The 235,452-nt window shown below is 41.5% G+C and overlaps 1 protein-coding gene and 1 long non-coding RNA gene across 3 annotated transcripts; both read left to right on the top strand.

The window, feature by feature from the left end:
• Window positions 1-3,899: 3,899 nt before the first annotated feature.
• LOC126284261 (phospholipase DDHD1-like) lies at window positions 3,900-183,979 on the top strand. The gene is made up of 11 exons (XM_049983068.1): window positions 3,900-4,879; window positions 74,573-74,734; window positions 94,087-94,215; window positions 103,473-103,614; window positions 103,786-103,892; window positions 124,777-124,883; window positions 124,964-125,113; window positions 125,301-125,366; window positions 169,174-169,316; window positions 175,340-175,653; window positions 180,677-183,979. Exons 1-11 carry the CDS (start codon window positions 4,252-4,254, stop codon window positions 180,889-180,891), a joined length of 2,163 nt encoding a protein of 720 aa, XP_049839025.1. The 5' UTR covers window positions 3,900-4,251; the 3' UTR covers window positions 180,892-183,979.
• Window positions 183,980-187,354: 3,375 nt separating this feature from the next.
• LOC126284264 (uncharacterized) lies at window positions 187,355-219,645 on the top strand. 2 transcript variants are annotated; one of them, XR_007551460.1, is made up of 3 exons: window positions 187,355-187,455; window positions 195,516-195,672; window positions 219,332-219,645. It is a non-coding gene; the product is annotated as an uncharacterized LOC126284264 (long non-coding RNA). The 2 variants fall into 2 exon arrangements; XR_007551461.1 differs by lacking the exon at window positions 219,332-219,645 and adding an exon at window positions 209,514-209,609.
• The last annotated feature ends 15,807 nt before the right edge of the window (window positions 219,646-235,452 follow it).

The raw sequence follows: 235,452 nt of genomic DNA on the forward strand, positions 1-235,452 counted from the left end.
CTCCCCACCAACGACAAGGTCCATGGTTCGTGGGGGGGTACCACGTGCTATGTCAAGAATAATATAATGTATTTGAACAAAACAAGTTTATTATTATTATTATTTGTTTTCCATTTATCTTCATCAGATGACCTTCCAGCATGTTTTTGTTGTTGCCCCCATTGTTGATGCATAGCTTCTAACTTTACTTCACAGTTTCCCCTATTCCGCTGTCACAATTTGTGCTTGTTTCTCAATAACTTGACATTTGCCACACATCTAGTTTGGTACTTTGACACACAATTAGGTTATATACCAATAAAATGAAAGACTACTGGGATGAACTGGGTTGGGTTGTAAAAGAGGAATGGCTCAGCTCACTCTGTCTTCTCTCTACCTGCCTTGGTGTCACTGTCATCATGTTGCCCAAAACAAGTCATCTGTGGCATGGGAATGCTTTTAGTTGGGGATACTTGTGTAAACAAACTACCTTTACTGGGTAATTACTGAATTTCTCTTGCAGAAGTAATATTTTGCAAAGTTGATTTTATTTTTTCAGACTTTCCAACTTATCCTACTGAGCCCAAATTTCACACATCTCTGTTTTACATGGAATGGAACCAAACTGGAGGAAGACCAAAAAAAAATATTTCATTGCTGATATCCAATTCTGCTCTGTGCACTTTTGTGGGATTTTGGAACATGCTCCTTATCATCCATGTCATAGCTGTTACAAACATTCAACAAATTTGAATGATTTGTCATTGGTGATAAATAACATAAAACAAAGAACTTAATTGTAGCAGAGTTTCTCTGGTGTTCAGCAGATCTTTGCTTTGTGTAGATAGTAAGCCAAAACAAATACTATTTACCACATGCTACATGTAATGCCTGGTGTCACCAAAAAATGTTGGTACCTTACTTGAAACAAAAAAAAAATGTTTTTAAAATGAAATTATACTAGTGTAACATTCAGTATAACAGTATGCGCTCTAGCACTTATCATACTTATACACATTTGTTTGCCACATCTTCCTTGTTCGCCGCGTATCCTCTTGAGTGCAAACTTCTGCCACACTGTCTACCTTTCTGCTGTAATGGAACAGTGCTTCTGGGAACTGGCTAGTCTTAATGATTGTTTGGTTCTGTTAACATGGGTACATAGCGTTGGATGATGACTGCCAAGTAAGTCTTTGTTATCACTGAAGGAGGAGATGCATCAAAATTTCATATAAGAATGTACTTTTCAATATACAAAGACACCTAAATGTTCCTTTGCATATGAATATGGCTTCCTATTCTGATGACTGTATGGCTCTCCTTCTGTAAAAGATATGAATTTTTAATCTGATTTTTAATGAAATTGATATTTGCAGTATTGGTACAAGGAAAACCATTTTTATCAGTAGCTCAAAATGAAATACACATTGGTCAGACATCCATTAGATGTATGTAATGCATTTGAATCAATATATTCAGACTCTGATGTACTATTCCAGTATCACATAGTCACATGTAACTGTCAGAAGTTCTGTAATCTTCCTTAGATGTGATCATCTAAGTGTCAGATACCAGTCAAGCAGAGACCTACAGCCTTCCCACCTGTTTTTCAACTGGTCAAATGATGTTTCATGTAATGCCAGTAGAACTAGATGCATATGACATGGCCAACCTTTAGTAACACACAGTTGGACAATGGTTTTTGGGACATTGTATGGTTTGCAATGGAAACTTCAGCCCAGTTTCTGTCTTAGGGTTGATCACATACAAACTTAATATTTTGTCCTTCTATATGAAGTACTTAAAATTTGCAGAGGCTGAAATAAAAGTTCTTTGGTGCAAGTGATTTGCTGTAAATTACTTCATCAACAGAAGTTTATAAATTGTATTGTATTTAATCAGCTCCAAATAGCTTTCACTGCAGTTGCATGAATCAATATGCACTTAGAGCTATGAAAAGGCCTTAGTTGAAGATAAGTCTGCCTAATCTGTCATAGAGTGGCAGCAAGAGAAAACATATGTGACAGTTAAAGAAATGTGCAAGCTTTCGGAGGCAGTGGCTCCTTTTTCTGTCAGTTAGTTACATGTTCCATGGATCATTTTGCACAACAGACCATAAATATGTGGAATGAATTATTTTGCATTCACATCACAAATTAGTTTGTTCGTATGCTGAAAGTGAAGGGGAAGGAAGAGAGACGAAGGAAAATGGCTGGCGAGGCTTAGGAATTGGAGAGAGTTCAGAAAAGTCACCCAGAACCCTGAGTCATGGGAGGCTTAGCAGATGAAATGAGAAGGAAAGACAGACTGTTGGGGGACTGCACTGGATGAGATTTGAAAATCTGAGAGCTTAAGATGAGTAATAAGAAAGACAGAGATTACTGATGAAACATCATGCAAGACTTAATAAGAGCAGAAAGCTAAGTGCATAATGTGAGGTACAAATTTGGGGGGGGGGGGGGGGGGGTCAGGCAAAAATAGGTACATCAGTTAATAAAAGACATAGAAAACTAACAGGAAGTGAAGAAAAGAATAGTTACTGATATGCTGAGACCGAATAAATTATAGTAAATTGAGCCCTGGTGGGTTGTAATGCCAGTCCCCCACCTGTGGAGTTCTGAGAAATGGGTGTCTGGGGGGAAACAGACACCAAGGTTATGACTGTCATGTTGTAGAACATGCTGTGCAAAAGGATATTGTGTGTTGCCAGTACAGCCCCCCCCCCCCCCCCCTCCCTTATGTCCATTCATCCTAAATGCTAATTGATTACTTGATGGTAGTCATGTCAGTGTAAAAGGCAACAGTGTTTATATAACAGTTGGTACACAACATGTTTCACAGGAAGCTCTGCCTTGGTTAGTACATGTTTGGGCAGTTACAGGGCTGATACATGTATGATAGTAGCCATAGGGTGGGGAAATGGGTGCAGGAGCAATATACGGTCTTACCTGGATGCTGCACAAGTTGGGAGGGGAAGTGATGACTAGCTATTTATATGTGGGGGCATAATGTTGGACATAATGGATCTCATTTCAGGGCACGATTTTACAGAGTCTTAGGCTTGTTGAAGTAACTAATAGGTTTAATGTGGACAGAAGTGTGTAGCCGACCTTCAGTGAGGTACAGATCAACATCCAGGAGTGACATAGGATTTGTAACAGGACTATGTGATATTTAATTGGGAACATGCATTTAATGGTTACAAACATTTTAACAGGTCACCGTCACCATGAGTCCATATGACATCTAAACCAAACCAGGGGCTGAAGGCTCATAGATCCAAGAGAAGCCGCCTTCAACAGGTCCTTGAAAAGTTGGCGTAGGAAGGAGCCATCCTCATTCCAATGGCCACACTACTGACCTGTTTGTATGTCTGACATTCGCCTTACAGCTGCCTCTTAAAAAGCTCTAGCTTACACAGCCAAAGGTTTCTTAATTCCATGTTGTCCCGGATTTGTACCACGTAGATCTATTCTGATGTAGACTTCCCATCACAATTAATTAAACTACTTTCCTCTACGAAAGAATGCCAATACCATATTTACTACACAAGACATCTACAGTATCCTATGGTATTCCTTCATTATCAACGCGGTGGAGCGAAAAGAAACGATAACAATTAAATTCATTGTTGAAATGATATATATACATTTTTTTTGTAATTGCTAACATATCTAGTCACATGAATGTACAGTTACGCGGTCTAAAACAAGATTGTTTCGAAAGTAATCTCTGGCATAACTGACGCGTCTCAAGTAGCGTTTCAGCGATCTTCCGTAGAATGCAAGCATACAAAAAATGAGCTTTACCGATGTAATTTATATGTTTTGTGGATTTTCACGGTTACGGGCGTTTGCGTGTCACGTAATCGCAATCTAAGGATGCATGTCTGTGCGTTGCAGAACGACCAAGCTTACATTCAACGATTCGGTCCACTAGGAACTGTCACACATACCTCAGGCAACAGCTGATGCTTCAAAGATCTTACGCGAAGTTTGTCAGTACTTGGTAGTATTTTGCTTCTCGAAAGGTTCCTTTCTGAAGACTGTAGTAGTATTTTTTATGAAAATTGTCTTATTCTCGATTATTACGAAGTTGCTAGTGTTTATAGCTCAGAGTCACGAAATAATGCACTATTTCGTGAATCAGCTGTGGTTGTAGAAGTGTCATAACTTCATTCCAAACTGTATAGTAAATGTTGTTGGAAATGTTGATGTAGGTAGCGGGCCCTGGTGCGAAGAGTGAAATACACATGTTCTAAATAGTTTACCGATGGATTTTTCTGGTGATCCAACTGGCAGCGAAAATACTGCCTTTGAGATAGATGAACAGTTGCGCAAACTGACAGTTAATAGTGACAATAGTTTTACATTTACCGAAACTCAGACTCGCGAAGTGCTGCACGTAACACACAATGAAATCGTTTCAGAGTGCTTCAGTGATGCTCTTTCAGAACAGGCAGACACTGTTGACGGCGCCAATTTCAGTACATTGTCAACATGGGAATGCGTACCTCCTGAGTCGAAGAATCTGGACAGAGTTGTGGACGTCCTCTCGCCGGAAGAAGTTAGGTGGTTTTATAAAAGTGAAACTGAAAAGCGATGGCTAGAGTTTAGTGGATATGATTCTTTGCGAATAGAATATAAATATCAGGATGTGTTTCATAAGTGGCATAGTGCTCATTACCCAGAAGACAAGGAAAATGAGACAGAAGAGTCCAACGATACCGGTTGTGCCTTATTTTCAGAAAACGATAGCTTTAAACATGACGATTCAAGCAACAATTTCGGCAAAGCCGATTCAAGCTTTACAACAGACTCTGAGCATAAAATCGTCGTCCGTGGTGGATTATATGAAGTAGATCTCCATGCTTGGAAGTGCAATTCCATTTATTGGCCAGGTACATAATTTCTTATGTGAATACATATTGCTTGAAGGACTATGTTATTCATTAAAATGAAGTAGGAGAGATAATGTAATACCAATTTGATACACATTTTAGGCATATTTTCAAGTCTGTCTGATGTGACTGCAGAATGTATCACCTTTTATCTCTGCATTTATAATGTGCATGTAGTCACTATTGATTAAAATATTCATCTGCAGTGTGCTTATTCAAGTTTCTGGAAGCAAAAAATGGCCATTACTTAAAACACACAGCAATATGTAATCAATGGTATCCTGTGTGATTTTTGCATCACACCAAACAAAGTATATATCTGCATCTAAAAAAGTTCTCAGTTCCCCTTGCTTATCAGTAGTAGATTTTAATTAAAATCAAGAAGCTCTGAACAGTACGGAATTTGTTAAATTTGACGTGTTACAATGAATGAAATATTCTGTGTAACACTTAGCATGGGTGCAAATGATGCATTTAATAATTCAACAGCAGTGCTGTCGAGATTTTTAATTTAAAATATTTGTTCCAACTGTAGCTTACGTTAATCACATTTATATCACTTAAATGTTTTATGTTGCTTATAGTTGCATTTGTCATACAGTGATTAGCTGTGACAAGGCCTGTGTGTATAAAAAAAGGGGATTAGTTGTAGATGTATGTTTTGGTGTCTGTTTGGTATAGAAAACTGTCTTGGACAACTGTTATTGCGCTGTTCTGGTTTTGGCTTTTGCAGTGTAACACATAATTGCTGAGGCTCTCTCAAGTGAGACTGAGTGATGACTAATTCTGATACATTAAAATTGTTGGACTGAACATTTACTTATCATTCTGAAGCAATGTTGTTGATGTTGGTTTAAGCCACCATATTGACATTAATTGTAATGAAATAGTCCCTTCTGATTTTATTGTCTGTTGAAGGAAGCCACCAAATGAGACTTAATTTTATTATGATTATCAGTCCCTGTTGTTGCTTCCATCAGCAGTCACAATCATTTTCTGGAGACAGTGAACAGGTCCTCTGTTAAAAAATTGTAGAGCTTCGGTAACACACCTGACATATGAGCTCGGAATCCTCACAACAGTTATGGTGGCAAAGAATGCCTTATATGCTGCTTTAATTTTGTATAATTTAAATAGTGAATTTTAAGAGAGACCACTCACCAAAAAGCAGAAGTGCTGAGGCATTGATAGGGATGCACAAAAAAAGAAGGAACACACACACTCCCCTTCCTACTTACTTACTTACTTACTTACTTACTTACTTACTTACTTACTTACTTACTTACTTACTTACTTACTTACTTACTTACTTACTTACTTACTTACCTACCTACCTATCTATAGCTTCTGTAATAAATGTTGTCATGTTGCCCGCTACATAGTGTCTGACAGGGGTACTGGCAAGCAGTGTGCACTTAGAATCTTGAGAGTCCAATTGAGGAGCTACTTGATTGAGATGTAGTGGCTCCGATCGTGAAAACTGACAACAGCCGTGAGAGTAGTGTACTGGCCATAAGCCCCTCCATAGACACATCAACTGATGCCTATTGGTTGTGGATGACATGATCATCGGTTGGTACCATTGGTCTCTCCGAGGCCCGTACACACAGAGAAATGGGCTGTGGGCTTTGTAGGGTAAGCTGGATACAGGGAGAAGGATGAAAGAGGCAAGAAGATAGTTGGGCAAGGGTAGCTAATGGCTTTCAGGGAGGTAGCTGGTTTGTTGCCTAGGAATGTGGGAGGGCAGAAGGTAGGGGTATCAGGTGCTTGGGATAGACATGTGGGCACAGGTGTGAAAGCTGTCAGGGAGTGGCACACAATGAAGGTAATGTGGGGACATGAAATGGGAGGTGGTTATAGGACAGAGTAAGGGGAAACTTTGGGGTGTGGAGGATTTGGCGGCAGGAGGTTAATGAAGATCGAGGTCAGGAGCGTTGTGGGAGTGAAGGGTGTATTGCAAGAATAACTCATCTGCGTAGCTCAGAAAAGATGGTGACAGAGGGAATGATTTTTGTTTGGTGTACTCCTAATTTTTTTTTACTATTGGCTGAACCTGATAGTGTTACACAAGACAAAATTTCCATTCTCATGTGTTTCGTTTTACCCCCAGTTGATACTGTGGCAATTGAAATATTCTACTATGAATTTGGTATTTTGGTTTTGGCATCGAGAAAGTGAATTTTTCTCTTTGAGATTTGTGTATGGGTGTGACTGTGAAGTTTTCACTTTTGATTGTTGGTATTTCAATGTCATTATTTGTGATTTTACTTACAGAGGTCACAATGATGGATGGTCTAATGAATGTAGCACTTAATTTTTTTCATTATAATCGATATTTCAGAAAAGCCTGCAACTGTGACATTTACCATTTACAAAGACAAAAAATCCATTAGTTACTTATTAGCTAACTGACACAGATTTTCATTTTTTAAATGACAAATATGACACTGCCATGTTTGGAGTGTAATGCTCCACAGCTGATCCCATTCCTTGTATTTAATGTGTTGTTCCTTCTCTGGCTCTGTGAGTTTCTTGAGTGCATAATACATTCCATTTATGTGTTTGGCAGACTGTCAATAAGATATCATACTTGTTCCTTGTAATTCCCGTGATGTTTAGGCTTGCAGTCATCATATTCTGCTTTGAGAAGTGCCTGTTTTGATTATAATGGTGGTTGTGTGTTGTAGTGAGGGCGCACGACAGCCAGGTCCTTAGTGATCATACTAAAATTTAATGAGATGAGTGTGGATAAAGGTCACAAAATTATTAAAATGGGAACTGCAAGTAAAAACATAAAGGATGTCCTAAAAACATGAGTATGTGTGCATGGCCACACATTGTTCACTGTAATAAAAAGGATGAGCCAACTGCTATACAACACACTGAAATCTCCAGCCTAAAGTCTTTGGCCAGAGTCCAGACACATAACAAAATTTTAAAAGCTCAACCACACTTTTCTTGCCATCAGCTAAATAGAGGACAAATGTCCACCTAAATTTGCTTGTGCCCACTTATCATAAAATAATATGCACTCAGTTAAAATACGATGTATAGCAATTTGCACACCACTGGCGTCATAGACTGACTCTCTTCAGTGTAAAAAGCCATGCATTAGAGCACAGTGCCCAATTCGGAGGAAAGTCAGAGCCACCTCATCTTCCTGTAGTGACCGGCATCGGAAATGTCAAGGCCAGGTAATTTGCTTCACCAGCCACAGTTTATTGTCTGTTACTGCCAGCCACTCCTCCTTCCTATACCACCACCACCACCACCACCACCACCACCACCACCACCACCACCACTTCCTCCTCATTCTCATCCTCCCCCCCTCCCCCTTCCCCCCACTATTGATGGATCTGTGACTCACCAAAGAGATGACAATCTGCAGGGAAATGGCACATTGTCTTCCCTGCAGGCCTCCTTGGTGGCTTTGCGTACTTACTGATTTCCCCAAATTTCCTGGTGCCCTAATATGTAGTAAAATTACATTTCCTACCTCTGCTCTTGTATGACATCCGGTTGATCGTGTATGAACTGGACCATTTTCTCTGCTGGGTATGTGCACTGCAACAATTGTAGAGCACTAAGGGAAACGGAGCAGATGAGAAATAGTTTGCACTGAAGATGGCTCATCTGCTTAAGCGCCTTTAGGATTGCATGGAGCTCTGTAAAAAATAGAGTATAATGATGGGGAAGACAAATCCTGAAGAAGACACGATTGGGAAGGATGATTGAACACCCAAGGGAGGCCCCTTCTTGGATGTTGTCAGTGTACTCAACTTTCAAATCGTGATGCCTGTCTAAAGTAGTGTTGTTGTTTTTGTTGTGGTCTTCAGTCCAGAGACTGGTTTGATGCATCTCTCCATGCTTCTCTATCCTTCGCAAGCTTCATCATCTCCCAGTACCTACTGCAACCTACATCCTTCTGAATCTGTTTAGTGTATTCATCTCTTGGTCTCCCTCTACGATTTTTACCCTCCACACTGCCATCCAATACTAAATTGGTGATCCCTTGATGCCTAAGAATATGCCCTACCAACCTATCCCTTCTTCTAGTCAAGTTGTGCCACAAATTTCCTTTCTCCCCAATTCTATTCAATACCTGCTCATTAGTTATGTGACCTACCCATCTAATCTTCAGCATTCTTCTGTAGCACCACATTTCGAAAGCTTCTATTCTCTTCTTACCCAAACTATTTATCGTCCACGTTTCACTTTCATACATGGCTACACTCCATACAAATATTTTCAGAAATGGCTTCCTGACACTTAAATTTATACTCGATGATAATAAATTTCTCTTCTTCAGAGACGCTTTCCTTGCCATTGTCAGTCGACATTGTATATCCTCTCTACTTCGACCATCATCAGTTATTTTTCTCCCCAAATAGCAAAACCCATTTATTACTTTAAGCCTCTCATTTCCTAATCTAATTCCCACAGCATCACCTGATTTAATTCGACTACATTCCATTATCCTCGTTTTGCTTCTGTTGATGTTCGTCTTATATCCTCCTTTCAAGACACTATCCATTCCATTCAGCTGCTCTTCCAAGTCCTTTGCTGTCTCTGACAGAATTATAATGTCATTGGCGAACCAAAAAGTTTTTATTTCTTATCCATGGATTTTAATTCCTACTCCAAATTTTTCTTTTGTTTCCTTTACTGCTTGCTCAATATACAGATTGAATAACATCGAGGAGAGGCTACAGCCCTGTCTCACTCCCTTCCCAACCAGCCTTCCCTTTCATGCCCCTCGACTCTTATAAATGCCATCTGGTTTGTAAATAGCCTTTCGCTCCGTGTATTTTACCCCTTCCATGTTCAGAACTTGAAAGAGAGTATTCCAGTCAACATTGTCAAAAGCTTTCTCTAAGTATACAAATGCTAGAAACATAGGTTTGCCTTTCCTTAATCTATTTTGTAAGATAAGTCGTAAGGTCAGTATTGCCTCACGTGTTCCAACATTTCTACGGAATCCAAACTGATCTTCCCCGAGGTCGGCTTCTAGCAGTTTTTCCATTCGGCTGTAAAGAATTCGTGTTAGTATTTTGTGGCCGTGACTTATTAAAATGATAGTCCAGTAATTTTCACATCTGTTAACACCTGCTTTCTTTGGAATTTGAATTATTATATTCTTCTTGAAGTCTGAGGGCATTTCGCGCGTCTCATACATCTTGCTCACTAGACGGTAGAGTTTTGTTAGGCCTGACTATCCCAGGGCTGCCATTAGTTCTAATGGGATGTTGTCTACTCTTGGAGCCTTGTTTTGACTTAGGTCTGTCAGTACTCTGTCAGACTCTTCACACAGTATTGTATCTCCTATTTCATCTTCATCTACATTCTCTTCCATTTCTATAATATGGTCCTCAAGAACATCGCCCTTGTATAGACCCTCTATATACTCCTTTCACCTTTCTGCTTTCCCTTCTTTGCTTAGTACTGCATTTCCATCTGATCTCTTGATATTCATACAAGTCGTTCTCTTTTCTCCAAAGATCTCTTTAATTTTCCTTTCGTCAATTAAATTCAATATCTCTTCTGTTACCCAAGGACTTCTACTAGCCCCCATCTTTTTACCTACTTAATCTTCTGCTACCTTCACTATTTCGTCTCTCAAAGCTACCCATTCTTCTTCTACTGTATTTTTTCCCCCCATTCTTGACAATCGTTCCCTAAAGCTCTCTCTGAAACTCTTTACAACCTGTGGTTCTTTCAGTTTATCAGGGTCCCATCTCCTGTCTTACAATTTAAAACCTGGTTCCTAAATCTCTGTCTTACCATTATATAATTTATCTGATACCGTCCAGTATCTCCAGGCTTCTTCCGTGTGTACAACCTTCTTTCATGATACCTGAACCAAGTGTTAGCTATAATTAAGTTATGCTCTGTGCAAAATTCTACCATGTGGCTTCCTCTTTCATTCCTTACTCCCATTCCATATTCACCTACTATGTTTCCTTCTCTTCCTTTTCTCGAGTTCCAGTCACTCGTGACTATTAAATTTTCGTCTCCCTTCACTATCTGAATAATTTCTTTTATCTCATCATACATTTCATCAATCTCTTCGTCATCTGTGGAGCTAATTGGCATATAAACTTGTAGTACTGTGGTAGACGTGGGCTTCATATCTATCTTGGCCACAATAATGCGTTCACTATGCTATTTGTAGTAGCTTAGGTGCATTCCTATTTTTTTTTTTTTAATTCGTTATTAAACTTCCTCCTGCATTACCCCTATTTGATTTTGTATTTATAACCCTGTATTCACCTGACCAAAAGTCTTGTTCCTCCTGCCACCAAACTTCACTAATTCCCACTATATCTAACTTTAACCTGTACATTTCCCCTTTTTAAATTTTCTAACCTACCTGCCCGATTAAGGGATCTGACATTCCACGCTCCGATCTGTAGAACGCCAGTTTTCTTTCTCCTGATAACAACATCCTCCTGAGTAGTCCCTGCCTGGAGATCCGAGTGGGGGACTATTTTGCCTCCGGAAATTTTACCCAAGAGGAAGCCATCATCATTTGTCCATACAGTAAAGCTGCATGCCCTCGAGAAAAATTATGTCCGTAGTTTCCCCTTGTTTTCAGCCGTTTGCAGTACCAGCACAGCAAGGCCGTTTTGGTTAGTGTTACAAGGCCAGATCAGTCAATTATCCAGATTGTTGCCCCTGCAACTACTGAAAAGGCTGCTGCCCCTCTTCGGGGAACAACACGTTTGTCTGGCCTCTCAACAGATACACCTCCATTGTGGTTGCACATACAGTATGGCTATCTGTATTGCTGAGGCACGCAAGCCTCCCCACCGATGGTAAGGTCCTTGATTCATGTCTGTTAAAAACAGACATTTAAACATAATATCTGGAGTCCAATGTTTCTTAAAATTCATCAAGCGTAAAATAATTCTGGGTCCTGTAGGAGCCAAGTTGGTGACTATTCTCCAGCCTAAAGCTGTTGGCTCACAGACCGTGCATCCGAACGTTGAGTGTGCCGAGTTTCTGATGTCATTGCGTGGAATAACACGTTCGGGAGTCTTTCCGAATGTGCAGAGCAGTATCTGGCATGTCAGATATTCTGAGCGTGCATCTGAGCGTTGACCCATGAGATGGCACAACGCCACCTACGTCACACGCACGCTGTCTCCTTCAGTACAGAGTTATGAGGCGCCATATTGGCATTCATTTCAAGCCTATATGTACACTCCTGGAAATGCAAAAAGAACACATTGACACCGGTGTGTCAGACCCACCATACTTGCTCCGGACACTGCGAGAAGGCTGTACAAGCAATGATCACACGCACGGCTCGGCAGACACACCAGGAACCGCGGTGTTGGCCGTCGAATGGCGCTAGCTGCGCAACATTTGTGCACTGCCGCCGTCAGTGTCAGCCAGTTTGCCGTGGCATACGGAGCTCCATCACAGTCTTTAACACTGGTAGCATGCCGCGACAGCGTGGACGTGAACCGTATGTGCAGTTGACGGACTTTGAGCGAGGGCGTATAGTGGGCATGCGGGAGGCCGGGTGGACGTACCCCCGAATTGCTCAACACGTGGGGCATGAGGTCTCCACAGTACATCGATGTTGTCGCCAGTGGTCGGCGGAAGGTGCACGTGCCCGTCGACCTGGGACCGGACCGCAGCGATGCACGGATGCAAGCCAAGACCGTAAGATCCTACGCAGTGCCGTAGGGGACCGCACCGCCACTTCCCAGCAAATTAGGGACACTGTTATTCCTGGGGTATCAGCGAAGACCATTCGCAACCGTCTCCATGAAGCTGGGCTATGGTACCGCACACCGTTAGGCCGTCTTCCGCTCACGCCCCAAGATGGTGCAGCCCGCCTCCAGTGGTGTCGCGACAGGCGTGAATGGAGGGACGAATGGAGACGTGTCGTCTTCAGCGATGAGAGTCGCTTCTGCCTTGGTGCCAATGATGGTCGTATGCGTGTTTGGTGCCGTGCAGGTGAGCGCCACAATCAGGACTGCATACGACCGAGGCACACAGGGCCAACACCCGGCATCATGGTGTGGGGAGCGATCTCCTACACTGGCCGTACACCTCTGGTGATCGTCGAGGGGACACTGAATAGTGCACGGTACATCCAAACCGTCATCGAACCCATCGTTCTACCATTCCTAGACCGGCAAGGGAACTTGCTGTTCCAACAGGACAATGTACGTCCGCATGTATCCCGTGCCACCCAACGTGCTCTTGAAGGTGTAAGTCAACTACCCTGGCCAGCAAGATCTCCGGATCTGTCCCCCATTGAGCATGTTTGGGACTGGATGAAGCGTCGTCTCATGCGGTCTGCACGTCCAGCACGAACGCTGGTCCAACTGAGGCGCCAGGTGGAAATGGCATGGCAAGCCGTTCCACAGGACTACATCCAGCATCTCTACGATCGTCTCCATGGGAGAATAGCAGCCTGCATTGCTGCGAAAGGTGGATATACACTGTACTAGTGCCGACATTGTGCATGCTCTGTTGCCTGTGGTTCTGTCAGTGTGATCATGTGATGTATCTGAACCCAGGAATGTGTCAATAAAGTTTCCCCTTCGTGGGACAATGAATTCACGGTGTCCTTATTTCAATTTCCAGGAGTGTATATATGCCGTTTCTGAGCACCAGCAAACTGAGAATGACTGGGAAACCCGTTGTTAACTGTGATTCGTTGCAATAAAATAATGTGAAACATCATATTCGTGGCAAAAGAATTATTATAACTTGCGTATTATGAGAGTAGGCTATTTGAAGGCAGCGACACACTGAAGATCCACCCAAAACGCATTGTTCTTGGTACAATTTGTTATATTAAATTTCAATTAGTAAAATATGTATGATTAAGGTTTTCATTAGGGGGACATATTATGCCATAAAGGCTGTGTTGTTGGTGTAGAGTAATGAATAGTGTCACTGTCAGCTGTTGAGTAGTGTGCTGGGGCTGGGGCGGTGGTTCGCGTCTCGCCTTTTCCAATTTTTTTTCCTAACATTCGTGTTTTTATTTGGTTCTGATACTTTATTATTAGTTTAATATAAGTATATACTATATTATTTGATGTTATGTAAATATAAGTTCACCTTTTTTTTTTTTTTTTAGGGGTTACTTTGTTCGATTGGCTTAATCTACAGGACAGCTTGTGCTATATGTATGAAGATATTTTGCTCCTCTTTCTTTTATGCTTCGTAATTCACATGTTGCGAAGATTCTGTTACTGGGTAGGAACAGTGATCAAGTAAGACTGACCTTGGGGTTTTACTAAAATGTGGGAATGGTGAAATAATGTTTATCTTATGAGGAGAAGTATTCCAAATTTGTACCGCACTGTTTGTAATGGAACTTTTAATAAGTCTGTATCCTTATTGATTGGACATGGTACTTTCCTTTTCGTAGACGATGGAGGAAATGTGCGTTTTAATAGACCTAACGTGGGAATTTTATGTGCTCCCATTGAGTAAACAATTTGATTTATGAACTAGAAACATCCCTCAACTGCCACTGGAGTGCGTTGCGATCGTGTATACCACACTAGGGCCCATGTATCATATGCACAAGTCACTTCGTTCCTGAGCATTCAGCAGCACGTTGAACTTGGCATGCACAATGTTAACGTTCGACAGCACTGTCGCTGTGCCGACAGCTTTAGTGTAAATCCTTAAAAAACCACCACACTTATTTCCAAAAGGCAGTCCTTCACACAAAACCTACAGTGCTCAGTGACAAGTTTGGAAAAGCCTTCCCATTGATGGCTGAGCAGTGGTATGGTGTGTAGGTGTGTGTTGCGTGGAGAGTCTTTTAGAGACCTGGCGCACCATAAGTCGTCACCTGATGTGATGCGGCAGCTCATGAGCTCCAGCACAAAGGCTCGGTGTTTGGGCTTGGTTCGAAAGGCTACACTAACCTCCCGAATTCTTTCATGGTGAACCACATCCAACATGTTAAAAAGAGGGTCATGCAGACCCATATACTGTGTACCCGTAATCAAGATGAGATCACACAAAGGCCCTGTGAAACTGGAGTGGGAAAGTCTGGTTTGCCACACATGAATTGTGGCTAAGACATTTTAAAATAATGAGTGCTTTCAGGAACTGTCTTTTTAGGACCCAAAGGCATGGCAAGGATGAAAGTTTCAAGTCAACTGTGAGGCCCAGAAATTTCACTGTGTTTTTAAAATTAAGGACAGTGTCCTTCATACTGAACTCAGGAAAACTTAAAATTGAACATCTATGTTTAGAAAAACTCCGCGCGCGCACACGCACACACACACACACACACACACAGTTTTTTCAGTTGAGAATTTGTAAATCTTCTTCTCTGCCCACTTATCCAACTGTCAAAGAGTCATTTGTAACAGATGAGTTGTTCTTGTTGTGTGGCTCAAAGAGGAACAAAATACAGGGAAGACATCAATAAACAAAATACACTGGGCAGGAGGTGTAACAATGGACATAATACAGTTTATAGGTATGGCAAAGACTATCACACTTATAACACTACCTTGAGGGATACAATTCTCCTGCTCGAAGTGGTAAGAGAGGATGTCACCATCTCGATATGTAAAATAGTGGGGTGGGAGGAAGACCACATGAAGATGGGAAGACATCCTCAAAAACCCAATTCATGAAGCTGCCTTAAGATAATATACCTCTGGGTAGTGCCTTAGATCTACTCAGTTACAAAAAATATAGCGAGGGGGTGATCATGGTGCAGGAAAGCCTGTTGTATAGCCACTTCCAGGAGAGCCAAGTTATCAGAAGTAGAGTGATATCTCCAGAAGCCACACTTACAGCAACTAAGGAACTGCCTGGATTCTGATATCCAGACAAGATGAAAGCTGACCATCCACTAGTTAAGTTCTTTTTATTGCTGCTACTGAAGGCAACACTACTCAGGGATTATTCGTCCTTCACATTTTTTAAAAGTGGAATTAAAATGTCCTCTTTCAATGAGTCGGGAAAATGATCTGACACTGATATGCAAATAAATTTGAAGAAGGCAAAGAAATCCTCCACACACTTTTCACCTTGTCCTGCAAGGTGTCGTGACGTATTATAATGGATACTATTAAGACCAGATCATAAGCTGCAGATAATGCAAGATCCAGCTCCCACATGAAGAAAGTGAAGTTGTATTCTTCATTTGTGGTGACATTCAAGTATCAACTCTCCCTCTTAGTAGTCACTCTATACCACCTGAAAGCTGAATCCTGACTGGTAGTGGTGACAACGGTGCCAAAATAGGCTGCCAAAGTCTGGCCATTGTCTCGTGTGTTGGTCTGGAGTTTGCGATTCCACATTTGGTCTGGAGTTTGCAATTCCACATTACAACAGCCACGGAGCACCTCTCTCCTCTCTCAAAAGTGCTCCTGATGGACTTCACACAACTGTAACATTAGCGGAATACTTGGTGGCAATTAAGAACTGTTCCCCCGAAGTCTTCTAGCTCTCACTAATAATTTGTAGACCTTTTCTTAATGCTGATGGCAGAGCAGCATTTGTCATTTCACTAAAGCACAGGCTGCCACTTCAATTGGCCTGAAGACTGGGAAATGTATGCTTTGTGTAATATGATCAAACCATTCCTGGACACTGTTATGGTTGACAAACATGACAAATTGGTTGTAAAGCATCCAATCTGTCCTACTGAATGGAAGTCATGGTAGCTTTTAGGGTAGTGTGTGCAATGGCTTGAGAGGATACTGAGAGACTGATAGCACTGAATGACCCTTCCAGTGCTGAACTACGTGGAATTTAAAGTGTCTCTCTTGAGGACGGACACACACACATTGGTCTACCCTGAGCTAATAGATGTAGTTCCTCACTCAAGTTCCACTGTAGTATGGAAGCCATTTTAACTGTGTGGCTTTACTGTGTCTTTTGCCCTATCCTTCCTTTGCAGTGGGGAGACAGCACTGGAAAGGGGGAGGGGGGGCTGTTACTTGAGGGACTCTATGGTTCCTGCGGACAGACATTGACATCTGTTCCATCGATAATATGGTCATCATCTGATCCATCAGGCAGGACAATGGTTGCATGGTTTGATGGATTTGGACTGGATTGTTTTGGCCATTTGGTTTTCATCCACATCATGGCTTTTGGGGGACAGTGGTGATGGCCATTTTTACAGATATGTTTTTTGTTATCTTTCCCTGCCTTCTGTATTTGTTATCTGTGCTGATATGTGCTGCCATAACTATTTCAGATGTAGGAAAGTGTGGTTTCTTGACTTTCTATGCATATTTGCAGCTAAATTGACAACTGCAGGTAAATGTGCTCTCCTCAGCTGTCAGCATCTGGGTACCAACACTACTTTTCTGTACTGGCTGCTTCAATGTTGAGGCAAGTGTCTGCACAAAAGTTTGTGGCTGTGAGGCCTTAGATGTCTTCTTCACATCAGAGTATGAAATGCACTCTGTCACTTTGATCTCTTGGGTTTCTTCTTTCTCTGCAAAGACAGGACATTCTTAGCTACATTTGGCAGATGTGGCTTATCTGTACAAGGGCCAGGTACTCAGTGCACAGCTCTGCCTAAATGTGTCAATTGTTCTAACAGCCAGCCTGTGTGTAGCTAAGAATGTCCAGTATTAATTGATGAGAAGAAGATCCAGGAGATCAAAATCATGAAATATGTACCGTATTCTGAGGCAAAGAAAGCATTTCAGGGAAGACGGCACTCTACTTTCATAAAATAATTTGCTTCTGCAACAAAGCACCTCACTTCTAAAATTTATGTAGATACACAGACTATTAACAAATGCAGGAGGTACAGGCACCTGAGCTGCAACTTTATTTGTTACACTGCACCAATGCACAAACGTTCAGCAAAGAGGAATGCCAATGGCCAGAGAAGAGCAGATCTTGAAGATTACTGCTCATGTCCAATTGGAAGATAAAGGAAAGAAAACTGCTGTGGTTCAGTTTTATTTTGGGCCATCATCACCAAAAGACAGATTTGTACCATTATAACCAATGACCAAAACTTTTTTCTGGAGCATGACCTTCCATTCAGGCCCCTTCACATCCTTTCCTAAAGACATCCAAAAGATGATCATCCAATTGAATTATAGTAGATACACTCCTGGAAACTGAAATAAGAACACCGTGAATTCATTGTCCCAGGAAGGGGAAACTTTCTTGACACATTCCTGGGGTCAGATACATCACATGATCACACTGACAGAACCACAGGCACATAGACACAGGCAACAGAGCATGCACAATGTCGGCACTAGTACAGTGTATATCCACCTTTCGCATCAATGCAGGCTGCTATTCTCCCATGGAGACGATCGTAGAGATGCTGGATGTAGTCCTGTGGAACGGCTTGCCATGCCATTTCCACCTGGCACCTCAGTTGGACCAGCGTTCATGCTGGACGTGCAGACTGAGACGATGCTTCATCCAGTCCCAAACATGCTCAATGGGGGACAGATCCGGAGATCTTGCTGGCCAGGGTAGTTGACTTACACCTTCAAGAGCACGTTGGGTGGCACGGGATACATGCGGACGTGCATTGTCCTGTTGGAACAGCAAGTTCCCTTGCCGGTCTAGGAATGGTAGAACGATGGGTTAGATGACGGTTTGGATGTACCGTGCACTATTCAGTGTCCCCTCGACGATCACCAGAGGTGTACGGCCAGTGTAGGAGATCGCTCCCCACACCATGATGCCGGGTGTTGGCCCTGTGTGCCTCGGTCGTGTGCAGTCCTGATTGTGGCGCTCACCTGCACGGCACCAAACACGCATACGACCATCATTGGCACCAAGGCAGAAGCGACTCTCATTGCTGAAGATGACACATCTCCATTCGTCCCTCCATTCACGCCTGTCGCGACACCACTGGAGGCGGGCTGCACGATGTTGGGGCGTGAGCGGAAGACGGCCTAACGGTGTGCGGGACCGTAGCCCAGCTTCATGGAGACGGTTGCGAATGGTCCTCGCCGATACCCCAGGAGCAACAGTGTCCCTAATTTGCTGGGAAGTGGCGGTGCGGTCCCCTACGGCACTGCGTAGGATCCTACGGTCTTGGCGTGCATCCGTGCGTCGCTGCGGTCCGGTCCCAGGTCGACGGGCACGTGCACCTTCCGCCGACCACTGGCGACAACATCGATGTAGTGTGGAGACCTCACGCCCCACGTGTTGAGCAATTCGGGGGTATGTCCACCGGCCTCGTGCATGCCCACTATACGCCCTCGCTCAAAGTCCGTCAACTGCACATACGGTTCACGTCTACGCTGTCGCGGCATGCTACCAGTGTTAAAGACTGCGACGGAGCTCCGTATGCCATGGCAAACTGGCTGACACTGACGGCGGCGGTGCACAAATGTTGCGTAGCTAGCGCCATTTGACGGCCAACACCGCAGTTCCTGGTGTGTCCGCTGTGCCGTGCGTGTGATCATTGCTTGTACAGCCTTCTCGCAGTGTCCGGAGCAAGTATGGTGGGTCTGACACACTGGTGTCAATGTGTTCTTTTTTCCATTTTTCAGGAGTGTATTACTGCCATCTCTCAGGAATGTGATAATTATTGTTATCATCTTGTTTGACAGTCTGCATAGCTCAATAGGAAACATGATTTTCCAGCAATCGCTGTCCAACCTCAAATGTTACCAGGAAAAGTCTATATGTTGATTTATACTGATATTCATAATAGCCTGATATGATACATTGGATGCAGAAACTTCCCCCTTCCTTCTGCTCTGAACCCCCTCCCCCTCTGTGGTGTAGGGGTCTAGACTAGACCTGCAGCCCTTCCTTGCCTGGCATAAGAGGCAACTAATAGGAGTCTTCTTATTTGGTTACATTTTTACCTTAGTATTACTTCCCTGTGTCAGCCAAGGTGTTGGTGCCTATCAGCTTCGGTGTAACGTGACTCTGGGCAACGACTACTGTGCCAGGTGGCCTATCCCTCGGTGGGGTGATGCCCAAGGAGAGAGCCTCTGATCAAAGTGAGTGGCATCGAATCAGATGATTTGTAATGAAATACATCAAACTTAATGGTGGCCATGCCAACACGGCCGTCTTAACAATCAGGAACAGTGACTTTGATAAAGAGATTAACAATCCTGTGGCATTTCCACGTTTGACCGTGCGTCAAGATGAGAGCCAAGTATGGAGAAATGGAAGTGAACAGTTTGCCGAGTTCTTGGTTTGTTTCTGAACTGACAGCAGATCTTTCACTACAATGAAGCCACTGTTTTTCATTGAAAATATTGAGGATTGGTTTGGAGATGTAGCAGCAATAGAAAAGATGAGAAATGGATCTTTGCTGATCAAAAAATTGCACGCCAATCAATCATGGGCGCTTCAGGCCTGTCTAAAGATTGGAGATACACCAGTCACCATTTCTCCTCATAACAAGCTCAATAGAATCAAGGTGTAAGCTTCCACTGGGATCCAACACTACAAACTGATGAAGAGCTGGTACTAATCTGGTGGTGTGGAGTCCATCTTGTTCACCACATCCAGAAGGGGTCAGAAAATAATGGAGCAGACACTGGAGCTTTTATCCTGGCCTTTGATGGCAACATTTTGCCTGAGAGGTTTAAGCTCTTGGTTTATAGGTGTGACGTCAGGCCTTATTTTTCTCCTCTGATGAGTGTTTCAGGGGCCAGATGTTCAGAAACATGTCCTGCTGCAATCCCAATGAGGCTATCTGTCGGGCATGTGGATGGGCATCTCATTAGGGCAGCCCTTGTGACCAAGCCCCTCATTATGTCAACTGTCTGGAACCACACCCTCCTTGTTCATCACAATGCTCAGTGTTTAAAAGGGAGAAGAAAATTCAGGAACATAAAACACTTGACCACCTGTATTATCAAGAATCAGAGTTAAAATCTGAAAGACATCATCTGACTGCTATGGTTTCAAATTTTGCTACTATTATGTCAGTCCATACCTCACCTGACAACAAGTCCTGGTGATATTCTAGAGCCTGCTCCCCAGTTGGGGATGGGAATATCAACTCCCACGCTCCCTGCTCCTGTAGCATCGGTGGTTGCCGCACCAGTGGTGCAGCCAGAGGTGCCTAATCATCAGGAACAAGAACACCTGTTAAGGTGGCACCTCTCAAGGCAAGAACTAGCAGCCACAGGCTGTGGGCTGAAGAAAAGTGTGGTCCTCTTCGCTCTCAGATAATAAAATCAGCAAATCTTCACAGAGATTGAAGTCTCACAAGGATAAGCAAAAAGATAAACTACTTTCTGAGATTTCGGATGTTCCCCTCCCCACCCCTGCAAAGGTCAAGCCTATTCACCTTGACAATGTATCACACAATCAGGCAGACTGCGACCTGGTAGCCAAGTAATCACACCCATCTTTCCATTTGCCACTTTCTGAGACCTGACTCCAATGCTCCTTCAATGAAGTTGTAACAGCTACTATCGCCATCTGACTGAACTCCATCATTTACTGGCTACTCATTCTGTAATAGGCATAGCATCTCAGAAAACCTAGTTTACAGCAGCACATTTCTGTACTCTGAGAAACTACAAACTCTGATGCACCAATTGTGTTAATGCCAAGAGAGTGTCTGGTGGGGTTTCCACCCTCATACAGTCTGATATTTTTAGTGAGCAGGTAGCTCTTACCACTGAACTAGGGTCAAGGGCCGTCAGTGTTTACCTGTCAATTTGGGTGGGAACGACTACCTCCTTCTTTCCTCGTATTGGGGACTTGAATACCCATAATTCTCTGTGGGGCAGTGACTATGTCTCACAGAGGCCAGGTACTAGAACACCTCCTTTCAGAGTTGGATGTCTGCCTACTCAACACTGGAGCTGAAGCACACTGCTGTGAGGCCCACAGAACATACTCAACTATTGATCTCACAGTCTGCACCTCGAATATCTTACCCCTGATTCAGTGGCGCATCTGTGATGATCTTTTGTGGCAGCAACCATTTTCCTTTTGTTCTCTCCCACTCTATTTTCACAGACATCTGGTACATGCTCCAAGTTGGTTGCTTCAGAAATTAGACTGGCAGGCTTTCTCTTCTACAGCCACACTTGCAGCTAGTTATGCAACGGATATCAACAATGTGTTACAGGATACTATTGATACTATTATTCATGCTGCTGCAGCAAGGATACCCTACTAGTGAGGCTCATTCCAATGATGGATCTGAAGATATAGCTACAGCTATCAGGGAATTCCGCAAAGCAGTTCAACGGTACAAGCGCCATCCCTCTATAGTTAATTTAATAACATTCAAGAGATCCTAGACGAAAGCACAGTTGGTAACAAAACAAAGGAAACAGGCTGTTGGGAGCAATATGTATCATCTATGTGATTCCACATCCCATCGTCCCAAGTATGGACTAAATCCACTGCATCTGCAGTCATCCACCACAAATGGCAGTTACTGGCACCTTGTCAATGGTAACGTCTGCACTTATCCTGTGGTAATTGCTGAATGTTTTGTGGCACACTTTGCTGAAGTATCTGCTTGCATCCTTATTTCCATTGGGGTGGAGGAGCATTTCCCTCTCAATGATGGGAAGGTATTATTATTCCTGTTCTGAAACTGGGAAAGGACCCACATATTCTAACTAACTACTGGCCAATATCTCTGACAAATGGGCTGTGTAAGCTATTCAAATGTATGGTCAACTGCCATATTTGTTGGGCCTTGAAGCCGGAGATTATATATCAAGATTCCAATGTGGTTTTCAGGCTTTCCAGTTGACCACAGATCATGTGGAAACTGCAGTGTGCAATGCTTTCACAGATCTGATTGCTGTGTGCTTTGACCTACAAAAGGTATATATTACCACTTGGTGACATCACATACTATTTACTCTACAGGAGTTGCGTTTCTGGAGCAGTTACAAATTTTTGTCCAGAATTTCCAATCTCTCTGACTTTTTCGGGTCTTAATAGGATTGACTCTCAGCAACCAATGAATACAGTAAACTGAAGTCCCCCCAGGGATCCGTACTGAGTGTAATGCTCGCTGTATGTAGATGATCTGTACCTGTAATGTGCTTCCGCGTAACTGTGTGCCGCTGAGCACTAACTTTAGGGAGCTGTCTGTAGAGTACGTGACTGGGCCCTGGATTCCGACTATCAGAATCACGAGTTATGCATTTTTTCTGACTCAAGACTGTTCATCTGCACCCAAAAATTTATCTTGGTGACCAGTTACTTGAAGTTGTTGAAACTTTTCAATTTTTAGGTATTTTATTTGACAATCTAACTTGGCTGCCATATCTGTGCTGGCTTAAAGCAACGTGCATGAAGAAGATAAATGCTCTCCATTTTCTTAGTAACTTGTCATGGGGAGTGGACCGCATAGTTCGTGTTGAGATTTTACAAAGCGCGGATTTTATCCTGCGTAGACTATGGATGTGTTGCCTATGGGTCGGCAGCATTGTCTGTACTGAGCTTGCTGGACCCTGTTTACCATACTGGCATGCGGTTGGCAACAGGGGCCTTCTGTATGTGTTTAAAGGGACTAAACTACTGGGCGATCAATCCCTCCATTTCATGAGGAAAACATTTAAAAACACAGCAATCAATGTTTGTCATCCGCGAAAGCATTGCACACTGCTGTTTCCACATGATCTGTGGTCAACTGGAAAGCCTGAAAGCCACTTTGGAATCGTGATATATACTCTCCAGCTTCAAGACCCAACAAAGATGGCAGTTGACCATACATTTGAATAGCTTACACAGCCCATTTGTCAGAGATATTGGCCAGTAGTTAGTTAAAATATGTGGGTCCTTTCCCATTTTCAGAACAGGAATAATAATACCTTCCCATCATTGAGAGGGAAATGCTTCTACCCTCCAATGGAAATAAGGATGGTAACTACAGCAAGCAGATACTTTAGCAAAGTGTGCCACAAAACATTCAGCAATTACCACAGGATCAGTGCAGATGTTACCATTGTCAAGGATGCCAGGAACTGCCATTTGTGGTGGATGACCACAGATGCAGCAGATTTAGTCCATACTTGGGACGATGGGATGTGGGATCAAATAGATGATACATATTGCTCCCAACACCCCTGTTTCCTTTGTTTTGATACAAACTGCGCTTTTGTCCAGGTTAGACAACGGCAGCCTCCGGCTAATTACCCACTCACACTCTGTGCCAGATGCGTACTCGCCCATGTCACTCAACTCTGCTGCATAACCAAAAGTTGTCCTGTGATATGGATGGATCCGTTTTGTAGCCCCAAGGATGATGCTAATCCTACCTTTCTCTGACACCTGTTTCAGTCGATCCTCCATGCTTATTCTAGTTCAGCTTGCATCTACATGGATGGATCAAAAGTCCATGACATGTGTAGTAATGCTTTGCCACTTGCAAGAGGACATGGGAAGCACTCTCTGCTGAGGGCCTGCAGATTTGGTTGCCATATCCCAGGCTTTGGACTAGGTCAAATCTCTGGCTATGAAAAGCTTTCTGATTTGTAACGATTCCCTGATTTGCTTAAAAGACATATCCCTTTGTTATCCTAAAAATCTTTTGGTTGCCGACATCCAGGTCCTACTGGTCGATCTCTACAGCTCTGGAAAGTCAGTGACCTCAACTGGACACTGAGCCACATTGGCATTCCGGGAAATGAACTTGCCGACTGTCTAGCTGGAGACGCAACTACAGATCATCTTCACATCAAAATACCAGGCACAGACTTATGATTACAACTTTGATGTAATATTTTTAGGCTCTGGGAATTGGCATGGTCAGCTACTACGACCCCAAAAAAGTTAAGAGCAATTAAGTGACCCACTAAGATACGGCATACATTTTTCCAGGCCTCTTGGAAAGATGCCATTGTGTTGTGTTGATGGGGGGGATTTTACACTAAACTATAGTACTTCCCCACTTTCATTGTTGGGGGTCGTTGTGGGGAGGCAGCAAGGGGGCAAGCCTTCCCCTTGAGTGGGTACACCCCCCCCCCCCCCCCCCATGCGACTGCAGGTTACTTTCTTTTCTCCCACACCTTGTTGTTTCTTGAGACACTCCTGTGTACGATGCTGCCTGGGTTATCTCAATTTTCTTTTACCTATAGTCTTACAGCTACTGCCTTGCCCTTTCTTTGAGCTCTTTGACTCGCTTATGTTTTTGGAACAGCCAAGTCTCCACTTTTTACCTTTTCAAATGTTTCCCTCATGAAATGGAGGGACTAATGGCCCATTAGTTTAGTCCCTTTAACACATCATCATCATGCTTCTGCACTGGAAGTTCAATGAACATAATCTCCTTTGGGGAGTGTTGAGCTCTCTGGAAGGGATCTTCTCATATGTCTGCGTAATCTCAGTAATGGAACTTCTATCATTTTTAGAACAACCAATGGCTAATTCTTAGAAACCGAAGACACTAATTATTCCAGAATGAGATTTTCACTCTGCAGCGGAGTGTGCGCTGATATGAAACTTCCTAGCAGATTAAAACTGTGTGCCCGACCGAGACTTGAACTCGGGACCTTTGCCTTTCGCGGGCAAGTGCTCTACCATCTGAGCTACCGAAGCACGACTCACGCCCGGTACTCACAGCTTTACTTCTGTCAGTATCTCGTCTCCTACCTTGCAAACTTTACAGAAGCTCTCCTGCGAACCTTGCAGAACTAGCACTCCTGAAAGAAAGGATATTGCGGAGACATGGCTTGGCCAGAGCCTAGGAGATGTTTCTAGAATGAGATTTTCACTCTGCAGCGGAGTGTGCGCTGATATGAAATTGTAGGAGACGAGATACTGGCAGAAGTAAAGCTGTGAGTACAGGGCATGAGTTGTGCTTCGGTAGCTCAGATGGTAGAGCACTTGCCCGCGAAAGACAAAGGTCCCGAGTTCGAGTCTCGGTCGGGCACACAGTTTTAATCTGCCAGGAAGTTTCACTAATTATTCTTTTACTTTGTTTCCTCAATACAATGGTACGAGGCTTCTGTGTCACCATTCATCATACTGTCTATAATGATTGACAGACACCAGTCCCATGGACGCCTGAAGCAGTTACAGCAACAATGTGGCAACCTATGAGGTGTTCTTCAATGATATAACACCCCTCAGTGGCTAACCTGTCTTATTTAAGTGGATGCATGCTGGGGTTAATTTTCTAACAGCGCAAAGGAAGGAGCAATACTAGGCACTATGTCTTCTCTTTGAGAGGAACTTCAAGTTGTGGGCCAACCGAGTGGTCTACTAGACCACCAGTGGCCAATAACTTTTCCTGGTCTCTTACGTAATGGTAGTGTCTCTAAGAACCCACCTGTTGTCACTGAATGCTCTGTGGCCCACTTTGCAGTGGCATCAATGTTTATCTTCCCATCTTCCAAGCATGTAAATGGCTGGAGGAAAGAGTCCTGCCTACCTTTTACTCTTAAGTTCCTTGAGCCATATAACAAGCCTTTTAATGAATGAGAATTTGCTTAGACTCCGTGACTCATCTGGGACACAATCCCATGCTCAGACTCAATTCACTGTGAAATGATTTAGTGCCTGAAAATGGGTCATAAACACTATGTTTGCATTCCTGCCTGGCATAGTTATGGAATGGTTACATTATCACAGTCATCAAGCCAGGAAAAACCTAGCTATCCAAAATATCAGGTTCTGTTGCCCTCTGAGGAGAACCACTGCCCTTAAAATCAATCCAAGGTGGACTTCCAAATTGGAATGCATTTGAAAATTTGTCACAGAGATCACTGCCTCCTTCCTCTCAAAAATATGCATAGATCAAATAACAACTGTAATGCTACAGCGAGTCTGGGAAGAAATTGACTTCTGCCGGGAAGTGTGCAGGGTAACAATGGAAGCCACATGCAACATCTTTAGTTTAAGGTAAATAAAACTTGATATGTTTCCCTACAAAATAACACTAAACCCAGCTCTATATCTTCTTTCGATAAATTCATATGAATTTTTGAAGTTGTGAAGTCCTTTTTGAAACACCCTGTATAGTAACTAGGTCATGTATTTTTCTATTTGTCATACACATATATTTGAGCCATTATGTTATATCTTGTGTAACATTTTCCTTTTATGTTATTTCCAAAAACAATTTAAGACTGTAGGTAGATAATATGCGCTCTCAAATATCTGTTCAGCATGAGGAAGTCATGAAGGCTCCATCATGAGGTGTAAAGCATATTTAATATCTGGGAAATGTGTAAATTTAACCAATCTCCTCTCGAGGTACAAATTTAGTTGAAGATATTTAATGTACTTCTGTTAACCAGAGGTTTGTCACCTCCTTTGGCTTTATTCAATTTCTTATGTTGGTATGCTTTAGTGTTGTGCTGCATGGGACTGTTTTAAACCAGGATGGTCTGGTGTGTTGTAAAGATACATTTTATACAGTCTGTAATGTGTATTGTAGTGCCAAATATAATTTAATTGCAACATTACCATTTTGAGACATTCTTCATGTGTAATGGTGCTTAGTTTTGAGGATATAATTAGTGTAGACTGTGTTTAACAGGTTGACAAAGCTTGGGAAACAACATTAAGGGTCAAATGTGAACTGTAATCAGCAATGTGTGAAACAGGTAACAATCTCATGAAGGAAAGGGACTGCAGGCTGCAAAGCCAGCAGGTCTATCATATTTTATTCCTAAATAATTCCAAAAATAGCAGCATTAAAATATACCCACTGGTAGCTAATCTAATATTGGAGTGTGATAACAGTTTTATGCACCATGAAATTATTAACTTGAGAGTCACAAAAAAAGATGGACATTCATGAAATAGTTAAGTCGTAGAGGAACTGAAATATTGTTAGAGATATTGATAGAATGAGAATCACAGTAAAAAGCTACAGCGATGGTGGTGGTGACTGTGGTGGTGATGCGGGAGGGGTTTTGTTATTGTCAGTGGTGGTGGGTTTTTATAAAGAAAAGACTTCCTATTGTCAAAGACTAAATATTTAGAAACAGAACATTTGCTCCTTTTATCAGGGTTTAGACTGAAATCAGCCATCATGGTGTTTGCCTGGCATGGTTTTAGCAAACCAATAAACTGCCTGAATGCGAACTGAGGCCATCAAATAACGCAAATTCATCTTGATGCCAAATGAATGGAGAGTCAGAAGGTAAGACCCTGAAATGTAATCATGAATATTATAGATTTAAACAGAAATTTGTGCTGATTTTAAGATGGAGAAAATGAAATTTGCTTCTGTTAATTTTGAAAAGTTCAGCAAAAAGTGAGTAAATTCTTTGTGTGAAGTGGAAGCGTATTATTTAGCACTGTAGAAATATTGGACTCTGTTTCAAAAATGGGTTGCTGTTGTTATCAGCCAGCATGTGGGTCTAGCCAGAAAAAGTGTTCCTCGATTAGTAGTGTTGTCAAGGAATATCTACATTTACAACGAATCCCTATGTGTCATAGGAATTAAAATACATGTTACTGGAGATTAACTGTGCTGGTAGTATGACTTGATACAGAATGACATGCTTTATTTTCAAAGTACCCAATTGGTTGGGGGTTTTTAGATGTCAACAATCTGTATTTCAATAATGAATTAAAATCAGAACATACTGATAACTATTTCTCAGTTACAATAATTTATTCAATCCTCTTCTTTATAAAGCATATAAAATCTGTAATGCTAAGCATATTGATATAAATGTGGCATGGAAATTTCTGGCAGTATGTAAATAATTCAGAAGTAAAGATAAAAGCTCACTTGTCGGTATGTTGAGTCATTGATAGGCACATGAAGAGACTGAAAACTTCACTAACTTTCAGACGAATTCTTTTTAAGCTAGAGTTTGCGGCGCCCCCCCCCCTCCCCCACCAAACACACCTTTACAGCTACAGCATTCCTGCTGAACACGGAACGCTGTGATTACAGTTCTGCAGGTAGGCTTGGGTGGTATGTTGTGTCAGCTGTAGCTGGTAACGGGAGAAAGGAGGTGGGAAGCAGGAAGGACAGCATTATTGATTGGAAGTACATAGTTCCTGAAATTTACCAAAATTCCAAGACTATAGTAAAGATTCATGACTTTTTGATATTTGTAATGTGCTTTTAGCAGAAAGCTTGTCATTTGGTATCATTACTGATACTGTAAAATGTGGATTGTCATTGAAACCAGTGAGGAATGTGGAAACACCATGGTCCAAGACCAGAGCACCCAAAGTCAGCAAGTGTGGTACTGCTCTTATTGCAAGCTCAGTGCATTCCATTATGCAAAGTCAAGGAATGGTTATCTACTCTCACATACAATCCAAACAAAGTGCTATGTAGAAGTCTAGATCCAAGCCAGGTTGATACTGATAAGAGAACTTCAGAGTAAGACTACACAGATAGTCACAGTTTGACAGTCTGCAATTGTGCCACCACTTTTATTTGTTGTAGTGAACTAGCAGATTCATCCGTGATATGTGGTCACTATGACCAATTGTGACCACCACAGGTGGAACTAGGGAGAGTGCAAATGATATCTTTGTCATCAGAATCCAAGTGTGTCTCAGTATCGGGAGATGTCTGGGCTGTATTTATTCATATCATGTGTTAATCACTTGTTATGACTTACTGTGCAGGGATTTCTGTTTTGTGTTTACGAAGCAGTTTATCAGTGATTTGTGCCAGTCACTGTTTCTTCTTGTAAAAATGTTCTTCTGCAGGAGCTTGCAACATTTGATTGAAAACATATGCTACATTCTGTTGAAGAAATATAGTGTATTTAGTATTATGGTTTACAATTAATTCATTGATAATCAGTAACTATCACCACATCTTAAACTGTAAAATGCTGACTAACTTCGACTGTTGTACTGGATTTTGTCGTCCAGCATTTATGGATTCTTTCTGGTAGTTTTTTTCCTTCCACTTTTCCATAGTTTTTCATTTAAACCTACATATCTGTAGATGATTTACACTAAAATGTCCTAAAACTATAATATAGTTTTGTGTCCATATCCTTTCCATTCAACAAATTGTGTTCTGTTGCTGGAAATAAGTTGCTACTCTAGTTACTGAAGAAATGACTGTTAATTTATGTACAGCTCAAGGAGTGAATTAATCTCATTGTTACGGGCATTTCATACACAAAATCCAGCCCCACCAAAAAGTCTTATGACATCTTTGTTAACTTGATAAGATTTATAATTTTCATTATATTATGCAACAAATCACTTTTTCTGTAGAAAGAAACATCCCTCTTAATACTGTAAGTGTGTGCATCTTAATTTTGATAAAATTCTGAGTCTGTTATGTTCTAGGATAACTGTGTGTTTTAAGTACTTGGTCATATATAGTGAGGTGCTCTGGACCAGGTCTGGAGCAGCCATTAACATTAACAACAAATGTCCTATGATGGTTGTTTGACAGTTCTGGTAAATGTGGTCTACACCACTTTGTATTCATGGTATATTGTATTAAATTCTGGTTAAAGTACAAATGTTCTATGCATGGCATGGCTGAGACAGAATCATCTTTATCATGTTGGAAGCTCCCTTTGATGTTATTTCAGTGTTTCTGGAGAGAGAGAGAGAGAGAGAGAGAGAGAGAGAGAGAGAGAACTAAAAATGTTCTATGTGTGTAGCAAATATGTTCAGGAGTATGTGTTGACAGATTTGAAAACTAATTTTAAAAAAGGAATAAATTCCGTGCTGTTCTTTAACATTTATATTAAAAAGAGAACAAAAAACACAACTTTACAAATCGAAACCCAAATTAGATAAAGCACATTTGAATATTTTACTAGCATGAAAGAAGTGGGAGTATTTGTTGAAATTTATCATCAGTTTTCTGCTATGCCAGACACTACAGTGGATATACAAAGGTGGACCAGCGGGATTAGAAATAACAGCAAATGTAGCTTGCAAGTAGTCGATACATAATACACGAAAATTGGAAAATATAACAGACAGCTTTGGAAAGTTTAAGATGAAATAACCACAATATTATGAAAATGATAAATTGCTGCTCACCATATAGGGGAGACATTAAGTCATAGACAGACACAATGAAATGACTGTTATACATTTTAGGTCATGGCCAAAAGGCCTCTAGAAGCAGCAACAGTGGACAGAGACAGTGGTCAAGTGAGTGTGTGTACGTTGTGCTGTCTGCAGTTCAATGTCTCCTCTATATGGCGGGTAGCATAACTGTTATAACCTTTAATCACAATAATTGCATGGATATTCAACACTCTCTCTTAGAAACAATAGCTGATCACATGATTACAACTCAGTCTCTCGTATTCGACTGCCGTGCCGTGACATGCTAGGTGGCGCTCCCGCGCTCAGCCGATTTGCGGAGCGTGTCTATCGCCGTTTGCGCGTACTGTTGTGGCGGCACTGTTAAATGTCGTGGCACACTGTTAAATGTCGTGGCACTGTCACAACACTTTTCCCCCCTTGGGGAAAAAAAGAAACAACCCTCACTTCCTTGGAGACATGGACAGTGCGGAGAAATCCATGGCCTCTTGTGAGGCCCCGAGGAGATCGCGCGGAGAGACACGAGAGTATGGTCGAAAATGTCCAGGACGGAAGCTCGTGCATGGAACATGCCTCCTGGATGAGATGATGGGTGAAAACTCCGGAGCAGCATCCATAGATGTCATGGACCTGGGAGTGTTCTCTAGCGAGATGGGTGTTGGAGAAGGCGGCGTCGCGACTGGGGCCGGTTCCGGCATACTCAGAAGCGGTAGCGATGTCGGCAGCATCAACACGTACAGTAGATCGGCAGCAGCGACAGGACTGGCTTCTTGGGCTGGTGGAGGCGAAGGATGGGGCGGTGGCACCGGCGTGGCCTCCACTCGTGGGCGCATCTGGTCGTAATGGCGAACAACCGTGCCGTTGCCCGTACGTATTTCACCACCCCTGGAATCCATTTAGGGTGAGATCCATACCCTCATGCCCACACGTCGGGGCCCACCGAGTATTTTCCCGCACTAGGGGACACAGCACAAGGCCTGATAGGGTGAAGCAGGTGCAGTAGAGTGCGCAGTTGGCGGCCATGCAAGAGTTCAGCAGGGCTGCGGTCACCCAGATGCGTGAAGCGATAAGAACTCAGAAATTGCAGCATGAGCGTCATCTGTGGAAAAATCACTAAGGAATTTTTTCATCTGGCATTTGAAAGTGCGGACAAGGCGCTCGACCTCCCCATTCGATTGCGGATGGAAGGGAGGTGCTGTAACATGATGAATCCCTTGTCCAGTACAAAAATCACGGAACGCCTGCGAAGAGAACTGAGGGCCATTGTCCGTGACGATCGTGGACGGAAGACCTTCTAGCGCAAAGATTTTGGACAAAGCCAGCATCATCGCCGCAGTGGTGGGTGACGGACATCTAACAACAAACGGAAACTTCGAGAAGGCGTCAATCAAAAGTAGCCAATAAGTACCGAGGAAGAGGCCGGCAAAGTCGGCGTGCACCCGTTCCCACGGCTGAGCTGGATCAGGCCACGGAGAGGGCATTGTACGAGGTGCAGCCAGTTGTTGAGCACACTGGCCACACGCAGCAACCATATGGGCGATGTCAGAATCAATACCAGGCCAATAAACGTGCCTGCGGGCCAGGGACTTAGTCCGAGAAATACCCCAATGGCCTTCGTGCAACAGTTTGAGAACATCTTTGCGAAGAGAGGCTGTCACCACAACCCGTGGAGATGCGCCATCCGTGGCCAGAAGAAGAACATCATCACGAACAGACAGACGAAGGCGTAAGGCATGGTAGTTGCGAAGGGGATCTGATGCCCGGCCCTTGGTCCTGTCCGGCCAACCCCGTTGAACAAAACCCATCACCCGACGCAGGACCAGGTCCCGCGCAGTAGCCGACGCGACATGCGAACCTGTAAGTGGTAAACCTTCGACCGCACGACGTTCTTCCTCATCAGTGTGGAAGCAGAGGAGTTCATCACGATCGAAAACCGGGTCGGGGTCTATCAGCAATCGCAACAATGCGTCAGCGTTGGCGTGCTGGGCCGTGGGGCGATAGTGAATCTCATAATGAAAACGAGACAAGTATAAGACCCAACGTTGCAGGCGGTGAGCTGCCTTATCCGGAAGTGACGCCGATGGGCTGAACACGGAGACCAGCGGTTTGTGGTCGGTGATGAGGTGAAACTTAGAACCATACAAAAAAACGCTGAACTTTTTTAGAGCATAAATGATAGCGAGCGCCTCCTTTTTGATTTGGGAGTAACGCCGTTGCGCCTCATTGAGGGTCTTGGAAGCATAGGCGATGGGTCGTTCCGACCCATCCTCATACTGATGGGCGAGAACAGCCCCTAGGCCATACTGTGACGCGTCAGTCGTCAGAACCAAGTGCTGACCCGGACGGAATGTGGCAAGACAAGGCGCTGACTGCAAATGAGCCTTCAGGCGGACAAATGCCTGCTCACACCCGTCGGACCAACAGAAGGGGACGTTTTTGCGTAACAGCTGATGCAGAGGATAAGCTACCGCCGCTGCGGATGGAATGAATTTGTGATAATAAGCAATCTTGCCTAGAAATTCCTGAAGTTCTTTGACCGTAGACGGCCGGGGTAGAGCGTTAATGGCCACAACATGCTGACGTAGAGGACGTATACCCTCACGGGACAAGTGGAAACCAAGATACACAGTGCAGGGTTGGAAGAACTGTGACTTGTCCAGATTGCACCTCGACCCAGCCGAATGCAAAACCCGAAACAGTGAACGCAAATTACGAAGGTGCTCCTCAGTGGAGGCCCCCGTGACAACAATGTCATCCAGATAGTTTATGCAGCCGGGAACGGAAGCCGTGAGCTGTTCCAAAAACCGCTGAAAAATGAAAATGGCCGGTGCGCTAGCGACGCCAAATGGTAACCGCTGGTACTGATACAACCCACAAGGAGTGTTGATAACGAGAAATTCCTTGGAAGTAGCGTCCAACGGCAACTGATGGTACGCCTCCGATAAGTCAAGTTTGCAAAAGAATTGGCCCCCAGCGAGCCTGGTAAACAACTCGTCAGGACGGGGAAGAGGATAAGTGTCAATGAGGCTCTGAGCGTTGACAGTGGCTTTAAAGTCACCACACAATCGCAGACTCCCGTTTGGTTTAGAAACCACCACGATCGGCGATGCCCGTTCGCTGGAGGTAACCGGAAGGAGAATCCCTGAAGCTGTTAACCTGTCTATCTCAGCCTTGACAGGTGCACGCAATGCCACCGGAATAGGGCGTGCCTGGAAAAACTTAGGGCGAGCCGTAGGTTTAAGAGTAATGTGGGCTTCAAAATCCTTAGCACAACCCAGACCAGCAGAGAACACGGACGAACCTTGTAGAACTAGCATTCCTGAAAGAAAGGATACTGCGGAGACATGGCTTAGCCACAGCCTGGGAGATGTTTCTAGAATGAGATTTCCACTCTGCAGTGGAGTGTGTGCTGATATGAAACCGGCTGTGAGTCGTGCTTCTGTAGCTCAGATGTTAGAGCACTTGCCCGCAAAAGGCAAAGGTCCCCGGTTCGAGTCTCGGTCGGGCACACAGTTTTAATCTGCCAGGAAGTTTCAAATTATTGATAGTTTATCAGGCACGTCCTTTGCACCAACATTTTAGGTGGCCTATTGCTGTCATCGTAATTATTATGTATTCGTCATTCCATGTCAATTCAACACAGTAATGTAACATTTTCAACCTGACCATCTCAGATTTATTTCAAATTTGGTGCATTCAATGACCCAGATAAGAGATGGAAAAATACCAATTTGCAGGTGTGTATTACAACTGTGAAGAAAGTTATAGGTCTGTAAAGTTTGGAATTATTGCAAAATTTACATGTGTCTGTCACAATGTAAATGGCTGTAATTATGGTTCTAATTCACTTACAGCTACAAATAGACCTTTACATTGATATGCTACATGGCAAGTTCCTGAGGATTTTCATACTAAAGGTCATTGACCTTTACCTTTGTCCATGAATATCTCAAAAAACCCCATCTTCATGTTTTTGGGAAAAAGTATGTTTAATTGTTGCAGTATGTTAATATAAATATGGTATATATCAAGATAGCACACCAAAGGCATCATGCACAAAAAATTATTTTGTCAGCATCAATACACTACCAAAATGAAGCAGGCAACACATATATATGAAACACAAATTATGATAAAGTACAGTCCACAAGTAATCTTGTACAAAAATTTGGTTTACATTATTATAGCAGTATTATGAATTATTTACATTGCAGTTATAATGAAAAGGTAGTGAGAAGTTATTAGATCTCTCCTCACAATTTTTCAACTAAATTGTTAATGTTCACCAGATCTGGTGCAGGGAGATTGTTTGTCATTCCAGTTGGTGTCACTGGATCCACTGTTGTGATGATGTCACATTTTCTTATGTGTCTGGTTTGGCAGGAAACAAAATGATGGAGATGGTTCATGTGGATGCAAGAAGTTGACCTTTACTTCATCTGTTTCTTCACATGTTTGTAAGACATATGCGATCTACCAATAACCGTCATACATACAGGCAACAAAACCATGTATATTTATTAACAGCATTTCATTCACCATAGCAATCACTGACTCATTGGTTATTCGAAGCTAGAAATATTAAAGAAGTGGTCTGAATAAAAGTAACTGCTATGGGCTGGTGTTATAGAAAAAAAACTGGATACATAGCTGCTTACTGCATGTCGATGGTGTACTCAAGTTGACAAAATAATTTTTTGTGCATGATGCCTTTGGTGTGCCATCTTGATATTTAACATATTTATAGTATCATACTAGAGCAATTAAATATATATTTAAAAAAATTGAAGATGGTGTGTTTTGAGATATTCAAGGTCAAAGGTCAAGGTCAATGACCTTTAGTATGAAAATCCTCAGAAACCTGCTATGTGGCATATCAATGTAAAGGTCTATTCGTTAGCTTTCCAATGGTACCATTTTCATTGCTGTAACTGAATTAGAACCAGAATTACAGTCATTTATGTTGTAACAGACACATGCACATTTTGCACTAATTCCAAACTTTACAGACCTATAACTTTCTTCACAGTTGTAATACACACCTGCAAATTGGTATTTTTCCATCTCTTATGTGGGTCATTGAATGCACCAAATTTGAAAGAAATCTGAGAGGGTACTGCCATCCAGCAAATTTACAGTGATCTGGCATTTTGTCTCTGCGTGTCTTCTCTTCCCTTCAACATACCCTTCTAAGGCTGTCTTTATAATCCCCTCCTTCTTTCTTAATATATTTTAACGTATGTGTCAAAGCTGGCACAAGGGAAACACACCCAGGTAGAATCTGTTCAGAGTGGACTGACCTCCTAGGGCCCATGTGGTAGCCTAAGTACAGCCCTCAGCATCAAGATACAGTCAGTCTTGCTTCCTGTCACATGGTTGATGCAGGAAAGAGTTCCATGGGACCAGTGATCTCTGCTGGCAGTTCAGTTGTTGCCTGGTAGATGTGTGTACCGTGGCAGCCCTTAAGTGTCATCTGTGAGCAACCCGGTTGTCTATGTAACTTGGATGTAATGTGTGTTGCTGGCAGAGTAGGCATAAGCCACGATACATCATGTTTCTTATCCAGTTTCTTTTTATTTCATTAAGTAATTGTCTTTACTCTTCCACTCTTACCATATCTCCTCATTTTTCACCTTATCAATCCATTTTCTTCGTCCCCTGCCACATCCACATTTTAAAACTCTGTGACCTTGTTCTATCCATGTTCTTTGTTACTCACATTAAAACATCATGCAGCAGGGGCACTCAATATGAAGCACTTTTGGTAGTATTCTCTGCAAATCTTTGCCTACATTGTTTGCAGGAATCTTACAAAATGTCGTTTCACAACAGCTAACCTGGTTTCAGTTTAGGTTCTTCATTTCCAGTTGCTTTCTATTGTGCATCCAAGGTACTTGGAAATTTGCACATCTTCTAATGTTTCTCCACTGGGCATTACTTTTACCCTTTTATTTTCTCCTAGTGTCACTACTTTTGTTTTCTTAGCATTGATTTTCATACCCTAGCTCTTCTCTTTAGTTTCAGCAATCTCTACTATTTTCCACAACTTTTTTGTCTGTTGGCAAAAGGCCCTTGTTGTCCATCCTCAAACATTGTATTATTGTTCCTCCAGTTCTTACCCCCTTATCATTTTGTGGCCAGTACTCAGTCACATTTTCTGAGTAGAGATTGAAAAGGGGAGGAGACATGCAGCAGTCATATCTTACTCCTTATCCTAAGTCAGTCAGTTGATACTCTTGTTCCCCAATCCGTTTTGTGATTTAAATAAAATGAGTTGTGTTTCCTGATTTCTCTCTCTCTCTCTCTCTCTCTCTCTCCTTCCCCCCCCCCCCCCCCCCCCCCCATCGTAATTGCAAGTGTATCTGAAGCCACATCATCATATGCCTTTTCCAGGCCTTTGAGACTTCTCAGTAAACCTTGCTCCCAAAATTTGAAAGAGTTGTATTAAATCTCTTGTGCCTGTATGCCTGTTAAAACCCAACTGCTCCTCAGCCAAATACCTTTTCCAGTCTTATATTCGTGGCCCTGATATAACTTCACAGCATGTGGAATGAGGCTAATTGTTGGGATTATCATACCTAAATTACCTCATCTGAAATGTTTAAGACAAAATGAATGTATGACTGTGGAAGAATGTCAGATATTTACAAGGTGCTGGACAATGTAGGCATCTCATAAAAATGATTTCATAAAATCATGTAAAGTATAATACAAATGAAGATCCTTTGCTTGTAGTGGACTGATGGCTGGATGAATGAATGAATGAATGAAGAATGAATGAATGAATGAGTGGATAGTGGTGCTAGAATTGCTTGCCTTTGAGTAGAAGCTCATCATAAGAAATATGTGAAGCACAATGTATTCATCTGATTTCGCACAGTGCAATGGATATTTTTTTTCACCTGCTTATCACTGTAGAAGAAATGCAAGTCTGTTGTGTGTGTGTGTGTATGTGTGTGTGTGTGTGTGTGTGTGTGTGTGTGTGTGTGTGTGTGTGTGTGTACATCAATGGTTGGTTGTTCCCCAAATAGGCCACAAATACCATGGGTATTCAGTAAGTAATGTATAACTTTCTTTTCTCAGCCAATTTTGGTTGAAAAAATCCAGAATTTGTTGTGGGATATCATGGAATATTCCCACTTCAGCCCCTGTAGTTTCATTAAGTTGCAATAGGTGGTGGTGCTGTTCATAGCCTTCAAAATGGCATCTGTAATGGAGGTGCGTTCCAAGCAGAGAGCTGTCATTTCATTTGGCAGAAAACCAGAGCTTTACAGATATTCATAGCTGTTTGCAGAATGTCAGTAGAGACCAGACAGTGAACAAGAGCATAGTGAATCATTGGGTGAGGCATCTGTCATCATCACTATGTTGCGCAAATCTGTCTAGTCTTCTGTGTGCTGGCTGGCTTCACACAGCTGTGATTCCTACAGTACTGGAAGGTGCAGACACTGTCATTTGAGGTGATAGATGGATCACAATCAAAGCTGCCTCCTCCTCCATGACAGTGCAAGATCTCACACAAGTCTGCACACCTGAGAGGATCCCACAAAACTTCATTGAACTGTTCTTACTGATATGCCCTACAGCCTGGATCTTGCACCTTCCAACCTCCATTCTGTTTGGTCCAATGAAGGATGAACTCCACGGGAAGCAATATGTAGACAACGGGGAGGTTATTGATTGAGCGAGACATTGTATCTGACATCAGCCAGTACAATGGTACCGTGTGGACACACAAGCCCTCCCAGTAAGGTTACGTAATGTTGTCACATTGAATAGAGACTATATTGAGAAATAGGGTTTTGTAATCAAAAGAGTGGGGAACAATAGGGTGTATTGGAACCAACCCTGAATATAACACCCGACTTGTAGAAGAAAAATGTGCTACATTATTTATTTAGCACCCCTTGTACTTTGGTTCTTGGTGTAGTGTTGCCATAAAGTGAATCCTCAGCAAAGAAAAAATTTCCAGTTCAACCCGAATATCTGCTCTCACAAAAGAGACAGTAGGTTAGTAAGGAAACAAAATCTCATGGGAGTCATCATTAGTATGTATGTCTTTAAATGTTAAGAAATGTGTGAAGCACAATGTTTGCAGCAGATTGTTCATAATGCAATGAACACTCTCTCTCTCTCTCTCTCTCTCTCTCTCTCTCTCTCTCTCTCTCTCTCTCTCTCTCGCCCCCCCTCTCTCCGTCCCTCCCTCCCTCCCTCCCTCCCTCCATCCCTCCCTCCCTCCCCCTTCCCCCCTCCTCTCTCTCTCTCTCTCTCTCTCTCTCTCTCTCTCTCTCTCTCTCTCTCTCTCTCTCTGTGTGTGTGTGTGTGTGTGTGTGTGTGTGTGTGTGTGTGTGTGTTTTGCACCTGAGTAGATTGGGGATGCCTTTTGAGACACTGGTATTGCCAGAGCTATTTAAAGAGTATTTCATATTCTTGACTATCGTACTTCCTCCTGCTGGTCTGATTACGTTGCTTTTGTGTGTGTGTGTGTGTGTGTGTGTGTATGAGAGAGAGAGAGAGTGAGTTTAGTTCTGATAACATGAATAATGAAAAAAATACACGTATATGAATGCATGTATGTCACACATTCAGTGCACTACAGACCACATTTGCAGTTTTTCATCTCTGAGTTACAGAGTAAACTTCTGTTGGTAGATGACATTTTCAATAGTGTTTCCTTACATGCTGTACCCTCTTCAGAATCATTTGGTCATGTGGGAGGGGACATGACCAATAGATGTATTGGTGGAGAGTGGTACACAGTGAGGGTGAGGGCACATGAATTTGGGGAGGTGGTAGGACAGATGGGGTGGAAACTCTTGGGTGGAGGCCGTGTGGACAATAGGTTACCATAGGTAGAGGCTGGTATGATTTTGGGAGTAGGGATGCGCAGTTCAGAAAAGTTGGTGGTGGAAGGGAGGATCTAGATGGCCGGGAGTGTGAAGCAGCCATTGAAATGAACCACATCCAATCATCATGTGTGAAAATCGCCTTTTGGGCTCACCACTCTTTGGCAGGTTCATGCTTGGCTGTCATGGGGGCGCAGCCTTTACCGCATTTACCCTTCCATGCAGAATGTCTATCCTCCTGCTATTGCTTTTTCCCCCTCCCTTAGGGAACATGTCTGGGGTATTCTTAGGGATGTTCCGCATCTGTCGCTGACGTGCGAACAGTCTCACCTTTGTTTTTTGCTCCCTTTTCCTTGCTTTGTTTCCCTTCTCCTCTTGTTCCTCCGCTTCGGCATTTCAGGGTCCTCTTTTCTCTTCTTCCTCCCTGTGTGCTTCTGAAGGCCGGCCCATGTGTCTGATGTGTAATAGGTGACTGTGTAACACGTAATTCCCAGCCTGGGTTGACAGATAGGGTTTGCACATACCCCCTGGTACAGGCCAGGTCCGAAGGGGTGGGGTTACCTGAGCTGTAACCTTCCCGGATTACTGATTGGTCCCTCCATCAGGTGTTCGGGAGGTGTGACGTGATGTGTGAACAATCACCTAAGGCAGGTGCACCCTTTTGTGAAGGGAGCCCCCAGTTAGAAGGAGTATGCCATTGGAGTCACTGGCAATCATGGGGGATATCCTCACAATGAGTCGATCATCTTCGCACTCAACTTCTACAAAACGTAAATGCAACAAGGCTAATGATTCAAAGACCCTTCCTGCTGCACCATGGTTGCTCGTGGCCTCACGTACTGAAGATGTTCAGTCCTCCGCCACAGTAAATCCATTCATTATTCAGAAAGGTGTAGAAGCAGTTGCTGGCCCTGTGAAATCCTGCTGTCATTCATGGAATGGCACTTTGCTTTTAGAGACCATTTCTAATTCTTAAGCACGATGACTGCTTGCTGCCTCACATCTCCACGGTTACCTTGTTCGTGTCGAAGCCCACAGAACTTTGAATTCTTCCCGTGGTGAAATTTACACCAGGCTGCTCGGCAGTCTAACAGAGGCAGAAATACAATCTTACATCTCAGATGAGGGTGTCATTGCCATTCATCGTGTGATTGTAAAGGCAGATACCTCCTTAGTGGCCACCTGCATTCTCTTTCTTACCTTTGATAGAGTGGTGCTTCCGCCCAAGCTCAAAGCAGGCTATGAAATTATCACCGTCCGGCGATACATTCCGAACACAATGCGCTGCTACCAGTCTCATCGTTTTAACCACACTAGAATGTCTTGTCGACACCCAGCAAAATATGTCACCTTAGGTAGGGATGCGCATAGGGGCGATTGTCCCCCCTCCTCCCTGCTATATAAACTGCAATGGCGGCCGTGTTGCCTCCTCTCAGGAGTACCCAGTGTATCTTAATGAGTGAGCTGTTCAAGAGATCCAGGTAAAGAAAAAGGTGCCTTATCCAGTTACTCGCAAGTTACTGGCTAGTCACAAACCCTGTGTTCTCCCGTCTGGTACCTATAGTTCTGTTCTTGTTACCTCCTTGCTCCATGAAGGACATGGCCACGCAGACATGCAACCTCCAATTCAGCTCTGAGGTCATGAAATCGCCCAGTGTCAAGGCAACATCACCATCCAGCAGTGCAACAAGCCTTCAAACTCTCACCTCATTGGGCAAAACCACCAGCTACACAACCAGTAGGCCAGAAAGGACAGAAGGAGCACTCCCATGAAGACTTCCTCTGTCCTTCCAGCCAAACACCACCCGAGTCTTGATCTAACTGGAAAGGCTCGAAGAAGGCCTCCAAAGGCAAATGGTCTTCTCCTTCACCACCTCAAAGATCCTCTTCAATGGTGTCGGCACACGATACCTTAGCCTGACCTGCCTCCGTGTCACCAGTGCGCACCAACAACCATTTTTCGGCATTGGACTTCACAGACCGACTGCACAAGCTAGCTGATGCTTCTGTGGACCCCATGGAGCAGGATCCTCCTGCTTCTGCACCCTGTAGTAGTCCCCCTTCCCCAGCTGTCAGCAGCCACCAAGGTGACCCCCTATGTCTCCATCATTACTCTCCTCCAGTGGAATGTTCACAGCCTTCAATCCCACAAGGAGGATTTACGGCTGCTTTTAGCGTTGCAGCATCCCCTTGTACTCTGCCTTCAGGAAACAAAATTGCACCCTCACAAACGTTTTGAGTTTTCACATTTTGTACCGATTCGTTTTGACCTTCCCTCTGAGGTCGGCATTCCCTCTGATGGGGACGTGATGCTGCTCGTTCGGGATGACATTCATAGTCAACCTATCTCCCTGACCACCAATCTTCAAGCTGTGGCAGTTCACCTTTTCCTTCCCCACCTGACTTTTTCCCTCTGTACTATATATGTCCCTCCACCATTCCCCCGTTGTTGCTATTCGGTGACTTTGATGCATATCATCCTCTTTGGGGTTCTCCTAGTACCTGTCAGAGAGGTGCCCTCTTGGATGACCTTAACCTGCATTAACACTGGAGCACCCACTTTCCTTTCCGACTCCTCACATACCTGTTCCCATTTGGATCCATCCTTCTGCACTGCCCAGCTTGCCCATCGTCTTGAGTGGTCTGTTCTTTTTGACACCTACTCGAGCAACCATTTCCCGTGTGCTATCCATTTGCTCACCCCTACCCCATCTGCATGCACATCTAACTGGCAGCTTCGTAGGACTGACTGGCAGCTTTACTCCTGCCTCGTGACCTTCAAAGGGTGAGATTTCCCCAGTTGTGAAGACCAGGTAAAATATCCCACAAATGTTATCCTACTGCTGCAGAATATTCCAGCCCCCAAACTTCCTCTCTACCATGTCGTGTACGAGTCCCTTGGTGGACTGAGGCAAGCTGTGATGCAATTTGCAAACATAGACGTGCTCTCCGCATTTTTAACCACCACCCGGTGTTGGCAAACTGCATTCATTTTAAACAAATGTGTGCAAAGTGTCGTCACATTCTTTGGGATAGCAAAAGAGCTAGATGGATTTCATTCTCTAGTCCTTTTAGCAGATCCACACCTTCCTCTGTCGTGTAGGCCAACCTCCAATGGCTCTATGGAACAAAAATCCATTCCCCAAATTCTGGCCTGAAAGTAGCTGACGATTTCATCATGGACCCTATTGATAGCTCCAACTCTTTGGGCTGCCGTTTTGTGGAAGTTTCAAACTCTTCCCACTATCATCTATCATGCTGCCTTTCTCCATTGGATACAAGCGGTGGAGGCTTGGGTGAAACCTTTCTCATCTCCAAATCGTGAGTGCTACAATGACGCCTTTACTATGAGGGAGCTACATCAAGCTCTCAGTTCGTGCTGATCCTCCACCCAAGGGCCAGACACCATCTACGTTTAGACATTGCAACACCTTTCTCTTTTGGGCAAGCACTTTCTGCTTAACACATACAACTGCATCTGGGCAGATGGCATATTTCCTGGACGCTGGCATGAAACCACTGTCATACCCATACCTAAGCCTGGTAAGGACAAAAACCTTCCTTCTAGCTACTGCCCCATCTCTATTACCAGCTGCGTTTGCAAGGTGATGGAACACGTGTTATTTATGCCCGGCTGCTGTGGTGGCTCGAGTCTCAACATGTACTAACGAATGCACAGTGTGGATTTTGAGCACAGCATTCTGCAGTTGACCATCTTGTTACTTTGTCCACCCATGTCATGAATGGTTTTCTGCAGAAATCCCCGACTGTGGCCGTGTTTTTCGATTTGGAGAAGGTCTACGACACCTGCTGGAGAACTGGTATCCTTCGTACTCTTTACACATGGGGCTTACGTGTGCACCTGCCCTGTTTTCTTCGGCCATTTTTTATAAAACTGAGTTTTCAAGGTGCGTGTGGGTTCTGCCTTGTCGGACACCTTTATCCAGGAAATGGGGTGCCTCAGAGTTCTGTCCTGAGCATTGTCCTCTTTGCTATCGCCACTAACCCTATAATGGCCTGTGTCTCACCAGGAATCTCTGGTTCTCTTTTTGTACACAATTATGCCATGTATTGCAGTTCTTCTCGGACCTGTCTCACTGAGTGGCGTCATCAGCGCTGTCTAGATCATCTTTACTCCTGGAGCATTGACAATGGCTTTAGCTTTTCCCCTGGCAAAACTGTCTGTATGAATTTCTGGTGGCGAAAATGTTTTCTCCCACCATCTTTACATCTTGGGGCTGTTGCTCTTCCGTTCGTTGGAACTACAAAATTTCTGGGACTCGTGGTCAATGAGAAACTCTTTTGATCCTCCCATGTGTCTTAGCTGGCAGCCCGCTGTACGCGGTCCCTCAGTCTCCTATGTATCCTCAATTGTACTTCCTGGGGTTCCAATCAAACCACCCTCCTCCAATTGTACTGGTCCCTTGTCCATTCAAAACTCGACTATGGGTGTTTGTTTATGCGTCTGCATGCCTATCCCTCTTACATCGTGTCAACACTATCCACCATCATGCCATCCATTTGGCCACGGGCACCTTTTACACCAGCCCAGTTGAGAGTCTGTATGCCGAAGCTGCTGAACTACCACTGTCCTACCGCTATGACTTTCTCCTCAGCAGCTAAGCATGCTGTTTGTCTGCCTTGTGTGGCTACCCCTCGTGTGCTTCCTTTTTTGATGATTCCTTGGATCATCAGTATGGGGCTCATCCCTCTTCTCTCTTACCTCCAGGAGTCCGCTTTCGCCACTTGCTACAGCAGCTTAACTTCACACTACCTGCAACACTCCCAGTGGGTGTGTACCCTTCACCACCTTGGCTACGTGAAGCAGCCCATGTTAACCTTGGCTTTCAGTCACTTTCTAAGGACACTACATCAGCCTCAGTCTATCGCCTCCAGTTTCATGACCTGCGCATGGAACTTCACAATAGTACCTCTGTATACACTGATGGCTCTTTAACTGACCACGGGGTCAGCTGTGCCTTCATCATTGGAACTCGTGTCTTTTGATATCAGCTTCCGGCACACTCATCAGCATTTACAGCCAAGCTCTTCGCCTTGTATATGGCTATGGAGTACATCCGGGGACACAGCCTTTCCAATTGTGTCCTCTGCTCAGACTCACTCACTGCCCTCCAAAGTCTTTGTGCACTGTATGCTGCTCATCCCATAGTGCAGCAGGTCCAGCAAAACTGTCACTTGCTCTCTCTTCATGGAGCCAGTGTCATGTTTCTGTGGGTCCCTGGTCACATTGATGTGCCAGGAAACAAGGCTGCTGACGCTGCTGCCAAGGCTGCAGTCCTTGTACCTCAGCGAGCGAGTACCCGTATTCCCTCCGATGATCTCTGCATTGCTACCTGTCAGGAGATGGTGTCCCTTTGGCATTGCCAATGGTTCTCCCTTCATGGGAATAAGCTTCAGCTTATTAAGCCTCTCCCAGCATCTTGGACGACCTCCTCTCGGCCCTCCCACTGGGAGGAGATTATTTTAGCTGAGCTGTGTATTGGGCACTGCCTTTTTAGCCATCGTCATTTGCTAAGTGGCAATACCCCACCACTTTGTACACATTGCACCAAAATTGTAACTTTCCACTACTTCCTCTTGGATTGCCCCTTTTTTTAACAGTTGACATTCCCACTTGGGTTTGCCGTCTTGATTTATCAGCTGTTTTAGAGAATGATGCGCGGGCCGTCGACTTTTTATCTGCAATATAGCGAATGCCATTTAATTTTTAGTTTTGAACCTCCATTTCTGTATGGTGTTTTTCTTAGCCCTTTTTCCACATGTCTGTTTTTAGCTATCTCATATTCTGTCCATTGGGACTGATGTATAGTCTCTTAATTTCTCTCTGTGTTTGTATTCTATAGTTTTGACTTGGGCGCATATGACCCTAGTTGTTTTTTGTGCCATGAAATGCAAAAATAAATAAATAAGCATGCGAAATGAGGGACATCCTACCCAAGATCCTTCCCATTTCTCCTAAACTGATGGTCTGTATCCCACCCAACCTCCACAGTCTCCTATCCCATCCGTATACCACTCCCAATTCTAAACCCTTGCGATGTGGCTTGTGTTCCTGTGGGAGATCCAGGTGCAAGATCTGCCCAATGGACTCATCCAGAACTTTCAAATCCTGTTCTGTCACAGGCTTGTCTTATCCCCTCAGAGGCTGAGCCGTCTGTGCAAACAGCCCTGTCATATCCAGCTCTGCTGCAATTATTGCTCAGCTTTTTGTATTGGTATGACTACTAACAAGCTATCCACCAGGATGAATGGCCACCACCAAACTGTGGGCAAGAACAAAGGGGATCACCTTGTAGCACAACATGCAGCTGAACATAATACACTTGATTTCAATGGCTGATTCACAAGTCAGGCGATCTGGGTCGACCTATCTGCCGCCAGCTTTTGTGAACTATGCAGATGGTATTTATCCTCACAACACATTCTCCACTCCAGAAATCATCCCACCCTTAATACACAGTAACCTACTGCTGCTACACCCACCACCCAACTGTATCCGCTTCCTCTGTCATGTCATCTCTTCACAGTTCACATCCCCTCATTCTCATTGTGCCCTGCTCTCTGCCAGTGCACTCACTAATCTTTTCCCTTTCTGCACCTCCCCTTTTCCACTCCCTGTTCTCCCCCCCCCCCCTCCTCCTCCTAACCCCGCCCCCACCCTCCCTCTCCTGTGGCATCCTGACACTGCACCTGCCAACCTTGTCCTGCCACCATCTAGTCTGTGTCCTCTTTGCCAGGCAGCACTGACTTCTCTCTTTCCATTTGTACCCTTTTATGCCTCCCCCTTCATCTCCCAACACTGGATTGCTCCTCCTGTTCAATGCAACACAGTTGCATTTTGGCCAGAGTGACTAGAAATTGACGTCATATGTGTATAAGGTGTGCTTGCTTTTATGAATATGTGTGTTTTCCCTTTTGAAGAAGGCTTTGGTCGAAAGTGCAAATATGTGCTATTCTTTTTGTCATGCGTATCTGCATCTCAACCTGTCATCTTTACAGTGAGCAGCAATCTTTCCTTTTCATAATATTGTTGATATTCCAACTTGGACTTCCCATTGTTTGGTCTTAACTTGCGTATGTAATTGCCAATACCATCCAGTCTGACAAAAGCAGTATCAATCCTATCCCAGTGATTGCCAACATGATCCATAGGGCCTTTTTAATGGTCAGTTCACCCAAAATTCAGAGTTGTACAGTATATATAGTTACAGTTGAGACAGCTGCAAGCAAAACAAAATACTGCAGCTGGGACAAAGCCAAAGATATTGCAGAAAATATATTTAGTCTCTCTTTCAAAACATTGGAAGCATAAATAAATGTTTATGATTCTGTGATACTGTACTGTCTTTCTGTGATCTATTTGTAACAGATCAGTATACTTTGTTAAGTTTATTAAAATTTTTGCAGGAAAATGAAAGGGAAATTGGGACTTCAGCAGAATTGTGTGTATCAGAATATCATGTAGAAATCACTGAGAATGAGCAGATTCATCTGGATGGATCCAAGCTGCCTACGGGAGTATGCAGGGATCAGAGATGTAATGGAGACAGGATGGGGCTACTAGATACATTGTTGGGTGACTCTGCTGTGGCGGAGGGGGGGGGGGGGGGAGGAGTGATAGAAAGAGGGAAGAGAAGAGAACTAGAGAAGAGGAAAGAATTAGTAGGTGCATTGGTGGGATAGAAGGCGTGTGTAGTGCAGGAGTGAGAGCAGTTTTGGGGTGGAGAGGGGGGCAGGGATAGCCAGGTGGAGGACAGGGACTAGTGAAGTAAGGCCAAGGCAGTTGTGGGTATGAAGGATATGGTGCAAGGAGAGTGCCCAGCATCCAGTAGTCTTCAGTGTTTATTCAGCTGAAACTATCAGTTAGCACTCTTTGCACAATAGTACATCTTGTAGAACCCTTTCTTTTTTATCTTAGATTTCTTAAACTCGTTGGAAGAGATATTCCAGGTTTGGAGTTTTGTTTTACCTAGACATGTTTCAGCACTTTTTGTGCTATCTTCAGTGTATAACACTAGCATCGGTGCACATCACTCTTTCCTAATAACCTAACCTCAAGTCCTATCACGGGAAAAGCCACGTATAACACTAACCTGCCATGACACAAGCTAATGTTGCCCTCTTAGAGGATTTGAGAAATTTTGATCATGTGTTTGCATAATGAATGAAGGTATCTGACTGTAATTTTGAATATAGTGCAATTAATAGAAAAACTAAACAGGCTCTGAGCTTTGGGGTTTAATGGAGATAGTAAATTTCGTATACGAGTGAAAAAATGAAAGGTCACCAGCCCAATTAGACACATGAACCTGGAAATATATGTTTAAGAAAATTAAATATTAGTTATTGAAGTTACTTTCATTAATATTTCCATTCACCAATACTGCACGTACTAGGAATCATAGAAAGCAAAATTGTACCAACTCAGTATTGTTTCTTAGATCAGTACTGAAATGTTCCTGCAAGAGATGCAGAACTAAAATTGGCCAGGAGGGGCTTCTGGCTTAACTGACATATAAATACCACAACTAAAATAAATAATACCACAATCACACTGTTCATACTCCCATTTATAGAAATTTTATAGAAATATATCAGATTTCCTTAGCAGTAACAATAATCAATTTATCCTTCTAATATGAGAAGAATACGGTGGGGACCCGTAAACTTATGTTGTATCACTAGTCAAACTCTATGATTATTTCAGTAGCAAAATTCAATTCAGCTAAATTTAATTCTCAGCTTCACTTGTAATAGTTTATGTTTTTACTTTTCAAGACAAATTATACAACACAGAGCTCAATTAACTTAAAAAAATTTCATTATAGTAATCAAGGCTAAATTATATTTCAAAGAAGTTTAACTTATGTGCCTTTTTCATCACCTGTGAAGCAGGTATTTTAGACAGTACATTTACACAGTCTTGCAAAACAATACTTTGCAATAAACTGAGATCACTTTATCAACATTCTAACTTCAACTCTTGCTAATCCTTGCACATCTGACAAACAGAGATAAACAATGATAGTGCATTTGAAACAGGATACTCAGTTTTATCCTGCATAGGTTCATGATCAGGATAAAAGTTTTGTTTCTAAACACAGATTTATAGCACTTGGATTATTATTAAAATCACTCACACAAATTAACTGGTCCAATACATATCTGTATTCATGAAGTTGTTGGAGCAGTGGCGAAGTAGTGTTGGCAAGCGACGTGGCGGCTAACTGTACTCATGGCTCTTGGTGTTTGAATGTTCTATACAATTTCTTCTTGGCGGCAGATTTTTTATGTGTTTGAGCCATTCCTTGTTGCCGAGAGTACCATACAACAGCCAAATCCACATCCGAGGCAAAATTCCTAGCAAAGCAGCTTCCAATTGCCTCCCTTGGCACCGATGATGTGTACTGTGCAACGGCGAGCCACTGACTGCCTATTGTTTCCGCCAAGTAGCCGCCCAGCTCGACCACCCAAACCACCTTTTACATCTTGCCATCCCACTTCCGTTGCGGAGGGACTTCCCTACATCTTTTATATTTTACAGTACAAGTGCCCTAAGCATGAACCAGCTTCCGATATACAATGTTTTTCTTCTAAATATACACATATTATAAAATTTCATTACTTTAAACATCATTTAGCTTTTTCCATATATATATTACAATACTTTAATTTTCCTGTTACAAATCAATGGCCTTTATCAACAAAGTAGTTCACAGTTGAGATATGTATTACTGGGCTGATGCATTGTGTGTCGTTTATTACAATATGTCTGAAGTTCTGGTTTTATAGCTTATTTGGAAATTGGTCAATGTATGCATTAGTTTACATATCTTACATGAAGTTAACTGAATATTTATGTTGGTAGCTGTAAGTATGCTACACATTCTACAACTTGTCATCTGCAAACAGCAAAACGTAATTTTTATTTTTGTTTATTATGCATATCTGAACGAAAATGAGTATGTATTGTGTTACATTGTGTGTTTCTTACAGCTATGATGTGGCATTTGTCTCATTTGTTTGTGGCGTGGTGTCAAGCTGATTTCTCCCTCTTTTGTCATTTCACAGGCATTTTCTGCGATTTTTCAAACTTGCAGAGTGCTTTTTCCATCATTATGTGTTGTTGTGGCTGTGTGAATGTTGTGCAGTTTGGGAGAGAGGAAAATTCTGGGGGGCCAATCATGTGAAGTTTTGGTGTGCATCTTATTTGTATAGTTCTTCAGTTGTGGCAAAGAGGGTTTTATTGCACAGTGATGTGTGTTCATTTAGTACTGTCTTTCCATGGGCTTTTGATTTTTGGATGTGATACTTTTCGTATATTGTTAATTTTTGGTATAGGCTATTGTTAGTTTTAAATTGTTGATTCTGTATGCTATGTTGAGTCCTTGTTTCTTTAGTATATTGTGTAACTTTGTTGTTGCAAGTCATTATGTGCTGTTTCTTGCTGACTGCTGAATTGTTGTGTATGATGTGTTTGTTTGTGTGTGTGTTTCATAATTATGTCATCTGTTTTTGTATTTTGGGGTTTATTTTATATACTCTTTGTATCATACCCATTCTTCTATACAGTTTGCTTTATTCTATTTAGTTCTTGCGTGTAATCATATTTATTCATGGGTGGAATTCCTCACCCAATTTTCTTAGCAAGTGTGGAAATAATAACTGCTACACCACAAGAAGATTATTCTTACACTGACTCCCCAAAACAATAATTCATTGGACCTATTTATTTATTTATTTACAATGCAAAACACAAAAACAATTTTCATATAGACTTTCTCTCTTTGCCTAGAGTTCAGAATGGAATTATGTAATCTGGTGGGAAGGCATCCAGTAAGCTCCCATATAACAAGAAATTGGAAGTGCTGCTAATTTAAAAGGAAATTAAAAATTTACTTCTTTACCAGAGTATCTGAATATCTAGATTCGGTGATTGAAAATTTCTGTTACCCACATGGCAAGCATCAGTGTTCATTGTTAGGCTGTAAATAGGAATCATTGTTTATAGGTGTAGATATAGTTTATTTGAAAAGCACAGGTACACGAAAGTAAACATAAAGCTGTTAAAAGCAGATAATCAGCAGATACCTATTATAAATGAGGTGAAAGGACCTTCATTTCAGCTGTCTTTCTCATTTACTTAACTAAATTTAGCTGGCATAACAATGAAAAGAATTAAGTAGTACAGCGATTGTTGTTAATACAACATAAAAATAAAGTTTCTGTGATTTCCTTGTATTTTGTTCTGTTTACCTTCACACTCTATCTGTCCTTGAAAATTCTCTTGATTGATGGGATCCAAAGAACATGTTCTGTTCCAAGTAATGAGTATACGAACAATAGCATCACAGTACATTTACTCTCTCATGAAGTTTGTGGTGAAGAACTGGTCAAAATATAAAATAGTAGCATAATTTGAAAATATAATACACAGGAAAAAAATAGCCTACGCTATCCACTACTTGAAAAGAGCAAAATATTCAGCCATAAAAATATTTGATCATTACCTTTTGAATTACGGGAAGGGCTGGCAAAGAAAACAATTTTAAAAACATTTCTGTTGGACAGTTGCTACAAGGAAGAATCAAAAAGACTGCCCCTAATTTCTTTTTAGTGGAAATAAGTTACATACACATAATTGCAGCTGTTGTTGTTGTTGCGGTCTTCAGTCCTGAGACTGGTTTGATGCAGCTCTCCATGCTACTCTATCCTGTGCAAGCTTCTTCATCTCCCAGTACCTACTGCAACCTACATCCTTCTGAATCTTCTTAGTGTATTCATCTCTTGGTCTCTCTCTATGATTTTTACCCTCCACACTGCCCTCCAATACCAAATTGGTAATCCCTTGATGCCTCAGAACATGTCCCACCAACCGATCCCTTCTTCTGGTCAAGTTGTGCCACAAACTTCTCTTCTCCCCAATCCTATTCAATACTTCCTCATTAGTTATGTGATCTACCCATCTAATCTTCAGCATTCTTCTGTAGCACCACATTTCGAAAGGTTCTATTCTCATCTTGTCTAAACTATTTATTGTCCATGTTTCACTTCCATACATGGCTACACTCCATACAAATACTTTCAGAAATGACTTCCTGACACTTAAATCTATACTCGATGTTAACAAATTTCTCTTCTTCAGAAACGCTTTCCTTGCCATTGCCAGTCTACATTTTATATTCTCTCTAATTCAACCATCATCAGTTATTTTGCTCCCCAAATAGCAAAACTCCTTTACTACTTTAAGTGTCTCATTTCCTAATCTAATTCCCTCAGCGTCACCCGACTTAATTCGACTACATTCCATTATCCTCGTTTTGCTTCTGTTGATGTTCATCTTATATCCTCCTTTCAAGACACTGTCCATTCCATTCAACTGCTCTTCCAAGTCCTTTGCTGTCTCTGACAGAATTACAATGTCATCGGCGAACCTCAAAGTTTTTATTTCTTCTCCGTGGATTTTAATACCTACTCCGAATTTTTCTTTTGTTTCCTTTACTGCTTGCTCAATATACAGATTGAATAACATCGGGGAGAGGCTACAACCCTGTCTCACTCCCTTCCCAACCACTGCTTCCCTTTCATGTCCCTTGACTCTTACAACTGCCATCTGGTTTCTGTACAAATTGTAAATAGCCTTTCGCTCCCTGTATTTCACCCCCGCCACCTTCAGAATTTGAAAGAGAGTATTCCAGTTAACATTGTCAAAAGCTTTCTCTAAGTCTACAAGATAAGTCTTCTAACGTAAGTCGTAGCGTCAGAATTGCCTCACATGTTCCAACATTTCTACAGAATCCAAACGGATCTTCCACGAGGTCGGATTCAACCAGTTTTTCCATTCATCTGTAAAGAATTCGCGTTAGTACTTTGCAGCTGTGACTTATTAAACTGATAGTTCAGTAATTTTCACATCTGTCAACACCTGCTTTCTTTGGGATTAGAATTATTAAATTCTTCTTGAAGTCTGAGGGTATTTCGCCTGTCTCATACATCTTGCTCACCACATGGTAGAGTTTTGTCAGGACTGGGTCTCCCAAGACTGTCAGCCGTTCTAATGGAATGTTGTCTACTCCCGGGGCCTTTTTTCAACTTAGGTGTTTCAGTGCTCTGTCAAACTCTTCACACAGTATCATATCTCCCATTTCATCTTCATCTACATCCTCTTCCATTTCCGTAATATTGGCCTCAAGAACATTGCCCCTGGCTAGATCCTCTGTATACTCCTTCCACCTATCTGCTTTCCCTTCTTTGCTTAGAACTGGGTTTCCATCTGAACTCTTGATAATCATACAAGTGGCTCTCTTTTCTCCAAAGGTCTCTTTAATTTTCCTGTAGGCAGTATCTATCTTGCCCCTAGTGAGATAAGCCTCTACATCTTTACATTTGTCCTCTAGCCATCCCTGCTTAGCCATTTTGCACTTCCAGTCGATCTCATTTTTCAGGTGTTTGTATTCCTTTTTGCCTGCTTCATTTACTGCATTTTTATATTTTCTCCTTTCATCAATTAAATTGAATATCCCTTCTGTTACCCAAGGATTTCTACTAGCCCTCGTCTTTTTACCTAATTGATCCTCTTCTGCCTTCACTACTTCATCCCTCAAAGCTATCCATTCTTCATCTACTGTATTTCTTTCCCCCATTCCTGTCAATTGTTCCCTTATGCTCTCCCTGAAACTCTGTACAACCTCTGGTTCTTTCAGTTTATCCAGGTCCCATCTCCTTAATTTCCCACATTTTTGTAGTTTCTTCAGTTTTAATCTACAGGTCATAACCAATAGATTGTGGTCAGAGTCCACATCTGCCCCTGGAAATGTCTTACAACTTAAAACCTGGTTCCTAAATCTCTGTCTTGCCATTATACACTCCTGGAAATTGAAATAAGAACACCGTGAATTCATTGTCCCAGGAAGGGGAAACTTTATTGACACATTCCTGGGGTCAGATACATCACATGATCACACTGACAGAACCACAGGCACATAGACACAGGCAACAGAGCGTGCACAATGTCGACACTAGTACAGTGTATATCCACCTTTCGCAGCAATGCAGGCTGCTATTCTCCCATGGAGACGATTGTAGAGATGCTGGATGTAGTCCTGTGGAACGGCTTGCCATGCCATTTCCACCTGGCGCCTCAGTTGGACCAGCGTTCGTGCTGGACGTGCAGACCGCATAAGACGATGCTTCATCCAGTCCCAAACATGCTCAATGGGGGACAGATCCGGAGATCTTGCTGGCCAGGGTAGTTGACTTACACCTTCTAGAGCACGTTGGGTGGCACGGGATACATGCGGACGTGCATTGTCCTGTTGGAACAGCAAGTTCCCTTGCCGGTCTAGGGATGGTAGAACGATGGGTTAGATGACGGTTTGGATGTACCGTGCACTATTCAGTGTCCCCTCGACGATCACCAGAGGTGTACGGCCAGTGTAGGAGATCGCTCCCCACACCATGATGCCGGGTGTTGGCCCTGTGTGCCTCGGTCGTATGCAGTCCTGATTGTGGCGCTCACCTGCACGGCGCCAAACACACATACGACCATCATTGGCACCAAGGCAGAAGCGACTCTCATCGCTGAAGACGAGACGTCTCCATTCGTCCCTCCATTCACGCCTGTCGTGACACCACTGGAGGCGGGCTGCACGATGTTGGGGCGTGAGCGGAAGACGGCCTAACGGTGTGCGGGACCGTAGCCCAGCTTCATGGAGACAGTTGCGAATGGTCTTCGCCGATACCCCAGGAGCAACAGTGTCCCTAATTTGCTGGGAAGTGGCGGTGCAGTCCCCTACGGCACTGCATAGGATCCATTGGTCTTGGCGTGCATCCGTGCGTCGCTGCAGTCCGCTCCCAGGTCGACGGGCACGTGCACCTTCCGCCGACCACTGGCGACAACATCGATGTACTGTGGAGACCTCATGCCCCACGTGTTGAGCAATTCGGCGGTATGTCCACCCGGCCTCCTGCATGCCCACTATACGCCCTCACTCAAAGTCCGTCAACTGCACATACGGTTCACGTCCACGCTGTCGCGGCATGCTACCAGTGTTAAAGACTGTGATGGAGCTCCGTATGCCACGGCAAACTGGCTGACACTGACGGCGGCGGTGCACAAATGCTGCGCAGCTAGCGCCATTCGACGGCCAACACCTCGGTTCCTGGTGTGTCCGCTGTGCCGTGCGTGTGATCATTGCTTGTACAGCCCTCTTGCAGTGTCCGGAGCAAGTATGGTGGATCTGACACAACGGTGTCAATGTGTTCTTTTTTCCATTTCCAGGAGTGTATAATCTATCTGATACCGTTTAGTATCTCCAGGGTTCTTCCATGTATACAACCTTCTTTCATGATTCTTAAACCAAGTGTTAGCTATGATTAAGTTGTGTTCTGTGCAAAATTTTACCAGGTGGCTTCCTCTTTCATTTCTTAGCCCCAGTCCATATTCACCTACTACGTTTCCTTCTCTCCCTTTTCCTACTACTGAATTCCAGTTTCCCATGACTATTAAATTTTCGTCACCCTTCACTATCTGAATAATTTCTTTTATTTGATCATACATTTCTTCAATTTCTTCATCATCTGCAAACCTAGTTGTCATATAAACTTGTAGTACTGTAGTAGGTGTGGGCTTCGTATCTATCTTGGCCACAATAATGCGTTCACTATGCTGTTTGTAGTAGCTTACCCGCATTCCTATTTTCCTATTCATTATTAAACCGACTCCTGCATTACCCCTATTTGATTTTGTGTTTATAACCCTGTAGTCACCTGACCAGAAGTCTTGTTCCTCCTGCCACCGAACTTCACTAATTCCACTATATCTAACTTTAACCTATCCATTTCCCTTATTAAATTTTCTAACCTACCTGCCCGATTAAGGGATTTGACATTCCACGCTCTGATCCGTAGAACGCCAGTTTTCTTTCTCCTGATAACGACATCCTCTTGAGTAGTTCCCGCCCGGAGATCTGAATGGGGGACTATTTTACCTCCGGAATATTTTACCCAAGAGGATGCCATCATCATTTAATCATACAGTAAAGCTGCATGCCCTCGGGACAAATTATGGCCGTAGTTTGCCCTTGCTATCAGCCGTTTGCAGTACCAGCACAGCAAAGCCGTTTTGGTTATTGTTACAAGGCCAGATCAGTCAATCATCCAGACTGTTGCCCTTGCAACTACTGAAAAGGCTGCTGCCCCTCTTCAGGAACCACACGTTTGTCTGGCCTCTCAACAGATACCCCTCCGTTGTGGTTGCACCTACGGTACAGCTATCTGTATCGCTGAGGCACGCAAGTCTCCCCACCAACAGCAAGGTTCATGGGGGGGGGGAGAGGGAATTACAGCTATATGTACTATTCTGTACCCTACACTATTTTTCCATATAGTCTCCACACATGTTCAGACATTTGTCTCATTGCAGCACCAGATTTGAGATGTCTCTGTGGTAGAAGTCATCAGCCTAACTGTGGAACCTCTGTCACCTGCTCTGTTGGCTTCATTGCTGCATTTGAATCGCTGTACTGCTGGGAACTTCTTCAGTGGACCTAAAACACGGAAGCCACTAGACACATACAAATATAGATGATTCAGTGAAGCAATCATTCGCTTGTCTTTCATCATGTCATCAAACATGAAACCTTTCAGTAGCCTAAGAACCCATGAACAACATTGTAAACAATCACTCACGGGATGCCAAGCTGTTGCAAAATTTTCTTGAGGTACACACGACAATCCATTTTCAGCTTTGCATCCATGTGAGAAATGCTGTTATCAGTCGTCAACAAGCACGACCTTTTTAAACACTCATTGTCATGCAGGTCTTCAGTCCTTTGTTAACTCAATACCCCACCACTTCACACTTCTCAAAGAAAGACGCTTTTCCACATATGTGGGATGCATTTATCTGTGGATTTTGATGGGTCCCTTGCGCCATAGAAAATGAATCATAACTTGCTGCTCGCACACTGTGGATGTGTGAAGCACACTCGCCATATGTCAAAAATCCGCCTCAGTTGCGAAATGTTACTGGTCTTTACACAGGTTTCAGCTAGAGTAATCTAGCCTTCTTCAGAAGCGTAAAATAAGCTAATACATGTCAGAGTAAGGCACAGTCAAATATAAAGAGCTAAAGTACCGTGGTACCATGTCAAGCTACGTTACTTAGCTGAGGAAGAGCCCCGGTGGTCGGTCAGTCAAGTGGAACTGATAGTGTAAAAGAGGTTATAAGATAAACATAAGCAAAAATTAAACAAAGGTACTATAGTCAAAGTAAATTGGTCAATGAAGAGGGAATTATATCAGGAAATGAGACACTAAAAGTAATAGAAGAGTTTTGCAATTTGGGAAGCAGAATAACTCGCAATAGCAGAAGTAGATAGAATATAAAACACAGACCAGCAAAGGCATGGAATATTTGTCTGAGAACGAAAAATATGCTAATGTTATGTACAAATTTAAGTGTTAAGTGTTAGGAAATAGTTTCCTAAAGGAATTGCCTTGAGTGTACCTTATACATAGGTGAAAAGTGCATGACAGACAGCACACATAAGAAGAGAAGAGAAAATTTTGATATGTGGTGCTAGAGGAGAACATTGAAGGTTAGATGGGTAGGCTGGATAACTAATGAAGAAGTACTCAATCTAATTGCAAAAAGTTGTTTGTGGCACATCACTAAAAGAAGGAATTGGTTGATAGCATTCATCTTGGTACACGAAAGAGTAGGTGATTCAGTAAAGCAAGGAAGTACAGGTTGTGGATGGGGGAAGAGGAGGTAAAATTGTAAATAAAAATAAATAGTTACGCAAAGATGAAGAGACTTGTGCACAGAATAGACTAATGTTTAGAGCAGCATCGGTCTAGTCTTCAGACTAAAAACAGCAACAACAACAGATACAGTCATTTCCATACAGTGTAAGAATTTCCTACTGTCCACAACGACAAAATTTTCTCTTTGTAAGAAAGTCTGAGTCTCAGTAGAAATCCCTTGTACTTTGTGTGAAAACATGTAACCATGTGTCTCGCAATACATCACCAGCTGTGTCAATCTCCTTTATCAGTATCATAGTCATTTCCGTGTTGCATAGCAGCTGATTTCTAACTGTATTGTTGCTTAGTATTGAACAGGCCTGTTGACTGAGATGACGAATGCGTTCTAAGTTAAACCTGCTGTAGAGCCCTTTAATTATCCCATTTTTTATTCTGTGATATTTTCCTTAGCAACATTGCTGTAGTCATATTTTTTGTAGTTTTGGACACAATCATACAGCTCAGTTCAAGCTGATGAACATGTGATTCCCATGTTGCAGGACATTAATCTCTTGTGATAACATGAACTGTCTTTCAAAATCTCAACAGAGCCCATTCATCTTATTGTTGACCAAAGTTTTCTAGTAATAAAGCTTCTTTGGGTCCATTTTGTAATTACTACCATAATGTAACTTAGTCATTTCTGTGTCTTTCTTATTATATATCGTGATCTCACCAGTCAGACATCACATCTCTCTGTCTCATCCTACCAGTCATTAAATGCAATATCACGTCCAAAGTATAGAGTTTCTGTCATAATAATAGTACTCTGTTGCACTGATTAGGGCCGTAGTGTATCTTTGTGCACATCATGACTTTTTGTATAAAGCAGATACCTTTCATTGCCTTCAATGTGTGGGCTAGGAGTCAAGTATTTGTTTCTCATAGTGCAGCTACGAAGTGGAATGTGAGACATTATGTCGAGCTGATGTATTTATGTGAGTATTACACATAATACACAAGACAAAACTCTTCATATGTGTACAGATGTGGCAACACTGCTACATTTCACTGTAGGTGCGGATTCTTCATGGGTCAAGGGTGGCTCGATAATAACAGAGGAACAGAAGTCTGTGAGAGAAAGTGAAACAAGCCATGTGAGTCGATCTACAGGAAGCAGACAGTTCAAAACCACTTAGAAGAGAAGTGCATGGGAATAAACTCTGCATGTGGATGGCAAGGGCAGCTAACAACTGAGCACTTGGCAACAACACTCAGAACAACGTACAAGCCAAGGACTGCGATGGTTGATCTCTGAGTAAACACTGGCCTACTTGGCTTACTGCTGCTTATTGGTGAACACTGCTGTTAGTGGCTCCACCCATACTGTGCATCACATGCACCCTTCTCGGCAAGTTTCCACGCTATTCCACTGTGCTACCCACATCAGTTTATCTGCCTCCATTACGATGTCTGCCAACAGGGTTAATAAATCCCGCCACCCTGATAAGGCCACATGGTGCCAATAATGGCTAGGCAAGGGCCACCACCTCCAGCACATGACTGGAGAGGTTGCTGTAGAACATGGCGTTTGACCCACCATTGGAGAAGGCAATGTCAACACCCCTGGCTTTGCCATAAGGGTGGACAGACACAGAGGCCAATTCAGAGACATGTCCACCAGCAACAGTGGGATACTAGGCCATCTCCATTATTGGAGGGGGGAAAGGAGATAGAAAGAGAGGAGGGCGGGTCAAAATCCGTGGGCTCCAGAGTGGGAGGTAGGGTCTCTGACTGCAGGTGATGGGAGAACAGCAGAGGACATTGAGGGAATGTCAATGGGAAGGCATGCTGCCAAGTGGGAGCCTGATCCTGGAACAACATTGTCACATGCCCTGCCACTCACCAAACAAGAATACCATTGTGGTGATGCCCAAACAGTGTAAGGACACAACACTCATTTGCATAGTGGGTCAGCTGCTCCCTACTGACATCAACCACAAAAAAGTGCTGACTTTGTGGACCTCTACAGCACCCCACAGCCACCCCTACTGTCCAAAGGATTGGGCCCAAATGGCATCCTTGGAAACAAAACAGGGAGATCCACAGCATGCGACTCAGAGTGTAACAAACCCGGGAGACTTTGTGACTGGCAGCCACACAAACGTTCTGCCGGACTGCACCCATTAGCCAGCATTGCCCTGTGTGTAGGCAGAAAACTCGACTGTGCATTGTCATGGGTGGAGGCAGAATGTATGCATGAAGTGCTCCACCTCTGAGTTAGAAGTCGGGTGAAATGGGTTGGTAGTCAGATGCTGGATACCATTGCGAATGAAAAAGTCTTTAAACACACAATGCTAATAGCCTAGCATTATTGGACACGAGAGTCCTAGTGCATCCCTCAGTCACAAAACATCCAACAACATGTGAACAGTGGCCATTGATGGCATCGAGAACAGCTTTGCTACGTATAGGGACTTGAAGTGTACATCAACCATAAACAATTAAGTGCTGCCAAAAAGTGAACCAGGGTGCTCTAGGACTGGCCAAGGAAAGAACAGGGACGGCAATGCGGCCTGGTTCTGTGCACAGGCCCCAGAAGCTCACACCGGATGTTTAATGTCGCAATTATTCCATCGGCAGTAAATGTGACATTGCGCTTATTCTCTCTTCAGACATTATTTCCTGAATTAGTGCATTTTCAAATGTTAATGGACTTTTGGGTCACCTTTTATGTGTGATACCTATGGAACTCCCCGATCTTAAAAACTATGATCTTTTAATTCATCTCTTTCCATGTATGTTTCACTGTATAACCATGTTGGTTATCACTTGGTATGTATATATTTTCCATCATTCGTGTTTTCATATGGGTTTTAGATAGGACCTGTGATGAATTTGATGAATAAAGTCTTTTATTCAAATGGCAGACAACTTTAACACAACCATGACACCTTTTAATCAAAGGCTCATATTAAACAATAATTCTCATCTGTTAAAGCTGTATTCAAAACAATCAAGTACCCATGGAAATGATGATGTATTGACTTAGCAGAAGATAAAGTAGAATTTTAAATGCCACAATACAGCAGTTGCATTGAAAGCATACCAATATGTGTCTCAACTGCTCTAATCTTTTGGCTTCTCTCCAACTTTTTCATTTTATCAAATATCAAGACTTGACCAGAGAAATGAAATTGTTGAGGAATTAGTGTGCTATTATCTGACAGTGAGTACTTGTTGGCTTTCTGTACTTGTTACTTTTCTAAAAGGATCAAAAATCTGCAAAATAATGGGGGTAAGTCTCCGTAGTTGAAAAGAGAACTGTACCGGAAAGTAAAGCAGCTTTTTTTGAAAGCTTTTTCTCTGTTTCCGATATTTATCAAACAATCTGTAGACATCAGTAGTCTGGTCATGTGTTTCACTGTTTCCAAGCATGATCATCTCAGTTCCCCATTAAGAGGAAAGCAAAACACAATTTCAAGGCAAATATTACATGAGATAGGTAAAAATGGTATTTGTATCCTTATTATTTCTGTTTATGGAACATAAGCTATGACATAATTTAGAGGAAGTGAGCCACAACTAATATGACAAATTAACAAATCACAGAAATATCATAAAGTAGATCCAAGATAGAAGAGAATAAACAGAAATTCTGTCTGTCACAAATTTTATCTGAAATACATACAAGAATATTTTGCTTATGCTTGTGAGAGGATTTTTAGTTTGTATGTATTTGTCAATCAAATGTTATACTAATTTTCATGAACTGCATTGAAATTACATGTTTGGTTATCAATAGTACTAGACATAACAGAAGTGGAGTTCTTATAATGGTAGCGGACAGTTCTGATGTCTTTCCTTGATTACAACACATATCAGCTACACATCAAAAGTAAAGCTCATGACTGCCTGCTTTCTCAGTGACAAATTTCTTCTTTAAATGAACAAAATACAAACAAATAATCTCATCTGTGTGCATTGGTGTATGATGGTGTACGCTGAAAGGGCAATCTCTGAAACCCAAGCAATTATAAAGCAGAACCGCCTATGATTTAGTTAGTATCTGTTAGCAGACCAAATGTACACTCCTGGAAATGGAAAAAAGAACACATTGACACCGGTGTGTCAGACCCACCATACTTGCTCCGGACACTGCGAGAGGGCTGTACAAGCAATGATCACACGCACGGCACAGCGGACACACCAGGAACCGCGGTGTTGGCCGTCGAATGGCGTTAGCTGCGCAGCATTTGTGCACCGCCGCCGTCAGTGTCAGCCAGTTTGCCATGGCATACGGAGCTCCATCGCAGTCTTTAACACTGGTAGCATGCCGCGACAGCGTGGACGTGAACCGTATGTGCAGTTGACGGACTTTGAGCGAGGGCGTATAGTGGGCATGCGGGAGGCCGGGTGGACATACCGCCGAATTGCTCAACACGTGGAGCGTGAGGTCTCCACACTACATCGATGTTGTCGCCAGTGGTCGGCGGAAGGTGCACGTGCCCGTCGACCTGGGACCGGACCGCAGCGACGCACGGATGCACGCCAAGACCGTAGGATCCTACGCAGTGCCGTAGGGGACCGCACCGCCACTTCCCAGCAAATTAGGGACACTGTTGCTCCTGGGGTATCGGCGAGGACCATTCGCAACCGTCTCCATGAAGCTGGGCTACGGTCCCGCACACTGTTAGGCCGTCTTCCGCTCACGCCCCAACATCGTGCAGCCCGCCTCCAGTGGTGTCGCGACAGGCGTGAATGGAGGGACGAATGGAGACTTGTCGTCTTCAGCGATGAGAGTCGCTTCTGCCTTGGTGCCAATGATGGTCGTATGCGTGTTTGGCGCCGTGCAGGTGAGCGCCACAATCAGGACTGCATACGACCGAGGCACACAGGGCCAACACCCGGCATCATGGTGTGGGGAGCGATCTCCTACACTGGCCGTACACCTCTGGTGATCGTCGAGGGGACATTGAATAGTGCACGGTACATCCAAACCGTCATCGAACCCATCGTTCTACCATTCCTAGACCGGCAAGGGAACTTGCTGTTCCAACAGGACAATGCACGTCCGCATGTATCCCGTGCCACCCAACGTGCTCTAGAAGGTGTAAGTCAACTACCCTGGCCAGCAAGATCTCCGGATCTGTCCCCATTGAGCCTGTTTGGGACTGGATGAAGGGTCGTCTCACGCGGTCTGCACGTCCAGCACAAACGCTGGTCCAACTGAGGCGCCAGGTGGAAATGGCATGGCAAGCCGTTCCACAGGACTACATCCAGCATCTCTACGATCGTCTCCATGGGAGAATAGCAGCCTGCATTGCTGCGAAAGGTGGATATACACTGTACTAGTGTCGACATTGTGCACGCTCTGTTGCCTGTGTCTATGTGCCTGTGGTTCTGTCAGTGTGATCATGTGATGTATCTGACCCCAGGAATGTGTCAATAAAGTTTCCCCTTCCTGGGACAATGAATTCACGGTGTTCTTATTTCAATTTCCAGGAGTGTAGATGTGAGAGAGGTATAATGAGAATGTCTTGTCTGGCTTACTGAGCATCTTGATGCTGGCTCTACAGCTGCAGTATTGATTGTGAAATCATATTCCAAACAATGATAATTTATGCTTGCAAATGGGGAGAGGAGAAAACATGAATTGAGTGAGAGTTAAAATTTTACAAAATATAAATATTTATGAATGGGCCCAAGAAAGATAAAAAGAAGATAACGGAAGTTGCTGAAGTTCCTTTGAATTTAGGCATGGAGTGGAAACATGATCTCAATTGCAGTCATACAGAGAGAAAACATGTAATGCATTTTTGCTCCTTATGAGTGTCAGGAGAGTTTTCAATAGAGGTAAGTGGGTAAGTGTTAGATATCAAATCTGTATGTCCAAGGATCTGTCACACAGTTTGATCTTAGGATTTTTTTCTGCCATGGCTTCACTGGGGGGCAATGATTTGTTAATATAAAGGTTACCCAAATAACACCATGATTCTGATTCCACATTAACTGTAGATCCATCTACAACTTCTAGTTGAGTCATTTCAAAGTTTATGGGAAGGAAAGAGTATACCACTTACAGTAGGACTATTGCTAGTAAAGCAATGCAACATTCAGAACAATTTCTGGGTTGAAAACAGCCTTACTCTTTTTAGTAACCACCACAGTTTAGATTGAACTGCTATACTTAGTCAGATAATGCCTTAACCACTATATATAGACAGCAAATAACCAATGGAATTGAAGCAAGCAAATAACCAATGGAATTGAAGCATTCTTTTACTTCCCTAGATGAGCTGAACTGGAGCAAGGAGAAGCAACGGTTTGCTCGTATCATCTGAAAGAGAAACCAGTGCAGTATTACAGTGCAGAAAGTTGTTAATCTGCTACACTGTGCTCAGCTGACAGTTCTTGCAACAGAGTAAAAAAATAAAAAAAAATGAAAATCTTTCATTTCAGTTAAACAGTAGCCACATAATATACCCAAACAATATATTTAGCTTTTTGCCTATATGAGCTGTAAAAACTAGTTAACTCTTTCATAGTTGAGGAGTGGCATGGGGTGGGTGGAAATATTAATTTGGCTTGCACCAAGAATACCCATTAAAGTATTGGCCTTTGTGACTAATCGTTTACATATTTTGCTGTTCATGACCATTTGCATTTGTAATGCATTGAATACTGTGTGTAGTCATGCTGTGTGATGATTAAGTAGCTACTTGTTGCAGTTGCTCTCGTATGGTAGCATTGTATATGTCTGTATAAGCCCATTTACTAGCATGCTCTGTAACAAAGAAAATGAAAACCTTATGTGATTTCCTGCAACTTCTGCTGCATCACGCTGATTAATACCAGTTGACTGTACCTTTCTTCATTGAATAATACAGCACTTCAGTAAGATTATAAAATGTAGAACTGTGACAATTCTTTGTCAAAAACTCCTTATCTTTAATGATTTGTAATGTTTTTAGAACAACTTTTGCCCCAAAATTTTGACTTCCTTACTGAAATCCTCTCTTGGCTCGACATTGCTGTACACCAAAGGGCACTGTTTTATTCGAGAAAAGGAAATATTGTGTTCTTGGTTAAACTATCGCCATTTAATTGTAATGGGTGCTAACATAGTATTCATGTGGACTTCCATATTTGTGGATATAAGGGAATGAAACTTTTTATATATTTAGTCACAGTTGATTTGCTGCATTATCAAATACACATCTGATGGTCATGCTTCTTAATGTGTGATCTGGTATAACAACTTATCATACATATGCATTGTTGTGTTCATGCTTCATAGATACTAACAGCCAACAGCTGTATTTATAAGTTTCACAGATCTTAATAAGTCCTTCTCTTATGACGACTGGAAAAAAATATTAAAGCCTTGCTGTTGATGGCATTCTTTACAAATGATAGAAATTCTAACTTTTGTTGATATGTATCCCCATTTTTGCTTGTAACTTTTTATCAGTTTCGACCTCAATCCACAAACTATGTTGTCATAGGTATTAGCCACTAATGTTTATCACAATTGATTGATACCTTATATTGTTTTACCTTTGTCATTAAGTTAGAAAGATCCATCTGTCTCTTTTAGACTGCTGAAAGGGCCACTATGGATACAGCAAAATGTGATTAGAATTAAACGTAAAGCAAGAGGAAACACTGTTTGTTACTGAGTGAGAGTATGGGGTATGAAGCAAAGAATAGCTTGAGTGATAATTACTCTCTAGGACAACCTAACCATATTCATAACAGAGAATGAGAAATATTAGTGAGTAGATTGACTTTGACAATGGAAAGTTTTGTAAGAAGATACACAACTTGCTTCAGAAAAAAGTAAGATATCAAGAGGCATGCAAAGAACTTTAATTGTAATTCTGGCCATAGATTGCCAATTACAGAACTTTATGTCCTAAAATGTTGTGATGTTATAATGTTACAATGAACAAATGCTCTACAAATGCGTCTGGCTTTTTTGACTCCAGAATTTTAGCCAGAAACCACAGGAAACAGTTTCCTTAAACAAGCAGTACTCGAATACACAGCAATTAGCTACACTGTAAATTACAGTAGACAACATTAGTTCTATAGAAATTACATCTATTTTAAATGCAAGAGTATTAAATAACACCCTCAATGATTACAAATGCTTGGTTTCTTAATTCAATGTATTGTTAAAAATATCGAAAGGGAGTGTAGCTGCAGTTGCTTTGTTGGCAGTCCTCTCTGTGTTTTGTTTACCATAAGTCATACTGAGAAGCTCTCAGGGGCTCGGCATTCATTAGCTGGGTACTGTCTTGGCAACCCCGGTGTTCCTGAGCTGGGAACTGGTAAGTGCCCCCAATCACCAGTCACTGTAAGCTTTGAGCATGCTTCAGCAACCATTGTGCATTATGATGGTGGAATATTGTGTGTCTAACCAGATTGCGAGGAAGGCCCAAAAAAAAAAAAAAAAAAAAAAAAAGACCCCTCAATCTCAAGGTGTGCTGTGCATTAATGTGATGCATGGCTGTTGAGGTGGAACAGTTGCTAGCGGGCAACCTCTGGGGAACCTGCCTCTTGTATAAGGCTTACCTAGGCACGTGGGGCTCTGTCTAGATGCACTTCTACACTCCTGGAAATTGAAATAAGAACACCGTGAATTCATTGTCCCAGGAAGGGGAAACTTTCTTGACACATTCCTGGGGTCAGATACATCACATGATCACACTGACAGAACCACAGGCAACAGAGCATGCACAATGTCGGCACTAGTACAGTGTATATCCACCTTTCGCAGCAATGCAGGCTGCTATTCTCCCATGGAGACGATCGTAGAGATGCTGGATGTAGTCCTGTGGAACGGCTTGCCATGCCATTTCCACCTGGCGCCTCAGTTGGACCAGCGTTCGTGCTGGACGTGCAGACCACGTGAGACTACGCTTCATCCAGTCCCAAACATGCTCAATGGGGGACAGATCCGGAGATCTTGCTGGCCAGGGTAGTTGACTTACACCTTCTAGAGCACGTTGGGTGGCACGGGATACATGCGGACGTGCATTGTCCTGTTGGAACAGCAAGTTCCCTTGCCGGTCTAGGAATGGTAGAACGATGGGTTCCATGACGGTTTGGATGTACCGGGCACTATTCAGTGTCCCCTTGATGATCACCAGAGGTGTACGGCCAGTGTAGGAAATCGCTCCCCACACCATGATGCCGAGTGTTGGCCCTGTGTCCCTCGGTCGTATGCAGTCCTGATTGTGGCGCTCACCTGCACGGCGCCAAACATGCATGCGACCATCATTGGCACCAAGGCAGAAGCGACTCTCATCGCTGAAGACGACACGTCTCCATTCGTCCCTCCATTCACGCCTGTCGCGACACCACTGGAGGCGGGCTGCACGATGTTGGGGCGTGAGCGGAAGACGGCCTAACGGTGTGCGGGACCGTAGCCCAGCTTCATGGAGACGGTTGCGAATGGTCCTCGCCGATACCCCAGGAGCAACAGTGTCCCTAATTTGCTGGGAAGTGGCGGTGCGGTCCCCTACGGCACTGCGTAGGATCCTACGGTCTTGGCGTGCATCCGTGCGTCGCTGCGGTCCGGTCCCAGGTCGACTGGCACGTGCACCTTCCGCCGACCACTGGCGACAACATCGATGTAGTGTGGAGACCTCACGCTCCACGTGTTGAGCAATTCGGCGGTATGTCCACCCGGCCTCCCGCATGCCCACTATACGCCCTCGCTCAAAGTCCGTCAACTGCACATACGGTTCACGTCCACGCTGTCGCGGCATGCTACCAGTGTTAAAGACTGCGATGGAGCTCCGTATGCCATGGCAAACTGGCTGATACTGACGGCGGCGGTGCACAAATGCTGTGCAGCTAGCGCCATTCGACGGCCAACACCGCGGTTCCTGGTGTGTCCACTGTGCCGTGCGTGTGATCATTGCTTGTACAGCCCTCTCGCAGTGTCCGGAGCAAGTATGGTGGGTCTGACACACCAGTGTCAATGTGTTCTTTTTTCCATTTCCAGGAGTGTATTTCCCTAGCTGCTTGTGGGGCCGAGATGGATCCTTCCACCTCCAAATGGAATGGGTGGGTGGGCTGCTAGGTATTAACACACATTCAAATAAGAGGGCTCATGTAGCCAGTCCTCCAGACTCAGGGGTTACCCAGAATTTGTCCATGCATAGTAACAGAATGCATGCTGCAGTTAGAATGTGTTTTTAATTGTGAAGTGGAAAGAGAGCTATTTGGACAAAGTTTCACCTTTTTATGTTGGAAAAGGTGTGGAGGGGATTGCAAGTTCACTGAAATCCATCAAATGACTGTGTAATGGCATGATGTTGGTTGAAACTGCTAGTTTCCAAAAGGCAACAAGCCCTTGGAAAGCTAAATGCCTTGGGAATATGCTCACTCCCCGTCCTCACAGCTTTAGTTCTGCCAGTAACAGTTTGGAAGGTAGGAGATGAGGTACTGGCAGAACTAGAGATGTGAGGACGGGGCGTGAGTCTTGCTTGGGTAGAGTCTCGGTCCGGTACACAGTTTTAATGTGCCAGAAAGTTTCATATCAGCGCACACTCCACTGCAGAGTGAAAATCTCATTCTGTATAGAAAAGGTGTTGACCTGTCAAGATCTTGTTGACATTCCCAAGGAGGAATTAAGGATGAGAGGGCTCAGGAGGGGATCATTGACATGCAAAATATATTGAAAAGGGTGAATGGGGATCTGGTGAAATCTAACTCCTTCATCTCTACTTTCAATAGCACGGAACTCCGAGACAACATGTAGATGCGTTTTCTCCATCTCATCGTGTGGCCATATGAGCTGTTTCTAATGCTAGTGGTTTGGGCTCACAACATTAAGATGTAAGGGTGAAGCCACTATGGCAAATATGGCAAAGCCGTCCATGATGGCGTTGGCTGTTCCTCCCCTCCAAAGTGTGTAATCACCCTGTCTGGATTAGGGAGTGCAATAACTTCCCTGTAGAGTGGAAGATACAGAAGATTAAGATGCCAAAATGCATCCCATATGGAGAGGCCAAGAAGATCTATAAGGCCAGGCAGCGTCCCACATTTACTACCGATCTTACTTCTGCACTTAAAAAGCCTATTTCAACAGCCAGTGCTTTTACACAAATGGAGATTGCTATTATCAGCACTAGTAACTGTGTTTGTCAGTGTACTTGTCTAGCTGCAGTTGTTTATGAGCCCACAGCCCCTCCAGGAACATAAGAGAAAGTCACAGTTACCACCATTGCAGAGCTCACAGTCCCTCCAAAGGCAGAGTCTCATGAAAATCCAGCGCTGTGTCTGCTGCTGTTGCGCTAATTCCCGCAAAGCCCTCCCAAGCCAAGAAAGCAAATAGGAAACTTCCACCACAGGCAAAAACAGGCAGTAGACTGTCATACCATGTCGATGTCATTAAACTTGTTGGTTCTGCTGCTTCTGCTTCAGAGCCAATGGACTGCAAAGTCTGCTTGGGGGCAACCATCTTACCCCAAAGCTGAAACTCCAGCCATAGTGGTCTTCCCACCCCAGCAGAAAGACGGGGTAAAAGTTCAACCATGATGATAAATGGTGTCCATACTAAAATGAATGGGCTTAGGACTCATGTGGAGGAAGTGAAACTCCAGGCACAGGCCCAGTCTCTGTGCTTGTGTTTTGCTTTTGTTTACAGGAAACACATTTCAAAGCTACTGATGCCCCTGTGCTACGGGGCTGCACTCTCCACCATAAGGATGACCTGATTGGGGAACAAGCCAAGGGAGGTGTTGCTGTGTTTGTCAATAACACACACCACTCCTCTGCTCGATGGACAGAATAGTGCTGTTCAGCCATCTGGGCAAGGCGTGCAGCTCGTTGACTGTTTAAATGCTGCCTGGCAGTGGACAACCTCACAGCATTTCGAATCGCAAGAGCCAAGGATCAACATGTCATTGAGGAGAAAAAACGGTCATGGAAAGCGTTCTTGGACTCCGTTAACTGTTCTACAGAAGTATGGGAAGCCATCTGGAGGATTTCTGGTAAACACAATCGTTTACCGATAGCAGCAGTGCTGAAACGGGTGTCTGCGAACAACACCCAGAGACATCGCTCAGATGCTGGCTGAATCTTGCGAAAACTACAGCCAATGCAAGCCAGGCTCTGGCATTTAGTCACTACCATGCAACTGTAGAGAGGGGCAAGTTGGACTTCAGCTCTGACTCTTCTGAAGCCTGCAACTCTCCTTTCTCCAAGTGGGAGCTCAAATAATCACTGTCTTAGACTTGTGAGACTGCATCTGGTCACAACAAAATCCGGTACTGTATGCTTCGATACTTGCCAGTGGCATCAAAGGAAACCCTCCTCAAATGTTTTAATCTTATATGGCAGACAGTCAACTTCCCCAGCGTGTGTAGGGAAGCCTTTCTGATACCTCTCCTGAAACTGGGAAAGGACATTAGATCTCCCAGTAGTTACAGGAGTATCGCCTTAGCAAACTGTGTTGGAAAGACTCTGGATCAAATGGTTAACATTCGTCTGGTCTGGTTGTTAGAGACCAGACAACTCCTTGGCCACTCTCCGTGTGGATTCTGGAGATTTCGGTCCATCTCACCCCACTAGAGGCCTAGAGGCAGCTATTCAGCATTCTTTCCTATGCAGCATAGCTGCATTGGTACATTTTTCGATATCAGCAAGGCATACGATACTGCTTGGAGACACTGTATTCTTTCACAACTGCATCAGTGGGGTTTTCATGGCCACCCTCCCTTCTTCACGTGGTGTCTCCTGTCTCAACGGTGTTTTTGGACCCGAGTTGGTGGCTCACTGTCAGATCATTTGAGCTTGACAGTGTTTTAAGTGTTACCCTCTTCGCCATGGCCATAAACACTATCATGTCTACAGTAAGGAGTCCTGTACAGTGCTACTTATTTGTGGACAGTTTCGCTGGTTTCTGTTCCTCTACCAGTGCTGCAATGGCAAGCCGTCAGTTGCAACTTACAGTTCGTAGGAGATTAGAGGAGTGGGCTGCAAAGGCAGGTTTTCAGTTTTCTGCAGATAAGTGTGTGTGTGTGTGTGTGTGTGTGTGTGTGTGTGTGTTTGTTTGTTTTTATTTTAATCATTCTCATAGTATTTGTAATTTGCCTGCCTTGCATAAGGGGGACACGATCCTACATTTTAGAGATGCAGTGCTGTTTCTGGCCCTCACTTTTTACTCGAAATTGTTGTGGTTGACACACCTGAGAGACCTGAACCTCAGAACCCTGAAGGCACTAAATCTCTTAAAATGCCTTAGCCACAGGTATTGGGGAGCAAGCAGGATGTGTCTCCTTCAGTTTTATAGGGCTTTCACGCATTTGTGGCTGGATTATGGGTGCACAGTGTATGGATCAGTGAGGCCGCCTTATTTGCAGTCCACCAGGAGGGGATTCGACTGTCCAAGGGTGATTAGAGGACCAGTCCCATACCCAGCCTCTGTTCTGAGGCTGGAGAACTGCCATATACCATTCGGCAGCAGCTCCTCCTGGTGAATAAGGCATGTAAAGTCTCTGCAGATCTGACTTCACCCGCACGCTATAGCGTTGCTTCCGCCTCTGGACTTTCTTTCCTCCAGCCATCCATTGGCACAATGCCATTTGGGGTCTGCATGCAGCATGTACTGCAGTCATTCCGTGTGGAGCAAAGTACAATCCCAAATCCAGGGTTTTAACCATCTGCCACCCTGGTTGGCACAGAGACCAAGTGTAATTTTAGATTTAGTGCAGCACAGGAGAGATTACACTCCTGCTTCTGTTTTTACTTCAATATTTTCAGACATTTTATATGAGCACCACACCTATGCAGCTGTCTTTAAAATTGGGTCTAAGCAGGGGGACTGCGTTAGTTGCTCTGTCGTTTTCTATTATCCCGGATCATGTCCTCAAGGTCCGACTGCCTCAAGACTTTACTGTCTTTGATGCAGAATTAGTTAGTTACGTGTTCCATTCATGTCTCATGGTAACTGTTATGATGTGGAACATGTCAAGTGCATAAGAAATGCACACATGAATCAAAGTTCCCTTATTCTTTTGGTTAAAATTTTTATTAACTACCCAGTTCGCTTAAATGGCTCAAAATGTATATATTATACCTATAGATTCCTATTCAAAAATCCATATATAGTATAGAAGGAGTTGTCAATGAAGTATGATTTAAATTTATTTTTAAAACTATTACTGCTGTCTGTCTGACATTTTATTTCATCCGATAATTTATCAAAAAGTTTTACAGCAGCATATTTTACCCCTTTCTGTACCAAAGATACGTTAATTAGAGGATAGTGTAAGTTTGCCTTTCTTCTGGTATTGTAATCATGAATGTCACTGTTGTTTTTAAACTGGACCATGTTTTTGAGAACAAATTTCATTACTGAGTAAATATACTGTGGGGTGGTTGTAAGAATTCCTAACCTTTCAAACAGATCCCTACAAGATGTGCGACTATCAGCCCCACACATTATTCTAATCATCTTCATTTGAGCAGTGAATACTGTTCGCCTAAGTGTTGAGTTACCTCAAAATATTATTCGTTTGACATCAGAGAGCGAAGGTATGCAAAGTATGTTAGCTTACTAATTTCTACATCCTCAATATTGGCAATTATTCTGATTGCAAAAGTTGCTGAACCTAGTCGCTGTAGAAGATCCAAAATATGAATTTTCCAATTAAGATTCTCATCTATATGTACAACCAAATACTTAGTATGCTGTACCTGGCTACTGACTTCTGTTGATGTTGTGTTATATTTATTGAAGGAACTGTGCTCCTTACAGCAGAAAATTGGATGTACAGTGTTTTTTCAAAGTTCAGAGCAAGCCTATTCTCGGAAAACCAATTAATAACTTTTCCAAAGAAATTACTTGTATCATTTTCTTTTGGAGTTTCTTTTACTGGATTAGTAATGATGTTTGTAGCATCAGCAGACAGCATCACTTTAGCTTCTTGTTTCAGATAAGAAGTGATGTCATTTACATATGTCAAGAACAGAACGGGACCCATGATTGAACACTGTGGAACACCTAACGTAATTTCACCCCAGTTAGATGAAATGGCAAACTTCCTTAAATCACTTAACCCACATAAAGAAACTTTTTGTTTCCTGTTCTGTTGACATGACTTAACCACTCATACACTATCCCATTTACATCATAGAACTGTAATTTCTGTAACATAATTGCATGGTTCACACAATCAAATGCTTTGGATAAGTCACAGAAAATTCCCATTGTTACATTTTACTATTTAAAGACTTTATTATGTGGGCAGTGAAATTGTATAATGATGTCTCAGTGGCACATCATTTTTAAAATCCGCACTGTGATTTGCTAAGTATCCCATTACTGTTGAGCTGGCTAACCACTCTTCGAGTACATTACTTTCTTGACGATTTGTGAAAATGTTGTTATCAAGGACACTGGCTCGTAATTATTGACATCTATAGTGTCCCCTTTTTTGTAGAGAGGCTTCACAATGGTGTATTTTAACCTGTCTGGGAAAATACCTTGAGTTAGCGTTGCATTACATATGTGAGTCAGAACATCAGCTGTAGCTACTCCACATTGTTTTAATATCTTGTTAGAGTTGTCGTCTACTCCAACAGAACATTTATTTTTCAAAGATTTAATGATTTTTCCTTATTTCACAAGAGGTTGCTTGGTGAAAATTAAACTAACTAAAATTTCTCAAAACTATCTCTTCTGTGTACTGCTTGGCTTTTTCTTTTGAACTATTCTCACCATTTTTTTTACCTGCACTTCAGAAATGGTTGTTAAATACATCAGCTACTTGTGTACTGGTGGTTAAGATGGTCTCATTCTCCTTAATAGTAATACTACCTACCCCAATGGTTACTTTTCCTGTCTCCCTTCTAACAAAATTCCATTTTGATTTGATTTTAATGCCCAAGTTGCTAATTTCATCTCTAACATACATATTTCTTGATTTTCTGACAACTTGGTAGAATACGTGGTCTTGTGGGCACTGCAGCAGATGAGACATTCTTCCAGTGCTAAATTTCTTGTCTGTTCAGATTTTCTGAGTGCCCTTTACTCTCTCCAATGTTTGTACCCAGCAGATAAATTCATCCCCTATATCTAGGATGCCCTCCTCCAACTACAGTGACTGAGGAAGGAGGTGTCTTTTCACTAGGTACCTGGGCACATGAGAATTGCGGGGAGCGAAAGGTTAGATCGATTGCCAAGGAGACATGTTGTGATCCTCTTGTATTTCATGTGCTATCCCCCTGCATGCTATCACCTCACTATTGAGGTACAAAGTCGTGCATCAGTGGTAAGACAAATGGCTCAAAGTGACTGACAACAATCTCTGTGTTGTAAAGCCCACAGCTCGGCCACGGCGTACTTCTTTCCAGCCACGTCAACGGGCAAGGCCGTTTTTACTCGTCTTCACATAGGACCCTTGCTCCAGTGAAAGGACCATCCAACATGTGGTGCTTGCAGCGTGCAGATCACTGTGCACCACATTTTATTGGACTGCATTTTATTTGCCAACCAGCAGATGGTGACAGATTTGCCGAGGGATCTGCTCTCTATTTTAATCAGTGTTCAAACAAATGTGATTCAAGTTTTGTGAATTGTTCAACATTTTAACAAGATTTTAAGGAGATGTTTTTAATGTGTCAACAGGGTGACTGACTCAACCAAGTTTTTTGTAAGTGCTGAGCCATTTACATTTTCCTGTGCTTTCTTTTAGCTCCTCTGTGTTTTAATTTTATGTATAGCTACTTTCTGTCCTAATTGGTTTTAGTGCATATGAGATATTGACTGTGTGGTCATTTCGAGTGCATGAGTATACAACAATTTTAGTTTATATCCACATTCATTTGTTTTGATAAGTGTAAGGGCACTGATGAGCTCTCCATTGTGTGCTCATAAGATCAGCGCGCACCCCCCCCCCCCCCCCCCCCCCCCCCCCCCCCACACACACACACACACACACAGTGAAATTTTGTACATGTGAGTAGAATTATTAATTTCTTGTTTACCCACTTATGTTACACCGTAATTTTTCTGGGGGTGCCTGTTTGATTGGAGGGGGGGGGGGGGGATCATGTATGATTATAAGGATATAAAATAATTTGTTTCAGACAATAAAAGGTTTTAAATTTGCTATTCAAAAAAATAACTGTGAGATTTTGGTTGTTAAAAAATATTTTGCACAAGGTGAAGAATGTGCTATCACCCGTGGGACCTGGTTTTATGCAACATGGCAACCCTTGGAAGCTGACCACTGTGATCAACTAGAAGCTGTTCATTTAAGTCTTTTCATTGGGAAGAAGCTCCTCGACTTGCTGCCAGATCCTACTTGCAACACTGCTCGTCCTGGTAAGTCAGTCATAAATCAAAATGGCTTGCATTTTCTTTTTCCATTAGCAATATTAGCTTCTTTCTTGGATGTTGTAATTTGTCAGTGTCATCAGTTGTTTTCCATTGTTTCAATTCTGTACTGATCTATACACACTTCTTTTTCCCATTCTCTAGTCCTGATCAGTTTATTTTTCCTTCCACTGGCTTATCCTGTTTTCTGGTTCTTTCTCTTTCTCCTCATTCTCCTCATGGGGCTCACAACTCTTTTGTGATGACATACCTGGCGCCTGGTGAGCATGGGGCCCTGAGTCATTGTGGCAGTTCATCCCCCCCCCCCCCCCCCCCCCCCCAACTATCCTTCACGTCCGTATACCTTACCTCCTTTTCTGGCTAGTTAAATATTGTTCCTGGCAGTGGGTTTATGCCTCTACTTTTCAGAAATTTCCTCAGTAACACAAGCTATGCAGGGAATGTCACCCATCATAACACATGTCCCACCAAATGTACAATTCCACCTTATTCACTTGATGTGGATCGTGTATGCAAAGTGTGGAAAACACAACACTGTCACCAAGCCATTATAGGAGGTGGTTATCATATAACTGCACAGCTGTGGCCTCCTGATCATGAAGGAATTTAACTGTCAGTATCTGTGCTGTCAGCATGCTGCATATGCCAAGGAGTATGTGGTGTTGAAACTGGAACATGGAGGACTCTCTGCAATGGTTGCTGGTACCAGGCAGCTAGTGCTGTGATAGGGTGACGATTGTGAGAATAGTCTCCAACTGGAGTGCATAGTACAGTGGTGGACAGTTCACAATGAAGAGAACTAACTATTTTAAGTTAGTGATCGTAAGTCAGATAGTTACAATGTTCAGAGATACAACTTCATGACATTGCCTCTATTAGCTACAATAAGTGAGCAAAACCGATTGAAGGAGCAAAGAGATAAGTATGCTTCCCAGTCCTTGGTCTTTCCAGAAGAGACATGGAAATTTTCTTGAAAATAAAACCATTGTGCTTTGTAGAACAAATTGAAGATGAATACAGCAAAGTCACCTCCGTCAGTAAAATGAGAAACAAATAACTATTACACAATCCATCATCTCCCACACAGTCACAGGTCCTGCTCTGATGTAACAAGCTTGGGGATATCTCGGTTATAGTTACACCACATAAGAACCTCAGCATGTTGCAAGGTGTCCTTACACTACAAACAGAGGAAGATTAATGAGGAAACTTGGAAAGATGTTGAGTCTACTTTGTCCTTTGTGTCCAGGAAAAACACTGGAACTTTCATTCTGCCTTTTGATAATGACACACTTCAGAGAAAGTGAAGATATTAGTCTATTAGTGATATGTCAAACAATATACACCATCTCCTGTGCAGCATTTTAAATGAATATGTTGTAAACATGTTCCGTGGTGTTCAAATGACCCAATGTGTGGAGACTGTGCCCAACCATTACATGAGAACACTCTGTGTCTAAAACTTCTGATTTACATTAACTGTAGGGAAGAGCATTCTCCCTGCTCATCAGCTTGATGTATATTCAAAAAAGAATGCAAAATACAAAACCTTTGACTGAGTAATTTATTTTGAGATTGGGAAGAAATATGAACACTTACATACTGTACAAACAATGACAGATGTCACACAAATAATAAGCAAAGTACCGCCTACAGTAAAAAAGAATGCTCATTATCCTTCTACATCTACCTCAAGCACCTTGGCCTCCCTTTCCTGAGCAGTGCAGTATCTTTCTTGACAGGTATCTCTTGGATTGATGAGTACCTGTCCATACCCACAAACCATCACCACCACCACCCCCCTCCCCCTCCCCTTTCCAAACTGGTCATGGGAGGAGGAGGAGAAAATTAATGGTTTAATGTCCCATAAACAACAAAGTCATTAGAGATGAGCACAAGCTCTATTTAGGGAAGGATGGAGAAGGAAAGTTGCCATGCCTTTTGAGGAAATCATCCTGGCATTTGCCTTAAACGATTTAGGGAAATCATGGAAAACTTAATTTAAGATGGTTGGACATGGGTTCGAACCATCGTCCTCCCGAATGCAAGGCCAATGTGTTAATCACTGTACTGCCCCACTTGTCATTATAATTGAAAATGGGCTGTCGGACATCCTGCTTGTCTTCAGTTCGAAAAGCCTGTCTAGACATTTCCAAACTGAAACTAAATACCCAAAAGAAAAAGAAGACAACAAAGGAAAAGACAGAGCACAAATTGGTGATATTGGATTGTGACATAAGTTTTTACCACTTCCAGTCCTCTCTTTCCCTAACAGCAGCTAAGACTTATAGAGACTGTGAGACTGTGGGCCCTAAACTCTCACACCTTCCATGTATGTTAATAACATCTGGTCTGCATGTATTATACACTCTGTTATCAAAAGTATCTTGACAACCCCAAAAACATACATTTTTCATATTAGGTCCATTGTGCTGCCGCCTACTGCCAGGTACTCCACATCAGCAATCTCAGTAGACATTAGACATCATGAGAGAGCAGAATGGGATGCTCCGCGGAACTCAGACTTCGAACATGGTCAGATGATTGGTTGTCACTTGGGTCATACATGTACAAGCGAGATTTCCACACTCCTAAGCATCCCTAGGTCCACTGTTTCCGATGTGATAGTGGAGTGGAAACGTGAAGGGACACGTACAGCACAAAAGTGTACAGACTGACCTCGTCTGTTGACTGACCTCGTCTGTTGACTGACCTCGTCTGTTGACTGACCTCGTCTGTTGACTGACCTCGTCTGTTGACTGACCTCGTCTGTTGACTGACCTCGTCTGTTGACTGACCTCGTCTGTTGACTGACCTCGTCTGTTGACTGACCTCGTCTGTTGACTGACCTCGTCTGTTGACTGACAGAGTGTGCCAACAATTGAAGGGGGTCGTAATGTATAATAGACAGACATCGATCCAGACCATCACACAGGAATTCCAAACTGCATCAGGATCCACTGCAAACACTATGGCAGTTAGGCGGGAGGTGAGAAAACTTGGATTTCATGCTCGAGCAGCTGCACATAAGCCACACAAACGACACCTCACTTGGTGTAAGGAGCATAAACATTGGACTACTGAACAGTGGGAAAACATTGTGTGGAGTAACAATTCACAGTATACAAGGAGGCGATCTGATGGTGGGGTGTGGGTATGCCGAATGCCTGATGAACGTCATCTGCTAGCACATGTAGTGCCAACAGTAAAATTCGGAGGCAGTGGTGTTATAGTGTGGTCATGTTTTTCATGGAAGGAGCTTGCAACCCTTGTTGTTTTGTGTGGCACTATCACAGCATGGGCTTAATTGATGTTTTAAGCACCTTCTTGCTTCCCACTGTTGAAAAGCAATTCGGGAATGGCGATTGCATCTTTCAACACGATCGAGCATCTGTTCATTATGCATAGCCTGTGGCGGAGTGGTTACACGACAATAACATCCCTGTAATGGAGTGGTCTGCACAGATTCCTGACCTGAATCCTATAGGACACCTTCGGGATGTTTTGGAATGTCAACTTTGTGCCAGGCCTCACCAACAGACATGGATACCTCTTCTCAGTGCAGCACTCCATGAAGACTGGGCTGCCAGTCCCCAAGAGACCTTCCAGCACCTGATTGAACTTATGCTTGCGAGAGTGGAAGCTGTCATCAAGGCTAAGGGTGGGCCAACACCATACTGAATTCCAGCATTACCGATGGAGGATGCCACAGACTTGTAAGTCATTTTCAGCCAGGTGTCTGTATACCTTTTATTACATAGTCCAACTTATGGACAGAGGTAACTTTTGATGAAAAAAAATGATGTGTTACTGCCAATTAACATAACTCAATGAAACCTGGACCATACATAGAAAGTACTACTACAGTCAAACATAGAAAGTAACTGAAAGAAATACATAATGAAATGAACAGAAATGACATTTTCATTTAAAGACAATAATTACTCTGAAATCACTATGATTTATGATTGTACTTTGCAAAATACCACACAAGGTTCTTAATAGCATGTATGACCACCAACGATAGCAGTGCATGCACTGCAATATGCTACCATGCTGGCCACAAGGTTGGTAAGGAGCTGTGATAGAGCATTCCATTCCTCCACAGTGTGGTTTACAGCTGCCGGTTGGTTGTCGATATGTGTGTGTGTGTGTGTGTGTGTGTGTGTGTGTGTGTGTGTGTGCAGCCGTACTCCTTCCCAACTCTGGTGGGGAAGGGAAGAGTGTCAGAGCAACATTGACTGATGAATCTGCCATCTTCAAAGATTTGGGGGTCAGTACACTCATGCAGCTTCATGCCTCCATACCTCTCACCATATGAGGGTACTTAATGCAACTAGGAACAGTGTTGATCATCATCACTTTGGTGGTCCAGCTGTCATTGTGTGGAGCGACATGGTGTTGCATGGGTGTACTGACCTCCAAATCTTTGAACAGAGTGCACTCATTGGTCATCATTATTGTGACACTACTCCTTCCCCATATGCATCTTTTCTGGTGTGCTTTTGGCCCTGACTTCATTTTTATGTACGACAGCGCACAACTCCCCCCTTCGGGTCCGGGGGTTAGAATAGGTCCGAGGTATTCCTGCCTGTCGTAAGAGGGGACTAAAAGGAGTCTGACACATTTCGGCCTCCAAGTGATGGTCTCCTGTAGGGTTTGACCTCCACTTTTAAAAATTTTCCCGAGGATCAAGCCAATTGGGGAAGGGCACCTTATATGGTGCATCGTGTCCATCAAGCGCTGAGACCTATCATATCCTTCATTGACGTGGATCTGCACTTCTACTCATTGTCCAACTGTTGGGCTAGGTCACCCTCCTGAGTGTGTATTTTTCCATCAACTGTGCTGTATCATTTTCTACGCTGACAATGATAATGGACTTCTTTGCTTGGCTACATCTGATAGCCAGCACGGTAGCCAGTCTGTTGTGGTGGGGCTACCATGTACCCCATTGGTTGTAGCCCCCTGACCACACAGAGATCACTCTGCTGATGCCTGTGCTCTTAACTCCCCACATATGCCAAGGGGTAGATGTCTATCCCCCTGTGGCATTGGGACTTCTGGCAATGGCCATCCTGCTGGAGCTGGCTGGCGCCTGTGAGAAGGGCCCCTGGTCGAAGTGGGTGGCATCAAGGGTGGATGACATGTGATGAAGCATCATCTCTTGTTGATAGTGAAACACCAGCAGTGTCTAAGCATTCGGGGGCTCATTTCAATGCAGAGAAGGGTGACCCCAAATTGTTCCCCTCCGTGACCACTTCATGGGAGGAACATCAGGCTAAGGATGGCAGCGGCTCTTATTCGTCCCGGTACCTTGTATGTTCGAGAGCTGATGGGGGAAACTTTCCTGATGATGAAGCCTCAGTTTTTTGTTGAGCATTTAGAGGGCAAGTTTGGGGAGGTGGAGGGCTTGTCCAAAATGAGATTGGGTCATTCTTGATCAGACCTGCATCCTCTGCCCAGTCATGGGCATTACTCACTTGGGGGATGTTTCTGTAACCATCATGCCCCATAAGAGCTTAATGTGGTCCAGGGTATAAAATTTCACAGGGACCTTCTTTTGCAGTCCTACAATGAGCTCGCATCTATTTAGAACAGCAAGGTGTACATTTTGTACGGTATGTCCACCGTGGTCCGAGGGATAATCAGGTTGCCACCGGTGCCTTCATCTTGGCCTTTGAGGGTGATACATTACCCGAGACGGTGTCAAGGTGATGATGTAAAACCCTATATCCCTCCCACATTATGCTGCTTTAAATATTGGAAGTTCGGTCATGTGTCTTCCTGCTGTACTTCCAGCATCACATGTTGAGATTGCGGATGCCAAACACATTCTAATACTCCATGTGCCCCACCTCCCATCTGTGTCAACTGTGGAAAGCACCATCCGCCTTGCTCGCCAGACTGTAGAATTCTCCAGAAAGAAAGGAAAATCATGGAGCACAAGACCCTGGACGGACTGACATACACTGAGGCTAAGAGGAAATTTGAATGCCTACATCCTGTGTGCATGACATCATCTTACACTGCCGCTACAACAGTTCTAACCCCACCAGTTCCGCCAACCCCAGTCATCTCTCAGAGTCAGAAGAGTACACCTGCCCCTTGCTGGTGGTGGGGGGGGGGGCACTTCCCTCCCTGTTGCTCCTGCACCACCTGCTTCAGGAGCAACACCCCCCCCCCCCTCCCGCCCCTCAACCATTGGGAATGTCCATCCACACTTCTGATCTGGAGAAGCATACAACTTCTTCGGTTTAGGAAGGGGTCCCTTGGGTCACTCCCTGCCCAGGTTTCTGCTAATGGGATAGATGACACCTGCCATTGTCAAAAGAGCCCAAAAGCAGCTGGTTGCAGGGCTTCACGCTCATCCTCAGTCCCGCAGACTGATTCAGTGAAGTCCTCCCAGCCAGGGAAACCCACAGAACAACGAGATAAATCCAAAAAGAAAGTCCCCAGGACCAAACGAATTGTGATGGCACCCATACCTCTGCTACCTCCAAGCTCTGCATATGTGGATCAGGCGGAGATTCTGGTGTCTGCTGAGGACCTAGATCTTCCCGCACCCTCAGACAAAATGGATATATACTGCTCAGGCAAAATGTTGGTGGCAGCAGGTGACCCTGCGGCTTAAACTGCCTCATTGAATGTTCCATGGGTTTCCAGTCTCACAATGACATTGTCCTTCAGTGGAATTGCGGCAGTTATTTACACTGGCTGGCTGAGCTATGGCAGCTGTTAAGCTTTACACTTGCTTTCTGTGTTGCCCTCCAGGAATCCTGGTTCCCGGCAATGCGGACCCCTGCCCTCCGCAGTGATAAGGGATACTATAGGAAGCGCGGCGACTGTAAACGAGTGTTAGTTGGAGTTTGCATTTATGTCCTAAACTCAGTCTGTAGTGAAACTGTGCCCCTTCAAACCCCTCTAGAAGCTGTGACTGTCAGAATAAGGACGACACAGGAAACAACTGTCTGTAATGTATATCTTCCGCCAGGTGGTGTAGTATTTCTGACTGTATTAACTGCACTGATTGATCAACTCCGTAAACCTTTCCTACTGTAGAGGCATGTTGGACGTGGATGGAAACTGTCAGGATGCGCCACATTAAAACTCATCTGAGTTTCCCAAGTGATTTATTATTTCCAGCTACAGTGCCCCCATTCCTCTCAGTCACCGTCACCAGGTCCCGCAATGCTGAGGACACCACTTCTTTGTCTGCGAAATGGCTTGTTGCGGAATGGCTGCCTCAGCAACCTGCGCAATGCCCTGCTGTGTGTCAGCCATGTACAGCCGCGTAACTGTGATGACGTCAGGCTGTGCCGCCAGTCAACTCAGTGGTCTCGTCCCTGCTGCCTCAGTGCCACTCACAGGGACTGCAAGGCAGTCTGCATGTGCTTCCTCACCAGTGTGGCTAAGATCGCGGCGACAACAAGTGCCCGCGATCTGGCAGCCAAATCTGCAGCCCTCACCTTGAGAGCCAAAAAGACAGCCCGCAGTAGCGAGCCTTGGCGTGGCCCGCCGCTGGCTGGCTGCGGCCCTGCATTGGCCTCAAATGGTCGAACCAGCAACCTACCATGGACTGGAACGCTGGCATCCCATCAGCTGCTGCGTGTAACTGGTGGTGGGACACACCCCACTCTCCAGGAAAGCTTTCACACTTGAATGCCGTGGTAACGAGCCAGCGCCTATTTATACGCGGCTGTGTGCCACCGTTTTGATAACGCACTGTTCTGAGTCATATATTCATAACACCTGGGTTGGGCCAGTGGGCCCCTTCTGAGTGTAACTTGGGCCATGCACACCACTGCGTTTATTCTTTTCAGCGGGTCTACGGCCTGTGGCTGGTAGTGTAACTTACTGTCAACAGGCTCACACCTGGCTGTAACTTGTGCACTCTGAACTATTGCACCAAAGCTAACCTTTTCCCATTTTAGTTGGTGGTGCTGCTACACTACTTTTGGGAGATTTAAACGCACATAACCCCTTTTAGGATGTCGCCGTGCTTACTGGCTGAAGCAGAGGTGTCGAAACTGCACTGTCTCAGTTCGAACTCTGCTTTTAAATTCTGGAGCTGCCATACATTTCAGTGTGGCTCGAGGTAGTTACTCGGCCATTAATTTATCAATTTGCAGCCCGGGACTTCTCCCATCTATCCACTGAAGAGCACATGACGACCTGTGTGGTAGTGACCACTTCACCATCTTCCTGTCACTGCCCCGGCATCAAGCCCACAGACGCCTGCCCAGATGGGCTTTAAACAAGATGGACTGGGAAACTTTCACCTCTGCTGTCACTGTTGAATCTGCCCCACACAGGAACATCGATGTGATGGTTGAGCAGGTGACTGCAACAATCATTTCTGTGGCAGAAAGCATGATCCCTCACTCTTTAGGATGCCCCAGGCGAAAGACAGTACCTTGGTGCTCGCCAGAAGTCGTTGAAGCAATTACGGAGTGTTGGTGAGCTCTACAGCAGCATAAGCGGCACCCTTACCTGTAGCACCTCATAGCCTTTAAACGATTCCATGCTCGCATTCACCAACTTATCGAATGACGGAAGCAGGAGTGTTGGTAGAGATATGTTTCGACCATTGGGTGCCATACGTCACCTTCCCAAGTCTGGGCAAAAATCAAATGTGTTTTTAGGTACCATACCCCAACAGGCATTCCCGGTGTTAAAATAAATGGAGTGTTATCTACTGACGCAGACGTGATTGCCAAGCACTTTGTTGAGTGCTATGTTGGAGCCTCTGCGTCGGAGAATTACCCCTCAGCCTTTTGCGCTCTCAAACGGTGGCTGGAAGGGTAAGTCCCCTCGTTTACTACACGCCACAGTGAATCCTATAACGCTAATAATAGCTATCGGCCCATTAGCCTCACCAACGTTCTTTGTAAGCTGCTGGAACATATGGTGTATCCGCGGTTGGGTTGGGCCCTGGAGTCACGCGGCCTACTGGCATCATGTCAGGGCAGCGTCTGCCAGGGTTGCTCTACCACTGATAATTTTGTGTCCCTCGAGTCTGCCATCCGAACAACCTTTTCCAGAGGACAACACCTGGTTGCTGTCTTTTTTTATTTACGGAAAGTGTGTGACACGACCTAGCGTAACCATATCCTTGCCACATTATATGAGTGGGGTTTCCGAGGCCCTCTTCCGATTTTTATCCAGAATTTCCTGTTGCTTCGTACTTTCCATGTCCAAGTTGGTGTATCCCACTGTTCCCTTCATATCCAGGAGAAGGGGTCCTGCAGGGCTCTGTATTGAGTGGCTATTTTTAGTTGCCATTAATGGTCTAGCAGCAGCTGTAGGGCCGTCTGTTTCACCTTCTCTGTATGTGAATAACTTCTGCATTTCATACTGCTCCACGAGTACTGGAGTTACTGACAAGGGAACCTCCCAATCACACCCCCCTCAGAATTAGTTATAAGTTGGCACAGTGGATAGGCCTTGAAAAATTGAACACAGATCAATCGCAAAAACAGGAAGAAGTTGCGTGGATCTATGAAAAAATAAGCAAAATATACAAACTGAGTAGTCCGTGCCCAAGATAGGGAACATCAAGGATAATGTGAGCTCAGGACCGTCGTGGTCCCGTGGTTAGCATGAGCAGCTGCGGTCCTAGAGGCCCTAGGTTCAAGTCTTCCCTCTTGCTCCTTGTTTGAATATTGCTATTGTGTAGTACAGTTCTTTTTTCCGGTAAATTGAGGTATTTTATTGTCATTTAACATAATTTAAGAAAATTATTATTATTATTGTCATCATCCCTATATAAAGTGCATTATTTTCAAGTATACACTTCAAATGTATTATGGCTACTGTTTATAAGCAAAATGAGAGCTTGGCTTCTTGTATGTAAAGAACTATAATGTGTTGAAAAACATTATGCAGATTTATAATGCAGTTACAGGGAACTGCATAGAAATTCCAAACAATGAACAGTTTATTTGTACAGTGCACTGAGTAGCAAGACCATAATAGTTAGAAGTTAGTTTGAAGCTCGGAGAGAATGTCTTGAATGGGAAATATCAGTAGGTGTCAGAGGTCAATTGAACCAATTTAGAGGTAATAACTAAAAGTGACTTTTTGATAACTGCTGGTTCTTCTGTTCTGTAAATTTCAGCATTCTGCTCAGAAAGTTTCGAATCATTTCTTTCTGTTGCTGTGTTCATAGTCTCCATTCAGTGTTCCTGCCAAGTCACTTAACTGATTAAGGATGGTGTGAGCTTGTGGTACTTTTTCACTGATCAGTGAAGTTTATAAGCTCCATTGTCAAAGTCAAAGACTAATATGTGAGCCTAATATTTTCAAAACACTCCATTCGTATTACATGATTCCCCATCAAAACTGTAACTGTATATAATATATTTATATGTGCACTTAAACCCATTCTGGATTGACTGTCTTGAACAACCACTTATACAATACACATTATTGCTCTATCACATTGTTTTGGACATATGGCAGACAAATGCTTAACAACACACACCTATTTTGTATCTTAAACTAGTGCTGTACATCTAAAAAGTAGGTGACAAATCTTTGTTGGTGAGGTGTACTGTTGATGCAAGTGGCCAACCACACCAAACGTGCCTCTGTTTAACATTAAACATGCCCAAAGCTCTCTTGAAACTGGTATTGCAATAGAATGATACATTATGTTCATAATACTGTAGCTGTATGTAAATCCTGAAGTAATTTGATGAGGCACTAGGGAAAATTCCACAATACTCCTGGTCTCAATCTGTACTTCGTATCTGCACCTTCTTATTGCTTGCTGTTTCCCCCCTCATTGCCCCTTCCCCCATCGTTGCCGTTTCCCCCCTGTCATTGCCGTTTCCCCCCCGTCATTGCCGTTTCCCCCCCCCCGTCATTGCCGTTTCTCCCCCCCCGTCATTGCCGTTTCCCCCCCCCCCCCGTCATTGCCCCCCCCCCCGTCATTGCCGTTTCCCCCACCCGACATTACCGTTTCCCCCCCCAGTCATTGCCGTTTCCCCCCCGTCATTGCCGTTTCCCCCCCGTCATTGCCGTTTCCCCCCCCGTCATTGCCGTTTCCCCCCCGTCGTTGCCGTTTCCCCCCCGTCGTTGCCGTTTCCCCCCATCGTTGCCGTTTCCCCCCCGTCGTTGCCGTTTCCCCCCGTCGTTGCCGTTTCCCCCCGTCGTTGCCGTTTCCCCCCCGTCGTTGCCGTGTCGCCCCCCGTCGTTGCCGTGTCCCCCCCCCCCCCGTCGTTGCCGTGTCCCCCCCCCGTCGTTGCCGTGTCCCCCCCCGTCGTTGCCGTGTCCCCCCCCCGTCGTTGCCGTGTCCCCCCCCCCGTCGTTGCCGTGTCCCCCCCCCCGTCGTTGCCGTGTCCCCCCCCCCGTCGTTGCCGTGTCCCCCCCCCCGTCGTTGCCGTGTCCCCCCCCCGTCGTTGCCGTGTCCCCCCCCCGTCGTTGCCGTGTCCCCCCCCGTCGTTGCCGTGTCCCCCCCCTTTCGTTGACGTGTCCCCCCCGTCGTTGCCGTGTCCCCCCCCGTCGTTGCCGTGTCCCCCCCCGTCATTGCCGTGTCCCCCCCCCGTCATTGCCGTGTCCCCCCCGTCATTGCCGTGTCACCCCCGTCATTGCCGTGTCCCCCCCCCGTCATTGCCGTGCCCCCCCCCCCGTCATTGCCGTGCCCCCCCCGTCATTGCCGGGCCCCCCCCGTCATTGCCGTGCCCCCCCCGTCATTGCCGTGCCACCCCCCCCGTCATTGCCGTGTCCCCCCCCGTCATTGCCGTTTCCCCCCCCCCCGTCATTGCCGTTTCCCCCCCCCCGTCATTGCCGTTTCCCCCCCCCCCGTCATTGCCGTTTCCCCCCCCCCCGTCATTGCCGTTTCCCCCCCCCGTCATTGCCGTTCCCCCCCCCCCGTCATTGCCGTTTCCCCCCCGTCATTGCCGTTTCCCCCCCGTCATTGCCGTTTCCCCCCCGTCATTGCCGTTTCCCCCCCGTCATTGCCGTTTCCCCCCCCCCCCCCCGTCATTGCCGTTTCCCCCCCCCCCCCCGTCATTGCCGTTTCCCCCCCGTCACCGCCGTTTCCCCCCCCGTCATGACCGTTCCCCCCCCCCCCCTGTCATAGCCGCATCCATTTGCTGGGTACGACTTGGCGACCCCAGGGTTCCTGAGCTGGGGACTGGTAGGTGCCGCCAGTCCCCTGTCACCGTAAGCTCTGGGCATGCTTCAATGACCACCATGCAGCGTGGTGGTGGAATGTTGTGTGTCTCAATGCGCTGTTTTAAATGCCAGCGTTTTGGGCATATCACCTTAGGATGTAAAGGCGAAGCGACTTGTGGCAACTGTGGTAAGGCTGCTCATGAAGGAGTTGGTTGCTCGTCTCCGGCTAAATGTATTAATTGCTCTGGGAACCACCCTGTTTGAAGTAGGGACTGTCGAATATTTTTAGAGGAACACAAAGTCCAGGAAATCAAAACAACCAAGTGAATCCCCTATGGTGAGGCCAAGAAGATCTATAAGTCGATGCAACCTCCCACATTTGCTACATCTTTCGCATCCCTGGTTCAGAAGCCTACTCCAAAAGTCGATGCCTCAACGCAGACCGAGGTGGTGAGTGTTAGCACTAACACCTGCAGCTGTCAGTGCACTTGCAACACAGCCAGTGTTTCAGAGCCGGTAGCCCCTACTCGAACGGCAGACAAGGGTATGGTGGCGAACTTGGGCCAGCCCCTGTCGCCTCCAACAGCTGAGGCTGTTCCCAAGCCCAGTGCGTCAATTACCACTCCCACATCAGATCCCCCAAAGCCCACCAAACCACAGAGAGCGCCTGTACCACAGCAACACCGGGTCAAATCCCGTGGTAAACCGTCTGACCATGCGGCTGTTGTTTTACGCGAGGCTTCATCTGACTCTTCCCCAGAGTTGATGGAATACGACGTATGTGTGGGGCAATCCGCTCACCCCACACCTGCCCCTCCACCTGCTGCAGTCTCCCCGCCCCGTCAGAGAGACAGGATGAAGGTGCTACCCCCAACATAAATGGCTCTCATACTTCAGTGGAACTTGCAAGGGTTCAGGACACATTTAGAGGAACTTTGTCTACTCTCTCAGGGTAGACCACTGTGTCTCTGTCTCCAGGAGACTTATTTCCATTCCTCATACTCCCCTGAGCTGCAAGGCTATACACTCCACAAAAGGGACGACCTGTGTGGAGAGAGAGCTAGAGGAGGTGTAGGTATTTTCGTCAGGACGGACTACCACTCCTCGTCTCTCTTGCTTATGACGACCTTACAGGCTGTCGCTGTGTCTGTGCAAGTACGTCATCCATTGACTGGCTGTTCACTTTACTTGCCCCCACATGAGGCACTTGATGAAGTGGCCCTCACCAACCTTCTTACACAGCTCCCCCAACCATTCATTATTTGTGGTGATTTTAATGCCCACAATGTGCTTTGGGGCTGTGCAATTACCTGCCCCAGGGGTAGAGCAATTGAGAGGCTTCTCCTGTCATCCTGTGCCTACTTGCTCAATGGAGGACAGAGTACTCATTTCTGCACAGCGACTGGGTCGTTCTCTGCCATTGATCTCTCGCTTTGCTCTCCAGCTCTTGCCGCCAGTGCTCACTGGGAAGTGGTCGCTGACTTGCATGGCGGTGATCATTTCCCCATCTGGATTCACCTGCCAGATGGCGTGGGCCTCGAAAGGAGACCACCATGATGGGTGCTCAGTGGAGCTGACTGGACACTTTATAGCCATTGGCCCAATTCGAACACTGTGCGACTGTTGAGGTGTGGGTGGATCATATTACCGAAACGGTCCACAACGCCACTGCAGCATCCATTCCACAGTCCATGGGCCCCCGGAAGAGGCCCTGTGCCTTGGTGGAGTGCCGACTGCCGCTCTGCCATGAGGACCAGGCGCGCGGCTCTGTGTCGGTTCAAGTCTCGGCCGACTGCTGAGAATCTTGCAGTATTTCGGGTGGCGAGGGCAAGGTGTCGCCGCATTATTCGTGAGTGCAAGAAGAGGTCATGGCAACAGTTCCTGAACGCCATTAATCGTTCCACCAAAAGTTCCATTGTGTGGGAGACCATCAGGAGAATTTCTGGCAGAGGAGGGAGGTGTCCCATAGCTGCTATAATGAATAACGGCACTCTCCACACAGATCTACGAAACATTGCCCAGACTATGGCAGCGTATTTTGCCACAGTTACTGCAACAACCAGTCAGGATCCAGGTTTCCAGCGCCATACGACCGTTGCTGAGAGATGTAGTCTGAACTTCCAGTCCACATCTCATGAAGTGTACAACTGCCCATTTTTTATGTGGGAGCTGGATTCTGCATTGTCTGGAGCTCGTGACACCTCCCCTGGTCACGACAGGGTCCATTACAGTATGCTATGGACCTCACAATGCGCAACAAAGAAATCCTCCTCACACTTTTTAATGGAATTTGGGCGTCGGGTCACTTTCCTGACGCGTGGCGTGAGGCAGTTTTAATCCCTTTTTTAAAACCTGGGAAAGACCGCACGAGCCCGAGTAGCTACCGTAGTGTTGCCCTCACTAGTTGCATAGGGAAGACCTTGGAGCGGATGGTCAACTGCCGCTTTGTCTGGATGTTAGAATCCCGGCAACTCCTTAGTCGCTTTCAATGTGGGTTCAGGAGGTTTCGTTCCGTCTTCGATAACCTGGCCCTACTGGAGGCGGCTATACAACAAGCTTTCCTACACCGTCACCACCTTCTAGGTGTATTTTTTGACATTGAGATACCACTTGGAGACGTCTCATCCTGGAGCAACTTCACGAATGGGGTTTTCGGGGTTGTCTTCCTCTTTTTATTCAGTCTTTCCTCTCGCCATGATATTTTAGATACCGAATTGGTGACGTCCTGTCTGATCACTTTGAGCAGGAGAACGGTGTCCCTCAGGGTAGCGTTTTAAGTGTGACTCTCTTTGCCATCACTATTAATAGCATTACATCCATAGTGAAAAGTCCTGTCCAGTGTTCTTTGTTTGTGGATGATTTCTCTGTGTTTTGCTCTTCTTCAAGCCTTGCAACGACAACTCGTCAGTTGCAACTTACGATTAGACGTTTGGATGACTGGGCGCAGAAGAGTTGTTTTAAGTTTTCCACCGAGAAGTCTGTATGTGTTCTTTTTAACCATTCTCGTTCGATTTTAACCTTTCCTGAGTTGCGGATGAGGGACACTATTCTCACTTTTAAAGACACGGTGAGGTTTCTGGGGCTCATTTTTGACTCGAAGCTCACATGGTTACCTCATCTTAAAGACCTGAAACGGCGGTCGCTTAAGGCTTTAAGTATTTTAAAATGTCTTAGCTACAGTACATGGGGAGCTGACAGGACTTGTCTGCTCCAGTTTTACAGGGCGTTTGTGCAATCTCAGCTCGATTGTGGGTGCACGGTGTATGGGTCTGTGAGGCCTTCTTACTTGAAGATGTTGGACATTGTGCACCATGAAGGGCTTCGGTTGGCCACTGGGCCATTCTGAACTAGCCCCATACCAAGCCTCTGTGCAGAGGCTGGTGAACCGCCACTTCCTATGCGGCGACGGCTACTTACAGTGCGCCAGGCGTATAAAACTTTGTCCACACCATACACCCCTGCATACCCTGCCATTGCTCAGCCTCCTCTGGCACAGTTATTTCATAACCGGCAACATGCGACGCAGCCCTATGGGATTCGCGCACAGGATTGCCTCGCAGCTATGTCTATGGCTGGTCTTCGTGTTTTGCGTCGCGGTTGGAGCAGATCCCCACCTTGGCTCCTCCAGAGACCCAAACTTATTTTATATTTGACTAATTTTAAGAAAGATCGCACACCAGATTTTACCTTCCAATTTTTAGATGTGCATCACCGTTTCACTGCCGTGTACACTGAAGGCTCCAAACAGGAGAATTTCCTTGGCTGTTCTGTAGTGTTCCCTGATCGAGTTACTCGGATTTGCCTCCCTGCTGAATATACCGTTTTCGCAGCGGAGCTCCACGCGATCCTGAAAGCACTGGAGCAGATGAATCGTGTTCAGGGCGATTGATTTCTTCTCTGCTCCGATTCTCTTAGTGCCTTACAATCACTGCAGACCTGTATCCGACTGAGGCGATGGTCCAGCTAATACATGACCAACTGTACTTGCTCCAACGGTGGGGCCCAGAAGTATCCTTCTGCTGGGTGCCTGGTCATGGTGGCATCTGTGGCAATGAACAGGCCGATCGGGCTGCCAAGGAGGCCTGCAGAGAGCAGGATGTGGTCCAGTGTCCTATTCCCTTGCAGTCAGTCATCGCTGCACTCCACAGGAAGTGCATGGAGTTGTGGGAGGACGAATGGCTGGCGGTGACGGCCAATAAACTGCGGTTGATAAAGTCAACCACTCGGCCGTGGCGTTCCTCCTGCCGGTTGTTCAGGCGGGAGGAGGTGGCCCTCACACGTCTTCGGGTTGGGTACTGTCCTCTCACACATAGCTTTTTATTATGGTGGGAGGATCCACCGTTTTGTGATGCTTGTGGTGTGCACATCTCTGTCCGGCACATTTTAACAGACTGCGTTTTATACCGTGATGCACGGGCAGAAGCACAAGTTGCTGGGGATCTGCCTTCTGTTTTAGCTAATGATGAGACGTGTGTGTCTGGGGTTTTTAAGTTTTGTGATGTGTCTGGACTCTGGCCTAAAATTTAAGGCTGGAAGTTTTAGTGTATTGCAGAGTGGCTGACTCCTCTCCTTTTTTCCTTGCGGCCAGCAGCCACTTCCATCTGCTACATTGTTTTAGCTTCTTCTATCATTTTCTTCCTGTGTTGTCCATGTTTTACTGCTGACGCTCTGCTTCATCCCACGCTTTGGTGTGGGTGAGCACATGTTTTTCGACGACTATTACCCATGTTTTCTGTTCCGTTTTATATTCCTGTTCAGGGATTTTTCTTGACACCTGTCTCACTAAGCTACGGAACGGGCGCTGAAGACCTTGCTGTTGTGCGCCCAAAACCCCTACTACTACTACTACTACTATTTCCATTCCCCCCCCCCATTGCCGTTGCCCCCCCCCCCCATTGCCGTTGCCCCCCCCCATTGCCGTTGCCCCCCCCATTGCCGTTCCCCCCCCCCCATTGCCGTTCCCCCCCCCATTGCCGTTCCCCCCCCCATTGCCGTTCCCCCCCCATTGCCGTTCCCCAACCCCTCATTGCCGTTCCCCCCCTCATTGCCGTTCCCCCCCCTCATTGCCGTTCCCCCCCCTCATTGCCGTTCCCCCCCCTCATTGCCGTTCCCCCCCCTCATTGCCGTTCCCCCCCCTCATTGCCGTTCCCCCCCCCTCATTGCCGTTCCCCCCCCCCTCATTGCCGTTCCCCCCCCCCCTCATTGCCGTTCCCCCCCCCCCCTCATTGCCGTTCCCCCCCTCATTGCCGTTCCCCCCCCTCATTGCCGTTCCCCCCCCCCTCATTGCCGTTCCCCCCCCCCCCTCATTGCCGTCCGCCCCCTCATTGCCGTCCGCCCCCTCATTGCCGTCCGCCCCCTCATTGCCGTCCGCCCCCTCATTGCCGTCCGCCCCCTCATTGCCGTCCGCCCCCTCATTGCCGTCCGCCCCCTCATTGCCGTCCGCCCCCTCATTGCCGTCCCCCACCCCCCGCCCCTCGTTGCCGTCCGCCCACCCCCCGCCCCTCGTTGCCGTCCGCCCACCCCCCGCCCCTCGTTGCCGTCCGCCCACCCCCCGCCCCTCGTTGCCGCCCGCCCACCCCCCGCCCCTCGTTGCCGTCCGCCCGCCCACCCCCCGCCCCTCGTTGCCGTCCGCCCGCCCACCCCCCGCCCCTCGTTGCCGTCCGCCCGCCCACCCCCGCCCCTCGTTGCCGTCCGCCCGCCCACCCCCCGCCCCTCATTGCCGTCCGCCCGCCCACCCCCCGCCCCTCATTGCCGTCCGCCCGCCCACCCCCCGCCCCTCATTGCCGTCCGCCCGCCCACCCCCCGCCCCTCATTGCCGTCCGCCCGCCCACCCCCCGCCCCTCATTGCCGTCCGCCCGCCCACCCCCCGCCCCTCATTGCCGTCCGCCCGCCCGCCCACCCCCCGCCCCTCATTGCCGTCCGCCCGCCCGCCCACCCCCCGCCCCTCATTGCCGCCCGCCCGCCCACCCCCCGCCCCTCATTGCCGTCCGCCCGCCCACCCCCCGCCCCTCATTGCCGTTTGCCCCCTCATTGCCGTTTGCCCCCTCATTGCCGTTCCCCCCCCCCCTCTCATTGCCGTTCGCCCACCCCCCTCATTGCCGTTCGCCCACCCCCCTCATTGCCGTTCGCCCACCCCCCTTATTGCCGTTCGCCCACCCCCCTCATTGCCTTTTCCACCCCCCCCCCCTCTGTTCCGTCTCCCCTCCGCCCTGTTGCTGTCTCCCCTCCGCCCTTTGCCGTCTCCCCTCCCCCCTTTGCCGTCTCCCCTCCCCCCTTTGCCGTCTCCCCTCCCCCCTTTGCCGTCTGCCCTCCCCCCGTTGCCGTCTCCCCCATTGTCCTCCCCCTCACTGCCGTTTCTCCCCCCTCCCCCCATTGCCCTTCCCCCCTCCCCCCATTGCCCTTCCCCCTCCCCCTTTTGCCCTTCCCCCCATTGTCCTACCCCCCCTCCTCCCCATTGCCCTTCCCCCCTCCCCCCATTGTCCTACCCCTCTCCCCCCCATTGCCCTTTGCTCCTCATACTTCTCCCTACCTCCCCCCTCTCCACATTAATTAAGATTTATAGTACAGTCGATCATAGTTGTCACAGTTTTCTCTGCACTTCTCCTGAGCTGTTTCTCGTGCTTCCTCTGCTCTCAAATTGATTTTCAATCTGCAACATGATATGAAGCTAACCTCACCTGCCCTGGGACAAGTTTACTCTGGTTCGTTATTCTTGTCCTCTCAAGAATCTATCCATCACAATCTCTAGCCTTTGTTCCACGTCTTTCCTTTCCTTTTTGATGTTCACCTTGCCCCCTACATTCAAGGCAGTACTCATGCCAGTCAGATTGCTTACACCTCATCTGTATTATCATTGATTATAATTACTTATTCCATTATTTGTATTCCACCCATGATTTTTCCATTATCCTCTTAGTATCCCTTGTTAAGGAATTATAGTTAGTCAACCTTGTTGATAAACTTGTTACAATTACCACTGCCCATCTTCATTTTAGCAGTTGACAGACAGACAATCTTCTTTCATGAACAATTTTCGTATACATGTTTTACTTACATTTTGAATGATTTTGATATTGTACTCATTTCAGTCATGACTTATATACTGATGTGTATCTCCAGTTTCTTTTTTTTGTGTTAATATATAATTTCATTAGATGGTTTTAAAAATATAATGAAATTTAATTCATAACCACTTTTCTTTGTGTCCTCTTTTCCAGCTCTGCATACGGAGCCTTTTGCAGAATTTCAAGTGGACTGGTACTCACCATCAGAAGTTTACCTTTATAGTGAAGCCGCACCTTCCAAACTTATGCGTAGTGTCACTCAGAGGCTTGGATTTCAGAAATGTTAGTAACATTTCATTCAATACTGAAAATCTGCATTTTTTTCTACTCTGTATTGCATACTGTTTTCTTTTCTGTTCATTTCTTTTCTTTTCTTATTACAACATTGTATTATGAGTGCACTACAACTTGGTTCTTCATTAAGGAGGAGGTGTAGGGGGTTTGGAAGGGAGTAACTGATACCCAACTAACACACAGACTACTTTTGCAAGTCAGAAAACATTTGCATTTATGTTTGTGTTTCGTGTTGCTATAGAAGCAGAGAAGACACATGGAGGTTGTGACCACTTAAACAATTTTAAGTAGTTGAAACTGAAGTATTTTTGCTGCAAATAGTAAAATACTACACTGAAATGTGACAATGAACAGTGACAGTTTATTGACTGATTTGGAGTTCTCCTCTGTAGGTGAGTGGTCAGTGTGGTTGAATGCCTTGCAGGGTGTGGGGGGCTTGTGTTTGGGAATGATACCCAGCCAGGTCAGAGATTTATTCTGCTCATTGTCAATGCACAAGTCACTGAAGTGGTTTCAAATAAAAATACTTCTGTGAGATGGCCGAACAACCCCAGCTGGAGTCTCCCAGACTGTACTTTCATCAGGTCATTTGTGAGTCTCATATACTGTACTTTTATCAGGTCATACGTTATATCACATTGTTTTATTTATCGATTATATGATCAAAAGCATCCTTCACCTGTGTGACAGCTACAGAACTGCTGGGGACAATTTCAATGAGGTATCAGAGTGTTTCTGGAGGAATGACAGCCCATTCTTCCTCAAGTGCTGAAAACAGAGAAGGCAGTTGTATTATATGCTGTAGTCTGAAACAGAATCGATGCTCCAACTCATCCCAAAGGTGTTCTGTTGGGATCAAGTCAGAACTCTGAGCTGGCTAGTCCACTCCAAGAATATTTTTGTTCACAAACCATTGCCTCACATATGTTGCTCAATGACAGGATGCATTATCATGCTAATACGGTCAGTCTTTGTCTCCGAACCTTTCCTTTGCTGTATCCAGTACACATTGCTGTAAAACGTGTTCCTGTCCTTCCGCGTTTAATGTTTACTTAAGCTAACCATGAAAAATGCCACTGTACCATAACACCACCACTTCCGTCCTTTACAGTTAGCACTACACAAGATGACAGGTAACATTCTCCACACTTTCACCAAGCCCAAACTCTTCCATTGGATTGCTGCAGGCTATAGCGTGATTCATCACCCTAAATTGCTCATTTCAGTCATCCACTGTCCAGTGGCATTGCTTTTTACACTACTTCAAGAGTCACTTGGCATTGACTACAGAATCGTGTGGTTTACGAGGAGCTGCTCTACCCCATTCTTTTTAACTTTCCACAAACATCCATTGTACTAGATGGACCACTGGTAATGGTTTGGAACTCACGTGATTCCTTCCACAGATTTCATGTGACTCTTTTACAAAGACCATCCACTTTGTTTGATGGTCCTTGTCCACCAGTAAGTGAGATCTGTGTGCTATTGGTTTTTCTGTGGTTGTATCTTCACATTTCTGCTTCACATCACATCACCAGCAGTTGACTAGGACAGCTTTAGAAGGGTTGAAATTGTACCTGCTGGAATTGTTACTCAAGTGACATACAAAGACTAATCTGCATTTGAATCTCTGAGCTATCCTGACTGACTCATTCTACTGTTACTGCTTCTGTAATGACAGCACAATACTTCCTGCCTTCTTGTATACTGTCAGGTGAGATGCTTATAACATCCTGTGGTCAATTCTTCATTGCATGGGGCTGTCTGGATACTTATGATCAGATAAACTATAAGGAGTTTCCTTAGGAAACTTTCAGTCATAAAAAATAACTATCACATCTTAAGATTATGACCTGCATCTCCCTTTCCTGATCGACTCGCAAATTTTTTGTGGGAAGATCAATTCCTGGTAGGCCTCCGTGTGCACTTGAATCTCTCTAATTTTACCTTTATGGTCTTTCTGTGGGATATATGTAGCAGGAAGCAATATGTTAGCTGACCCTTCTAGGAAGAGATGCTCTTGGAAATTTAAGAGTAAACCATACCATGATGCAGCATGCCTCTCTTACAGTGTCTACCACTGGCATTAGCTGAGAGTTTTCAGTGACACTTTCGCACTTACTAAATGAACCTGTAATGAAATGTGCTGCCTTACTTTGGATCTTCCCTAATTCCTCTATTAATCCTATGATTCCAGACTGATGAGCAATATTCTAATGTGGGTCAAATAAAAAGTTGGTAAGCCTACCTCCTTCCTGAGGATTCTTCCAATAGATCTGTCTGGCATCTGCATTACACGTGATAAGTTTTATGTGGTTGTTCCACACTAAATCACTCTGTACATGTACTAATATTATGAAAAGGATAGTAGCTACTCACCATGTAGCGGAGATGCTGAGTCTCAGTTAGGCACAACTAAAAGACTGTCAGAAAATGAGCAGTCAACTAACAAGTCCTTTGTCAAAAGTAGGCAATGCACACACACACACACACACACACACACACACACACACACAGCCTGGCAGTTGGCAGTCTACTTTCGACAGAGGCCTTTTTGGCTGAAAGCTCACTTTCCGACAGTCTTTTTGTTGTGCCTATCTGCGACTCATCGTTATTGCTATTTGGTGAGTAGCAACTATCCTTTTCATGATGTTACATTCCAGCCAGCATTTTCCATTGTCTGTAAATGTACTCTTACAAACTTTACTGCACAACTGCTTCCACTGATTCTTCTGCAATTGTGTGACCATACAGTAATGGGTCTTTCTGCCTATACACAAAGGTGACAAAAGTCATGTGATAATGATAAGCACGTACACACCTGGCAGTAGTATGCATACACAAGATATAAAAGGGTGGTGCTTTGGTGGAGCTGTCATTCGTACTCAGGTGATTCATATGAAAAGGTTTCCAGCATGATTATGGCTGTGTGATGGGCGTTAACAGACCAAGAACATGGACTGATTGTTGGAGCTATATGCGCAGGACAATCATTTGTAGAAATATTAAGGGAATTCAATATTCCACAATCGGCAGTATCAAGAGAGTACCAACAAAGGCACATCTTGGGCACTACCTCTCACCATGGACAGTGCAGTGGCTGACAACCTTCACTTAATGACTGAGATCAGTAGCATTTGCTTAGAGTCATCAGTGCTAACAGACAAGCAAACCTGCATGAAATAACTGCAGAAATCAATGTGGGCTGTGTGACGAACATATCCCTTAGGACAGTATGGTGAAATTTGAGTATGACACCAGATGACCAATCTGAGTGCCTTTGCTAACAGCATGACATTGCCTGCAGTGCCTCTCCTAATCTCCTAACCACATTGGTTGGACTGTAGATGAGGAAAACTATTTGTGGTCTTGAGGATTCATGATTTCAATTGGTAAGAGCTGACAATAGGGCTCAAGTGTAGTGCACACCCCATGAAACCATGGAGCCAAATAGTCACAAGGCACTGTGCAAGCTGGTCATAGCTCCATAATGGTGTCGGCTGTTTTTACCTGGAGTGAACTGGGTCCCCTGGATGTTTGGCTACTTGGAGACCATTTTCTGCTATTCATAGATGTATGCTCCTTAAAAGCGATGACATTTTTATGGATGATTATGCGCCACGTCACCAGGCCACAATTGTTCGTGATTGGTTTTAAGAACATTCTAGACAATTTAGGCAAATGGTTTGGCTACCCAAATAACATGACGTGAATCCCATTGAACATTTATGGGACATAAGCGAGAGGACAGTTCGTGCACAAAAACATGCACCGCCAACACTTTCGCAGTTATGGGCAGCTATAGAGGCAGCATGGTGCAATATTTCTGCAGGGTATTTCCAACAACTTGTTGAGTCCATGCCATGTCAAGTTGCTGCACTGTGTCAGGCAGAAGGTGGTCTGACACGATATTAGGAGGTATCACATGACTTTTGTCTCCTCAGTCTAAATGCATAATACGCTACATTTGCTTATGTCAGGAGTCAATTGCTACTCCTTGCATCAAGTGTTGATCCTCCGCAGGTCTTCCTGCATTTCGCTACAGTTTTATAGTGTTGCACCTTCTGTACATACAACACAATCATCTGTAAAAAAAACTTACGAAACTTCCTAGATTGTACATGAGATCATTAGTATGTATTGTGAAAATTAATGACCTTATCTGTGGTACGACCAAAATTACATTTACGTCTGAAGATTTCTCTCCATCAAGAATGACATACTATTTTCTATCTTCTAGAGAAACTCTTTAATCTAATGACATAGCTGATCTGATATTTCTTATACTCTTTTTTTTTGTTAAGTGGCACTGCAGAACTGATTCAAACACTTTCCGGAAATCAAGGAAAACAGCATCATTCCAGGCACCAGTATCTACTGCTCTCTGGGTCTCATAGACAATCAGAGCAAGCTGAGTTTCACACATTCATTATGTTAGGAAACAGTCTTGGTTCCTACAGCTGAGATTTTCAGTCTCCAGAAAAGTCATAATACATGAACATAAAACGTATTCCAAAATGTGTGTCAGAGATGTAAGTGTATAGTATTGTGCAGCTGTTTGATGACCCTTCTGGAAAACAAGAAATTACCGGCACTCTTTTTTCCAATCATAAAAGAGTGCTTTGCTGATAGAGGAGAAGCAAGTTCTTTCACATACTCTGTATAGAATCATACTGGTATCCCATCAGATCCAGTGGCCTTTCCTCTATTCAGTAATTTCTTTTCTATTCCACACTCACTCAGTTTGACGTTCATGGGATGATTTAAAGAGAGAAGTGCAGTGCAATCTGCCGGGGTGAAACAGTTTTGGAAAAAGACATTTAGTATTTTGGTCTTTGTGTGTCATCCTCCGTTTTGATGGCATTACGATCACAGATTGTCTGGACAGAGGGCTATGATCCATTGACTGATTTAATGTAAAACCAAAACTTGTTAGGATTTCTGTCAGCATTTTAATTCAAAAATATTTTGGGTTATTTCATTTAAAGCTTTTACCAAGTAGACACTTGTAAAGCAGCATATATGTTTAATATTTATGTTCTTTGATTTAGCTTTGTGAACATAAATAGTGAAAAAATCTTATGAATACGTTTTTCACTTCTGCAGTGAGCTTTTCTATCCCACTTCAATCTTTTGCCTTTCAAGTAAATTTATTATTATTATTATTATTGTTGTTGTTTTAGCATACCTTAATCCTAGATTGTTAATAGTGTGTCACTTCAGTTATGACTTGCCTAAAGAGTATTTCCTTGTCTGTTATACTTTTTGTGTAGCGTCTCCCCCCATCCAGTCTTCCCCATCTACTCATATTTATCACTCATCAGCTCATAGTCGAACATTACCATATGCTTGAAAATTTGCCAACTGTCTAGTTACTGACAAATAATCATCGTGTCTTAATTTTTTTATAGTGCCATAAACAAGAATTGCTTGATGCAATGTTTGTGGAATCATTAGAGTTAAGATAAGACGGTGCTGTAGTCAATCTTGTTGCTTCTTCAGTAGAATGCTACATATAGCAAGTTTTAATTAGGATCCAGATCACTGAAGTCTTACAGTGTGCGCAAATAACATCAAATAGTGTCAAACAATGGAAAATCAAGGATGGAATGTAACATTATGAGAAGGAAAGTGCTACTCACCATACAGCAGAGATGCTGAGTCACAGATAGGCACAACCAAAAGAGTCAACAGTACACACACATACACGTGAGCACGAACACACACAACTGAGGGCGCGCGCGCACACACACACACACACACACACACACACGTATGTGTGTTGACAAAGGCCGTTGACCAAAAGTTTTAAGTGTGAAACTCCTTTTGTTGTGCCTATCTGTGACTCAGCATCTCCGCTACATGGTGAGTAGCAACTTTCCTTCTCATAATATTATCAAACAGTGTCACTGTGAATCATTTTCACCCACATGGCTGTTTCATTTTTCTGTTTTCTCTTGCAATTTTTTGTATCTCTCATTAAATGAAAAGTGGAAAACAATCTGTCTTAATAATGTATATCTAATTTTGATTTCGTGCATTAGCCTGTGTGTCTGGTGAGTAAAATGTAGAAAAAGAAGCTATGGTATGATATTGAAAATGAGAAACTGTCAGTTAAATTTGTTACTATTGTTAACGACAATTGTTATTTCACTGGTAAAATAAGAAAAACATTTGATAATCAGTCGGTAAAATTATTATTTGTTAGCTATGATGTGTTTCAGAGACTTAGTCCCATCTTCATGTCACAATCTTAGACTTCAATTCTCAAAGGTAGTTCTCATGAACACAGCACCATTTGATACTCTAAAGTAATTGAATTTTTCAATGAACACTTGGAATAACAATGAATTTATAACACAAATAGACAGCTTTTGAATACTTTCTGCATAGAGATGTGAAGATTTGTTTCAAATACACTGTACATTGTTTACTGAACTCTTCATACAGATTTAACTCTTTTGCAATTTACAATAATTAGTGACAAAGATGGTAATGGATTTTTGTCCAGCTTTAATATTTTTGTATTGGACACACAGAAAAGTGATTTGATACCAGATATGATCGAGTACATGCCACTACTCTACTCTGACTTAATAAATTGTAATAAGTCAGAAAAATCCACTCAGCTGTAAGAAGCAGTACATATAAAACAAAACGTTCAAGGGACCCATAAAATATTGCATACTTGACTGAAAGCATACAAATTAAAAATTTGTAGAAAATTGTAATAAGAAGTAATCATGAACTTAAGTCCAACTGTATTACCTGTGAAGTTGGATAGTGTACACAAAAACTGTAATGAATTGCAATAAGAATGACTTTTTTTACCCATATTTCCTCATCGACTGTAGGTCCAGCTTAGAAACTGGTCAGAACTGAGGAGAAAACTGTTCACACTTTCCAATATTGTTTTAACAACAGCTTAGGGTTGGGAAGGCTGTAGAGATGTGGTGAAATCTGCTTTCCTAATTGAGTAAACCTGATACAAATCCTGGTGTTCCATGTTGGGGGCTGGGCATAGGGCCAATAACCCCATACTGTAAATAAAAAAAAAGGGGGGGGGGGGGGGGGGGAAGTTAAGGAAATTCAACAGAAGCCTCGGATACTGGGTGGAAAATACTTATAATGACCCCCACAAGGGAAACAGATAAAGGATTTGACAACAGCAACATGGAATGTGAGGACGATGCTTCAGCCAGGAAAATGAAATAAAAAGTTAGCAAGATTTTAAAATGTAAATATGATGATGTACGGCTACAGGAAATAAGAGGGCAAGGAAATGGGCAACTTGACGAATCTGAACACTCATTAATATATAGTGTGCCAAAGGAAAGAATATGTCAGCTTAGGACAGAGTTTAAAATAACCAAGAAAAGCTTATTATAACTTGATCACGCAAATAAAAGAATGTGCAGGTTTACAATAGAAGGGAAATTTAGGAACATAACACATACACCAATGGAAGAAAAGGTTGATATAATAAAAGAACAGTTCTATGAAGACTGGCAAAAGGTATGTTGCGCAGTACCTAAGTACAATTTGATCTCAGTGGTACAAGTTTTTAATGCAAAAATAGATAGGAATGAGCATCAACATAGAGGTTTTGCAAAACATTCATTGCATTATGAAAGCAACTGGAATAATATGATATGTAAGAGCACTTGCTTCCTACACAAAAGAATTCACTTGGGGTCATGTAAGTCTGCAGTCAGTGGAAGATTAGCCTACCAGATTGATAATATTCTAGTGAGTGCCCATCATTCCACCTCATTTATGAATGTACAGAGTTGCAGAGGACCAAATTATGACTCAGACCATTGCGTGCTAAAATCAGTCTTTAGAGAGAAACTCTCTCTCTTTCAAGCATTTATCCGGACTGGAGGGGTCTGCTCTAGTGTTTAACTGGATTTGCCGTGTTAATTTTAAGGGGTGGCCGGATGCCCTTACTGTCGCCATCCCCCCCCCCCCCTCTCTCCTCCGCCCACTTCCACCCCCAAGTTCACTCCAGTCGCAGAAATTGTTAGTGCTGTTGAACAGGTTGCAACTCGACTTCCGCCTGAATCAGCTGACGAAATACGTCGTGAAACTTGTCGTGCATTGACGAAATCCAAGCCGATGAAGTCAAGTATCACCAGTAAAGAGAGGGCGGCCATTCGTGATCTGAGGGAGCACTCTGAAATTGTTGTCTTACCGGCTGGCAAAGGCAATGCTACAGTTGTTGTCTCCCATAAGGACTACACTGATAAGATGCAGAGCCTGGTGTTTAACTGGATTTGGAATGTTAATTTTAAGGGGTGGCCGGATGCCCTTCCTGTCCCGTTGCGCGGACAGCGGAGGGAGCGCGCCGCGGGTGGAGGGTATTTAAATCGACCACTGCCGTGACCAAACCCAGCTCCCTCTGAGCAGCCATAGCATACGGATCTCCATGTTGGCACATTCACAGGAGCTCAGTCCGTCAGTTAACCTGATGATGGCGACATGTATGATCCCCGAAATATTGTGCCCGTTGGACACTGTAGACCGTCAGTACACCCGTGGATATTTTGATAATTATAACTCTGTTAAAAATAACATATTCTTACTCAGTTATTATAAATCATGCATATGAGTGTTTCAAGATCAATTGACACTAAGTGAAAGTTGCATTTTAAACTTCAAAATGTGAAGTTTATATGCAGAACACACAAGAATAACCTTTAGTATATACAGAACAAATCTGCTGGTAGTTATGCGGCGTGTGTTCAAAAGCAGCTTAATTCTGTCTTGATTTTATTGTTCTACATTTTCAATTCATTTGAAACATATAATGGGGCTGTTTTCTTGGGAATTATTGTGGTGAATTAAAGTCAAAGATTGTCACATGAAGAAGCAACTAAGTTGAAAGTTCTCTTCTACTAATTTATTAATGTAAAATTTGATGATCATTATGAACACTTCTGGAAATTCATAAAAGTTTTCTAATGTCCTAGTTTTCTGGTTGAGCTGTTCTTTGCTGTTGCTATACATTTGGTGTTTCTGAATTCGTTTCTGTTGCTGAGTTTCAAGCTCTTAGACATTTTATCCTTATACAATTGGTTTTTATGAATTTGTTTCCATTGCTGAGTTACATGTTCTTAGACTGTGTGTGTGTGTGTGTGTGTGTGTGTGTGTGTGTGTGTGTGATGGAGGGAGGGGGGCTCCTCCACAAATGAAATAATTGTATTAACATTTGAGTATTTTTATTTACATTGATACTTATGCAGCTACAGGATATCGTCTATACCGAGGATATAAGAGTCTTGCCACGGAGTCTGATCGACCAAGTGATATAAGCCACCTTGTTTTTGTCATTCATGGAATTGGACAGAAGATGGACACTGGTCGCATTATACGAAATACATCAACGTAAGTGAATACCTTGCCATCATATTTACAGATTTGTGTGTGATCTCAAACTGCCAAAATAAATTAACGTATTGATTTCAGACTTCTCAGAAAAGATAACTTATTCCTTAGTGTTATAGATCAGTATGATTATGTAATATTGGTATTGTCTGTACTTTACCTGATGTGCAGGTTTCGTGGCTGTGTTGATTGGATCAAAGAAAAGTATTTCAACAACTCTAAATGCCGTGCAGAATTTTTCCCTGTAGAATGGCGATCCTCTCTGAAGCTTGATGGTGGTAAGCATCAGTATTAAATGTTTTTGTTGTGCTAAGATTAAATCTGTTTAGAGTTAACTTTAGACATTATGTAATTTATTGTTATAGAGGAAGAAATACTGTTAGAATTACCTTTACTCCCAACATTGTTGGAGACATTTGACACTCGTTCATACTAAAAAGAATATCACTGTGATAGTGAATTACAGTAAATCCCCATTAAGACTCTACAAGAATCCACAGGTAAAGCAGGGGTTAAACAAGATGACGTTTTTAAGTGAGAAGTAATTTTAGACCTCATAGTGGCAGCTTTGTAACAAATAATTTAAATATGCAGCTACATAAATCATTTGGAGCATTATAAAAATAAATATATGCACTGGTATAACCAACATTGATTAATTCCAGCAACAAAATACAAACTAAATTTTGGTTCACTATAAATTACACACACAAAACCCAAATAAAGTTTCTGCTGCATAATTTTGTAGTAACCTGTAGTATATACAGAACAAATCTGCTGGTAGTTATGCAGTGTATGTTCAAAAGCAGATTAATTCTGTCCTGATTTTATTGTGAATTACAGTAAATTACAGGATACAAGATGAACATCATCAAAAGCAAAACGAGGATAATGGAATGTAGTCGAATTAAGTCGGGTGATGCTGAGAGAATTAGATTAGGAAGTGAGATGCTTAAAGTAGTAAATGAGTTTTGCTATTTGGGGAGCAAAATAACTGATGATGGTCAAAGTAGAGAGGATATAAAATGTAGACTGGCAATGGCAAGGAAAGCATTTCTGAAGAAGAGGAATTTGTTAACATAGAGTATAGATTTAAGTGTATGGAGTGTAGCCATGTATGGAAGTAAAACTTGGACGATGAATAGTTTGGACAGGAAGAGAATAGAAGCTTTCAAAATGTGGTGCTACAGAAGAATGCTGAAGATTAGATGGGTAGATCACGTTACTAATGAGTAGGTATTGAACAGGGGAGAAGAGGATTTTGTGGCACAACTTGACAAGAAGAAGAGACCGGTTGGTAGGGCATATTGAGGCATGAAGGGATCACAAATTTAGCATTGGAGGACAGCGCGGAGGGTAGAAATCATATAGAGAGACCAAGAGATGAGTACATTAAGCAGACTCGGAAGGATGTAGGTTGCAGTAAGTATTGGGAGATGAAGAAGCTTTCACAGGATAGAGTAGCATGGAGAGCTGCATCAGTCCAGTCTCAGGACTGAAGACAACAACAACAACAACAACAACAACAACAACAACAATCTTGCAGTGTCATATACACACAGAGATTTCTGTTTTTAAGATTACAGTTGAGGCAATCAGTCCTTCTTGCAAGGACTTCCCTGCATATCTCACCAGTCAGATCCAGCACATCATGTTTGAAGGAAAATTCTCTGATTCACATTGCAGTTCTGCTGCATCTTTAACACAATCATTTTCTGCAATATAATCTTTTAAATAGATCTGTTTTCAGAATCTACGATGTCATAACATTATCACAAACTGAAATAAAATTTTGAAGTACACCTTGCAATTTTTTTCTGTAGGCTGCTTACCAACCAGGGCCATTAACATTTACTTTTACTCCTACAGATATCTATGACAAAAATGTACCTAATTAGTGTTGTTTATTACAGAAGACTTCCATGAGGTTTCCATGAGTGTAGTGGCTCTGTAGATCAGGCTGTTCCAACCGATCTCCAAGGAGCCGGAGCACTCACTGTGGCAGCTCGGAGCCTGCATGAAGGGGGAAAGCGAACTCACTGCCCCCTGGCCGCATGCAGCCTCAACTGATGCAATAACCCATGTCCAATGACATCTATGACTAGCCGCGGAAGTGCTGTACCTCTATTGGAGAATACCGTTCTATTCATTGAGAGGGATGGTCATCCGCAGTGTCTTGTATGTCATAAAGTATTTAATTCTGCGAAGAGCTACAGCGACATTATACACATCTTAACGCAGCAGACTATGATCAGGTAGAAGGTGTTGCGTGCAGAGAACTGATAGCCAGGCTTATGAACGACATTGAAGGAGATGTAAGTTTAAAAACAGTTTCGTAATACGGAGGGTATCAAAACATGCAACATAGTTCGTGTTCTGTAATGCGTTTATAATTTTCAGGTGAATGAGAACGGAGAAAACACTACTGAATCTGCAATTCGAGCAAGCTCATTGCGATGAGTGGCATGCCATTTTTGGTGGGACCACTTGTAAAATCGTACATGGTAGCAGTTGCAGAATGTTTGTTTCCAAGGGAGGTGCAGGCAATTGAAGGGGTTTGTCCGTCAAAGCAAACAATGTCTCGTCAAATCCTGGACATGGCAGCAGATTTAGACATACAGCTCAAGAAAAAGACGGAGAGCTTTGTTGCATTTTCGCTAGCACTTGTCGAAAGCACCGACATATCAGACTGTGCTCAGCTTGCAGTCTTTGTGCGTGGTGTTGACATGGAGCTGCAAGTAACTGCAGAACTCTTGGATGTGGTACCACTCGATTACACCGCAACAGGAAGTGACATTTTTGAAGCTTTTTGTGAATCAGTGGACAATATGAATTTGAAAAATAAACTCAGGGACGAATTCGGGTGTATACATTTTGACTCTTCATCGTTTTATTCACCAAGAGGCACTGTGTGCTGAAACAGTAGAGCTAGGTGGCATAATGAAAGATGTCATGAAGTGTGTGAATTTTGTGTGGCATCACGGTATGAATCTTCACCAATTCAATGGATTCCTGAAAGATATGGGAGCGGAGTATGGGGATATACCTCACCACAGTACAGTTCGTTGGCTGAGTCAGGGAAAAGTTCTTGATGTTTTCTTTGCCCTTCTTGAGGAAATATTCCTTTTTTTCTAAATGAAAGGGGAAGAAATGCATTGTCTGAAAGATATAAAATGGATATCAGACCTGGTGTTCCTAGCTGACATAACTATGCATCTGAATAATTTAAATCTGTCACTGCAGGGCAAAGGGAAGCTAGTCATTGACATGCACGACCAGATCAGAGTGTTCTTAGGAAAGTTACGTTTATTCGAGAGGCAGATGAGTAATGGACATTTAACGTTCTCCAATCATCTTGCTTCTTTAAAACTACCTGAAGGTACTAATTTCGGCAATTACCAAGCAAAGCTAAAGCAGCTTATCAAGTCGTTTGAAACACAGTTCCGAGACCTCACTAGTTTGGAAATGGAACGTAAGGTGTTCAGCACTCCTTTTTCAGTTTCCCCCGATGACTTTTCATTGTCACTTCAATTGGAGATTATTTATTTGCAAAATTCAACTTTTTTGAAAGAGAGGTGCTACAACACGTTGGATTTGTCACAATAGTATTGTTCATTACAGCAAAAAACATTTCCCAAGCTTCAGAACAATGCCGCTCAGATCATGTGCATGTTTGGATCTACGTATTGTTGTGAGCAGCTTTTCACAGCAATGAAAAGAGTAAAAAGTAAGGAACGATTGTTTCTTCAGGATGCAACAATGAAGGCCATCCTCTGCATTAATGCTGCGATGACTTTGACACCTGATATTTCCGATCTAGTAATGAAAAGAAAATGTCAAGCTACAGAGGCCCAATAAATTTAGTATGCAATTTCTTGCAAAAGAGTTGTTTCTTATTTATTTCCTGAACATCGTATTTCCTGGTGTAGCATGTCACCACGTCTTAGCAGCTAAGAGTATGAGGTTGTCGATGTTGTAAGGCGCAGCTGGCACATCAAAACACTTGCCTTGCTGCCTGCCTCAGTCAGCTGTGCCACGTGCTGGCATGCCGGCCCACTTAAATGGTCACAGCGAGCAGGGAGTGCTCCGCAGCTTACAGCGGAGCCGACGAGCTGGAACAGCCTGCTGTAGACTCTGAGATATTGATTTGTTGTTGGTATCACTGAACAGCTCCTGGGATAAAACTGTACTGTTGTTTTTATGATTTGTTGATCTATGGACTGAAGTTTGTTTTCATATTTGAAGGAAGGAAAGCAAATGAAACCCTTTCAGCAATCATCTTTTGGTCTGGCAACAGAATTGTCAAAATAAATAAACAAATAAAGGTCTTTGTGCCACCCATGACATATTTCTCTTATGGACTTCATGCTTTGCAGTCCTAGTCTTGTGTATATGCTACAATGACAAATCCACAGTTATCGTTGCTGCAGTGACCATTATCCTATCTTTGAGCAACAGAAGAATGTTGAAGATTAGGTGGGTAGATCACGTAACTAATGAGGAGGTATTGAATAGGATGGGGGAGAAGAGAAGTTTGTGGCACAACTTGACTAGAAGAAGGGATCGGTTGGTAGGACATGTCCTGAGGCATCAAGGAATCACAAATTTAGCATTGGAGGGCAGTGTGGAGGGTAAAAATCGTAGAGGGAGACCAAGAGATGAATACATTAAACAGATTCAGAAGGATGTAGGTTGCAGTAGGTACTGGGAGATGAAGGAGCTTGCACAGGATAGATTGTCATGGAGAGCTGCATCAAACCAGTCTCAGGACTGAAGACCACAACAACAACAACACATTTGAGACCACCTGATATTCTAGTGCATTTGTCCCTTTGAAAAGTGAGCTGAGATGCATACTCCCCCTAACCCTATGTCATGATATCCCAAGAAAAGAACACTGATAAAATAGTGCAAGAAAAGTCAAATGTTGTTATCCATGTAGTGCATAATGCGGTACCCTAGTCTTATGAACCATCTAGATGCAGGTCTGTCCCATGATTTTCTCAAGGAAAAAAGTCATTGGAAATAGACGAAGAACATTTCAATGACAAACAAGATGATGATAATCTAATTTTTTACAAACAACTTCTAGCAATACCACGTTATTTAATCAAACAATGAAAGAGGGGTGTGCTGGAACAAAATGTCATGTCATTGAAAGCACCTGCAACACATATTCAGGTGTCAACATCTCAGTGGGCATTGTTTCTCATCTGGTATACCTGTTTTCTGACTGAGGAATACTTCATAGATTTCTTTTGGCGTAGCTGACCTACTGTTGAGTTACAAAACTGAAATATCAAATTAAAACAATTTTCATCTGGATTTATTGACATCAAAGTTTAACGGAACACAGTCTTATACCTCTTAACACTTGGCAGATAGAAACATGTAATTTCCTTTTAACAGACTGGGAATTCAGTAGTGCAGCAGCTCACTAGGAGATACCTCCTCAAGCCCCTACATTAAAATGCTTCCCAACCATAGTAACTATAGCAGACAAAGTATCTTTATAATATATGACAAGATTTGGCAAGAAGTTTTTTCCCTACCCAATGGACAAAAAATATCATGGTACCAATATTGAGACCTGATAAGAAGAAGGAAAGAAGAAAAAGAAGAAGAAAATCTAAAACTGTATAGAGAGCTTTTAGACTGATCAGTTTAATGGCAATCATATGCAAACCCCTGCAACATTTTCTTTGTTTGGTGTCTTGAAACAAAACAAAAATTACTTTCACCATTCAGTGCAGATCTGAAAAGTTTCAGTCCACAAGAAACCCCTTTTTGCGATTAGAAATCACCGTCAGGGAGGCTTTAGCTTTTTGTCAATGCCTGGTAGGGTTTTTTGTGATTTATAAAAGGCATATGATACAACATGATTTACAAAAGGCATAAATACAGATTGACAACACCACATCTTAGCTACATTACACTGGTTGGCTTTTCTGAAGTAACTAGCACTCTTAACTAAAAAAGAATTGGTGTGGTCATCATAATCAACATTTACAGGAAAACAAGGTTTCACAGGATTGAGTCCTAAGTGTTACCTTCTTTGCAATTACCATAAGTGGGATTGTTGTAGAAAATATTGGATTATTTATTCTCCTTATTACAGTATTCACTTCACACTACTGCATCAAATGTTGTTTATAAACACTATCAGTTCTGAAGTACTCATGGCATCATTAAGCATGTGTGAAGGCCGTCAACATACTGTGTAACCATACAGTATGTTCTTTCATAATCACAGGTTGTCTTCAAGTATGAAGTAAGGCTCCATCTTAACTGCCAGTGGAGGTGGACTCATAAATGATAACAATCCGTGATTATGAAATACATTTTGTTGGTGCACAGTACGTCAGTGGCCATTGTGTAACTAACGATGAAGCCTTGAGGTCGTAGGAGTTAATAGTGATTAATAAATGACATTAAATATGACTGTGTGTGAAGTAGATACCATAATAAAGAAAATAAATAGTTCATTAATCTCTGCAACAAGTGTATATGAACTGATATCCCCTTGCTTCCAGCAAAACTGAAGGTGTGAAATTAAGGGAAAATGGAATTGACGCCTACAGGGGACCCAATATTGGCCTTGTGTATCTATAACTTGTGTCTGTATTATAGTTATACATTACTATGCTCTCCGCAACAAGACATTGTATTCAAATGGCCATTTGGAAGACACAGCTATGGACCCAAAATCATGGGTATTGTTTTTCACCAACAAAATTGTGGATCATGTGTTTCTTCAAAACTCTATCCACCTACCCATGCTGTGAATTATGTTTCGATAACTAACAGCTGGAAACTGTAGAAATCTTTTGCTTTTTAGGTTTCCTTTTTGAGCACAAACTGACATCGTTATTGCTTATTAAGCAGTTCAAGACAACCAGTATGCAGAAATTAAACTCTCTACACATCCTTGGAAACACTTAACAGGTAGCAGATTGACAGGTTCTTGTTAAATTTAACTAGCCATTAATTTTAAATTGATTGTAGTATAAATGTGTCGCGTATGAGTCAGCAGTCAGCAGCAGTTACTGTTTTAGGCTAACTAGACTCTGTGCCTCACACTGAAATCCACCTAATGACTCAAGCTCTAGGCATGAGCCCTGTCAATGTTCTACTTGTGGAATTAGATATTCCACTTCTAAACATACACAGCCAACAACGTTTAATGAATCTCACAGTTGAGGCTTATTGTAGACCAGAAAATCCCTGTTACATGTTACTTTTCCACAACTCCAACACATGTCCCATTATGAATCACTTTATAGGGAGAAGAGCAATCGTTAGACTGGAAGACGTGACTCAGGAATCCTTTCTCCCCATGCTAATTTGCCTACTTACCCCACAGGTTAAGCTTCACCCTCTGATATACTCCCAGAAATGTAGAAATAGAGCTCTTGTGTGCCAATAAGGATCACATGAACCAGTCAAATCTATACCAGTGGCTCTAAGGATGATTTTTATCAACAGCTATTCCTACCTACCCAATGCAATATCTACATGGCAGAATAGTAGCAATACACACAACTTTATTTATACAGAATATCTCAATCCACTATAAATATTCTCTGTGCAGTGACTTCCTCAGTAACACAAAACCAAATGCCAATTACTCTAACTAGTCCATTAGTCTTCACCATTCGTCAACTTTTATATCAACTCCTCATTACAGGGACCTCTGTGGTGTTCCTCTGGATGCTGAGGCATGTACACAATCTGGATACTATTCATGTTGATAACTTTAGCTAAGGAAATCTCCACAACTGACAAGTGCCAGTACAAATCACAGAAGCTTCATCTCAGGTGTCACATCTTTTAAAAATGGAAAGAAATATGAATTACCAACATCTGTTCCAACAGACTCTGGGCGATAAAAGCATCCACTGAGGAGCAGAGAACATTGGTTTGCCCCTCTCAGAGAGAAGCTGTAGTGCTATGTCTCATCCATACTGATCATACCATCTTCACACATCTATTTACTGTGGCAAGAGAACCCTACCCAGTGCACCTGTGGAGTGACCCTTACAGTTCACCACAGCCTAAAGGCACACGCACTCACTTGACTTTGAGTGTACATTGCGTATCAATCAGCCATCACCAAAGAACCTTTACCAAATATTTAAAGCTCTCATTTTAGGAGGCAATTAATGGGAGGGACATGATAAGGTGACACCTTCTGCTACTTGTTTTGCCTTGAGAGGATCCTCACTCAGCAGCATTTCTGGCCAGACATAAATATCAAATTTTCTCCCCCTGTACTTTAAATCTGTCTGTATATTACTCATCAATATCATCCAGAATATATTGAAATAATCTTTCCTTTTTTTACTACATCTTCTCTTGATGTTAGTACATAAGGGGGTCTAGGAAGTTGGATGGGAGCATCATCTGCCCCATTTATTGTCCCGGGGGGAGCTAACCCTGGCACTTCCCCCTACTACTCTACCATCACTTTCACTTTCACTGTTCTCTGTAAATCATTTATAGAGAATGCGTCACGGCTCTTGACACAACTCTGTTGTAAAGTACTCACAAAACTCGAGTGTTGGCTTGCTGATTATAGTGATAAAGGGAGTATTAACCATGCTGCCGAGTTACACAAAAACATACATCATCATCATCAGGCACAATTTTAAATTCATGCCATTTGTTCACCATGGGATTGTCTTTGTGTACGGGTGTTATCATCCTGGACATTTCTCTTCTTCGTGGATGTGCTAACTGTGTAATGCAGTGGGCTATAGTGTCATTTCTGTATCTGTCATGGGGCCCAGTCACAGGTGAAAGAAGCCTCTGAAAAGAATTATAATTGTATCTCAGTACTGGGTCCTGTAAGTAACATTGCATTTATTGCAGTGTGTTCGTAGTTATCTCCATATTACCGAGTGCAGAAAATCACTGTCTGTAATCAAGTATTACAAAGAGGATACTCTGCCGTGTCTCACAGGTTCAATTCACATGACTGCTGTTTATATCATATGTGCTCTTCCAAGAAGATAAGGAAGTGATAGAAGGGTGAATCACCTAAAACTAGCACCCCAAGTGTTTCAATAATGGAGGTAGCCATTGATATGTGGATTTCACAGATTGGAATGGTAGGCAGTGCCCCTCCTATTGAGCAAAAACACATGTGTATTTATTTATTTAAAAAAGTGCAAATATGTCAATGGAAAACACCAATAGTTGTTTGTTTCATCTTGTAGCTCAAACGAATGTGAATTTCACATGGGTGTATATGTGCAACCTTACAAAGATGTTAATAAGTCTCCAGAGGTGTCATGTTGGTAAATGGGATGACTGCAGTACCTCTGTGGGGTCTGACACATAAAGAATCAGTATACCCTCTGTTCTCAAAATGACCATCACTTGTGTCAGTAAGAGCTTGTGGTCTGCCATGCAGTGAATGCTGTACACATTCTACCATTTCAGCAGTCATCTGCAATTGTTTGAAGAGGTTGGAAGGTTGAAGAGTGTGACGTCTATTGGAATATCTTTCAGTGTACATGGTACTTGAACAAATGTCATGCTTCCTGCATTCATGGTAAACCATGAGCATGTATGCTTTTTTTCGTATTGGAAAATACCATTTTCCAGGTATGTCCTACTACATCCATTATCACCCAATAAATGAGAGGACGTCGCAGTGAATGTCAGTGTACACACAACAAAGTGTAAACAAGCGTAACATTGTCACTTAGCATTTAAGCGATAGGATAGAATAAACAGCTGTCAGCGTTTACAATGTTCACAATACAATAACTTGTATACTACTTCCTCTAGCTTTCTGCAACAAACACCACTGACATTCTAATTTAAGTTACTTATAGGATTTTGCAGTCAATAGATATTGCCCCATTTAAAGATTTGTAACTGTTGTAAAAAGAAAACTGCACTTTTGTCAAATTCTGAGTATCAGCTGCAAATACATGCCCTTGCTTACAATTTAGTTCTGTGGAAACTGCATATTGAGGGTGCCTCCCAGGTCCAAAATATTTGATGTGCAAGTGTTAGCTGATTCACACTGTACACGCTTATGCTACCTGACATCCAAAAAAGGAGCCACTGCCTGACAATGTCCATGAGCTGCCTTGAGGTAATTTTGTGGGATGCACAAAATGTGATCCAACGTGAGATGGAAGAGCCATATATTGGATATATATACCATTCTCTCTTTGAGTGAATGTTCTTCATGTGAAGGCTTGTGTAAACTGTAACAGTATTATGAAAAGGACAGTTGCTGCTCACCATATAGCAGAGATCCTGAGCCTCATATTGGCACAACAAAAGGTCTGTCAGAGGTGAGCTTTCGGCCAACAAGGCCTTTGTTGGGAGGGCAAACACACACACACACACACACACACACACACACACACACACACACACACACACACACACACACACACTCTCTCTCTCTCTCTCTCTCTCTCTCTCTCTCTCTCTCTCTCTCTCTATCTATCTCTATACCCCCCCCCCCCCCCCCCCCCTCCGCCCTCTCCCAGTCTCTGGCTACTGAGACCATACGTGGTCAACCAGTGGCAACTCAGTATTACAGTTACCTGATACAGTGGAGCTCCTTATAACAGTAGTCATGTAAATGTATGTGTTAGTTGTCTGTGTATGTTCATCATCATGTTCTGTAGATTACATCAGGAAGAAGAATATTCATTGATGTGGATGAGTCACAATGTATATAAACAGAGCTGTAGCTCATGAATGTAGTCGTTCCAGTATGGCTGTTAAAAATATTTATTGTGATGTCAATTTCGACATTTTCCGTTTCCAAGAATACTGAAAGCAAATGTTGTCACCAGATGAAATATGCATAAACAAAAGGACAGTGAACCCAGTCCTGAGAGAGAGAGAGAGAGAGAGAGAGAGAGAGAGAGAGAGAGAGAGAGAGAGAGAGAGAGAGCTATTTCTATGTGTCATATTAACAATTAAATATCATCAAACTGTATTATTCTGTTTATAGTTGCACAAGTTATAAATGAACTTCATAGAATCATTAGGAAAATTGTTGATTCTTTTTTATGCAAAATAGCCTCTGTGTATGTACTTCTTACATTCCTTCACTGGTAAATAAATAAAAAAAAAAAAAAAACTATTTTCTACAGGTCGATTTAGAGATTTGTTTGGAATAATTATCAGTATTACATAATATGCTTCTAACAAGAGTTCCCAGTTTTTTTTTTTTTTTTATTATTTGAATAAGCAAATAATTTTTAAGACAGGCAAATAAGATATATTTGTCTTTTTAGTTTGCAAATGTTTCACTCTTTAACTCAGTTTTGTACACACAGCCTCAGTTCCTTTCCTTTCCTAGTGAGGTGATAGCAGCAGCTTGTTACATGTCCTTTACACCCGTTGTCACTTCATGAGATTTTTTGAATTGTTTACAGCTTCTTTTAGTGACTACAGTGGTGGCTTTTATTTACCATGCTGTGAGACTTCTGAGGGCAGAGTAACACAGTTCACAGAGAAATTAATCTGTTAGTCTTTGTGAATAGCTTCTAGTGTTAACACACTATGTTTGTTATATAAGACAATAACTCTGTTATTCTCAAAGGCAAGTGTGTAGGACTCAATACATACAATGGGAAATAACTGAGTCATCAGACATTTAGAATATGTGTACAGTTCATTATTTTGAACAAGGGAGCATTGGTATGCTTCCTGTTTCAAAAGTTTTTGATAACATGTAGATTTTTTATTTTTATTGGGTGTCTTCTGATGAACATTTGTAAGTAATGATGTAGGGACAGGCAATACATCTTAATAGTAATTGTGAAATAGCAGGTAGTTAGACAGTTACCAAGACAAGATTGTTGTATGCTGAACTGTAAAAATATTTTACTGTCAAATAAGTGTTACAAGAAATATACAGACACATTAAAAAAAAAAAAAAGTATACCAGACATCTCAGTTTCCTAAACAAAAGCACCTGATGGTGAATTAAGTTGAACATTATTAACATTATGTATGACAAAAGGTTTACTGTATTGTATCAAAAAGAAAGTTCACTTTAAAAACTAAAAAAGTTCGAAGACATTTTCCAGCCATTCTCTCTCCTTGCAGTTTTAAGGTTTACTGTAGATTGGTAAGAGATGGAACGGATCCCCCGTGGTACACAAAAAAGGTCCGAACGCTGTTGCAGAGGCAACGGAAAAAGCATGCGAAGTTCAGAAGAACGCGAAATCCTGAAGATGGGCTAAAATTTACAGACGCGCGAAATTTGGCACGTACTTCGATGCGAGATGCCTTTAATAGGTTCCACAACGAAACATTGTCTCGAAATTTGGTAGAAAATCCGAAGAAATTCTGGTCGTATGTAAAGTACACAAGCGGCAAGACGCAGTCAATACCTTCGCTGCGCAGTGCCGATGGTACTGTTATCGACGACTGTGCCGCTAAAGCGGAGTTATTGAACGCAGTTTTCCGAAATTCCTTCACCAGGGAAGACGAATGGAATATTCCAGAATTTGAAACACGAACATCTGCTAGCATGAGTTTCTTAGAAGTAGATACCTTAGGGGTTGCGAAGCAACTCAAATCGCTTGATACGGGCAAGTCTTCAGGTCCAGATTGTATACCGATTAGGTTCCTTTCAGATTACGCTGATACTATAGCTCCCTACTTAGCACTCATATACAACCGCTCGCTCACCGATAGATCTGTACCTACAGATTGGAAAATTGCGCAGGTCGCACCAGTGTTCAAGTAGGGTAGTAGGAGTAATCCATTTAACTACAGACCTATATCATTGACGTCGGTTTGCAGTAGGGTTTTGGAGCATATACTGTATTCAAACATTATGAATCACCTTGAAGGGAACGATTTATTGACACGTAATCAGCATGGCTTCAGAAAACATCGCTCTTGTGCAACGCAGCTAGCTCTTTATTTGCACGAAGTAATGGCCGCTATCGACAGGGGATCTCAAGTTGATTCCGTATTTCTAGATTTCCGGAAAGCTTTTGACACCGTTCCTCACAAGCGACTTCTAATCAAGCTGCGGAGCTATGGGGTATCGTCTCAGTTGTGCGACTGGATTCGTGATTTCCTGTCAGGAAGGTCGCAGTTCGTAGTAATAGACGGCAAATCATCGAGTAAAACTGAAGTGATATCAGGTGTTCCCCAGGGAAGCGTCCTGGGACCTCTACTGTTCCTGATCTATATAAATGACCTGGGTGACAATCTGAGCAGTTCTCTTAGGTTGTTCGCAGATGATGCTGTAATTTACCGTCTAGTAAGGTCATCCGAAGACCAGTATCAGCTGCAAAGCGATTTAGAAAAGATTGCTGTATGGTGTGTCAGGTGGCAGTTGACGCTAAATAACGAAAAGTGTGAGATGATCCACATGAGTTCCAAAAGAAATCCGTTGGAATTCGATTACTCGATAAATAGTACAATTCTCAAGGCTGTCAATTCAACTAAGTACCTGGGTGTTAAAATTACGAACAACTTCAGTTGGAAGGACCACATAGATAATATTGTCGGGAAGGCGAGCCAAAGGTTGCGTTTCATTGGCAGGACACTTAGAAGATGCAACAAGTCCACTAAAGAGACAGCTTACACTACACTCGTTCGTCCTCTGTTAGAATATTGCTGCGCGGTGTGGGATCCTTGCCAGGTGGGATTGACGGAGGACATCGAGAGGGTGCAAAGAAGGGCAGCTCGTTTTGTATTATCGCGTTATAGGGGAGAGAGTGTGGCAGATATGATACACGAGTTGGGATGGAAGTCATTACAGCATAGACGTTTTTCGTCGCGGCGAGAGCTTTTTACGAAATTTCAGTCACCAACTTTCTCTTCCGAATGCGAAAATATTTTGTTGAGCCCAACCTACATAGGAAGGAATGATCATCAAAATAAAATAAGAGAAATCAGAGCTCGAACAGAAAGGTTTAGGTGTTCGTTTTTCCCGCTCGCTGTTCGGGAGTGGAATAGTAGAGAGATAGTATGATTGTGGTTCGATGAACCCTCTGCCAAGCACTTAAATGTGAATTGCAGAGTAGTCATGTAGATGTAGATGTAGATGCTTCAAAGGTTATTCTCAAGATATGTGAAACTCTTGCCATGCTGTTTCTCTTATTTAATTTATGATTTAAAAAGGGGAGACTGCTGCTCACCGTACTGTGGAAATATTGAGTCACAGACAGGCGCAAGAAAAAGACTGCTAAACAAGTTAGCTTTTGTCCAAAAGGCCTTCTTCTGAATTAGACCACACACACACACACACACACACACACACACACACACACACACACACACACACATATATATATATATATATATATATATATATATATATATATATATATTAAAAACAAAGATTCCAAGACTTACCAAGCGGGAAAGCGCCGGCAGACAGGCACATGAACAAAACACACAAACACACACACAGAATTACGAGCTTTCGCAACTGGCAGTTGCTTCGTCAGGAAAGAGGGAAGGAGAGGGAAAAATGAAAGGATGTGGGTTTTAAGGGAGAGGGTAAGGAGTCATTCCAATCCCGGGAGCGGAAAGACTTCCCTTAGGGGAAAAAAAGGACAGGTGTACACTCGCGCACACACACACACATATCCATCCGCACATACACAGACACAAGCAGACATATTTAAAGGCTTGTGTCTGTGTATGTGCGGATGGATATGTGTGTGTGTGTGCGAGTGTACACCTGTCCTTTTTTTCCCCTAAGGGAAGTCTTTCCGCTCCCGGGATTGGAATGACTCCTTACCCTCTCCCTTAAAACTCACATCTTTTCATTTTTCCCTCTCCTTCCCTCTTTCCTGACAAAGCAACTGCCAGTTGCGAAAGCTCGTAATTCTGTGTGTGTGTTTGTGTGTTTTGTTCATGTGCCTGTCTGCCGGCGCTTTCCCGCTTGGTAAGTTTTGGAATCTTTGTTTTTAATATATTTTTCCCATGTGGAAGTTTCTTTCTGTTTTATATATATATGACCACTGTCTCTGACTGCTGAGGCCAGCCAGTGTCCCATCCTAAATTTTCCATTGTTTGATTTGTGATTTAAAGTTGACGAAGAATTTGTATAATCCCTTGAATACACAAGAATGGTTTGTTACTTGAGGGGCAGTCAAATTAAAACCAAACATCCACCAGAAAGAATAATATAATGCTTCAATTCAAAAGTAATCACCACATGCATTAAGACCATTGAGAGATGAGATGATCAGTTCCTGTTTCGCAGAATGTGGTCAGCCGCTGGCAGTTCCACAACCACAGCCTCTGTTGCACTTCCTCTTCTGACTGAAACAAACATCCACACATGTTTTTCTTCAGGTTGCCAAAAACATGTTAATCACATGGTGAAAGATCCAGGCTGTATGGAGGATGTTGCAGTTTTTCCCAACCAAATCGCTAGCCTTCATCCAATTGGCAGTGTGGGGTCAGTTGTTATAGTGCGACAGATGATTCTGTCCAGTAGCATTCTGACAGCCTGAGGGGAAGACCTAAAGCCAACAGTAGAAACATTCCACACCTCCCCTACAAAATAAATCCAGAGTTTTTCACGCAAGTTCCCGTAAGGCCATGATGACCTCCTGCAACTGCAGGGACCTCATTGAGTTCCTCAAATGTTGAACCACAATCAATGTACAGTGGTATGAAGACACTTTGCAGAAATTGTGACTTGTCCCATAAATCAAAATTCCCAGGCATGCTGTTGGATGGAATCATTCTATTACATGGTGAAGCCAATCCCCACTCTGCCAATCAGATGAAGGCTATACTTCAGTGATTTGCTTGGGAAATGCTGATCCATCCTTCGTACAGCCCAGATCACTTTCTGTGTGATTCACATTGTTGGTGACCTGTAGAAAGAAATGCATGTTGTTGGTTTCAGTTGGATGAGGAAGTGCAAGAATGGACGCAGTTGTAAATCCATCAGAAGCTGACCACTCTCTAAAAATCACGAATTGATTGTCTTGTCTCCCAGTGGGATAAATGTCTTAATGAATGTGGTGTTTACTTTTGAGTGGAATGATTCTTCGGTCCTGTTGGGGCAGGTGTTCAGTTTTCGTTTCACTACACCTTATATTTTGAATGTGATACATGTGAACATTTGGATTGATTGTCTGTTTAGCCATGACTGTTCACTCCATTTGTTACACAGGATATTCAGCAATTTCATTAGTTTCAATAGGTTCCATCATGAAGAAGAATCTCCGGGGATGTTGGAATGAGTTACAAAATACACTAGCAAAGTGAACCAGCATTAATAATTAACGATTGTCAAAAAACTGTGAACTGTTTTTACATGCCGAAGCCAAATTTAATGTAGCAAAGTTAACAAGAATGCTACAGTTTTCAAGTAAACAGTTCACTGCTTCCTCAGTTATATCAAACGGCTGTAATTCATCTTCCATTGACTTCTTCATACAGGCATGGCCACTATGACATTTTTTGTTGTGCAACAGATGTGTATATGTTCCCAGAACAAATGCTGAACTATTGAGTGTCTCTCTGTTTTTAGTGGCCATTAACGGTCTAGTAGCAGCAGTCGGGCCCTCTGTCTCACCTTCTCTGTATGCAGGTGACTTCTGCGTTTCATACTGCTGCTCCAGCACTGTTGTTGCTGAGCGACATCTACAGGGAGCCATCTACAAGGTGCAGTCATGGGCTCTAGTCCACGGCTTCCAGTTTTCAGCCGCAAAGTTATATGTCATGCACTTCTGTCGGTGTTGTACCATTCACCGGAAACCCGCACTTTACCTTAATGACGATCCGCTCACTGTAGTGGAGACATATCAGTTCCTAGGACTGGTTTTTGATGCTCGATTGACTTGGCTCCCTCATCTTCGGCAGCTTAAGCAGAAGGGCTGGCAGCACCTCAGTGCCCTCCATTGCCTGAGCAACACCAATTGGGGTGCAGATCTCTCTATGCTGCTGCAGCTCTACAGAGCCCTTGTCCAATGCCAAATTGTCTATGTGAATGTGGTTTATGGTTTGGCAGTGCCTTCAGCATTACATTTACTAGGCCCTGTGCACCACTGTGGGGTTCGTTTAGCGACAGGAGCTTTTAGGAAGAGTCCGGTGACCAGTGTATTGGTGGAGGCTGGTGTCCCTCCACTGCAGATCGGACGTGTGCAACTGCTCGCCAGTTACGCAGCACACATTCATAGTTCACCTGAGCATCCAAATTACCATCTCCTTTTCCCACCCACAGCAGTCCATATTCCACACTGGTGGTCCAGATCGGGGCTAACGATTGCGGTACGCATGCAGTCCCTTCTCTCTGAACTGGAGTCCTTTCCTTTACCACCTCTACTTGCGGTCCATTCATGTATGTCTCCATGGTGTACGCCTCGGCCGCAGCTTTGTCTGGACCTTTTGCGTGGCCCTAAGGACTCCGTTAACCCTGCCGCTCTCCGCTGTCATTTCCTCTTGATTCTTGACATGTTGCAGGGCTCTGAAGTGGTTTACACTGACTGCTCAGTGGCTGATGGTTACGTAGGCTTCGCATTTGTTCATGGAGGACATATTGAGCAGCTCTCCTTGTCAGTTGGTTGCAGTGTTTCACTGCAGAGCTGGCGGCCATATCCTGTGCTCTTAAGTACATCCGCTCATGCCCTGACAAGTCATTTCTCCTGTGTACTGACTCATTGAGTGGGCTACAAGCTATCGACCAGTGTTACCCTCGCAACCCTCTGGTAGCATCCATTCAGGAGTCCATTTATGCCCTGGAACAGTCCCGCCATTCTGTGATGTTTGTGTGGACCCCAGGACACGTCAGAATCCCTGGCAGCGAACTAGCCGACAGGCAGGCCAAACAGGCGACACAGAAACGGCTCCTGGAGATAGTCATCTCCGAAGCTGACTTGCGTTCTGTCTTACACCGCAGAGTTTTCTGGCTTTGGGAGACAAAATGACATAACAGCATGCACATTAAGGAGACTATGAATGTGTGGAAGTCTTCCATGACCTCTCACAGGGAATCGGTGGTCCTCTGCCGGCTCCACATTGGCCATACATGGCTAACGCATGGTTACCTACTCCGTCGTGAGGACCAACCTCAGTGTCGCTGTGGCTCCCAAATTACAGTCATCCACCTTTTGCTGTACTGCCCACTTTTAGACGCTCTGCGGCAGACTTTTAACTTTCCCAGCGCCCTGCCTTCGGTGTTGGGCGACAATGCCTCCATAGCAGCTTTAGTTTCACGTTTTATCTGTGAGAGTGGGTTTTATACTTCTGTGTAGGTTTTAGCACATGTCCTTTGTCCGTCTGTGTCTTCCACCCTAGTGCTTTTAGGGTGGAGGTTTCAATGTGTTGCAGAGTTGCCTGCTTTCCCTTTTTATTCTTGTGGTTGGTGCCACTGTAATCTGCTTTCTTCTGTTTCTAGCATATATCTGTTGTTTTCTTGTCGTCTTTTGTTCCTTTTAGTGTTCGTTGCCTTCCCTTTGTTCTTGTGGCTTTTCCTTTCTTTCCGTTTTGTGTTATATGTTTCGTCTGTTTTATTCTCATACTTGTGGCATTGTTTTATTAGGACCAAGAGACTGATGACCTCATAGTTTGGTCCCTTCTCCTACCTCTAAACCAACCAACCAACCAACCAACCAACCAGATGCTGAACAAACTTTGCATACAATAATGTTACGGCCTGTTTATAATAAGTAATGTTATTTGTCATGCAGATAAAATGGTTCTTTCATTCTTGAATTTACATAATCAAATAATTTCGAAATGTGTCTAGTAGGGTATGATTGTAATTTTCTTTGAAACGTATATGGGCCTCACAATTTCTTGCATTATTCTATAGGAGCCTGTTGAATGAAATATCTTTTTCCTACAGGGCTGTACTGTAGTGAAAATTAATTTACACTTCATTGTTGGTCGGTATCAGTATCATTTTCAAAAGCACCACCAGTCATCCAAGTGTACAATAAAACATCACCAGTGCATCTAGACTGAATCTTTTATTCTGTGACAAAGTATTCAGTGTTTGAGATTCTGCGATAGGTTAAAAATGTGTGCTGACAAAACTGACAGTGGGTTGCAAGCCATAACCACATAACTCCATTCATAAGATCATTGTCACAGAATTAAAAGATTGAGTTGGGAAGTATTGTTCTTGGTGAGTTATTTAGAAGGTGAGAACTGCATTGAAATATTTCCCATTAAAATCATATTATAAATGCAGTCAAATACAGCACACAGAAAAATGTTTCTTGTACACGTCTTGGAGTTCTGTCCTGAATGTACTCTATATAATGTTGGTTATAGGAAGGTTGCAATGCCAGAAGAACATAGAAAAAAGCAGAATGAACTAAGGAGGATAAGTGATCAATTCAGAGACTGGCAGGTGACCCTAAATGTAAATAAATTTAATATTCATGAATAAATAGGTGAAGGCATCCATTACTGTTTGATTATGCTATTGATCAAAAATCGCTGGAAACAGTAACATCCATAAAATACACAGGGCTAACCATCCAAAGTGCCCTAAAGTGGAATGTCTGCATAAAATAAACTGGAGGAGAAGGAGGTCTCAGGCTGAGATTATTGGAAGAATCTTAAGGGAAAGTAATTATCCACGAAAGAGGTGGCTTACAGAAGACATGTTTGACCAATTATTGAGCAGTGTTCATCAGTCTGGGACCCTTACCATGCAGGATTAAAAGAAGAACAGAAGAACTAGAGAAGATCCAACAAAGAGTAGAAAGTGCCATTGTGTGAGAGTGTCATGGAGATGCTCCACAAACTGCAGTGGCAGGCACTGCAAAAGAGAGATGTATCACAGAGTAAATTATTGTTGAAATTCCAAGAGTTTGCATTAAAAAAAAAAGAGTTTAGCAACATATTACTTTCTCTCACATATATCTTGCAAAATGATCCCAACGAAAAAAATTGAGAAATTAGAACTGATACAGAAATTTATTGACAGTCATTCTTCTCATCTACTATTCATGAAATAAACAGAGAAGTTGGAAAATTGTAGTGATACCATGTAACACATTCCATGAAGTAACTTGTGGAGATAGACGTAGATGTAAGTGCACAAGACAAGGATCTGTATCTATCTTTTGGTCTGGCAACCATTTTTCAATGTGTCGAGGGGTTTCATAACAGTGCACAGTCCACTGTAGAGTAAAACATTCATCAAAGTGACAGTAATTACAGAAACAATCTCCAGGCTATGGCTAGCCATTTATTTGCTCTATACTGTCTCCTGTGACCATTAATTAAGCAAACTATGAGGATGAACTTCGATGGGGTGTGGACCTTGCAAGAATGCTGCTGATAGTTATAACTGTGAAGGCCTGTCGTGATTTTAATTTTCTAGCTCAGTCAGGGTGATTCTCGGTATAAAATCAACATCAAATTAGAGAGCAAAAACCCAATACATCAAATTGATTTAAATAGGAACATTTCAGTAGTCATGGGTATAATGCAACATTACACTGTCACGTAGAAAGAGCATAAGTTAAATACTTTTACATGGATGGAAAGTGATACCTTGTGGACACAAAGGTGAAAACCTTTGTATTAAAAGAAATTGTGAGGGAATAATCACTGATTTTTGACAAAACTGATCAAAATTTCCAAGAGGAATTAAAAAAGACAAACAGGATAAGAATGAGCAGGCTGTGAAATGTCAGACGAGATGTTCAATGGGACAAAAAGAGAAAGGGTGATGAGAGAGCAAAACGGTTGTAGTCCTAAGTGGAAAACTATGTGATAATTGTTTTAATGTGGGATGTTAGTTTAATAAAATCTACAGTGTCTCAGTGTGCTGAACACAATAAACAAAAGCACCTCCTATTGGTGCATGCAGCAACGTTTTGTATTTCTCTCAACTCTTCAACTTTGCTAGTTGGTCATTTATGAAGTCACCATAGTGGTTTTAGTATACTCCAATATTTTACAATAAAAAATGCAAAAATATCTATCCTATCTCGACATTATGTTTTCAGGTAACTTTAAAAACCCTTTACCGTGGTATCAAGCATAACTTCTTAGCTTTCATAGATACAACATATTGATGATGAGAGTCTGACTCCTGTAGCAGATGTTTGGATGAAATTATCATCATCTGTTTTCATCACAGTAGAGCTAAAAGTATTCCTCTCTCAGTAAAGTATTTCAAATATTTTTAGATGCCTCTCGTTTCACTGAAAATTTGTCAATTTCCAGACATTGTGGATTCAATCACACCACACAAACTGGTAGGTTTACGACAGATGCTGAACTCGAGTGCGATGGACATCATGTATTACACTAGCCCACTTTATGGAAATGAGGTGGGTATCAAACAATTATTTTAAATAATTTAAATGATGCAGAACATACGTAATAGTGTCGTATAATTTTGTTTTCACAGGTTCAGCAGGGTCTAACACAGGAACTTAACCGCCTTTACTCCATGTTTTCACAAAGAAATCCATACTTTGAAAAGAATGGTGGCAAGGTTTCTGTAATGGCACACTCTCTTGGCTGTGTCATAGTATATGATATAGTGACAGGGTGGAAGGTAATTTCCTTTATAGATTTTTGCACTGAACATATTTTAAGGATATTTTAATAAAAATGTATAAACACAAATTGTTTGCAGATTTACTGCACTCCTCCACAAATACTGTTTGTGGTTTCATGTGTAAAGATTCTGTAGAGCTATTGGACAAGTTTTAATAGTTTAATTTTGTTGTGTTGCTTCTCAGATATCAGCAAATGGTCCCACGGAATTGCCCGAGAATGGTTGTGGTAAATCTGCTCTCTTGTTTCAGGTAAACAGATTTTAATGTATTTTCTTTACTGTCTAATTACAAGGTGTACAACTTTGCTTCCACTGTTTGCTGATAAGTCGTGACAGCGGTAAGTAGCAGTCAAAAGAAACAGATCCCAGACATCAAGCAGTTAGCTTTGATCTCAGTCAACATAACCTCATTCAAACATTAGTAAATTTGTGTATGCATCATAAAGCTGTTCTTGATTGTAAAATGGCAGTTTATGAGCCTAATTCTTGTCATTTACGGGAGGTGTTACTGTTTTGTTTGTGTGAAGAAAACAAAAGCTGAATCTCATTGAATGCTCTCAAGTATGTATTGGTAAGGATGCTATTAGTGAAAGAGCATGTAATGAGTGGTTTCAGTGCTTCAAGAACAGGGATTTTAATGTTTTAGACCAGCTTAGTGGTGGAAGAGAGAGAGTTTTCGAAGATGCAGAATTGGAGACATTGCTGAGTGAAGACTCACGCCAAACTCTAGAAGAATTGGCACGATTAGTGGGAGTGACACACACAGCAAGCCATTTCAAAACATCTCAAGGCTATGGGCATGATTCAGAAAGGAGGAACTTAGGTCCTGTGTGAGCTCAAACCAAGAGACGTTGAACAGTGTTTGCGAACAGTTGCTTCACAGGCAAAAACAGAAGGGATTTCTGCATCACATTGTAACCAGGGATAAAAAATGGGTTCATTATGATAACCCTAAACGCAAAAAGCCATGTGGATTTCCCAGCCATGCTTCCACGTCAACGGCCAAACCGGATATTCATGGCTCCAAGATCATGCTCTACATTTGGTGGAACGAGCTCAATGTCGTGTACTATGAGGTGTTAAAAACAAGTGAAACAATCATAGGTGCTCAGTAACTAATGCAATTAATGCCTTTGAGCAGAGCATTAAAAGACAAACGCCCGCAGTACAGCGAGAGGCATGATAAAGTGATTTTAGCAGGCACAACAATGCTCGACCCCATGTCGCAAAAGAGGCCAAAACGTAATTGGAAACATTAAAATGGGAAGTCCTACCCCACCTGCCGTTTTCTCCAGACCTTGCTCCCTCTGATTATCACCTGTTTAGTTCAATGGCGCATGGCCTGGCTGACCAACACTTCCAATCCCACGAAGAAGTCACAAATTGGATCGATTCATGAATCGTTTCAAAAGATGAACAATTTTTTTGACGCGGGATTCGTACACCGTCCAAAAGATGGGAGAAAGTTGTGGCCAGTGGTGGAAAATACTTTGAACGATAAATGTGTAACCAGTTTTTTTCATTAAAGCCTCAAATGTTGTGAAAAAAACGACGGAAGCAAAGTTGTACACCTTAGAGACCACTGTCTTACAAATAGACAATGAAATTAATAAAAAAAAGGGGGGGTCTATTCACGCAGCTTACAGGAATGTAGGTGCGTGACACCTTCAACAACCACCAGTGTTTCAACAAGTGAACACCCATCATTTTCAAGTGCAAATACAGTGAGAGAACGCTGTGACAGGAACTCTAAACTTCCAGCAGGCAGGGTTACACTTACCAAGAGCCATAGTATGGCATACATCACTGCCCCCCCCCCCCCCCCCCCCCCCTGCCAGTTCACACACAGAGTCAACAATTAGCACCACCACAGAATGAAAGCTGGCCAATGTCAGAAGTTATCAGTAGTGAATATTAATTACTAGTGGATGAGGCAGCAGCAATAACTCTGTCCCTCTGTTGTTTGGCCAGGAAGAGCATAGGATTCAAAGCAAAGTTTAAGCAAAAATGTATGCCTCTATTTCTGAAGTGAAGTGCTAATTTAGTCTAAACTGGTTCCATAATAACATTGTCTCAATACCTGGAAGTACATGCCAGAATCTGTGTTGTACTCCATAGGATGACTGGTACCAGGCTAGTGTTTACAATAGCTGATATGCTCATATGTTGTAAGCACGCCTGACACCTATGCTCTATACAGAGATCATCCAATGTTTTGACTGTTTGATCAATGTGTAAAATGTAAACTCTGCATGGTGTACAGCAGACACCTGCCTTACATACACAAAGATAGCCCCTTACAGACCCTAAAAGGGCCCTAAACATAGGTGGTGGTCAGAAAACATGCCGCACACTGTGTTTCTGCAGAAGACAACAAATCCTGTTGGAAATACTACCTGACAAAAAGGCTATAGACGTAGGTACCACCTCATTATTTTCATCTCACACCCAATGTATGTCTGATCTGTCTTTTGCTATAGCCTTGCTGGCGAAAGATGACTTTGAGGTGGGTTATCTGATCCAACAAACTTTTGGGATCTGAGATGATGTGGGCTCTAGGAAATACAAGGAAGGAATGGCAGCCATCCTTTCCCATTTCTGTGTTTAAACAGATATTCGATGGATTGAATTCAAATGTTCTAAAATGATGTGCAAAATCATACTGACATGAGGCCAAACAAAAGAAATTGGCCAGGTGTGAATAGGACTCGTGCACTGAAGGTTTCATACGAATTAAGTTATGTATGTAGACAGTTCATCCATTCTGGAACCTAGAATCTTGACCATTTTTGACTATAAGCAGCGTTGGCACTGGCAAGATTTCGGATCCAGGGATTCCAAGGTTTTCAAGAATGCTTTAATTTCAATAATGTAAATGTGACATAAAATCATGCAGGAACCAGGTCACCACCATTATAATCAGTAGTTCTGCTTCCTGGCTGACAGGTTTGTGATGGTAAAACTCAAGACTACTCTGCAAATGTTTGTTTCACATACAACTGGAAATGCCATATCTATGTGCAGTAATTGCTCCTGAATATCTGGCGATTGATAAATTACAAAATGTATTGTGTGAGCAATAAACTCATTATTTGCCTGATGTTCGATGCTTACCATTGCGACCCAGTCAGCTGGAATGCAGAACTACTGATTGCTTTAATTTCAAGTTTGGCGTCAGGTAACAAATGATAAAAGAAATATTTTTGTGTGATATAATTACAAATTAACAAATTTGGGTTTTTTCCTTTACTTGTACTGTGAAACCTTTATGCTAGGTCAACCTACAACTTTTGACGACTGAATCTGAGAGTATTAAATATGTACGAGGTGCATTCAAGTTCTAAGGCCTCTGATTTTTTTTTCTATTTAACTACTCACCCGAAATCGATGAAACTGGCGTTACTTCTCGACGTAATCGCCTTGCAGACATACACATTTTTCACAACACTGACGCCATGATTCCATGGCAGCGGCGAAGACTTCTTTAGGAGTCTGTTTTGACCATTGGGAAATCGCTGAGGCAATAGCAGCACGGCTGGTGAATGTGCGGCCACGGAGAGTGTCTTTCATTGTTGGAAAAAGCCAAAAGTCACTAGGAGCCAGGTCAGGTGAGTAGGGAGCATGAGGAATCACTTCAAAGTTATTATCACGAAGAAACTGTTAACTAACATTAGCTCGATGTGCGGGTGCATTGTCTTGGTGAAACAGCACACGCGCAGCCCTTCCCAGACGTTTTTGTTGCAGTGCAGGAAGGAATTTGTTCTTCAAAACATTTTTGTAGGATGCACCTGTTACCGTAGCGCCCTTTGGAATGCAATGGGTAAGGATTACACCCTCGCTGTCCCAGAACATGGACATCATCATTTTTTCAGCACTGGCAGTTACCCGAATTTTTTTTGGTGGTGGTGAATCTGTGTGCTTCCATTGAGCTGACTGGCGCTTTGTTTCTGGATTGAAAAATGGCATCCATGTCTCATCCATTGTCACAACCGACGAAAAGAAAGTCCCATTCATGCTGTCGTTTCCCGTCAACATTGCCTGGCAACATGCCACACGTGCAGCCATGTGGTCGTCCGTCAGCATTCGTGGCACCCACTTGGATGACACTTTTCGCATTTTCAGGTCGTCATGCAGGATTGTGTACACAGAACCCATAGAAATGCCAACTCTGGAGGCAATCTGTTCAACAGTCATTCGGCGATCCCCCAAAACAATTCTCTCCACTTTCTCGATCATGCCGACAGACCAGCTTGTGCGAGCCCGAGGTTGTTTAAGTATTTAAAACAGTTCTCATTCTCGCTGCTGGCAGTAAAATTCCATCTGCCATACGGTGCAGCCATCTCTGGGACGTATTGACAATGAACGTGGCCTCATTTTAAAACAATGCACATGTTTCTATCTTTTTCCAGTCCAGAGGGCATAAATCGGAGGCCTTAGAACTTGAATGCACCTCGTAATATAAATGGCTGCATCTTTTGGTTGCTTTGACTTAGAAACTTACATTTATTACAACACCAAGGGGTAACAGACCTTAGTATGTGACATTGATATTAATTTGATACATCTACCCTTTCATGAGAAAAAGGGGTCTTAACAGATTGGCAAACAGTTAGTCAGATAAGAAATGACAAAAAAATATTTTTTCTGTGTGATATCATTATAGATTAACAGTTTTCAGAGATTTGCTTAGGCTGTACTACGAAACCTTCCTTTTTGCCAAATTTCATGGTTCTAGGCCAATGGGAAATACCCTGTAGGTTTTGATGAGTGAGTTTATGAGTATCAAAATGTGTGACACAAATCAGTAACTCTGATAATAAAATTAAAGCAATTTGGAATATTATTGAAAGGGAAACAGGGCAACCAAGAGCACAGGAAGACTTTTCCACCAACCACTCCCTCTGAAATCAGTAAGATAATAAACTCACTGAAAAGTAAAAGCTCTTACGGAATTGATGGCATTTCCAGCAAGATATTTAAAGCTTGTTCCCCACAGATAAGTAGGATTCTCAGCCACGTATGTAATAGCTCTATGGAGCAGGGTGTTTTCCCGATAGACTGAAATATGCCATTGTAAAACCATTGCATAAAAAGGGGGATACGTCGGATGTCAACAACTATTGCCCAATCTCTCTTCTGACAGCTCTATTAAAAATTTTTGAGAAAGTAATGTATTCAAGAGTAGCCTCCCATATTTGTAAAATTAAAGTACTAACAAAATGTCAGTTTGGTTTTCAGAAAGGCTTTTCAACAGAAAATGCTATATACGCTTTCACTGATCAAATATTAAATGCTCTGAATAACTGGACATCACCCATTTGTGATCTCTCAAAGGCCTTTGATTGTGTAAATCATGGAATTCTTTTAGATAAGCTAAATCATTATGGTTTGAGGGGGGCAGTGCACAAATGGTTTAATTCATACTTAACTGGAAGTATGCAGAAAGTGAAATAAGTGGTTCATGTAATGTTAAAACAACAGCTGATTCCTCAAACTGGGGGGGCTATCAAGTACGGGGTCCCATAGGGTTTGGTCTTAGGTCCTTTACTGTTCTTGATATACATTAACGACTTACCATTCCATATTGATGAAGATGCAAAGTTAGTTCTTTTTGCTGATGATACAAGTATAGTAATAACATCCAAAAACCAAGAACTAAGTGATGTAATTGTAAATGATGTTTTCCGCAAAATTATTCAGTGGTTCTCAGCAAACGGACTCTCTTTAAATTTTGATAAAACACAGTATATACAGTTCCGTACAGTAAATGGTACAACTCCAGTAATAAATATAGACTTTGAACAGAAGTCTGTAGCTAAGGTAGAATTTTCAAAATTTTTAGGTGTGGCCATTGATGAGAGGTTAAACTGGAAGCAACACATTGATGGTCTGCTGAAACATCTGAGTTCAGCTACGTATGCTATTAGGGTTATTGCAAATTTTGGTGACAAGAATCTCAGTAAAAAAGCTTACTATTCCTACTTTCATTCACTGCTTTCGTATGGCATCATATTCTGGGGTAATTCATTGTTGAGTAGAAAAGTATTCATTGCTCAACAACATGTAATCAGAATAATTGCTGGAGCCCACCCACGGTCATCCTGCAGACATCTATTTAAGGATCTAGGGATCCGCACAGTAACCTCACAGTATATATATTCACTTACGAAATGTGTTGTTAATAATCCTACCCAGTTCAAAAGTAATAGCAGTGTGCATAGCTATAACACCAGGAGAAAGGATGATCTTCACTATGCAGGGTTAAATCTGACTTTGGCACAGAAAGGGGTAAATTATGCTGCCACAAAAGTCTTTGGTCACCTACCAAACAGCATCAAAAGCCTGACAGATAGTCAACCAACATTTAAAAATAAATTAAAAGAATTTCTAGATGACAACTCCTTCTACTCACTGGCTGAATTTTTAGATATAAATTAAGGGAGGAGAAGGAAAAAAAAACAAAACTAGCTTAAACATTAGTGTCATGCAATATTTTGTGTAATGTAATATCTTGTACAGACATCTTTTGATAACCGGACACGTTCCACGAAGTGTCGTATTCATGATCTATGGAACAAGTATTAATCTAATCTAATCTTATCTAATCTTTTGAGTGCATTGTCTTAGAAGCTTAAAATTTTTGCACTGTCAAGTGACCATAGACCTTAATATGTGATATACATTTGAAATTTATACATCCACCTGTTCCTGAGTGAAAAGGTTCTCAACAGTTGGACAGACATACAGACAGCAAATCAGTCTTTATAAGGGTTCCGTTTTTACAGACTGAGGCAAAGTAAGTGGCATTATTAACACAGGTGCAAGACATTGTTGTATGTTAACAGCAGATATGCAGCTGGAAGTGTATCACAACACAGCATTATGAAACCACTCTGAGAAGCATCAAAACATGACCACTTTATAAAAGGAAGTTCTTAAAAACTGAAGGCCCTTACCTGGGCACAATAGAACTGATAACATGGCGGATACATTCAGAGTACGTTTCTGATCATGGGATTGTCAATGCTGTGAGAGTTACAACATGTCCATGAGTACTGCCAACTGTTGACATGTTAGGCCTTATTTATCAAGAAATGATAATGACTGGGAATTGAGAACAAGAGTTGATAAGTTAATTTTAATGACAGGTAATGAAGTTTAGCTCATTTCGTGTTGTGTGTTGAACAGTGTTAAGTTATGTGTCTGTTGGTTATCTCCTATTGCTAGCTTAATATTTATTTGACCACACTGATATTTATCAAATAAGGACATACATCTGTGTTATTAGCAATCAGGCCTATTTGCAGTGGACATTGCTCCTTGACATGAAGCTAATAGGAGTCTTCAGGCCTTAAATCTAAATAAACAGAGAATTTATGGAAGATGTGGCTTAGAATAAAATATTTCTGCACCACAAAAAAGTGAAGCATGCAAAAGATGTGGTCAAATGTCAGAGTAACTTCACACACATACACACCATTGACACGTATGTAAATTAAAAGAGTTGCAGTTCTCTGTGACAGGTAAAATGGCCACCACAGTGCAATAATGCTGTTTGCATCTAGTGTTGCTACTTGGCCAGATAGGGTATATACAGGGCATCAGATGTTCAATGATCACTGTGAAGGACATGGAGCTGCCACATACTTGTGTGACACAGCACCTGACAGAATTTGAAAAGGACCTCATTGTCTGTCTCCGTTTGGCCGTCTGGTCAAATTGTGCAGTATCCAGGTTTTTGGGGCATTCAGATCTGCCAGTGGCCCACTGTTATACAGCATGGGAACTTGAGGGGAAGCATATTTGTCACGAAGGTTCCAGTTGACTATGTCTTACTGCCAAGAGAGGATCACCAACTTGTTCACCACGTACTTCGTAATCCCTTCGCATCTGCACCTGCCATCTCAGAACAAGTAGACTCCCTGCAACTTCTGTGTCATCCCACTCCATTGGTCAAGGAATAGCTGCAGCCAGATTAGAGAATTACCTTCCAGTAACACAACAAAACAAACAGCTGTATTTGGAGTGGTTCTGTGACAGGAAGCATGGACTGCTGATGGATGGCATTGCATTCCACTGCATTCACCAATGAATTGCAGCTCTGCCCTTCCCCACATGTGCCGCGAGTATGGTGGTGACCTGGCGAGAGGTCCCATTCTTCCAATGTTTCGGAAAGGCACTGCAGTGTTACTCCTGGCGACATGGTGTGGGAGCCCCACGCAGTATGACTTCAGGTCACATCTGGCAGTGATGCAAGGAGCTCTGATGGCACAATGGAATGTCACAAACATCCTGCATCTTTATGTATTATTTCCCAGCTGACAGTATCGTGATGCTATTTTTTTAACAGCACAATTTTTGTCCCCACATAGCACGTATCTTTGTGAACTGTCTATGTGATTTCGAGGTACTGTGGTGCCCAACAAGATCACCCAGATCTGTTTGTCATAGAACATGTGTTACCAGCTTGAATGTCAGCTGCATCCTTGTGCCATTATCCAGGATATCAGGCAGCAGCTACAACAGTTTTGGGCCAGCTTGCCTCAGGAGAGGGTACACTGGCTTATGTCATCTCTTCAACTGAATCAATTTATGCATCCAGGTCAGAGTGGGTGCAATGTCATGCTGATAAGTCCTTTGTAAATTCTTTCACATCTGACTGATGAGGAGGACATCATGGAGTTAGATGCTTTGGATCCAGGCAGCCCCTCCACTCCCTCATCGCTCTGCAAGTGCTTCACCTCTGTGGTGCAAAGATAGGGATAGATTAGAACCATATCAATGAAATGGCTGCCATCCTACAGTGGAACTTGCAGGGGTTCAGGATGCATGTGGAGGAACTGCGTCTCTTATTTCAGTGTAGATCACTTTGCCTGTGTCTCCAGGAGACAGATTTCCATCAGTCATACACTCCTGAGCTATGAGGCTATGTACTCCACAAAAAGGAAAACCTGAGTGGAGAGAGCGCTAGAGGAGGCATAGGTCCTTTCGTTAGTACCAAGTACCACTCCTTGCCTTTCTCACTTACAATGACTTTACAAGCATGTGTGTCATCGGTTGACAATATGTTCCCTTTACTTGCCCCCACATGATGCACTTGATGAAGAGGCCCTAACTGACCTAATTATATAATTCCTCCGCCCCTTCATCCTCTGTGATGATGTTAATGCATACAATGTGCTTTTGGGCTCTGCACCTACCTGCCCCAGGTGTTGAGCAATTGAGAGACCTCTCGTGTCATCATGTGCATACTTGCTAAATGCGGAACAGAGCACTATCTTCTGCACAGCAGATGGGTCGTTCTTTGCCGTTGAGCTCTCGTTTTACTTCCCAGCTCTTGCTCATGCTGTTCAATGGCAAGTGGTCGATGACTTGCCCAGAAGTGATAATTTCCTGATCTGGATTTACCTGCCAAATGGGGTGGAACGTGTAAGGAAACCGCTGCGCTGCGATGGATGTTCGGTAGAGCTTACTGGACACTTTATAGCTAGTTGGCCCAGTTCAAGCATAGTGCGAATGTCGAGGCTTGGGTGGATAGTATTACCAAAATGATCTACCATATCGCTGGAGCAGCCATTCCACAGTCCACAGGACAACAGAAAAGGTAACCTATCCCTTGGTGGAGTGCCAAATGCTGCTCTGCAATCAGGACCAGGTGTGCGGCTCTATGTAGGTTCAAGTGTCTGCCAATTGCAGAGAATCTTGCAGCCTTTTGAGTGGTGAGGGAAGAGTGTTACCGAATTATTCAAGAGAGCAAGAACAACTCAAGGCAACAGTTCCTGAACACCATTAATCGTACCACCGAAAGTTCTTTTGTGTGGGAAACCACCAGAAGAGAGGAGGCAGGTGCCCCATGGCTGCTGTAGTGGGGAACTGCACTCTCCAAACCAATCTGTGAGACATTGCCCAGACTATGCTAGCATATTTTGCCACAGTTACTGCAACAGCCAGTCAGGTTCCAGGTTTCCAGCCCCATAGAGCGGTTGCTGAGAGGTGTAGTTTGGACTTCGCGGTCCACATCTGATGAAGATTACAACTGCCCATTTTCCATGTGGGAGCTGGATTCTGCATTGTCTGTGGCTTGTGACACATCCCTTGGTCACAACAGGATCCATTACAGTATGCTGTGGCACCTCACAAGATGAAACAGAAATATCCTCCTCCCACGTTTTGATGTCATTTGGGCATCAGCTCACTTTTCCAACTCGTGGCATAAGGCAATTTTAATTTCCTCTTTTAAAACCTGAGAAAGACTGTACATGGCCAAGTAATTACTGTAGTGTTGCCCTCATTAGCTGCATGGGGAAGAACTTGGAGTGGATTGCTCAACCGCTGCCTTGTCTGTATCTCTGAATCCAGGCAACTCCTTAGTTGCTTTTAGTGTGGGTTCAGGAGGTATTGCTCCACCTTTGATAACCTTACCCTCCTGGAGGCAGCTATACAACAGGCTTTCCTATGCTGGCATCACCTCCTAAGTAAATTTTTGGGCTTCGAGAAGGCCTTTGATACTACTTGGAGGCATCTTATCCTGGAGCAGCTTCGCAAATGAGGTTTTCATGATTGTTTTCCCATTTTTATTCAGTTCTTCCTCTCACCACGATATTTTAGGTAGTGAGTTGGTGATGTCCTGTCTGTAGCTTTGAGCAGAAGAATGGTTCCCTCAAGGTGGCGTTTTAAGTATGACTGTCTTTGCCGTAGCTATCAATAGCATTACGTCCATAGTGAAAAATCCTGCTTAGTGTTCTTTGTGTGTGGATGACTTCTCTGTGTTCTGCTCTTCTTCAAGCCTGGCAATGACAATACGTCAGTTGTGACTAACTCTAAAGATGTTGGATGTGGTGGACCATGAAGGGATTTGGTTGGTCTCTGGAGCATTCAGAGCAATCCCCATATCAAGCCTGTGTGCAGAGGCTCGTGAACCACCACTTCATATCAGGTGATGGCTGCTTACGGTGCACCAGGTGTATAAAACACTGTCCATTTACACGCCCACGCACCAAACTGTTGCTCAGCCTTGGTGGAAAGGCTTTTTCGTAACCAGCAACAGGTAACAAGGCCCTAGGGATTCATACACAAGATTGCCTTCTAGAGATGGGTGTGGCCAGTCTTCATGTTTGACATTGCGGTGGGAGCAGATTTCCACCTTGACTTCTCTGGAGGCCCAGACTTAATTTAGACTATACGAATTTTAAGAAAGATCACACGTCAGATTTAACATTTCAGTCTCTGTTTTTTAACATTTTAGATGTGCGTCATGGTTTCACAATAGTGTACACCGATGGCTCCAAACAATGGAATTCCTTTGGCTACTCTGTCGTGTTCCCCGACCATGTCACCAAGATTTGCCTTCCTGATGGATATACCGTTTTCTCAGTAGAGCTCCACGTGATCCTGGAGGTGCTGGAGCAGATGCGTCATATTTGGGGCAAACGGTTTCTCATTGCTCCAATTCCTTTAGTGCCTTTCAGTTGTTACAGAACCCGTTCCCAGCTGGGGAGATGGTCTGGCTGATATATGACCAACTGTACTTGCTGCAGCGACAGGGTAAGAAGCTGTCATTCTGCTGGGTGCCAGGTCATGTAGAGATATAGGGAACTGAACAGGCCGATTGGCCAGCAGAGAAGAGGATGTGGTACAATGTCTTATGCCCTTGCAGGCTGTCATTTCTGCACTACACAGGAATTGCATGCAGTTTTAGGATGAGGAATGGCTGGGGATGATGGCCAATAAGCTGTGGATGGTGAAGTTAATAACCTAGCCATGGCATTTCTCCTGCCAGTTGCCCAGGTGAGATGAAGTGACCCTCATGTGTCTTAGAATTGGTCACTGCCCTCTCACCCATAGCTTTTTACAATGGTGAGATGACCCCCCACCCCCCACCCCTTTTGTGATGCTTGTTGCGTGCATCTCTCTGTCTGCCATATTTTAACGGAATGCATTTTATATCATGATTGAAGGGCAGAGGCGAATATGGGTGGCAGTCTGCCCTCTATTTTAGCTGAAGATGAGTTGAGTGTGGCTAAGATATTAAAATTTTGTGATGTGTCTGGACTCTGGCCTAAACTTTTAGGCTGGAGACGTTAGTGTGTGTCAGAGTGGCTGGCTTCTCCTTTTTCTATTCTTGTACTCAGCCAGCCACATCCATCTGCTATATTGTTTTAGGTCTTTATACCATTTTCTTCCTGTGTCATTAATGTTTACTACTGATGCAATACTTTTTTCTGTGGTTTTGTGTGAGTGCGCATATAGTTTTCCAACTTTTGTTACCTGTGTTTTACATGATTTTACCTTCCTGTTTTGTGTATTTTACTGACACTTGTTTCAATCTGTTTTCGTGTGAGTGCTAAAGACCTTGCTGTCATGTGCCCATACAAACATATCCATGTCCATTCAAAAACAGTGTGTCATTCTGTGTGGGCATCTGACCACTAACCAGCTGTTTCCCTGAATTGATGGCCACTGCCAGACTGTGGCCAAGAATCAGCTGTACCACCCAGTTGCCAAGCATACTGCCCTGCATAGTGTGCTTGACTTATAATGCTTCACTTCAACTCTGTGTGTGTGTGTGTGGGGGGGGGGGGGGGGTCGGTTTTGTTTTTCTGAAATGCACACACTGTGAAAAAATATACATTAAATGGGCTTGCATGCTGCACAACTCCTGGAAGTGGTGAGTAGCAATGTATACTATTTCATATTGTTGTTAAAGCAATTACGTATTCATTTACTGCATAAAGACAGGAAGGAAAGAGAATATATTCATTTTGGTGTTGATGTCACTTTGTTTAGGTATTAGCTTTATATTCTTCGAATGGCATAAACACTAGGTTAATAAATCTGAAGCAGAATTGCTGGCAAATACATAACTTCAAGAGATGAAATATGTAGTACTGCCAATAAGTACAAAAGTAAAAGTGACACACTACCTAGCTATCAGAACTAAGTGTTTCTTCTTTGGGAGGAGAGGAGGAAAGTTTGGGTAAAGTTAAAAAGGAGGGGCAGGTCAGCCAGACACCCCATGTTGGGAGTGTTTGAGGGTAGGGATAGGTGCAGATCTTGAAAGGCATCTGAAAACTTCAACTGCATATGAAAACAGAGAAAATATGTATAATATGGTAGTAGGTGATCAACTATTAAAGGGTATACACCTTTTATACCTAGACATGTCAGAAGGAATAGTATGTTACTTTTTACATGAAGTTTACATGAAGGATTAAATATGGGAAAACTTTGAAGATCTTTCTTTTAGGTTTGAGCAGGACAAGTGAGGAACTGTTTAAAGCATTATTTCCTTGAAACTTCCTGGCAGATTAAAACTGTGTGCCCGACCGAGACTCGAACTCGGGACCTTTGCCTTTCGCGGGTAAGTGCTCTACCATTTGAGCTACCGAAGCACGACCCACACCCGGTACTCACAGCTTCACTTCTGCCAGTACCTCGTCTCCTGCCTTCCAAACTTTACAGAAGCTCTTCTGCTTGCTCCCGAACTACCTTCTTAGGGGGCAGTCTCAACACCGCCACTCCCTACCAATTCTGCATCTGAGGATGAGGTGGAGATGTTAGCGTCCCTTGAGGACCTGGATCTCACTGATGCCTCATCCGAAGTGGGAATGTATATAAATATTCAATCAGTGGCAGCACGTGACCCTGAGGCGTAACCTGCCTCGTTGGACACTTCATGCCTTTCTAGCACCACAATAATGTCATCCTCCAGTGGAAATGCTGCAGTTTTTTCCCCCCATGTGGCTGAGCCATGGCAACTGTTAAGCTTTCTTTACACCTGCTTTGTGCATTGCCCTCCAGGAAACTTGGTTCCCGGCAATGCAAACTCCCGGCCTCTGTGGCCATAGAAGATATTACAAGAACCATAGTGAATATAATAGAGTGTCAGGTGGAGTTTGCATCTATGTCCTGAACTCCTCTTGAAGCTGTGGCTGTCAGGAAACGGATGATGCAGGAAATAACTGTCTGCAATGTATATCTCCCTCCAGATGGTGCAGTACCCCTGAACGTATTGGCTGCTCTGATTCATCAACTCCCTAAACCTTTCCTACTTTTGGGAGATTTTAACACCCATAACCCCTTGTGGGGTAGCAATGTGCTTACTGGCCAAGGTAGAAATGTTGAAACTCTCCTGTCTCAACTCAACTCGACCTCTGCCTCTTAAATATTGGGGCCCACACACATTTCAGTGTGGCTCATGGCACTTACTCAGCCATTTATTTATCCCTCTGCAGCCCAGGACTTGTCCTCTCTGTCCACTGGAGAGCCCATGATGACTTGTGTGGTAGTGACCACTGAATCTCCCCCATATGGTACCATCGATGTGGTGGTTGAGCTGGTCACTTGAAAGATTGTTTCTGCGACAGAACACGTGATCCCTTGTTCCTTAGGATGCCCCTGCCGAAAGTCAGTACCTTGGTGGTCGCCGTAAATTGCTGAGGCAATTAAGGATCGTAGGCAGGCTCTACAGTGACATAAGCGGCACCCTTCCATGTAGCACCTAATAGATTTTAAATGGCTCCGTGCCCATGTTCGCCAGCTTATAAAAAGACGGAAAGAGGAGTGTTGGGAGACATATGTCTCGTCCATTGGGTGCCATATGTCACTTTCCCAAGTTTGCACAAATATCAGATGTGTTTTGGGGTACCAGACCCCAACAGGTGTCCCTGGCGTTAACATAAAGGTGTGTTGTCTACTGACAAATGCGATTACCAAGCATTTTGCCGAGAACTATGCTTGAGCCTCTGCGTCAGCAAATTACCCCAGCCATCGCAGATGGAAGGGGAGGTCCTCTCTTTCATACACAACACAGTGAAACTTATAACACCGCATTTACAGAGTGAGAACTCCTTAGCACCCTTGCAATTTGCCTCGACACAGCTCCTGAACCAGATCAGATCCACAGTCAGGTGATTAAACATCTACAAGTGACATCTCCTCTTCATCTTCAACTGGATCTGGTGTGATGGTGTCTTTCCATCACAGTGGCAGGAGAACACCATCATTCCAGTGCTCAAACCCAGTAAAAACCCACTTAATGTGGATAGCTATCGGCCCATCAACCTCATCAAGGTTCTTGTAAGCTGCTACAACGTATAGTGAGCCGATGGTTGTGTAGGGTCCTGGAGTCACGTGGCCTGCTGGCTCCATGCCAGGGAGGTTTCTGCCAGGGTCGCTCTACCACTGATAATTTTGTGTCCCTAAAGTCTGGCATCCAAACAGCCTTTTCAAATGCCTAGTTGCCATCTTTTTTTATTTATGAAAAGTTTACGACATGAACTGGCAACCTCGTATTCTTGCCACGTTATGTGAGTGGGGTCTCCGGGGCCTGCTCCTGATTTTTATACAAAATTTCCTGTCGCTCTGGACTTGGACCACGTCCAAGTTGGTACTTCCTGTATTGACCCCCATATCCAGGAGAAGGGGGAGTCCTGCAGGGATCTGTATTGGCTGTATCTCTATTTTTAGTGGCCATTAATGGTCCAGCAGCAGCTGTAAGGCCGTCCGTCTCACCTTCTGTGTGTGGAGACAACTTCTGCATTTTGTACTGCTCCTCCAATAATGGTGTTGCTGAGCAACACCTACAATCAGCTATCCACAAGGCGCAGTCATGGGTTGTAACCCACACAGCTTCCAGTTTTCAGCCACAAAGTCGTGTGTCGTGCACTTTTGTGTCATACCATTCATCTGGAACCAGAACTTTACCTTGATGATGATCCACTCACTGTCGTGGAGGCATATCAGTTCTTAGGACTGGTTTTTGACAATCAATTGACTTGGCTTCCTCACCTCGGTCAGCTTAAGCGGAAGTGCTGGCAGCACCTCAACGCCCTCCACTGCCTGAGCAACACCAACTGGGGTGCAGATCACTCTACGCTGCTGTAACTCTACAAAGCCCTTGTTCAATCCCGCATTGATTATGGAAGTGTGGTTTATGGTTTGGTGGCACCCTTAGCATTTACTTGACCCAGTGCACCACTGTGGTATTCGCCTAGTGACAGGAGCTTTAAGCACAAGTCCGGTGACCAGCGTACTGCTGGCCAGTTATTTTGCACACATTTGTAGTTTTCCTGAGCATCCAAATTACCATCTCGTTTTCACAACCACTGCGATTCATCTCACGCATCGGCGGCCCAGGTCAGGGCTTACAATAACAGTTCGTATCCAATCCCTCTTGTGTGAACTAGAGTCCTCACCTCCCTCCAGATCCATCCGCATACACCTCCACGGTGTATACCTAGACTGTGGCTTCATCTGGACTTTTCACATGGCCCTAACGACTCAGTTCGTCCTGTTTCTCCCCACTGTCACTTCCTCTTGATTCTTGCCATGTCCCAGGGCTCTGAAGTGGTCGTCTTCACCTATGTTCACAGAGGGCATGTTGAACGGGTCTCCTAGCCAGATGGCTACAGTGTTTTCACTGCAGAGCTAGTGACTGTATCTCATGCTATTAAGCACATCTGTTCAAGTCGTGGTGAGTCATTTCTTCTCTGTACTGACTCCTTGAGCAGTCTCCAAGCTATCGACCAGAACTACCCTCTCCATCCCTTGGTAGCAACCATCGAGGAGTCCATCTACGTCCTGGAATGGTCCAGTTGTTCAGTGGTGTTTGTCTGGACCCTGGGACATGTCAGAATCCCAGCCAACAAACTCGCTGACAGGCTGGCAAAACAGGCTATGTGGAACCACTTCTGGAGATGGCCATCCCTGAACCTGATCTGCATTCCGTATTACACTGCCAGGTTTTTCAGCTTTGGGAGATGGAATGGCATAACACTACACACAACAGATTGTGTGCCATTAAGGAGACTACGAATGTGTGGAAGTCTTCCATGCAGGCCTTTCACAGGGACTCCATGGCTCTCTGCTGGCTCCACATTGGCCATACGTGGCTAACACATTGTTACCTCCTCCATCATGAGGATCCACCCTGATGTCACTGTGGCTCTCCTATGACTGTCGTCCACATTTTGCTGGACTGCCCAATTTTAGCCACTCTGCAGCAGACTTTTAACCTTCCCAGCCCCCTACCTTTGGTGTTGGGCGACAATGGCTCAACAGCAGATTTAGTTTTATGTTTTATTTGTGAGTGGGATTTTTATCACACTAAGCCCTCCCCTCTCGTGGTTCCTGTCGCAAAGACTTTGGGAACTCCTGCCTGTACCTGTTGGAGAAGTAACATACTACCGTGGTAGTTACTGGTGACAGGTCTCCTTTTTGGGAACTGTTTCCACAAAAACCCACAGATAAGTAATCTGACACCAGTTAGTGACTGAAGGGCCATGGACTTTAGCTCTCAGTGATGTCAGCTCTTCCATTCCTGCACCCACAGTGGATAAGTCCTTGTGAGATTCTCAACTGCCAAAATTTGTGGAAGAGAAAAAGAAGAAATCTTGAGAAACGACTTCTCAAGTGACCTTAAACGTTCCAGTTCCCTCGACACTTTTGGATTCTAAACATATATTCATTGATGTTGTTTCACTATTGAAAATGGAATTATCACATAGGCTCAGGTTTGGTTAGAGAAGGTGGTAGACTTCGGTTTATTAGTAGAATAATAGCCATCGATCTGCTTTTAAATCTCTCGTGCGACCCATTTTAGAACAATGCTCGTGAGTGTGGGTCCAGTTCCAAATAGGATGAACAAGGAACATTGAATGTATACAGAGAAGGGCAGCATGTATGGCCACAGATTTTGGTACGAAGAAACTGAAATGGCAGACTCTTGAAGACAGGCATGAACTGACCTGAGAATGTCTGCTAACCACGTTCCAAGAACCAGCTTTAAATGATGACTGTACGAATAAACTGCAGCCCTCTATGTTTTGCTCACATCGGGATTGTGAGGACAATATTAGAATAATTACAGCATGCACAGAGGCATTCGAACAGCCATTCTTCCCATTTTCCATATGTGAGTGGAACGGGAAGAAACCCTAATTACTGGTACAGTGGGATGCCTTACACTTCATGGTGGTTTGCAGAGTGTAGAAGTGGATGTGACAAGTAGTGATTCTGGGGCATGACCTGTTGCCCTGTCCCCTTCATCCCCGACCATAAGAATTTCAACATGATGATCCAATGGAACTGCAAGGGGTGTCTTTGTTATCTGCCAAAACTGTAACAATTAATGTCCTCTTGTTCTGTGATCTGTGCTGCTGTCCAAGAAACACACTTCACTGATGAACATTCTCTAACTCATAAAGGTTATTGTAATTGCTGTTGGACCTCTGCTGGTCCCAAGAGAGCACCTGGAGTGATCTGTGCATTCATTTGCACAGATGTCGTCAGTGAGTGGCTTCCTTTCCATACCCCATTGGAAGCAATAGCAGTGTGAATGCAAATGACCCCAGTGATCACCATTTGTACCATTTATTTACCTGCAGATGAGGCACTTACTTATATGTTGATCCCTATCTCCTCACTTATGGCACTCCTACCTACTATAGCACCACCCATGACACTTTTTCATCTATTGACTTTATGCTATCTCTCCCCAGTCTCATGACTTTGTTACATTTGTCACTGCCTGATGGTATTTGTGACAATGACTGCTTTCCTGTGATGCTGTCACTTCCTTGTCACCAGTCAATGGATCTCTTACCATGCAGGGCTGTTCAAAAAAGTGTTTTCCCTTCACAATGATGAAACAGTATCATCATCCCAATCCTTTAACCAGACAAAAACTCAACTGCCATGGACAGGTGTTGACTGATAAGCCTCAGCAATGTGTTCTGGTGCCACCTATGTCAGATTGCATCAAAGAGATTGCAGAAGACTTTTCCAATACAGTCATCCAAGCCACCCTTTCTATGTGCCCACTCCACCATTTTGCAACAGTTACTTAGGATTGTTGAAGGGTCCTGCAGTGTCTTAGATGACATCCTGTACAGGCCACCCACATCAGTTTTGAGCAACTCTGTGCTAATTCTGGGAGCATTAAGCCGCCTCCTTGATAACTATGCCTCTTCATCCCAGATGTAAGCCAAGCTCATGATCTACTGGGCCGCCAAAAATCAATCAACAAATATCCCCATTATCCTTCTTCATGATTGGTATATCTATCAATGCATCACTCATAGCCAAATACCTTGCGACCGTCTGCAACTGCATCAGTGTCCTCTTCTTACCCAGTTGTCTTTTGAATGCATAAAAGGCAAGTCGAAGATATCCTCCTGTTCTTTACCCTTTGTCATGCCGAATTATGTTATGAACCTTTTACTGACACAGTGGTGCTCAGACTCATGGCTCATAAAGACAACATAGCCCTGAGCATAATTCAGTTAATAATCAGATGGTCCTCCACCATGAATTTTACTCAGAGCCTCCATTTACTTAGGATCTTAATAGTATTTGGCTAGAAGATGTTTTTCCTTTGCAATGGTGAGACAGTATCATCATTTGAATTCTTTAACCAGGCAAAAACCCATCTTCTGTGCACAGCTGCTGACTGATAAGATGGTAGCTCAATGAATATTCTGGGTTCTCAAATCAGTAGGGCCTATGGTCCCCTGATCAATGTGGTTGCTGGGAGAAATGATCCACAACCTACCATGTGGTTAAGTTGGAAAAAGCAATCTGATAGGCTTTTTTAAAATGCCAACATGTCACTGCAGTCTTTTTTTACCTACAGAAGGCATGTGACACTAATTAGTACCATCACAGTTTACTTACCCTCCATAACTGGAGCTTTTCAGGCTCACTACTGATTTTTGTTCATCATTTTTTATATCACCAGTTGTTTCAGGGTAGAGTTGTTACATTACTGAGCTCCCTATTAGTCCAAGAAAATGGCATCCTGCAGTGCTTCCTCAGTGCCATTATAATGGATGTGGTTATCATTCCCCTTCCCCCCCACCCCTCTCTCTCTCTCTCTCTCTCTCTCTCTCTCTCTCTCTCTCTCTCTCTCTCTCTCTCACGCACACGCAGACACACTCTTTCATTGTAGATTATGATGCATTAAATTTATGACACAATCCAACAGAAATGATTTTTATTGTTTAAAAACCACAATTATTCTCACTTTTTGTAAATAGGAGTATTATATAAAAATGACACAAAATTCAGTTCCAATTTGATTTTAAATTGTAATTTAAAATTATTTTCATTATTCTTGCTTATATGATTTGCTCTGTAAAAATTTCACAAGAAGTAGTTAATTGTGAAAGAACAGTTTGGATGTAAAAGGTGGATGTATTCTGTGATCATCCAACTACCACTTCATGTATCATCGCAGTTGTCGATTCGTGTGTAACAAAAAGTCTGTCAGTTATGAAGTAGCAAGTTGTAAGTTGGTGTGAGCTATTGGACTGTAATTTTGTTTGAATTTGGTTGGAAATGATTTTTTTCAGTGGTTTTATTACAAAGGGAGTTTAATTTGTGGAATCTTGTGTAAGTACAGGATGGCACAAAAAGAATGCACGAGTTTCAAGCTACTGTGACCAAGTTTATTTGGATCATACATAAATGTATTTACACCAGCACAACCTGTAAGTTACCAATTACAAGAACTGCAATTTTTTAACATAACATCAGAAAGATGGCATCCTTCGTCATACACAGTCTTAAAGTTCTAATAACTCTTGTGAAAGTGTTCTGTGAAACAGCTGCAATTTCTTCACATACTGCAACCTTCAGGTTGTTGAATGAATTAGGTTTGCAGCAACAAACTTTGCATTTCAAATGACCCCATAATAAGTCACAAACCAACAGATCTGGAAAGTGTGCAGGCCAGTGCAGATTGCCAAAATGTGAGATAAAGTGTTGAGAACACTTTCATTGATCAGCTGCCATGGATGCATTAGCCATGTGGGCTGTGGATCCACCTTGTTGGGACCACATTTCTACCATGTTAATTGTAGCTACAACATAACTTTCAGGACTTACTGTTATGCTAGCGCCACTTCAGTGGTTTGTGGTGCAATTTTTTGGATTGTCTGCTGCCCAGTAATGACAGTTTTGCTTATTTACAGAACCATCTAAGTGAAAGTGAGCTTTGATACTCATCAATAACAAAACATCATCAGTAATAAGAACATCAAACATTCTCTCATGAAAAAGTCTCCAGTCATCAAAATCATGCTTGTGAAGCTTCTGTATGATCATAATTTTATAAGGATGGAATTGTAGTTCACAGTTCAAGATGCACTGTAATGTACAAAAAGACTTGCCCAAACTCAGTGTGTGCTGCCTAGTGGAGCAGCAGTGGTTTGAAGAACAGACGCTCTTATTCTTTCATCTTTTCTGGAATTCGTGCCATACGAGGATGAGCAGTCAACTTTGTCTTCGGAACTGATCCAGTGGAGCAAAAAGAGTTAACACAATGAGGTACTTCATTGCAATCATGTATCAAACCATTAGACTAAACATTGAACTGTGGACAGATAGGTCTTTGGACAGTGATAATGGTTTCATTACTTTTGAAATAATGTTCAACAGCGAAAACATGATGTTGAACAGTCAACTTTGCCACTGGTACGGAAACTGTACACTGTGAGAGTAACTGTGCTTGTGTGTGAGTGTCCACTCCCCTCCACTTCTACTATGCAATTCAAATCCAAGTGTTCATTTTGTGCCATCCAGTATAGAAGAGGCAGTCCAAAAGTTTCCATTTGAAGGCACTGCTGCAAAGTAGTGAGACTGTTGCAGGGTATATAAGCACTGACAAATAGGCAAGGAACTAGTGTGGTATTTGTGTCTTTCTGATGGCTGTGTAGTAAATTATTATCAGATTTATTCAAACAGGATAAAAGTGCTTTTATTCTTTTCTTGCCCACTGAAGGACAAACACCAGTAGACATTCATTGGAAAATGAAGAATGTGTATGGGGCAGTATGTCTGTCAAATCCCACATTTGTGGAGTGGTGTGCTGAGGGGTGCAGCTGCTTCATGATTACACTTGTCCCCATATTGCAAATTTTGTATCCAAAAGTTATACCAACTCAGGTAACACACACATGAGCACCTGCTCTATAGTCCTGATCTCTCACCGTGCCATTATCATGTCTCTGGTCCACTAAAAAAAGGTCTTGAAGGGTCAATGATTCTTGTTAGATGAGGATATGTAGTAGGCAGCTATGGACTTCGTCATGCTGCACAACACGGTGTTTTACCAAATGGGTATTTTCCACCTGGTGCTTTGGTAGAATAATTGCCTCACATCTCATAGTGATTGTGCCTTATTGGCAAACAGATTCTGAATTGTACGGCCTTCGAACAGAAACTTTTTGATCACCCCTTATAATGAAGGTAATAAAACAAGTGATGAAGGCATTTTTGGAAGGTGACTACCAACAGCCATCTAGTAATGTATAAAATGCATGTTTGAGCATTAGCTGCTTATATTTTAAACCCAAATATTGACTGTTTTCAGTTACAGACCACCTTCACAGATTAGGGTTAAAACAATTTAAGCCACAACATCTCATCTGTCATTACTTAAATAATGACCTTGTCTCATTTGTGGAGCATGTCATGAATTCCAGGGTACAACACAGAACTTTTAGAAGCAAACGTACAGGTATGCTTGTATACTCTGTTGTACATTGGAACTCATGACTTGCTGTACACATGATACATGGTCATTATTTAAGTAATGATAAATGTGATGATGTGGCTTAAGCTGTTTTAACTCTAATCCGTGAAGATGGTCTGTGGCTGAAACTAATCGATATATGGGTTTAAAATAAAAGCAGCTGATGGTCAAACACACGTTTTATACAAGTGATGAAGGAACTGACAAAAGCAGTGTCCAAACTGTATTAATAAGCCTGAGCATACACACTAGAAACGAGCATTGTTTTTTACAGTGAGCCCCAATACTTTACGAATAAGGCTTTCATCAAGGAGCAATAAGAAATAGATACTGGAAATTTACCTTTCTCCACTAATAGTTATGCACATACTTAATGTCATAAGCTAAAGTGCACTTGCTTTGAACTGCACTTGATTTGAACTTTATTTCTCTAATTATTTATTTTGACAATAGACACGAGGGTGTCTCACCATCAATGTGCTACTGATCTGTCAGATCACTGATCACCCATGCACAGTAAGTCAACATCATTTGCATTTGCTATGCTCCCAATCTGTAGTCTCAATATGCACCATTTCTGTAACGCCTGCTATCAGGTAGGATTTACCCATTGGAATGCACCTTGAAGCTCACTGCTAGGACCTCCACCTAACATTCATAGAATGTGCTCCCAGTGTTTCCCTTGCAGACCTCCACCCCCTTTTTCGGATTACTACCCAGACTAAGAATTAACATCAATCTGGATCAATGACATTTCAGTGCCTGTTCCTCTCAGTTCTTCAGGAGTATGAAGGTGCTACCATCATTCACACTGATGGCCCTTAAACAGTGGTAGGACAGGATATACCACCCACTAGTGGGGAACAACATTTGTTGCTGCCAATGGTGGCTTGTGAGGAAAAAAGATGGTGGTGCACACCAAGAAATACATTGATAAAGGAGAAAATGAACAGTAATTCTCAAGTTTTTGTAATACATGATATAAAAAGATTGATCACTCATGTCATTGCAGCATCTACTCATAATAAATATGGATAAGGAATTAAGTATTACTTTGCAGAATAAAAGAAATTAAGATGAACTGCTACTCTGTGTCTGAAAAAAGTAGTAGACTGGCTTACTAACCTTTTACAGCAGGGCTGATGTTAATGCTGTTAAATTGTATCTCTGCATTTTGATATACTGGTGATTGTTTGTACTGCAACTCCGTTACTCTTTCCTTCATATTTGCAAATTTTCCAATCACTTTTTGATTGAAGTCAAGAATTCCTAAAACAAGGTCTCGTTCAGTAGAGAGCATTGCAAATGCTGATAGTCTTTCTTGGTTCATAGCATTCCATAAGAAGGTTTTGGTATATTTCAGTGATGAAAAACAATGTTCTGCTTCTGATGTAGTCACTGTAATTGTAAGTATCACTTTCAAGAGTTTCACAGTTTTGCTTAACATATCACCAAAATTATTATCTATCATGTAATTGAGCAAGCACAAAGCTCCACATATACTCTTAAACTTCTCTCTTCCATTAAAAAAAAGAACTCTGTTCAAAGTTTCCTTGCTTCCAAAAAAAACAGCATTCAGTTACAGCTCTGAAAGAAGTTTATGGAAAACTGGAAGAATAAATTGTGTATTTCTCTGACAGGGAAAGAGATTGCAACTATGTGCACAGTGAACTGTAATCTTTCTTTCACCTTTTAACGTACAACATTATATACTTCTCTTGCCTCCTGCAGTTGACTGCACATCACTCCTCCATCTCTACCTCTTCCTCCTTTATGGTAAGCATGGAAATCCGTTCAGTTTTTGTTCACGCCACCTCTAATCTTCGTATTTTTTACTCAAAATCTGTCAGCTGATGTTATGCGTAAGTTGGGTCAGTATCCCTTCTGTGTAGCTAAGTATGCAAAATATCCTCATGGGTCATAATTTTATGAATAAAATGAGAGTCAGAAAATGAATGTTTCATCCTTTAAAATCTATACTAAGCTACAAACTTGTAGGATGGTGTTTTTGTTACCAGTTTTTTCCCATTGCTCATGTTATTCATGAACTTGATAATATCTTCCCTATATTTGAAAACCATATTGACACTCCTTGACTGGAAATTCCATTGAGTTGGCACTGAACATGGCAGTCATTTTCTTACTATTTCGTCAAGAATTAGTGTTCTTTGTGGAGATGCTGTGAAAAGAAGCTGCTAAGTCCCTGAAGGTAAGTTAAAAATACTTGCACATTTTTGTTAACTGAAGCAGCTTTAAGCACAGTGAGATTCAGCTGGTGGTCTTAGCAATGAATTTATAAAGCATTGGAAAAAATTTTCTTTTCAGTAGCCTATACCTCATCTGATGATCTACTCATGATCGGTGCTCCAACTTATGTTTGTGCTGCTGGTTTTTGTGTGGACAATTCTTCATCATAAAAGTATGATGTGCATTGCCAAAGACTGGTCAGTGTGCTTTTCTGGTGTTATGATGTCCCAAAATCTTTCAACTGGTCTTCCATTAATGATGTACCTATACAGGGTGAGTCACCTAACATTACCGCTGGATGTATTTCATAAACCACATCAAATACTGACGAACCGATTCCACAGACCGAACGTGATGAGAGGGTCTAGTGTAACTATTTAATACAAACCATACAAAAATGCACGGAAGTATGTTTTATAACACAAACCTACGTTTTTTTAAATGGAACCCCGTTAGTTTTGTTAGCACATCTGAACATATAAACAAATACGTAATAAGTGCCGTTTGTTGCATTGTAAAATGTTAATTACATCAGGAGATATTGTAACCTAAAGTTGACGCTTGAGTACCACTCCTCCGCTGTTCAATCGTGTGTATCGGAGAGAACCGAATTACGTAGGGATCCAAAGGGAATGGTGATGGACCTCAGGTACAGAGAGACTGGAACAGCACATTACGTCCACATGCTAACACCTTTTTATTGGTCTTTTTCACTGACGCACATGTACATTACCATGAGGGGTGAGGTACACGTACACACGTGGTCTCCGTTTTCAATTACGGAGTGGAATAGTGTTTGTCCCGACATGTCAGGCCAATAGATGTTCATGTGGTGGTCATCATGTACCGTGTGTACCGTGATGTGCCTACAAACTCAGAGGATGTGAAACAACGTATTGTGGCAGCCTGCGGCGACATTACACCAGATGTTCTACATGGCGTGTATGACATTCATTACGCCAGAGATTGCAATTGTGTGCAGCAAATGATGGCCACCACATTGAACATCTATTGGCCTGACATGTCTGGACACACTCTATTCCACTCCGTAATTGAAAACGAAAACCACGTGTGTAAGTGTACCTCACCCCTCATGGTAATGTACATGTGCGTCAGTGAAAAAGACCAATAAACAGGTGTTAGCATGTGGACGTAATGTGCTGTTCCAGTCACTTTTGTACCTAAGGTCCATCACCGTTCCCTTTGGATCCCTACGTAATTTGGTGCTCTCCGATACACGCGATCTAACAGCGGGGGAGTGGTACTCAAGCGTCAATTTTAGGTTACAATATCTCCGGATGTAATTAACATTTTACAATGCAACAAACGACACTGATTACGTATTTGTTTATATGTTCAGATGTACTAACAAAACTAACGGGGTTCCATTTAAAAAAAAATCTAGGTGTGTGTTAAAAAACATACTTACATGCATTTTTTATGGTTTTTATTAACCAATTACACTAGCCCCTCTCCTCATGTTCGGTCTGTGGAATCGGTTCGTCAGTATTTGATGTGGTTTACAAAATATATCCAGGGGTAATGTTAGGTGACTCAACCTGTATACTACTGTCATCTGAAGAAGGCAGGCTACATCACTAGTTTTGTCAGCTAACAGTCAAAAGCTGCACATCTTTAATTTCCTTTCTAATTTCCTCTTGGCAGACTTGAAGCATGCATTGGAGGAAGTCATTCTGGATGGTCTAATTCTGCACTAAAGTTAATCAGGACATGAAAAATGCCAGGATTTGAAGAAGATTCTGTCTCATCATGTCCTCTGAAGGCACTATAGAAACATATATAGTTAATTATTAGATTTAGTACATAATCTAATAATTAACTTTATACCTATTCACCCCCATGAACCATGGACCTTGCCATTGGTGGGGAGGCTTGCATGCCTCAGCGATACAGGTAGCTGTACCATAGGTGCAACCACAACGGAGGAGTATCTGTTGAGAGGCCAGACAAACGTGTGGTTGCTGAAGAGGAGCAGCAGCCTTTTCAGTAATTGCAGGGGCAACAGTCTGGATGATTGACTGATCTGGCCTTGTAACACTAACCAAAACGGCCTTGCTGTGCTGGTACTGCGAACGGCTGAAAGCAAGGGGAAACTACGGCGTAATTTTTCTCGAGGGCATGCAGCTTTACTGTATGTATAAATGATGATGACGTTCTCTTGAGTAAAATATTCCAGAAGCAAAATAGTCCACCATTCAGATGTCAGGGCGGGGACGTCATTATCATGAGAAAGAAAACTGGCATTCTGTGGATAAGAGCATGGCATGTCAGATCCCTTAATCGGGCATGTAGGTTAGAAAATTTAAAAACGGAAATGGATAGGTTGAAGTTAGATATAGTGGGAATTAGTTAAGTTTGGTGGCACCGTGAGAATAACAAGACTTCTGGTCAGGTTATAAATACAAACTCAAATAGGGGTAATGCAGGAGGGGGTTTAATAATGAATTAAAAAAATAGGAATGCAGGTAAGCTACTACAAACAGCATAGTGAACGCATTTTTGTGGCCAAGATAGATACGAAGCCCACGCTTACCACAGTAGTACAACTTTATATGCCAACTAGCTCCACAGATGATGAAGAGATTGATGAAATGTATAATGAGATAATAGAAATTATTCATATAGTGAAGGGAGAAGAAAATTTAATAGTCATGGGTGACTGGAATTCGGTAGTAGGAAAAGGAAAAGAAGGAAACGTAGTGGGTGAATATGGAATGGGGGTAAGGAATGAAAGAGGAAGCCACCTGGTAGAATTTTGCAGAGAGCATAACTTAATCATAGCTAACGCTTGGTTCAAGTATCATGAAAGAAGGTTATACACGTGGAAGAAGCCTGGAGATACTGGAAGGTTTCAGATAGATTATAGGTAAGATAGAGATTTAGGAACGAGGTTTTAAATTGTAAGACATTTCCAGGGGCAGATGTGGACTCTGACCACAATCTATTGGTTATGAACTGTAGATTAAAACTGAAGAAACTGCAAAAATGTGGGAATTTAAGGAGATGGGACATGGATAAACTAAAAGAACCAGAGGTTGTACAGAGTTTCAGGGAGAGCATTAGGGAACAAGTGACAAGAATGTAGGAATGAAATACAGTAGAAGAAGAATGGTTAGCTTTGAGAGATGAAATAGTGAAGGAAGCAGAGGATCAAGTAGGTAAAAAGAAGAGGGCTAATAGAGATCCTTGGGTAACAGAAGAAATATTGAATTTAATTGATGAAAGGAGAAAATACAAAAATGCAGTAAATGAAGCAGGCAAAAAGGAATACAAATGTCTCAAAAATGAGATCGACAGGAAGTGAAAATGTAAGGATGTAGAGGCATTTATCACTGGTGGTAAGATAGATACTGCCTACATGAAAATTAAAGAGACATTTGGAGAAAAGAGAACCATTTGCATGAATATCAAGAGCCCAGTTGGAAACCCAGTTCTAAGCAAAGAAAGGAAAGCAGAAATGTAGAAGGAGTATATAGAAGGTCTATATAAGATTGATGATCTTGAGGACAATATTATGGAAATGGAAGAGGATGTAGATGAAGATGAAATAGGAGATACAATACTGTGTGAAGAGTTTGACAGAGCACTGAAAGACCTAAGTTGAAACAATGCCCTGGGAGTAGACAACATTCCATTACAACTACTAATAGCCTTGGGAGAGCCAGCCCTGACAAACTCTACCTTCTGGTGAGCAAGATGTATGAGACAGGCGAAATACCCTCAGACTTCAAGAAGAATATAATAATTCCAATCCCAAAGAAAGCAGGTGTTGACAGATGTGAAAATTACTGAACTATCAGTTTAATAAGCCACAGCAGCAAAATACTGACACGAATTCTTTACAGACGAATGGAAAAACTGGTAGAAGCCGACCTCAGGGAAGATCAGTTTGGATTCTGTAGAAATATTGGAACACGTGAGGCAATAATGACCCGGTGACTTATCTTAGAAAATAGGTTAAGGAAAGGCAAGCCTACGTTTCTAGCAATTGTAGACTTAAAGAAAGCTTTTGACAAAGTTAACTGGAATACTCTCTTTCAAATTCTGAAGGTGGCAGGGCTTAAATACAGGGAGCGAAAGGTGATTTACAATTTGTACAGAAACCAGATAGCAGCTATAAGAGTCGTGAGGCATGAAAGGAAAGCAGTGGTTGGGAAGGAGGTGAGATAGCGTTGTAGCCTATCCCCGATGTTATTCAATCTGTATATTGAGCAAGCAGTAAAGGAAACAAAAGAAAAATTCAGAGTAGGAATTAACATCCATGAAGAAGAAATAAAAACTTTGAGGTTTGCCGATGACATTCTAATTCTGTCAGAGACAGCAAAGGACTTGGAAGAGCAGCTGAATGGAATGGACAGTGTCTTGAAAGGAGGATGTAAGATGAACATCAACAAAAGCAAAACGAGGATAATGGAATGTAATCGAATTAAGTCAGGTGATGCTGAGGGAATTATATTAGGAAATGGGACACTTAAAGTAGTAAAGGAGTTTTGCTATTTGGGGAGCAAAATAACTGATGATGGTCGAAGTAGAGAGGATATAAAATGTAGACTGGCAATGGCAAGGAAAGCGTTTCTGAAGAAGAGAAATTTGTTAACATCGAGTATAGATTTAAGTGTCGGGAAGTTGTTTCTGAAAGTATTTGTATATAGTGTAGCCATGTATGGAAGTTAAACATGGACAATAAACAGTGTAGACAAGAAGAGAATATAAGCTTTCAAAATGTGGTGCTACAGAAGAATGCTGAAGATTAGGTGGGTAGATTACATAACTAATGAGGTGGTGGTGAATAGAATTGGGGAGAAGAGAAATTTGTGGCACAACTTGACTAGAAGAAGGGATCATCTGGTTGGACATATTCTGAGGCATCAGCGGGTCACCAATTTAGTATTGGAGGGCAGTGTGGAAGGTAAAAATCGTAGAGGGAGACCAAGAGATGAATACGCTATCAGATTCAGGAGGATGCAGGTTGCAGTGGTACTGGGAGATGAAGAGGCTTGCACAGGATAGAGTAGCATGGAGAGCTGCATCAAACCAGTCTGGACTGAAGACCACAACAAAAACAATGTACTGATTATCAATAACTTTTTGGTTGTGTAATAGCATGGGCTTTCTGTATGTAGTGTCTAATTAGGTAGCTATATTTACATATTCCTGGCACACTGTCAGTGGAACAGTGACCATTGCGATACTGAAAAAGTATATGCTTTCATAGATAGTCTTAATTTATGTATTTTGCCGACTGGCTACTGGTTTTGGTACACAGTACAATCTTCAGACCACCTCTGTCATGCAGTCATACAACTCACTTCTCAAGTAGGTATGTCAGATATGCAACACAGCTAAATTTTGAAAATGATTCAGGTGAATCAGATATTTGGCACAATTAATTGTGAAGCAGGTGTAACTGAATCATCTTCAAAAAGTAGGTGTGTCAAATATTCGGCACACCTGCTTGGGAAATGAGTGTGACGACTCTGTGCCAAGGGGTGGACTGAAGATGGTACTTTGTAATGAAACCAGTAACCAGTCAGAAAAATAAATAGAGTGTGCCTAGAGACTAAAACATATACTTTTTAACTATATTAACATTGCATAGACTTGCCAAATTCAAAATGTTATTCACATGGACTTAAGAATGTTCATGTTCCCTTATTTTTTCTAGAAAGTGTTGAATGGCACAGATTCCTTGATTAATCCACAAAGTTTCTCCTCCAAATGATAAGCAAGGAATACAAAATAAAGCATTATTTAAATCTCAACCATACAGCTGTTCATGCTTGCTGTACAGTTTTGGAGTTAAATTTTCTACTGAACTGACAAATCTTTGTTAGTTGTCTGCAAAATTTTCAGAGTAGGAGTATTCCTACTTAGCTTCTTGATTTCTAGTTTTTCTTCAAACTTGCTTAAAGTAGAGGGTTTAGAGAGCAACTAGATTACCTGATTCATTGCTTCACATACTCACTAGTTACTTGTGCCTCAAAATTTACTGTAGCTCAAACTGAAATAATGAACACGATGCACAGCAAATAATTACTTCATTCACAGCCACAGATTAACTGGTAAGTGGAAGTATACCACTTTTCTTGAACATCTGGCTGTTCCATTTCTCTTTGGAAGAGTTTGGACCACATTTCTGCGGCTAGCACGGTGGCTTTGGTGAGGTGTTTATTCACACCAGGCCCGTATGCAAGAACAGCATTGTCAAGCACTGCAACTGCACCCTGCACCCTGCACATCTTCCCCCTCCCCTCACTATCAGATACAGATACCCTAATGTGAATTTGCAAGTACACTGCAACCCTAAGGCACTGTCGGCACATTTCCATTCCACTCGGCTGCATGCAGTGTTAAGTCAGATCCTAGGCAGATCAAAATATATAAATGGCACAGTACTCTCCACTTGAATAGAAACCTGAAAAAGCACACAGTTGAATAAAATTATTTCTGGGAGTAGTGCAAACCTGTAAACCTCTGCCGGAGACACCCCTGGTTGCTGGGAATGTGTAGTGTTTATAGCAGAGCTCACAGCCATTGACAGAGCCATACATTTTATTAAACAGACCTCCCTGAGATGTGTTTTAATTTGTAGTCACTCAGTGTGCAGTCTCCATGCTATTGATCAGTGTTACTCCTGAGATGTGTTTTAATTTGTAGTCACTCAGTGTGCAGTCTCCATGCTATTGATCAGTGTTACTCCTGCCATTATGTCATATCTGCTATTCATGACTTTCTCTTTGACATGCCTGCTCGGTTATCTTTCTCTGGGTCCCAAGTGGTATGGGGGTCTCAGGAAATGAACTCGCCTATTGTTTGGCTAGAGAAACGATTACTCTTCCAACATTCACTTTGATGATTCCAACTGCAGATTTATGAGTGCAAATAAGACCTTTCCTCACTCAGAGACAGTACACCTGGTGGGCTTGTTGAGAATTCTTGTTGCTGGCATCATGTCCAAGCAAACATTGTTCATAATCCAAGAATCTTGCTTAACTGTCATATTTATCCCTGAGTGCTGCAGCAACATTTTCTTGATCCTGGTGGCAAAAACATCTATGTCCATTCTTGTTTCAATGTATTCAATACACGTCCACCAGTTTCTACAAAATATTTCATCATACCACGGATTGACTGATATTGTTCACTAACCCAGATATGAAATCCTAATTTCCACTGAATTTCAGTGGACCAATATTCCTGCATGAATATGTCATGAAACTGTTTAATATTTGTGTGGCCTTATAAAATTTTGTTTGGCCACTGAACTACATTTTCATTTAGATGTCCAACAATAAAAGAAATATGTTCTTACACTGGCCAAGCTACTGGCAATGCGTAAAACTCTTTTATTATGAATTTTTATTGCACAATCCCTTGCAGATCAAAGTTATTAAACTTTTGATATCTATTAAATGTAAATACTGACATACTGCCAGATGCCATGAAGTAGGCGGGTAGTGGAGAGTCGTGTTCTCACTGACATCTGGACCCACCATTATGTCACTCGAGTGCAAGACCACTGGCACGTCATTTGCACAGCTGATAGATTTATGATATACAACCACAACACCGTCCTAGATGGCTTCATATTATCTGCACCCTGGTTCTGTTTATTGGTCTTACGACAGGGTAGTGTAGCTTCATAAAACTCTCACTTCTGACTTTAAAGGGCCAAGTTACCACCTAAATACTCGGTTCTCTGTGCTTCCTTCAAACTCCCTGATATGTGGAGAATGGTAAAAAGCTCTTTTACATTCAGTGCTTCAAACTGCAATATTAATAAGATTTTCTGCACCACTTTAGAATTTGATCACCCATCTCTTAATTTTACATCAATATCTACAACTTAGATTAAAAGTACAAAACACATCTCTACAAAAAAAATAACTCTTCCCAGTAGTAGCTAGCTGAGCTAAGGGTACACACAATCATGCTCCAAAGCAGAACTGCTTGTTTAGTTCTACATGTCGGCACACTCAGCGATGCTGTGGCCTACAATGCTCACCTGTCTCGCTTTATCTGCATGAGTTCTTACATTGAGCAACTGCTGGTAGCACATGTGCACACTTTAAATGCACATGTGCACACTTTAAATGCACATGTGCACACTTTAAATGAAATAGTAGGCCATAAAATAAATACCAGACTCATCTGGTAAAAACAAACTATATTGTTGAGGACCTACATCCTCCAGTTATGTTTCTAAACATAAATTTAATATTCAAAATCAAAGTGATCTTCATTTCTCACCAGGATTTGAGGAGGCTTTGTGGGAACCATTAATTCCAAGTACTTAGCTTCCCACCACTCTCTTTACGAACTATTGGCCTCCGTGAGAGATAAAACAACAGGCAAACACTACTCCATGTATTCAGTGATGGCTGCACAAAATATTCTACCACACAGGACTTTATACACTAAATGTCTTGATAAATGAGATACTGTTTGGCACTATTCACACTAATATTTTCCACTACTGTTACATCTTTTCACCCAGTTGTGACCATATGCAATTGTCTACAATAATATTGAGAATTTCACAGCAAGATAGTGAGCATAGCACTACTTTCCAGTGCAGTAGAGAGCCACGATACAGTGGACCTTTTTTCATACGAGTTACCAACATCTAAGTCTGCAGTTATTGTCACCATTCAAAATTAATTTTTTATCCATTAATTAAAGTCACTTCCTATGCAGTTGTTCATGGTTTTATGTTATAACATAAGGTAAACTACATATACAGTTAACTGTGCCACTGAGGCTGATCCGCCTGCAGCGACATGATCTGCTCTCTGCCAACCTTGTCACGATTTGCCTCAAACAAGTGGACACTACTCCAGTTTTAAAACTTTTGTCTGTCTGCAACATGAGATACAAAATTTTTCATAATACTTATGCCAGCTCCAATTTATGCTCCCATGGGGCTGCTATTGTGAGAATTTCCAAATTATATTTCTTTTCCAAAAGTATTTTTATTGGTGGGCTATTTGTGCCCCTCCCCTCCCTCTCCCCCTTTCCGGGACAGGGACAATTCCATTTTACAGGGACCAAGGGATGTGTCTCCCCTCAAACTGTCTCTTACGTTTTAGTTTTGCCTGAAGTATCCCTATGCAGATCTTCTAGAACATTCGAGATGCTGCTTTTGCCCTTCTCTATGACATGGCTTCCACCCACTTTAGTGGCACTACTCCCCCATCTGTTTCCTCACCTCTGTGTGTAACAATGGTCAAACGTGGTCTTGCATTCCCTGAATTCTGCTGTTTAACTCAGCTGAAAATTTCATACCAGTCAAATCAAAAGTTGGATTCAGATGCAGATCAAATAAATGAACTGCAAATTCCCTGCTGCATATTTTACAGTTTATTATAAACTAATTTATGTTTTTCCTCAACTTGAGGAATTGTGTAGTATTATGTTTGGAAATGAGCCTTCATAAGAAATAACATTTCACTGCCATCCCTTACCCCTCTATTAAACTGCGCCCTATCAAGGAGACTACTGCTGCATGGCACTCCTCCTTCCTTTCCTCCCAGAAGGAAACCATTGTCCTGTCACCTCAGCATTTTTATTACTAGATCAACCCACAATTTTGTTTTATGTAAAAGTCACCCCATTTTCTTGTTGTGGACCCTGACAGACACTGACATCCTGTTCTTCTTTTCTTCCATTATTAACATAATCTTCCAGATTCTTTGACTGTGATATTGGCAGATGATTCGCAGACTATTGAACTGGTTCTTTGTTTTCTCCATGGAAGTGTATTTTATTCCCAGTTATAATGTTTTAAACTACTTAGGAGCAGGGGGTGCTCCTGTTGCTTGCTAGGTTTGGGGAGCTCTGGATCCTACCATCTTTCCCAGCTGCCTTGGTTATTTCTCTTTTATTCTATTGTAATTACTTTTATATGTGATCAGTCCCTTTTTCCTACTGCAGTGTAATTTTTTTGTGCAGAGGTAGCACTCTGATGCGTAGTGGGTGCAGTTCTCTTCTTTAACATCATTTTTAGCCTTCTCACTCTTAGTATTACGAATCTCCCAACTAGAAGAAATTTTTTTATCTTTAATGTCTTCATTTGTAACGTGTTATGGGGAGGGGGGTGGGGGTGGCAGGGTGAGTGGTGAGCAGTGAGTGTCTGATGATGGTGGGGTTTCTCTCACAACAGATGAGCCCTTGGAGACTCCTAGTCTGCTCTGACGCTTGTAATGGCCTGACCTGTATGATTCTCTTTAAATTATTTCTCAGCTGTGGCGTAATTGCTTTCGGACCTCACTTATACCACTTCTACAAACTTTCATAATTCAGTTAAATTTCTGGGTTAGGTCACTAACTCTAGTTAGCTATTTCTTGACCGGGGGACTGAAGTCTCACTGTTTAGCCCTTTAACCACCAACCAATCAGTTCCAGTTGTGTGCAGCTTGATTCCAAATGTACAGTTTGTGGATCTGCCAGGTCAAACCATCATACCTGAAGGTATTGGGTGCTGTCCTACTTGGAAGTTTGATTGCTAATGGGTCAGTAGCAACACCATTTCCAGCCTCTACACATAGACTGACAAGCAACCACTTTACATCCGTAGGCAAGGCCTACGATGTGATCAGTTTGCAAAATAAATTTTGTAACCCCAGGCACATGCATATTATACCTTTGCTTGCACGTACATGGATGAGTTGGGCAAAATGATCTGTGCGAAGAGCTGCATTATGCAAAAGGATATAGCAAATTTAATTTTTTATGCTAAGTATTACCTTGGCATCTTAGGAAGCATTTGTATTGTGTTATACAAATTTTGCAAAATGAAGCATTACAATCATTAATTTTAGATCTTTATTTTATAATTTCGTAGACAGCATATATATATTGTCAAGTAAAACAAGAGAAAGCCACTGGCTATAATGTGGCTTTCACTGAATGTCTTTATAGGATCAACAGGTTAGATACACTCACAGTGAACAATGCCATTAGGCCACATCTGTGTTCTGGTAGAAGATGTAGACAGCACATATATACTTTTGTGGCAGCATGACTGGATAAAATCTTCTCTGTTTTCAAGCCGCATCAACTACAATACAAGCCTTCAACAGCAAGCACCGCCATCCTCATCAAGAGTAAAACTACTGACTGCCAGGGCTGGCACTATTTCTTGATTATATACCTCCAATTATAGCCGCTGGCACCAATCAGAAAGGGCCAAAATGATGCGTTCGCAGAAGCTCGTACCAACTTTGACCAACCACAGGACCAAATGTCATCAAGTGGTGCGAGGGGCTGCTGCCACACTTGAAACTGCCACTACTGCCTCCCTAGAAGTGTTAAGCATCTGCCATTGCTTCCTTTCAACGTCCAAACGCTGCCCCCACAATGGGTAGCACTGGTCTCCATTGAAATTGTTACTGTTCAGTCTAATCTCAGCCGCCTCTTTTATAACAGAGTCCCAGTATGTTGATGCTTGAGCCAAGACTATTGTGTTCTCAAACTGTTTATTTGTGTCTGTCTTTGAGGCAATGTTCAGCTATGGCTGACTTGCCAGGCTCCTTTTGCTTAATATGTCTTTTGTGCTTGGTACCGCATTCCACAGCTGTGCAAACTGTCTGTTCTATGCAGGTGCTGCCATACTCACAAGGGACACCATACACATTCAACACACAAAGAGCTATGTAGTCTTTAACAGGGCACAACATGTTTCGTATCATGGGGGCAGGCTGGAATACTGGTCTCACTCCCCATCTCTGCAGTACAGATCCTAACTTTCTACTCATTGCCCCACAATACAGCAGGAAAGTTGCCGGCTTGGTCTCTTCTGCTGATTCATAAGGTGTCCTTCTTCATTGACATCTGAAGGAGTTTGCAATATCTCTTTTGCTGTAGACATTCTCCCTGAATACGTGCCTTAAGTGCTGCAATTCGAACTGTAGGTGGTCGTCATCAGAAATAACTTTGGCTCTGTGTGCTAACATGTTCAGGACCACTTTCTTGCATAAAAGTTGGTGAAAACTACTCTCTTTCAAATATCGATCAGAGTGAGTCTGTTTCTTGTACACTGAATGACCAAGCTGTCCTCCTGGCTTCTGCTCAACAAAAACATCTAACAACAGTAGCTTGCTGTCCTTCTCCATCTAGAAGGTAAATTTAATGTTTGTGTGGACACCGTTCGTGTGATCCACAAACTGCTGTAGTGTATTTTCACCGTGAGGCTATATCAGGAAGATGTCATCGATGTACCTAAGGAAGCGAGACTTGTGCAATGCCGCAGATTCAGAGCCTGCTTGTTAAGTGCTTCTTGAAGAAATTTATGACTGCAGGAGACAGTGGTGAGCCCATTGCTGTGCCATCCGTCTTTTCATAACATTTGTCGTGGTACAAGAAGTCATTGTCATTAGAACATGACAAAACGGCTTGACAATTCCAGGTGGAGACTGTTGGGCAAAAAGTTACAGCGTGTCTTGAACTGACACCCCAGATTCCTTTAATAACTTCCCTGTCTTCCTGACCACGATCGGTGTTGGATCGCAACTAAACTTATAATAAATTTGGCACCTTCAGGTGGTGGTCTTAAGTGTTCAGAACCACGGTGGTATTTCCTTTGTCGGCTGGCAAGACACCCAAGTTCTTGTTCTCGTGCAATAAATGTAAGTCATGTCATTCCTCCTGGCTAATATTTGATTTCAGTGGCTTGGCTTTCGGCAGTATATGGCTGGGGTTGGTCTGATGTCCTCAGCTGCTCGTGCAAGAGGTGCCGATCACACTGCTCTATTTCACTAACAATCTTCAAAATTGGCAAACGTCATGGGACTGGTTAAAATTAAGGCCTTTACTTAGTGCTGCTACAGAGTCATCCTCCAGTTCTTGTTTGGAAAGATTAACAGCTGTTCTGTGGGCCTTATCATTCTCCACATCTGTTCCTCCATGAGTTAAGTGGTCAAACTTGTTACATTGCTAACAAACTAGCACACTGTTGTGCTTCCTTGGCTGCTGCTACTTTGTCCCAATTGAATGACAACAAAGTAGACAACAAAAATTGAAGACAAGCAAACAAGTTTCTGGCATTAAGATCAAGCCCATATCTTGTCTGCCATATCTTGTCTCACTATGGCGTGTCTTACCCTCTTCAAAATTCTGTCCACTGCAGCTGTTTGAATGTGGTACTTAACTACAGCAAAGCGAGGAATGACCTCCTTGTCCAGCAGCACTGCAAAAATACTAAAGAACTCAGCAGATGTGATTTCTTTTGTACATTTTTTCCAGCAGTCTCTCAGTGCGTGTTATGCCCTCACCATAGAGGAATGATTTTTGTCCTCGGAGTCTTTTGCAGAGACATGACTGGATAAAATCTTCTCAGTTTTCAAGTCGCGTTAATGACAATAAAATTCTTGAGCTTTCGATGGATAGCCTGCCATCATTGGCAGGAGTAAACCTACTAACTACCAGAGCTGGCACTATTTCCCACTTACATTCCTTCGATTGTGGCCACTGGCACCATTCAAAGGGGGCCAAAATGATGCCTGCACAGAAGCTCAAAGCAGCTCCTGCCCGCTATGGGACCGAGTGACGTCAAGTGGGAGGAGGGGCCAGTGCCATGTTGGAATGCTGCTCCCACCTCCTTACAAGTGTTAAGCATCCGTCATCCCTTCCTTTTGACATCCAAAGCACCTCCCCCCCCCCCCCCCCCCCTCACCTTACTCAGTGTGTAGCCCTGGTCTTTGTTGAAATAGTTGCTGTTCATTCTAATCTCATCCACCTCTTTTATAACAGAGTCCCAGTATGCTGAGTTCTTTAGTATTGTTGCAATGCTGCTGAGACAAGGAGATAATCACCACCTTGCTATAATTAAGCACCACATCCAAACTGCTGCAGCGTACAGAATTTGAAGAATACAATTCACGCTATAGTGAGACAACAGATACAGCAGACATGATACCAGCTTGATCTTAAGGTCAGAAACCTGTTTGATTATCATCAACTTTTGTCATCAACTTTGTTGCCATTCGATTGGGAGTGGGGCAGCACAACAATGTGCTTTTTTGTACCAGACAACATCTAAACAATGTAACAAGTTTGACCACTTAATTCGCGGAGGAACTGATATGGTGAATGATAAGGCCCACAGAACAGTTGTTAATCTCTCCAAACAAGAACTGGAGGATGGCCGTGTGGCAGTGCTGAGTAAAGGTCTTAATTTTTCACTGGTACTGTGACATCTGCCAATTTTGGAGACTATTAGTGGAATAGAGCAGTGCATTTGGCATCTCTCACTTAAGGCAGTTGAGGACATGACTAACTGCAAGCCATATACTGTCGAAAGCTAAAGCACCAAAATGTTAGTCAGCAGGAATGACGTGCATTATTCTTATTGCATAAGAATGAGGACTTGGTTGTATTGCCAGCTGCCAGAGGAAATGCCACCGTGGTTCTGCACACTGAAGACTACCACCTGAAGGTGCCAAATTTATTAGAAGATGAGGCATACCAGAAGCTTAGTTGCAATCTGACACAGGCCATAGTCAGGAAGACAGGGGAGTTATTAAAGGAATCAGGGTTACTAGATTAAGTGCTGAAGAAATTAATGTCTCACACTACCAGACCTCCCAGGCTTTATGGACTGTCGAAGATAAGTAAGGAACATGATCCTCTTAGGCCCATTGTTAGTGCAATCAGCTCACCCACCTACAGACTGTCAAAACATCTTGCAGGATTATTACTGCCAAAACTGGGTCATTGTGAACACCATGTTGAAAAATTGCAGACATTTGTTGAAACACTCAAGGAAATGAAAATAGGTCGATACGATGTAATGGTTAATCTGGATGCAGCGTCACTTTTTACGAGGGTGCCAGTTCATGACACGCTGGAACTTTTTGCCCAACAGCCTCCACCTGGAATTATCAAGCTGTTGCCATGTTTTAATGGCAATGAGCTCTTGTACCATAACAAATGTTATGAAATGACAGATGGTACAGCAATGGGCTCACCACTGTCTCCTACAGTCACAAATTTCTTCATGGTGCACTTTGAGGAGCAGGCTCTGAACTCTTCAGTGTTGCGTCCATCTTGCACCCTTAAGTACATCGGTGACTCCTTCCTGATATGGCTTCATGGTGTAAATACACTGCAACGGTTTGTGGATCACATGAACAGTGTCCATTCCACCATTATATTTACCTTCGAGATGGAGAAGGGTGGCAATGTTATTAGATATTTTAGTTGAGTGGAAACTGGAAGGCCGGCTTGGTCATTCAGTGTACAGGACACCGACATGCTCTGATCGATACATGAACGCCAGTTGTTTTCACCACTCTACACACAACAAAGCAGTCCTGAACACATTAATACACGAACCAAAGTTATTTCTGATGACCACCACATACAGTCTCAGTTGTAGCACTTGAGGCACCTATTCAGGAAGAATGACTACAGAAAAAAAGATGTTGTTAATTCTTTCAGGTGTTACTGGAGGAGGACATCTTGGGAATCAGCACTCCAGTGGCTTTCCTGCCATACTGAGAGTGAATGAGCAGCAAATGAGCATGTTTATTGCAGAGACATGGATTGATACCTGTGTTTTGGCCCACCCCCCAAGGTACGAGATATTTTGCACCCTGTTAAAGATGACATAAGTGTTGGTGTGCCCAACGTGTATGGTATCCCTTTGCAAGTGCATCTATGTAGGTCAGACAGTTTGCGCAGTTACAAAACATTGTACTGAGCACAATAGACATATTAAACAATGGGAGCTCGATAAGTCGGCCATAGCTGAGCATTGCCTCAAAAATGGGCACAAAATACAGTTTGAGAACACAAGAGCCTTTCTCATGCGTCAACATACTGGGACTTTGTTATAAAAGAGGCAGCTGAGATTAGAATGTACAGCAATAGTTTAAACAGAGACTGGGGCTACACACTGAGTAGAGCTTGGAGGCATGCCTTGGATGTTGAAAGGAAGCAACAGCAGATGCTTAACGCTTACATGGAAGTGGGAATGGCAGTTTCAAATGTGATGTCAGCCCCTCGTGCCAACTGACGTCACTTGGTCCAGTGATGGGCCGTAGCTGCTTTGAGCTTCTGCGCAAGCACCATTTTAGCTATCTTTGGTTGGTGCCAGTGGCTGTAAGTGGAGGTATATAAGCAGGAAATAGTGCCAGCCCCAGCAGTCATTAGGTTTACTCTTGATGACGATGGCAGCGAAAGCTCGATAAGTTTATTGTAATTGACGTGGTTTGAAAACAGAGAAGATTTTATACAGTACATACATATTGTCAGTAAAGAGATGAATGCTATTGGCTGTTCAGTAGCTTTCAGTGAATGGCTTTTTAGCAACAAGAGGCTAGATGTAATCTTAGTGAACAATACCATTAGGCCATCTCTGTGTTGTAGTGGTTTGGATTGTTGGCTACTAACACAGAGATCTTGGCATGAAGTTGAAAAATGGACCCACTGAGCCTTTTGAGGCCAACTGAGAAGTTACTTGATAAAATGAACTACAAAATTGGAAGGCAATCTGCTGAATTGTGTGTGTCAGGCTAGGAGATTCACAACATTTGTTCAACTATGCCAATTTGTACACAATTCGGGAGGCTTAGGAACAGATGAGATGTGACAGAGAGAAGCATTACCACATCTGCTTTAACTTGCTTGTCCCTTTGCAGAACAGTCACCAAACAGTCCAAAACACAAGATTTCCTACTTCTGGCACAATAGTAGGGCAAAACAGTGGTATTCAACATATTACTGGTGTACAAGGAAATAAGGTTAAACAACAAAGCTACTTTTACAGCCAAGAAGCTGTATAGGGATCACAAAGATCACAGTGTACTACTTCCCTGTGGCTGTCAATCAACTGGGAGTAGAATGAAGATTGGCTGGCAAAGAGATAAGTTTTATACTCTGATGAGAGGCAGTGCTGACAAAGAGATAAGTTTTATACTCTGATGAGAGGGCAGTAAATGAATTTAAGTAAAAACTGTTACTTACTTTAGCTGATGATGAGATAAATATGGTAAGTATTTTAAAATTTTATGTACTGTCTGGACTCCAGCCCATGCTTTTAGTGTACATTGTGGTTGGCTCACTCTTGTTTAGTCTAGTGATAAAAATGAGCTACATTCATTTGCTGTAGCATTTTAATTTTCCCTATAGTGATGTTTATATTCGTCTTAAAGAAGGTTGATGAATTGGCTAATATATTTATTATCAGGAAATGCTTGTTTTAGCTAACACATTTTATTTGGAAAATTTTAACTTTTAGCATTTTATCCACAATTGCCTCTTTCTATTTTAGTGTAGTATAATAAATACTGAAGAGACCTACAGTCAATCATTACCAGAACCGAATGCTAATTTCTATCTCTGACAACCTAACAAGTTTCTCAGAAATTCAAGCTGTAAACAACAAGACAATCTTCATGTCATCTTAACAACATGCAGACACTGTACTGAATTAATTACAAACACTGCAAACAGAGCTGCCCTCATTTAAATGTTAGAGAAAAGCTGTTTCAGTCACCGTCTGTAAGTTACAGGGTGTTGTATCCACCTGACATTTGCTATCTTTAGCTGTATGTATTTTATGGATTAAGAGTCAGTTGGCTCTTGCATTGTCATTCGTTTGGGAATATGAGCTGATTTTGAATTAGTGATAAAAATACCAGATTTCATATAAAAATTACTGAGACTTATTCTTTCGCCTTTCCTATATTGTATTTAGCACTAGCACTTTCAAAATACAAAGGGCATTCAGTAAGCAATGAAACACTTTTTTTTTCTTAAAGCAGGTTGGTTTTATTCATGGTTCCAATAAACCATATTATTCCCCCATTCCTTTGGCTACAAAGCCCTGTTTTACAACATAATTTCCATTGATTGTGATGACCTTACACCACAGATGCTTCATTTCTGTGGATTTTTCATGTGGTCCTGCATAGTTATAATCATCACTATACTGTTGGTCATTTTTGGAATACTTAAAACAATAATAAGTTCCATTTCTAAACTGATATGCTTATAGCAAAAACATGTTCTTCATTAAAGAAATAAGTTTTTTGCATTGTTTATTATTCATTTCCGTTTTGTATTTGTATTAGGACATTTTGTTTGTGTAGCCGTTCTCAAATAAAATATTTAACCCATTAACTACATGTTTTGGATTATAGTCATTTTCATGGTCAACTCATGGTTGGTCAGACTTGAAAGCTGTAGCCATGATATTTGATAAAGTAGAAATATTAGCACACAGCAGTGTCATTTATTATTATCAAAGAATACTGAGCTGTGTGCAGTCACACCTTGTAACAAACTAACCAGAACTAAACCTATGTGGACAGGTACAGTCCATGTGAGGCCTATTTTCTACACAGCTGAAATGTTGTATGTAGAAATAAATAAAATTGAAATGAGTAACAGTAATTAAAGGAAACTTCATTCTTTCAAGAAGTTTATCATGGTTGTGAACCCTATTGCAATTAAGCTGTTGCTATATCTTCTCTATTTCCTCAACAGTTTTCCCAAGTTTAAAACAAAACGCAACACATATGTCTGCTCTTAGAGGTGGACTGTTGCAACAATGTAAATTCATAGGAAAACAACAGTGGACATACATTCATCATAGACAAATTCAACCACTTTGTTTGGTGCCACTCATTAGAGGCATAAAGAGATTGTGAGGAGACCTGTAATGGTATTTTGATATGTTCATAATTATTTGTATAAAAAATTTCAGTTATGGTAACTTTGGAGAATAACCTTGCAGTTGAGAACTGTTTTTGAATGTCACAAGTGTAAGAAAAGAAAGTAAAAAAGGATTATTTTTGGTTTTTGCTTCTGAAACTATACTGTTTTCTTATTTCTGTTAACAAACATCTTTTTTTATATAGATTTTAATCTGTAACATGACTTTTTATGCCATTGTTGTGCTGTTGTTTGAGTAAGTTAAACGTCTTATTTGCACAGCATTCAAGGAGTATGTTCATAATGAAGGAATCCCGCTTTTAAATCCTGTTGAATATATTTATGAAAAGTTTTAAGAAATTTAAATGTAAAAAAAAGAAATAGAGGTCATCTTTGAACAAATATTTTGTATAAATAAATAATTTTATCTTTTATCTTAGAATTTACAGTATTTTACTGTGTAGGTTATGTTGTTATTGTGTCTGATTTACTGGAAAAAGATGCCTCTCCCTTTATAAAATTCTTTGTAATACACGATTAGACTGTAGTATTTTAAACAATAGTCTAACATTTAAAATTGCTTGCAATATTTTCACAGATTGATAACTTGTTCTGCTTGGGGTCACCACTTTCTGTGTTTCTTGCGCTGAGATTTCGTGAACCGGAAGACCATGTTCTTCCCCCTTCTCTTTGCCGACGTCTCTACAATATTTTCCACCCATCTGATCCTGTTGCTTACAGGTCAGTTCAGCACATATGTTAGCATAATCTTTGCTGATTGTCAGTTGTTCTAATAGCATTGTTTTAGTTCATTTTGGTATCACTCACTATTCTGAGAGTAAAAATAACTCTTTATGCCCCTTGTAGCTGCTTTACAATAACTGGTAATATGGAATTTAGCATATTGAGCTCAAGGCTGTTACGTCTTGTAGTCATGCCAGTGCACTTCATCATTTGGTGCTGTGACTCATATCACGGTAAAATATTACTGTTAGGGAGCTGTAGCATGTGAAACACTGGTTTGCTTTTCTGTTCAAGACCATAAAATGAAAACATTGTGGATGTATTTATGCATGCACGCTTGAAGAGCTGGAAGTTCATAATTTCTGTAGTAAAAACGCTGCTGGCATTTTGCATAAATGTATGGATACAGTTTTTTCACTGAATTTTTCATTCATCAAACATAGGAGGGGAGGGGGGGGGGGGGGGTGCCAACAAAGTAGTGGTGCAAGGGGCGGTAAAAAAATGCCTGCAGTACAGACATGGCACCTTCCTATGCCAGTCTATTCATGGGCCGCCCAGTATCCCAAACCCCACATCTGATTTAGATTCATTGATGACATCTTCATGATCTGAACCAGTGGTGAGGACACACCATCCACATTCTACCAGAACTTTAGTATCTTTTTTCCCATTCACTTCGCACGGTCTTTCTCAGCCAACAAGCCACCTTTTTCAATGGCAACCATCACTTCACGGATGGCCCCATGATGAACAGTCTATCCCCAAATATGTCGAGAGTCTCGCTGAGCTTCAGTCTGGAACCGCGTGACCGCTGCGGTCGCAGGTTTGAATCCTACCTCGAGCATGGATGTGTGTGATGTCCTTAGGTTAGTTAGGTTTAAGTAGTTCTAAGTTCTAGAGGACTGATGACCATAGATGTTAAGTCCCATAGTGCTGAGAGCCAGCCAGTCTCGCTGAGATTTCCACAGACCAAAATTATCCTTCTCAGCTTATTCAGAAACCAATCTCCCCAGTCATCTACTATCCCCCACATAATCACTGACCAGCCACAAAGGACAGGCCCCCTTGTGATTCTCTACCACCCAGGACTGGAGCAACTGAATCACTTTCTTTGCCAGAGTTTTGACTACCTTTTCCGTGCCCTGAAATGAAAAATATCCTTCCCACTATTCTCCCTACCCCTCCCACAATGGTATTCTGACACCCACCCACTCAACTTAAGCAACGACCTTGCCCATTCCTATTCCACCCTTACTGCCATGGCTCATATCCCTCTAATAGCCCTAGATGCAAGACCTGCCTCATACATCTTCCCTACCACCTATTATTCCAGTTCTGTTACAGGCATATCATTCCCCATCAAAGACAGAGCCACTTGTGAAATCAGCCAAGTGGTGTACCAACACACAGTGCGACATACTACATGTGAATGACCACTAATAAGCTGTATGTCCATATGAATGGCCACTCCCAAACTGTGGCCAATAGGCAGCTGGACCACTTAATTGCCAAGCATGCCACACAACACTGTGTGTTTGCTTTCAGCAATGCTAAAAGGGGAGGCAAGTCATACAGAGTAGGTATGAGGTGCAGGAAAGTAATTTGCAAGTAACAGTGGCCTGAATTGTTAGCCAAATATCTACCAAGCTCTACAAAATTCATCATTTAAGAGAGAATACACACATTTTACATACATTTCTTATGCACCTAAAAGTCATGGGTTGATGTGTTAATTTCATTATAAATTATCCATCTAGAAATTCTTGACACATACAACTACATAAACAATTATTTATTGGTGATCTGCAATTGCAAGCATCTAATTGATTACATGGGTTATAGCCACTCAGATGTATGGCTCTCAGTGGTGTGTGTGTGTGTGTGTGTTTGTTTGTAAAGAAATAGTGATGAAATAGAGATGAAATACAATCAATATACACTTGCTTACACTGATAACTATGTTTGAGTAGTACAGAAAATCAAAGAAGTTTACTATGTTGTAGTATTGTGGTACTTTATCACATTTTCAACAGAACCAAGTATTAAAATAGTCATAATATTTTGATCACTGGATGTCATTACCTGTACAGAATGAATACAGAAGTGATCCAGATTCTGGACACTTGGCCCTTGCTCTCGAGCAAGGTGAACTCATGAAATACTTACAAAAAGAGTGTGTCTTAATTTTTGGAAAACATGAATTAAACAAAACCATACGAAACCATTAAAAATTTAGTAAAGGAGTTTGGAAGAACATTCCTTTACTTTATACTACCAGCAAATGTGGAGCATTGTTCTTCACTGTCATACACCATTCACCTGAAGGTACATCTCTTGATGTAAAGGCTGATTGGCCATAAATAGGCAGTAGAAATTCCAGGACAGAAGCAATAACATAAATGAGAAAAACAACAATTCACCTGCAACTGACTGATGCATTACAGTAAAAAAGAAATTACTAGCTTCAAAGCTACTGGTTTTTTTCTGATGTAGGTACACACACACAAACTCACAGGCACCCAAATGCACTGGTGGGTATGGTAACTATTTTTGTGTTACAGAGAGGAGGTGGGAGAATGTGGGGAGAAATGCTAGTACAGTGTTTGGATAGACGAGAAATGGTGAAATGATATGGAAAATGATGGGAAAGGTGACAAGCAGAGATTTAGACCAGGTGGTTTGCAAGAACAAAGAATATGCTGAGGGACCATTTCCGACTATATAGTCTAGGAATCATGGTGCTTGGGGGCCATTTAATTGATGTGAATACTACAGCAGCTTTTGAAGTCATTTGTGTTATGGTATGCAGCATGCTCAGTAATTGGGTGGTAGAATTCCTTACTGCAGTAAGAGATGTAATAAAATTGAATACCTGCAGTCATCCGTACAATGTTATTTATGATATGGCTACCAGTTTTGGTGCTTCAATACATCATTTTTAACTGACACTGAGGGATTTGATTCCAATTGTGTACACAATTCGTCAGTGACCAACATCTATGAACTGGTTTTCACAGACTACCTGTAACAATGTTGTTTTCTCTCCAAACACCTACTGACTGGAGAAACATTCAAAATAGAAATGGCTCTATTTTGAATGTTTCTCCAGTCATTTGAAGATTGTTACATATAAGCTTTCAGCCAAAGTCTTTTCCAAGGAAAAAAAAATTTTATGTTCAACTGTGTGTTGTGTACAGGATGGTCCAATTTGTTCTGGCAGTGGCCATTCATCCTTATGGATAGCTGGTTATTAGTCATACCAATATAAAAAGCTGTGCAATGATTGCAGCAGAGCTAGTATATGACATAGCTCCTTTCACAGGTGTCAGGACTGGAACAGGAAGTTTTGGTAGGTTCATTGGACAGGTCTTGCAGCTAGGACTTCCACAGGAATACGATCTCTGTGGCAAGGTGCTGGAAATGGGAGTGGCATAGGGATGGATTATGTTGTTGTGGACGTTTGGTATGCGACAGAACACTACTTCAGCATGGGTGGGAAGGATCTTGGGTAGGATGTCCCTAATTTCAGGGCATGATGACAGACAAACAAAGCCCTGATGAAGGGTGTGATTCAGTTGTTCCAGTCGGGGGTGGTACAGTATGACGAAAGGGGTGATCCTTTGTAGCTAGTACTTGAGGTTGGTGGGAGGATTTAGGGGTATGTGGGGATATGTCACAGGAAAACTGTTTGTCTGTCCCATCAGAGGCAGAGCCACCTGTGAAAGCATGTCACCTGTATCATTTCCATCTCTGCTCCAACCATTGCTCAGCTTTTTATATTGATATGACTACTAACTAGCTATCCATCAGGATGAATGGCCACTACCAGACTGTGGCCAAGAACAAAGTGGACTACCTTGTACACAACACAGTTGAACATAACATGTTTGATTTCAATGGCTACTTCACAACCCAGGCCATCAGGATCCTCCTTGCCACCATCAGCTTTTCTGAACCGCCCAGATGATAACTATCCTTACAATACACACTCCACTCTTGAAATGGTTTAAATGGCTCTGAGCACTATGCGAGTTAACTTCTGAGGTCATCAGTCGCCTAGAACTTAGAACTAATTAAACCTAACTAACCGAAGGACATCACACACATCCATGCTCGAGACAGGATTCGAACCTGCGACCGTAGCAGTCGCCCGGCTCCAGACTGTAGTGCCTAGAACTGCACGGCCACTCCGGCCGGCACTCTTGAAATAATACTGGCCTTAACCTATAGTAACCTACTGCTCCACACACTTCACCCAACTGCCTTCCTCTGCCCTGTCACTTCCTCACAATTTGCCTCCCCTCTCCCTGATTGTGTACTGCTCCCTGCCAGTGCACTCACCAGTCTTCTGCTCCCCTCCTTTCTACTCCTTCCTCCCCCTCTCCCTCCTTCACAGCTTCCTGATGTTATGCCTGGTAGCCTTATTCTGCCACCTCAGTCCTTGGATGCTCCGCCAGGGAGTACTGATTCCTCTTCCCCCATATGTACCATACTATCCCTCCCTCTCTGCTGCATTCCAGACTTTTGCTCCCAATTGCTCCCATTCAATGTGTTTCAGTTGCATTCTGGCCGAAGTGTGTGCAGATAGTGGCCATGTATGTAAGGTGAGCTTGTTGGTGTGAATGAATGTGCAGTTTTCATTTCTGAAGAAGGCTTTGGCTGAAAGCTTATATGTAGCAGTCTTTTTGTCAGCCTGTCTGTAACTCAATGCATCGTATTTATGTTAGGTATCAATCTATCCCTTTCATAATATTGCTGGTGTTCCAAGCTGGACTTCCCATTGCTTGATTAAATGTAATACTTAACATGAGAAAGAAATTTCTGAGAATTTGTGTCCGCATTACAGCAGTGCATGGAAATGCATCACGAATCGGGGGGAAACTGTAAACTAAGATGGCTGAAGAATTTGAGATGTGGTGGTACAGAAGGGTAATGAAAATTTAATGGACTTATATGAAATGAGGAGAATCTCTGGGGAATCAGTGATAAAGGAGTGTATGGAAAACACTATCCAAAAAAAGGGATTGGGTAGTACAGCATGTGTAAAGACAGCAAGAAATAATTTCCACTTTATTAGAGCTGTGTCCATAGATAGCAAAAATTGTAGGAGAAAACAGAGTTTGGAATGTATGTATCAAGAATTGAGGACATTGTGTGCAAGTGCTACTCTGACAACAAGAATCCAAGCTTGTGCTCTGCCTCTAATGGCCTTGTAGCCAACAGGTTGTTAAGCCTTAATTTTTCTTTCAGTATATCCTCTGTTCTCATAATTACATTGGTTGCAATTTATTGTAGTTATCTTATAACTCCTTTACCCATACTATGACTATTCCTCTCCTGTCATTTTCCATAGCTTTCCTCTTCTGTCCAAACCTTGTATTTACCTTTCTCTCTGTTTTCTCCTGCCACAGACAACCTCTCTCTGTTTTTTGAATGTTTTCTTTCCTGTCCTCTCCTGCATTAATATATTAACAATATGGCAAATTCTTAGCTATTAACTTACATCAAAATCAGTATTTAGCTTTTAATGTACTGGCTACCCACATAATTGTACTGCACTAATCATTCTCAGATGAGGAATGAAAAGTTTAATCGCCTTCAAACACTATAGAAACATTATGATCTGCTTCAAACAAAGTCTAGTTGGTATTTCCAATTTAATGTATATTAACATACTATTGAGATCGTCTTTACTGGAACTTAGATGTTGTCCCTGGTCTAATAAGCTGTAACTGTGTGCCATTAAATGTATTCATTATTATTTGTCACTATATTTTCAATGAAGAAAGTATATTGTTGGAAGGGAAGTGAAAGGACTAGAGAGGACACCTTGAAATCATTTTTCTCCACTTAAAAAGTTAAAGGGTATTACCATGAAAGCTGAAGACAGATGATCTCTGTTCACTGCTTTCTGTAGTTTGCTTTGATTTAGTTTTGAAATAATTGTAGTAATTGCTTTAAGATTTCTGAGTATCGTGATAGTATTAACTAATACAAATGTATATTTTAAAATTTTGCAGAATGGAGCCACTGTTAGTCCGCGAGTACAGTAAAGTGGCTCCACTGCAGATACATGCATACAGTTCAGCTGCAACAATGCCTTCATATGACGACTTGCTCCCTGAGCCACTAGTACCAGATGGTGCCATAACAACTGTACCATTAGCTCCCACGACTGCTGGTTCCGTACAGCCAACATCAGGTGCTTCAAGTGACACAGTGAGTGCTAGTACAGACAATTCAGTCATAGGAGGGTGGAGCTTGTGGGGTCTCATGAGAAGCAGCTGGCAACCTCGTGATGGACCAGGATCTCCAATTCCTGATGCCACGAAAGGTGATAATCGCTAATCCTTCTGAAACAATCTTTTTTCTACTTGTTATGTCAGTAAGTAGCTTACAAAATTAAAATAGCTGACATGCCTAAATTTAGTAGATTACATGACGGGGCATTGTGTTACCTTGTGTATGTGAGGCATTCCAAACAGTGCTAGTGCAAGTAATCTGTAATAAGAAATGAGACATCTAATATTTTACATAAGAAGTATATATAGGATGTCCCTTACACTTGCTGTAGCATAGTACTGGTCACTACGACAAAGAATGTCCCGTAAACACTTGTCCAGAAGCACTTATTCAGGTAAGATCCTTTCGTTCATACACCATCTGACAAAAAAAAAGTTAAGCACCCAGAAGACATTGTCAGATATCGAGGTAACTTCCTACACATACATACCATTGGTGGGTATGCAATAGAGATGCAGTTATCTATGGCATTAAAAATGTCCATCAGAGTGCATTAGTGTTGTTAGTATTTAGTGTTGTTACCGGACCTGATAGGATATAAGATAGGCTTGGACAGTGTCAGATGTTGAGAGATCACTGTGAAAGACACAGAGATGGACCAAGAAATCAACATCACAAGCCTAAGCTGTCATTAACATCACAACATAAACAGTGTGGAGTGGTAGCGTGACTGGGAAGAAGGGTCTACTAGTGAATGGCATTGTGTTGTGTTCGGTGATGAACCACGTTTTGCACTACTCCAGATGACCGTCATCAGCAAGTATGTCACTCACCTGGGGAGAAGTCCCATTGTTCCAAGGTTTTGGAAGGGCACAGCTGTTTTACCCTGATGTGATTGTGTGGGGAGCCACTGGGTATGACTTAAGGTCATGACTGCTAGTGGTAGAGAGGATTCTGATGACACAATGTTGCATCGTGGACAACCTGTGTCCTCACGTTGTACCTCTCATATGATGGTATCGTGGTGCCATTTTCCAACAGGTTAATGCTTGTCCACACATGGCATGTGTCTCTGTGTCCTGTTGACACCATTGGCCTCAAGATCCCCAGATCTGTCACCAATAGAGCATGTATCAAACTAGCTCGAACATCAACTTTGTCCCAATGCCATGCCAATATATCATGGACTAGTTACAACAGTTGTGGACCATCTTGCCTCAGTAGAACATACAAGATTTTTGACACCCTTCAGTGCATGTATCCAGGTGGGGGGTCATTAAGCATTCATGTTAGGTACTGTTATGCAAGGTGTAAAAAATGGGAGAGATGTCGTGTCATACTGATAAGTAAGCTCACATTTCCAGGTTCTTTGTAAATTTTATTCGAATCACTGAAATAACGTTACATATCTTCTCAACATGTGAGTGAAACTTCATTTCATTTCCTCCTCCCCTTCTTGGTGTCACACTTCTTTTTTCAGGCTATGTATGGTATCCATTTGTCTGTTGTCACTACAGGAGGTGCTGTATATTACCACTCATTGTTACAGATCCTTCAGCCTTCACCCTCAGAGAATCATTAACTTATGTGAAAGCACACAGCTGCCCTTGGATTTTGTCAGATGTGAAAACACACTCCTCTAACATGTGCACATTATTGACTTGTGTGAAATACGCCAGTGGCTTTAAATACCCCCATATCCAGAATTAAAAGACACTTGGATCAGATACATTGGAGTCAATGCTTGTGGATCTTCTTGACCAATGTCTTGGTCATTAAGCATTCATGTTAGGTACTGTTATGCAAGGTGTAAAAAATGGAGAGATGTCGTGTCATTCATAAACCATGTCACTGTAATTATAAAAGAGTAACATTCTCCAATAAAATAGGTGATTCGTAATGCAGATACACAACACCTGTTAGTTGGTCTGGTAAACTGTATTGCCCTATGAGTCTGTCACCGACAATTCCTGCCTACTTATTGATGACAAAATGAACCTTGTGCCTTCCTTCCAGGATCGCTTGAGAATTTGTGTCTGCCCATTCGTGGTTTGGTAAGTTGTCCCATTCAGTGAACATATCTTCAGTATTCTATCATAGAACCCATTGGTAGAACTGTAATCTGGCATGGTGGTGTTAAGGTGTGAGAGTTTGTTTGCACTCTTAATGATTTGGATGTGGTAAATGCTTGTGGAGAGTTGATCATGGAAGAGCATGGTTTCTGCCTTCAGCTGTTTCAAATCTTTGCACACTTCTTTCAGGATCACCTACTTGTTGCATAACTCACTCCTCCATATGTGGGATATAAATGGCAATGAGTCCTTGTTTTTATTAAGAAATATCCCATAGCAGCAAGTTGCTGGAACAGCCTGCGGAACATTGCAGCACTGAGAATATAATTTGGCACTGTAACATGTGCTTTTCGATTAACACTGTTGGCATGTCATAGAAGAAGAATACTATAACTACAATTTTCTGCATATAATAGCAACTCCATTTCATTTTTTATGTTATATACACTTCATGGAATCAAAAGTGACCATACGTGGGGAGGCAAGGGGGAGGCTGTGGCTCTCAAGAAGAGTGAAAAAAGTATAGTGTTGTCATATGCTTTTCTTTCAAGAAAATGATTTAAAAGTCAGTATTATGCAGATTTTTAACAGGGTCAGAACTGTAGCTGTTTGTGGCTTCTTACAAGTTGCCATTTGTCTACCAAAATATTAAAACGACTCCATACCAACGGGTGTACCATCACCCCCTCCCCCTTACAAACTTCAATATGGGTACCCTTGCATACAATGATTAATTTTGTTATGATGCCAGCACAAAATCAGATTTACTAGTTAGAATGTCTGATCTAGAAGGCAGTTGTAAGTGTTATACCTGACAGCATCCATCACAATTTGAGGATTCAGTACAGCAACAAACACAACCAGTAAGTACTGATCAATAAACATAAATAGAAATATAGCCACACCAGTGAGTGCTGACTGTTCGTGACACAGGTGAAGTGACCTGTATCTCAAAAAGTGCAAGGGTTGGAAATTGTTTATAACCTATACAAAATAGATAAATTTTCAAAGTTTCCTGATCTTCAGAGTAGACACCAGCATTGTGTATAACCCATTGCCAGTGATGTCAAAGTCATAGGATACCCTCAGCATACCAGTTGTGTTGATAGTTCAAGTGCAGCAGTCTGTTGTCTGACAAATCTTGGTAAAGTTATGAAGTGAATACCATGAAGTGCTTCCTTCATCTTGGGAATCGTACTGAAGTTACAAGTGTTAGGGGGTGTTGTACGTGATACAGCACTTCCCAGCCACATCAATCAAACAAATCAGTCACAGCTTGTACAATGGGTGTCCATGCATTGACCTGAAAAATGATGGGTGGATCCTGCAGAAATTGTCACCACTTCTTTCTCTAAGCTGGGCACAGGCTGTGTTCTAAAAATGAACACCTGAGGAAAATAAGCATCAACACTTTCTGCTGTTTACAAAACAATGCTTGGCTGCACACAGCACAAGTTGTGACTAATTTGTTCAGTTCATGGGGCTGGGAAATGCTGAACCACCCACTACACTCCCTGGACTTAAGCCCTTGTGATTTCAGCTTGATTTGTGACATAAAGGCAGTACTTGATGGCATTCACTTCAGAACTGTTACAGAGGTTTGATTGACACTAGACCGCTTCACTCAAAAGGTCAACAGAACTGGCGCTGCTAAGGGTGTCCTACGACTTCCATATTGCTGACAGTGGGTTATACACAATGCTGGTGACTGCTTTGAAGGTCAGTAAAGCTTTGGAAAATTTGTCTGTTTTGTATATGTTGTAAATAAATAGTTGCCACTGTTAAAGTTCTAACCCTCATATTTGTTTATGAGCATATGTTTATAGGATCTTCTCTTCTAGCTATTTGCCAGTAATCCTCCCTTTAAGAATATGGTACACATGTTTAAACACATTTCATAAGTACTTACAAGGGAATTTTAATCAGTTTTAAAATTACAGAAAAAGATTGTCTCTAAAACTTCAGTTAAAGCAGACATGTCTTCAGTTTAGAACAAACAGGATTACCAGGCCTTACATGTCTCGATAAATAGATAAAAGGTGAGAGTGAAAGATTCACCTGGAGACAGAATTTTAATTTAGTCAGAAGCTAGGCTGAAGGTTACTCCAAATATTTTCAAAAGTACTTTTATTTTAGTTTGATTTGCTGTAGCAGGAGTATGAGAACAAATCTTGTATGTCGTGCAGTAATGATCCCCTATGGTAAATACTCCCTACAGTTCAACACGTCTGGAGTAGGTCTTCTGTCAACAGAAAGAGATGCATCCTGAGTACATACATAATCATTTTTCTATGAATGAATAATGTAAGGGCAAGGCTGGAAATAAGAAACATCTGGAAGTCCGTGTAGTGGATGATGACTTTCATTTCTGATTCTAGCATTGTTGCCTTTCCACAATATTTTTGATCTGTGTATTTCTTATATTCATGCTGTGGAGAGCTCAGCTGGTATGTGGGATGTCTCAAGATTATTCTTACAAATATTTACTTATATGTCAGACAGCAACTAAACCTTCTACCTTGGTTACATTAAACGTGGTATTGCAGCACAAACACAACATTAAGGGATTATTTACATCCATGTTTAATTGGTAGCATCAGTAGACAATCCCAGTTGTTACTATATTACAGAAGTGATATTTATCACTAATACCTAAACAAACTACACAGTGACTAAATGAATCTAGTCTTATGTGTGCAACATTTACATTAAGACTTGAGCAGCAGGAAAACATTATGGTATTCACTTATGTGGTAAGTTAACACTCATAAACACATAAGTAGATCAAACAAAGCAGAATTATTCAGGTGTAAATTTGATTTGAAGAGAGATTCCCAGTTTGTTAAGCTTTTAAGTTTTGTTCAGAGTGACTCCAGGGTCTTAAACCTAGTGTTTCCAGCAGTTTTTTTTAATCTCTCATTATTTCCATTACAATTTTAGACACATTTTATGTATAGAATTTTGTGCAATTTTAACTAGAAATTGTAAACATATTTCTGGTGCAGTAGTGGAAAATATATCAGCATATTCTTTTCTCATTAGGTCACATCAAGTTACCACACCGTCTTGACTACCTCTTGCGGGAGACAAATCTGGGTGGCAGCTACTTGTCAGCACTTACATCTCATACTGCCTACTGGAGTAACTATGATGTTGCTTACTTTGTTTTAACGCGTCTGTTTCCACACCTTGAAGAGGAAGATGCTGATTTGGATCTAGACAGAATTCCTACATCGTATCCAGCAGAAGAGACGTAGTGTTCAAAGAGTCTCGGTGAAGATGTTCTTGTAGACGTGTGCTGAAAATCAGCATGTTACTGTTCCTTTAATCTGTTATCTATTTCTTAAGATGCAGTCAGGCAGTCTAGAGATATTATTGTGGCCCTAACATGACACTGGTGATATCAGTCGTTGGTTGCCCTACACTATAAGAATGTGATATTTATGATGATGGTGTGTACATTCATGTAAATATTTTTTTTATTGAAGTTAATGTTCAGTGCTGTGGCCTTTACCTTTACTTCATACAATGAACTAATGACATTGTAGATCTGTTGCCACAATGTAATAAACAAAGATCCAAAGCTACTTAAAGAAGAAAACATATGATATGGCCTCCATTAGCAATTTTTTGTGCATTAGGTATTGCACTGCCTAACCAAATTTACAAGTGTGTTGAACACACAAACATAACTTATTTTCATTGAGTCATTGTTACTTAGTATTTAGGATTTAATAAGTGGATCATGTTTAAATTAAGAAACTTACAAAGAATTGACCTTTTTGCAGCAGCAATAGTTTCTGGTTATGACATCTTAATTGTGATCTCATTATTTATGATGAATGTAGCACATGCCTAAATATTTTTTTCTTAAATCCCTCATATAAATATTACTTAAAGTTGCTTGGTTGGAGTTTATTGAAGCTATTCTAAGTAATATTGAATGGTTGTTTACTAAGAATATGATGGTATCCGAATGCTTATGAATGAAAAATAGATATGTTCTATACTTTGTTGTCTGTTATGCCATATTTAATGTGAAGTTTCAGCTGGAGAGTACATTGGTGCCTCATAAATTCTCCATCAGGGTATGGCGTCACAGGTTATAAATATGAATATATTTTTGAAATGTGCATGTAAATATCTGTAATTTGAAATTTACTACCAAGTGAACTTTCATTATGATGATTGACTTATTATGTATGTTCTGAGTCATTCACATTTTTATGTCTGTATATATGTGTATCATTAATTTCATTTCTTGTTTACTAGACAAGTAAAAGTATCAATATGATTTTTTTTAAATGTCATATTAGTTGACGTTAAATATTCCAATGAGACAAAACCAATTAAAAAACTCTTAATTACATATTACATTTCAGTTTGATATTTGGTGACATGTAATTTCAATCATCTTCTGTTTCTCATATTATTTTGTAGATCAAAGGATAATAAGTTATTTGTTTCTCTTGCCATATAAGCAGATGACGTGAAGAGACTCTTTTTGCCTCACTTGTACTGCTTGTCTTCATGTCTTCAGTTGTAGTCAGATGATCCTGAAGGGAATACATCTGTATGATAAGCAGCGATTTGACATTTATGCAGTTGTCTTTCTTATGATGCATATTTTGCAGTGAAATCTCTCTTTATTACATGTTCTTAATGATAATATTGTATGCATCTACTCTTTAAAATCAAAGCGGACTAAGTTGTTAGTGCCATTCAGAGATGACTGTATGCATAAATTATCAGAGAATGTGAAAGCATCTTGAGCAGTATTGTAGAGTTTATCAAACTCTGGTAATATTTAACTACAGTAGTTGGTTTACATTCTCTCTCTCTCTCTCTCTCTATCTCTGTGTGTGTGTGTGTGTGTGTGTGTGTGTGTGTGTGTGTCCTCTCCCCCCAGCCCCGCCCACATCTCACTCTCTCTTAATTATTCATTATTCGAGATTAAGTTTTCAAGTTGCTATTGATCTTCTTTTGGTTTCAATGCACACACAGCTTCAAAAACATAACAATACATGCCAAATGAAAAATGTCTTAAAAGTTCTTTGAACATAACAACTCGAGATGTATATAAGTTAAATGTAACAATGTTGAAATCCTTGCTTGTTGATCCAGTTTCAAGAATTTCTACTCCCGAAACTGCTTCAGCACTACTGAGACGCCATTTATTTTATTTAATGAAAATGATACTGCAGCTTTTAAGCTCTGTGTTGTTATACTGCCAATAATTGCAATATGTACATGTGTGTAAAGAGTCGTCTGTGAAATTCAGTGCCTCAAAGAGGCATGGGAAAACTGTTGTAGATCTTGAGCAAATTGAGTTTTGAACTCTGACAATGAATGATTTTCCTTCTATATTACACTATGCATACATTATAAATTGCTTAGTCAGGTGAAACACGTTTTTGTCATTACATATATTTCCAAATGTGGAAGGTTGTTTTATTTTGATATGCAAGCTACATTTGTACATATTTTACTCTTTCCTTTCAGAAAGCTATTTTGCTGAGATCCCATGCTAAAGAGGGAATTATAAACTATTCTATGCATTCTTGTTTGTGTGTGAAGAATCCATCCAAAAAAACTAAAACTTAATTCTTAAAAATTTTGAAACATAAAATAAATAAGGTTAAATTAGTGCTTCATAGTAAGTTTATATTGTTGGACGTAAAACTTGTGGCCAACACTTTAAATAATTGTTTGCAGTTACAGAGTTGTTATTGCAGCTCTGCTTCATCTGTAAAGATAAAAATGTGGATGTCAACAACTACTAATAAAAACTTGCACAAAATTGTCCAAGTGATGTAAATCAGTATTTTAAGGGATCTAAAAAAAACAGTTTGTAGAATTGTAGAAGGGTATGAAAAGAGGCGCTGTTTGTTCACAGAGTTCAACAAAACAAGAAACTGTGATTTTATTTTTGTTATTATACTACAAAAAATAAATAAAGAATTGAAATTTTTATTCATTTTTTTGTGGAGGTATTGTTAATGATCGAGATTGCCAAATATTACTAGAAATAAACAGTATTTTACATGTTCACTCTCTCTTTTGAAACTTCTGATCTACTGTTTGCATGCACTTGTGTGACTATAGCTGTAATTTAGACTTTTTAGTTTGCAAAACTATGCAACACATAAGAATATTAGTTTGTATTTAGAAGTCAATAGAGCTATTATGAAGTAATGGGTTGTCATATAGTGATAAAAAATTAATGCATGGATAGCTTGTCCATTGTTGTAAACACTGTTCTTTACATAAAACAAAGGCCAGTGTGTGTGCCTGTGATATTGCTGTTTTTTTGCAATGTCAATAATAAATACGAATTTCTCATTTTGTCATATGCGGTATAAAATAATTGAATTGCATACAATCCAGTTCACCCCCGTAGCTGAGTGATCACGCAACTGACTCAGGGCTCAGGGGCTCAGGTTCGATTTGTGGGTGTTGTTTTGTCATTATCATTTCATCATCATTGACTCACAAGTTACCGAAGTGGCATCAAATAAAAATACTTGCACTAGGCTGCTGAGTGACCCCAATGGGGGTCTCCTGGTTATTAATGCCATATGATTACTTCATTTCATATCCAATCCAGAGGAAGCATACCACATTTAGGTAGGAAAATTTGATCTTACTTATTATGAAAAGCCTCCCCTTTCCCCAACACCACACACACACACACACACACACACACACACACACAGTACCCAGTGGTAGTTTTTTTAGTGTGATCCATACTGTAAAGTGAAATGACAGCTGTAGAAAGCTCAGATCATTACAGCCTTTAAAAATAGTCATATGTGATAGAAGAGAGAGACTATCAAGTAAAACAGAAGAGAATGGTAAAGCGTGATCACAGGGTAATCATCTCACCTAATGGCAAAACAGCATGAGAGGCAGTTAAATGAGATTCAGACGGGAAGGACGTCCATGTAGAAGAATTGAAGGTAAGGTGAGAGAAAGTATGAAGAGTGAATACTGGACAAAATCAAAAGAATAGACACTGACACTGAGTTGGCAGCTGGTGATTGTGATTGTTGCCAATCCTCAGTAACCATACATGCTTTAGCATCTAGCATGTAGTATGACAGTGGGATGTTGTGTGTCACAGGAAACGTGCTTCATGGCTTAACTGCCTAGGTCATGAAGGTGGTGTATAAATTTGACCACAATATGTGCTGTGTTGATGGAATGGATGGCTTTTGAAATGAAACAGTTACTAGCGGGCCAACTAGGGGTTTGAAATGAAACAGTTACTAGCGGGCCAACTAGGGGTCATTTACTGTGCTCCAGTTGTATGATGTTTGTCTTCGGATTCCGATTCCTCAAATAAAAACACTTGCAACATAACAGGTTTACTGTCTGGGAACAACTACAACCACTCCTCCAAAGTGAGCTTTGGATAGTTTGTTGAGATTTTTAGCACAGAAAGTGCTTCAACTGTAACAGAATATCATTTCAGAACCAAAATGTGACTAGATAAGGTGGCTTCCTTCTGTATACAAAAACTTGTCTAGCATAGCAAGCACACTGAAATTAGTTAATCATCTGCAAAATGGGAGATTGTAATTAGAGACAATTACCAAGTGTCAGATTATCTGAATTCAGACTGCAGAAGTACTGGATGATTATCCAGTATCTACAGGACTTCATCAGCTTTTAAATACAGCATGTACATTTGCTCACCTGGTATTCATCCTTTAGTAACTTCTTTGTCAGATGATGACGGTGGTGGTGGTGGTGGTGGTGGTGGTGGTGGTGGTGGTGGTGGTGTGAAAGTGTCTAACAAACATGTGTTGAATAACAAACATCACAGTCCAGTAATTAATATTCCAATTCTTCATTTTTTTAAATTTATGATCAGTATTCCTTGCCTGATTATCACCTTTCTCACACATAACAGTCAAACTACTCGAACGAGGTAGGAAAACTATACTCATAGGCAGCATATCACAAAGTTCTCTCGTGACAATAATACCATGTACTTCTCTTTCATGTGACTATGTCACTCATCGTTCCAGGATACGCATCATTATGAATAGATTTGGCATGATTAATTAAGGGGTGGCCAGATTCCCCTCCCATTACATCCACATTACACCCCCTGCCCTGTCCTGGTGCAGAGCATGTGTACACCAACTGTCTGCACATAGTGTTATTCGTGTGGAAAAGAGCGAATATTCTTTTTCTAAATGTTTATGAAACATGTTACTAAAATGTGACTTGGATATGAGCCCAGTTGTCACCTAGTGAGATGTGGGAAATTGCCTAAAATCCACAGCCAGGCTGGCTGGCTCACTGACCTCATCAGTAATTGCCTGGGTGGATTTGATCCGGGGCAACACACCTCCCTATCCCGGAAGCAGTGCTTTAACATGCACGGCTATTTGGGTACACTATGACCATATGCGCACAGTTTCTTATAGACTGAATGGATTCACATTTTAGGCAGTCTGGCACAGATTGACTAATATCCGTGACTTTTACTTTTTAGAATATGATGCTGAACTTTCTCAGAGTAAAAATACAGTTTAACCAATTATATGAGGTTTGCATAATGAAAATTATTTTCCAACTGACTGATGATGGCACAGAAATGTTGGTAATTTGGCTGACATATAACATGGTGTTTAAGTCCTGACAACTAAATGGAGACTCATTCAGATAGATGTTCTCATTTTAACTACTTAGTGCAGACTTCCTGTCTTCATATATCTTGCCTATTTATAGATTTGCATAATATTATAAATTAAAATGTGTTATTACATTTTAAATATTGACATAAAAGACTGCAAAATTGCAGAATGCAAAGGTGTAATAGGCGAAGTACCAAATTAGTTTTCTGGATAACTAGAACATAGCAAAAATAATACATACTACTGTGTGGTAGTAATTTCTAGTTATGCTGGCATTTCCAAAGCCCAACAAAAAATTTAAAGAAAGTAACATTTTCCAATTTAAATAATTAATAAACTAACAAGTTATACTCCTGAAAGTAGAAATTTTTGAAATAAGAAAAATCTGGGCTACGAAACTATGGTATTAAATTTGCAAATAATCACTTTAAGATTCAAAATTATAAGGTTTTTGGAAAAAGTAAAACATTTGTTGAAAAGAGGAGAATGAGGGCTTTTAAATGAGGTATGTTACTTTTGCAGTAAACAGCTATTTCCCCGCTGAAAATTAGATCTCCATGTATTTTATACGAATAGCAAATCATGAACATTCCTTCAAATAAAATATTTCCATAACGACTGAATATACTGGTGTTATCATAGATCTGAAAACTACGCGTGAATAATAAATTTTACTGATATAAAGCATGAATAAGTAGTTAGTTATTTTTTGTACTTATTGTATGTATGCTACTAACAAAACTGAATAAATAAAGGAAGAAAGATTATATTGATATCAGGAGTGGTGAAGGGACAAGTAGGACAAACCCAACTATGTCTGTCGCAAAAAAAGGCTGTTGTTTCATACAGAGACCTAAGGTACAATGCCACCAGAAAATTAAACGAAATGGGAAGAGTGTAATGTAATTTATGTGAATACTATAAAGGAGGTGGGGTAGGGACAATGAAAAACTCAAGAACACAGTCAAATATATGTTTAATTCATTATCTCTGCATGAATATGTAACAGCTGGAGGCATCCACTTGTGCTACATATCGCTAATTCCATGTACAGTTTCACATGTCAGCACTATGGGCACAACAGGACAAATTATCCCAAACCTCATTCAGTGTCCTTATTTGTGAAGAGTTAAAGAATCTTCTGTTCTCTTTTCATTTACCTAGGCTAGAAGAGTAAGTGATAATAGTGTTTTAAATTTTCCCTTAATAATCTCTTAATAATCTTTGAGTGTTCTTTTTAACCATACACATGCTATTTTTAATGTTCCTGATATGAAAATAGGCACACTATTTAACATTTAAAGAATCAGTAATATTTCTGAGCCTACATTTTGATGAAAATCTCACCTTATTGTCATTCTTGAAGGGCCTAAATGCTAGGCCTCTCAAAGCTCTTGATATTTTGAAATGCAATAATTATATAGCCTCAGGAGCACGTAGAAACTGTTCTACCTTTATCAAAGCTAGGTACAATCCTGGCTCACCTATGGATAGCGTATTGTTTTTAGAGACCATAATTTTAAAAGTATTGGAGCATGATATTAGGCTGTCCACTGAAGCATTTTGGACAGTCTGTATTACTGAAACTAGTGAAATGCCTCTGTTTAATAAATAGGAATTTTGTTCACTTTAATAGTGCCTAAAAGCATTTTTTTTTAAAAGAAACAGATTTAAAATTATAATCAGAAAGCACCCTCTAAATATCAAAGTTACAATTTATTCAGAGGCAGAAAGAAACAACTTTTGACTGTATGAGCTTTGGGCAGAGAAACTTGCCGGTCCCTTTTGACATGGCCGTAGTTACGACCACTTACAACAGCTTCTGAAAGACTACACTGGTGCAAATCTGCAACACATCAGATAACTTTAAACTAAGAGTTTTAACAATTTACACAAACTATGCACCCCCCCATAGGAGGGAGGGAAATGGTACAAAACACTAACAATTACAATATTAACATTACCACCAAAGGTGTAATTTGATTTTAACTTTTAAGAAAAGACATATGGATAAAGTGTGGCAACTTTATGTACTAAAATGATCATTTAAATAAATCTTACATAAAATTCTACAAGGTTGGCCAAACAAGAGTTAACATGCTCTACAGTGCACAGATACCACCTCTCAAGATCATAGGCAATAATATCAAAGTTCCCAAAGATCAAAACATATTTCAGGTATTAGGCCATTACACTCCAAGCAATAAATTCGTTAACACACCAAATCCAACAAACATGACAGAGGTAGCTACTAATGTACGGTAGATTGATAGGGAGATTACCGAAAAACCCGAACCGCAGGTTGCTCTAACCCGCCTCTACTCCACAAGGGAAAATCGGACCAAGCAATTTACAACAACCACCTTCCTATGGGTGGGCAAACGGAGAAGAATGGTGGGACGAACCCAAAGCAAAATGGCTGGTGACCTCACCAAGAAAACAAGTAGAATATAATGAGAGTAAATCAAACAACATATCATCAATCACTTAACTTCTAATAAACTGCGATTTCTTGAGAAGAACTGGCTCAGCACCCCCAAATCGCTCTCCCGAACTGTCCGCTGCCAGCCGCATCAACAGACGCAGGAAGGTATGCCAACGTCCCGTCTCATGGCGTCACAGCTCGCACCGGCCAGACTGAGGTCGTGGGTTGAGTCCTGTTGCTCTCGTGTCGACCGCGAAGTTACTACCCTTCGCTATAAGCCGCGGCCCACTGGACTCACGTGGCGACCTCACATGTGCCGACGCTCAAGACGGACAAGTCATCTTGTGTCTCAGTGCGCGACTCACCAACTGATCAATCCAACTGCCAATGGCCATTACCTGAGCAAACTCAAGCAGACTGGTGGCCTAAAGCACAGACAGATGCAGGAACTAAGCCCCGACCGGGCGACCACTCACTGAGTTCTCTTACTGGCGGAGAGGAAAGACTGTCATTTGCCAGCTTTAAAGGTTGATCCGAACGACAGACATACTAGCACTCTGAACGACAGACAGACACTTAACTGCCTAACAAATGCAGATGAGAGACAGACCCAGACTGACCGACTGGTGAGCAAAAAAATAATACACTCCCAATATAATTTTAGCTCGATTTTTTTATGTCGTTATAGAGAAACACCATGATTTCATCATAGTGTGCACTAATGGATCAAGACAAAAGGCCACCAGTGCTCTTCAGTAATTTTCCACCAGTTTCTCATCAGGATTCAATTTCTCAACTCATTTGCTGTTGGGTTATATGTGATCGTGGGTCACTGGAGTAGCTGATATGTCATCAAGGGAAGAAATATATCATCTGCTGTAATTCCTTGAGGTTTTTTCCCAGCACTAGAGCTAATGTTTGCACGAGAGAAGAGTGTTGCGCAGCGCATTTACAATCGAGCAACAAATCAGAAGTAGAGTTAAGTGAGAAACTGTGTCTTGTGTTACTTGACAAAAAGTGAAATTTATATATTGTCTCAACTTTAGCCTAAACTTTTAGGCTGTAGGTTTTAGTGTCTTACAGAAATGCTGACATATCCTTTTTCAATGTGGCAACTAGCCATACATACATTTCTGCTATGCTATGTGAGATCATTCTCTGCTACATTACTCACCTTTTACTGCAAGTTTTTGAACTGATAGGTGAACTTTTGGGAGTGTAGTTGTGACATGCCTGACAGCATATCATCCTTATCACTGGTTGTAATGCTGAATGTCTATTGTAAATTGCGTGTGTTCTGTGAATGAAGCATTTCTGACAAAATTCCAAAAACTGAATTTCCTGCTTGTGGGCAAGTCTGCAAGCTGTTCACCACCTACAAACCTTTTCACATGAAGATTCTAAAATGAGACCTTACAAATAGTTTCTGATTCAATTGCAGGAATTCAGCACAAGGAACCCTGGGCATAATTTTTGATCATTCTTTGAACACTAATTGTCTTTATTGTGTACTGATTGTTGCTATATATCACAACCAGTTTTCGTCCTCATTTATGCTGAAACTTAACACTCCAGCAGAAGACATGTTCTGCTCGTTTTTTGAATTCAAAAACAGAAACTTATTATTTGGACAATTACTGAAATTGTTTGCCACAACAGGGTTTATTTATTTATTAATCCATGAGTGTTACAGATGTCGGATAAAATCTGTTAACATATATTACATTACCTATCTAATATCTACCTAGTAGATAGTGTCAGAACATCCATGCGGCTTTTCGCGGATGATGCTGTAGTATACAGAAAAGTTGGAGCATTAGAAAATTGCAGCGAAATGCGGGAAGATCTGCAGCGAATAGGCACTTGCTGCAGGGAGTGGCAACTGACCCTTAACATATACAAATGTAATGTATTGCGAATACATAGAAAGAAGGATCCTTTATTGTATGATTATATGATAGCGGAACAAACACTGGTAGCAGTTACTTCTGTAAAATATCTGGGAGTATGCGTGCGGAACGATATGATGTGGAATGATCATATAAAATTAATTGTTGGTAAGGTGGGTGCCAGGTTGAGATTCATTGGAAGAGTCCTTAGAAAAGAAAATTTAGTCCATCAACAAAGGAGGTGGCTTACAAAATGCTCATTCGACCTATACTTGAGTATTGCTCATCAGTGTGGGATCCATACCAGGTCGGGCTGACAGAAGAGATAGAGAAGATCCAAAGAAGAGCGGCGCGTTTCGTCACAGGGTTATTTGGTAAGTGTGATAGCATTACGGAAATGTTTAGCAAACCAAGTGGCAGACTCTGCAAGAGAGGCGCTCTGCATCGCGGTGTAGCTTGCTGTCCAGGTTTCAAGAGGGTGCGTTTCTGGATGAGGTATCGAGTATATTGCTTCCCCCTACTTATATCTCCTGAGGAGATCACGAATGTAAAATTAGAGAGATTCGAGTGTGCATGAGGCTTTCAGGCAGTCATTCTTCCCGCGAACCATACGCGACTGGAATAGGAAAGGGAGGTAATGACAGTGGCACGTAAAGTGCCCTCCGCCACACACCATTGGGTGGCTTGTGGAGTATAGATGTAGATTGTATTGTAATACATTGCAACAGATTGACTAAGTTAGCTTCAGTGACTAGATGATATCTTGCATTTATACATAGCCAGCAAGATGTGAAATTTGCTTTATGGGATTTCAACGTCTATGTAAAATAAGTTAACTGCTATTATTATTATTATTATTATTATTATTATTATTATTATTATTATTATTGTTTCGTTTCAGATACTACAGTCTAGTTCTCCAGAAGCTTAATGTTCTGTCGGTTTTTTTCTGTAGTCTCTCTTCTTACATTGAACATAGCTTTTATCTTTCTTGATGTACCTCCAATGTAACTATCATTTGAAATTCTTTTTGCTTCTTTTACCCTTTGTTTAAAATTTCCTTATTGCTTTTGTAATAAGCAACAAACTCTGCTGATAAATTCTATCTGGGCATTTTGTGAAGCAATTTTTTTCTCTGCAGTATTTTTTGTTTTCCCTTTCGTGACCCAGTTATTTTTGAAATTTCTCCTAATTATTGTTATTATTATTATTGTTGTTGTTATTAAGTTAGGGAAAAGCACATTGTAGAATAATATTGATTACCGTATCACTTGTCACAATATGTTACACTAGTTACCTGATGATAATTTTTTGATCTTGTGTTTTTTGCCCTCTTCAAGCTGTTCCTTATCAACCTTTATCTTTTTCTCTCTTATGGTGTGTATGAGTACATCCCTGTGTAATACAGAATGGTTATATTGTGCCCATCTTTTGCCCTTTTAATGATGGTTGCTTTAAGCTTCTTAAGCTTTCTCAGCTTAAAATTTCTCTTTTATATGCTTATGTAATGTTCTATGCCATAACTTGTTTCGTAATTGGTGGTAGCGTAACTGACAATACTTATGCCACTGTCTCATTTACATCTGTGTCGCTGCTCCATCTATACTTTCACTACTGCACCATCCCTAACTTTGGTTTGCTGCAGAATCCTTGAGCTTGTTCTCAGTTTGAATATAACACATTGTCTTGGGACCAAGAAGCTTATGTCAGTGAATCAGCACTGTTTTAGAAAGCATCACTCTGGCAAAACTCATCTTGCCCTTTCCTCACATAATATACTGTGAAGTATGGATGAAGGGCAACAAGCAGATTCCAGGTTTCCAGGAAACGGTTGACATGGTGTCCACTTGTAACTATGTGTATTTAGGAGCATTATGCATATTTAGGTAAGCTAATCAGCCACCCAGTATTGGTCCAAGTAAGTTGAGTTCATTATGTGGTTGAATGCTAATGGGTCCAGATCCATGGTGCACCATGCCAGTTCCAGCTGGGTGACTGGTGCAAGCGAGTCCAGGTATAAAAGCTAGCAGCGTCATCAGAAATAGGGAAAATTCCAGTACAGGTAATTTTGATGACTGTTATTCGTACGGCCTTTGTGCAGGACGCAATGCTCCAAAAATTGCGGGATGTCAGACAAGCTGGAAGACGGCTAAGTTACAAGCTCGTTCGGATTTGACAATAATTCACATCAAGTATTAATGGAAATCTGAATATATTTGTGACCTCAGAAAAATGAAGCACATCCAGTGACATAGCGATATCCAAATATCTTTAAAACTATAGAAGTTAGAATCTCACAGTGAATTAATATTTTCACAGTGACCCTCTGAATTAACAACTTTTAATCATTTTGTGATTTCAATTCACATTATCTCAGCCGATAGGATGCACTATAGCTATCATGCCTGAAAGCTACATATCTGTATCTATTTTAATTATTGATTTATGATGTCTTTTATATCCATTTCATTATGCAAACATTTGTAAGAACATTGTATCCACCACAATTACACAGCTAATCAATACAGCATGAGAATCTCATATTTTGTCATACTTGTGTATTTATTTCAAAGAATGGAAAATCCAGGATGGAATGCAACAATATTATGAAAAAGGGAAGCTGCTACTCACTATATAGCAGAGATGCTGAGACACAGATAGGCACAACAAAAAGACTGTCACAAATAAAGCTGAGTTACTGCCCACCATCCATGTGGAGCATGTGTTGATCTCACCGCAGACTTCTAGACTGAGCCACACACAACTGATTTCATAGGATGGCGTTGACGCAATGCCGAAACTAGTAGCGAAGTAAATAAAAAATCTTAAGTACAGCTGCAGAAATTTCATTTTTAATAAAAATTATACCAGCTGCGTCCCACATTCATCCAGTTTAAATATGGATGCATGTGCAGGTTAGATGGAGAGCAGGGGAGAGGGGGGGGGGGGGGGGGGTGTGGAGGTTGTGGAAAAGGAGAAAAGTTAAAAGAGTGGTTGTGTGGTGGAGTGAGATCTGTGTGATGCTCGAATGGGAACAGGGTAGAGGCTGGATGGGTGAGGACAATGACTAATAAAGGATAAGGCCAGAAGGGTTACAAGAATGTAAGATGTATTGCAGGGAAAGTTCCCATCTAAACAGTCAGTTCAAAAAGCTGGTGTTGGTGGGAAGGATCCATATGGCACAGGCTCTGAAGCAGTCATTGAAATGAAAGGTGTCAAATTTTGACAGCGTGCTCAGCAACAGGGTGCTCCACTTGTTACTTGGCCACAGTTTGTTAGTGGCCATTCGTGCAGACAGACAGCTTGTTGGTTGTCATGACCACATAGAATGCAGTGCAATGTTTGCAGCTTAGCTTTTAGATCATATGACTGCCCTGATTTTGATGGGATAGGTGATGTTTGTGACCGGACTGCAGCCCTTGACCTCAGTGTTCACCCACAGAAGAGCTTTCCCCTTGTGACTCAGCATCACACAGGACTGGAGAAACTGATTCATTTCTCTGCCAGGGTTTTGACCACTTCTCATCATTCCTTGAAATGAGGAAATGTCCTATCTAGTATCCTTCCAACCCCTCCCACAGTGGTATTCTGCCACCACCTGAACCCACATAATAATTGTTCATCCCTACACAACCCCTGCTCCTAATTCCTTGACTCATGGCTCATATCCCTGCAATAGACCTAGATGAAAGACCTGTCCCATACATCCTCCCATCACCACCTACTCCAGTACGGTCACAAACATCACCTATGCCATCAAAGGTGGGACTACCTGTGAAACCAGTCATGCGATCTACAAGATAAGCTGCAAACACTGTGCTGCATTCTATGTGGTCATGATAACCAACAAGCTCTCTGTTCACATGAATGGCCACCAACAAACTGTGGCCAAGAAACAAGTAGAGCACCCTGTTGCTGAGCATGCCGCCAAATGTAACATCATTTTGATGACTGCTTCACAGTTAGAATCACATCATGTCTGTAGAGCTTGAGGACGGTGTATTTTTGATGGGGATGGCGGCCTTCAGCCAGTAGAAAAGGAGACAGCAGGGGAACACTATGGGAGTCAAATGGAGAATAGGACTTTTCTAGTGAAGAGCTCAGGGGAGCAATTCTGGACAATTTATGTTGAGTTCTTGAAGAAGGCAGACCTGCGTGCAGTAACGTGCATGACCTGCCATGTAGGCGATTGATTCTAGGTGGTGAACGGCCCCTACTACACTTTAATTTCTCAAGGGACTTTATATTTTGAGAGATCTGAATGTGCTCCAGAGTAGGACTCTTAACTTTTGCTGTATGATTTGTGGCACTGTGGATACACAAAGTATGAGTTACTGTTCTTTGTATTGTGTATGAGAATTTGTAATCATCATGTTGAACTCTAAACTGTTTTGAGTGGTCAGTATTTTGGGATCACAAAATGGACTTAATTTTCACATATCTTTGATAACAATTTTGCTTGGGGATTTTGTTACAATTTTCATAATGCTCTCAACACAATTTTACTGCCTTTGATAAGAGTATTTGCTGTCTATTTTAATTGAATGCCAGTTGAGGAGCTACGTGATTGAGAAGTAGCAACACCAGTGACGAAAACTGACAACGGCAGGTAGAGTGCTGTGCTGGTCACATAACCTTCTGTATCTGCATCCAGTGATGCCTAAGGGCTGAGGATGACAGGACGGCTGGCCAGTACCATTGGGCATTAAAGACCTGTTCAAACAGTCTTTTTTTATTTTAACTGACTATTGTAGAAACACTTCCTGATTGCCTGAGGTGTCATTTCTTGAATAAACAATATTCAATGTAATTCTCTGTTGTCTACATCAGTTTCAGACATTACTATTTAACCTTTGCATTAAATTATTCATTTCTTCCTATTTTATATTTCTGTGTATTTTATTAATTCACAATTCCAGCCAATGCATGGACAATTCAACTGCAGGATCACAGCTACAGGTTATTATTTGCAGCAAATTAGCTGTGGAGCTTGAAAGCAGATGTGTGCACTTGATCCTATGACTACATCAAGCTATTCTTTTTTAAGCAGAGCCATCCATATCCCAAGTACCTAAGGTAAGAGCAATATCTAAGAAACTTGCAACAGGTTTGCTCATATGGGGTGTTGTGAAGAGTGACTCCACTCAGCAGCAACAGTCAGGGTACCATTGGACACTGCAGACTGTTAAAGAAAGTACTAGCATATGGAATGGGTTTCCAGATGTGAGAGTGGCTGGGAGACTTTTTAAGGAATAGAACCCAGTACACTGTCCTGAGCAACAAGTGTTCATCAGAGACAAGGCTTTTGTCAGGAGTACCCCAGGGAAGCGTGATAGGACTGCTATTATTTTCTATACACATAAACAATCAGGCAGGCAGGAGGAGGGGGGCAGCAATTTGTGACTGCTTGCTGATGATGCTGCTGTGTACAGGAAGGTGTCAAAGTTGAGTGACTGTAGGAGGATATAAGATGACTTAGACAAAATTTCTAGTTTTTGTGATGAATGGCAGCTAGCTCTAAATGTAGAAAAATGTAAGTCAATGCGAATGAGTAGGAAAAACGAACCCATAATGTTTGGATACAGCACTAGTAGACTCCCACTTGACACAGTCATACTGTGAAAGCAGCTGAATGCAGAATTTTCTGTTGTCCATAATGATATACAATTTTTTCCCTTTTTACTATATGTTCTTTCACTTCTTTCCTGCTTTGTTATCATGATACATTGAAACGGTTATTGTTTTGAAATTTATTTCTTGGTGTTATTATGTTTCTGTTTACGTAATGTAAGTATTATGAATGTGATTGCTATTTTGAAAAATTTCTGATGTTGTATACTTTCTCATTTTTTAACATGTTATTTAATCAGATTTCTGTGGACAGAGTAATACGTAACTTTCGTTATGGATAAAATTGTAGATCAATGTAATCAGAATTTTTTAAAGGGTTATGAGAAGCAAGGCATTTGAGTGATGTATTGAGAAGTTGGAAGAGAAGTCATCAACAATGAGTTGGGCGTGAGGAGAGTTTGGTGATTTCTGTGCCACATATGTACTTCTACACAATGTATTACTCATTTTCTGGAACCAAATTTTGACTCATTGTATATAAAACTTTGACATGCTCACAGGTAAGCTGTGTGCACACCATAAACATATTGTTTTTGATTGAAGACAGCACAAATTGTTTAGTGCATACCACGGACTGTGGAAAGAAACAGAAAATATCGTAACACATTGGCATGTCATATATTGATATGAAGAACTGTAACTGTGAATGTATGGAGTGCTGACTGCCATGTGAGTGAAGTCATTGTGTAGACAACTTTACATGGCACTCATTGTTCAGTTTAAAGTGCGAACTAATGATTTACACTACAATTGACTTCATTTACTTTCATAGTGCAGATGGATGTAATGTGAAAAGCATTGCACCATGACTGTAAAGCATTAAACTGAGAACAGTGGTTACACTGTGTAACAAACTTCATGGCATCAGGTTCCATCATGCCTTAATGGAAAGAAGCATGTTTTATGTTCATTGTTGCATACAGACATGCAGATTGGAATTAGCTCTGCAAAGATAGAGTGTTCCTCGTAGAATTATAACAGTTTCCCACAATCAAGGAGCTCAGCAAGACGACAGCAATTATTGGATTATATGCGCATGGATCATAGACTAACAGATGTCAGTGACCTGGAGGCAGAATCAGCTAAGTGGACATTGTTTTGAAGGAACATTGGCTAAATTACGCCATGGACTACATCGTTCTAGTCAATGGTATAAAAAAACTAATATATAAAAACAACTACTACTTTTCTTGGTCATTCATTTTATGTGATTGTAAACTATTATGTTGTAATAGTATTTAACTTCATTTTGAATAACATTCAGAACAGTAGTTAAAACCTGGTTTCATTTATTTATATTTCTTTTGATAACTGTAGTAACTTTGCAGACCTAGTAGTTTTGAAATAGTCATTTTGCAAACAATAGTTACTAATCCTTATGAGATAAAAGTTGAAACAGTTTCAGTTTCATTCCATTTGCTTTTAATTGCTGATATTTCTTTATTTACGTAGTTTGTAAGTGTTTACCTACATTTACACATTCTGTTGTAGCACATTTAACCTCGTATGCTTTATTGTGCTCTAATGATGAATTTTATGTGCTATGCATTAACAGCCATTGCATTAGTCAGTGGAAATAGTTCACAGGATGTTCAGTTTGCTTTGGAGACTGTTTTATCAGTGGTAATCTGTTTGATTTCCCCTAACAAGTGAGCATGTAATGTTACAGTTTTTGGGTAAACTGGGTAAACATTTGCATGTGTGAATGTAATGATCATCCAAATTGAAGAAAAGCAGAGTATTCCAGTTAACTTAAAATTTCTGCGTGTGATAAATTTAGGGGAGATGGTTCAGAGTATTGTCAGTCTGAGTAGTTGAACATGGTCAGTTGTAGCCCAATCGAGATTCGAGAGGTGCTGTTTTGGATGATACAATTACATTGTGTGACACCCTGTGATTCGTTATCACCACATATGGTGACTGCATTGTGATTGGACAGTGTCATTTCAAAGCTATCATGATGGGATCTGTTAATTATTGGATCAAAGTTCAAAATTTAATGGAAAGGGTAATTTTGTTTGATTTATCTGTATTCATTGAGTTTACAAAATGATGATTAAAGAGGATGAATGTGTGGCTAGTTTCCACATGTGGGGATGTGAACAAGCAGTAGATAATACAGGACCTTTTATGGAAATGTAGAAAAAGAATTAGCCATTAAATTGGAGCCAGGTGTCAAAAGAGAAGTAGATGAGAAGTGAGGGGTAGAAAGTAGGTTTGAATTGCTATTAGCGAAAGTGGTGGAAAGACAGAAAGAATTCATGGGGCAGATAAGACAATCACAGGAGGAAAAGAAAAAAGGGCAGTAGAAATTGAAGGAGAAAATGGAAGAAATGCAGAAAGAATTAAAGAAACAATTGAGTGGACAAATAGAAACTGTTAGCAAAAAGATGAGTCGAAAAAGCAGTTACACCAAAAATTCAAACAAAGATTGAAGTACTTTAAATGGGTGTTGGAAGATGGGTTAGAAACGAGGACATCTGAGTTCAAGTTGGAGGTAAATAAAAATTTTGATAAATTCAAAGATGGAGTTAAAGGTACAGTTTACAAAACAGAAGTTGAATTAAGTGAGAAACAAAAGAAATTTTGGAGTGTTATAATGGAAAAGGTAGAATGCTTGGATAAAAAAGTTGAAGCTCAAGCTAAAAAGCATGAACAAAGAAAAATATATGTGAAGGAATATTGCAATCAAGTTTTCCAGGACCATAGCCAGAGGCTATGGTGGAAGTGGAAGAAATTAAAAGGCCCACTTGTGTGATTAAGAATAGAGTAGCAACCTTAGACACAACAGTACAGGATAGAAGTTTCAGCTTCAGCTGTGGTAGTACATGTGAGAGAGGGTAGTACTTCAGTACTAATAATAATGTAGTGTTTGATCGTAAAGGGACTATACATCCTGCATCTATTGTAAATAGTTTGAAAAGTCAGTTTACTGTAGAATGGATAGAGGAAGATAAGTTAAGGAGCGCCAGTGCTTGCTTAAAATGAGAAAGTTTCGACTGGGGAGCAGATGCGCCTGATAATTATGAAACTTTTAAAGAATTCGTGTTATCTTTTCTGGGTGACTGCTGGTAGAAAGAGAAACAAAGTGATGTTATAGAAGCTTTTGAGGAAGTTCCATGGTACAATGGGAGAAATAAGAAGAGTATGCGAGAAAACTATGAGCAATGGATCAATAAAATGAAACATTAGGATAGTACTTGGAGTGTTAGGGGTACTATAGAGGTACTGTTGGGAAGAAACCTCCTACCAGAAGATGTGGATTGACAGGGCATAATAATAATAATAATAATAATAATAAAGCCTTTTTGAACAGAGTGAAGGATATGGGTAGATGGCAAACAAATTGTTTATTTCATGAAAATAAAGACTCTGCATGGTACCAGGAGTACTGAGAGCAGACTAACAGAGTGAACCAAGTAAATTTAAGGGGTAGAGGAGAAAGAGGTCAAAAGAGTTCTAGGGGTAACCTTAGAGGTCGTGATAGAGGAGGAAAATTCCAGAGTGGTAATGGTACCCTGCAACAGTGAGGGCCCATCCTGGGGCAGGTCAATGTTCAAGCCTACCAAGTAATATATAATACCGGTAATACTAATCATGGTAATAGGGGATGTGGAAGTCAGAATTTGGTGATTGAAGAGAAAGTGCCTGAAGTTAATTGTAGAAGTGACGTGAAGTCAGTGGGTCCATGTATTGAAATGTTTCCCAAAAGTATGGTGGAGTTAAAAGAGAATGAAGAGGTGTAGGCAGGTGAGAGAAGTGAAGACAAAGTGATCCAAATTTTAAGTGTTGATAGTGAGGAAGAAGACAGTGTTGAAAGTAGCTGTAATGAAGAATAAGAAAGGACAAAGAAATGCATTTCCATTCATGGTAGCTTGCAGGAAAATAATAAGGTAGAAGTTCAGGTTACTGAAATTGTTGAAGGGGAAACTTTTATATGTCCTATGACCAGTGATACAGATTTAGAAGAGAAGGTTCATGTTTTCATCAATTGTAAAAATAAGGGAATGGCAAATGGTAAGAAGGAGAAAAGAAGTTTATGTACAATTCTAAAAGAGTCAGGAGAAGAAATAAATTCAGAGTTAGGTTTTTGAAATTGGGAGCATAACAATGCTGAGAGACATTTATTATATGACCAATAGGAGGTTGATGATATTAAAGTTGGTCAACTGTTTGGAAGAATAAGTCTATGGCAGGGAAGGAAAAGCTCTTTTGGACACTGGTTGTGGAATTAGTGCATTTTCTGAATAATTTTATAACGGTATAATGGATGCTAATGAAGTAGTGGATGTGCCAATATTGGGACAGAAAATAGTGGGTGCTACATATAAATTGAGTAAAGCTGTTAAGCGTCAAATTATTTTGGAGGTTGAAGTTGGGGGCATAAGTCTGGTCCACAGTTTCTTTGTGGTACCTGGTCTGAGTATGGATATTATTTTAGGGATGAATTGGTTCATGGAATGCAGAGCAGAGAGTAATTTTGGAGACAGTTTTATCAAGTTTACTAGTGAAGGTTCAGAAGCAAAAATAAGTTTCGATGGGGTGTAGTGGATAATAACAATATAGCAGGACAACTAAAAGTAAAAGTAATGCCAATAGGAGTAGATGCTGGGGATTTAGAACTGCACCTAGACTATGGTGGTTGTGGAGATGAGGAAGGAATAATGAAAGCATTTAAGAACCAATTAGATAAAGTATATTGCTTGAATGAGCAACAGAAAGAGGAGTTGAGAGATGTCTTGTGGGTGAATAGAGATATATTATCTGATAAACCAGGTAAGGTTAATAACTTTGAGTGTAAATTAGTTGTGAAACTGCTTGAACCTTTTGCAAGCAAATAAACCTGTTTCTATACTGTTTGCCTTGAGAGAAGCAGTGTATAAAGAAATTGAGAGGATGATGGAGTGAGATGTTATAGAGAGGAGAAATAGTGAATCCAATGGTCCACTGATTGTTGTGAATAAAAAGGATGGTAGTGTCAGGATGGTCATAGATGTGAGGACGTTGAATACGATACTCAGTGGAGAGACTGATCGCCCAGGGAATATGAATGGGATACTGCAAAAATACTACAGGACAAATTATATGACAGGTCTTGATTTGAAACATGGTTGCTGGCAAGTCCCACTGCCAGAAGAGTATAGGAAGTATATGGAAGGTGTTACCAGTATACTGTGGTTCAGTTTGGGTTGAATATTAGTATGTCAAGTGTTCACACAAACACTGGACCATGTCTTAGGTTCAGAGTTGAGTTCCAAATTAACGGTGTGTGTGTGTGGATGACCTGTTGGTTGCCACTGAATCTTGGGTAGAGCATTGCAACCTGTTGTATGAGATTTTTTTAGTTTTGAGAAAAAGAAATAAAATTTTTAGACAGGATCTTATCCACCACTGGCATTAGAGTTGACCCTGTAGTACCTCAAGAATTTTTATGTAAATTCTAGAAACACTCAGCGTTCCACTGTCTCGAACACCCGATATTTTAGTTACCAAGGTGGGAGAGCGAGAACATTTCTACCCATCCACCTGTTTTTTTACGAGCAGGTCAGAAGTTTGTTATTAGAAGACTGTAATAGGAGCTAGTCCCTGATGACGACAAGTGTTTGCCGCCAGCGCCACAGAGAGGAGAACTCGGTGAATAATTATGTTGTATGCTTCGATGTGTTGGTGTCTGTGGTGATTGTCAAAAGGACTATTGAACAAATGAATATAGATTGCTATGCACTTTCATATCTTGGACTCGAAGAAGTCAAGATGCATGTTCATGTTTTCATATGGTTTTGAAACAAACTCTTTTGTCTCAATTTACTTAATTATTTCTAAAGCTCGAGATACGAGTGAGACGATGAAGATATTTGTGTGTCTAAGAAAAGAATTTTGTTCTGCATAGCTGTTCTAGAACACTAAAGTTCATATATGTGATCAACACATTACAGAAATAAGAAGAAATTATTTTCTGTCGTCTGGGAAACGTTAGAGGAAACGTTAGAACGTGGCGACCTAAGTGACTGAATCTGAAGAAAACAGAGATTTAAAAACAGAAACGTAAAGACGATATTAGGCGTTGCCATAGCAACCAGGCCTAAGAAGATACGAGCACCGTTTCCAGAAATCTTATTGAGACCGATAAACAAATGGAAGAAAGTTGCGAGTGCAACACTGTAAATGATGTGGGAAAGTAACAGCGAAGAAAAATGGAGAGAAGACCTTAACTTTTTGACTAAGAAGATCGGATGTGGAGAGGAAGCAGTCTTCAAACACGTACATCGAGCTGACGCCGACTGCACCAGCTGCTATATTCACTGGTGCTGACACCATGTCCGCTCACCTATGACGACACTGAAATCAACGTCCGACGATTCCGGTGCCAGTGCTGTGCTCCAGCACTGCTTACTCATTGTCTCACCAACGCAACTCCATGGACCTTGCCGTTGGTGGGGAGGTTTGCGTGTCTCAGCGATACAGATAGCCATACCATAGGGCAACCACAATGGAGGGTTATCTGTTAAGAGGCCAGGCAGATGTGTGGTTCCTGAAGAGGGGCAGCAGCCTTTTCAGTAGTTGCAGGGGCAACAGTCTGGATGATTGACTGATCTGGCCTTGTAACAATAACCAAAACGGCTTTGCTGTGCTGGTACTGCGAAAGGCTGATAGCAAGGAGAAACTACGGCCGTAATTTTTCCCGAGGGCAGGCAGCTTTACTGTATGATTAAATGATGATGGCGTCCTCTTGGGTAAAATATTCCGGAGGTAAAATAGTCACCCATTTGGATCTACTCAAGAGGATGTCGTTATCAGGAGAAAGAAAACTGGCGTTCTACGGATCGGAGTGTGGAATGTCGGATCCCTTAATCGGGCAGGTAGGTTACAAAATTTAAAAAGGGAAACGGATAGGTTAAAGTTAGATATAGCGGGAATTAGTGAAGTTCGGCGGCAGGAGGAACAAGACTTCTGGTCAGGTGACTACAGCATTATAAACACAAAATCAAATAGGGGTAATGCAGGAGTAGGTTTAATAATGAATAGGAAAAAAGGAATGCGGGTAAGCTACTACAAACAGCATAGTGAACACATTATTGTGGCCAAAATAGATACGAAGCCCACACCTACTACAGTAGTACAAGTTTATATGGCAACTAGCTCTGCAGATGATGAAGAAATTGAAGAAATGTATGATCAAATATAAGAAATTATTCAGATAGTGAAGGGAGATAAAAATTTAATAGTCATAGGTGATTGGAATTCGATAGTAGGAAAAGGGAGAGAAGGAAACGTAGTAGGTGAATATGGATTGGGGCAAAGAAATGAAAGAGGAAGCTGCCTGGTAGAATTTTGAACAGAGCACAACTTAATCATAGATAACACTTGGTTCAAGAATCATAAAAGAAGGCTGTATACATGGAAGAAGCCTGGAGATACTAAAAGGTATCAGATAGATTATATAATGGTAAGACAGAGATTTAGGAACCAGGTTTGAAACTGTAAGACATTTCCAGGGGCAGATGTAGACTCTGACCACAACCTATTGGTTATGACCTGTAGATTAAAACTGAAGAAACTGCAAAAAAGTGGGAATTTAAGAAGATGGGACATGGATAAACTAAAAGAACAAGAGGTTGTACAGAGTTTCAGGGAGAGCATCAGGGATCAATTGACAGGATTGGGGGAAAGAAATATAGTAGATGAAGAATGGATAGCTTTGAGGGATGAAGTAGTGAAGGCAGAAGAGGATCAATTAGGTAAAAAGACGAGGGCTAGTAGAAATCCTTGGGTAGCAGAAGAAATTGAATTTAATTGATGAAAGGAGAAAATATAAAAATGCAGCAAATGAAGCAGGCAAAGAGGAATACAAATGCGTCAAAAATGAGATCGACAGGAAGTGCAAAATGGCTAAGCAGGGATGGGTAGAGGACAAATGTAAGGATGTTGAGGCTTATCTCACTAGGGGTAGATAGATACTGCCTACAAGAAAATTAAAGAGACCTTTGGGGAAAAGAGAAACACTTGTATGAATATCAAGAGGTCAGATGGAAACCCAATTTAAGCAAAGAAGGGAAAACAGAAAGTGGGAAGAAGTATATAGAGGGTCTATACAAGGGCGATGTACTTGAGGACAATATTATGGAAATGGAAGAGGATGTAGATGAAGATGAAATGGGCGGTACGATACTGCGTGAAGAGTTTGACAGAGCACTGAAAGACCTGAGTCGAAACAAGGCCCCTGGAGTAGACAACATTCCATTGGAACTACTGACGGCCTTGGGAGAGCCAGTCCTGACAAATCTCTACCATCTGGTGAGCAAGATGTATGAGACAGGCGAAATACCCTCAGACTTCAAGAAGATTATAGTAATTCCAATCCCAAAGAAAGCAGGTGTTGACAGATGTGAAAAATACTGAACTATCAGTTTAATAAGCCACAGCAGCAAAATACTGACACGAATTCTTTACAGACGAATGGAAAAACTGGTAGAAGCTGACCTCAGGGAACATCAGTTTGGATTCTGTAGAAATGTTGAAACACGTGAGGCAATACTGATCCTATGGCTTTTCTTAGAAGCTAGATTAAGGAAAGGCAAACCTATGTTTCTAACATTTGTAGGCTTAGAGAAAGCCTTTAACAATGTTGACTGGAATACTCTCTTTCAAGTTCTGAAGGTGGCAGGGGTAAAATATAGGGAGCGAAAGGTGATTTACAATTTGTACAGAAACCAGATAGCAGCTATAAGAGTCGTGAGGCATGAAAGGAAAGCAGTGGTTGGGAAGGAGGTGAGATAGCGTTGTAGCCTATCCCCGATGTTATTCAATCTGTATATTGAGCAAGCAGTAAAGGAGACAAAAGAAAAATTCAGAGTAGGAATTAAAATCCATGAAGAAGAAATAAAAACTTTGAGGTTTGCCGATGACATTCTAATTCTGTCAGAGACAGCAAAGGACTTGGAAGAGCAGCTGAACGGAATGGACAGTGTCTTGAAAGGAGGATGTAAGATGAACATCAACAAAAGCAAAACGAGGTTAATGGAATGTAGTCGAATTAAGTCGGGTGATGCTGAGGGAATTATATTAGGAAATGGGACACTTAAAGTAGTAAAGGAGTTTTGCTATTTGGGGAGCAAAATAACTGATGATGGTCGAAGTAGGGAGGATATAAAATGTAGACTGGCAATGACAAGGAAAGCGTTTCTGAAGAAGAGAAGTTTGTTAACATCGAGTATAAATTTGTCAGGAAGTCGTTTCTGAAAGTATTTGTATGGAGTGTAGCCATGTATGGAAGTGAAACATGGACAATAAATAGTTTAGATAAAAAGAGAATAGAAGCTTTTGAAATGTGGTGATACAGAAGAATGCTGAAGATTAGATGGGTAGATCACATGACTAATGAGGAGGTAATGAATAGAATTGGGGAGAAGAGGAGTTTGTGGCACAACTTGACTAGAAGAAGGGATTGGACATGTTCTGAGATATCAAGGGATCACCAATTTAGTATTAGAGGGCAGTGTGGAGGGTAAAAATCGTAGAGGGAGACCAAGACATGAATATACTAAGCAGATTCAGAAGGATGTAGGCTGAAGTACGTACTGGGAGATGAAGCAGCTTGTACAGGATAGAGTAGCATGGAGAGCTGCATCAAACCAGTCTCAGAACTGAAGGCCACAACAACAACAACAGTAGTTTAGGTGGCAAGTGAATAATAAACTTTTAGTGTAGTTATTGTACTTAGTGGTGAATTTTATTTTAGATGATTACTAGGTCTAAGATCAATAAAATTGTGGTTCAAGAACAGTAACAAACTTCAGGATCAGCCAAGGCCATGACAGTGAACAGGGACACGCCAATCTGGACTGAAGTAGCAAATTTAGTCAAAGGACTAAGTGTAAAGTTAGACTCAGTAAATACTCAACTAAATGCTAGATTAGGTGACCAAAAAGCTAAGTTGGGTGACCAGAAAGCTGATTCAGCAACTCTAAGTGAAAACTTAGATGCTCAGAGTGAAATTTTAAGTAATCAAAGTGAAACCTTGAACAGTCAAGCAGCAAATATAGTTTTATTAGAGACCGAATTTGACTCTTTAAATAATAAGGTAGAAAATCTGAAGTTAGATATAAAGAGTGAACCCACTAGTTCTTTGAATACTCTCGTAAATCAACTGTTCACTGACTTAAATCAGAGACAGAATGAAACCTTAAATATTCAAATGACAAATATAGGTTTGTTGCCAGTCAAAATAGACACTCAAAGCAAAGTATCTAGTAATCGATGGGAAGGCATAGTTACTTTTGAGACGTCATATATTATAACAATTAAAAAATGAACTTGGTGAAAAGTCTGGATCTTGTGACAATGTATGTAATATTAAATTTAATTCTCTAAGATAGGAAACGAATACTTTGGAAGAGAGCACAGACCAGCCTAAAGAGTTAATATCGATTATTCAATCGCAAATTCCAGGTCTTAGTATAACAGCTGTTACTACACGAGCTGGCAGTTCGCGAGTAAATTTCAAATGAAAATTAGTCTGGCGGAACCTTTTAAGCTAACTATAGATCGAGAAATTTCCGTGAGTATAATCTCCGGAAACATTACGACTGTTGCTTTTTCCAAACCTAATGATACTAATAAGGTTATAGACGACCTATACGTTGACTTCAAACTTGTCTATGATGAAGCAAAAAATAGGATAACCTTACCTGCTGTTGGGTTACGTAGTAAAATGGTGATTGTTTTGTTGTGAGGAGACTTTCACACAAAATTTAACTAGAGATATAGGTCCGTGGTTAATCAAGTGAGGTAATTTTAGATTCCTGGGATGCAGGCGAAGTCACATGTGTCCGCCAGGGACCTTAACGTTCTGTGTTAACGGGTGGAGTGACGACAGTCGGATCCCTAGTTGTTTTTGGTGCTTCTTCTGTACTATTTTTCCCGCACCGAATGCCCTTAAAATCTTAAACTATTCTGTAATCTATTCTTGAATTCTTATACTATCCTTTTATCCACCTTTAAAAAGAGAGAGATATAAGTTGATCAGTTTTCTCTTGCTTTTGCAACCTTGTCTTTACTTGGCTGACAAGCAGTGGCTACTGCAAGTCACTGATATCAAAGCCACACTGCTTCTTGTAGTAATAGCAATAAGTGATATTATCACTATTCGTGGTCTCGAATCCCAGCATCATTTTAGAGTTTGGAAGAAGTTGTCCTGAGTATTTAAGTCGCTTTCACGCTCCACTCTAGTCAGCAATGGTCTCGAATTCCAGCATCAGAGTATAGTTACATCTTAATTTTGCCCAATTTATTCTTTGAGAGTAATCAAGGAATATTAGATTAAATGGAAGTTTATATGAATCATTACATAATTGTGACAACATCTGCAGACACTGACAACATTTTGCAGATGAAAAATGACAAAGCGCGCGGAATATTCAAGAAGCGAAGAAACAAAGGTAACAAGTTTTACCGAAAATGTGTAGCTGATGAAGCTTGTTTGAGTAGATCACAAGGAACTACAAGCGGCAGCAGTGACAAGAAAAGTGCAGTGCGTACACTCCGTCCCCCCACCCCAGTGCTTCAAAAATGAAAGTTGACTTTAGAATTTATGAAAAGCTCAGTGTAGAAAAAGACATGGACACAAATATAATTGTGGAGTTCGGTATTTTGGCTCGTGTTCTAAGTGAAGCAGTGAGTTGTTCTTTTTGTGGTGGTGCAGTGACACTGTCTGAAGATGAATCAGACAGGAAAGGAATTGTTTGTCGTTTACGTATTTCCTGTCAGAACCGTGAATACTCTAAATCGTTTTGCACGTCAAGCAAGTGCAAAAACAAATTGTATACTAGTAACGTAAGATTAGTATATGGACTGAGGGGCATTGGGAAGGGTTGGGAAACTGGGAAAATGTTGTGCTGTGTCATGAATTTGCCGGGTCCTCCTACAGTGTATGAACACTACACTAATGTCATTGGTGAATGTTTAAAGGAAGTGCATACAGATTCCATGATATCTGCAACGAAAGAAGCAGTGGAAGCAAATGATGGTTGCACTGATGCTGCCTTTGATGGTTCCTGGCAGAGACGATGACACAAATCTAAGCATGGAGTTGCAACGGCAACAAGTGTTGACACAGAAAAAGTCCTGGATCTTGAGATTTTGACAAAATATGGTCAAGGATGCGCATGTGCTGTCGTGGATTGAGAGAGAGTAGAAGCCCATAAACCAAACTGTGGAAAAAATGAGGGAACAAGTGGAGGGATGGAAGTGGCTCCTGGAGTAAATATTTTTCAGCAAACTGAGGAAGAAAGTGGAGTTAGGTACATTCAATTCTTGGGAGATGGTGACAGCAAGTCTTTCAAAGCAGTAGTGTACAGCAAACCTTACAGTGTGCCCATAACTAAACTAGAGTGTGTAGGCCATGTGAAAAAGAGAATGGGTGCACATCTCAGACAATTGAAAATAAAACTTGGCAACCCAAAGCTATCAGATGGTAAAACAATAGAAGGTTCTGGCAGACTGACTGACAAGGCGATAGATCAGTTTCAGATTATTATGGCAAAGCTATCAGGGACAACACCAATGTTTTGCACAAGATAGCGAGAGCAGTGTGGGCTATCTACTATCATAAAATTTCAACTGATAGCAACCCCAAACATTTTTTGTGTGCTCCTCCTCCTGAGACATGGTGTAAATATAGAAAATCTGAAGCTGAAGGATCTCTGGCAGATTTTAAGCATAAAACCAGTGCACCTCAAGCAGTAATTGAGGCTCTGAAGCCTATGTTTAGAGATCTGGCCCATCCAGATCTGTTGAAAAGGTGTTTGTATGAAAAAACACACAACGTCAATGAATCTTTCAATAATCTTCTCTGGACTCGCATTCCAAATGTGTGTTTGTTGGCATGAAGACCCTACAGTTAGGAACGTATGACACTGTAATCACATTTAATAATGGATCTAGCGGCAGACTGAGAGTACTTGAGAAGCTGGGAGAGACTTTAGGGAAGCATACACTGAAAGGTCTTCACAAAGTGGACATCGGAAAAGTGAAAAAAGCTGAGGTTTCAGCAAAACATGTGACCAAAGAGGCAAGGAAAAGAAGGAGCCAGCTGTTACTTGATAGAACTGATGGTGAAGTTGACCTTGAATATGGAGCAGGGTGTTTTTAATAACATCATGTTACAATAAAGGTAAGAAATTTCATATGAAAACTTTAAACGTCCTTTTCTCAGTTTACACATATTTCACTACAAATGCCCCGTTTTCTCAGAAACCATTCATCCTATTGAACTGAAACTTTTACAGGGTCCTGCACAACTATCCAGTACTCCATGGATCTACAACCAAGAATATACGTTCAGCTCGCTATTTTTATGTATAATTATGTTAACAAAATTTTGGCAAAAATACAGTCACTGAGTAAAAACTTCGTAAAACCTTTTGTTTGGATGCAAAACCTTCCACTGTATATCAGTAGAATAAAGAGTCAGTAGTTAATATATGGCAGAAATTTCAAATCCGTACCTACAACAGTCTCTGAGATAATGGGTCATTAACATAGGTGAATTAACATGGGCGAGATAGGGGCCCAGGTCTCTCCTTAAGTGGAAACTGGCTTGAAAGAGCATTGGAGAAGAGGCACTGTGTACTACAGTGTTCTAATCAGTGATGTAAAAAACCTCCTTAGATAGAAACCACAATAACTTTTCTTGGTCATTCGTTTTATTTGATTGTAAACTGTCATGTTGTAATACTATTCGGCTTTATTTCGAATAACATTCAGAACAGCAGTTAAAATTGATTTCACCCATTTAATTATTTCTTTTCATAACCATAATAACTTTGCAAACCTATTATTTTCTGACACAGTCATTTTGGTAGAATTTTTTTATATTGGTATCGCACTTTCAGGCCCTTTAGCAGAATAATCTAAGAAAGAAACGATGACTCTTGGATATTACCATTTATTATCAGTTCTTTGTCATTTATCAGTCGTGGCTGGACTGACTGCGTCAATTTTACAATAATGTTACCACATTAAAATTAATAAAAAATGCAAATTAACCTATGATACTAAAATGGGTGCTACAAACGTATATTTAAGAATTTATATTGCAATCTACATTACAATAATAAGACAATCATGTAGTAAAATACCAGAGCTGCTGTTTTCATTGGCAATGAGTTACCATTCAGGTAGACACTGCATAATGACCCCAATGTAACAGCCCATAGCTGATGTGTCTGCAACATTGCATCATATTCTGTTAGTAGGCACTGACATGCTATAACAGTTTTTAGTTTTCTCAATAGTTATAGGAATCATGAGAATTTGGAACATAAATGTTTAGTGTGCTCACCGGAGGAGTTCTCTTCTTCTATGTTATACTATACAAAGGTTTTCCTTTTAGTACACACAAAATTTTAGTTCTGAATTGATTTGACTGGTAATGGCAGATTATCCTTAGCCAGAGCATTAAATAATATTAGGACCACCATTGGGAAGCTGTTTTCAGTCTTAGCTAATTGGCATCTTGGCCTGTCTATACCACCTTTGTAGCAAACGCTGTATTGATGAACTTCATTTCTCTTTCTGTATGTTTCTTGATTTGTCCTTGTGTAAACAAGGCAGTTGAAATGTTATTGGCTGAAAACAGTCACAAATCGTAATCTGGAAGAAATTGGTTTGCAATGTTCAGTCTTTTTGCATGAGGTAATGGTCCTCATTGTTTTCTTTTGTAACAAAAACACATTCTTACAGTCTGCAGAACGACCCCACAGTAACAGCCTGTAGCTGCTGTGTCTGCAACATTGCATCATACACTGTTAGTAGGTACTGATGTGCTATGACACTTTTTAGTTTTCTCACGAAGTATGGGCCTCATGAGAATTTGGAACATACATGTTTAGTGTGCTGTCACCAGCTTAACTTGGTATAAATGTAAAAGACCAGAAGCTTAACAGCTGCTGTGTCTCCAAGTACTCAGGTATCACTTTGGCAGCATCCTCTGCGTTTTGTCTTCATTAATTTTCATCTTGTTCATAATTAAGCAGGCCCTGGTCTCAGTGAATAAGGCTTCTACTTGTTGAGCAGCTTGAAGTAAATTTTCCTCTTTTGAGAATAAAGTTGTGTCATCTACAAACTGCAAGGTGTGTCCATTGGAAGCTATAACACCCTGTGGCACACCATGTTTTAACTTCATTTCGCCTGATTCTGCTCCTTGCACTGATACAGTCTGTCATCTGATATTTAGTACGATTCGAGAGTTTGTGAAACAGCCTCAATATCATACGATTTTAGCTTGCTGAGAATTGCCGTATGTGGGATACAAGCAAATGCCTTTATAAGGTAACAGAACACTAATGTTATAAACTCCTTGGTTTCAAAACACTGACTTATATTTGTAACTAAGTCAAGTACAGCTGTTGTTGTATACTTGCCCTCCTGAAAGCCGTGCTGAGTGTTATAAAAGAGGTAATTTCCTTCAAAATAATTTAACAGCCTATCTTTCAGTACGGTTTCCATCACCTTACCTACCTGTGATTTCATAGATATAGGCCAGTAGCTTGACACTTCATGGGGATTACCTTATTTGTATACTGGTACTGTGCATGTTACTTTCAGGAAGTATGGAAATTCCCTGGCATGGAGTCATTTATATATTACTACTGGCAGTGGTTGAGCAGTTTTGCAGACAGATCATAGATATAGGTCTGTAGCTTGACACTTCGTGGGGTTTACCTTCTTTGTAAACTGGTGCTGTGCATGCTACTTTCAGGAAGTCTGTAAATTCTCTGGCATACAGGCATTTATTTATTACTATTCACAGTGGTTGAGCAATTTTGCAGACTATAGTTTTTAGTATAGTACAGGAAATGCCATAAATATCAGGACTCCCTGAGTGTTCGAAGTAATTTACTATTTTTTATTATGTCTTTTGGATCCAAATTTCACAGCAACTGCTGGATCTGTTCTGAAGTCGAATTTCACTTACTGTGCTTGCTACTTTGTTTATAAAATATTCACTAAACTCATCTGGCCTGCACATACTAGACCAAGAGGTGGGCTTTTTCTTATATTTTATATTGAGATCCCATAGTGCATTGCTAGGACTATGAGCTTCTTCAATAAATCTAGCATTACTTTCCTAATTTGTTTTCTCTACTTCTTTCCTGTACACCATTTTTGCCTGTAAAAAACTGCAGCATAGTCTGTCCTTAATGCCAATACCTTCAGTGGCTTTAACTTTATCATTAGCAGTTATGTAATGCATTTTATTTTGGCCAGTATAGAGGTATACCAATCCTTTTAATTTGGCAGTTTTCTGTGTGTATTTTGATTTGGCAACTGGATATCTCTTCGGATTTAGTGGAAAATTTTCAACAAATCTGGCTTTGAGAATCTGGAACATGAAACTGAATATATCATCATTTGGTGCCAATTCTTCACATATTTTATGTAAAACTGTAGAACACACTGCAGTTTTGAAATCATCTAAATTTTTCTTTGTAATAACCCCACTTCTGAAGACATAATTTTAATGCTAGCTGAAAATTTATTTAGTACTTACTAAGTTTGTGATGAGCTTTATGATTACTGCACTGTGATCTGCAAGCATAGGGTCAATCATACTTACTTTGTAGTCCCAACTATTTAGGTTTGCGACAACTACATTAAGGCAAGATATGTAATGTACTGTAGCACTGAAACTGCATATTTGCGGAATAAGCAAGTGTAAATACGATATCGTCCAAATACATTATGATATCTTCGGAAAGTGTGAAATCGCGATAGTGCTGTACGAAGTGCTTTTGTTACACAATCTGAACACAGGATACGTGATCTCCTCAGCCAATCACAACACAGAATGGAAGCACATTACACGTTATGTAATCATCTAATGGTATCAGCACATTTTCAATGCACAAACACACAAACTACGAAAAAATTTTAAGAATATAACACGAATAAAATAGAAATTGTAATGTAGTGTACAGTGCCAACCAAAGCAATGCTGTAACACATCTATAATGTTGGGGAAATTGTAGGCGCCAGTTTCGCCAGCAAGCTCGGAATTGTAGACACTAGTCGTATTTGCAACATTGATTGAAAGAATTATTGTGTTACTTTGGGGGAGTAAAGTGTACCCGCTTCAACAAAAGAAGCAATGAAATATATATTTCTGCGATGTGCTAAATGGAACATACACTCAGCTAGGTAACCTGCGAAATGTTTGGCCTTTCTGCTGTCTCATGGGATGACACCATTCACATCCCACCATATTTTATCCACATTCTGTATGTGAATTGAACACTCTTTCATATCTACGAAGTTGAGACTATGGTTCACTTCAAGGTATCGAAACCCTTCAGTACCTTGACTGTTGTTCTAACTGAAGCAGTCACTAACGATCGTCGTCCCAGGATGAATCTTTCATTTTATCGTTCTGAACAACACATCTTTTGTCCGAAAGTCAAAGGTCACAAGGAAGAATTTTTTAGGTTCTCACTTAATTCCATCAAACACCCAAATTCCCACGATCTCACCGCCTTCATTGTGATTTCTTTTCCCAAATTTCGCTTCATCAGCCTAGACCTCTGCCTATGCTACAGATCAGTCTGTCACCACAGTAAGGTTTTTCGCTTTCACATTCGTTTGGCTACGCCATCTCACAACCAAACTGTTGCGTTCCAGCCTAACCTACATATCTGGCTACGCTACAGATTAGTCTGTCAACAGACTTTTTCTACCAATGCAAGCTGTGATCTTATGTCCCAGTAAACAATACCATCGGAAATCACGAAATATTCGGAAACCAGAGCCGAAGACAGTTAAACACACACCTGGATATCGGCGACCTATTCATAGAAAAATAGCGAAGTGTTTTAACAAGAAAGAATATAAAAGTCAGTACTACACTCTGAGGAGTTTACCACAAAACAGTATACACGACTAGAATTTATGATTTCAGTTGGTACCAACTGGTGGTTCCCGCCAACATTTAGAGCAGTAGAGCTGTCAGTATGGGGTGTAAAACAGGGCATCTTGCAGCTATTTTGCATGTGATGTACCACTAGACACATTACAATTGTAATTAATTAGTGCTTAAGTTATAAATTACGACTTCTTATTAACAAAATATGAACTAGTAAAATTTACGATGGTTTAGTAAATAATGTCACAATATCATCGTCCCCCGCCCCCTTCAATGTTCAAGGTTTATCTTCTGATGCTACATTCAACCTATACCATACCCTCAATAAATCTCTGTATGGAAATAACGACATATTCGGAATGGAAAAGCTATATATTTATCTCAAGCAATGTCATTGCTTCATTCATATCGATTTAAGATGTCGTCATATATTCCAGTCTAACTACATCTCTAACGAAAAATGGGTAACCAAAATCATATACAAAACCACAGCTCTACTTATTTCTACACTGTATGTATTTTAATTTCTGTATGTGCTCGACGAAATACGTTGTCGTTGGCTGAATAGATCACAGCTACTATGCGCGCTGTAATTGGCTAACAAGATCACGTATCCTGTGCTCAGACTGTGCAACAAAAGCACCTTGTACAGCGCAACCTCAATTTCACAGTTTCCGAAGCTATCGTGTCATAATTGATGGATTTCGTATTCATACTTGCTTATTCCACAATTATGCAGTTTCAGTACTACAGTTCATTAAAGATCTATCACAAAGACGTCGATTTCTTCTCGGTTTGTTGTGCTACAGTGTCTGAAAGTGCGACAACCTACATATAAAATTTTAACCGTCATTTTTGTAAACAAGAGATAAGAGTTATACAGCTTTAGTTTCTTTTCGTATGTTTTCAATTGCCAGTGCTTCTTTATGGTAATTTCCAAGAATGTTTGCCTGTCGAAGCCACAGGGTGCAATCAATAGACACCGAAAATGCGATTCTAAATTATTCATGCAAGCGTGGTGGCAGGCGTTATGAGCATGTTTATAATGGTCACTACAGCACACTCATTTTAGTTCCTCATTGCTAAGCCAGTGTTCATTTATTGAAATCACAGTGTAGTTTTAAGTTTTCCAGCCAATACTGAATTTCATTAAGTCTGTTCTTAAGAGACTGCACATTAATACGCAAGAATATTAAACTTGAACTTATCTTACTGTGATTTTCCTGTAGCCCTTCCGCAAAAATCATTGAAATGGGATGCAACAGCTGCGTTCCTCTTCCTCGGCATATGACCATTTCATGAGATTTCCAATGTTGACTACTTCTTCAGATGGTATGGTGGTGAAATTCTTGTCTTGTTAAGGAGATGAGTGGCTCCTACTATTTCTGCGAGTGTTCTCTTGTTGCCTGTGTTTCTGATGATAATGATTCTGGGGATGCTGCTGCCACTGGTGACTGTGATTAGATTAGATTAGATTAGATTTACTTTCATTCCAATTGATCTGTAGTGAGGAGTTCCTCCAGAATGTAGAACGTGTCAGAAAAAACAATAATACATGACAAATATTTACAACTGAAACAAATAAGCGAATGTAGCTTCCACAGGCCCCAAGTGGAATGATCGTCATTTTCTTTAATAAACACTATATGAAAGAAACATTTTACAAACACTCATTTACTAAGATCGCATTAATGCAATAAATTTAAAATTAAAAAATGTTTTTTTTTATTTGTAAGATAGTAAACATATAATAGAACTACTACAATACCTATTTACAATGAACACATTACTGCACTGAAATGGGCAGAAGCTAGATTGTTCTTATACATATTTATACACATACATATCATTTGCTTCTACTGAGAAATTCATCAATGAAGTAGGAGTTGACCACCAATAAATTCTTTAGTCCTCTCTTAAACTGAATTTCATTGGTTTTTAAGCTTTTTATGGCTGCTGGAAAGCTATTGAAAATGTGTGTTCCTGAATAATGCAGTATAATGTGCAAGAGTAAGTGACTTTAAATACTTGTCAAGATTATTCTTGTTTCTAGTATTGATTCCATGAATTGAGCTGTTGGTTTGAAAAAGTGATATATTTTTAATGACAAATTTCATTAAGGATAAATATATTGGGAAGCAATAGTTAATATCCCTAGTTCCCTAAACAGGCTTCTGCAGGATTTTCTTGAGTTCAAACCACAAATAACTCTTACTGCACGTTTTTGTGCCCAGAAAACTTTAGCTTGGCTTTATGAATTACTCCAGAAAATAATCTCATATGACATTATGGAATGAAAGTAAGTTCATTTTTATATCCCCTATGTCTGACACAATTTGCATTGCAAATAGAGATTTGTTAAGACTCTTCAGCAGTTCTGTGATGTGGTCCCCACAGTTGAATTTATCATTAAGCTGTAATCCCAAGAATTTAACACTGTTCACTTCTCCTATCTGCTTGTCATCATACATTAACCATGTACTCTTGGGACACCTCTTACAAGATCTAAAATGCATGTAGTGTGTTTTTCAAACTTTAGTGATAAAGAATTGGCTGCCTACCAGTGATTAATGTCCACAAATATTTTAGTAGCCGATTTTTCTAACACTACACTTGATTTGCTATTTATTGCAATGTCTGTATCATCGGCAAACAAAACAAACTTGGTATCTGATATTGTTACTGATGATACACAAGAAAAAGAATGGCCCTAAAATGGAACCTTGTGGGACCCCACATGTAATTAGTTCCCAGCTGGATGATGCATGATAGATTGATACATGTCTCTTTCCTAATAACACCCTTTGTTTCCTGCCAGAGATATAAGAATTGAACCACTTTGGAGCATTTCCTGTTACGCCATAATATTCTAATTTGCTTAAAAGGATATTGTGATTTACACAGTCAAATGCCTTTGACAGATCACAAAATATACCAGTTGCCTGCAACTTTTTGTCTAATGAATTGAGCACATTTTCACTGTAAGTGTAGATAGCCTTCTCAGTACCAGAACCCTTTAGAATTCAAAACTGCGACTTTGACAGTTTGATATTTGTGATAACATGGTTATAAAGCCGATTGTACATTACCTCTTCAAAAATTTTTGACTGTGCTTGCAGAGGTGAAATTGGACAGAAATTTGATGCTATTTCTTTATCTCCCTGTTTAAACAGTGGCTGTACCATCTTTTAGCGTCTTCTGTAATATTATGTAAATAAAAATGAAACCTCTAGTGGTACGCTTAAAAGCATACTGACACACCCATTTAGCACATAATAAGTGCTAAACTATATCTTATTATAACCTAAAATAACTTATCTTTACGAGAACACCAAAATTCGAACTAGTAGCCTGGCTGCAGGGCTGGTGTTGCCACCAGTGGTTATGGCTCTGCTGTTGACTAGTTGCTGCTGCTTCTGATAATTGTTTTGTTTTTGTTGTTGCTGATTTAGCTGCCGCTAGTGCTGGTTCTGCTGAAGTAGCAGTAGATGTTGAGTTTGTGATGGCTGCTGCACTATTGTTTCTGGTTGGCAATCAACAGTTGCTCCTGCTATTATAGACACATCATCCATTGGTTTTTTTTCTAGCTGCGGTCAACAATTCCAGAATTTTGAAGCTGAGAAGTCTCTTACCCAATCTATTTATGTCCATTCCATGCTTTGCGAAGCTTTCTCTCTGCAGGTAGTCAACAGGTAGAAACCGAGAGTTTTGATACATTTTGCAGATCTTCTCAAACTGTTTGTTGACCTTAATGATTTCTCGTTCTACTTGCAAATCTTTTATAAGGTTGTATCTACGTGGTATTCCAATGACGATCATATTTTTGCTCTTATTAGAGTCCAATACTGCCTTCAGATTTTGGACAGCACTAGACAAATCGTTCCTATAAACATCGTTGGCACGTCCCCCCCCCCCCCCCCCTCCACTATTATGACCGGGCCAAATATCTCACAAAATAAACGTCAAACGAAAAAACTACAGAGAACGAAACTTGTCTCTAGCTTGAAGGGGGAAACCATATGGCGCTATGGTTGGCCCACTAGATGGCGCTGCTATACGTCAATCGGATATCAACTTCGTTTTTAAAAATAGGAACCCCCATTTTTTATTACATATTCGTGTAGTACGTAAAGAAATATGAGTGTTTTAGTTGGACCACATATAGTTCACTTTTTTAGACGAACAGTTGATAAAAGGTAGGTTTTTTAAATTAAAATACAGAACGTAGATGCGTTTGAACATTTTATTTCGGTTGTTCCAATGTGATACATGTACCTTTGTGAACTTATCGTTTCTGAGAACGCATACTGTTACAGCGTGATTACCTGTAAATACCATGTTAATGCAATAAATGCTCAAAATGATGTCCATCAACCTCAATGCATTTGGCAATACGTGTAACGACATTCCTCTCAACAGCGAGTAGTTCGCCTTCCATAATGTTGGCACATGCATTGACAATGCACTGACGCATGTTGTCAGGTGTTGTCGGTGGATCACTGATAGCAAATATCCTTCAACTTTCCCCACAGAAAGAAATCCGGGGACGTCAGATCCGGCGAACGTGAGGGGCCGTGGTATGGTGCTTCGATGGCCAATCCACCTGTCATAAAATATGCTATTCAATACTGCTTCAACTGCACGCGAGCTAAGTGCCAGATATCCACCATGTTAGAAGTACATCGCCATTCTGTCATGAAGTGAAACACCTTGTTGTAACATCGGTAGAACATTATGTAGAAAATCAGCATACATTGCACCATTTAGATTGACATCGATAAAATGGGGGCCAATTATCCTTCCTATCATAATGCTGCACCATTCATTAACCCGCCAAGGTCGCTGATGTTCCACTTGTTGCAGCCATCGTGGATTTTCCGTTGCCCAATACTGCATATTATGCCGGTTTACGTTACTGCTGATGGTGAATGACGCTTCATCGCTAAAGAGAATGCATGCAATAAATCTGTCATTGTCCAGAAATTTCTCTTGTGCCCAGTGGCAGAACTGTACACGACGCACAAAGTCGTCGCCATGCAATTCCTGGTGCATAGAAATATGGTACGGGTGCAATCGATGTTGATGTAGCATTCTCAACACCAACGTTTTTGAGATTCCCGGTTCTCGCGCAATTTGTCTGCTACTGATGTGCTAAAACACCTAATTGGACATCATCATTTGTTGCAGGTCGTGGTTGACGTTTCATATGTGGCTGAACACTTCCTGTTTCCTTAAATAACGTAACTATGTAACTATCTGACGAACGGTGCGGACACATGGGTGATGTCGTCCAGGATACTGAGCAGCATACATAGCACGAGACCGTTGGGCATTTTGATCGCAATAGCCATGATACCGACCTTTCCCGCAGTTGGTAAATGGTCCATTTTAATATGGGTAATGTATCACGAAGCAAATACTGTTCACATTGGCGGAATGTTATGTGATGATACCTACTTTCAAGTTTGTGACTATTACAGCACCAAGTATCACAAAGCGAAAAAAATGATCCAACTAAAACATTCATATTTCTTTACGTACTACACGATTATGTAATAAAAAAGGTGGTTTCTATTTTAAAAAAAAACAATGCTGTTGATATCCATTTGACCTATGGCAATGCCATCTAGCGGGCCAACTATAGCACCATCTGTTTTCTCCCTTCAAGCTAGACGACTTTCATTCTTTGTAGTTTTTTCGTTTGATGCTTATTTCGTGGGATATTTGGCCCGGTCACTATCAGTGGACCACCCTGTATATTCGTTTGCATTTGGTGAAATCCCAGCTGTTAGTCTTTTTATGATTTCGAACATAGGTACCCTGGTTTCACATAACTACGAACATTTACACAATGTTCTTTATGTAATACTTTTGCTAGTTCACACACATGGCTACCAGTGTGTTTGTTTACAAAAGGTTTCTGTCAGATCTTTTTCGTCATATTTGTACCTTCAGGGCTACTTTTGTTTGTAATTTCGTTTGCACACATTTTCTACACTTGTGTCTATCTCTGGGACACTAAAACGGTTTTGTGCTGGTATTTGGAACACATATTCGCTGCGTTTTCCGTGGCTAAACATATTAGGCTTAATAAACTCCTCATAATTTCTGTTTGGCGTAATTTGCGATGTATTTGCACTGTTATAATTCAATTCGATTCAATTTATTAGCGTCCTTGTAGTATTCATTAAAATGACATAGGACTTGTCAATAAACATTACAATTTAAAATACATGTACATGAAAATTTATAATTGAATTTACTTGTCACTTAGACATTACAATTTTAATAGAACTATAAGAACATTGACATAAAAATATACATGTAGGATAACAACGTACAATAAAAAAAGCTAGTGATTCTCACATCAAAGATTATTTTCATTCTTACATTAACACTGTTTCACACTTTCATAGAAACAGCAAGTATTTAAATGTGAGCAATTACACATATTTATTATCTCAGGGAAATATTAACTGCACTTTTATTGTCAATGATTCATAAACTCTTCAATACCCTAAAAACTATTCCTCAATAACATGTTTTTTAATTCTCTTTTAAGTATGAGCAGTTTTCATATTATTTTTAGTTCTTTGGGGAGAGCACTGTAGAGGATTTTGGGTTGGTATAGTACACTTGGTAAGGAATGAGGAGGTTCTACGCAGAATCGGAGAGGAAAGGAATATGTGGAAAACATTGATAAGGAGAAGGGACAGGATGATAGGACATCTGCTAAGACATGAGGGAATGACTTCCATGGTACTAGAGGGAGCTGTAGAGGGCAAAAACTGTAGAGGAAGACAGAGATTGGAATACGTCAAGCAAATAATTGAGGACGTAGGTTGCAAGTGTTACTCTGAGATAAAGAGGTTAGCACAGGAAAGGAATTCGTGGTGGACCGCATCAAACCAGTCAATAGACTGATGACCAAAAAAAAAATAGTACACTTTTATGATACATTGCTTTTTTATGAATTTCTCTGTGGAAATCATTCCTATTCCTTGTTTGATAGTTGTGAAATTATCTGTTTAATGTAGAAAATTACTCGTGTTCCTTTAAGAAACATATGCTTTCATATATGTATAAGGATGGTAGTGTCATGATCTTTAATTCCTTGAAATCATGCCTACAAGAGTTTCTATATCCTATACCTTTTATTAATCTGACTGCCTTCTTTTGTAGTCTAAATGAATGTTTTGTTAGACTGTTGTTCCCCCAAAACTATACACCATATCTTAATTAACTGTACATCAATGAGAAATAAATACAACACTGTTTTAATATTACACGAGCTTTTAATCATTCTAAGTATATAACATGTTTGACTTAATTTTTTGTTCAGTGATATTTCATGCTTTTCCCATTTTAAGTGTTCATCAAACCATACATCCAAGAGTTTAGTGTATGATGCTTGTTCAATCTTACACTTACCCAGTTCTACTGTAAGGTTAGTTTCTTTATTTTCATTAAACCATCTGTCTGCTTCATCTATTCCTGTAAGTCAGTTTCACTATTTGCTTTAACAAACAAACTTGTATCGTCAGCAAACATACTGCCTCTGCTTCAGATAGTTGACTTTGTAGGTCATTGATAAATATTAAAAACAGTAATGGCACTAATACAGATCCCTGGGGTACTCTGTACAAAACTTTCTTGAATCTTGATGAATATCTCCTATCTGCATGGCTTATCTCCACCTTCTGATACCTGTCCGACAAATATGATTCAAACCATTTGTAGGAAACTCCACATATCTCATAGGCACTTCCTAAGCAGTAACTTATGGTCGATGACATCAAAGGCCTTTGGTAAGTCTAAAAACAATCCACAATTTAATTCCTTTATGTTTATGGAATTTAGAACAAGTTGCAAAAAATTGATAATAGCTGTTTCAGTTAATTTATTTTTATGGAAACCTTTTTGCACATTAACCAATATTCTGTTCTTATCTTTCTATTCTTATCTTTGGTGTGACCTCATAAGTGTGTGACTGCATGTGAGATAGCTCTCTATGTTTTCATATATTTTTAGGTTTCAGGTACATATTTTAACGGTTTTAGTGATAATATTTACTATATAAGTGACTTATTAGTGGTTTCTTCATTCACCTACACCTTTCTTGTGTTGTGACCTGATATTTGTGAGTGTTTCGAATCGAGCAACTTAACTTCTTACCTGTGTTTACATTCCGCACTGACCAGTTGCAGCTGTAGTGGCTCATCAAAAGGTAATTACTAATTAATTGTTTGTGTATAGTGGTTTATTTAGGAACTTTAGTAGTCTTCAATCGGTGTTCTTGTGAAATAATTTCAGAAGAAATTTTTGGAAACTGTTTTCAGTTTCGTTACTGTGTCATTAGACATTTGATTTTCTTTCTGTGTTAGTCTTTTGTTTTATTATCATTTTCAGTTGATTAATACTGTTAATAATAGTAGTTACGTCCCTTGTAGAGTAGGCTTGTGACAATTGTAATCAGTTTTTTAACATCTTCTTATTGTACTAGCGGAACTCAGATAAAGTAGTTTTCTTTTTTCAATAACTGTAAAATTTTACCATGAGTGGGAAGTGTGGGCTTTGCCGTAGGTTTGTGAGTAGAGGATGGCAGTGTGAGACTTGTTCGAAGTATTTTCATTGGGGGGAATGCCGTGGGGAAGCTAGTGGGCATTCTGGTGAGATCCTCTCCTGGAACTGCAGGTTATGTACCAAGAGTACCAGGTGCAGTTGAAAAACGCACGGGAGGAACTACATAGGATGAGGAGGCAGAAGGGGGCTGGGGAATTGGAGGTGGCTGTTGGCAAGAGATCTGGTAGGAGAAGGGGATTTTCAGATAGTTTGCAATAGCTATGACCAACTGTCAGAGTCTAGTGGAGGGGAATTTCTAGTAGCTGTACATGTAGGAAGTGTGCAGCAGACCTCAGCAGTTACAGTGGCTAGGACAGTTTCAAAGTCTAAGAGAAAGAAGAAAGTTCTGTTGTTAGGTAGTTCTCATGGTAGAGGTGTAGGCCAGCAGTTGCAGGAAGTGTTGGGGAGTGAGTACCAGGTAACCAGCATTGTGAAGCCTAATGCAGGATTGGCTCAAGTGACTGTTAACATAGGGGGGTTATGTAGGGATTTTACTAAAGAGGATCAGATAGTGATTGTGGATGGGGCTGGTAATATTATTGATAGGGATGGGGAGTATGACATAGATGGTGACATGGTAAAGATAGGCACTCAGACTGGCAACATGAATGTGCGTTTCGTGGAACTGTTTCAGCATCACGATCGGCCTCATCTTAATACAGCCGTCAAGCATAATAACATGAGACTTGGGGGTGCGCTGATGACAGAAGGCAGAGGCACATTTCAGTGGTGTCGGTGGATTCTATCAGCAGGACAGGTTTCACTAGACATGGCCTGCACCTCAACAGGTATAGAAAGGGGAGGTTGGCAAAGCTTATAGGTGACAGCATAGGTGGGGGTGGTGGGATCACTCATGGGAAAATTCCTGTACTAGTGGGTGTTAAAGCTGCATCTTTTTTAGATTGAAGTCAGCTGATAGGTATTTCTGCTTAAGGGAAGTCTCTCTAACAAAGAAACCACATTCGACAAAGCTTAGGTATCCAATTAATGAGGGAATTAGTATATTTCATCAAAATATACAAGGTATTAGAGATAAAGTTAATGAACTGCTTATAGATGTTGACTCTGAAATTATTGGTATGTCTGAACACTTCTTATATAAGGAGATAATTCAGAGGCTTCCTTTACCAGGATACAGGTTGGCTGGCAGCTTTTCGAGGAGCTCTTTGTGGTGTGGGAGAGTAGTCATGTATGTGAAAAACGGTATCCCATTTGAGTCAATTGATGTTTCAAAGTAATGCACTGGAAAGGTGTTTGAATGTTGCGCAGGTCTGGTTAAATTTAGTGGAGTTAAACTTCTAATTGTTGTTAATTATAGATCCCCAGACTCCGATTTCACAACATTTTGGTGAAGCTAGAGGACGTTCTTTGTTCACTTTATAGGAAATACAAAAAGTTAGTTATATGTGTTGATGTCAATATTAATTGTATAAGTGATTGTGCAAGGAAAAGGATTCTGGTAATCTTATGCAAACCGTATTCTTTCCAACGAGAGTGCAAGGGAACAGTAGAACAACCATAGACAACATTACTAGAAGGGTATTCTGTTAGCAAAAAAGTGAATGGCCTTTCAGATCATGATGCACAAGTTTTAACTCTAAAAGATTTTTGGACTGCAACTCATGTTAAATATAGTTATCCGCTTTTTAGGAAAACTGATCCAGTTGCTGTGGATACCTTTGTAAACCTTATGGAGGAACAAGAGTGGCAAGATGTTTATAGTGCTGATACAGTAGACGTTAAATATAATGCTTTCCTCGAGACATTTCTCGTGCTCTTTGAAAGTAGCTTTCCGTTAGAACGTTCAAAACAGGGTACTAGCACAAACAGGCAGCCTGGGTGGCTGACCAGAGGGATAAGAATATCCTGTAGAACAAAGTGGCAATTATATCAAAACATTAGAAACAGTCAAAATCTATATGTGGCAGCCCATTACAAACAGGTGGTTAAAAAAGTTATTAGGAAGACAAAAAGTATGTGATATACAGATAGAATAATTAAGTCTCAGGATAACATTAAAACCATATGGTCAGTTGAAAGCAAGTGGTGGGTCTGCAGAGCCAGGTCAACGATATAGAATCAGTGCGTAGTGGGAATGTCTGTGTTACTGGTAAGTCGCATATATGTACAGTATTTAATAATCACTTTCTGAATATAGCAGGTGAACTAAATAGAAACCTAGTCCCAACATGGAATCAAATAGTACTCGTAGAAAAAAGTGTTCCAAGACTGTTACCTCAAATGCTCCTCCATGATACTGACAAGAGGGAGATTGAGTTAATAATTAAATCACTAAAGACCAAAAAGCAGAATACTGAAGTATTGTTCTATGTATATTAACCCAGTACTTAACCAAATCTGTGAGTTTTCCTTTAGGAGTGGTGGGTTTCCAGACCGATTAAAGTACTCGGTAGTGAAGCCACTTTATAAAAAGGGGACAGGGATAATGTTGACAAATATAGACATATTTCTATGCCATCGGTGTTTGCTAAAGTTATCGAGAAAGTTGTATATACAAGGTTACTGGAGCATTTAAATTCACATAATTTTCTATAAAATGTACAGTTTGGTTTTAGAAATGGTTTAACAACTGAAAATGCTGTATTCTCTTTTCTCTGTGAGGTTTTGGACGGATTAAATAAAAGGTTGCAAACGCTAGGTGTTTTCTTTGATTTAACGAAAGCCCTTTTGACTGTGTTGACCACAAAATATTACTGCAGAAGTTGGACTATTATGGAGTAACGGGAGTAGCTTACAATTGGTTAGCATCTTACTTAAGAACAGAAAGCGGAAGATAATTCTCTGCAATATTGAGAGTGGTAGTGACGTTCAGTCCCAATAGGACACTGTTAAATGGGGCGTTCCCCAAAGGTCGGTGCTAGTGCCACTGCTGTTTCTTATTTACATAAATGATATGCCTTCTAATATTACAGGTGATTCAAAAATATTTCTGTTTGCTGATGACACCAGCATGGTAGTGAAGGATGTTGTGTGTTATATTGAAACATTATCGAATAAAGTAGTTCATGAAAGAAGTTTGTGGCTTGTGGAAAATAATTTGATGCTAAATCACAGTAAGACTCAGTTTTTACAGTTTCTAACTCAGAATTCAACAAGAACTGATATTTTGATCACACAGAATGGGCATATCATAAGCGAGACGGAACAGTTCAAGTTCCTAGGGGTTCGGATAGATAGTAAGCTGTTGTGGAAAGCCCATGTTCAGGATCTTGTTCAGAAACTAAATGCTGCTTTATTTACCATTATAACAGTATCTGAAATAAGTGACAGTTCAACACGAAAAGTAGTCTACTTCGCATATTTTCATATGCTTATGTCATATGGTATTATTTTTTGGGGTAATTCTTCTGATTCAAGAAGGGTATTTTTGGCTCAAAAACGGTCTGTTCGAGCTATATGTGGTGTAAGTTCAAAAACTCTTGTCGACCCTATTCAGTAGTCTGGGAATTCTGACATTACCCTCACAGTATATATTTTCTTTAATGTCGTTTGTTGTAGCAATATTAGCTTATTCCCAAGAGTTAGCAGCTTTCACTCGGTTAATCAAATCAAATCTGCATGTGGAATCCACTTCCTTGACTCTTGTGCAGAAAGGAGTGCACTATTCTGCTGGATCCATTTTCAATAAGCTACCACAAGAACCCAAAAATCTTAGCAGTCGCCTAAATGCTTTTAAGTCTAAACTGAAGAGTTTCCTCATGGCTCACTCCTTCTATTCTGTCGAGGGGCTCCTGGAAGAGCTGAAAAATTAAGCAAATTCCAGTGTTACATTGTTGATTTTCTTTATTCAAAGTTATGAATTGTCACCTCAATATGTTTCTTGTATTTCATTTGTTCTGTTTCTACTCTCGTGTGTTTAATTTCATGTATTGACTCGTTCCATGACCATGGAGGCTTCTCCTTAATTTGGTCACACAGAACAATAAATGAATAAGTAAATAATAAGAAATTTGGATAGTCTATGATACATTATCCTTTCTATTATTTTTCAGAAACCTTTCAACATTGATAAAGGCCTGAAGTTACTAACATCATATTTATCACTGTTCTTGTAAAGTGGCTTTACAGTTGTCTTAAAAGATTCGTTCATAATTTCAGTGAGATGTGAGGCTATGTTTCTTGCACTTTTCTTAATGACTTTGTCAGGAATCCCATCACACCACATGACATTATATTTTTTAAATTATTTATACCATTTAGTACCTCTAATTCAGTTACTGCATAAAGGAACATTGTCATGTCATTCATGGTGATTTTTACCTTGCTATTGGAATTGCATTTAGTTTTAAATAAATTTATGGCTATATTTGTGAAATGTTTGTTAAATATGTTGGCAATCTGAAGTGGGTCCTTATTAGTTTTACCCCCACTTTTAGTGACAAAGCTGTTATCTTTTCTTTTGTGTCTACCTATGTTTTTATTTATTACCTCTCAATTTGACTTCATATTGTTGTTATCTCTCTCAATATATGAATCATTATCAAGCTTGTTAGCCGCAATTATTACTTTCTTGTACAGGCTTCTATAACAATTCACATGTGCTTTCAGTGCTACATTCTTCCTGGCTGATTTATTTAACTTTCTGAGAGTGTTTGATGACTTTCTAATCCCCTGTGTAACCCATGTTTTGGTTTTATGTCTAGTTTTGACTCTTTTTATAGGAAAGGAAACATTGAAGCAGTGTTTGTAGCTTTCACAGAATGAGTCAAACTTTGTGTTGACATCACCACTTGATTCACTACCCCAGTTGTTATTTTCCAGAATTTAATTAAAAATTCTTATGCTGTCATCAGTCATAAATCTCCTTTCTCTGTAATTGTTATTGATAACAGGGTCCTTGTAAGATGTGACATTTAAACTGAATTTGATACCCTTGTGATCTGACAAACCAGTGTCAATTACTTCAGTGTTTAATCTCCCCCCCCCCTGCTCACTTATCGACCTTAATGACAGTGAAAAATTAAACCGCATGCACCTAATGGAAATTCGGGAAAAGCAATCGTCACCAAAGTTAATTTGTTGGTAAAGAGGGAGGAAAGGGTTACATCTAAATGAAAGGAAAAATGCAAATGAAATTGGTGGAAATTAATTTTGAGAAAAGGGTAAAAATAATAAAGAAAGTAAATGTGCAGTCATTACATTAACAATTAATTGGCGTTAATTATGTATTTGAGATTTGGGGAAAATTACAGTCGCCAGTCCTATGAACAACTACTATAATCACTGAAAATGAAAGATTAATGCACATATAATTAGCACTAAAAGTGTGGCAACTGAAGGTTGACACATGTTGTGTGAAAACTGAATGTTTGTCAGAAGTAATAAATTTCGCTACACTCTGACTTAATTTAGCAAAAGAATTAATAAAACCAGAAAACTGAAAGTTAATTTAGTGACTGAAATTAATAGTGAACTTTGTTTCTGAAACACTACAAAATTCAATAAAATAAGGTTAGTCTTAGGCTACCTCAACAATCGTTTTAAAAGCTACTTGAATCTACGCAATTTAGAAATAAGAGATTTAACTTTGAACTTGAATTAAATGATTCTGAACAATTAACAACAGTAAAATTTAGTATGTACCAAGCTGAGCTGCAGTCACAGGTAAGCTAAAATATGGTAACAAAACTCGCACTCTTAATTTGTGCTTGTGTGATCTAAATATTGTAGCCAACTATGAATACTTTAACTGAACTTTGAAATTAAAGCAGTGAAATGGAATGATATTACTTTAATGCTGCCAACAGTTCGAAAAAGCTAATGTCTGCCATACGGTTCTAAAACTTTACATGCTTTTATCCTTCTTCTCGACACAGTCACCAGACGAAATGGGCTCTTGATGTGCGCCAGCTAATGCTTCCCGTCCGCAACACTGTGTCAGAAGCTATCATAGCAAGTCAAGCACAATTACATGCTGCCAAACCCCGAAAGCGTGGAAACTCGCTGGAGTGTCACACAACACACCTGCTCCACCGCCCTACTCCAGCCAGACTCTACTCTGCCCGCGCTCCACTCGGAAGAGTTAACACTACCAAAGATCCTAAACAAAATAAAGGAAAAGAATTTATAGTACAGTAGATGGAAAAAAGGAGGATATGCCTTTCCGGCGTCACAAGTGTTATATTCGCACTTGTGAATATGACTACAGATGTTTCAAATATTTTTGAGACTTGATTACATTGTGACAAAGGATGGTAATAATTTTTTTCTTTTGTCGATATTTCACAAAGTATTTCATTTTTATTTTGTTACAAAGATCTGTGTTTTGGAAGCTGATCACTGTCACTTGTACTTACATGTGGATCTACTTGCATTTTCCTACTGGTCTTTTTTATTAAAATATGACATGGCACACACATATTATCATATATTGCATTGTATTTTTCACACAAAGGACACTTATACACACGTTTTCTTTCATTATATATGGAGTTCACGACCTGTATGTAGACCTTCAATGGCTACCATCTTTATGTACAACACTACAGCAGCACAGTGAATGCATTATTGTGGCCAAGATACACACAAAACCGACATCCAACACAATAGTACAAGTTTGTATGTCAACTAGTTCAGCAAAAGATGAAGACATTGAAGAAATGTACTATGAGATAAAAGAAATTATCCAGATAGTTAAGAGAGGTGAAAATTTAACAGTCATAAGGGCCTGGAATTCGATAGTAGGAAAAGGCATTTCCAATGGGAGATGTGGACTCTGACCACAATTCGTTGGTTATGAACTGTAGTTAAAAAGTGTATAATTTCCAAAAACATGGGAATTTAAGGAGATTGGACCTGGTTCCTTTAACCAGAGGTAGTTGAGAATTTCAGTGGAAGGATTAGGGAACGATTGACAAGAAAATGGAAAGGAATACAGTAGAGGAAGGATGGAGAGCTTTGAGAGATGAAATAGTGAAGGCAGCAGGGGATCAAGCAGGTAAAAAGACAACGGCTAATAGAGATCCTTGACAACAGGAGAAAATACAAAAAAAAGTAAATGAAGCATGGAAAAAGGAATACAAACGCCTAAAAATTAAATTGGCAGAAAGATCCAAAATGGCTAAACAGGATTGGCTAGAGAACAAATGTAAGGATTTAGAAGCATATATCACCAGGGGAAAGATAGCTACCACCTACAGGTGACATCTGGAGAAAAAATAACCATGTATATGAATATCAAGAACTCAGATGGAAAAGCAATTATAAGCAAAGAAGGGAAAGCAGAAAGTTGGATGAAGTATGTCGAGGGTCTATACAAGGGAAAATTGTTTTATGGCAGTATTATTGAAATGTAAGGGGATGTAGACGAATATCAGGTGGGAGATATGAGGCTGCATGGACAATTTGCCAGAGCACTGAAAGACCTAAGTTAAAACAAGCCCCTGAGAGTTGAGATCATCCTGTTAGAACCACTCATAGTGAGCCAGCGATGACAAAAGTCTTCCATCTGGTGAACAATATGTATGAGACAGGTATAATACCCTCAGACTTCAAGAAGAAAATAATAATTCTAATTGTAAAGAAGGCAGACGCTGACAGATGTGAATAATACTGAAATATCAGTTTAATAGGTCATTGTTGCAAAATACTACTGTAAAATACTAACACGAATTATTTACAGAAAAATAATGAAACTGGTAGAAGCTGACCCAGGGAAAGATCATTTTGGATTCTGGAGAAATGTAGGAACATGCAAAGCAATACTGACCCCACGACTAACTATAGAAGATAGGTTAAGGAAAGGCAAACCTATGTTTATAGCATTCGTAGATGCAGAGAAAGCTTTTGAAAATGTTGACTGGATTACTATGTTTCAAATTCTGAAGTTAGCAGGAGTAAAATACAGGAACCGAAAGGCTGTTTACAACTTGTTCAGAAATTAGTGGCAGTTACAAGAGTTGAAGAGTGTAATAGGGAAGCAGTGCTTGAAATGGGAGTGAGACAGGATTGAAGCTTATCCCCTATATTATTCAGTCTTGTCTTTGAGCAAGCAGTAAAGGGAAAAAAAATGCAGTAGGAATTAAAGTCGAGGGAGAAGAAATCAAAACCTTGCAGTTTGCTGAGGACATTGTAATTCTGTGAGAGACGGCAAGGGACATTGTAGTGCCCCCAGTCTGATAGACCAAAGAGCACGGGTCTAAGTTTTAGAGAAGGTACAATGGGGCACCGCAAAGTGGAAGAGCAGTTGAACAGATTGGACAGTGTCTTGAAAGGAGGATATAAGATGAGCATAAAGAAAACCCAAAACGAGAATAATAGAATGTAGTCAAATTAAATCTGGCGATCCCAAGGGAATTAGATTCAGAAATGAGGCACTTAAAGTAGTAGATGAGTTTTACTATTTGAGAAGCAAAATAACTGATGATGCTTGAGGTAGGGAGGATTTAAAATGTAGACTGTCAATGGCAAGAAAAATGTTTCTGAAGAAGAGAAATTTGTTAACATCGAGTTTAGATTTAAGTGCCAGGAAATCATCTTTGAAACTACGTGTATTTTTATGGAGTGTAGGCATGTATGTAAGTGAAACATGGATGGTAAACTTGCATGGGGGCTTAATTAAATAGAATGCAAATAATTTTAATTTTAGTCGTTGTTTGTCCGGTTGCGCAGTCTCGTAAGTGCCTGGCCCTGAATAATATTAGTACGCAATCTCACTGCATTGAATAACAACAAAGAATGAAAGGAAATTTCCGTTAACACAATTAATTAATTAATTAAGTCCCCCAGCAACTATAAAAGCTATGAAACAACAAAGTACAAATGTAACTGTTCTGTGTGTGGAAGTGTGATTCAACGTACACATCTGGCACGGTTCTACCTCAATAAGACAAGATATTCTAAACACGATTTACACTGAAGTATTAAAAAAAAGTAGAAATACTATAATTGCATATAGAAACCAGAATTACCGTCTAACCATTGTTATTTACGAAATTTAAAATACCAAAATGCTTTAATTACCTCATATATATTGATAAAAAATACACTCTGATCATTACAACATCCTCAATCGAATCACAAAATGGTGTCTTGCCCAACAACTAGTACTCTATCGACATTGTCTCAACAAACACTGATTACGCCTACCTCAGAACTATGACTGCCCTCACCAATTTCTCAGCTGCAACTGCCAGTGGAGGCGGCTGAATAATACTCTTTGGCGCAATCTCTGGCGCTGTGACTCAGTGTAGCCACCTTTCAAACTGTTTAGGCAAGAAGAGAACAGAAGCTTTTGAAACGTGTTTCCAGAGAAGAATACTGAAGATTAGATTGGTTGAACACATAACTAATGAGAGATACTGAATAGCACTGGGGAGAAGAGAACATTGTGGTACAACCTGACTAGAAGTAGGGATCAGTTGGTAGGACACATACCGAGACATCAAGGGATCACCAGTTTAGTACCGTAGAGGAGTGTGGGGTGTAAAAATTGTTGAGGGAGGCCAAGAGATGAATACAGTAAGCGGATTCAGAAGGATGTAGGTTGCAGTAGTTACTTGGAGATGAGGAAAGTTTCACAGGACAGAGTAGCATGAAGAGCTGCATCATACCAGTCTTTAAACTGAGTCCCAGAACAACAACAACATTGTCAAATTAACCAGAACATATTAATAGTAGATCCAACCATCGGCAGCTGAAGCTTGTAGGGGATGGTAAGGAAGTGACATTGTAATATAAAGTAGTGTGCCTTTCAACTTTTGTAGCTTATACATAAATTGGCATGATATTATGTAAGTACGGTGAGCCAGTTGGTGTGGCCATACGGTTCTAGGCGCTTCAGTTTGAAACCGAGCGATCGCTATGGTCGCAGGTTCGAATCCTGCCTCGGGATGGATGTGTGTCGTGTCCTTAGGTTAGTTAGGTTTAAGTAGTTCGAAGTTCTAGAAGACTGATGACCTGAGATGTTGAGTCCCATAGTGGTCAGAGCCATTTGAAATATTTTAAGTACGGTGATTTAGTTATGTTATGTGAATGGTGGTGAGGGGGATGTAAGTGTAAGAAATTCATGCCTGTGGTAACCCCACTAAACATATCAAACAACATTTACACTCCAACCCAAATGAAATGATGCCCTACGAAGGAGTTACTAAAATTGATTGCAAATTGATATTCATAAAGATATCAATGAAAAATGAAAAACTGTAAACTTTTGCAACTGATGGATGAAGGTGTGACCCTGCAGCACAATCTCCACACAGCAGGTAAGGACTGCAAGTGGAGGACATATCGATATTAGGGCATGAACTGTTTGCATATTTTGTTCCATGTACCTAGGGGGGCTCGAGGACAGGCATGCAAACAATATACAAAGATGTCAGCATTTAAGAGAGAATGTGTAACTGGGATCACACAAGCTGGTTGGAGTATTTGGCGAGTCACTTGCCATTTGTAAAAGGAGCGATGCTACTATTCGACATATTGGCAAGAATGGGTGAACCACGGCTGAATACATCATCCAGAAGGAACTGCTCAACCTAGAGGGAAGACCAAACATGAAGACCAAGCAATCATCTGAGAGCCCTTCAGACCTCCAGATTCATCGTTATAATCAATCCAACAACAAGGACCATTAATAGGTGGCTCACATAAAGGTGGCTGACGTCTGTGCACCAACAAGCCTGTTTGCAGTGTTGTTGAGCACACTGGACCTGGAATATCATTGAGTAGAGTAGAAATATATTCACTGATGAGACCCTCTTGAAACTGAGCCCCAATGACCAGTAAAGAAAAATATGGAAATGAGCGAATGGCATTGTTGGCCCTGAGGACCCAACTAGGGAAGTTTGGCCAACAAGTGTAAGTGTTATTTCAGTCGATTCTATACTGGGTGACTTGTGTGCCAGTGATGAGGATAAAATAATGATGAGGACAACACAACACCCAGTCCCTGAGTGGAGAAAATCTCAAACCCAGCCAGGAATCCAACCCAGGTCCAGAGTTTCCCGCAGCTTTTTGTCTCAATTTTATATATATATGCGTTTCCAGTTTTATTTGTCTCCTCGCTATGACCATGTGGAGTTGCCACACTGGGACCAAGTTTGAAACATATATATATATATATATATATATATATATATATATATATATATATATATATTCCCAGATTTTATGTTTCTGAACAGTATTCTGCCAATAAATTGTTTTCTAACCACTAATAATTGTTTAAGCTCTTAAAAACACTGCTCATGCAGTGAACGCAGTAGGATTTAAATTAACAGTCCAGAAAGAAACGGTTCACTATACTCGACTTTGTAAACCTGGTCAAATTCACTTACATTGCTGTGAAAGCTTCTTTTACGCACTTAACAATAGTGTTCTGCAGCTGTGTAGTGCACTAATTAGGAACGATTCTTTCATGTGATACAGCTCTATTTTGGAATAGGCCTACACATTCTAATATGCTTACTGAATTACTATTGGTCTCTGAAGAGCATTTGTCGTTTCATGGTAAGCCAGATGTTTTCCCCCTATATGCAATTTAGAAATACTGATGCACTTTTAGTACCATGCAAGAGTTATAAACATAAAAAACTATCTTTATAACTGTAGTAAAATTTGTTTTTATATTAGCAGACTGTACATTTTGCCGCCATTTTCGTTTGGTCCAGTCCTAAGTTTTTTCTCTCTTTTTCTCTCTGCTATTAAAAATCGATATTCGGAAGTAACTGAAGGATATCTTGTCACCCTTCCCTTCAAACAACGTTTAGAAAGCTCCATCCTCCTCTCTTCTTAAATTAATTGGATGATGATCCCAAAGTATTCGGTGTTTCCTGCTCCTTTTCATTAGGAGACACAATGACAATACTTGATTTTACTGTCTGTTCATTTCAAACAAAACTCTATGTTTAAAAAAAATTCTGTAACACATTACAATTAAATGAATGGGTTTGATGATGAAAGTACATAACCTGTAATCTGCTGACTCGTGCCGTGGCGCCGGTGAATTTACTGCCGTGTGTGTAAACACTGGACTTCTGACAATGGCGATGGTGAATTGACCTGGCGGAAAATATCCGCTGGGAGTGCAACAGCTTTAAAAGAGCTGTTCAGAAGGAGCGCGGCCTGGCGGTCCGACCTGCGGCCTTGAGCACCAATGGCAACGGCCAGGCCGCATCGTTGTTGTATATAGGTGTCGGTCACACAGAGCGCGACTCTGGCCGGCTCGCGGCGTCAGCTGACGTCGAGTTTCAACACAAACAGATTCGCAGCAGCCCGGAGCGGCTGGTTGCATTTGCTGGCGCATTTGACAGCAACGGCGCGAGACAGATCTTTGATACCACGCTACACGTGCATGCTGGTATGTGATGAGGTTCCGTCCGTTTCCACAGTGTGACAACTGACGCAGCAACAACCGCTTTTGACTGTGCGGCTTTCTTTGCCCTGGTCATCCGCCTTGCCTGACCCGCACAGGCAGACTGCGGCGTTGTGTCTGACCAGGCCTTCAAGACGCTGAAAATCAGTTTTTATCTTTCCTGTATGTTTGGAAACCTGCACATCCGGGATATATTATAGGAACAAAGCCTAGAAACACAGGTGGCCCTTGTGACTCCTAAAGGATTGAGACCACTCATTTCTAAGTCATTATCAAACTATCACAAACAAGCCATCATTGTCTCATTAATCATCAGTCACTTATTAGTTACCATCTCTCTACAACATGCCAT

The sequence above is a fragment of the Schistocerca gregaria genome, chromosome 8 (assembly GCF_023897955.1).
Source record: "Schistocerca gregaria isolate iqSchGreg1 chromosome 8, iqSchGreg1.2, whole genome shotgun sequence".
In the NCBI taxonomy this organism is placed as follows: Eukaryota; Metazoa; Arthropoda; class Insecta; order Orthoptera; family Acrididae; genus Schistocerca; species Schistocerca gregaria.

Coding starts and splice junctions, on each gene's coding strand:
- LOC126284261 (XM_049983068.1), top strand. CDS start 4,252: ATGGATTTTTCTGGTGATCCAACTGGCAGCGAAAATACTGCCTTTGAG. Junction 103,893..124,776: donor CTCTCTGAAGCTTGATGGTG/GTAAGCATCAGT, acceptor GTCAATTTCCAG/ACATTGTGGATTCAATCACA. Junction 175,654..180,676: donor AATTCCTGATGCCACGAAAG/GTGATAATCGCT, acceptor TTTTCTCATTAG/GTCACATCAAGTTACCACAC.